This window comes from Kogia breviceps, chromosome 1 (genome assembly GCF_026419965.1).
Source record: "Kogia breviceps isolate mKogBre1 chromosome 1, mKogBre1 haplotype 1, whole genome shotgun sequence".
NCBI lineage: Eukaryota > Metazoa > Chordata > Mammalia > Artiodactyla > Physeteridae > Kogia > Kogia breviceps.
This window is the reverse complement of record NC_081310.1, coordinates 119993054-120247072: the sequence shown is the minus strand read 5'-3', so window position 1 is coordinate 120247072 and position 254019 is coordinate 119993054. Positions and strand designations below refer to the sequence as shown.

The following is a 254019-nucleotide window of genomic DNA, read 5'->3' as shown; positions in this document are numbered from 1 at the left end:
CACCGAGCTGATTTCCCTGTGCTATGCAGCTGCTTCGCACTAGCTATCTGTTTTACATTTGGTAGTGTATATATGTCCATCCTCTCATTTAGTCCCAGCTTCCCCTTCCCCCTCCCTGTGTCAAGTCCATTCTCTACGTCTGCGTCTTTATTCATGTCCTGCCCCTAGGTTCTTCAGAACCATTTTTTTTTTTTTTAGATTCCATATATATATGTCAGCATACGGTATTTGTATTTCTCTTTCTGATTTAATTCACTCTATGACAGTCTCTAGGTCCATCCACCTCACTACAAATAACTCAGTTTCATTTCTTTTTATGGCTGATTAATATTCCATTGTGTATATGTGCCACATCTTCTTTATCCATTCATCTGTTGATGGACACTTAGGTTGCTTCCATGTCCTGGCTATTGTAAATAGAGCTGCAATGAGCATTGTGGTACATGACTCTTTTGGAATGATGGTTTTCTCAGGGTATATGCCCATTAGTGGGATTGCTGGGTCCTATGGTGGTTCTATTTTTAGTTAGAAACCCATTCTTGATACCTCTTTATAAACCACAGTTTGCTCTTTAAGCAACTTTTAAACCATTAAAGACCAGAAACATTTAAAATGCAACTTTATTGAAGATTTTTCTAGTTATGAAGTACTTCACATTTTAAAAAACACTATTCTTAGCATGCTAACCTTTTCCTAATTACTGAGAGATTGTGAACGTTCATTTATTGTATGTTGCTGTAATATGGTGCTACTCTCAGGGATCCAGATATGGATAAGGAAATATAGTCGTTACTCCTTTTTTAAAAAAAATAAATTTATTTATTTATTTATGGCTGTGCTTGGGTCTTTGTTGCTGCACGCGGGCTTTCTCTAGTTGCGGTGAGCAGGGGCTACTCTTCGTTGCAGTGCGCGGGCTTCTCATTGTGGTGACTTCTTTTGTTGTGGAGCATGGGCTCTAGGTGCGTGGGCTTCAGTAGTTGTAGCACATGGGCTCAGTAGTTGTGGCTCGTGGGCTCTAGAGCTCAGGCTCAGTAGTTGTGATGCACGGGCTTACTTGCTCTGCGGCATGTGGGATCTTCCTGGACCAGGGCTCAAACCCGTGTCCCCTACATTGGCAGGTGGATTCTTTACCACTGTGCCACCAGGGAAGCCCTAGCCCTTACTCTTAATGACGTAGCCTAGTAGTGCTTTTATATTTGTCTACTTTTTTTTTTTTTTTGCGGTACGCGGGCCTCTCGTTGTTGGCTCTCCCATTGTGGGGCACAGGCTCCGGACGCGCAGGCTCAGTGGCCATGGCTCACGGGCCTAGCCGCTCCGCGGCATGTGGGATCTTCCCGGACCGGGGCACGAACCCGTGTCCCCTGCATCGGCAGGCGGACCCTCAACCACTGCGCCACCAGGGAAGCCCTATATTTGTCTACTTTTCACATATCTTTTGTGTCAGTCCCCATGCTAATAATCCATATGTATTCACAGTGTGTTGAGCAGCTTTCTCCCTTTCCGTTCTCTCCCATCTAGCTTCTAAACGTTTTTAATTTACAGTAGACAGAGAAGAATTTAAGCAAGGTTTTCTGGAACAAACAGATAACCACTTAAGTAAAAATTTAAACCTTTTCTTACCCACAGTTCTGATGTTTAGATTCTTGAGTAATGGCTCAAGAGTGATTTTCTAATGAGAACCTGCTGTATAGCACAGGGAGCTCTATTTCACTTCACTGTACAGTAGAAACTAACACAACATTGTAAAACAACTATACCCCAATAAAAAAATTAACTAAAAAAGTGATTTCCTTTGAGCAAAAGAAAATGGCTTTTTTATATTTGTTCATTACTCAAAACGAGGGGTTTTTTGTTTGTTTTTTTACTATTTAACATTTTATTGATTGAAATGTTTATGATCATAAGTTGCATCAGGTTTTCTATTATCAAACACACAAGATAGTTTTTCAACTGTCATTGAATAATTGAACATAGAAAATAAAAATCTTTCATTTGCAGGTACTTAGAGTTGGAAAAATTCTTCATTATTCTGTATTCCATCTTGTGTGACATACAAGGCTTTGTCTTTTCATCTAAGAATTTAAAGCCCTGATTGAGAAGGCTCTAATTGGTTGTAGAATCCATGGCAAAATAGGGTTTCAGTAAAAGCCATATATTCCTATGTAGCTGAGGCAGAGCCAGCAACTACCATAATGACTAAATTTCAAATTTTCCACTATTTTCTAGCTTTTCATTGTGGAAAATGCATTTATTGGAGTAAGTTTGGCCATTGGTTGTAAGATTGGATCCATTTCTCTGGTGCAAAAAATGTAATTGCTCTGTGTATACATTACAGTCTGGCATTTTGCATGCGTCTCCTGAAGATGCAAAATCAGTTTCAGAATAAAGAGGAAAAAGGCAATGATGAAAATAACTTTGATCTATAATGAGAAGAGAGGCATTTTATCAAGTCTTTTAAGTCTTCACCTGGCACCTTGGTCCTTTTCCATATCCTTGTTTTGGTCATCTGACTCTTCACAGTAGTTCCTTGGAGATAGCTGAGAGGCTGTATCCTGGACTTCAGTCCTCAGTAGGTCCACCGAAAAAAACATAATTCCCAACTTTTAGGTTGTGCACTTTTTTTTTCAATCAACATCCTTCTTTTGAGTAATGAACAAGTTTTTGTTTTTCATGCTTCCTATTTTAGGAGATTTTTTGAAATCTCAACTCCTGGATAAGTGAGGTAAGACTGTAATATAGGCTACAGTAGGTTGATTATTTTGTGGCTCTCTGATTGATCTTCAGATTGTCTTAAGATAGTAAAAACTGCATACCCCCCCCAAAAAAAAAATCATTGGACTTGTTATAGATATGCTCTTGGGTTCTGGAGGAAATTTGGTGATAAAGGGCTGCAGGAATCACAACTGTTCCTCTATAAAACTAGATGAGCCAATAGGCTTTTCCTTTCCAACAAGGGGTTAAGTGTTGGCTCATGCCATCTGTGCATTATGGGAAAGAGAAAATACGTTTTTTGTCTAGTTTGGACGTGTCATATAAGAACAGTATTATTTTAGAGAATAGCAAATTGCCATGGTGTTATTACATGCACATATTTAATAGTCACAAAAGTAGTCTAAAGGAGTAGAGAGGAGATAGTATTTCAGTCAGCAATAATTCCATACTAATTCTCATGACTTTATAGGTTAAATGAATACAAGAATTGAATAGTAGTAATTTAACTTTTTACTACTTTAAATGCTGAACTTGTGTGATTGCAATTAAACTTTAAAATGTCAAGCTTCAGAGGAACATAATTTCTAAGAAAATAGTCGTTTTACTAAATTTATGTAATTGTATGCCAGCTAAATTTGGTTTGTTTTATTTTCTTGGCTAAATAAGTTAGGAAAATATGTAAAATTAAGTTACCTATGCTGTTTATTGCCTTTGTATGGAAGGTATAATTTAAAATGTCTCAGTAGGGTCAAACTCTTGATTTTTTTGAAATAATTTTTTTAAATTTGAAAATATTTAAAAAATAAGTTTGTACTTAAAAAGTAGTACTTAATGTAAGACTCAGTGGGTTGTGATTTTTTTTTTTTTTTGTGGAGCGCAGGCTCCGGACGCGCAGGCTCAGTGTCCATGGCTCACGGGCCCAGCTGCTCCGCGGCATGTGGGATCTTCCCAGATGGGCACGAACCCGTGTCCCCTGCATGGGCAGGCAGACTCTCAACCACTGCGCCACCAGGGAAGCCCAACACTCAGTGTTTTAAAATATAATTTACATTTATTTGGGGGCCCTTTCTAGAGAAACTATGTGTGTTGTTAGCCTTGTTATAATAAAATTTTATCTGCTAATTGAAAATGCCAGTGTCATAGATAAGCAGATTAACAAAGTATGCAATTACTTATATTTTGAAATTGATGGCTTTGTTATTGTTTTAGGATTATTGAAGTCAGTTTTGTGTTACTTAAGCACACTCTGACTTAGAAAAGCAAAAGTTAGATAACTTAGACACATGATATAAGAGTTAAAGGGTAGTGCTGTGTTAAATTTTTTGATAGAGAATAAACAAAATATTGACCCATACCTAATAGTTACATTGAAATTTTGAAACTTCACCATTAAGAACATTAAGATTTATATTGTAAGGAAAATAACCTCATAAAACAAAACTTTATCTATTCATCATGATTATTATATTGAGAATTGGCATGAATTTTTAAAATTATAGTATATGTAGGTATACCTTTGGTTTTACATCTTTTAAAATTGTATACTTTTAACATAAGACATTTCATATTGAGAGGTTGCCCTAAACTCAGTTTAAGGTAAGCCACTGGTTATCTACCATATCATAAGTTTAGGTAAAATACGGTTTTACTTAAATAAAATTCAAAACCTGTTTATTTCTTAAGAACTTCATTATTGTGCTTATTTTTGAAGATAAAAAATTCATTTTTCTGGATGTTTAAAAAACTATATATATTGGTTTCCTAGAGCTGCCATAAAAAATTACCACAAACTTGTCATAAAACAAAAGCAATTTATCTCATGGTTCTAGAGGTTAGAAGTCTGAACTCAAGGTGGTGACAAGGTTGGTTCTTTCTGGAACCTCTGATGGAGAATCAGTTCTATGCCTCTTAGTTTCTGGTAGGCAGCAGTCCTTGACATTCTTTGGCTGTACACATATCATTAAAATTAATGCCTTCAATTTATACAACCTTAGTCTGTATCAAATCTCCCTCTCCTTTCTTTTTTTTTTTTTTTTTTTTTTTGCGGTACGCGAGCCTCTCACTGCTGCGGCCTCTCCCGCTGCGGAGCACAGGCTCCGGACGTGCAGGCCCAGCGGCCATGGCATACGGGCCCAGCCGCTCCTCGGCAAGCGGAATTCTCCCGGACCGGGCACGGACCTGTGTCCCCTGCATCGGCAGGCGGACGCCCAACCACTGCACCACCAGGGAAGCCCCTCTCGTTTCTTTTATAAAGGCACCAGTAATTGGATTAAGGCCCCACACCAAATCCAAGATGATCTTATCTCAAGATCCTTAACTTAAATACATCTACAAAGCCCTGTTTCCAAATAAGTTCACATTCAAAAGTACTTGAAGTTCAGACCTCTATCTTCTGGAGGACTCGATTCAACCTACTTCAGTATTATTGCAGGATTTTTTTTGTATGCCTCAGTTCCTGAAAATGGTTTTTCAAACCATTTTGTATTATTGTTTATTTAAGTGCAGCAATTATATTTTGAATACCTGTGAGTTGCTGGTAAGAGAAAAATGAAATATTAGGAGTCTGGCTCTGAATTTTTAAATTATGGAGGATGCAAACATAAATAGAACTAAATTTGAGTTGAAATATGTTAGGTACTATGGAATATTGGTACAGAGTTCCATAGGAAGAGTAAATCTAAGAGAGGCATTAGGGAAGGACTTACTGAAGGGAATCTCATTTGAATTTGGCTCTGAAGGATGACAGGATTTTTAAAAAATTAATTTTGTTCAAGTATAGTTGGTTTACAACGTGTTAATTTCTGCTGTAAAGTGATTCAGTTATACATATATATTCTTTTTCATAGTCTTTTCCATTAGGGTTTATTATAGTTCCCTGTGCTGTGCAGTAGGGCCTTGTTGTTTATCCATTCTGTATATAATAGCTTGCATCTGCTAATCCCAGACTCCCAATCCATCCCCCCTCCAAGGATGATAGGATTTTGATGGGCAAAAATAGGGTAGGATAAGAAACAGCATAAATAAATTCAAGGAGATGGAATTTTGGTGGTGGTGGGGTGGGAGTTCAATGAGCATACTTTAGAGAATGGTACAGTCTTGGGGAGTTTAGGATATAAACATGAGAATTAAGCAGCGTTTGGGAACAGCATATGACTACAGGTATCCAAATATGTGCTATATTGCTGGAGAAATGAGATTAATTTCGTGTAATATTTCTTAGGTCGTACCTTGAAAGATGGGTTAAATAGAGGCTAAGGGAAAGAAAAGCTAAGTTCAAAATGAGGGAACAGGGTAAGAACAGGCCTGGAGTTGAGAATGAACATCTCACTCAATATTTGAGGGCCTACTGTTTTCTAAGACACTACCAGAAGAAAATGTGAAGTAGTCTCTTCCTCTTTGCTGGGAAGCTTAGAACGTATATGTTTACCTATTTAAAGTGTGAAGAGTGGCAAGAGCATTTAAGGGAAGGGAGAGAGTACTTTTGCCTGGGGCCTGGCTGTGGAGGACATTTGGGAAAAGGAATTATTAGGGAAGACTTCATAAAGGGATTTAAAATGGACCATGAATGATCAGGATTTGTAGAGAAGGGAACACACTAGGGCATTCCACAGTACAGGAACGGTAAGCAAAGGCATTAAGCCCACACACAATAAAGGATAGTAGAATTTGGGTAGTGTGTGACATAGTTGAGGCTGGAAATGATCTGGATTCTGATGGGACTGCTATGCTGTATTTTACAATTAATTTGGCACTGGGATATAGGATGAATTAGAGGGAAATATGAGGTACAAAGCCAGCTAGGGCTAATCTAAATATAGGTAAATCTTTTTTGTTTTGTTTTTTTAACTGTGTCTTAAAAAAAAATTGTATTTATTTGGTTGCGTCGGGTCTTAGTTGCGCCAGGCGGGCTCCTTAGTTGGGGCAGGCTGACTTCTTAGTTGTGGCATGCAGACTCTTAGTTGCAGCATGCATGTGGGGTCTATTCCCTGATCAGGGGTCAACCCGGGCCCCGTACATTGGGGGCGCGGAGTCTTAACCACGGTGCCACCAAGGAAGTCCCTAAATCTAGGTAAATCTGAGGTAGTAGAAGCAGTGGGGATGTTGGGAATACTTATGAGAGAGGTTAGAGAGATTAGTTGAAAGTACTTGACTGAGCAGGTCATGGGTCTTTAAGTTTTGAGGACCTGGGAGGCTAGTTATGTCATTAAATAGAACAGCTCTGTTCAGAGAGCAGTAAGGAAGATAGGCTTGATTGGAAGAAAAGGTTGATGGTTGGAAGTAGTGAAATAAGTAAAGAAGTGGAGTAGGATGGGATTATGGAACAAGACTATTTTTTAACAGTTGTTGCTTCTGCCAGGCAGTTCCCAGAAGCTTCTGCTCTTTATTGAACATTTGCTCATCACCATTCTTCAAGCAAAGATCTAGAACATTCACATTTCTTCATGATGGTACTGTGGCAGGTATGCTGAAAATTTTCAATAAAAATGTGTCTTGGGCTTCCCTGGTGGCGCAGTGGTTGAGAGTCCGCCTGCCGATGCGGGAGACACGGGTTCGTGCCCTGGTCCGGGAGGATCCCACGTGCCGTGGAGCGACTGGGCCCGTGAGCCATGGCCGCTGGGCCTGCGCGTCCGGAGCCTGTGCTCCGCGGCGGGAGAGGCCACGGCAGTGAGAGGCCCGCATACCGCAAAAAAAAAAAAAAAAAAAAAATGTGTCTTGCCTGCTATCATAGAATAAAAATAATAATTAGAGCAGATTTAAGGTATTAGTTGAACAAAGGAAGTATTTGGTATTTTGAAACGATACCTACATAGTGGGAAACCATTGTGTTGTTTTATTTAAAAGCTTATTCTGAAGCAAAAGCACTTGGAAATGTTTTCAAGAGAATACTTTCTGGGGCTTTCCAGATGGATACTCTATACTGGGGATTCAAAAGTCCATGCTTCTGAATGGTGTTGCACAAAAAACAGGTTGTAATAAAAATCAAAGAAATACTGAAAAAAAACTAATGTGAATGTAGTTTGAGTTTTAAAAAGAATGAGGTAAAGTCTCTGTTCTGGGAAGGAAACAGAGTCAGTAATATTGATACTTACAATATTTATAAGGTATTCAGAGTAGTGAGTAAAAATGTCAGATGGTTTTCTTGGCTAACTCTGCAAAGCAGTCTTAAATATTTGAGGTAGTTACTGAAAGTGACCTCTTTAAGAAATTATACTTGTGTTTTTGGTATTGAGAAATATAAATTTAGGTGTAGAAAATGACAAGCCTTTGCTATAGTCTAGTAGTAGTAATAATTGAAAACTAGTTAAATATAACAATCAACAGGCAGTTCATTCCCTTCATAAGGAAGCTGCAGTATTCTCCAATTATGGATTTTCTTGTAATAGAAATTACATCTGGGGTTTAAAGTACTCCTTTTCTTCATCTAAATCTGACTTGGAGGAAATAATGCTAATTTGTTTATCATGTATTGCTTTTCTGCTTACTTTCACGTTGTGTATTAGCTGGCAACAAAAATAATTAGTGAAGTGGTTCTAAGAAAATGAAGATGTGGTTTAGAAGAAAGGGGCAATGATTGGGAGGCATGGAGGTAGTAGATGAGAAAAACAGAGGAGGAAATCTTTATCAACTCTGTTATTTTTTTCCCCAAGTGAAAATGGTTTACTGTTTTCAACTATGATACAAAAATATTTCAGTGAAAATTCAGATAACACAAAACTTATAGTTCTGAAACTCCTCCAAGTTCTACAATCCAGAGATAATGGTATATAAACCTTAGTCTTCAAGACTTTTTATCTGTTTCTCTTTTTACTTAAAGAGGATTGTTCATGTTGTTTTGAAACTTCACTTTTTACTTAATAAAGAGTGTGCCTCATCTTTGCATCAGCAAATACTGTGTTCTAGGTATTGTGCTGGGTGCAGTGGATAGAATAAACATGTTCTCTGCTTTTAGAGATTAGTCTTATATAGGGTTTTTATACGTTAATTCTGATACGGTGTGAAGAGTGATTTGAAAGGGAAGTGTAGAGGGTGCACATAAGAGGGATGCAACATAAATTTGAGGAATCTGGCAAAACTTGAAGCAATGAATGACAGCTGACTTGGAAAAATGAGTAGCTGATAATTCCTGAATACTAACTAGTCTTCCTCCCCAGGTAAACCATCAACTCTTTAAAGGCATATTCTTTGCTTTTCTATTCTCCAAAGTACTGGATATAGTAATGCTCAAATTTTTCATATTCTAAAGTATTAAACCTTGCCTTGGATATATTGTGATGAATGTAACTTGTATTAGAGGCTATGGGGATATAACAGTATTGCATCCTGATCTTCCCTTGGGTGCCAGAAAGGAAATATATTATCAAAGGAGAGTATGAGTCAAATGCATAATGTTTTCTAGCATATCCCTGTTCCTCATTCTAAATAAAATGACCTTTTTCATTCTTTACTCCTTTGCTATTTGTCCAAGGGATAGTGAAGTAGTAATTGCCAGCACATTTGTTTTTAAATTTATGTGCCTTTGGCATTTAAGAGTTTACAGTGGTTTATATTATACTTAATAAGTTGCTTCTCAGCTGCATGTCCTGTATATGCCTTAATTCTAAGATCCTTTATAGCAAAAAGACGTTGTTACCTTTATAGGTGAAGGAATCAATCATCCACTGTTTAAGATTTTCCTTATACCTACATGTCATGATTGTCAGTGAAAAGTTAGCATTTGAAAAAGTCAAGGATAGCTTCTCTGTTGAGATTCACATGATGATTTTGCAATATTTGAGAAGTAGATGTAGTCTTCACATGGCAGTATTGTAATAACCACTTCATTGTAGTATAACCTGTGGATGATATTTTGGAAAATGGAATCGCTCTAAAAAGGAAAAAGGTTGACTTTTGACTCTTCTTTCGTATTTCATGTCAAAACGATCAGGCTCAATTCCTTAAGAGCCTTGAAGAATACAGTGTTTCACATTTCTACCGATAACTAAATTCTTAAGAATTGAACCAATACTTAAAATGACAATTCTTTTTTCAATGAGAATATTTTGTTTTTATTTAACTCAAGTTAAATTATTTTACTTATTCCTGGGCTCATTTAGAAATATGTATTTTACAACACAGTAATGTCTGTTCCAGGTATAAAATTCACCTGCCCCGTTTTTGTTTTAACTTTTTATTTTGAAATAATTATAGATTCACAAGAAATTGCAAATAAAAAAAATTGCAGGGTGTTCCTGTGTACTCTTCAGTTTCCCCCAATGGCGACATCTTGCATATAGTACAATATTAAATCCAGAAAATTGATGTCGGTACAAACCACAGAGTTTATTCAGATTTCACCAATTTTACAAGCACTCATTTGTATGTGTATATAGTTCTGTGAATTTTATAACACGTAGATTTGTGTAACCATGAGAGTGAATTGTTCCATCCCGAGGCTGCCTTTTTTAGCCACATTCCCTTTCTTTCCTCCATTCCTAACACCTGGCAACCACTAATCTGTTTTCCATCTCTATAATTTTGTTATTTCAAGAATGTTACATAAAAGAAATGGTATAGTGTGTGACCTTTTACGGTTTTTCCCCCCACTAACCATAATTCCTTTGAGGTCTATCCAAATTTTTGCGAGTATCAATTGTTTATTCTTTTTATTGCTGCTCAGTATTCCATAGTATGGATGTACCAAAGTTTAACCAGTTTAATCTTTAAAGCACATTTGGGTTATTTCCAGGTTTGGGCTATTGCAAATGAAGCTGCTGCGTATAATAATGTGTACAGGTTTTTATTTGAGCATGTTTTTATTTCTCAGGGATGTGTCCAAGAGTGTAAATGCTGGGTTGCATGGTAAGTGCATGTATAGTTTTATAAGAAACTGCCAAAATATTTTCCAGAGTGACTCTACCATTTTATATCCCACTAGCAATGTAAGAGTGTGATCCAAGTTCTCTTGCATCCTTGCCAGTATTTGGCGTTGTAACCACTTTTTTAAATTTTAGACTTTCTGGTAGGTGTGTACCGATATCTTATGGTTTTAACTTGAATTATCCTAATGGCTAACGATGTTAAACTTATTTTCATGTGCTTATTTGCCATCCATAAATTTTCTTCAGTGAAATGTCTGTTCATGTCATTTGCTCATTTTCTAATTGAATTTTATTTTTTTTAACTGTTGGGCTTTGAGATTCTTGATATATTCTAGTCCTTTTTTGGATATGTGATTTGCATCTGTTTTCTCCCCATGGGTAGTTTAATTTTTCATCCCTTAATAGGGTTTTTCATGGAGCAAAAGTTTTACTTTTGAGGAGGTCCAGTTTATCAGTTTTTCCTTTTATGGGTCATGTATTTGGTGTTAAGTGTGGAACTTCTTTGTCTAGCCCTAAGTCCTGAAGATTTTCTCATTTTTTTCAAAAAGCTTTATCATTTTAACATTTAAGTTCATGTTTTTACCTGTGTTTGTCTCAGTTGCTCCAGCATCATTTGTTTAAAAGGCTGTCTTTTCCCTATTGAATTGCTTTTGCACCATTGTGAAAAATCAGTTGGACTTGTTTGGGTGTGTTCTAGAATGTCTGTTCTATTGATTTATGTGTCTGTCCCTCCACCAGCACCACACCATGTTGATTACTATAGCTATAAGGTAAGCCTTAATATAGGTAGACTTTATTATTTTTCAAAATTGCCTTATTCTTTTGCCTTTCCATTCCATATAAATTTTAGAATAAGCTTGTCCTTGTCTACAAAAAAACCTTGCTGGATTTTTATAAGAATTAATGTTAAATTTATAGAACAATTTAGGGAAGAATTGATCTTTTTACTATGTTGAGCCTTCCAACCTTTGAACATGGTATGTTTCTCCATTTATTTAGGTCTTCTACCAGCCATTTGATAATTTTTATCATACTGATCCTGTATATGTTGTTATATTTATACCTAAGTATGTCATTTTCTTTGGAATAATTATAAACGGTATGGTGTTTTAAATTTTGTTTGCAATTTGTTTTTTAACACCAAGCAAGAATCCAGCAAAATAGAACTCTACAATGTGTCTTTTGAAACCCTGGCCTTTTCTTTCAACTTTCTCCTAATCCTTTAAGGATTAGACAGTATTACTTAGTGCTTTTAAAATTGAAATAGGAGTATAAAGTTTAGTTTTGTTAGTCCATCCTTCCATTTTATACCAGATGTAGAAGTAATCCCTTTTATGTCTGATCATTATTGCCACTTGAAAACTTCCAAGATTGGGGAGTAGTTGCTTTCTTTATATATAAGGGAGTTCATTTCACTGTTGGATAACTGATTCTCATTGTTCATTTTGCTGTTGACTCATGGTCATTGAAGACCTCTGATTTTATTCCCTGCTCTGTATTTCCTCACCTTTTCTTCTAGATGCAGGGATCTGGCATCCATGATATGCTCGTTCTCTTATGATATCATCTTAGGTGTGGATTCTTTATTGTGTCATTCTCCTAGATACACATTAACTGTATATCCATTGTCTAATGACACAAGCCTTCCAGAAACCCAGACACCTGAAAGTGATGGGCGTGCAGAACCAGAAAGGTGCCTAAGGAATTCTACTAGCTTGTGGGGGAAGAGTGGCTTGTCTAAATGGCTTGAAGGAAATCACCAATAATATACCAACCTTCACCAAGCACTAGACTCTCTTAATGCTCTTTTAACTGAGTTTTAAGATGTTACTTAAAATACCTATACAAATAAAGAAATAGGTTCAAAGGAGTTTTGATTTCCCAAGTTCACCGAGTTAGCAAATGGTCCAAGCATAATGTGGACACCAGAATCCCAAATTGCGTGGGTGAAAAATTAAGATTCTGGAGCCAAATTCCAGTCCTAAACAATCAGTTTCTTCAGTGGGGTAGAAGACTGGAACAAGCTTATTTAGGATCCCAGACTTTCAGAACTGATGATCTTTGCCCCTGTATTTTGAGTACCTTTTAGTTACAATGCATGTTTGGGCAACAGAAGAATAAGTACATATATGAAAAGAAGTCTGATGCAGGGTAGAACGATATACAATAAAAAGTGCAGAGACGTATGGGTTTTCAAATGGAAGGGAGAGCACACTTGGTTAATATGAAATCAATGAAGGCTTTAAGGATTAGACAGCATTTACAATGACTGGTAGATAAGACATTCTTTGATTGTAATTTTTATTATATATACTCAGCACAGTATTCATTGCTTATTTAATATGGCTGTGTCTGTTCATAATTATAAAGCAATTTGAGCAACACTGATTGTGCATTATTACACTTCAACTGAAAAACCATTACATGCTGAATCAATATCTTTGAAAATTTCAGATAAAGAATTTTCTTTGGGGAGGCACAGAATTATAGGTACTCAATTTTTGTCAATTTTAGGACATAATAATGCTTAAGAAGGATAAACATACATAGCATAAAATTACATTTCAGTTTATCATTTATTTCAGTGCTATTCAACCACTTATCCTCTATGTCTTGACATTCACATGAAAGAATAGCAATCATTAATGATCCAAATGCAAAACATAGTGAAACTCTAGGCCTCAGTTAAATATTGTAGTATTTTTAAAGTTTATATGATTAAAAACTGAAGACAAAATAGGCTGTTAAGTGATAAATAGCTTACTCAGTTTTAGCATAATTTTAATGTCAAAACAATACTGACATTAAAAAAAACATGAGGCAGATAAACAATATGCCTTTAGAAATATTAAATAATTTAGTACAAGTTTTACTTTTTGGTTAATACAGGTAACATGTTTCTTAAATAATCTTTTCACTTTGTCTATAAAAATAAAATTGTCCTCAATATTCTTAAATTCTTTGTTTTCCAAATAAGGCCATTATTATATAGTAAGTTACTGAATCAGTGGTTTAAAATCAGTGACACAAATCATACGTAGAAGGTGATGTAACAAATTTGTTAGGTAAAGAATCAGTACAGTACAGTAACCAGCCATACATAAGAGGTAGAATTCTTAATCACAGTTTTATAGAAAAGATGCAGTAGTTTATATCTGTACTGTTTTATTAGCTATAGTACTTTAAGTTTGCTTCTTATGAGTGTATCAGAAGGGGAAAAGGGAGGGCTCATCATAGGCAAAAATCTTATTGGCCCTTGTTTTGCATGTATTATAGGGGCTACTCCTGGACACATAGGAGCATTTTCTTGATCAATTAAGGTAATCGTACCTTATCTCATTTTTAAAAAGCTTCAGAGTTGGGAAATCTAAACTTCTTTTCTGAAGAAGAATAGAGGGAAATATATAAGAAGGAGGGAAATATCTCTCTTTTTGTACCACTCTTGATTGTAAATTATAGATGAAAGCATTCTCTCTGGATATCATTATTGCTTATTAAGAATTCCAGCAGTACTAACCCACAGAGGTTGTTCTATACTCAAGTTTATAAGTTGATTGTTTCTAACTTGTATATGTCATAAACAATATTACAAATGGGTATAACCTAAAAATTCTATTTAATTCTTTAAATTATTAGTACTTGAGTAAGACAGGATGGCAGAGACTATAGGGTTATTCACATATTGAGTGTTTAAACTTCTGTGGGTTTCCAATCCTTATTTGAATGTCAAATAAAGTGATCAGAAAGGTCACTTTATGAAAGTTGTAATAAAAACTAATAAATATACCCAGTAGGACTTATGTTTTGTAAAATCTACCTGAATACTTATAAATGATCATTCAAAACAGAATAAAACAATTGTAAAAAAATAAAACCCAGTTTCTTCCAGTTAGCTGGAAATTAATCTCATAATTTATATTAGGATTGAGTCATTATGAGCCAATCAGATTCCAAATACTTTATTTATAGTTTAAGTGAACTTTATTTTGATAGGATATTCTCTAAATTCTTTTATATTGAGTTTATTCTTTTCTTACTGATTTTGAGAACACAAAAGTGATATTTACTTACATTAGGTCCAGATCCTTTTAGCAATATTTCCTTCACAGCTGCTAGTATTAATGTATTATCCAAGTCAGTAAACACGTTAAAACTAACATAACACTGTTGATAATATAAAAATAAAATGATTTTCCCTCACATTTAATTTAAAAATCTATATTTTGGTTAAGGATTAGACAGAATGTATTCTTTTTTAAAAAAAAAATTATTTATTTATTTATGGATGTGTTGGGTCTTCGTTTCTGTGCGAGGGCTTTCTCTAGTTGCGGCAAGTGGGGGCCACTCCTCATCGTGGTGCGCGGGCCCCTCACTATTGCGGCCTCTCTTGCTGCAGAGCACAGGCTCCAGACGCGCAGGCTCAGTAATTGTGGCTCACGGGCTCTAGAGCACAGGCTCAGCGGCCATGGCTCACGGGCCTAGTTGCTCCGCGGCATGTGGAATCTTCCCAGAGCAGGGCTCGAACCTGTGTCCCCTGCATTGGCAGGCAGATTGTCAACCACTGCGCCACCGGGGAAGCCCCAGAATGTATTCTTATAGAGACTGGGAGCAATCTTTATTCTTCAAAGAGAAAATCTGTCCTAATTTTAATAAGTATGACTTAGCATTTTTAAGAATTATTCAAAATGTCAGCTTTTGGGAATGTAAGCTAGGTATATAAAACTATTTGCTAATATTTTAAAATGAAATATATTTGGTTATAAAAATCCCACATATCTGTTTTCACAGCTATGCTTCTATTTACATTTAGGAGATACATATGTAAAAAGAGAAAAGTTGAGTCTGTCTTCTAAAGATATCCATGATTAGGTAATTCTCAGATGATTTATAACTTAATATATTGAAAAATTTCTACAGTTAATTTGTAGTTGCCACATTTACAAAGAAACTTTTGGGTAACAATCTTTTAAAAACATAGTTCAGTATTACATTTAGGCCCAAAGTTCATTTATTTAAATCACCTATGACATCTGCAAAATTTTTTCAAACGTAGGAAACTGCTGTTATTAATATGGCTTCATTCATTTATACCTGCAAAATACTTGTTATACACTTCAGTACAACTGGAACAATAAGATTACTTGCACAGATGAAAGTGAAGACTTTCCTTTCACATTAAAATTAATATTTATTTCACACTTATGGTAATGCCTGAAAACGTTTTGCAAACACTATTAATGGTCTTGACTGTAAGTTTATTGCATTTTTCTGTCCCTTTTTTTGAATGTTAAGTACTCTACTTTGGAGTTTTAAGTTCTACTTTTCCTCTTATCTTCAAATAGACTCTTCAGCATATATACTTGAATGGCTGACACTATCACCATTACCACTAAATTAACCATAGACCAGAAATTTACTCTATCAAAGTTGCTTTCTTGTATATTTCGATCACGAGCTTCAAATGCTCTAAGCAGAGTTTGGATATGACCACTTTTGCTTAGTCTGGACTTGATACTGTTGATGGACTCCTGGAGATAAAAAAATAATTTTATTGTAAAAGAATGCTCAGTAATTTTAAGTTAATTTAAAAATGTGCTTCACAGTACTCTTACTAGTTTAATATCCAAACACAATTTTAATTAAGGGGTGGGTACTACTTAATTACCTAAAGATCTTTATTATATAAAGATTATGTAATAGTTCTCATGATGTATTTAAATTATTGTTTATAATTAGTTATTTTAAAAATGAACAAAGCTACTGTGAATTGAAAATAAATAATGTGAAAATACATTTGAGTGCTATAGTGCCAGTAATTTTATATACATTATCTTCTTAGCCCTAACAACCATAAAAAATATAATCTGTTTTTAATACAAAAATGTTACAAGATCACATTCATAAAACAAGCTTATCAAGATGCATTCTAAGTTGCACATCTTCTGAAAAAACTTTTTATAGTAGGATCCTGGTGAGAAGTGATTTAAAAACTATAAAAGGTTTACATGAATATAAGGTAAAGTTGAGATTCGAAATTCGAAAAGTATTGATGGCAAAAATAAGAAAATACTAGAAACATTTTCCTGGATAGTCACCCTGCTTAAAATACTCATTTAAATGCAAAAAAAAATACACAAAATTGCAGACTGCTCTGCTAAACCTACAAAACTACAAAATATAATATTTATCATATGGGCACATTTGTAAAGCAATGGTATATTTTCCAGAAAAATATGGGATTCAGATCCCCAAATAAAAAGACCATCCATAGTTCTTTTCAATATCATGATGATGATAGTCAAGTATAAAATTATTTATTCAAATTTGATGTTGTGATAAAAAATTTGGGGGGGGGGAGTAAATGAAAAATCTCCTGAAAGACATTTTATTTTTTTTCAAAAAAGACCAAGTATTTTAAGCCATATTTAAATCTGAACTTTCTGGTCATTTTGTTTAATTATGAATGAAGTCAATCTCTTGAGAATGCAGTGAAGTACTAACAAAATTTACAGCTACTTCTATTTTGCTCTTGTTGGCAGTATAAATTTAAAATGGGAGAATATATTAATATGATTGAGATTTTAAAAATGAGTGGGAAGAAGACTGGACTAGTTGTGAAACTATGGATACATCATTTCCATTTTAAGCCAGTTCCATACATATAAAATGGAATGAAAGGGGAAAGGGAGTTTGGAGCTGGACTAATGATAACCAAGTCTTCTTCTAGTTCTAAAATTCAACTAAGTTTAGTATACATATGAAATGGTGAGATCAAAAATTTTCATGGTAAAAATTCATGCCAATTAAACTTAATCCTTTGTTTGTATTCACAGTGACACCAATGGAGAAGGTAAGAAAACTAACATTTACTGTGTGCCAGACTCTGTTTAAAGCATTTATATACATGCCATATCACATTTCATCCTCACAACAACTCTAGAGGTATTATCCCTGAGGATAATAGGAAACCAAGGCTCGGAGAGCTCAGTCACTAAGGAATTACACATATGATATGATCATTTAATTTTCTGACTTCTTAAGCTAACTGATCTACAGTATGTCTCTTATAATTTGATAGTTGCTTTCCTAAGAAAACTCAAAGTGATCAAAATATCATATTATAAAAAAAAAGTTCAGGTTATAAGAGTATTAGAGGTTATATAGTTTGAAACATGGAATAATCACATTATTTCTCCTGTGGAAAGTTCTGTAACACAGGTATATATGCTATTTATAAATATCACTGAGAATTCTATCATTTTATTACATCTAGCTGTGGCCAAAGGGTAATTATCTTTCTCCCCATCACTGGCAGTACTATTATTAGCAAGTACGTTCTTATACATGCACATTTCATTATAAATGTTTTTTTTTTTTTTTGGTTGTACGCGGGCCTCTCACTGCTGTGGCCTCTCCCATTGCGGAGCACAGGCTCCGGACGCGCAGGCTCAGCAGCCATGGCTCACGGGCCCAGCCGCTCTGCGGCATGTGGGATCTTCCCGGATCGGGGCACGAACCCGTGTGCCCTGCATTGGCAGGCAGATTCTCAACCACTGCGCCACCAGGGAAGCCCCTCATTATGCATGTTTATGATAAATAGCGCATAAAGCAATTCAAGCCAAGAAGCCATAATCTAAAAGCTTTTACTCCTAAGTGTAGTGCTAGTTTCTGATAACTGCCAGGTTTGGCTAAGTAATATTAATAGTGTTCCCCAAATTAAGTAATATCAAATTTCATGTTATAAAAACTATGGTGTGGGAAAAAATGCCTGTACATCTTGTGTTTACAAATTACTCAATTTTATTATATGTGCAGGTGTTCTGCAGATCATTATTACAGTTTTCTGTCTGTGAACATTCTCAGGGAGTTTTGCAGTTTAGAGTCTGTTTAAATTCTAGTTCTCTCTCTCTCTGGTTCTGTGACAGAGACATTACAAAATATCCCTAATCCATAATTTTCCTCATTGGAAAGATGGAGATAATAATCCTCATAGAATTAAGTAAGGATTTGGTGAGATAATGCAGATAAAATGCCTAGCTCAGTGCCTATCACATACTAAGGTCTCTAGATGTTAGTAATTTTTATTATTTTATTAAACCATACTGACCAGAATGTCTTCCAGTTTCATATCCAACATATCTGTGCCAGTAATATATTTCTTCCAGTCCTCTTGTTCTTGCTCCTGTTCTCCCATATTATCCAGGATTAATTCAAAGAAAATCACCTTCTCAGAAATGGTGCTGAATGTATTATCAAAGCAGAACATGTAGTCACCGCCTTCAGTCTCTATCCTGTATTAAAAAGAGGACATGTCTTCAGTTATCTGTACTTCCATCTGGGATCAAAGGAAAAACTACTGTAAAAGAGAAGGAATAAAATGGTTTATAATAATTGGACAGGTTACTGATGGAAAGACTTCCTTATTATTGAAAGACAATTTAAAATTTCTTGGGAAACCAGCAATCTGGAAATACGTATTCAAGTACTTGCAACTTAGGTGTGCTTGGCATTTACTCAGTAAATTGGGCAAATGTGCTTGACCTAACTTTTGCAAGAAAACAGGCTTAAAAACCTAGATACATGATACCTCACAATGAACCTTAATATTTATACATTATTAAAAGTAATTTATAACGAGTTCAATTCATATGGAAATATCACTACAAACCTTCCCTTTGAGATTAATCTGTAAAGTGAGTTTTGCTTTGTTTTCAAAAGCAGTGATGGACTGTCCTAAATGCTTTCTTCTAGGCTCCTTTGGATTAAGTACATCTTCGTAATAGTTTACAAAAATTAGGAACGAGTTCAGTGTCCAAGAACCAGAGCTTTACTCGCAGTGGCATTACCTTTATGAATAAATGCCACTCATAACAACTTATGATCTTGTCTTCACATTCAAGATAATTGACCTGGGCCGAGTTAAAATTTAGCAAATAGCTTTCTAATAATATTTTTGTGGAGAGAAACTTTAACAAACAAAATATTGCACAGGCTAATGACATTTAACTACTGCTGGCCACAAAAAACAAAGTTCAACCTGTGTTTTAGTTTTCGTTGTAACTATTCACAAAGGTTGGTCTAAATGATTGTGAACTTTCCTTATCTCCAATATGCTAGATCGCTTAAATTTTGGGGCAGCTTATATTATTTCCTACAACCTTCTGAACAACATGTGAGTCTCATCTTTTAAGCTAATCTCCATCCTTTTTTTCCCCTTATTTCTGACTTAACTTTTGTTTAAGCATGAGAGAGAACTACTCAGCAATGTGATTTGATTTTAGCATATATACAATAAATAAAAATAGCGAATACTTGTATACCTCTTCATAATTTACATACTGCTTTGACACATTTTATCTCTTTTAATCCTTATCATCGTATTTGAAAGTAGGCATAATCGACCTTTTCAAGGTGAGTAAAATAAGGTTCACATAGATTAAGATACTTGCCCATGATCACATAGCCTGTTATAGGCATACATGAAGCTTGGATAACTGACTCTCAAGTTAATTGATCTTTCTACAGTACTGCTTAGAGCCTGTCTGTATTCTTTGCAGTCTCCTCAATTATGACAAACCTTTGTCTTTTGAGGATTCATTTACTTTTGAAAGGAGCCTGAAGCAAACACTGGTATGGATACAGGGGGAACAATATTAAAAGCAACAAAACAAAATAAAATGTGACCATTATGTAATATGACCTAGATGTGGGACATTTCCTGAGGAAAAATTTCCAGTGTATTCTGATGAATGGCATCACTGATACAGTAAGTGTATAGCCACCAAATGTGACTATTCACTTAGACTATGCATTCTCAATGAGGGGATACTGCCCCCTAGGGGTGAAAACTGGTTCAAGATGGGCAAAAAAAAAAAAGAAAAAGCTGTAATAGTATCGTGGCCCTCCAAAGCTCAAAATCCTAAGACAAAATCTTATTCCTTAGTATTTAATTTTCTCTCATGGGGTTGTCTTGGGCATATCGCAAGCAGCATGAGCTCATGGAAGACACACACAGTGTGTCCAGGAACACTGCTACAAAATGCTAGCAAATAGATAGCTGTGATTGGAGGACGTTTGATTGGTTGATTGCTTGATCTAGAAGTCATAGGGCAAGAGGTGGTCTACACATGCCTAATGATGCCACTGGCTCCCTTGTGGATGGTGTATGTTTGATCTTCAATTTTTGAGGTGCCTTGCATTATTTTCTATAGCCTTGTGTGATCTTCATCTTCAAAGCCAATCTTGTTTTTCTTCCCCCTATTTGTTACTTACTGTTTTTGTTTAAGCATAAGAGATAACTACTCAGTGATGTGATTGGATTTTAGCATATATACTATAAATAAAAATAGTCAGCACTTGTATATTCCTTCATAATTTACACACTGCTTTCATACATTTTATCTCTTTTAATCTTTGCATTTTGGGGGAAGATTTGAATAAAACTAGTTTATATTTTATTATTTAATTTTACAAAGGTTATTCAACCAATCAGCAATTATGCCAAACACTGGGGAAAAAAGTCAATAATATCTGAATGACTATTGAGTAGCTAAAGTTATTTTCCCACATCAAGCAAAAGTTAAAAGTTAAGGTCACTAAAAGTACTTTTTAAGAAGTTAATGTTATTTTTTAAATCATTCTACTTTTCTTGAAAAATATTTGGAATGATTTTAAAAATTTTAATTACATTGCTATTATGTATATAAATTGCTAATTTGCATGTGTAATGAATACAATATATGATAAATTATATTAAAAGTTATTCAGAAAGTATAAAGTTAAATTTAATGTTAATAACTTTTTAATCTAACTTTTAATTTTGTTTAGTCTTAATTTTATTTAACACAACTTTATTTAGTCATTCTTAACCCTGAATTGGATAAAAAGGGTAAGCTTTGTACCTATTCTTTTTATATATAAAGCACAGGTATACATAGAGTTAAAAAAAAAGGGGGGGGGCATGTAGTATATCTTCAGTATTAAAATTTCATGGGGGGGGCTTCCCTGGTGGTGCAGTGGTTGAGAGTCTGCCTGCCGATGCAGGGGACACGGGTTCGTGCCCCGGTCCGGGAAGATCCCACATGCCGCGGAGTGGCTGCGCCTGTGAGCCGTGGCTGCTGAGCCTGCGCTCCGCAACGGGAGAGGCCACAACAGTGAGAGGCCCGCGTACTGAAAAAAAAAAATTTAATCAGGGATGATGAGGAAAAAAATGCCTAAAAAGGTTGTATGGGGACAGGGAAAAATGAAAAAAATTTGAGAAGCACTGACTCAGATGTATGAGCTTCAACATATGTATACAAAAAAAAGATGTTTACTACTTTGTAGTCATTCCTATATTAATTTCTTTCTAAATTTGTGTTGACTCCCTTTAGTAGAAAGGAATATTATTACTATAAATGATATAAAATATTATCCAAATAAAAGCATATAGAGTAAATTTTCCTTTCAAGTAGAAAAAGAATTAGCATAAGTAGTCCAAAATTTATAAGTTATGTTGTGAGTTAAGGTAATATTAATTCAGTGGTCTAGAAAAATGCTTTTATATATGACAGTACTGGACAAATAGGTATTAAGCAGTTTAAGGCTCTGTCTGGAGACATTTTTACTAACTGACTTCTGGAAGGACAGCATTTGTTTTAAAGATTTAATTTAAGAAAAAAACTTTTGGTGGTATAACTGAGATTTTAGTTGCCTTTAAAAAGTTAATATAGCTAAAGATAAATTTTTGTTTAATTCTAATTTTTAGGAAGTAGATTTGTAAATCCGGTGTAGTGATTAAGAGTGAATTGGACTGACTGGTCTTAAATCCTGGCTTTGCTGTTCATTAGCTGTGTAACCTTCAGCAACTTACTTAACTGCTCTATGCCTCAAATTCTTCATTGGTAAGATGATAATATCATGTACCTCATAGGACTGTGGGGAAGAATAAAAAAAAAATTAATACATGTAAAATGCATATTAGAACCGTGACCTGGCACATCAAAAGAACTCGATAAATGTGAAATCTTATAAACTCATTCTTTTCTCCCAATGGTTTAATGAGAGGTAATTCTATGCAAGAAAGCAATAAGATATCTTTTCCCCCTAACAGTTAATTTTAATTTATCTCTAAATGAAAGGAGAAAGTTGGAGAGAAATTAAAATTGACAGAAATTCTATACATTTTCTATATTCTGAAATTTAAAGGTGAACTACATTTTAGTTCTTGTTCATACACCTGTCAAAGAGAAAGCATATTTAATTCTGGTATATCAATCTTAACTGACTTTTAAAATTACCACTTCTGATTTTATTTATCAGTAGTTTATGCAGATTTTTTTTAGAGCTCTGTATAGGTAAAACACCATTTTCAAAAGCACTTAAAAAATTATGGTTGAGGCATTTTCCCCACCTCGTTCACTCATACATGTATTCAGTATTTACTGAGTATCAATTACATGGCAGGTACTTTGGTTAACAAAGGCCAGTTATTATAAATAGCTAGTACTTACATAGTGCTATGTGCCAGAGATGTTCTAAGCATCATATGGTAGAAAGCAAGAATTTGGGTTCATCCTGCCTCCTCCTCTTAATAAATGTGTATCCCTGCAGACTTACTTAATTTCCCTGAGCCTCCTTGTCTGTAAAATGGGAATTGGGGAATCAAAGAATCTATCTCTCACAGTGGGTTGGAATGATTAATTTAGAAGCATATAAAATGCAAAGTCTAGTTTATGGCAAATATTAGACACTATATTTGATCTTATTCCTGTATACTCACAGTTTAAACATGATAACAATACTGAGTAAACAAAGTGCTGCAGTAAAATAAAAGAATGAAATAAGGAAACACCAGTGAGATGAAAAAAGAGAAATGAGATATAAGAGATACAATATATGGGCTTTTATCAAACTCTAAACTCAGAGTTATAAAAACTTTTTTATTTCTATATGGTTTCCCATGGTCAGATCTTTTACTTTCAGATCTTCTAATTATCTAAAAAGAATGAGGTTTGAGTAAAATAAAAATTTACACTCACACAAAGATGTATTACTATACTGTTGTTTTAAGAAAACAGTGAGCAAAAATGATATAACCAGTAGTTCAAGAAACTTTAAGATATATACCTGGAACAGTAACTTACAGTTAAAATAGAAAAAGCCTGTGCTAGCCAGAAAGGCAGGTTTAAAATGCCACAATAGATTGAATGCAGTACCTATGGTATACTCATCTCATTAACCAAAGCAAAAAAAACAAAAAACAAAAAAAAAACCTTAGTCAAGATCAAAAGAAAATGCCTAAACAAAAAGATAAGATTAATGGACAACATTTTAGTTTAAGATAGATCACTAACAAGGACTGTTTAAAATGTTCATATGGAATCATTTAATGCTAACATTTAGTATCAAATGTGCTAATTTTCCTGTGCCCACTGGTATTCAGATCAAGGAACCCAACTAAGAGATTACTTACGTGTGAACTCCATCTGATTTTCTTTGTTCAAAAACCAAGGTTCTTCCTTTTGGAGAGGCAAGATGGAAATCAACATCTAATCCTGCTCCATCTAAAACCTGTAGGAAGGCATAGAAGAGAAGAGCACATTTTACAAATTCTAAAAATAAAAAGCTATATTAAGTAGATCATATGATGAAAAGATTTCATTTCTAAACCTAGAGGGGTAAGAAAGTCAACAGACTCATGTTAGGGCTAGAAAGGAGCAGAAAGACCATTGGGTTCAATTCCATTCATTTTTGGAACTTGTCCCTTTCTTGCCAATTCCTGTTGCCATCACTTAAATTTAGGTCATACGGGTATTACTGAAATAGTCTTAAAACAGATGCCCTGTAGAATAGAAACACAGAAGGTAGTTCAATCGATAGACCCTTTTTCTTGGGCAATTTAGGGCTTGCTCTGTAACTTTTCTGAGTTTGTTTCCTCCTCCATAAAATAATAACTAGCTACTTCTTAGTCTGGAACTCAAGGCCTCTATGATCTGATTCCAATGGACTTTTTCAAGCAATACCTATTATTTCCCAATATGAACTATATATTCCAAGCAGGCCATTTACTTATTGGCCAAAGAATAAGTACAGGAAACAGGAAAGTACCTGTTCCTTTACAATCTCAAAATGTCCCGATGATGATGATGATGATGATGATGATGATGATGATGGCAGCTAACAATTACAGTTTATGCCACACATTGTTTTAAGTGCTTTATGTGGATTTATTCCTCACAACAACTCTAAAAGGAAGGTTCTATTATTGTTTTCATTTTAACCTAAAAAAACAAAACAAACACCCCCCTCCCCCCAAAAAACCCCACAAAAAACTGAGGCACAGAGAAGGTTGCCTAAGGTGATATGGTAAATAAGTGGCATGGTCAAAATTTGAACTCAGCAATCTGACTTCAAAGGCTACTCTTTTTCTTATATAACTCCATTTTATTTTTCTTGGTGGCTTTAATGGAATGATAGATTACCTATTCTTGTGCTGTACTTACTGATCAACAGAACTGGTTTCAAATGGCTAGCTAAATATACATAGTTCTTTTTCTTCTTTAAATCCCAATGAAATGAAGAAAACATAACGATATAAATAATCTATAACAACACTGGAAATCTAGGAAAGCTGTTAACAGATTTGAAGAGTAAGGAATTTCTGGAAGATATTCCACTGAGCAAAGAATACATCTAGCTACCAATATCTATCAATCTCAAAATTCTCAAAACAGACTAGAGAGACACCAAACATTTGTCGAAACGGATGCCCTCTTTTTCATGTTATTGGTTTTTCTCAGAGGATCAAATTCTGAAAAAATAATGTAAACAGACTTAAAATATGTTTTCTCAGAAAAATGTAATATACATCCTCAGAGAAATTCAAGAATGTAAAAATCTACAGAAAATGAAGATGCTGATATGAAAAAGTTCTTAGAAAAACCAAAAATGTGATTGCCCAAATAAAGCCTTAGCGAATGTAATGACAGCAGAATGGGCATGGATGGAGACTAAAAATCAGAGACTAAAAGGAGCCAAGGAATTCTCACAACAAGGTGAAAAAGTATAGATGAAAAGTATGAGGGAAATGGTAAGTTCTTTATGAAGGACAGAGCTAAAGATTTCAAATACCCACCTAATAAAGCATTTCAAAAAGAGAGAACCAAGAGAAATGGAGAGGAAGTTATCAAATAAGAGAATAAAAAGTTCTGCTCCAAAAGATAAAAATCTTTAGACGGCAAGAGTCTAACAGATGTTGAAGCAGGATAAATGAAAAAAAGATCCAAAAATCCTAATGACTCTTCCAAAGGATTTAAAAAGAACAACCTAGAAACTTCCAAAGAGTAGTAGTAGAGAACTACAAAATAACAAGAACTGGGATGGCATCAGCATTCTTGCATATACAGTAGATGTAAAAAAACACAAGGGAGCCAGGTCTTCAATTTTTCCAAGTAAAAAAGTTATATTTACTGAAGAGAAAGCAAAAGGTAAAGCCATTTTCAGATATCCAAGGAATCAAAGCATTCTGAAAGAATTACTCAAGGTTCTCCTCCAAAAACCAAAAACCGTATCATTAAATCAAAAAGTAAGTGATATGACAAAACTAAGCAAAGACTTGAGTAAAACCAAAGATATCATTGGTAGTGACTGTCAGGCTTAATGAAATCATTAAAAATGGTATTTAAAAATACAGAAGCTAATTTTTAAATATACAAAATATCTATCTAAAATATAAAAACAATACCATAAATCTAAAACTAAACTTCCCAGTGACTTCAATGAATCATGATGGATGAGTCCCACTTTCACCTTTCTGTCATAGTCTTCCAGTCCCTCAAAGGTGTTCTTCAGTCTTCTTCCTCAAAGCCTTGGATTGCCACATGCTGTTCTTTTTATCCATCACCTTGCTCCACCCCCTTATCCCTAATAAGCCTGATTCTTCTACAGATCTGAACTCCACCTCTTCTGGGATGTCTTCTTTCAATTCCCACTGTGAAATCAAGTCCTTCTATTAAACACTCTCATAGCTTATGCACTTAGCTTCACTTCATAGCACTTATTAGAGTTCTAATATCACACTTATTTGTGTAACAATTTGATTAATGTCTATCCCCTTAACTAGACTGCATGAGTGCATGGACTATATTTTTACTCACCATTGTATCTGTAGTATCTAGCATAAAGCTTACACAAATTAAGCACTCAATAATGATTTAAAAATTTAAATGAATGATCTATTCATAAGATATATATATTGTCACTTCAAAATTTCAAGAACTTAATATATTGTGGGGTTGGTCAATTATCCTAAAAGTGTCCTCTTAAACCCAAAAAGTGTGAAAAGGTTAAAATTTTTCGATATGTCACAGTAAGCCAAGGGCAATGTCTAGAAAGTCTGTTCCCTGACATTTTATTATTATTTTTTATTTAATTTTATTTTTATTTTTTGTGGTACGCGGGCCTCTCACCGCTGTGGCCTCTCACCGCTGTGGCCTCTCCCGTTGCGGAGCACAGGCTCCGGACGCGCAGGCCCAGCGGCCATGGCTCACGGGCCCAGCCACTCCGCGGCATGTGGGATCTTCCCGGACCGGGGCACGAACCCGTGTCCCCTGCATCGGCAGGCGGATTCTCAACCACTGCGCCACCAGGGAAGCCCCCCTGACATTTTAAAAACTAAGACAAAACCCAGTAGCTTGTAGTTATTGGAAAATTAATCACAGAGTTGGAAAATGCAGACAAAGGGTTGAAGATGATCTCTACCCTTTAAACCCTTCTAACATTGTCTAGGACTACAGACATTTAATGATTTTACTTCTTTCCTCAATCAAAACAAATTGCTTAGGCAGAATGCTTTAGGGGAATAGTCCCTTTGAGTGATTAAAGATGCAAAGTATAAAGCTAAGCCATACCACCTATATAACTCTAGAAGTGTAAATGTAAAAAAACTAACATATATTGAACATTTACTATGTGTCAGGGATGGTACATGAACATTTATTAACTAATTGTTTCAAATCAACTCTTACTATTATTATCTCTATTTTAAAAGTATGGGATTAAGTAACTTGTTCAAGATCACACAGGTAGTAAGTGCCAGAGTCAGGATTTCAGCCCAGGCATTTTTTTTTCTACAGTTGGAGCTCTCAATCATAAGATGTCAGTAGTTTAAAATAGATTTCTTTCCTAATACCTCAGTAAATACTGATGAATTTTGAACAATAAAAATTGTTTCCTTGTCTAGACTATTTCTCTAACCCCATTTGGCTTCCTTACCTCTAATTTTGCCCTCTAAATCCATCTTCCACACTGTAAAACATTTTTGACGGTTACCACACTGCTTAATCTTTAATGGCCCTTATACAGACAAAAGTCAAAGCTACTCAGCATGGCACACAAGCTAAGATTCATGATCCACGATCCAGCCTCCTGACCTCTCCAACCTCTTTTTCTTCTACTCCCACCCTAGACTTTATAGTCTTAAAGGTCCACTGAAAACTCAGCACTTCTAGCGTCCACTACATATTGCCCACTGCTAGAACACTAACACTATGCATTTTCAGAACTGTCTATTCATTCTGATCCTTTTCCTGAAATGCCCCTTCTTCCTGGCATTCCTGTTTCACCTAAGCATCTTTCTAGATTCCAATTTATTTTCTCCAGGAATTCTTTTCTGATAGCCCAGAGAAGAAGCACTCCTCCAACAGCATCTAACCATACTTTATTGAAATTAGTTGTTTATGAGCCAGTGACCTTTAAATATTAAGATCCTTGAAAAGGGTTCTTTCTGTTGTTTGTCCCTTCTCCCATGTCCTCGTCTCCACTTCTCCATCACTGGCACATGATAACTGTTCAGTCAGTGAACTTTTGAACTGGACTGGAAATCAAGAAATGCTGAGCTCCTGCCTCAGTGTTGCTCATTAACTGTGTGACTTTAGATACTTTACTCTCTATGCTTACCTTATGCATCTATAAATAATCTAATTCTAAAGTTCCTTCTGAGGAAAATTCTAAGTAACTTTATTTTGCTCTATATGTGACAGTACCTGTTATTGAAAAAGATTCTCTACATCAACTATAAAAAATTAACATCTGATTAAAAATTAGGTAACTTGTAAAAAAATTGAGAGATGAACCACACCAAGGCATGTTTTTTTTTTTTTTTTTTTTTTTTTTTTTCAGTGCTACTTAGAAACATCGAAATTTGCTGTATTGGAGCTTACAAGACTTCTTCTAAGAAATTACCCTCTACCAGAATGACCGCATAAATTAAGGCAATTCCCTATAATATTACGCAGGTACTAAAAAGAAAACAATGATATGGGAGAAATACTTAGAATGCTGAACGAAAGATTACAAAGTTTTAATATACAGTTAGATCTTATTTGGTTTTTAAATAATGGGTATATAACTGAGAAGGAAATGTACCATTAAACACATCAATAGCCCCTTTCAAAATATTCCGAAATAGGATTTAGTGATAATCACATGGTCACAGTTCAAAAATCCTTAACTGAAGCAATGACAGTATAGATTTACAATACCGGAATTGAGGGAGGGTGGTGGGGGTGATTAACGCCAAGTGTCATCATCTCGTGGAGAACGTGTATTAGGCCTGTATTGTGAAATTCCCAGTATTGAAGCGTGTACTGGCTAGAAAAGACACAGGTGAATTATGAAACAAAGAGAAAAACCACCGACATCACCAGAGCTGGCCTCTTTCCGACCAGAGGAAAGGGGAGGGTGGGGGTAGTCAATTCCAGGTCCTGCCTAACTTCTCGGTCCCCAACCCCGGGGAGAGACTCGCCTCGCGTGCCGGCGCGGAGCTGGCCGCTTCCGGGCAGCCCTCGCCTCTTCAGCACACCGGTCGTCCACAAGAAGTTTCTAAGCCGGTGAGAGGCGACGACGTGCAGCTACGCTAAAGGAAGGAGGCTGGCTCAACCTCTGCACTTACTTGGTACTCGATCTCCAGCGAGGCCTTCAGGGGCATGGGCTGGTAGAAACACTCCTTCTGGCCAGCCGGAAGAGTGAATGTGAAGTCGCTGTCTAAGGAGGGCGTGAAGCCGGCCGCCCCAGGAAGCAACAGAGAGGCCAAGAGGACCACCGGGAAGGGTAGCCAGATCTTGTCGCCCATCCCTGCCTGGGCGATCTCGGGCTGGAAAAGGCGTGGGAGGCGTGGGTTATAGGCGCCTACGCTCCGCTTTTCCTCCCTGGACTCCTCGTGGTTGGCAGGGAAACCTGGAGCCTGAAGAAACTCCAGGTGAAGGCCGGGGCGGAGAGGCGTTTCTCAGAGGGGAAAACGCCGGCCTACAAAGGGTAGGGACTGAGGGCGGAGCCAGCAGTCCTTTTCCACACCCTCCCGGGTCTTGGCTCCCTCAGGCCCCGCGTGAGCGCGCCCGCTCGACACCCAGACGGCCACAGCTTCCCATGGCGTCCCTCACACCAATGGGCGTCTTGGCGGTAATTGTGGGAAGTGTAGTTCCGGGTGGGCAGGCTCGGACGCGCTCGCAGACCACAATCCCCAACAGGCCCCGCGCGTCCGGCGTCGCTTCACGCAGAGTCTTCGCGGGGGACGGGGCTGCGGCGGGGCGGGGCGTCCCCAACGGCTCCCGCGGCGGTTCGAACTCGGCGCAGCTGGGTTTCGCTAGTTTCCCGCGTGGTGTGTTTGGGGTTCCACGCTTGGGGTCCTGGAGAGTGTCCGAAGTTTCCGAACGCAGCGGAGAGCGCGGCGTGCGCCGTCGTCGGTGGGTCTCTCTCACAACTATGACTTGGGTGGTGAGCGACTGCCCCTGGAGGGTGGAAACCCACCTGCCTGAAGGAGTTTTGTTCCTTTCCCTGTCGGTACGCTCGGTGCGTTTCGTCTGGTCCTCGCCCTCGCTGCGCATGCTGCTCTGCAGGGTTGTATTTTAGTTGACGAAAAATCGGAAAGGAAGCTGTCATGTTTTCCTCCACTTCTTCCAGATGAACGAAGGACCAATTCTGTCAAATTGAGCGTTCTTGGTACAAGACAATACTATATAAAGCCGTGACCTCCTTCCAAAATGAGGAATACTTTTCGACTACAGCCCATCTTTTTACATACAGGGAGTATAATGAACACTTGTTTTTCGGTGTGATGGGTGTGCGTGTGTATACCTACAAAAGCATTGTTACTAGGGCCAAAAGAAGGCAGGGCCTGTTGGTAGCATGATGTGCTTTTCCACGTATGTACAGGCAATGAAGCTAGACTTCATAACTACTGTCAGTTGAAGGGAGGAGGAATCTTTATTTTATTTATTTATTTATTTTTAAAAAATAAATGGCCGCACCGCATGGCAGGCTGTTATCGCTGACAGGTATCCAACCTGCGCCCCCTGCAGTGGAAGCGCAGAGTCTTAATCACTGGACTGCCCGGGAAGTCCCAGGAATCTTTTTGTAAAGATAATAAATGGCCTACTAGGAAAATGAAAACTATGTTTGCATAGCAAACGTTTTCATTGATACTTAAGAAGGGTTAGAGAATTCTTACATGAAAATGTACAGAATTTGTTGGACATAAACCTGATTTAGTCGAAACAATGTCGAATGGCATTTTCGAATTTGCCTAAATTTTCATAACCCTTTTTTCTTTCAGCATCCTGTAGGGAACTAGAGATGTTGAAAAGAAAGCAGAGTGGGGACCTGAACCATTGACTTGTGTTTGGAAGAGTCTTCTCATTTAAGCAGAAGCAAATTTGTGGAAACAAAAGAGGAAAGAGGATAGAAACATTTTCTCTACTAAGATTCCAAAGCATCTCATTTAATTTCCTGCCAGTTTTTTCCAATAAGGTGAGAGTTTTCTTTTTAATCTTCCTCCCTACATCTGAGAAATTTTGAGTGTGGAATGAATTTGTCATATTATTTTAGCTAGATGAGGGGAAGGAAGGGCAGTTTAGTAATCATCATTTATTCACTGAAAATATTGAGTTTCACTAAGTGCCTTAGAGTCCTGAATATAATACACAGGACTCCTAACCTTTTGGAGCTTGAGATGTGGTCAGAATTCTACAAGGGTGATGAAAGAGATGCTACAATGACAAAGGTAAATAGGATCTGAAAGAGGAATGTAATTTTAAGATTATGTAAGAAGATGTATAGGAGTATTAGAGATTATAAAGCCTTCATCTTAATTGTATTATTAATAATATAAATTCATGATAATTATGTATATTAATTAACAGTAAAATGTGGTACTTTATCATGTTTTTTTAATTTATTTTTTTAACATCTTTATTGGAGTATAATTGCTTTACAATGGTGTGTTAGTTTCTGCTTTACAACAAAGTGAATCAGTTATACATATACATATGTTCCCATATCTCTTCCCTCTTGCATCTCCCTCCCTCCCAGCCTCCATATCCCACCCCTCTAAGTGGTCACAAACCACCTAGCTTATCTCCCTGTGCCATGCGGCTGCTTCCCACTAGCTATCCAACCTACGTTTGGTAGTGTATATATGTCCATGCCACTCTCTCACTTCGTCACTGCTTACCCTTCCCCCTCCCCATATCCTCAAGTCCATGCTCTAGTAGGTCTGTGTTTTATTCCCATCCTACCCCTAGGCTCTTCATTACATTTTTTTTTCTTAGATTCCATATATATCTGTTAACATACGGTATTTGTTTTTCTCCTTTTGACTTACTTCACTCTGTATGACAGACTCCAGGTCCATTCACCTCACTACAAATAACTCAATTTCATTTCTTTTTATGGCTGAGTAATATTCTACTGTATATATGTGCCACATCTTCTTTATCCATTCATCTGTTGATGGACACTTAGGTTGCTTCCATGTCCTGGCTATCGTAAATAGAGCTGCAATGAACATTTTGGTACATGACTCTTTGAATTATGGTTTTCTCAGGGTATATGCCCAGTAGTGGGATTGCTGGGTATTATGGTAGTTCTATTTGTAGTTTTTTAAGGAACCTCCATACTGTTCTCCATAGTGGCTGTATTAATTTACATTCCCACCAACAGTGCAAGAGTGTTCCCTTTTCTCCACACCCTCTCCAACATTTATTGTTTCTAGATTTTTTGATGATGGCCATTCTGACCAATGTGAGATGATATCTCATTGTAGTTGTTTTTTTTTAAAAGTTATTTTATTTATTTATTTTTTGGCTGTGTTGGGTCTTCGTTGCTGCGTGTGGGTTTTCTCTAGTTGTGGTGAGCGTGGGCTACTCTTCGTTGCGGTGCACGGGCTTCTCATTGTCGTGGCTTCTCTTGTTGCAGAGCATGGGCTGTAGGCATGCAGACTTCAGTAAATGCAGCACACGGGCTCAGTAGATGTGGCTCACGGGCTCTAGAGCTCAGGCTCAGTCGTTGTGGTGCACGAGCTTAGTTGCTCCACGGCATGTGGGATCTTCCTGGTCCAGGGCTCGAACCCATGTTCCCTGCATTGGCAGGCGGATTCTTAACCACTGTGCCACCAGGGAAGCCCTCATTGTAGTTTTGATTTGCATTTCTCTAATGATTAATGATGTTGAGCATTCTTTCATGTGTTTGTTGGCCATCTGTATATCTTCTATGGAGAAATGTCTATTTAGGTCTTCTGCCCATTTTTGGATTGGGTTGTTTGTTTTTTTGTTATTGAGCTGCATGAGTTGCTTATAAGTTTTGGAGATTAATCCTTTGTCACTTGCTTCATTTGCAACTATTTTCTCCCATTCTGAGGGTTGTCTTTTGGTCTTGTTTATGGTATCCTTTGCTGTGCAAAAGCTTTTAAGTTTCATTAGATCCCATTTGTTTATTTTTGTTTTTATTTCCATTTCTCTAGGAGGTTGGTCAAAAAGGATCTTGCTGTGATTGATGTCATAGAGTGTTCTGCCTATGTTTTCCTCTAAGAGTTTGATAGTGTCTGGCCTTACATTTAGGTCTTTAGCCCATTTTGGGTTTATTTTTGTTTGTGTTATTAGGGAGTGTTCTAATTTCATACTTCTACAGGTAGCTGTCCAGTTTTCCCAACACCACTTATTGAAGAGGCTGTCTTTTCTTCACTGTATATCCTTCCCTCCTTTATCAAAGATAAGGTGACCATATGTGTGTGGGTTTATCTCTGGGCTTTCTATCCTGTTCCATTGATCTATATTTCTGTTTTTGTGCCAGTACCATACTGTCTTGATTACTGTGGCCTTGTAGTATAGTCTGAAGTCAGGAAGCCTGATTCCTCCAGCTCCATTTTTCGTTCTCAAGATTGCTTTGGCTTTCGGGGTCTTTTGTGTTTCCATACAAATTGTAAAATTTTTTGTTCTAGTTCTGTAAAAAATGCCAGTGGTAGTTTGATAGGGATTGCATTGAATCTAGTGGTAGATTGTTTGGGGTAGTAGGGTCATTTTCACAATGTTGATTCTTCCAATCCAAGAACATGGTATATCTCTCCATCTATTTGTATCATCTTTAATTTCTTTCATCAGTGTCTTATAATTTTCTGCATACAGGTCTTTTGTCTCCTTAGGTAGGTTTATTCCTAGATATTTTATTCTTTTGGTTGCAATGGTAAATGGGAGTGTTTTCTTAATTTCACTCTCAGATTTTTCATCATTAGTGTATAAGAATGCCAGAGATTTCTGTGCATTAATTTTGTATCCTGCTACTTTACCAAATTCATTGATTAGCTTTAGTAGTTTTCTGGTAGCATCTTTGAGATTCTCTATGTATAGTATATATGTCATCTGCAAACAGTGACAGCTTTACTCCTTTTCTGATTTGGATTCCTTTTATTTCTTTTTCTTCTCTGATTGCTGTGGCTAGAACTTCCAAAACTATGTTGAATAAGAGTGGTGAGAGTGGGCAACCTTGTCGTCTTCCTGATCTTAGTAGAAATGGTTTCAGTTTTTCACCATTGAGGATGATGTTGGCTGTGGGTTTGTCATATATGGCCTTTATTATGTTGAGGAAAGTTCCCCCTATGCCTACTTTCCGGAGGGTTTTTATCATAAATGGGTGTTGAATTTTGTCAAAAGCTTTCTCTACATCTATTGAGATGATCATATGGTTTTTCTCCTTCAGTTTGTTGATATGGTGTATCATGTTGATTGATTTGCATATATTGAAGAATCCTTGCATTCCTGGAATAAACCCCACTTGATCATGGTGTATGATCCTTTTAATGTGCTGTTGGATTCTGTTTGCTAGTATTTTGTTGAGGATTTTTGCATCTATGTTCATCAGTGACATTGGCCTGTAGTTTTCTTTCTTTGTGACGTCTTTGTTTGGTTTGGGTATCAGGGTGATGGTGGCCTCATAGAATGAGTTTGGGAATGTTCCTCCCTCTGCTATCTTTTGTTTTTTTTTTGCAGTACATGGGGCTCTCACTGTTGTGGCCTCTCCGTTGCAGAGCACAGGCTCCGGATGCACAGGCTCAGCGGCCATGGCTCCCGGGCTTAGCCGCTCCGCGGCATGTGGGATCCTCCCGGACCAGGGCACGAACCCGTATCCCCTGCATCAGCAGGCGGACTCTCAACCACTGTGCCACCTGGGAAGCTCCCCTCTGCTATCTTTTGGAAGAGTTTGAGAAGGATAGGTATTAGCTCTTCTTTAAATGTTTGATAGAATTCGCCTGTGAAGCCATCTGGTCCTGGGCTTTGGTTTGTTGGAAGATTTTTTTTTTTTTTTCACGGTACGCGGGTCTTTCACTGTTGCAGCCTCTCCCGTTGCGGAGCACAGGGTCCGGACGCACAGGCTCAGCAGCCATGGCTCACGGGCCTAGCAGCTCCACGGTATGTGGGATCTTCTCGGACCGTGGCAGGAACCCGTGTCCCTTGTATTGGCAGGCGAACTGTTAACCGCTGTGCCACCAGGGAAGCCCTTGTTGGAAGATTTTAAATCACAGTTTCAATTTCAGTGCTTGTGATTGGTCTGTTCATATTTTCTATTTCTTCCTGGCTCAGTCTTGTCACGTGCATTTCTAAGAATTTGTCCATTTCCTTCCAGGTTGTCCATTTTATTGGCATAGAGTTGCTTGTAGTAATCTCTAATAATCTTTTGTATTTCTGCAGAGTCAGTTGTTACATCTCCTTTTTCATTTCTAATTCTATTGATTTGAGTCTTCTCCTGTTTTTTCTTGATGAGTCTGGCTAATGGTTTATCAATTTTGTTTATCTTCTCAAAGAACCAGCTTTTAGTTTTATTGATCTTTGCTATCATTTCCTACATTTCTTTTTCATTTATTTCTGATCTGATCTTTATGATTTCTTTCCTTCTGCTAACTTTGGGGTTTTTTTTCCTTCTTTCTCTAACTGCTTTAGGTGCAAGTTTAGGTTGTTTATTCGAGATCTTTCCTGTTTCTTAAGGTAGGATTGTATTGCTATAAACTTCCCTCTTAGAACTGCTTTTGCTGCATCCCATAGGTTTTTGGTCCTCATGTCTCCATTGTCATTTATTTCTAGGTAGTTTTTGATTTCCTCTTTCATTTCAGTGATCACTTCGTTATTAAGTTGTGTATTTTTTAGCCTCCATGTGTTTGTATTTTTTACAGATGTGTTTGTATTTTTTACAGATCTTTTTCTGTAATTAATATCTAGTCTCATAGTGTTGTGGTCGGAAACGATACTTCATACAATTTCAATTTTCTTAAATTTACCAAGGCTAGATTTGTGACCCAAGATATGATCTATCCTGGAGACTGTTCCATGAGCACTTGAGAAAAATGTGTATTCTGTTGTTTTTGGATGCAGTGTCCTATAAATATCAATTAAGTCCATCTTGTTTAATGTATCATTTAAAACTTGTGTTTCCTTATTTATTTTCATTTTGCATGATCCACCAGATCATTTCATTGGTGAAAGTGGGGTGTTAAACTCCCCTACTATGATTGTGTTACTGTCGATTTCTCATCTTACGGCTGTTGGTATTTGCCTTATGTATTGAGGTGCTCCTGTGTTGGGTGCATAAATTTTTACAATTGTTATATCTTCTTCATGGATCAATCCCTTGATCATTATGTAGTGTCCTTCTTTTTCTCTTGCAGTAGTCTTTATTTTAAAGTCTGTTTTGTCTGATATGAGAATTGCTACTCCAGCTTTCTTTTTATTCCCATTTGCATGGAATATCTTTTTCCATTCCCTCACTTTCAGTCTGTATGCATCCCTAGGTCTGAAGTGGGTCTCTTGTAGACAGCATATATACGGGTGTTGTTTTTGTATCCATTCAGCCAGTCTGTGTCTTTTGGTGGGAGCATTTAATCCATTTACATTTAAGGTAATTATTGATATGTATGTTCTTATTACCATTTACTTAATTGTTTTGGGTTGTTCTTGTAGGTCTTTTCCTTCTCTTGTGTTTCTTGCCTAGAGAAGTTCCTTTAGCATTTGTTGTAAAGCTGGTTTGGTGGTGCTGAACTCTCTCAGCTTTGCTTGTCTGTAAAGATTTTAATTTCTCTATCAAATCTGAATGAGATCCTTGCTGGGTAGAGTAATCTTGGTTGTAGGTTTTTCTCCTTCATCACTTTAAATATGTCCTGCCACTCCCTTCTGGCTTGCAGAGTTTCTGCTGAAAGATCAGCTGTTAACCTTATGGAGATTCCCTTGTGTGTTATTTGTTGTTTTTCCCTGCAGCTTTTAATATGTTTTCTTTGTATTTAATTTTTGATAGTTCGATTAATATGTGTCTTGGCGTGTTTCTCCTTGGATTTACCCTGTATGGGACTCTCTGTGTTTCCTGGACTTGATTAACTATTTCCTTTCCCATAATAGGGAATTTTTCAACTATAATCTCTTCAAATATTTTCTCAGTCCCTTTCTTTTTCTCTTCTTCTTCCGGGACCCGTATAATTCGAATGTTGGTGCGTTTAATGTTGTCCCAGAGGTCTCTGAGACTGTCCTCAGTTCTTTTCATTCTTTTTTCTTTATTCTATTCTTCAGTAGTTATTTCCACTATTTTATCTTCCAGGTCACTTATCTGTTCTTCTGACTCAGTTATTCTGCTATTGATCCCATCTAGAGTATTTTTAATTTCATGTATTGTGTTGTTCATCGTTGCTTGCTTCCTCTTTAGTTCGTCTAGGTCCTTGTTAAATGTTTCTTGTATTTTCTCTACTCTATTTCCAAGATCTTGGATCATCTTTACTATCATTATTCTGAATTCTTTTTCAGGTAGACTGTGTATTTCCTCTTCATTTGTTAGGTCTGGTGGGTTTTTCCCTTGCTCCTTCATCTGCTGTGTGTTTTTCTGTCTTTTCATTCTGCTTATCTTACTGTGTTTGGGGTCTCCTTTTCGCAGGCTGCAGGTTCGTAGTTCCCGTTGTTTCTGGTGTCTGTCCCCAGTGGCTAAGGTTGGTTCAGTGGGTTGAGTAGTTTTCCTGGTTGAGGGGACTAGTGCCTGTGTTCTGGTGGATGAGGCTGGATCTTGTCTTTCTGGTGGGCAGGTCCACGTCTGGTGGTGTGTTTTGGGGTGTCTGTAGTCTTATTATGATTTTAGGCAGCCTCTCTGCTAATGGATGGGGCTGTGTTCCTGTCTTGCTAGTTGTTTGGCATAGGGTGTCCAGCACTGTAGCTGGCTGGTTGTTGAGTAATGCTGGGTCTCGGTGTTGAGATGGAGATCTCTGGGAGATTTTCGCTGTTTGATATTACGTGGAACTGGGAGTTCTCTTGTGGACCAGTGTCCTGAAGTAGGTTCTCCCACCTCAGAGGCACAGCCCTGATGCCTGGCTGGAGCACCAAGAACCTTTAATCCACACAGCTCAGAATAAAAGGGAGAAAAAATAGGAAGAAAGAAAGAGAGAAAGAAAGAAAGAAAGAGGATAAAATGAAGTAGGATAAAATAAAGTTATTAAAATAAAAAATAATTATTAAGAAAAAATTTTTAAAGTAAAAAACAAAACAGACAAAAAAAGATGGGATGGTCAGAACCCTAGGACAAATGGTGAAAGCAAAGCTATACAGACAAAATCTCACACAGAAGCATACACATTCACACTCACAAAAAGAAAGAAAGGGGAAAAAAAGAATATATCTTGCTCCCAAAGTCCACCTCCTCAATTTGGGATGATTCGTTGTCTCTTCAGGTATTCCACAGATGCAGGGTACATCAAGTTGATTGTGGAGCTTTAATCCGCTGCTTCTGAGGCTGTTGGGAAAGATTTCCCTTTCTCTTCTTTGTTCGCACAGCTCCTGGGGTTCAGCTTTGGATTTGGCCCCACGTCTGCGTGTAGGTCGCCTGAGGGTGTCTGCTCTTCACTCAGACAGGACGGGGTTAAAGGAGCAGCTGATTGGGGGGCTCTGGCTCACTCAGGCTGGGGGGAGGGAGGGGTATGGATGCGGGGCAAGCGTGCATCAGCAGAGGCCGGCGTGACATCACACCGGCCTGAGGCGCGCCTGCGTTCTCCCGGGGAAGTTGTCCGTGGATCCCGGGACCCTGGCAGTGGCGGGCTGCACAGGCTCCCAGGAGGGGAGGCGTGGAGAGTGACCTGTGCTTGCTTGCACACAGGCTTCTTGCCGGCGGCAGCAGCAGCCTTAGCATCTCATGCCTGACTCTGGTGTCCGTGCTGATAGTCACGGCTCGCGCCTGTTTCTGGAGCTCCTTTAAGTGGCACGCTTACTCCCCTCTCCTCACGCACCAGGAAACAAAGAGGTAAGAAAAAGTCTCTTGCCTCTTCGGCAGCTCCAGACTTCTCCCGGACTCCCTCCCGGCTAGCTGTGGTGCACTAACCCCTTCAGGCTGTGTTCACGCAGGCAACCCCAGTCCTCTCCCTGGGATCCGACTGAAGTCTGAGCCTCAGCTCCCAGCCCCCGCCCGTCCCAGCGGGTGAGCAGACAAGCCTCTTGGGCTGGTGAGTGCTGGTCGGGCTGGTGCTAGTCGGCACCGATCCTCTGCGGGAATCTCTCTGCTTTGCCCTCCACACCCTGTTACTGTGCTCTCCTCTGTGTCTCTGAAGCTTCCCCCTCTGCCACCCGCAGTCTCTGCCCATGAAGGGGCTTCTAGTGCGTGGAAACCTTTCCTCCTTCACAGCTCCCTCCCACTGGTTCAGGTCCCATCCCTATTCTTTTGTCTCTGTTTATTCTTTTGCCCTACCCAGGTACGTGGGGAGTTTCTTGCCTTTTGGGAGGTCTGAGGTCTTCTGCCAGCGTTCAGTGGGTGTTCTATAGGAGCTGTTCCACGTGTAGATGTATTTCTGATGTGTCTGTGGGGAGAAAGGTGATCTCCACGTCTTACTCTTCCTCCATCTTCTCTCCTTTCTATCTGTCATGATTTTTTATGTGCAAAGCTACTTAATAGAGAATTTCACAACTCTTGGGATACTCATCAGTTGAAGGAACAAAAGCTTTTCTTCATATATTTCTGTGAGTTAACCTGCTAAATATCATTTTGATCTCTGTGGTTGTGATGTGAATGTGAGTGTGTGGTTTTAAATTTTATAATCATGGTAAATGTGAGAAGGGGATAAGCTTTCTCTGGTAATAAATTACTTTTAAGAAAATATGAGGCCTTCCCTGGTGGCACAGTGGTTTAGAATCTGCCTGCCAATGCAGGGGACACAGGTTCAAGCCCTGGTCTGGGAAGATCCCACATGCCACAGAGCAGCTAACCCCATGTGCCACAGTTACTGAGCCTGCACGCCACAACTACTGAGCCCGTGAGCCACAACTACTGAGCCCATGTGCCACAACTACTAAATCCCATGCACCTAGAGCCCATGCTCTGCAACAAGAGAAGGCACTTCAATGAGAAGTCCGTGCACCACAATGAAGAGTAGCCCCCACTTGCTGCAACTAGAGAAAGCCCATGCAGCAACAAAGACCCAATGCAGCCAAATAGAAAATATGAATGACTGTAATGATACCAGTTTTGTCAGATGTTCAGAGCTGTAACATGATTATGTAAGTTTGAACACTTCATATTGAAAATCTATAATAAATAAGAATACTACGGTGTGACATAATTAAAAGATCTTTGGATCTTGATGACCTAGGTTCAAATATTGGATCCACCATTTACAGTTTGTGTGACCTTGAGCAAGTTATTTGTCTCGGTTTCTTCATCTTTTTTTTTTTTTTTCTTTGCGGTACGCAGGCCTCTCACTGTTGTGGCCTCTCCTGTTGCAGAGCACAGGCTCTGGATGCGCAGGCTCAATGGCCATGGCTCATGGGCCTAGCCGCTCCATGGCATGTGGGATCCTCCCGGACCGGGGCATGAACCCATGTGCCCTGCATCGGCAGGTCGACTCCCAACCACTGAGCCACCAGGGAAGCCCCATTTCTTCATCTTTAACATGGAATAAAAACACTTAGTTTACACAATTTTTAGAAGATTAAAGATGCTTAGAAAAGGGGAACTTTAATAACTAGTTCCTGGCTATAATGAAAAATTGATTCACTGAAATTCTGTTGAACTTTCCATTATAGCTTAACATGCTGAGAAATTCATTGTTGCTGGGTGTTTTGTTTCATTTTGCTTTGTTTTAAATTAACCATGAAAGATTTCACAACATTTGAAATAGAAAAATAATGAGTTTAATTTTATTAGTGTGAGAGTATTTTGATTGACACCACAGATTCTTTCAGGCAAGGTATAAGAAATTCATTTCTTTTTTTAGGAAATGGAGTCTGGTTCCTCAGACTACTATAATAAAGACGATGAAGAAGAAAGTTTGCTGGCAAATGTTGCTTCCTTAAGACATGAACTGAAGATAACAGAATGGAGTTTGCAGAGTTTAGGGGAAGAGTTATGTAGGTGAGTGAGTAAAATTACGTGTACAATTCTGAGTAGGACTTTAATTTATGAATGTAAAATGTGTGAATATCATTATTATATGATGTGTTTCTGATGTGTCCATAGTAAAGAATAATGTTCTATAATTAAAAAAAAATAATTTGAATATAACTTTCAGTTTAGGAAAAAGAACTATTAGAGAAGCATTTACATATTAAGGCCTTTAATATATTAGGACTCAGTCCCTGGTGGCACAGTAGTGAAGACTTCACCTGCCAATGCAGGAGACACGGGTTCGGGCCCTGGTCCGGGAAGATCCCACATGCTGTGGAGTAACTAAGCCCATGTGCCACAAATGTTGAGCCTGCGCTCTAGAGCCAATGAGCCACAACTACTGAGCCTGTGTGCCACAATTACTAAAGTCCATGTCCCTAGAGCCTGTGCTCCGCAACGAGAGAAGCCACCGCAATGAGAAGCCCACGCACCGCAACGAAGAGTAGTCCCCACTCACCACAACTAGAGAAATCCTGTGAGCAGCAACGAAGACCCAACGCAGCCAAATATAAAAATAAATAAATAAATTGTAAAACATATATTAGGACTCAGAGTATAAAATATACGTGTAGGCTTAATTAATCTTTTATTATTATGACTCGTTTTTTTGAATCTTAAGTAATCCTAGCATAGAGGCTCCAGAAACATAGATTGCTAGTTTAAAACTAGTTATGGTTTATTTAAAAATATAGTTGAAATGCCTTAAGTTCATTTCTGGAATCTGATTTTCAGCAACATTTCAGGTGCTTTTCTTTCTGTTTTCTTATTTAATGTATAGAAATTTAGAGTGAATACATAAAGTACCTAAGAACTAAAATTTTTTTTTCTTTTTTTTCTAGTGTTAGTCCAAGTGAAAATTCTGATTATGCCTCTAATCTCTCAAGGTCTGAAAGGCTCGTTCTGGAAGATCTTTCTCAGCCTAGCCAGCTTGGACTTTTGAATTACTCACCTTATAAAAAAGTTTGTAAAATGCCCAATAGTGGTACTGATTTTCAAAAAAAGCCAAGAGAAAAGGTTATTATTTTTAGACCTGCCTACTTAAAAGTAGTTTTAGTTTTAGCCTTGTCCACTTAAAATACTTCTTTGAGTTTTTTCTTCAAATATCTTATTCATGTTTTCCATAGTTTTTAGTACTCCAGATTCTTTGAATTTAAATATGATGGTTCTTGTTCTGTCCTAACAAGAGAGCAGTTATTTTGGTGTATTACTCTATTTTAAAACTTCTGTATTTATTACCTTTTTGCAATTAAATATCTTGTTTTCTCAAGTAAATTGTAACCCCCTTGATTTTAGTACTGTACCATGTATGTAATAGGTAATCATGGCTTATTAAGTGGTTAAAGTATACTTACTGTTTAGCCTGGATCAGGTGTTCCATTATCTCTAAATTTTGTGGATGATGTTAGACATCTTTCCTGGTCTTGAACTCACTCTCTCTTCCTCTTTTTTATTTGGCTGTATTATCTATCTCCCTATGTATACTCCTCTTCCTTACTCAACCCTTTTATCTCCTTTTCTACCCTCTTCTATTTTTTATTACCCCATTGGCAGCATGCATATATACATATGGTTGCATATGTACATCATACTCTTTCTTGATAAAAATTTCCTCTTCCCACTTCAGAAAGCCAGCAGTTGATTTTCTTTTTGTAAGGAAGCTGCTTGATGAAGCTATCTGAGCCTACATTTTAGAAAATGAATTCAAATTCCATGTCTACAAAGATTATGTAATTTTGGGAAATTTGATCTCTACCCTAATTCAAATTGCTGATTGTTTTTATTATATATATGCCTTCATTGAAATCATTGTGTTTTACCCTAAGCAGAATCACAAGGTACATGACAAATCAGAGCGGGAAAAATATTGGTAATGCCTATTAAAGATAAAGGGCTAATCTCTTTGATATGTAAAAAGCTCCTAGAAATAAGGAAAAATCATCAACCCAATGGAAATATGGGCAAAAGACATGAATGGAAAATAAAACAAATAAAAAGATGTTCAATCTCAGTCATAATAAGAGAAATTCACTACCAGATTATTAAACATCCAGATATTTGACCCTATTTTGTTGGTGATATTAGGGGGAAATAGGCATTCTCATACATTGCTGGTAGAAATGCAAAGTGATAAACCTCAGTGGAGAGGCATTTGGTAATATTTACCAAAACCACAAATGCATTTATCCTTAACTTGGAAATCCCATTTCTGGAAAAGTACCTGCATAAGTACAAAACAAGGCATTGTTTGTCATAACAGAAGACTAGAAGTATCTCATTTGTCTAGTTGGTTGAATAAGAATGCAATAGAAACTGCAGCTAAAGGGGTTAAAAAAAAATGAATAGGAGTTTCTCACTGAATTGATTGTGGAGAGATTGCCAGGATATGTTGTTCAAGTGAAAAATGCAAGGTGCACACCAACATACATACTCTTGGTTTTGTATTAGGAGCTATTGGAGGCAGGGCGGGTAATTTGTATTGCTTGTATATGTGTATGGAAACACTAGAAGACTAGGTTTAAGATCCTAACTTAATTAATGACTCTCCTATATAAGGAGTTTCCTATTTTTTGCTGATTGATGTTATACAAAAATTTATAAACAAGTAACTTGTAAAAATGGTTACCTATCTACTAAAGATGGGAATGATACTTCTATATGTGCTTTTTAAAAATATATAATTCTGACTCTGAATTGCATAAATATATTATTTAAAAAATAAAATTAAATCATGTTTTGAAAACCTCAACTCCCATGAAAATTAAAATAATTTATGGTAAAATATATATTCAAAAGAGTATAATAGAAGTATACAAACAGTTAAATAATAATTTATCCATTTTTTTGTTTGTTGGCATTTCATTTCTTATCATTTTTATGCCTTTAATCTTCAGGTGCAAAAGTCTAAAAGTTTCTATCAGATTTATACCCAGGAGTAATATTGTTGAGTCTTAGCATGTTCAGCTTTACTGGATAATACCAAGAACTTTTCCAAAGTGTACCACTTTTTTCTGGGCTGAACTTATTTATGTACATGTTCACCAGCAGTGGAGGAGAGAGTGCTGATTGTCTCATATCCTGACCAACACTGACTATCTTAACCCATTTTTCTGAGCTGCTTAGTCGTTTTATTGATAATTGTTCATTATTTCCATTAATTACATGTAATGCTTAACGAAATAATTCAAAATAAATTGTTCTTTGTCATTTTTCAGATGTCTTTTTCATCTTCTACCCCTGTGAATCAGGAAATCAGAAGTCTTCGAGAGAAACTTAATAAACTTAGGCAACAGAATGCTTGTTTGGTCTCACAGAATCATTCTTTAATGACTAAAATAGAATCTGTCCACTTTGAATTGACACAGTCAAGAGCAAAAGTATGTTTCTTGAAGTGGTGACTATGCCAAGAGAAAATAATTGTAATCATCTTAAAATTTATAATTAGAAAAATATTCCTTGTATTGCCTTAATGTGTTATGTATAATAATTTTTATTGATATAGTATCAACATGTTATAGAATCAATTTTATGTGAATTTAATAACTGAAAATTATTTAGGGGAACTTGTATAGCCTATGCATTTAGATAAGTCATAACTTCTTAAAATCTTAAGGTTATCAATTTGTGTGGTTTTACTTCGCATACAAAGGAAATATATAGCTTACTTACCTTCCTTTTTAAAATAATACATTCTCATTGCTGAAAACTTCAAAAATAGAAAAAAGAAAAGGGAGAAAGATTACCCAGTTTCCACCATCTAGAAACTGCTTTTATTGGTTTATTACATAGTTAAATATTACATGTTTGAATAGTTTTTTTTTCCTGGACTTGTTTTATACTTCTTAAATAGTCTAAGCAGTTTTGGATGCATTTGGATGCATTTACGACAATCATATGACTTCTTTTTTTAAATATTTTATTTATTTATTTATTTATTTTCCTTATTTTTTTTGGCTGCATCAGGTCTTAGTTGTGGCACATGGGATCTTTGTTGAGGCATGTGGGATCTTTTCGTTACGGTACATGGTCTGCTTGGGTTTCTGTCTAGTTGTGGCGCTCAGGCTTCTCTCTAGTTATGGTGCGCGGGGCTCCAGGGTGCCTGGGCTCTATAGTTTGTGGTATACGGGCTCTCTTGTTGAGGTGCACGAGCTCAATAGTTGTGGCGCACGGGCTTAGTTGCTCCGTGGCATGTGGAGTCTTAGTTTCCCAACCAGGGATCGAACCCGTGTCCCCTGCGTTGGAAGGTGGATTCTTTACCACTGGACCACCAGGGAAGTCCCCAACAATCATTTTTTATGGTAGCATTATATTTCCTTATGTGAGTATACCATAATTTAATTAATAACGCCCCTGTTTAAGTGGTTCCCTATATTTTTCTGTATGATTGGTATACAAAAAATTAGAAGAAACCAAAATGTCCAATAACAGAGACATGGTAAAGTAAATTATGATATATCCATATAATGGATTGCTACTAAGCTTTTTTTAAAGGTAAATGCAAACTTGTTTGACTTTTATAGAACTTTGTAAGGTTTAAATGATATATGTAGAGGCACTTAGAATGGTATCTGCACAGTCAGTACTCAAAAACTTACCTAAAATATTTAGTGGTAGAAAAACATTACAGAGCAAAACATACATATACATGCACATACACAATAATCCATTTTGTTTTTTATAAAATGAGCATGTGTCTATGTGTGTGTATGTATATAGATATACATATGACATATATCAATATAAGGACAGAAGGACTGCTCTACAATATTGTTGATAACTTTGGAAACGATTGGAGGGTCTTAATGAAACTTTCACTATTTACTTTTTAGATGTATTGTTTTAAGTAGTAGAGTTATTGCAGGTCTTTATTTTTCTTTTGTACTTTTCAAACAAAACAAAGTACTATTGAGCCTAAGGAGAAAAAATGCTGCAGTGAACATAAAACTTTTTTGGTGTTTGAGATTATTTCTAGGTTAGATTTCCAGAATGGTCAAATCACAGGGAAATAATTTTTTCAGGCATTTATTGCACTCTGTCTACATTCAGTATTCTTTTTTTTTTTTTTTTTAAATAAACATCTATATTTTTACGGGCTTCCCTGGTGGCACAGTGGTTGAGAGTACACCTGCCAATGCAGGGGATACGGGTTCGTCCCCCGGTCCGGGAAGATCCCACATGTCGCAGAGCAGCTGGGCCCGTGAGCCATGGCCACTGAGCCTGCGCGTCCGGAGCCTGTGCTCTGCAACGGGAGAGACCACAACAGTGAGAGGCCCGCGTACAGCAAAAAACAAACAAACAAGAAAACATATCTATATTTTAAAATATCTTTGAGGGAAAAATATTTTGGTTTTCTTCATTTCTTACGAAATTTACCTTTACAGTGTGTTTGTCATTTAGATTTCTTTTGATGTGTGTTTACCTTTTCTGTTTATTAATTGTATTTTAATTTTTTAATCAACTATAGATTCTTTTTAAAGTCATAGAGGCTTAATTATTTAAAGTCTAAGAGATATTAAAAGAGTTTTGCTAATAATTACTGAACTATTAGCATTTTGTTCTTTTCTCTGAGCATGTAAATACACCAGTGTTTATTCTAGGCAGTAAGACAGATATTTGTGTTTTACTTCCCATCTCAGCATTTTCTAAATTGCCTAATAAAATATTTTTTAGGGAGGCTGCCTTTTCCAGGGCAGGTCTTAGCTTTGATGTTGCATATGTGCCACTATTGGAAAACTTTAGCTGAAATTCCCCATTGTACCGATCAACATGTTCATAATTTACCTTTTAGCGGTGTCTGTACAGTAGTTACACTTCTGGAGACTGGCATCTTGTTCTCTCTGAGCTTATTGCCCTTCAGACCTGCTGCTCAGCTGCTCTCCTGGGACTTCTCTTTGATGTTCTTCTAGGTTGGGTCTGTTGTTTCCTTGATCCCATGTCATTTTTCTTGGTTTACTCTTTCTTTAGTTGGAGCATGTTTTCTAGTAGCTTCCTTGTCTGTCTGAAATGTCTTAAGTTCTCCCCAACACTTGATTGAATTCTAGGTTGAAAATTATTTTACCTCAGAATGTTTAGGACATTGCTTTCTTATCTCTATCCTCCAGTTTGTCTCTGATGCCTCTGATGCCATTGTGAATTACTTTTCCTAGTGTGTAATATATTTTTTCATTTGTTTTTCCATTTATGTTTTTAGGAATAGACCTCTGTTATTTATTGTGCTGGGTACATGAAGACCCTTTTAGGCTGAAATCTTGTGTCCTTTGGTCCCTGAATTTTTTCTTATGTAATCCTTGATAATTTTCTTCACTCTTGTTTTCTTCTATCTTTCCTAACCTGGATTACCTGGTACTCTAAATCTTTCACGTTTTTTCCTGGTATTTTCCATCTCTTTGTCTTCCTGTGATACTTTTTCTGTGACTTCCTCAACATTGTCATCCTATTGAATCTTTTATTTTGGCTTTCATAATTTTTCATTTTCTGGAGCTTTTTCATGTTCTCTGATTGTTTTGTATTTAATAACATCCTGATGCAGTATCTTCTCATAACTCTCTGAAGATTTAATGATTCTGTGTGTTTGTGTGTGTGTTTATGTTTGCCTGGCTGCTGCCAGTTGCTTTTTTCTTTTGTTTTGACCTCTGACTTTTGTGATAGAAGCTTTCAGATATTGGTGTTTTGGCTATTTGTATTTAAGAGAGACACTTAAATGCTCTTTGGAAGCTCTCTGTGCAAAGGTGAAGTTTGTTGTCCATTGGGCTTCATTTGTTGGTGATGGTTGAGAAGATGGCTCTTTTGTAGGGAGATATCTCCCTTCCCCCATCCAACATCCATATGTGAGGTCTTTTTCTTTGGAGCTCTTGAGTTTCTCCAGCAAAGAATTCTTTGATTTCTTACCTGTGGGGTAGCCCCAAATGAGGTGGGGTAGGAAGCTAGAAGCTGACTGTTCCTTATTAATCTCTTTGTTTTTAACTCTTCCTCATCCCTGCTCATCATTCCATGTAATGTCTCAAGAGTCTCAAACCTTTCCTGTTCAATTTTCCAGATAATAATAATAACTTTCTATCTCTTCTTGGTAGGCCATCATGTGACTCTTGGTGTTCTGAGAGTAGGAAAAGGAGGGGCTTATCAACAGAGTTAGAACTATATCCCAAGTTTTCTATCCTGGACCTCATCCCTGCCCTGTACTATTATCTCATGCTTCCTTTTTGGGGGGATAATTAGTTCTCTTACTGGTATTCTTTTCCAGACACCATTTAGGTTGTGGATTTCTACCATCCTACCCTCTTCCAAGTTGTAGGATTACTATACTTTTCTGTATTTTCTAGGTTTTCTTTAGTAAGCATGTATTCTGAAATTAGGTTTTAAATAATAACAAGGTTCAGTAAGTATTTTTATGTGATTTTAAATGATTGTGTCTTTGAAATTTAATTTTCTAATGTATGTGAAATTTATCTTTTTAGATAAATTTATCTTTAAATTAGTCTGTAGAGGTTCTCTTTTTTTCCCCAAGTAACTAACCAGTTATCTTGGGTTGTTAAGTTGAGGGTAATGGCAGGAGCTTACATGCTGAGACTGGCTTGTGATGATGACATTCCCATATAAATTGATAGATAAGATGAGCTTCACAAACAATGAACAATGACTGGGAAGTTCTACTGAACCCCTGTCAGATGGTAAAAGAAGTTAAGGACAAAGTCGATTAATTTATTTTGTGAAGAAAGTGCTCTAAAAGTTTTTTGTTTTAGGTTTCTATGCTTGAATCTGCTCAACAACAGGCAGCCAATGTACCAATCTTAGAAGAACAGATTATAAATTTGGAAGCAGAAGTTTCAGCCCAAGATAAAGTTTTGAGGTAAAACTTACAGCTTTAAAATATTTATTTTCTACTTTTACTTTTTGACGTATCTTGTTAAAATTTGTCCCCCACCCCAATAAATCCATATTGGTATATAGACAGACTGTCTTAGTTAGAACTTGTTGATTCTGTTTTCAGTCCATCATAACTCCTCTTGGCTGCAGGATACATGCAGTATATAGGGGCTAAAAAAGACTAAATCTAAACTGAGATGCTTATTTATGTGTTTTCATGAATATGAGCTAGTTTGCTTCTTGCCCTACATAGTAATATGTACTCAGTACTTCGGTGGGAGTTCAAGAAATAACATACAAGGAATCAGGCACTTTATAATTTATCTTCCTCTTCTGCTATGAATAAAATGAGAAATATATGCATACTAAATAGCATATTGCTCCATTTTAGTGATTCTCAAAAGAGTAGTTCTGGGACCAGCAGTATGAGCATCATCTGGGAACTTGTAAGAAATGCAGATCTCAGTTCCTGTCTCAGACTTATGGAGTCACAAACTCTGGGAGGTGGGACCCAGCAATCTGTGTTTTAACAAGTCCTGCAGATGATTCTGATACACACTAAAGTCATCTCTCATGACCATCAGAATTTTATAATTTTCTTTGTAATACATATGTTAAGTTTATTCCTAGGTATTTTGTATGTTTGGTTGTTGTGAATTTGTTCTTGTTTTGTTCATTGATAGTATATAGGAAGGCTACTGCTTCTTGTATAATACTATAATTATTTTGTAATTGGACTATTTGTCATACTTTTAATTAATTCTAATTTTTATTTTGATTCTCCCGGGATTTTCCAGGTAGCTAATGATATTATCAGCCAAAAAAAAAGAATCTTGTCTTTCTTTTCCAAAATTTATACTTACTACTTTTTCATTTTAGCTTTTTGCAACTGTCAGAAAAATCACTGCATATAGTGGTGATAACAGTCATACTTATCTAGTTTCTGAAATATATCTAATACTTCTAGTTATCTGATCATTAAATAGGATATAATGTTTTATTTCAGATATATTTATCATCTGATAGAAGTATCCTTTTATTCCTTATGAAAACTAATAGTTCACAAGTGATGAATATGCCTTTTCTCTTTCTCTTGTTAAATATTTGTTTCTCTTAACTCAGTGATTTAAACTAATAGAATTCCTGATGTTGAACTATTTCTTGCCTACCTACCTGAAATAATCTCTTCAACAGCCTTTAACAGTATCTTTATTTTATAGAGAGGTAGAAGATAAATTAGAGCAGAGTCAGAAAATGGTGACTGAAAAGAAACAGAGTTTGCAGAAGTCCCAAGAGGAATGTATAAAGCTGAAGGTAGACTTACTTGAACAAAGTAAACAAGGAAAGAGGTATGTGTTTTTAAAGCAAATAATTGTTTTTGTAGGGGAGAAACAAAGAATATAGTACCTGTTTAAAATTCTACTTAGTTTTTGAAGTGAAAAAATTTCAGAAATTTGGCAGTAGAAAATTTAATGTTCTTTTTTGTCCATTAATTTTTTGAAAATTTTGATTAAAAATTTCACGTGTGGACTTTATGGTATTGGCATTTTGAATTGGGATTAATTCCTTAAAGCTCGATAATGATTATCTATGAAATGATACTTATTTCTGAAATTAAATAAAATTCACGAGAAAGTGTGGTTGGGTCTCCCTTTAGGAATACATAAGTAATGCAAAAATATCTATTTTGTATAAACCATGTCTTAAGATAAAGTTTTCTAGTTAGCATTGACCATATAACCATTAACTTTGAATGTTAACTTTTATACTAATAAAGATGAAAAATTTTTTAGTTTAATGAGATTTTACAATATAATAATGTAATTATAGCAGCCTTTACACAGGGTAAAATCATAATTTGCATTTTTATCTTCTCTGGCAACAAAAATATGTTTTACAAATTTATTCTATGGTATAAATAATGTTATAAAGAAAGTGTTTTTTGAAAAGTCATACATAGATAAATATTTGTTTGCGTTTGCATTTAAACTGCTCAAAACCCATCTATGTCATTTTTTCATTAAAATGAGTTTGGAAGTACATTTTCTCAGCAGTATTTGGTTAGTATAGTTCAGGTTACAATATATATTTGGTAGGCAATATTACTTAGTGGAAGTGTTTAGGTTTTGGAGTCAAACAGCCAGTTTTTACCTCTAAGTGACTTTGTCACCCTGGGGAAACTATTTAACCTTCTTGAACCTCAGTTTGTTCATCTATTAAGTCAAGATGATATTGTCTTGATGTGAGGAATAAATGAAAAAAGAAATGTAAGGAGCTTTGTAAATAATAAACACTAACAAATGTAGCTATTGTAAATGTAAACTGTGTGATTAAATATTCTGAAATTCAGACTTTACGTACTCAGATGAGCTTTTTATACATGATAATTTAAAATAACAAGATAATAATACATGAAGACAAGCCTTACAATGTAGCTTAAAAAAAGTACAGAGAAAGAGCGACTAGTTCTCTCTGTAAAACTTATACAAGAGATGATTTTTAGGGTAGTGTATTGACTACGCTGCATAAGGTGAGTAAGTAGGGATGGACACATTCTGGACAGCATGTGCAAAGTCATAGAAGTATAAAAGAACATAATTTCTGAAGAACACTAGGAGTTTTGTGTACTTATAAATGGACAGGTGTAGTAGGATTTGAGGGAAAAGATAGGCTTGGTCCAGACTAAATGGCTTTGTGTTTTATGCCAAAAGATTTGTGTTTTAACCTGGAGAGGACAAATAGGCAATTGAGATTTTTAGGTAGAGATGTGACATGAAGACTCTTGGAGCTTTTTGAAGAACTAGAATGAAGATTGGCATTCAGAAAATGAAAGATCAAAACCTTTGCAAAGACTTTTCTTTGGGTGATGATTAATCATAGTGGATTAAAAAGCCAGGTTGTTGAGCTTTATGCTGTTTATAAGAGACATACTTAAAACATGGGCTTCCCTGGTGGCACAGTGGTTGAGAGTCTGCCTGCTGATACAGGGGACACGGGTTCATGCCCCGGTCCGGGAGGATCCCGCATGCCGCAGAGCGGCTGGGCCTGTGAGCCATGGCCGCTGGGCCTGCGCATCTGGAGCCTGTGCTCCGCAACGGGAGAGGCCACAACAGTGAGATGCCCGCGTACCACAAAAACAAAAACAAAAACAAAAACATAAGGACACAGGATAAACAACAAAGTCCTACCATATAGGACAGGGAACTATATTCAGTATTCTGTAATAAACCATAATGGTAAAGAATATGAAAAAAACATATATATGTATAACTAAGTCACTTTGCTGTACAGCAGAAATTAAACACAATGTTGTTTAAAAAAAAAAAGAAAAAAACACATAAGGACACAGAAAAGATGAACTCAAAGGGATGAAAAGAAATGTTTCAGGCAAATAGTCACCAAAACAAAGTAGGTATAGCTATATTAATATCACACAGAATAGTTCTAAGTGCAACAAACATTACTAGAGTTAAAAAGAGCTCATATATATAATGTTTAGGTAACACTTAAGCAGGGAGCTATAAAGATTCTAAACTTCTATTTATCTAATAATTTAGTCCCAAAATACTTAAAGAAAACAATTTCAGTGAAGCAATCTGTAATCATACAGGGAACACTTTTACAGATTTATTAGAATTGTAAGATTAAGCAACAAAAATGTAAGAAGCTGAAGAGTTGAGTGATGAATAATCTTGATCTAATGGATGTATGTATGGAACCTTGTAGCCAACAATTTGAGAATTCACATTCTTTCAGGCACTCGTAGAACATTTATAATTTGTTACCTCACTCTGCCAGAAAGCATGAATTTTAACAAAGATAAAAATATTTGTGTCATACATATCACCTTCTCAGACCACAGTATAATTAAGTTAAATATAACAACCCCGCCCCCCACCCCCAAATCATGTATGTTTGAAAATTTAAAATCAACCTTCTTGCTACTCATGGACCATTGAAGAAATTATGAAAATTAGAAGACTTAGAATTGAGTGATATAAAAAATACTGCAGCTTGTGGGCTGCAGCCAAAGATATTCTCAGAAGAAAATTTTTAGTCTCCTGTACATGGATTAAAATTAGTATGTGAGGGACTTCCCTGGTGACACAATGGTTAAGAATCCGCCTGCCAATGCAGGGGACCTGGGTTTGAGCGCTGGTCCGGGAAGATCCCACATACCATGGAGCAGCTAAGCCTTTGTGCCACAACTACTGAGCCTGCACTCTAGAGCCCGCAAGCCACAACTACCGAGCCCACGTGCCACAACTTCTGAAGCCCGCACACCTAGAGCCTGTGCTCTGCAGCAAGAGAAGCCACCACAACGAGAAGCCCCCTCGCCGCAACTAGAGAAAACCTGCATACAGCAACAGAGACCCAACGCAGCCAAAGATAAATAAACAAGAATAAATAAATTTATTTTAAAAAATAATAAAATTAGCATGTGAATGAGCTAAAACATTCAATTTATGTAGTCAGGAAAAGGACATAAAAGAAAGAGCTTGATCAAAAGAAAAATAGAAGTAATTAAATACTAAAGATAAGGGTAAAATAGAAAACAAAGAAACAATAGAGAATCCCCAAAACCTAAATCTGGTTCTTTTCACAGTGACCAAGGTAATGGGCATCAGACAAGATTAAGAGAAAAGGCATAAAAACCAATATTGGAATTGAAAAGGAACTCCTAAGTTACAGATTTAGCTATGATTTAAGAAATAAGACCAAGTACTATGAACCATTTTAGGATAATACATTTGAAAACTTAGACTAAATAAATGATTTCCCAACAAAGTTAAGTTTAACAAAACTAACTTAAGCATAAATTGAAAACCTTGGGGATTTCCCTGGTGGTCCAGTGGCTAAGAGTCTGCGCTTCCAATGCAGGCGACCCGGGTTTGATCCCTGGTCAGGGAACTAGATACCACATGCCACAACTAAGAGTTCACATGCCCCAACTAAAGATCCCACATGCCACAACTAAAGACTCCCGCATGCTGCAACTAAAGTTTCCACACGCGGCAACAAAGATCCCACGTGCCACAGCTAAGACCCGGTGCAGCCAAATAAATAATTAAATAAATGAATGTTTTAAATAAATAAATTGAAAACCTTAATAGTTGTTTAGCTATTAAAGGTATTGAATCAATCATTAGAAATTTCCCCACAAAAAAATAAAATAATCAAAATGATGATGATGAAAGGAACAGTCCCATTATGGCACATGGTGGCTAAAATTCAAGTTTTGAATTTGTAGAGCAACTGGAATTCAAATATATTTATAGTAGGAGTATAAATTGGCAGAACCACTTTGGAAAACTATTTGTCAGTGTCTACTAAATCTAAACATAAGTCACCCTGTGATCCAGCATCCACTCCAACAGAAATGAAGACCTGTATCTATCAAAAGACATGTGCAAGGATGCTCAAAGTAGCTTTATTAATAATTGCTAAGTGTTCATCAACAACAGAATTAATAAATGTATTCATTCATATTCTGAAATATATGTATCAGTGAAAAAGAGCAACTATAGTTCTTTAACAACAGGGACAGATACTACAGATGTTAAGCAAAGGAAGCCAGATGCAAAAGAATACTGTGTATTTCCTTAAGAAATAAAGAATAAGCAAAATTAATATGGTGTTAAAAGTCCAAATAGTGTTTACCTTTTTAGGTGAAGAGTATTGACTGGGAGGGTGCACAAGGGAGACTTTTGGGTGCTGGAAATGTTCTATATTTGATCTGGATAGTAGTTATGTGGGTATATACATATGTACAAATTCATTCACTTAAGATGTGAGCACTTCACTCAATAAAAAATTAAAATAAAGTAACTATATGTTAAATCTGAAAAAATCTACAGAAGATAGGTACAATCTTAATGGAGGTTTAAAAATGTACTCAGGATTTGTTTTAATCAGGTGTGGCAAGATAGACATGGAAATGGCTGTCATAAATGAAGAAGTTTTTACACTCACAGATTACTAGAAATAGGAGATATGACATGTCATGTAGAGGGACCACACAGGGAAGTATCAGAGTTGTTCAGAAGGCAGAGGGAGTTGGGAAGAAAATATGAACAAGAGGTTATACTGTGGTTTCTGTGGAAAGAAACGGTTGAGGTAGGGTATTCAGCCTTCGGATTGGCTAGTATGAATAATCTCAGTGAGCAGAGGTGTAAGACTGTCCTGAGTGGTCTAGTACCTGGTCCTGGGGTGATAAGGACAGGAGAATATTAGCCCAGTGTGTAAGAGCCAGATAGAGGAATGGGGAGTGGGCTCTGGATTGCTTAGTTTGTGTATGAAAGGTGCACTCCCATGTGCAGAGTTTATTAATCTCTGAGAATTGGCTAGCCCTGGGAGGGCCAGTCTTCCTAGGGTCAGTAATGCCCCAGATGTCAAAATATCAGACTAAAAAGACATACTTAATACAATGGAGAAAATAATAAAGCTTCTTTGAAAGCCTTAAGAGAAGATCTGACTAATGAGGTGTATACCATTTTTCTGGGAGGGAACCTAACATAAAGGTGTCAGTTCTTCCCAAAATAGTTTATACATTCAGTACAATTCCAATCAATATCCCAACAAAATTTTTGGTAGAACTTAATGAACTGACCCTAAAAATCATGTGGAAGAACCAATGTCCAAGAACAAACAAGGCACTTTTGAAGCTGTAGACCAAGGTAGAGAACATGTCTATAGATAACAAGACTTCTAAAGTTATACTAATTAAGTCAATGTGATATTGGTATAGGAATAAACAAAAAGATCAGTGGTACAGAACAGAGACTCTTAAGCAAACATGCATACAGTGGAATCTTCATAATGTAACAGGTGGCATTACAAATCAGGGCAAAGGACAGAAGAATAAATAATTAAGGTGCTGGACAAACTGACATCATGTGTTTCATATGTGATATAGTGAGAAGGGTACAACACCATTTATGTGGTATGCCTCTTGAGAATGAATAGCCTGAAACTAATCATGAGGAAACATCAGATAAGCACAGATTGGTCTTCTGTAAAACAACTGTTTATTCTTCAAAAATGTCACTGTCATGAAAGACTGAGAAAAGCTGAGAAGATGTTCCAGATTAAGGAGACTAAAGAGACATGATAACTAAAAGCAGTAAGTGACCCTGGATCAGAAGAAGGAAAATTCCATAAAGAAATTATTGGAATAATTAATAAAATTCATATATGAATGTGTATTAGACAGTAATATTGTATCAATTTTAGATTTCTTAAATTTGATAGTTACTTGTGGTTATATTACTAACTTGTGGTTATATTACTATTTACTCTAGGATATATAGTTCAGTGCAAAAAAATCTCTCAAGTGAGAGACATAAAGCAATGGTGGCAAAATATCAAAAAGTGGTTGAATCCACATTAAGGGTATACTGACTTAATTTTAAAAACAAATACTTCAGGAGGACTTCCCTGGGGATCCAGTGGGTAAGACTCTGCTCTCGCAATGCAGGGGGCCCAGGTTCACTCCCTGGTCGGGGAACTAGATCCTGCATTCATGCTGCAATTAAGGAGTTTCCATGCCACAACTAAGAGTGCATGCTGCAACTAAGAAGTCTGCATGCCTCAACTAAAAGATCCCACATGCAGCAACGAAGATCCCACATGCTGCAACTAAGACCCGGCGCAGCCTAAATAAATAAATAAATATTTTTAAAAAAACTTCAAAAATGATTCTGGGAGAATTGATTATTGATTAAAAAATTAAATTAGATTCCTGCCTCATACTATACCGGCATTAAAAAAAAATTCCACATGGATTAAAGGCCCAATTGTGAGCAGTAAAACTTAGAGAAAATATATGAGAACAGTTTTTGTGTTGTCTCATGGTAGGGAAGAATGTTTTATATGAGAATAGTTTATGTGTTGTCTCATGGTAGGGAAGAATGTTTTAAAATGAGAGCAAAAAAGCATGAATATTATAGGAAAAGATTGCTAAATTTTAAGTCCATTAAAATAAAAACCTTCTATTTATAAAACTCATCAATTAAGAAGTGAAAAAGGTAAGACAAATGGTTGGGGAAATATTTGCAAATAATATAATTCACAAAGATTAATATCTAGAATTTGTAAAGAACTCTCACAAATCAGTAAGAAAAGGCAGGGTAGGGGGGGAGATATCCAATATCTCCCAATATCAAAAGACAGAGAATCTGTAGAGGTAAAGGACAGGAAACTCAAATATCCAATGAAACATGAAAGTTGCTTAACCTCACTGTCATCAAAAATGTAAATTAGGGCTTCCCTGGTGGCGCAGTGGTTGGGAGTCCGCCTGCCGATGCAGGGGACGCGGGTTCGTGCCCCGGTCTGGGAGGATCCCGCGTGCCGCGGGGCGGCTGGGCCCGTGGGCCATGGCCGCTGAGCCTGTGCGTCCGGAGCCTGCGCTCCGCAACGGGGGAGGCCACAGCAGTGGGAGGCCCGCGTACCACAAAAAAATAAATAAATAAATAAATAAAAAATAATAAAAAAAAAATGTAAATTAAAACTACAGTGAGGTTGTAAAGCTACAAACATGTCACACTATTAGATTGGCAAAAGTTTTAAATTTGATGATATTGTAGTAACTCACTGAGCATTTATTATGTGTAAACACTTTTCTAAGTGCTTTAGGTATATAACTTATTTGTTCCTCACACAATCATAAGAGTTTGATAATTTCCTCATTTTATAGATGAAGAAACTGAATTAGAAGTTAAGGTCACCCATTTAGAAAGTGGTAGAGGTAGAATTTGAACCCAAACACTGTGGCTCTAGGGCCCAATGAATTGAATACTGTGACAGAAGTAGTAGTGCAAAGTGGTTAGGTAGAAAGATTATGGAAACAGGTTACATTCCCAGTAACCCATGAGATCTTGGGCAAGTTACTTAACCTCTCAGTTCCTCGTTTGTGGCACTTACTTTATCATGGGTCGTTGGGAGGCTTAGATAGGTTACTATTTTATTATTATTCTATACTGCTTCTCTAAGTGTGGGTGAAGGTGTGTTATAAACTCATACACATTTCTGGTTGGGAGAGTAAATTGGTGCAGCTGCTGTACTCCTTTTGTTTTTTTAAAGGATCTAATAAATTGAAGGTGTACCATAGTACCTTAAACTTTGAAATACCTTTTGGAAAATATCTAGCAATTCAGCTCCTAATTATTTATCTTAAAGAAACCTCACACATATTGCCAAGGAACTATGCACCAAGATGTTCATTGCAACATTGTGTTAGCTGGAAGCAACCTCAATGTCTATCAACTAAAAAAATGGATGAATAAATTATACTATTTTTATACAATAGAATAGTATATATTAGATTTTTAAAAGTGAACTATAGTCACATGGGTGAACATAGATATGTCTTGAATGATAATAAACAAAAGTAGTCTGTGGAAGGATATATACATTGTGGTGCCATTCATATAAAGTATATAGAAAAAGATTACGATATTTCATTGAATGTAAGATTCCACAGATTTTAAGGTGTACCGTTATTTTAGTAATCACTAAGAAAAAATGTGAAACTATGGTATACCATCAATCATAAAATACATAATAACTTTAGAGATGTTAAAAATGTGAAAACATGGGCTTCCCTGGTGGCGCAGTGGTTGAGAGTCCAACTGCCGATGCAGGGGACGCGGGTTCGTGCCCCGGTCCGGGAAGATTCCACGTGCTGCGGAGCGGCTGGGCCCGTGAGCCATGGCTACTGCGCCTGCGCGTCCGGAGCCTGTGCTCCGCAACGGGAGGGGCCACAACAGTGGAGAGGCCCGTGTACCACAAAAAAAAAAAAAAAAAAAAGTGAAAACAATGTGCCTCTTACAATAGATGAACTATGATGTATTGTTTGTGAATTTTTTGATCAACATGTGAATGTACAAAATGTATGATGATAATAAAACAAAGTCACACTAGGGTTACCTCTGTGGAAGAAGTCAGGGGAATGGGATTTGGAGGTGAACAGGGACCTCAACTCTGTAATGTCTATAATGTTTTGTTTGCTTAAAATAAAAAGGCTACATGAAACAAAAATAGCAAAGGGTTAAGATGCACAAAAGTTGGGTTGGAAGTACATGTATATATTTATCCATTCTTTTCTGTGTGGCTGAAAATATTATGACCTTTTTATAAGTATTGGTGGTGAGACTTCCCTGGTGGCACAGTGGTTAAGAATCCGCCTGCCAATGCAGGGGACACGGGTTCGAGCCCTGGTCCGGGAAGATCCCACATGCCGCAGAGCAACTAAGCCTGTGAGCCACAACTACTGAACCTGCACTCTACAGCCTGCAAGCCACAACTACTGAGCCCACGTGCCACAACTACTGTGCGCCTAGAGCCTGTGCTCCACGAGAGAAGCCACCGCAATGAGAAGCCTGCGCATCGCAACGAGTAGCCCCCGCTCGCTGCATCTAGAGAAAGCCTGTGCACAGCAACAAAGACCCAACGCAGCCAATAAATAAATAAATAAAACTATTAAATCTGGTCAAAAGTATGGACCATTTAAAAAATACAAAGTGAAAAATACAGGTATCCTTTGCTCTCTGAATTCTAGCTATGCCAACTAAGGAATGGAATATATTCTCGTAGATTTTCAAATAAATCCCTTATTGTTTAAACTCTTTTTTATTTGAAACTTGGAACCAGACAGACATCTCTGATATCCACAGTTGCTGTCCAAATTTAAGAACCCCATATATTCAGGAAGTAAGAGATACTTTCACTTGAATTTGTAAGCCAATAGAGAAGAGACTGAAAATACAGAAGAGTCCTGAAAGGGAAGAACTATGATCCAGAGTATAGATAAAGGAATTCACCTTGGATAAGAGAACAGTCACTAACTTCAAAATAATGTGATGAAAATAAGTTTAAATATAGAAAAATTTTTAGATGTGGATATGAAATTGACCAGGTTCCAGCCTAGTAGTCTCAATTCAGTGTGAGAGGTATGAAGAAAGGTCAGGATGAACTAAGAGGTGAGACAGAATGGTTGGGCTTAAGACAGTGCTTGGTAGTGGTTGGATTTTGTTGTTCAGATTTTATATCTTTTTTGAAAATGTACTTGGCCTTTTCAAAGATCACAGGATTTACTAGTATTTTTAATATACTAGACAGTGGATTGATTCTGTAATACCTGATCTTTGAAAATTTATCATGTAGCCTCAGGCAACTTCCCTAATATGTCTTTTCCAGACAGAAAAAATTGCCAACACATAAGAATGTATGTTTCAAAGTTTATAAGTATTTTATGTTCTATTTTATTTTTCAAATAGATATCATAGTGAGGAAATTATTGTAGTCTAGTCTTCATTTTTCATTTTGCCATTTTAAGCCTTATACTCTTTTTTAATACCGAAAAATTTGCTTCTCTCTAGTTATTCCTTATAATTAAATATAGGTTATTTTGGAACTTAGATACACAAGTACAGAGCATTCTTTACTTTTTAAATTATCTCTTGTTAAATTTTAGAGCTGAACAACAAAGGAATGAAGCACTATATAGTGCTGAAGAGCTAAGTAAAGCTTTCCAACATTATAAAGAAAAAGTGGCTGAAAAACTGGAAAAGGTAAGAGGCAGTTGTGCAAATTCAGTGTTTTCTATTACCATCCACATTCTGAAAATATAGACATAAATAGAATATCTTTATTTATGGTTAAAGTGGAGAGTGATTTTTATGATCTTATTCATAATAAAATCATTGAAATAAAGAATTTATAATTATTAGTTAAGTATAATATTTACCATCTTCTTATAATGAGCAGAAACTTTCTTATCCAGAGAAGGAAAAGAGTGGAGACAAGGAACAAAATGTAGAGAAAGATGCGGTGAGTGAGCAGTTTGGAGCTATAGAAGGAAAAGCAGGAAATTTGTTCCCATCACCTCAGTGAAAATGAAGGCAGAGTAGATTATGTAGCCTTTAATTGGTCTCCTTAGACTTAACACCCTGAGAGAGGCTCAGAGGGAAGGTTCCTTGAATAGGTTCTACATAGTAATATAGTGGCTTAATTACATTTATTGAATATCTTCAAGTAATACCACATGATAATAAACCTGTTTGGAGGGAGGCCACTTGTTGGACATTAAGATAAATTCTTTATATCCTTAATTAATATAAATTATTTATATCCTTAATTAATATTTACAAATTCTGTTCAAAGAAATGTAGAAGGATAGAAGAAATATTAAAAATAAGAAAAATTTAAGATCCCATTAGATACTGATGTCGTAAGTGTGAATTAATAAGATCACTGTTTTGAAAGCCTTGGAAAAGGTCCCTGTGGGAAAGAAATATTGTAGAAGGGATTTTTAATAAGGTAATCTGGAGTGGGAGGTAGAATACTTAGTAGGGGGAATATCCTCCTAGAGAGGGAGGACTTTATAGAGGAAAGAGAGGAAAATGTAAGAGATGATTTTTTTCATACTTCTTAGGATTATCAATTTCAAACTGCTCAGCAGAGCCCTATAATTAGATAGATATAACAAAGGAAGTGGGGCAGATCTGTCCAGTCCTCCATTCCCACTGCTCAAACCTGGATGCTTGACTTTTATCTGTTTTAAATTTGGGGCTGTGATTTCCTTGGGACTATTCTGTGGCTAAAATTTCAAAAATTACTTCTCTGGAATATTTACACTAAAGTTAGCCTTTAGTAACTTGATGCAGCATCTCTACATGAGTTGCTTGCCTTGTCCACATAAGAGCAGAACAATTCTGCTTTCAGGTAATCATGCTGTTGTTCCTTTCTTGTAGGCTCTTAACCATTTCTGGACAGGTGGTAGCATTCCCCCCTCCCTTTTCTTTGTTACTGGAAGTTCACTTTGCTCCTTTCACTACAAGGCTGGGGACTTAAACTTGTGGAGTACTTAATCCACTCTCCTGCTTATTTCTGAAATCACTACATTTTAATTTGAAATACCTAAAACTTATGACCACATTAGTGCATCCACTTAAAACAAATTATTGTTTTAGGTTCAAGCTGAAGAAGCAATGTTAGAGAAAAATCTAATTAACTGTGAAAAAGAAAATAAAAGGCTACAGGAAAAGTGTGGTCTATATAAAAATGAACTTGAAATTCTGAAAGAGAAATTAAGGTACAGTATCCTATTGTAAAAAAAGGATTTTTGTGTGGAAATAGAGAAAAAACTGAAACATTTAAAAATAGAATATTTTGAATTCTGTAATTATGGCCTTAAATAATGTAGAAAGATAGGCATCCATGACTGAAATTGTTTTCTACTTGTAAATTTAGGATTTTAAATGAATAAAACGTGTTGATGTTAATATACTTGTAAATATAGAGTAATATGATCAACATATTTGCTTTGAATATATTTAGAAAAAATTAACACAGATGTAGTGTCCCTGTAGTGTGACCACATTAGCTAGTAAAATATGTATTCTTCAAATCATGAAGCATCACCTAGTCTAACCTTCTCATTTCAGAGATGTTAAAAATGTGAAAAAGGGAACTGATGAAATACAATAACAGTTCTAAACAGTAGATTGTTCTAATGTTTGACATGTTTTTATAGGTATATACATATATATTTTAAAATGCTGCGTAGTAATCTATTAATGGTTAATTAGACTTTATCTTTTAGAGTTGTGGCTAATAAATAGTTTGTGATTTTTTTTCCTTATACTATCTAAAACTTTCTTGATGCTGCAAAATATTGTGTCAGGATTTTGGAGCTAACTCTCCTGTCATACACTTTTTAAAAGGGAGCAGAAATACCTCCAAGATAGTGGGATTATTCTGCTCAACTACTTACTGTGAGACACTGGGCAAGTTTCATAACCTTTCCTTGCCTTGTTTTCCTCCATCCGTAAGCAGGAAGTAACAATAGTGCTAGCCACATAAAGTTGTGAGTGCCTAGCATGCAGAAGGTAGGCACTCAGTAAATGTGAGCAAGTATTATTATTTCACAGTTAAGCTTTAAAATATTTTAAAAATGAGATTAACTAAATATGATTATTGAAAATAAATGTATGTTTTATTTTCATTTTTATGCTTTTTTCTTCATAGGCAGTTAAAAGAAGAAAATAATAATGGAAAAGAAAAATTAAAGATCATGGCTGTGAAAAATTCAGAAGTCATGGCACAACTAACTGAATCTAGACAAAGTATTCTTAAGCTAGAGAGTGAGTTAGAGGATAAAGATGAAATACTTAGAGAAAAATTTTCTCTGATGAATGAAAACCGAGAATTAAAAGTTCGTATTGCAACACAGAATGAGAGACTGGATTTGTGTCAGCAAGAAATAGAAAGTTCAAGGGTGGAACTGAGAAGTTTGGAAAAAATTATGTCCCAGTTGTCAGTAAGTATGTGTGACAAGGAAAATTTTACCCAAGTGCTTTATAAGAGATCATAATTTTGTTGTTGCTTTATTACCTTCTATTTTTTCCTCACATCTGCTTTCAGTCATCAGTTCTTTTCTATCTAATCCTTTTTTCTGAACTTACCTTTCTACTATAACATCCTTTCTCAATCTCTCAGGTGCCATGTATAAGAATGGCACAGAATTTTTTAAAACAACAGTTTTAAAGGAACATTTATATGCCACAGCGTTCACCCATTTTAAGTGTACTGTTCAATGATTTTTAGTAAATTTACAAGTTCTGGAACAATCACCACAATCCAGTTTTCAAACACTTCTATCCCCCAATGGTCCCTTGTGCCCATTTATAATCAGTCCCTGTACCCATCCCCACTCTTAGGGAATCACTAATCTACTTTCTGCCTATGGAGATTTGTCTTTTCTGGACATTTCATATACATGAATTGTACAATATGTGGTCTTAACGTTTTCTTAATGTTTTTGAGGATTTTTCATTGTGATATATATCAGTATTTCATTTCTTTCTATTGTTTAATATTATTCCTTTATATGGATATGCCACGTTTTATTTATTCATTCACCAATAGATGGACATTTGGGTTGTTTCCACTTTTGAACTATTATGAATGATGCTGTTATGAACATTTGCTTACAAGTCTCTGTCCACACATTTCTTTTGAGTAGATACCTAGAAGTAGAATTGCTCAGTCATGTGGTAAATTTATGCCAAACTTTTGCAAAGTGGCTGTACCATTTTACATTCTCACCAGCAAAATATGAGGATTTCTGTTTCTCTACATCTTAGCCAGCAATTGATATTGTCTGTCTTTTGTGGTACGCGGGCCTCTTACTGCTGCGGTCTCTCCGTTGTGGAGCACAGGCTCCGGACGCGCAAGCTCAGCGGCCATGGCTCACGGGCCCAGCCGCTCCACGGCATGTGGGATCCTCCCAGACCGGGGCACGAACCCGTGTCCCCTGCATTGGCAGGTGGACTCTCAACTACTGCACCACCAGGGAAGCCCTGTCTGTCTTTTTTATTATAGCCATCTTAACTAGTATGAACTGGTATCACATTGTGGTTTTAATTTCCATTTCCCTGTTGACCATGTTGAGCAACTTTTCATATACTATTAGAATGGTACAGAGTATTAAATTGTTTATATGGTAGCATCTGGCCACCTTTTCTCCATGAGTTATATATATGACCATATTTATAAGTGAGATTAGGAAGAAAGTAAGTATACTTGTGTCAGAAATTTGTTATTCATAGGTGCAAAGTAAAGGTGAAATCAGGAGAAAGGTATAAGATAACTGTGTCATGATTGGTTTCACATAAATGTATGGATGGTAGACTTTTATCAATTGTAAACTGTCATGGAATTATGAAGCCGAAAGGGACCTTAGTAATCATCTAATTTCGTATTATCATTTTATTGAATTGGTGAAGAAGTGTACCCAAGGAAGTAAATAATTTGTCCAGCTAGCTAGTGGCAGAGTTAAAACCAGAACATACCATTCTTGGTTCCCATCCCCCTGCAATATCTACTTTCCTGGGATGCTGATTATTGCTTAACCGTTTTTTTAATTTTTTTTTTTTTTGGCCACGTGGCATGTGGGATCTTTGTTCCCAGACCAGGGATCAAACCCGTGCCCCCTACAGTGGAAATGTGGAGTCTTAACCACTGGACCACCAGGGAAGTCCCTGTTTGCTCAGATTTTTAATGTACTGTTTGCTTTGGAAATTTGATAGTAATCAAATGCAGGTAGCATTCATTTTAAATTGATACTTCCTTTGATTCAGTATCAAGAATTACTTGATATGTGATTCTGAAAGTGGTATGATATATTAGTATATTAATATATATTAATATAATATAATATATATTAATATATATTATATTAATATATCATATCATATATTAATATGCTTGATCCCATATAACATGGTTTGGAAATGTGAATTTGTCTATTTCTAAAAAGTGTGTGATTTTGTTATAGTTTGAAGGTAGTAGTCATTAAGTGCTTACTTTGTACCTTTTCACAACTAATTTTTAAAATTATTATTCAAAACATACAGAATACAAAAAGAGACCAATATAGCACATTTGCTAAATCTGGGAAACATTGTGATATCTACTTCAGACATTTTTAGAATAAAAATTTATAGGGAAATAAAGCCTCATTATGTACTTCAGTAGATCCCCATTCTCTCCCTCTCTCCTCAGAGGTAGCCACTATTTTGAAATTCATATGTATCCTTCTTGCCCATATTTTAAATATTGCCACATACAGATGTATCAGGAAAAAAATATATATAGTTCAGTGCATTTTTGAAAGTACGACATGTGCCTCTGTTGTTTTTCACTCAGTGTCATGTGATGTCTCCATAATGATTTATATAATGCAGATTTATTTTAACTATTGTAGTTTTCCCATTATGTTAATATTTCATAATGAATTTATGCATTCTGTTGATGGCTGTTAGATTGTTTCTATTAAATTCACACAAGTTTTCAAACTTACATAAAAAATAATTGTATCGGACTTCCCTGGTGGCACAGTGGTTAAGAATCTGCCTGCCAGTGCAGGGGACGCAGGTTTGATCCCTGGCTGGGGAAGATCCCACATGCCGTGGAGCAACTAAGCCTGTGTGCCACAACTACTGAGCCTGGGCTCTAGAGCCTGCGAGCCACAACTGCTGAGCCCACACACCACAACTTCTGAAGCCCATGTGCCTAGAGCCCGTGCTCCGCAACAAGAGAAGCCACCACAAATGAGAAGCCTGCTCACCTCAACAAAGAGTAGCGCCTGCTCAATACAACTAGAGAAAGCCTGCGCGCAGCAGTGAAGACCCCAACGCAGCCATAAATAAATAAATTGTATCATAGATATTGTAAATTTATATATGTTTGTTTTTAAACTTGCAGTTAAAAAGAGAAATGTTTGGTTTTAAATCATCTCTGTCTGAGCACCAGATGAGTATTTTGTCAAACAAGGAAGACAGTTACGTTGGCTGCTGTGAGACAAATAAAATGGTGATTTCGGAATTGAGGTACGGTTTTCAGATGCTGAAGTTTTAGCACATACAATGTGTTTTAAAAATTGGTAATTAAGATCTTTAGTTGAGAAGTTGAGAAATATACAGAAAAGTCTAGAGAGTATTATAACAAATATCCATATTTCCACAACTAAGAGCTGATTCTTAACATTTTTTGATATTTTTTTCAAATCTGTTTCTTTAAATAAAAAATAAAACATTACAGGATAGATAATGCCCTTTGATCCTTAACACTAGTCCCATTCTCCTCTTAAGTATCTACCATCATGAGATGGGTATCCATCCTTCAATTCATTTGTGTTTATTTATACTCACACATATAAATATACTGTTTTTATATGGTTTGTAATTTTGCTTTTTCACTCAGCATCATTTTTAAAATTCATTGTGTTGAGGTAGGTAGGTGGAATGGTTGATCAATGGATGGATTAGTGTGGTTAGTTTAGTTTTAATAGCTGTATAAGAGTCTTTCCTACAACTACATCACAATTTATCTGTTCCTTTATTGATAGCTGCCTTATTTCTATTTTTCCTCTATTACAAATAGTGCTGCAAAGTATATACTTACATATGTTTCCTGTATAATATGTGAGAGTTTCTCTAGCAGATATTTCTAAAAGTAAAATTGTTGGGTCATAGGGTGTATACTATCAAGTTTCTAAAGTAGCTGAACCAGTTTACAATGTAATCAGTTGTATATAAGACTTTCTGTATCTTGGCCAATACTTGACTAATACCAAAGTTTAAAATATTTTTTTAATTAAAATTATTTTAATTTGAAAGGGGAAAATGGTATGTGGTATTTTTATAGAATCTTTCTAATAATTGTTGGTTTATTTTCTTTTGTGCCAGGATTAAGCTTGCAGTGAAAGAGGCAGAAATTCAAAAGCTTCAGGCAAACCTGACTGCTAATCAGTTATCTCACAATCTTATTGCTTCTCATGACAACCAAGAAAGCGGCAAATTAAATAGGTTAGAAACAGAACCTGTAAAACTAGGAGGTAATCAAGTAGGTAAGTATATTATATTCAATTCTTATTATAAATTGTAATCAGTTCTTTATGATAGTTTTTTAAAGAAACAGATTATCAACTGGTTACTATTATTAAACATACTTGATAATTTGTTATTACTACTTATGTGTTGATAAGAGAGTAAAAATTATTTCAAAATTCTTGAACTTTGCATCATTCTTTAAAAATATATTATTGAAGTAAAATTTACTTACAGTAAGATGCATCCATTTAAAATAAAAGTTCAATGCATTTTGTCAGATTAAAAAACATTTATTTATTTTTGGCTGCATTGGGTCTTCGTTACTGTGCAGGGGCTTTCTCTAGCTGCAGTGAGGAGGGAGTACTCTTTGTTGTGGTTCATGGTCTTCTCATTGCAGTGGCTTATCTTGTTGCAGAGCATGGGCTCTAGGCTCACGAGCTTCAGTAGCTGTGGCATGCAGGCTCAGTAGTTGTGGCTCGTGGGCTCTAGAGTGCAGGCTCAGTAGTTGTGGCGCGTGGGCTTAGTTGCTCCGCGGCATGTGGGATCTTCCCAGACCAGGGCTCGAACCCGTGTCCCCTGCATTGACAGGCGGATTCTTAACCACTGCACCACCAGGGAAGTCCAGATGTTTGGTTTTTTTCATATGGTTATACCCTTGTTACCAACACCACAATCAAGACATACAGTAGCTGCCTGTCTTCCCAGGATACATTCCAAGACCCCCGGTGGATGCCTGAAGCTGCAGATAGCACAAAACCCTATGTACTACTATGTTTTTTCCTATACATACATGCCTGTGATGAAGTTTAATTTGTAACTTAGGCACAGTAAGAGATTAACAACAATAATAATAAAATAGAACAATTATAACAGTATACTATAATAAAAGTTATGTAAATGTGGCCTCTCTCTCCCTCAAAATATCTCATTGTACAAATTTAATACCTTTTCAATCTTCACACATTGTGGCTATAACTTTTGCAGTTTGACGTGTGATAGCAAAACTAGCACAAATTTCTTTTTTCTTTACAATTTCATGGATTGAAGAGTCTTACTGTAGATCTTAGCAACCTCAGCATACAACTTTTTTTCTTATTAAGTCTAGTACTTTCACCTTTTCACTTAAAGGCAGCATGTTACAGCTTCTTTTATATTTGAATTGCTAGCATCACTACTCTTGCACTTTGGGACCATTATTAAGTTAAATAAGGATTACTTGAACACATGCACTGTGATACTGCAACAGTTGATTTGATAACCTAGTTGGCCACTAAGTGACTAACGGGTGGGATACAAGGGCAAAGGGATTATTATTCACATCCTAAGCAGGACAGAGCTGGACGGCAAGGGACAGTGTGCGACTTCATCACACTACTCAGAATGGCACACAGTTTATAACATGAATTGTTTATTTCTGGAATTTTCTATTTATTCGAGCCTCAGTTGATAGCAAGTAACTGAAACCATGGAATGCAAAATCTAGGATAAGGGAAGACTACTGTATAACATTTCCCTCAGGAGCCATATACTCCTTCCCAGTTACTTTGGGTTTAATTTTCTCTTCTTTTTAAATTTTTCTTTTTTTAAAAAAAATTATTTATTTATTTATGGCTGCGTTGGGTCTTCAGTGCTGTGTGTGGGCTTTCTCTAGTTGCAGTGAGCGGGGGCTACTCTTTGTTGCAGTGCGTGGGCTTCTCATTGTGGTGGCTTCTCTTATTGCAGAGCATGGGCTCTAGGCGAATGGGCTTCAGTAGTAGTGGCTTGCAGGTTCAGCAGTTGTGGCTCATGGGCTTCAGTAATTGCGGCGCGTGGGCTCTAGAGCACAGGCTCAGTAGTTGTGGTGCACGGGCTTAGTTTCTCTGTGGCATGTGGGATCTTCCCGGACCAGGGATTGAACCCATGTCCCCCACATTGGCAGGCAGATTCTTAACCACTGTGCCACCAGGGAAGCCCTTAAATTTTTCTTAAAGTGAGAGCTTAGATTATTGACTTTAAACCTTTCTTCTTTTCAAATGTAAGTATTTAAAGGTATAAACTTCCCTTTAGGCAATGCTTTAGCTGCATCCCATTAATTTTATGTTATGCTTTCATTTTATTCAGTTCAAAATATAATATCTCTTGTGTGTGTTTATTTCTAAATATTTAGTCATTTTCCAGATATCTCTGTGTTATTAGTAGTGGACATTAGGTTGGTTTCATTAAACACATGAATTCATGAATGTACCTGATTTCAGTTTTTTTAAATATTTTGAGACTCAGTTTATTGGCCAGCATATGGTCTCTCTTGGTGAATATTCCAGATTCACTTGAAAAAATTCTGTATTCTGTAATTATTGGGTGAAAATTTTTTTTGCACTTCTTTTGAGATATAGTTGACATACAGCATTATGTAAATTTGTGTATAGTGTAATGAGTTGACTTACATATGTTATGATTTCCACAGTAAATTTGGTTAACATTGTCATCTCATTTACATACCAAAAAAAAGGAAAAAAGTTTTATGATCTATTCTGTTAAATTTCAAATATACTATACAACAGTGTAACTTATTATCATCATGTTGTACATTATGGATCCACATTTACTTTTAATATACTTAGTTCTTAGCCAATAATTAACATGAAGAAACCACCATGTAGAAGAAAACTTGCAGTATTTGTAATAATAGCAAATCACTTGAATACCTTATATATGATTATCTAGGTTATTAGGTAGTCTTTTAAAGACTCTTTAGGTTTTGTTTGTTTGTTTGTTGCTTTTAAAAATTTGAATGTTTCCCTTTCTTTCTTCCTTTCTTTCTTTATCATTAAAGTATAATTGACCTACAACACTGTTAGTTCCAGGTGCACAACATAATGATTTGACATTACAAAATCACCACAATAAGTCTAGTTACCATCTGTCACCATACAATATTATTACAATATTATTGACTGTATTCCCCATACTGTACCTTTCATCTCCATGACTCATTTATTTTGTAACTGAAAGTTTGTGCCTCTTAATCTCTCTCACCTATTTTATTTATCTCCTCCTCCTTCCCCTTCCCCAACTGCAACCACCTGTTTGTTCTCTGTATCTATGAGTCTGTTTCTGTTGTTATGTTTCTTCATTTGTTTTGTTTTTTTAGATTCCATATATAAATGAAATCATACAGTATTTGTTTTTGTCTAGCTTGTATCACTTAGCATAATACCATCTAGATCAATCAATGTTGTTGCGAGTGGCAGGATTTCGTTCTATCTGTTCCCTGCATTAGCAGTTGGATTCTTATCCACTGCACCACAGGGAAGTCCCTATGCATCTACTTTAAAGCACTCCTGAAAGCTTGTTTATCTTTGAGTGGGCATAGGTGTGTACATTTATAATGGAGAAGAGGTGTATTCAAACAACTACCTCTGATAACCTTCAGTGTTTTTAAAAAGCGTTACTGAGTTCTCATCAGCTCGTTTGGAATAAGAAGGATTCTCTGTTTTTGGCGTATCTATATACAATAGCAAATATTATTAATGATCTCAAGTTATCCAAATAAATTTATGGTAAATTTTGGTTTAAGGAGACAGGACAATGTTTGTGTGTTTTGGGGTTTTTTTTCAAACAATGATTTATATCCAAATAATGGGATTTTTAAAGATGGAGACAGGCTCTTTGTGGAAAAAAGAAAAGTGAGTGAGTCAGAAGACCTTATTCTTACTTTGTTATGTATTTAAAAATAAGAAGTACCTTGCTTACCATGTACCTTCATTGTATTTTCCTTAATGTATGTTTTATTCTCCATCCACTTTAGTATTCTTTAGATCAGAAACTAAATATATGATTAAATCTTTCAACATTGAAACGGGTTTTTATTCTTTAAGTTTTATACAGAACAATTTTCCTTTTATGTTTATTAACAGAAAGTATAAAAGATCAAAATCAACATACTGTGAACAAGCAATATGAAAGAGAAAGGCAAAGACTTGCTTCTGGAATAGAAGAATTACGTGTTAAGTTGATGCAGATAGAAGCTGAGAATTCTGATTTGAAGGTTAACATGGCCCACAGAACTAGTCAGTTTCAGCTGATTCAAGAGGAGCTGCTAGAGAAAGCTTCAAACTCTAGCAAACTTGAACGTGAAGTAAGCTTGAATTAGCTATTGATATGTACTGGATTTTGAGAGAAGAAATAAGTGTTGTAGGGTTTTTGTAAAACTTGTATGTTAAAGTCCAGATTTATACACTATGTTAAAGTTAAAGTATGTTATGTTAAAGTCCAGATTTATACACTAAAAAAAAATTAATGGTACCGCATGAGTTATAACTTCTTTTAAAATTATATTTGGAAACGTCTGGGTTTTAATTTAACATATGTTAAAAGTAGGAAAATACTGTAGTGGCTAAATTTGGTGAAACAAACTGTACTGCATTGTATTATTTCTTCCAAGTATAAGTTAATATGGCTAATACATATTTACAAGTAAAAAATTTGGATTATGTAATTGGAAAAAAAGGGGTAGTAATAGAGGATTTCAAATGTTAGCAAACAGTAGAACCACCTGGAAAGCCTGTTAAACATGCACGTTATGGGTCCTATTCCAGTGATTCTGATTTAGTACGTATGGAGTAATGCAAAGGAATCTGCACTTTTAAACAATTACATGTGAATCTGATGCAGATATGTATTACATTCTGAAAAGGGGATAAAGTATGTTTTATGAATATCTGACCTTCATTTCCACTGAGGACAGAACAGGATGCCTTATTAGGTAATTGTGGACCAGGTCCACGTGTGTATATGCTATACTCACCCTTCAAACCAGAGGCTGCAGCTATCTGAGGGTACTTTTGAAATGTCTGATTTTTCATCTTAAAATCTGTAGCCAAGACTAGGGAAAAGACCTGTGAGATAGGAACTTAAATAAGTAATGGAAAGGAGATTTAGTCAGTCTATAACTATAGCCATCAGCTTACTTAGAAAATTGCCAAGTACTGAAATGAATAACTTTTTAAAAATTAAAATATTAGCACAGTCTTGTTGAAAATACAAAAAGGGACAAAGGAGAAAATAAAACATTGATAGTTCTACCACAAGAAATTACTACTGTTAACATTTTATTGTACTAATTTCAGTCTTTATTAGCTACTTTTACGAAATGGGTTCAGGGGCAATCCTATTTGAACATAGGGATCTGAAATAAATACTTATGTATTACACAGATGGAATAAGCTATGCCATATTTCTGGTCTTCCCTTCACTGTTTTTCTTCTGAATTGTCACTTTTTAAAAAATATTTTTTTATTTATTTCAATGTGTTTTCAGATGACAAAGAAATGTTCTCAACTTTTAACTCTAGAGAAACAGCTAGAAGAAAAAATAGTTGCTTATTCCTCTATTGCTGCAAAAAATGTGGAACTAGAAGAGGAACTTATGGTAAAAATTACCTTTCTTTTCCTACAGATTTACTGTGGCTTTAAGGAACTTAATTTGTAACAGCATGTTTGTTTTAGTATCATTGTTCTAAAATGTACCATATAGGAAAATATAAATTCTACCAAACTCTTCAGATTATTCAATTTTTATTTCTATATATATATATATATATATATATATATATTTTTTTTTTTTTTTTTTTTTTTTTTTTTTTTTTTTTTTGCGGTATGCGGGCCTCTCACTGTTGTGGCCTCTCCCGTTGCGGAGCACAGGCTCCGGACGCGCAGGCCTAGCGGCCATGGCTCACGGGCTTAGTTGCTCCGCGGCATGTGGGATCTTCCCGGACCAGGGCACGAACCCGTGTCTCCTGCATCGGCAGGCGGATTCTCAACCACTGCGCCACCAGGGAAGCCCTTATTTCTATATTTTTAAGTTAATATGGCAAGTTATCTAAAGTTCCTCATTTTTATTTTAGAATTGAAGGAAATGATAATGGTTTTTTTTTTTTTTTTTTTTTTGCGGTATGCGGGCCTCTCACTGCTGTGGCCTCTCCCGTTGCGGAGCACAGGCTCCGGACACACAGGCTCAGCGGCCATGGCTCACGGGCCCAGCTGCTCCGTGGCATGTGGGATCTTCCCGCACCGGGGCACGAACCCGTGTCCCCTGCATCGGCAGGCAGACTCTCAACCACTGTGCCACCAGGGAAGCCCGATAGTGGTTTTTTTGTTTGCTTTGCAGCATTTTTAAACAATCTTATCATTTTGATACAATATTTTAAAAACCACTTTCTCTTTTTTATAAATATTTAAATATTTTTGAAGTTGACATTAACTACTATGATTCTTTGATGACTAGAGTATGATAAATTTTATGCTTTACTAATGTACTTTTATGTAAAACTAGTTCTTAATTATGTTCTTTTAAAGCGTTTCTGTATTTCTAGGAAAAGAATGAAAAGATTAGAAGTCTAGAAACCAGTATCAATACAGAGCATGAGAAAATTTGCTTAGCTTTTGAAAAGGCAAAGAAAATTCATCTTGACCAGCATAAAGAAATGGAAAAGCAGATTGAAAGAGTAAGATATTAATTATGTTTTTATAAGTAAATGTAGTATATATTTAGAATATGAATGCTGAAAAGAACCTTAAACATTACTAGCCCAGCTTTCTTTATTTTAATAGATGAGGAAACAAAGACATAGAAAAGTTAGTGGCAGATACTGTAATTAGAATTGCATTACTTCTGGATCATTTTATAATACTCTCTCCTTTAGTACTCTTGCCATTTCAGTTTTGATCATTATTTTTTGACATTACCAAACTAAGAGTGATTCTGTAGACTCTTTTCCACTAGAGGTATCATTTGCTTGAAGATTGGTTAAGAGGAGATGCTCTCTTGATCTTGGGTTAAAAGTGAAGAGTAAAAAGAAAAAGAAAAACAAAAGTGAAGGAGAAACTGTGAGACCAGAAGCACAAGACCAAATAAAAAATAGTTTGGATGGGTTTAATAGCAGAATGTAGCTAACACACAAATATAAGCTTCAAATGTAGAGCAATAGAAATTATTCAGTCTGAGTAATAGAGAGAAAAAAAGATTTGGAAAAAAAGTGAACAGATCCTCAGAGACCTGTTGAACAATATCAGAAGGTCTAACACTTATGTCATCAGAGTACCAGAGAAGAGGAGAATGAGACTGGTACAAAAAATATTTGAAGGAATTATGACTGAAAATTTTGCAAATTTGTGAAGGAAATAAATTTACAAATTCAACAAGCTTAAAGAGGATAAAATCTTGAAAGCAGCCAGAGATAAATAACACATTGTATATAGAGGAACAAAGATTAAAATTTACTGCAGATTTCTCATCAGAAAATCAAAAACTGTGAAGGTTAGAAGACCAAAAAACTGTTTTTTTTTTTAAGTGCTGAAAGAGGAAAAATTGTCAACCTAGAATTTTATGTCCAGCAATAATATTCTTTAGGGTATATAAAGACATTCTTAGATTAAGGGCAATTTAGAGAACTTGTCATGAGCAGACTTGTTCTAAAATAAATGATAAAGAAAGTTCTTCAGGTGAAAGAGAAATAAGAGGGAAAATTTAAGCCTCAGGGATGAAGAGCAACAAAAACAGTAAATATTTGGTTACATACCATGGACTATATTTATTCTTTTTAAGATTTTTGTAATATTTATGAAGGTTGAAAGAAAGAATAGATAGAATTGTCTAGTGAGGTTTTCATTGTATGTTGATGTAATACCTTGGGTTATTACAATATAAAATAAGAATGGTATAATCTTGTAAAGTTTGCACATTTCACTTCAGGTGGTAAAATCTAATTCTGAGTAAACTATGAAAATTTTAAAACAGTTGTTCCCCTTTATCCACAGATTATATGTTCCAAGATCCTAACTGGATTCCTGAAACTGTGGATAGTACCAAACCCAATAAATACTATGTTTTTTTCTATACATACATACATACCTATGATGAAGTTTAATTTATAAATTAGGCACAGTAAGAAAATATCCAAACGGCCAGCATTACTACTCTTGTACTCTGGGGCCATTATTTAGTAAATTAAGAGTTACTTGTACACAAGCACTGCTGTACCATGACAGTCAATCTGATAACTGAGATGGCTGCTAAGTGACTAATGGCAGGTAGCATATACAGTGTGGATATACTGGGCAAAGGGATGATTCACATCCTGGGCAGGAAAGAGTTTTCCTCAAGGTTTAATCATGCTACTCAGAATGGCATGATATTTAAAACTTATGAATTGTTTATTTGTAGAATTTAATATTTTCATATTACAGTTGAGTGTGGGTAACTGAAACTGTGGAAAGTGAAACTACAGATAAGGGGGGGCTACTGTATGTATATTATAATCCCTAGAACAACCACTGAAAAAACTATACAGATACAATAATATGCTAACAAATAAAATATTACAGAATTCTGAAAATATTCATATATTTAAAAGAAGGCTGAAAAGGGGAAACAGAAATGAAAAATAGAGGAGACAAAGAGAAAACTAATAATAAAGGGGTGTGTGCTTAAATTCAGGCATCTCAGATATTAATTTAGATGTAACTGTTCTAAACACACCAAATAAAAATTGAAATTGAATTTAAAAAAATATGATGCAGATATACTCTCTTTAAGAAGTTAAAGATGTAGATAGGTTAAGTATAAAAGCATGGAAAAAGATGTACCAGGCAAACAATAATCAAAAGAAAGCTGGAGTGGCAATATAAATATCAAACAAAGTAGACTTTAGAACAAAGAAAATTACTGGGGATAAAATAGAAAATTATGTAGTGATAAAAGGCTCAATTCACCAAGAAGACACAACAGTCCTAAATGTGATATGTACCTAACAAAGTAATTTCAAAATACATGAAGCAAAAATGAAGAGGTCTGAAAGGAGAAAGAAATTAATACAAAATTATAGTTGGAGATGTCAACACTACTCTTTTCTGTAATCGATAGAATAAGTAGTTTAAAAAATCAGCAAGGATATAGAACTCACCTGAACAACACTGTCAACGAACTTTTTTTTTCACTTTTTAAAAAATTTTTGGTCGTGCTATGCTGCATGTGGGATCTTAGTTCCCCAACCAGGGATGGAACCCATGCCCCCTGCAGTGGAAGTGCAGAGTCTTAACCCAACAACAGAATATACATTCTTCTTCAGTACACCTGAAATATTCACCAAGATATACCATACCCTAGGTCATAAAATCTGCCTTATCAAATTTCAAAGAATTAAAACCATGTATACAGTTGTTCCTTGGTATCCAAGGATGATTGGTTCCAGGACCCACTGTAGAAGATCTGCAGATGCTCAAGTCCCATAGTGGGCCCTCTATATCTGCAGTTACACATCAGTGGATTTAACCAACCATGTATTGTTTAGTACTGTATGTATTTATTGAAAAAAATCTGCATATAATTGCACCTGCCCTGTTCAAACCCATGTTGTTCAAGGGTCAACTGTAGTGTTTTCTGACCATAATGGAATTAAACTAGAAACCATTAATGGAAAGATATCTGGAAATTCCCCAAATATTTGGAAGTTAAACAACACACTTTAAAAAAATATTTTTATTGGAGTATAATTGCTTTACAATGTTGTGTAAACAACACTTTTAAATAATCCATGGATCAGTGAGTAAGTCTCAAGGGAAATTTAAAATATTTTAAACAATGAAAATGAAAACACAATATATCTGAATTTGTGGAATGCAGCTAGAGCAGTTCATAGAGCTTTATAGCATTAAATGCATACATTAGAAGAAAATAAAGAAAAATCAGTAATCTAAACTTCCATATTAAGAAACTAGGAAAAGAACAAAATTAACCCATAAGAAACAGAAAAATGGAGATAATAAAAAGCGTAATTGAAAGAAATTGGAATTTGAAAAGAGAATATTAGTAGAGAAAATCAGTGAAATCTAAAGCTGGTTCTTTGAAAAGATCAGTAAAATTTATAAACCTCTAGCCAGTCTGATGAAGTAAAAATAAAATGAGAGAGAGAAAACACAAATAACCTGTATCAAGAGTGAGTAAGGGTGTATCACTAGAGACCTCACAGATATTAAAGGTTAATAAAGGAAAGGAGAGGTTTATCCTGAGAATGGAAGGCTAGTTCAACATTCAGAAAAAAAAAAAAAATCATTGTAATCTACCATATTAGCATACCCCAAACCAGAAAAACCTACATGATCATATCAATAAATGCAGAAAAAGCTTTTGCTAAAATTCAACATTTTCTCATGATAAAAACTCTTAGCCAACTAGAAATAGAAGGGAACTTCATGAACCTGATGAAGGGCATCTTCCAATAAAACCCTATGGATAATATATCTTAATGGTGAAACACTTAATTCTTTCCTGTAAGATTGGGAACAGAGCAAGAATATCTGCTGTCATCACTCCTATTTAACATCATACTAAAAAGCCCATTTCTTTTTTTTAAAAAGCCCATTTCAATCAGGAGGAAACAAAGCTATCCCTGTTTTCAGACAACATGATTCTCTATGTAGGAAATTCCAAAGAATCTACAAAAATACCTTAAAACTAATGAGTGAGCAAGGTCACAGGATGCAAGGTTAGCATCCAGATCAGTTGTATTTCTATATATAGTTGACTCTTGAACAACACTGGTTTGAACTGTGTGGGTCCACTTATCCTCGCATTTTTTTCAGTTTGTGTAATACTACACAGTCTGCAGTTGGTTGAATTGGTGAATACAGAACTGCAGATATGGAGGGCAGACTGCAGTTACTCGCAGATTTTTTACTTCAAGGAGGGGTTGGTGCCACAAGTTGGTGCCACCCTCACGTTGTTCAAGGGTCAATTGTACTAGCAATGAACAATTAGAAGCTAAAATTTAAAAAATACTGCTATTTACAAAGCTCCAAAGAGATAAGACATAGATGTAAATAAAACAAAATATGTGGAATATCTATGCTGAAAACTGCAAAATGTTAAAGAAAGACCTAAATAAATGGAAAGAAATACCATTTCTGTGGATTGGAAGTCTCAATATATTTAGGATGTCAGTTCACCTAAAACAGATCTCTCGATTAATGCATTTCCAATCAAAATCCCAGTAAAAATTTTTTTGTACACATAGATAGCTGATTTTGAATTTTGTAATGGAAAGGCAAAGAAACTAGAATAGCCAAAACAAGTCTGAAAAAGAACAAAGTTAGTGGATTTATGCTACCATATCTTAAGACTTACTGTAAACCTATAGTAATCAAGACACTGAGGTATTAACAAAATAATAGACACATAGATGAAAGGAACAAAATATAGGATCTAGAAATAGACCTGGAAAATATGGTCAATTGATTTTTAACAAAGGTACAAAACCAATTCAGAATGGAGAAAGAATAGTTTTTGAATGAGTAGTGCTGGAACAATTGGACATCCATATGGAAAAAGATGGAGCTGCAGTATATACCTATATAAAAATTAATTCAAAGTGAATCATATATTTAAATATTAAATAAAAAGATATTAAAACTCAGAAGAAAACATGGGAGAAGATCTTCATGACCTTAGGTTAGGCAAGAGTTCTTAGATATAAAACCAAAACAATAGAAGAGAAAAATTGATAAATTGGAATTCATCAAAATTAAAAATGTATGCTCTGTGAAAGACATTATTAAGAGAATGAAAAGACAAGCTATAAACTGGGAGAAAATATTTGTAAATCACATATCCAGCAAAGAACTTTTACCCAGCATATATAAAGAATTCTCAAAATTCATCAATAAGAAAGTAACCCAATTTTTTTAATGGACAAAGACTTAAATAGATACTTCATCAGAAAAGATACACAGATGGCAAATAAGCATATGAAAATGTGTTGAACTTGATTCATCATTAGGGAAATGCAAATTAAATGCACGGTGAAATACTACTGCATACTTGTTAGAATACTGAGAGAGAGAGGTAGAAAGGAAGGGAGGACGGAAGATCTGACAATAGCAAATGCTACCCAGGATGTGAAACAACTGGTTTTCTCATATATTGCTGGGGATAATGCAAAGTAGTAAAACTACTAAAACAACTTAACATCTTCTTATACACTTAACATATGACCCAGCAGTCTTAGATATTTATTCTAGACAAATGAGAACTTATCTTTACACTAAAACCTACTATAAATATTTATAGTAGGTTTATTCATAATTGCCCCAAACCGGAAACTACCCAGTGTCTTTCAGTGAGTAAATGGGTAAACAATGGTACCGCAATACAATGGAATACTACTCAGTAATAACAGGGAATAATCTGTTGATTCAGGAGAAAACATGGGTGAATCTACAAGGCTTTATGCTAATGAAAGAAGCCAATTGCAAAATGTTGTATACAATTTTATTTCTTTGACATTCTCAATAAAGTCAAAAGCTGTAGGATGAAGATCATTTTATTGGTTGCCAGGTGTTGGGGAGGGTGGAGAGTTGACTATAAAGCAAGTGTCCCCAACCCCTGGGCCACGGAACGGTACCTGTTAGGAACCGGGCGGCACAGCAGGAGGTGAGCGGCGGGTGAGTGAGGAAAGCTTCATCTGTATTTACAGCCACTCCCTATTGCTTGCATTACTGCCTGAGCTCCACCTCCCATCAGCATTATGGTGAGTTGTATAATTATTGCATTATATATTACAATGTAATAATAATAGAAATAAAGGGCACAATAAATGTAATGCGCTTGAATCATCCCGAAACCATCCCTTCCACCCCCATCCGTGGAAAAAGTGTCTTCCACAAAACCGGTCCCTGGTGCCAAAAAGGTTGGGGACTGCTGCTGTAAAGGATTAACATGAGGGATCTTGAGAGTGAAGGAATCATTCTGTATCCTGATTGTGATGGGAGTTTTATGAATCTATGCATGTATTATAAAACCTCAGAATCATACACCCAAAAAATGAATGTAAATGAAGTTTTAAAAAGTCTCCCACCCTAGAATCATTGTTACAATCTTAGTTTTTGTCTTTCAGACCAGTTTCTCTGCATCTTTGCATACTTACATGTTTATAGTACACATATACACAAACACACATAAACAATTTTTAATAGCTTTGTTTTACAGAATGATTGCTATTTGACTTTTCTGTTTTTTAGGATTATAATTAATTTTTAGTAAACTTTATTGTAAGCTATTTTTTCTTATTTTAGAATATTATTTTATAATAGAGTCTCAAAAATGGAACTACTGATTCAGAAGATAAAAAATATTTTTCAGATGAGTTTATCCCTGATAAATCCTTCAAAGTTTAATTTGAAAATGGCAGAAATTCTAGGAAGATATTATATTTGATATCTCAAATACTGAACTGCTGCAGAGAATTGGCGTGATAGATCTGTCCAAGGGCCTCCCTGATAATTGATGGGTCAGCTTCTATGAAAATCTATGGTTATAACATCATTTAGTCATGTTTATTCATGAAATTAATTTTAATATATTCATATTTTAAGAAAAATTCTAAAGTTATTTAATATTTTTCAAACTTTTTATTGTGGTTAGTATTATCAATATTAGTGTTATTGGTGTTATAATTATGTTATCTTAACCATTTTTAAGTGTACAGTGGTATTAAATACATTAACATTGTTGTACAACCATCACCACCATTTATCCTCATAATTCTTCTCATCTTGTAGAACTGAATCTCTATACTCATTAGAGTACACAATAACTCCCTATTCTCCTCTCCCCCCAACTCTTGGCAATCACTATTCTTTCTGTCTGTATGATTTCACCTTCTCTAAGTACCTCATGTAAGTGAAATCATATAGTATTTGTCTTTTTATGACTGGTTTGTTTTACTTAGCATAATGTCCTCAAGGTTCATCCATGTTGCAGCATATTGCAGAATTTCCTTCCTTTGTAAGGCTGAATAATATTCCATTGTATGTATATAGCACATTTTGCTTATCCGTTCATCTGTTGATGACCACTTGGTTTGTTTCCACATTTTAGCTGTTGTGAATGATGCTGCTATGATCATGGGGGTGTACAAATATCTCTTTGAGACCCTGCTTTAAATTATTTTGAGTATACATGCACAAGTGGAATTGCTGATAATATGGTAATTCTGTTTTTAATTTTTTGAGGACCAACCTTACTGATTTCTACAGCAGCTATACCGTTTTACATTCCCACCAACAGTGCTCAAGTGTTCCAATTTCTCTACATCCTTGTAAACACTTGTTTTCTGGTTTTTAACAGTAGCCATCCTAATGAGTGTGAGGTGGTATCTCATTGTAGTTTTGATTTGCATTTCCCTAATGATCAGTGATGCTGAGAATCTTTTCACGTGCTTGTTCTCTAGTCATATATCTTCTTTGGAGAAATGTTTATTTATTTCCTTTACCCATTTTTTTTTTTTTTTTTTTTTTGCGTTACGCTGGCCTCTCACTGCTGTGGCCTCTCCCGTTGCGGAGCACAGGCTCCAGATGCGCAGGCTCAGCGGCCATGGCTCACGGGCCCAGCTGCTCCGTGGCATGTGGGATCTTTCCGGACCGGGGCATGAACCCGTGTCCCCTGCATTGGCAGGCGGACTCTCAACCACTGTGCCACCAGGGAAGCCCTACCCATTTTTTAATAGGGTTGTTTTTATGTAGTTGTTGAGTTTTAGGACTTTTCCGTATATTCTGGATATGGATCCCTTACCAAGGTATGTGATTTGCAAATATTCTCTCCCATTCTGTGGGTGTCCTTTTCACTCTGTTGAGAGTGTCTTTGGATGCACAGAATATTAGAATTTTCATGAAGTCCAGTTTGTCTATTTTTTCTTTTGTTGCCTATACCTTTGGTGTCATATTTAAGAAATTATTACCAAATCCAATGTTGTGAAGCTTTGGTTCTATGTTGTGAAGCTTTTGCTTTATGTATCCTTCTAAGAGTTTTATTTTTTTTAGGTCTTACATTTAGGTCTTTGGTCCATTTTGAGTTAATTTTTATATATGGTGCTAGCTGTGGGTCCAACTTCATTCTTTTGCATTTGGATATCCAGTTTTCTCAGCACCATTTGTTGAAAGGACTGTCCTTTCCCCCCACTGAAAGATCTTGGCACCCTTGTCAAAATCATTTGACCATATATGTGAGGATTTATTTCTGGACTCTTGATTCTATTCCATTGGTCTATATGTCTGTCTTATGTGAAATCACAGTTTTTATTACTGTAGCTTTGTAATACATTTGAAATCAGGAAGGGAGTGTCCTCCAGTTTGGTTCATTTTCAAGATTGTTTTGGCTGTTCAGAGTCCCTGAGATTTCATATGAATTTTAGGATGCGTTTTTCTGTTTCAGCGAAAAATGTCATTGGGATTTTGCTAGGGATTTTATTGCATTGGGTAAGATTGACATTTTGACAATATTGTCTTCTAATGCATGAATGTGGAATATGTTTCTATTTCTTTACGTTTTCTTCAGTTCTTTTCATCCGTGTTTTGTAATTTTAATTGTACAAGTCTTTCACCTCCTTGGTTAATTCCTAAGTATTTTATTCTTTTTGATACTATTGTAAATGAAATTGTTTTTGTAATTTTCTTTTCAGATTGTTCATTGTTCACATATAGGAATGCAACTGACTTTTGTGTGTTGAATTTCATCCTCTACTTTTCTGATTTCATTGATCAGTTCTAATAGTTTTATTGTGTGAAATCTTTAGGGTCTTCTATGTATAAGATCATATCATCTACCAATAGATAATTTTACTTCTTCCTTTCCAACTTGGATGTCTTTTATTTCTTTTTCTTGCCTAATTGCTCTGGCTGGAACTTCCAGTATTATGTTGAATAGAAGTGGTGAGAGGAGGGGCATCCTTTTCTTGTTCTGAGCATAGAGGAAAAGCTTTCAGTCTTTCACCACTGAGTATGTTAGCTGTAGGTTTTTCTTTTTTTTTTTTTTAACATCTTTATTTGAGTATAACTGTTTTACAATGGTGTGTTAGTTTCTCCTTTACAACAAAGTGAATCAGTTATACTTATACATATGTTCCATATCTCTTCCCTCTTGCGTCACCCTCCCTCCCACCCACCCTATCCCACCCCTCTAGGTGGTCACAAAGCACAGAGGTGAACTCCCTGTGCTATGCAGCAGCTTCCCACTAGCTATCTAATTTACTTTTGGTAGAGTGTATATGTCCCTGCCACTCTCTCACATCATCACCGCTTACCCTTCCCCCTCCCCATATCCTCAAGTCCATGCTCTACTGGGTCTGTGTTTTATTCCAGTCCTACCACTAATCTCTTCATGACATTTTTTTTCTTAGATTCCATATATATGTGTTAGCATACGGTATTTGTTTTTCTCCTTCTGACTTACTTCACTCTGTATGACAGACTCCAGGTCTATCCACCTCATTACAAATAACTCAGTTTCATTTCTTTTTATGGCTGAGTAATATTCCATTGTATATATGTGCCACATCTTCTTTATCCATTCATCTGTTGATGGACACTTAGGTTGCTTCCATGTCCTGGCTATCGTAAATAAAGCTGCAATAAACATTTTGGTACATGACTCTTTTTGAATTATGGTTTTCTCAGGGTATATGCCTAGTAGTGGGATTGCTGGGTATTATGGTAGTTCTATTTGTAGTTTTTTAAGGAACCTCCATACTGTTCTCCATAGTGGCTGTATCAATTTACATTCCCACCAGCAGTGCAAGAGTGTTCCCTTTTCTCCACACCCTCTCCAGCGTTTATTGTTTCTAGAGTTTTTGATGATGGCCAATCTGACCAGTGTGAGATGATATCTCATTGTAGTTTTGATTTGCATTTCTCTAATGATTAATGATGTTGAGCATTCTTTCATGTGTTTGTTGGCAATCTGTATATCTTCTTTGGAGAAATGTCTATTTAGTTCTTCTGCCCATTTTTGAGTTGGGTTGTTTGTTTTTCTGTTATTGAGCTGCCTGAGTTGCTTATAAATTTTGGATATTAATCCTTTGTCAGTTGCTTCATTTGCAAATATTTTCTCCCATTCTGAGGGTTGTCTTTTGGTCTTGTTTATGGTATCCTTTGCTGTGCAAAAGCTTTTAAGTTTCATTAGGTCCCGTATGTTTATTTTTATTTTTATTTCCATTTCTCTAGGAGATGGGTCAAAAAGGATCTTGCTGTGGTTTATGTCATAGAGTGTTCTGCCTATGTTTTCCTCTAAGAGTTTGATAGTGTCTGGCCTTACATTTAGGTCTTTAACCCATTTTGAGTTTATTTTTGTTTGTGGTGTTAGGGAGTGTTCTAATTTCATACTTCTACAGGTAGCTGTCCAGTTTTCCCAGCACCACTTATTGAAGAGGCTGTCTTTTCTCCACTGTATATCCTTCCCTCCTTTATCAAAGATAAGGTGACCATATGTGTGTGGGTTTATCTCTGGGCTTTCTATCCTGTTCCATTGATCTATATTTCTGTTTTTGTGCCAGTACCATACTGTCTTGATTACTGTAGTAATAGTAATAGTATACTGTGGTATAGTCTGAAGTCAGGGAGCCTGATTCCTCCAGCTCCATTTTTCGTTCTCAGGATTGCTTTGGCTATTCGGGATCTTTTGTGTTTCCATACAAATTGTGAAATTTTTTGTTCTAGTTCTGTAAAAAATGCCAGTTGTAATTTCATAGGGATTGCATTGAATCTGTAGATTGCTTCGGGTCATAGTCATTTTCACTATGTTGATTCTTCCAATCCAAGAACATGGTATATCTCTCCACCTATTTGTATCATCTTTAATTTCTTTCATCAGTGTCTTATAGTTTTCTGCATACAAGTCTTTTGTCTCCTTAGGAAGGTTTATTCCTAGATATTTTATTCTTTTTGTTGCAGTGGTAAATGGGAGTGTTTTCTTAATTTCACTCTCAGATTTTTCATCATTAGTGTATAAGAATGCCAGAGATTTCTGTGCATTAATTTTGTATCCTGCTACTTTACCAAATTCATTGATTAGCTTTAGTAGTTTTCTGGTAGCATCTTTGAGATTCTTTATGTATAGTATATATGTCATCTGCAAACAGTGACAGCTTTACTCCTTTTCTGATTTGGATTCCTTTTATTTCTTTTTCTTCTCTGATTGCTGTGGCTAGAACTTCCAAAACTATGTTGAATAAGAGTGGTCAGAGTGGGCAACCTTGTCTTGTTCCTGATCTTAGTGGAAATGGTTTCAGTTTTTCACCATTGAGAACAATGCTGGCTGTGGGTTTGTCATATATGGCCTTTATTATGTTGAGGAAAGTTCCCCCTATGCCTACTTTCCGGAGGGTTTTTTATCATAAATGGGTGTTGAATTTTGTCAAAAGCTTTTTCTACATCTATTGAGATGATCATATAGTTTTTCTCCTTCAGTTTGTTGATATGGTGTATCACATTGATTTGCGTATATTGAAGAATCCTTGCATTCCTGGAATGAACCCAACTTGATCATGGTGTATGATCCTTTTAATGTGCTGTTGGATTCTGTTTGCTAGTATTTTGTTGAGGATTTTTGCATCTATGTTCATCAGTGATATTGGCCTGTAGTTTTCTTTCTTTGTGACATCTTTGTCTGGTTTTGGTATCAGGGTGATGGTGGCCTCATAGAATGAGTTTGGGAGTGTTCCTCCCTCTGCTATATTTTGGAAGAGTTTGAGAAGGATAGGTGTTAGCTCTTCTCTAAATGTTTGATAGAATTCGCCTGTGAAGCCATCTGGTCCTGGGCTTTTGTTTGTTGGAAGATTTTGAATCACAGTTTCAATTTTAGTGCTTGTGATTGGTCTGTTCATATTTTCTATTTCTTCCTGGTTCAGTCTCGGCAGGTTGTGCATTTCTAAGAATTTGTCCATTTCCTTCCAGGTTGTCCATTTTATTGGCATAGAGTTGCTTGTAGTAATCTCTAATAATCTTTTGTATTTCTGCAGAGTCAGTTGTTACATCTCCTTTTTCATTTCTAATTCTATTGATTTGAGTCTTCTCCCTTTTTTTCTTGATGAGTCTGGCTAATGGTTTATCAATTTTATTTATCTTCTCAAAGAACCAGCTTTTACTTTTATTGATCTTTGCTATTGTTTCCTTCATTTCTTTTTCATTTATTTCTGATCTGATCTTTATGATTTCTTTCCTTCTGCTAAATTTGCGGGTTTTTTGTTCTTCCTTCTCTAATTGCTTTAGGTGCAAAGATAGGTTGTTTGTTCGAGATGTTTCCTTTTTCTAAGGTATGATTGTATTGCTATAAACTTCCCTCTTAGAACTGCTTTTGCTGCATCCCATAGGTTTTTGGTCCTCGTGTCTCCATTGTCATTTATTTCTAGGTAGTTTCTGATTTCCTCTTTGATTTCTTCAATGATCACTTCGTTATTAAGTAGTGTATTGTTTAGCCTCCATGTGTTTGTATTTTTTACAGATCTTTTCCTGTAATTGATATCTAGTCTCATAGCGTTGTGGTCAGAAAAGATACTTGATACCATTTCAATTTTCTTAAATTTACCAAGGCTAGATTTGTGACCCAAGATATGATCTATCCTGGAGAATGTTCCATGAGCACTTGAGAAAAATGTGTATTCTGTTGTTTTTGGATGGAATGTCCTATAAATATCAAGTAAATCCATCTTGTATAATGTATCATTTAAAGCTTGTGTTTCCTTATTCATTTTCATTTTGGATGATCTGTCCATTGGTGACAGTGGGGTGTTAAAGTCCCCTACTATGATTATGTTACTGTCAATTTCCCCTTTTATGGCTGTTAGTATTTGCCTTATGTATTGAGGTGCTCCTGTGTTGGGTACATAAATATTTACAATTGTTATATCTTCTTCATGGATAGATCCCTTGATCATTATGTAGTGTCCTTTTTGTCTCTTGTAATAGTTTTTATTTTAAAGTCTATTTTGTCTGATATAAGAATTGCTACTCCAGCTTTCTTCTGATTTCCATTTGCCTGGAATATCTTTTTCCATCCCCTCACTTTCAGTCTGTAAGTGTCCCTAGGTCTGAAGTGGGTCTCTTGTAGACAGCATATATATGGGTCCTGTTTTTGTATCCACTCAGCCAGTCTGTGTCTTTTGGTGGGAGCATTTAATCCATTTACATTTAAGGTAATTATCGATATGTATGTTCCTATTCCCATTTTCTTAATTGTTTTGCATTTGTTCTTGTAGGTCTTTTCCTTCTCTTGTGTTTCTTGCTTAGAGAAGTTCCTTTAGCATTTGCTGTAAAGCTGGTTTGGTGGTGCTGAACTCTCTCAGCTTTTTTTTTTTTTTTTTTTTTTTTTTGTGGTACGCGGGCCTCTCACTGTTGTGGCCTCTCCCGTTGCGGAGCACAGGCTCTGGCTGCACAGGCTCAGCGGCCATGGCTCACGGGCCCAGCCGCTCCGCGGTACGTGGGATCTTCCCGGACCGGGGCACGAACCCGTGTCCCCTGCATTGGCAGGCGGATTCTCAACCACTGCGCCACCATGGAAGCCCTCTCTCAGCTTTTGCTTGTCTGTAAAGGTTTTAATTTCTTCATCAAATCTGAATGAGATCCTTGCTGGGTAGAGTAATCTTGGTTGTAGGTTTTTCTCCTTCATCACTTTAAATATGTCCTGCCACTCCCTCCTGGCTTGTAGAGTTTCTGCTGAAAGATCAGATGTTAACCTTATGGGGATTCCCTTGTGTGTTATTTGTTGTTTTTCCCTTGCTGCTTTTAATATGTTTTCTTTGTATTTAATTTTTGACAGTTTGATTATTATGTGTCTCGGCGTGTTTATCCTTGGGTTTATCCTGTATGGGACTCTCTGTGCTTCCTGGACTTGATTGACTATTTCCTTTCCTATATTAGGGAAGTTTTCAACTATAATCTCTACAAATATTTTCTCAGTCCCTTTCTTTTTCTCTTCTTCTTCTGGGACCCCTAGGATTCGAATGTTGGTGCGTTTAATGTTGTCCCAGAGGTCTCTGAGACTGTCCTCAGTTCTTTTCATTCTTTTTTCTTTCTTCTGCTCTGCAGTAGTTATTTCCACTATTTTATCTTCCAGGTCACTTATCCGTCCTTCTGCCTCAGTTATTCTGCTATTGATCCCATCTAGAGTATTTTTCATTTCATTTATTGTGTTGCTCATCGTTACTTGCTCCCTCTTTATTTCTTCTAGGTCCTTGTTAACTGTTTCTTGCAATTTGTCTATTCTATTTCCAAGATTTTGAATCATCTTTACTATCATTATTCTTAATTCTTTTTCACGTAGACTGGCTATTACCTCTTCATTTGTTAGGTCTGGTGTGTTTTTATCTTGTTCCTTCATCTGCTGTGTGTTTTTCTGTCTTCTCATTTTGCTTATCTTACTGCGTTTGGGGTCTCCTTTTTGCAGGCTGCAGGTTCGTAGTTCTCTCTGTTTTTGGTGGCTGTCCCCAGTGGCTGAGGTTGGTTCAGTGGGTTGAGCAGGTTTCCTGGTTGGGGGGACTAGTGCCTCTGTTCTGGTGGATGAGGCTGGATCTTGTCTTTCTGGTGGGCAGGTCCACGTCTGGTGGTGTGTATGGGGATGTTGGTAGCCTTATTATGATTTTAGGCAGCCTCTCTGCTAATGGATGGGGCTGTAGACCTGTCTTGCTCTTTGTTGGGTATAGGGTGTCCAGCCCTGTTCGTTGCTGGTCCTTGAGTGAAGCTGGGTCTTGGTGTTGAGATGGAGATCTCTGGGAGATTTTCGCCGTTTGATATTACGTGGAGGTGAGAGGTCTCTTGTGGACCAGTGTCCTGAGGTTGGTTCTCCCACCTCAGAGACACAGCCTTGACACCTGGCTGGAGTGCCAAGAGCCTTTAATCCACACGGGTCAAAATAAAAGGGAGAAAAAAATAGAAAGGCAAGAAAGGAAGGAAGGAGGAAGGGAGGGAAGGAAGGAAGAAAGGAAGGGAGGGAGCAAGAAAGGAAGGGAGGAAGGAAGGAGGGAATAAAGGAAGGAAAGGAGGAAGGAGGGAAGTAGGAAAGAAAGGAGGGAAGAAAGGAAGAAAGAAAGGGAGAAGACAAAATAAAGTAGGGTAAAATACAGTTATTAAAATAAAAAATAATTATTAAGAAGAAAAATTTCTATTAAAGAAAAAAAAAAAAAAAAAAAATCCGGGTCGGTCTAACCCTAGGACAAATGGTGAAAACAAAGCTATACAGACAAAATCTCACACAGCAGCACACATATACACACTCACAAAAAGAAAAAAGGCGAAAATAATAGTATATCTTGCTCCCAAAGTCCACCTCCTCAACTTGGGATATTTCGCTGCCTATTCAGGTTTTCCACAGATGCAGAGCACTTCAAGTTGACTGTGGAGCTTTAACCCACTGCTTCTGAGGCTGCTGGGAGAGACCTCCCCTTCTCTTTGTTCGCACAGCTTCTGGGGTTCAGCTTTGGACTTGGCCCCGCCTCTGTGCGTAGGTCGTCCGAGGGCGTCTGCCCTTCGCTCAGACAGGACGGTGTTAAAGGAGCAGCTGATTCGTGGTCTCTGGCTCACTCAGGCGGGGGGGGTGGGCACGGATGCCGGGTGAGCCTGCGGCGGCAGAGGCCAACGTGACGCTGTGCCGGCCCAAGGCGCGCCGCGCGTTCTCCCAGGGGAAACTGTCCCTGGATCCCGGGACCCCGGCAGTGGCGGGCTGCACAGGCTCCCGGGAGGGGCAGTGTGGAGAGTGACCTGTGCTCACACATAGGCCTCTTGGTGGCGGCAGTAGCAACCCTAGCGTCCCACACCCGTCTGTTGTCCGTGCCGACAGCCACGGCTCGCGCCCGTTTCTGGAGCTCCTTTACGCGGTGCCCTTAATCCCCTCTCCTCGCGCCCCAGGAAGGGAAGAGGCAAGAAAAAGTCTCTTGTCTCTTTGGTAGCTCCGCACCCGTTTCTGGAGCTCCTTTAAGCGGCGCGCTTAAACCAGGAGCAAAGAGGGAAGAAAAGTCTCTTGCCTCTTCGGCAGCTCCAGACTTCAACTGGGCTCCCTCCCGGCTAGCTGTGGTGCACTAACCCCTTCAGGCTGTTTTCACCCTGCCAACTCCAGACCTTTCCCTGGGATCCGACTGAAGCCTGAGGCTTAGCTCCCAGCCCCACTCGCCCCGGCGGGTGAGCAGACAAGCCCCTCAGGCTGGTGAGTGCTGGTCCGCACCGATCCTCCGTGCGGGAATCTCTCCGCTTTGCCCTCCGCACCCTGTTGCTGCGCTCTCCTCCGCAGCTGCGAAGCTTCCCCCTCCGCCACCCGCAGTCTCTGCCCGCGAAGGGGCTTCTAGTGTGTGGGAACCTTTCCTCCTTCACGGCTCCCTCACACTGGTGCAGGTCCCGTCCCTATTCTTTTGTCTCTGTTTATTCTTTTTTCTTTTGCCCTACCCAGGTACGTGGGTCTGAGGTCTTCTGCCAGCGTTCGGTGGGCGTTCTATAGGAGAAGTTCCACGTGTAGATGTATTTCTGATGTATCTGTGAGGAGGAAGGTGATCCCCGCGTCTTACTCTTCCCCCATCTTCTCGCTCCCCCAGCTGTAGGTTTTTCATATAAGGCTTTTATTATGTGAAGGTGGTTTCCTTGTGTTCCTAATTTGTTGAGAGTGTTTATCATGATAGGGTGTTGAATTATGTCAAATGTTTTTTCTGCATCAATTGAGATGCTCATGTGTTTTTTTTTCTTTCATTCTGTTGATATTGCACATAACATTGATCAGTTTTCATTGCATTCCAGGAATAAATTCCCCTTGGTCACTGTTTAATCCTTTTACTATGCTGCTGAATTTGGATTGTTAGTATTTTGTTGAGGATTTTTGCATCAGTGCTCATAACAGATATTTGTCTGTAGTTTTCTTTTCTTGTAATGTCTGGGTTTTGTATCAGGTTAATGCTGGTCTTACAGTATTAGGGAGTATTCTCTCCTTAATTTTTTGGAAACATTTGAGCAGGATTGGTATTAGTTCTTTTTTATGTGTTTGGTAGAATTCATCAATAAAGCAAGCAGGTTCAAGGCTTTTCTTAGTTGGGAGATTTCTGATTTCCCATTCAATCTCCTTACTATTTATAGGTCTGTTCAGATTATCTATTTCTTCATGATAGAGTCTTTGTAGGTTTTGTGTTTCTAGGAATTTGTCCATTTCATCTAGATTATCCAACTTGTTTGTATACAATTATTCATTGTACTTTCTTATGATTTTTTTTATTTCTGTAGAATTGGTAATAATATTCCTACTTACATTTCTGATTTTGGTAATATTTAGTCCTCTTTTTTTGACCACCTAGCTAAAGACTTGTCAATTTTGTTTATTTTTTTGAAGAACCAATTTTTCATTTCATTGATACTCTTCATTGTCTTTCTGTTCTCTATTTTGTTGATCTTTACTGTAATCTTCATTATTCCTTCCTTCTGCTAGCTTTAGGTTTATTCTGTTCTTCTTTTTCTTGTTTCTTATGTTTTAAAGTTAGGTTATTGACTTGAGATATTCCTTGTTTTTAATGTAAGCATTTATAGCTATAAATTAACCCCTAAACATTGTTTTTACCGAGTCCTGTAAGTTTCCGTAAGTGGTGTTTTTGTTTTCATTCGTTTCTAAGTTTCTAATTTCCCTTGTGAAATCTTCTTTGATTCATTGGTTATTTTTAAATGTATTGTTTAATAAATATCACAATTTTGTGAATTTTCCAGTTTTCCTTTTGTTGTTGATTTCTAACTTCATCTCATTTTGGTTGGAGAATGTACTGTGTATGATATCTGTCTTGTAAAATTTATTAAGGCTTAAATTTGTAGACGAACATATTGTCTGTCCTGGAAAATATCCAATGTGCACTTGAGAAGAATGTATATTCTATTGTTTTGGGGTAGAGTGAGCTGTGTATGTCTATTAAATATGATTTGTATATTGTGTTGAGTCCTCTCTTTCCTTACTTATATTCTTTCTGGTTGTTCTACATATTATTGAGAATAGGCTATTGAAGTCTCCAAGTACTATTGTAGAACTGTCTATTTTTCACTTCAATGCTGTTTTTCCTTCATATATTTTTGAAAATCTGTCTTTGGTGTATAAGTGTTTGTAATTGTTATATCTCATTGCTATATTATAATAATCTTATATTAATATATTTTATCAGTCTTTGTCTCATAATCTTTTTAAATTTAAAATACGATTTGCCTGACATTACTATAGCTATCCCTGCTCCCTTTTGGTTACTATTTGTGTGGACTATCGTTTCCCATCCTTTCATTTTTTTATCTATTAGTATCTTTGGATCTAAAATGAGTCTCATCATAAATGGGTGTTGAATTTTGTCAAAAGCTTTTTCTGCATCTGTTGAGATGATCATATGGTTTTTATTCTTCAATTTGTTAATATAGTGTATCAAATTGATTGATTTGCATATATTGAAGAATCTTTGCATCCCTGGGATAAATCCCACTTGAACATGGTGTATGATCCTTTTAATGTGTTGTTGGATTCTGTTTGCTAGTATTTTGTTGAGGATTTTTGCATCTAAATTCATCAGTGATATTGGTCTGTAATTTTCTTTTTTTTGGTAGTATCTTTGTCTCTGGTTTTGGTGTGAGGGTGATGGTGACCTAATAGAATGAGTTTGGGAGTGTTCCTTCCTCTGCAATTTTTTGGAAGAGTTTGAGAAGGATGGGTGTTAGCTCTTCTCTGAATGTTTGATGAATTCACCTGTGAAGCCATCTGGTCCTGGACTTTTATTTGTTGGAAGATTTTTTTTTTTTTTTGCGGTATGTGGGCCTCTCACTGTTGTGGCCTCTCCCGTTGCGGAGCACAGGCTCCAGACACACAGGCTCAGTGGCCATGGCTCACGGGCCCAGCCACTCTGCGGCATGTGGGATCTTCCTGGACCGCGGCACAAACCCGCGTCCCCTGCATCGGCAGGCGGACTCTCAACCACTGCGCCACCAGGGAAGCCCTGTTGGAAGATTTTTAATCACAGGTTCAATTTCATTACTTGTGATTGGTCTGTTCATATTTTCTATTTCTTCCTGCTTCAGTCTTGGAAGGTTATACCTTTCTAAGAATTTGTCCATTTCTTCCAGGTTGTCCATCTTATTGGCATAGAGTTGCTTGTAGTAGTCTCTTTGGATGCTTTGTATTTCTCTGCTGTCTGTTGTAACTTCTCCTTTTTCATTTCTAATTTTATTGACTCGAGTCCTGTCCCTCTTTTTCTTGATGAATCTGGTTAATGGTTTATCAATTTTGTTTATCTTCTCAAAGAACCAGCTTTTAGTTTTATTGATCTTTGCTATTGTATTCTTTGTTTCTATTCCATTTATTTCTCCTCTGATCTTTATGATTTCTTTCCTTCTGCTAACTTTGGGTTTTGTTTGTTCTTCTTTCTCTAGTTCCTTTAGGTGTAAGGTTAGATTGTTTATTTGTGATTTTTCTTGTTTCTTGAGGTAGGCTTGTATAGCTATGAACTTCCCTCTTAAAACTGCTTTTGCTGCATCCCATAGGTTTTGGGTCATGTTTTTTTTTAAATTTATTTATTTAGTTTTGGCTGAATTGGGTGTTCGTTGCTGCATGTGGGCTTTCTCTAGTTGCGGCGAGTGGGGGCTACTCTTCATTGCGGTGCGTAGGCTTCTCATTGCGGTGGCTTCTCGTTGTGGAGCACGGGCTCTAGGCACACGGGCTTCAGTAGTTGTGGTTCGTGGGCTCTGGAGCGCAGGCTCAGTAGATGTGGTGCATGGGCTTAGTTGCTCCGCAGCACATGGGATCTTCCAGGACCAGGGCTCAAACCCGTGTATCCTGCATTGGCAGGCAGATTCTTAACCACTGTGCTACCAGGGAAGTCCCGGATCATCGTGTTTTCATTGTCATTTGTGTCTATGTATTTTTTTATTTCCTCTTTGATTTCTTCAGTGATCTTTTGGTTATTTAGTAACGTATTGTTTAGCCTCCATGTGTTTGTGTTTTTTACGTTTTTTTCCCTGTAATTGATTTCTAATCTCATAGTGTTGTGGTCAGAAAAGATGCTTGATATGGTTACAGTTTTCTTAAATTTACTGAGGCTTGATTTGTGACCCAAGATGTGATCTGTCCTGGAGAATGTTCCATGTGCACTTGAGAAGAAAGTGTAATCTGCTGTTTTTGGATGGAATGTCCTATAAATATCAATTAAATCTATCAGGTCTATTGTGTCATTTAAAGCTTCTGTTTCCTTATTTATTTTCATTTTGGATGATCTGTCCATTGGTGTAAGTGAGGTGTTAAAGTCCCCCACTATTATTGTGTTACTGTCAGCTTCATCTTTTATAGCTGTTAGCAGTTGCCTTATGTATTAAGGTGCTTCTATGTTGGGTGCATATATATTTATAATTGTTATATCTTCTTCTTGGATTGATCCCTTGATCATTATGTAGTGTCCTTCCTTGTCTCTTGTAACATTCTTTATTTTAAAGTCTATTTTATCTCCAGAAAGTGGACATAGAGGGAACCTACCTCAACATTATAAAGGCCATATGTGACAAACCCACAGCAAACATCATTCTCAATGGTGAAAAACTGGAAGCATTTCCTCTAAGATCAGGAACAAGACAAGAATGTCCACTCTCACCACTATTATTCAACATAGTTTTGGAAGTCATAGCCACAGCAGTCAGAGAAGAAAAAGAAATAAAAGGACTACACATTGGAAAAGAAGAAGTAAAACTGTCACTGTTTGCAAATGACATGATACTATACATAGAGAATCCTAAAGATGCCACCAGAAAACTACTAGAGCTAATCAATGAATTTGGTAAAGTTGCAGGATACAAAATTAATGTACAGAAATCTCTTGCATTTCTATACACTAATGGTGAAAAATCTGAAAGAAAAATTAAGGAAACACTCCCATTTACCATTGCAACAAAAAGAATAAAATACCTAGGAATAAACCTACCTAGGGAGACAAAAGACATGTATGCAGGAAATTGTAAGACACTGATGAAAGAAATTAAAGTTGATACCAAGAGATAGAGAGATACACCATGTTCTTGGATTGGAAGAATCAATATTGTGAAAATGATTATACTACCCAAAGCAATCTACAGATTCAGTGCAATCCCTATCAATTTACCAATGGCATTTTTTACAGAACTAGAACAAAAAATCTTTAAATTTGTATGGAGACACAAAGGACACCGAATAGCCAAAGCAGTCTTGAGGGAAAAGAATGGAGCTGGAGGAATCAGACTCTCTGGCTTCAGACTATACTACAAAGCTACAGTAATGAAGACAGTATGGTACTGGCACAAAAAAAGAAACATAGATTGATGGAACAGGATAGAAATCCCAGAGATAAACCCACGCACCTGTGGTCAACTAATCCATGACAAAGGAGGCAAGGATACACAATGGAGAAAAGACAGTCTCTTCAATAAGTGGTGCTGGGAAAACTGGATAGCTACATGTAAAAGAATGAAATTAAGACATTCCCTAACACCATACACAAAAATAAACTCAAAATGGATTCGAGACCTAAATTTAAGACTGGGCACTATAAAACTCTTAGAGGAAAACATGAACACTCTGACATAAATCACAGCAAGATCTTTTTTGATCCACCTCCTAGAGTAATGGAAATAAAAACAAAAATAAACAAATGAGACCTAATGAAACTTAAAAGCTTTTGCACAGCAAAGGAAACCATAAACAAGATGAAAAGACATCCCTCAGAATGGGAGAAAATATTTGCAAATGAATCAATGGACAAAGGATTAATCTCCAAAATATAAAAACAGCTCATGCAGCTCAATATTAAAGAAACCAACAACCCAATCCAAAAATTAGCAGAAGACCTAAATAGACATTTCTCCAAAGAAGCCATACAGATGGCCAAGAAGCACATGAAAAGCTGCTCAACATCAGTAATTATTAGAGAAATGCAAATTAAAACTACAGAGGTATCACCACACACCAGTTAGAATGGGCATTATCAGAAAATCTACAAACAACAAATGCTGGAGAGGGTGTGGACAAAAGGGAACCCTCTTGCACTGATGGTGGGAATGTAAATTGATACAGCCACTATGGAGAGTAGTATGGAGGTTCCTTAAAAAACTAAAAATAGAATTACCATATGACCCAGCAATCCCACTACTGGGCATATATCCAGAGAAAACCATAATCCAAAAAGACACATGCACCCCAATGTTCATTGCAGCACTATTTACAATAGCCAGGTCATGGAAGCAACCTAAATGCCCACTGATAGATGAATGGATAAATAAGTTGTGGTACATATATATAATGGAATATTACTCAGCCATAAAAAGGAATGAAATTGGGTCATTTGTTGAGACGTGCATGTATCTAGAGACTGTCATACAGAGTGAAGTAAGTCAGAAAGAGAAAAACAAATATCATATATTAATGCATGTATGTGGAACCTAGAAAAATGGTACAGATGAACTGGTTTGCAGGACAGAAGTTGAGACAAAGATGTAGAGAACAAATGCATGGACACCAAAGGAGGAAAGCCTCAGGGGGGTGGGAATGGTGGTGTGGCGAATTGGGCAATTGGGATTGACATGTATACCCTGATGTGTATAAAATTGATGACTAATAAGAACCTGCTGTATAAAAAAATAAATAAAATTCAAAAAAATAAATGATTTAAAAATAATAAAATGAGTCTCTTGTAGACAACATATAGGTGGATGTGTGTTTTTCTCCATTCTACCAATCTTTGTCTCTTGGAGAGTTTAATCCATTTACATTTAAAGTAATTACTGATAAGGAGGAACTTTTGTCATCTTGCTTTTTGTTTTCTATATGCCTTATAGCTTTTTTATCCCTCTTTTCCTACATTACTGTCTTCTTTTGAATTTAGTTGATTTTTTGTACTGAAATTTTAGAATTCCTTTCTCATTTCCATTTGTCTGTATTTTATGGCTATTCTCTTTATGGTTACCATGGAGATTACATTTAACATCCTAAAGTTATAAGTCTAATTTGAATTTATGCCACTCTAATTTCAATAACATACAAAAACTCTGTTCCTTTATAGCTTTATCTCCACACCTTTTGTCACAAACTTACATCTTTGTACATTGTGTACCTCAAAACACAAACTGGTAGTTCCTTCAAAAGGATTAGTCTCTTTTATAGAAAACAAGATTTGGAGTCACAAACTACAGTAATACTAACTTTTGCACTAATAACTTTTTTTTCCCTTATATGTGTTAGTCTCTTAAATCATTTAGAAAACAAAAAGTGGAAGTTACAGTCCATTGTTACGATAATGCTAGGTTTTACAATTGCCCGTGTATTTATCTTTATGAAGATTTTTATTTCTCCATATAGCTTCAGGTTACCATCTAGTGTTCTTTCATTTCACCTTACAGAATTCCCTTGAGTATTTCTAGCGGGGGCATGTCTAATGGTCACAGCCTCCCACTTTTATCTGAGAATGTCTTAATTCCTCCTTCACATTTGAAGAACTGTTTTGCCAGATAGAGGATTCTTCATAGACAGTTATTTTTTTTCTTTTGAATATCAGCCCACTGTCTCCTGACCCTCAAAGTTTCTGATGAGAAATCTGCATGTAATCTTACTGAGAATCCCTTATATGTGATGATTTGCTTATCTCTTGCTGCTTCAAGATTCTCTCTTTGTCATTGTCTTTTTCTTTTTCTTTTTTTTGTCTGTGCCATGTGGCATGTGGGATCTTAGTTCCCCGACCAGGGGACCAGGGATCGAACCTGTGCCCCCTGTGTTGGGAGCTCGGAGTCTTAACCACTAGACCACCAGGTAAGTTCTTGTCATTGTCTTTTTTTTTTTTTTTTTGTAGTACGCGGGCTTCTCACTCTTGTGTCCTCTCCCGTTGCGGAGCACAGGCTCCGGACGCGCAGGCTCAGCGGCCATGGCTCACGGGCCCAGCTGCTCCGCAGCATGTGGGATCTTCCCGGACCGGGGCATGAACCTGTGTCCTCTGCATCGGCAGGCGGACTCTAAACCACTGTGCCACCAGGGAAGCCCTGTCATTGTCTTTTGAAAGTTTGATTATAATGTGTCTCATTGTGGGTCTTTTTGGGTCCAACTTACTTGGATTTTGTTGAGATTCTTGGATGTTTATATCATGTATTTCATCGAATTTGGGACATTTTCAGTCATTATTTCTTCAAATATTCTCTCTCTCTTTCTCTCTCCCTTCCTTCTGGGACTTCCATGATGTGCATACTGGTGTGCTTGATGGTGTCCAACAGGTCTGTTATGTTCTGTTCACTTTCTTCAGTCTTTTTTCTTTTTGTTCCTCTAATTTCTGATGTGTAATTTATTTTCATTTGAGCGTTTTCATTTCTTTGGTTTTAGTGTTTTCTAGTTAACGTGTTGCTGCTATTATCACATATGTATAATTTTTATACACTTGTGTATATAATATGCACAAATATACATATAAACATATCAGTTTACTCATGTTCTGTCTTCACAAAAGTTTTTTGGACATTTGATAACACCAGTCAATTAGTGGTGAGGTTGTAAGGAGTGAGACTTACACATTTCTAGTGAAAGTATAAATTTTTTTTTTTTTTTTTTTTTTTTTTTTTTTTTTTTGCGATACGCGGGCCTCTCACTGTTGTGGCCTCTCCCGTTGCGGAGCACAGGCTCCGGACACACAGGCTCAGTGGCCATGGCTCACGGGCCCAGCCGCTCCGCAGAATGTGGGATCCTCCCGGACCGGGGCATGAACCCGTGTCCCCTGCATTGGCAGGCGGACTCTTAACCACTGCGCCACCAGGGAAGCCCGAAAGTATAAATTTTGATGCACTTTGAAGAGAAATACCTAATGCAGTTAGAAATGTGCATATCCTACAACCAGGAAGTCCACTTATAGGTGATATGTTCTAAAGAAACTCTAATACATGTGTATAAAGAGACATGTACAAAGGATGTTATTGTAACATTATAATAGTGAAAAAGCAATATCTAACTTTCTGAGTAGAAGAGTGGACAAGCTGTAGTTTGTTGTTACAGTGGAATACTGTATTGTCATAAAAATATGAACTAGATCCACATGTGGATACATGGATAAATATTTAAAACAATATTAAGTAAAAAAAAATAAGTTGCTGAAACTTGCAGAAGTGTTGATATTGTCTATGTGAATTTTCAAAACAAAATTATGTTACATATTGTTCATGGATCTACATATATAGTTAAAAGCACAAAAAACATGTATGAGAATGAAACACACCAGAGAATGATATAGAACAATTTCAACATAGTATTGGTGAGGGAGGGAAGGGTTAAGACATGGACTTGTGATTTCATTTCTTCTCTAAAAGGAGAGAAACTGAAGGAAATTTGGCAAAATGCAATAAGCTATGTAATTTCAGTAGTAATTTAAATTGTGAGTGTTATGTTTTTTCTGTGTACAGTTGACCCTTGAACAATTTGGGAGTTAGGGGCGCCAACCCTGTGCAGTTGAAAATCCACATATAACTTTAGTCAACCCTTCCTTTCTATAGTTCCCATCTGTGGATTCAGCCAACCGCTGATGGTGTAGTGCTGTAGTACATATTTATTGAAAGGCATCCATGTATAAGTAGACTCAGACAGTTTAAAACTATCTTGTTCAAGGGTCGACTGTATTTTAAATGTTTCAAATTTTAAAAAATTAATATGAAAATTAATAAATCCTGTTTGTATGTTTAGCTTGAATATCAACTAGAGAAAAAAGAACAACAATTTAAAGAACAAGAAAAGACTATATCCATGTTGCAGCAAGATATAATATGTAAACAACATCACCTTGAATCACTAGACAGACTCTTGACGGAAAGCAAAGGGGTAAAATCGTCTTTATAAAAGTGCTGTTTAAAAGCTGACATATATTTTAAGTTTATGTTTCTTTAACAAACCTTTAATTCTAATCAAATCAATTGTTTAACAACCTGTTACTAATGATAAAATATTTATACACATACGTATATTTTTGCTACCAATCTGTATGTTTTCAGGAAATGGAAAAGGAAAATATGAAGAAAGATGAAGCTTTGAAAACGTTACAGAACCAAGTATCTGAAGAAACAATCAAGGCTAGTATGCTAATACGTTAAAAAATTTTCTTTTTCTTTATTTTTTTTCTTAATGGAGACATTCCTGTGGCTTTTTAGTTTTCTCTATAAATTGTAAAAAAACACATTTACATAAAAATAAAGTGGTAAAAATTTTACCTAAGTCAATGAACTTAGTTTCTTTAAGTAGTATATTTTTCATTGTGAATTATGATCTTAATTATTTGATAGTTGATAATCTAGTTTGTAGATTATCTAACCTCTTTTCTTTTTATAATACCTTAAGAAAGATTTGTTTTTTAACAAAAAATGTATTTTTTAAACTGTGGCTACTTACTAACATTACCAGTAAAAAATTAACAAAGGAAGTGTAGAGAGATGAAACTACAAACAAAATAGTTTTGCTTCTTTTTACCAGTTCTGCTATATGATTAAATAGGGAATAAATTCAGAATTTCTGGTTAAAATACAGTTTTGTAGCTAGGATAACCTTATGGTTAAAAGCATGGGCTTTGAAGCTAAACTGACTTGGGTTTTAGTTCTGGCTTCAGTATGCTTATTAACTGACTGTAACCTTGGCTAGGTTATTTAAACTCTGAACGTTAATTTCTTCATCAGTAAAATAGGGTTCACAATGCCCTAGAAGAGGGTGGGTTTGAGGATTAAATGAAATGAAGTACATAAAATACTTAGCACATACTAAGTTACTCAGAGTTTGCTGAGTAATTACTGTATATTCAGTGTTTTCTCCTTTGCATTTTTAGTGCTAAAAATAGTTTCAAATATGCTGTGACCTTCATTCTGTTATATATGGATTAAATATAAAGAATATTTTAAAAATCCAATGTTATTTACTTTTTGCCTAGTACTCTGTTTTTCATCCATTTTGTGACCATGTATACCCTCATAAACCCAATTATATGTTTATCCATAACTTTCCTATAGTATTCTCCCAAACTTTTAACATTTAATGCCATGTCAGTTCATTTCCTCATGTAAAAATAACCTCTAAGATCATTAATATTTAAAAAATCATTATTGTACAAAGGTTGTAGGCATGATATAATTTCATTAAATAAAATCCATATTGCCACTTAACTCCTGTTTTTCATTAAATTACCTAACACATCTAGCCAGTCATCTGGTAAGTTATTTTCATTTGTTAATAATCAGATATGAGACAGGAAGGAAATCAGCTAAAGAATGCATTATGATGTTAGGTTTTATTCCTTTGGTACCTTTAGTAGATTTGCTTTCATTGAAGCTATACTAAATAATTCTTTTCTTTCTTTCCTTTTTTTTTTTCTTTTTCTTTGAGATGCACTGCGCGGTCTGTGGGATCTTAGTTCCCTGCCAGGGATGGACCTGGGCCCTCAGCAGCGAAAGCACCGAGTCCTAACCACTGGACTACCAGGGAATTCCCTAAATGATTCTAACATATCAAATAGAAGTTTGAAATCTATTCCTCTTTACTTTTTTTTTTTTTTTTTTTTTTTGTACGTGGGCCTCCCACTGCCGCGGCCTCTCCCGTTGCGGAGCACAGGCTCTGGACGCGCAGGCTCAACGGCCATGGCTCATGGGCCCAGCCGCTCCGCGGCATGTGGGATCTTCCCAGACCGGGGCACGAACCCGTGTCCCCTGCATCGGCAGGCAGACTTGCAACCACTGTGCCACCAGGGAAGCCCTATTCCTCTTTTCTTGATTATGTCATTACCACCTTCTTTCTTGACTTTCGGCCATGTCCCTCTGCATGCCTCAGTTTGTTCTTTGCATAAAAAAAAATGAAATTTTCTATCTGCAGGAGAGTTATAAGGATCAGTTTAAAGTTATATCACTTATAAAAGTATGATAATGATAGCTGGAAGACTGATGGGAAGTTTATGAACTAGTAACAAAAACCCAATAAATTAAAGCAATTATGTTAGCTGCTATTAAATAGAAAATTGAGAAGGTACTTAGTAGCGATTTTATTTGTTTATTTTATTTGTTTTGCTTTGCTTTTATTTTCCACTCTAGATTTTTTGTGTGTTTTATTTCCCCAAAGAAAGTTAAAGTTATAAGTAGAAAAAAATAAACAAAAAAGACTAGCTTAGTTGCTTCTGTTGAAAGTAGGTAGCATAGAGCCCCTATGTGGTTGCCTCCGGAACATGCCCCCGAGGAGGTTCTTTGGTTTAGCAGAGCAGTGTCTTTGTTTTGATTCTATTCATTCACGTACATATATATACATATATATTTATGAGTCATTTGTACACAGTGAATGATGTTTATTTGTATGAGATTTAAAGTCTCAAGCTCTTTGTTCAAATGAGAAATCCAACAGAGTAGTAGATGTTTTGGTTTTTATTAGTTTTAATTAATTTATTTTAAATTAAATTTTATTTTGAAAAATTTCACACCTACAAAATGAAAGACTAGTACAGAGGACATCTGTGTACTTTTCATTTAGATTTACTGTCTTAAACTCTACCATACTCACTTCATCTCTCTCTGCACACATATGTACATGCCTTCTTGTGCATGCACCCACCCAGTCCCACCCCCACTCACACGTTTCCTTTTTGCTAGTCCACCTGCGAGAAGGTTGCAGATGTCATACTTTACATCCTTAATACTTGAGTCTCCTATGTATAGAAACTTTATCCTACCTGATTACACCATCTCTATACACCATAGAAAGTCAACATTAATTCAGTAACACCGTTCAACACACTGTCCATACTGAAAATTTCCCAATTATTTAAAAATGTTGTTAATAATCTTGCTACTCAAAGCATGGTCTAGCAGCATCACTATCACCCGGGAACTTGTTTGACTTGCTGAATATCTCAGACCTACAGAACAGAGCTGGGACTAAAGTGAAGCAAGGGAGGTGCCTCTGGCATACAATTTAAGGAGATATTTATTCTCAGGGTTGTACAAGTGAAGGGTAGGCATTTGCATGATCCTGAGAGTGAGTACCTCCTTAAACTTTGAGCCCTAGAACCTTCTTTGTCTCACCCTAGACCTGGCTCTGGTACTGAATTAGGGTGTCCAGGTGATTTGTATGAACATTAAATTGTGAAAAACACTATTTAAGCTTGTCCCTTTTCTTTCCCCAATTTAGAATGCAATCATAATTCATGTTTTGCTTTTGGCTTTTTAGATTCCCCTAAACTCACTGTCTCCTATTCTTCCCGACACTGAATCTTTGGAAAAGTCTAGGTCAACCATAATAGCACACACACCACAATTGTGGATTATACTGTGGGTTATGCTGTATCCTTCCCACTGCTTCACATCAGGAGGCACATAATGTCACACCACCCCATTATTGGCTTTGCCAATCTTGACACCTATTATTTAAGGTGGTTACTGCCAGATCTCACTATTTTAAGGGCATAATTTTTCCTTTATAATTAATAAGCAATACATAGGGTGATTTTTTGAGGCCATGTTCAAAGTCCTGTCCCTCAACAAACTAATGACCAATGGTTTTAACATCTAATGATGAATCTTGCCTGATTGAGTTTTTTTTGTTTTTTGTTTTTTTTGTTTTTTATTTATTTTTTGTTTTTTTTAACATCTTTATTGGAGCTGATTGAGTTTTTACGTTGTTAATTTTTATCACATGTGATGTTATGCCAGTGATAGATTTTTTTTTCTGTGTGTGGAAGATGATACAAGTACCAATGCTTATTCTCATGCTTAATAGAGAAAACTTGTAAATATTTATACCTCTCATAAGAAACTTTAAAAATTATTTTTAGGGCAACAGTTTATTAACAAAGATAATTAATCAAAATTATAAGCTTTTTAACTGTTAATGGTTATATTCACAGGCTATAGGGACAGGCTTTGAAAACTGTCTTTCAGTTGTGTCTCTTTTTGGAAATAAGAGTTGCAAAGATAATTTCATGATGTAGAATAGTATCTGCATGAGGGAACATTTTTCTTTTTCTCCTTATCTTGTTGAAATTTCTTTCACACTTTCATGACTACTTACTAGAATGCTATTAGCGTTGAGGAAAGAAAAAAAAAATACTCCCGAGAAGCTCAGAAATACAATAAGGAAAAGAAAGGAACAAGACAAGAATGAATCATTAACAGATGGGATATGGAGCATGTGTGCAAATTCTGAAAAATTTTACTGAATTTGAGTTGCTCTTTGCTCATTCGCTCTTTAACGTTGAGGTAGCGTGAAGCATTTGCAACTTTATGAACACTTGAACCAAGTTACATTGCTGCCTTTCTGAAAATGTTTTCGCTGATTCAGAGCAAAAGCAGCCTTCTCCTTCTTACCTAAGTTTTTTTTCATTAGCCAATAAAAACATTTCATTTTCTTAGTGACTTCAGCGTATTCAGAATATTCGCACTGTAGCATTTTTAGCACAATACACCTGTTTGTACTCGCTTTATTATTTTACTTGATCAAGGGAACTTAAGGAATAGGTTTAAATACTGCTTACCTTTTTAGGTAAATGTTTCAGGGTGTCTAGCCTGCAGGTCCTTGACATTTGGCCCCAGTCTATCTTGTCAGTCCCATACTTTCAGTACCCATCTCTTACAAATTCATGGTTTTGGTACCCTAAGCTCCTGCCAACTTCTTACCATTCCTTTTCACAGTGCCTTGTTTCTGAATGTACTCCCCTCTTCCTAGAATGCCCTTCTTCACTTGTTCATGTCCATTTATTCTTCAGGACTCCAGGCGCTGGTTTCCTCTTTGGTTTCCTAGTTTGCAGTAATAATTAGTTTTCTAAATAAATATCTTCTTTAATAGCATTTAATATCCTTAGTTGGACTGTATATTCACTGGTTGAAGCAGTGAGGAAACATTAGGAGATAATGCTGTAAAATATTGAGCATATAATAAGCGCTTATTAGTATTGGTTGATTTTCCTTTTTTGCTTTTTTTCTGCTTAGGTCAGACAACTAGATTCAGCATTGGAAATTTGTAAGGAAGAACTTGCTTTGCATTTGAACCAATTGGAAGGAAATAAAGAAAAGTTTGAAAAACAGCTAAAGAAGAAATCTGAAGAAGTAAATTAACATTTCCTTTAAATATAGCATATTTTTCAAGTGATTTCTTTTTGAGAATTGTTTTTCAAGTTACTTTAAAAGTACATTTTTATATAGCTGATGTAAAAAAAATTTTCCAGTAAAACGTAAACTCCAATTTTATATTCTTTTTTAAAAAAATAAATTTATTGGGCTTCCCTGGTGGCTCAGTGGTTGAGAATCCGCCTGCCGATTCAGGGGACGCGGGTTTGTGCCCCGGTCTGGGAAGATCCCGCATGCCGCGGAGCTGCTGGGCCCGTGAGCCATGGCCGCTGAGCCTGTGCGTCCAGAGCCTGTGCTCCACAACGGGAGAGGCCACAACAGTGAGAGGCCCGCGTACCACAAAAAAAAATAAAATAAAATAAAAATAATAATAAAAAATAAATTTATTGATTGATTGATTTATGGCTGTGTTGGGTCTTCATTGCTGCTTATGGACTTTCTCTAGTTGAGGAGAACGGGGGATACTCTTCATTGCAGTGCGCAGGCTACTCTTCATTGCAGTGCTCAGGCTTCTCATTGCAGTGGCTTCTCTTGTTGCAGAGAGTGGGCTCTAGGTGCACAGGCTTCAGCAGTTGTGGCATGCGGGCTCAGTAGTTGTGGTGCGCGGGCTCCAGAGTGCAGGCTTAGTAGTTGTGGCGCACGGACTTAGCTGCTCCGTGGCATGTGGGATCTTCCCAGACCAGGGATCGAACCTGTGTCCCCTGCATTCACAGGCGGTTTCCCAACCAGTGCACCACCAGGGAAGTCCCCAATTTTATATTCTTTAAGAAACAAACATTATATGACATATAAAACACAAAATATGACAGCTTAAAATTCTGATTCTATTATGTATTTTTAGGGAATCAGGAGATTGTTGATCACAGAATAATTCTAATATAAAATGATTAACACTTAGAATATTGTTTTAGATTTAGAGGTATAAAATTCTTCAAATTTTTTCCATTTTGTTTTTTCTTTATTTGTCTGAAGGATTGAGAATTAGGTTTATAAATTCAACTTTCTTTATTGAGAAAAATTTCTCAGATACTAGATAGAAAACTTTTCTTGAATTATCTTATTCATCTCTGTATACTCATTGTCAACCACTTTGCTTTCAACTTAATAGGTAGTCATTAAATATTTGTTCAAAGGAATAATCTTAATGAAGGATTCCTTTATTTCTTTGTTAGAATTTATAATATATATATTTAAATCTTAACTTCATGTTTAGAAATAATCAACAAATAGGACTTCCCTGGTGGCACGGTGGTTAAGAATCCGCCTGCCAATTCAGGGGACATGGGTTCGAGCCTTGGTCCAGGAAGATCCCACATACTGCAGAGCAACTAAGCATGCACCACAACTACTGAGCCTGTGCTCTAGAGCCCGCAAACCACAACTACTGAGCCCGTGTTCCACAACTACTGAAGCCCACACACCTAGAGTCAGTGCTTAGCAACAAGAGAAGCCACTGCAGTGAGAAGCTGGTGCACCGCAACGAAGAGTAGCCCTCGCTCGCCAGAACGAGAGAAAGGCTGCGCGCAGCAAAAAAGACCCAACACAGCCAAAAATTAAATAAATAAATAAAATTTTTTAAAAACCACCTTTCTTAAAAAAAAAAAGAAATAGTCAACAAATCTTCATCAAAGATGCATCACATAATTATATAACTTTAGAGGATAAAACAAAAACTTTGTATTTTATATGGTCCTGTCTTCTTCCTTCTGCTTCCCTTCATGAAGGTTTTTATAGCATCTTTCACAGGTGGGCATATATTTCTATATTCCAATATATGGAAATTAAACCACCTAAACTATAGATATTTATACTTTTTAGACTAGGAGTGTGATTTTTTTTCCAGCGGGATCTTCTTTAAACCATTATTTAGGCATTTATTTATTTTTATTTACTTATTTTTTGGCCGCACCCTGCAGGATGTGGGATCTTAATTCCGTGACCAGGGATCAAACCCATGCCGCCTGCAGTGGGAGCTCAGAGTCTTAACCACTGGACTGCCAGGAAAGTCCCTATTTAGGCATTTAAACTCTATAGCCCTCACTGCACTCCAGCATAAATGGACTTGGCAGAGATGGAATCTGGAGACAGGCAGTGTTTGTAATCAGAGTTTGTTGAGATTTAGAATTTGTATTCTTAGAAATAGCATCAGAGACTTGGGTGGATAAGAGGCATTTACCCAAAATGAACATAGAACTTTTTTCAGAATAGCAGGAGTATAAACCTAGGCTGGAACTGAGTTAGAAATCAGAAGTGGTAATCAGGCTTGTACAACCATACTAGAGAAAAAGTAAGTAAGTAAATTAGAAAGATTTACAGCCCTTTTATTGCTGATGACAACGCACTGCATGTGCATTGGCTTACTTAAAAGATCATCTTTCACTTCTTGTGTGTTGATAAGAAACGTGGAGAAAAATCCAATTGCTCTTTACCTCTTTTTTTTTTAGGTACCAATCCATACATTTATTTAGTTTTGGCTTATTTGTCTTTAGAGCAAATTATAATATCTTACAGAGAAAACTCTTTCTAATGCTGATTAATAGAATTAATGTCTTATAACAGCAGAGTTATGAGATTTTCATCATATGTAGCTAGGCTTTAGAAAATATGATTTGATTCATAGTACATCCATTCTGTTAGTAATAGGTGATGTTATAAAGATATTTTACCGAATCAGTAGGTAGTCCCGAATCACATACTAGCTGAATAATTAAATGGCCCCAGAGCATATAGATAGAAACCCAGCTGAAAAAACTACTTGTTGATAATCCACCACACAAAGCTAATAAATATGCCTCTGAGTTTTTGCCTCAGTCAAATATTCTTTTCCATACGTTGAAATAAATACATTTATGATGAAAATAATAGTGACTTTGGGGTCCTGAATTATTTTGAAAATATTTTAATTTGTATTAAAATGCTTTAAAAAGTGACAATGTATGTGTTCATGCAGAATTACATTGTCAATATGATAGAAGAAAATAAACACAAAATAGATGTGAATAAGCCAAAACATTTTCTGTGTACAGCACTTATTCATCAAGATCAGTCATTTTACAAAGTTGGCATTGTGTCAGTAACTTTTCTGGGTTATGTTTTATTTTTTAGTAATAATCATGAGAGCATTTTTTTATATACATTAATATTAGATAAAGCTAATTGTAAAGTAGATATTATAATGTAAATTCTACTTTCTTCTTGACTTTAATTATAAAATAATGAATTAGTTAGGAAAAGTTTATTCTCTGAATACAATAATAACTTAGTAGAGAATATAATGTCAAAACTATTTGTCTTATATTTACTTTTAAAGTCAAGTGGAAGTTAAAGGGTAGTAGAGTAAAATGCCAGTATAAATTTGATAGATGTAGGTTAATTTTTGTGAATTAATATTTGTGATACAACTAATATGTTAGATACTTCAGTATTTTTAATGGAAATTATTTTGCTAGTGGCTAGATGACTAAAATAAATTTTTTTTTAATTTTTATTTTATTTTATTTTTTTGCGGTACGCGGGCCTCTCACTGTTGTGGCCTCTCACTGTTGTGGCCTCTCCCGTTGCGGAGCACAGGCTCCGGACGCGCAGGCTCAGCGGCCATGGCTCACGGGCCCAGCCGCTCCACGGCATGTGGGATCTTCCCGGACCGGGGCACGAACCCGTGTCCCCTGCATCGGCAAGCGGATTCTCAACCACTGCGCCACCAGGGAAGCCCCTAAACTGTGATTTTAAATGGTTGCATCTTTTTAAAATCAGATTTATATATCATCATTTAGTAAACCTTCCCCTTATTTTAGGAACAGGTAACGAATATTATGAAATATATATTAAATTATGCTGTATTATTTATAGAATTTTTAAATGATTTCTTTTGGCACTTTTTAGGATTTGGATTTCTTGGACAAAGAGCATTTTTTTCCCTTCTTAACAGGTTCTCCCAGATAACTCTAAAGGTTTCATTTAAAGCAATTTGGGGGATCAGCATATTCAAGTCCTAAATATTTGGAGTGAATAAGTGCAATTTCTTAGTTGGTATTGTTTTCCTTTATGTTTTTTGGAGCGTGAATATTCAAGAGTGTTTGCTGGGATATTATTTTACAAACAATGGCAATGATAGCAACAATAATGTACTAAATAGCACCTAACATTTATACAGTGTTTTCATGGCTATGGTTTATTATCAATAAGAGAAAAAGATACATCAAATGGTGTGTGGAGAAATCCATGGCTTCCTATATTTTCTCCCTCGTTCTGGGAGAAGTCACACAGAATAAGCTCCTTTCTGTAGCAGTGAAATGCGGCAACATTTATTTAGTACTTCTGCCCAGGGAAGACTGCTTATGACTCAAAGTTCAAGGTTTTTTATTGGGGGCTGGTCACATAAGAACAGCCATAAGTATCAGAATTCCAAACTCCTAGAAGGAAAGCATGATTTGGTGTCCTAGCCAGGGAAAACAGTCTCATCACTTAAGGAATGTTTCTAAAGCCACATTCCCAGACATCAGCCAAGAACCAACCCTATTAACAGGCCCTTCTAACATACCTCCCCATTAGAAAAATGAGCCCTGCCCTTCCACATAATAAATTATAGCTGTGAATACAATTGTCCCATATGACAAGTGAGGGTAATTATCTAATAAGGTAGACAACATTGATATTTTATTGCTTTTTATTTGAAATATGTCATTATAATGAGAAATGTATATATTTGTTAGGTATATTGTTTACAGAAAGAGCTGAAGATTAAAAATCACAGTCTTCAAGAGACTACTGAGCAAAATGTTATTCTGCAGCATACTCTTCAACAACAGCAGCAAATGTTACAACAAGAAACAATTAGAAATGGAGAGCTAGAAGACATTCAAACTAACCTTGAAAAACAGGTATATATTATTGGTCAAAATGGTTTTATGAAATAGAAATTTTTTTTAATTGATAATAGAATTTTTTGCTAGTTATATAAATTGTTGTTTAACCTCAAAGATACCATATTATAAGAAATATTCTAAATTAACATTGTAAAATGTATAAAGTTTTATTCCAATGTAATGTGATCATGTAATACCATGGGCACATTTTTGTCACTCCATCAACTTAGTTATAATTTAGTCTTCTTTATTCAGTTTTTCCTTTTTGGCCCTGAATATAATACCTATCTGAATCATTATAGCTTTCAATTTTTTCATTTTGGATCAGGAGATGTGTGATAATCCCTAAAGAAATGCCAAGCAATGCACTAAAAGAAAAATCCCAAAGGAAACTACTCATTTAAAAAAATAAGTTATTACTCCAAAGAAAGAATCCTAGGAAATTTTATTCTAGAATCGAATCTTTTCTCTTTCATTCATTACCAAATTCATCTGAATTATTCTGACAGATATTTCACATGTTTTGTTTTTGTCTCATCACACTTTACAGAAAAGTATAAATTAGAAAAAGATAGTTCCCAGTAACCTCACTACACCACCTTTTTGTCATTTGTATGACTTTTTAATCTGTGTATTCTAACTTCATCCTCAGCCTCTTCAGTGGAACTAAAGAATCTCTTCTCTGCACATTCAAATATATCAGGCAGGTATTCTGTATTTTCTTTTTTAGAGCCACCTGTCCTGTGGCTCTCCATCCCCTTTGTCCAAGTCTAGACCTACTGTTTGCTATGCCTGTTGTACAGCTTCATCCTGAGGCATTTCTTCATCTCATCTGTATTTGATTCCCACTTTCTAAATCCCTTGTCATTGACTCCAGTTTTTGTAAGACTGATTATAATTCTTGTTCTTTCTGAAATTGTTTTCATTTCTATAATGGTCTTACTGTTTTCTTCTCAGTTTTTTTTTTCCTTAAATCTATCAATTCCTTTGTATTTTTCATTTGGTTATTTTACTTCTTCATGATCTTTGTTTTAAGAGATTTTATGTCTTCTCTAATTTCTTTGAGAGTCTAAAGAAGTTTATATCTAAAAATTCCTTCAGTATTTGGAATAATTTTTCTAGCATATATTCTTTCTACTTTTTATTCATGTTCCATTATGCACAGGTTCCGTGTTGGATTTATTCAGATTATTATCTTTAGATTCTTTCTGCTTATGAGTGTGCCATTTAATCAAACACAGAATAGGTAGATTTTCCATGGTTCCCTTCCCTTTTTACCTGCATACTATTTTAATTTTATATTTGGAATTTAAGTTGGGGGTGTGGATATTAATGACTTATAATCTGTACTTAGTTCTTCAATGAGAGGTTTTAGAAGACCAGGGAGGATATTAAAGTCATTAGCTAGATATTAACTTTGAGATCACAGTCATGTAAATGTTCATTGAAAATATGAAGTGGGACTTCCCTGGTGGCACAGTGGTTAAGAATCCACCTGCCAATGCAGGGGACATGGCTTCGATCCCTGGTATGAGAAGATTCCACCTTCCACAGAGCAACTAAGTCCGTGCGCCACAACTACCGATCCTGTACTCTAGAGCCCACGAGCCACAATTGCTGATGCCTATGTGCCCTAGAGCCTGTGCGCCGCAACTACAGAGCCCACGTGCCGCAACTACTGAAGCTTGCGTGCTCTAGGGCCCACTGCTGCAACTAGTGAAGCCCGCATGCCTAGAGCCCATGCTCCGCAACAAGAGAAGCCACTGCAATGAAAAGCCTGTGCACCGCAACGAAGAGTAGCCCCTGCTCGCTGCCATTAGAGAAAGCCTGCGTGCAGAAACGAAGACCCAACACAGCCAAAAAAAAAAATTGAAAAAAAAGAAAAAGTGGCTGAGGTTAACTAGGGAGAGAACATAGAATGAGGGGTGAGATGACTGACTTTGACAGAGCTCTGAAGGATACAGTACCTGGAAGCCAAAGTAAGTATTTCATGACTTAAGGGATGATAATTGGTGTCATGGGCTGCTGCAATCAGTGTCAAGTAAATTGAGTGTTGAGAAATGTCCATTGGAATTAGCTGCATGGAAGCCATTGGTGACACAGTGTAGTTTCTGTACAGTGTCTAGATTGCTATGGGTTGATGAATGAATGAGAAAGTGAGAAAAATGATACAACAAGCATAGAAAATATCTGAGAAGTTGGGCTATAAAGAGGAGGAAAGAAATGGTGGTAGTTGGAAGGAGATAGAGGTGTGGAGGAAAGATTTTTATGATAGGAAGGTCTTGAACATGTTTAAATGCTAATATAAAGAAACCAGAAAAAAGAGAGATTGAAGATACAACAGAGAGTAGAGGTAGTAGTATGAGGTTTCTTAAAAAGTGGATAGGAGTTGGATCCAGAATGCCTATGAAGCAGTTTGACTTATATAGGAGGAAGAATACCTCCTGCAATGTAGTAAAACAGAGGAGGAATGAATAGGAGCAAATGCAAGTTGTAAAGTTTGAGGGCAGATGGGAATTCTAGGAATTGGTATGAGCCAATTTGTGAAGAAGGAAAGAAACATAGTTTGACAAGAGAAGAAAGAACATTTCAGATGAGGATGATGATTTACCATTATTCCGTACAATTCTTTTAAGTCCTATTTTAGTGTTATGATGTGGTCACTTCTATAAATATGGATGTGAATGAAATATCTTTCTTATTAAAAATAGTTTTGCTTTCATATTTTTAAAACATTGTTTCTCAGTCTATACATTGATTTTTGTAATAACATCTTGAAACTGATAGGCTAGTCTACAAATTTATATAAATATTTTTCTTCTGAAAAATGTTGAACTGTGTTTGAATTTAAAATACTTAACTGAAAATTGCTTTACAAGGTATCAAAACTTGAGCAAGAGCTTCAGAAACAAAGGGAAAGTTCAGCTGAAAAGTTGAGAAAAATGGAGGAAAAATGTGAAGCAGCCACATATGATGCAGATATAAAAAGGCAAAAAGTTATTGAGCTTACTGGTATTGCCAGGTAAAATGAATATGTTAGTTTATATTTGTCTTTCTGCTTTAACATCAGTCATTTTATTTTCACTATCAGATAATGTTCAGTGAAGTGTTTACTTGAGGAATTAATTTCTCTATAATGTGTGTTCCTATAGCATTGTTTGCACTTCCCTCATATCCCTCATGCCTTTTAGTGTTATAGGTTAATATCCTTTGCTCTCCTACTATATTGTAGTTCCTTAAGGCCAAGATAATATATGGTTTAATTTAAGGGTTCTCCCACAACAATCAGCATAGTTCCTTGTACCTCATAGGCACTCAGCAGCTGTTTTATTAAATTGAATTGTGAAAGTGGCAGGCAAAGATGTACTCATATAGAGGAACTTTTCATGGATTCTAATTGTTTATGGGAGGGAGTAAATTAATAGAAGAAAACAGTGGTCTCAACATTGACTGAACATTAAAATCACCCAGGGAGCTTTAAAAAGTACTGATGCCTAGGTCCTACCTCTAAAGATCCTGATTTAATGTGGCTGGACTGTGCTAAGAAATCAATAGTTAATTGGTCAAGAAAGGGAACTATGAGCTGAAAGTTATACCTAGCTTCCCCAGACCTCTTATACTTTGTCGACAAGAGATGACATAATAATAAACTCTTAATTAGCCCACCATTCTACCAACAGGAATAAGAGTTAACTTACGCATTTGAACTTAAACCACAACATCCTCAGACTCCCTCTCCCCGCTCTGACAGGAATAAAGATAGGGCCTTTGTGCTTTGAGTAGCAACTTGCTTCCCCAGATATCCTCAACTCTCTCAGTGGGGTCAAGAAGATATCCTGTTTAAGACTAAGACCACAGTTCTTCAGACCTTCTTTCTGCCATTGATAGTTGTCTATCCACTAACACAGCCTCACCACCAGTGTGTACCTCAATTCCACAAAGACTAATCAACATTGTAACTTTATCTTTGCTGTGCCAGATGCCACAGAAGCATCAGATTTCCAGGTGTTAGATTTACCCTCATCTCTCTTACTAAGTCCCAAAAACCTCCTCATGTATTTTCTTCCCTTTTCCTACCCCATCTGAACTTGTGAAAGATTTTCACTTTATCCTCTGGAATTCACAGTCCATCCTGAGAGACATTTCCTATATTCTCTATCTCTTCTTTTCTCTTGCTGTAACAGAAAAGTGACTGTCCCCTGAGGACATTGCTTCTTCCCCTGCAGCTCTCTAAAGTAAAAACTTTTCCCCATAGTTCTTGTACCACAGGGTTGAGATGTGGAATAGTATGACATACACCATGAACCTCATGTCATCAGATCATATCATCCCTCATTGTTGCTGACACCTACAGGCCACCTGACTTACATAGCTGTCTCCAACACTACTCCTGTCTTTATTCTTGGGAATTTCAATATACATCTATCTAGCTGATCCTCAGCTACTCACTCACATGATTTATCCTAGATCTTATCGTTTCTGATATCTCCATTATTTCAACATAATCTGAATACTATGCATCTACCTCTATATTATTACCTCATTCCCTTTAATACCCCCAATTCAACGATTCTTTGATGTAGCTAGGACCTCTGATCTATCAGTTCTACCACTGTCTCATTCCCTAATGCCCTTTCTCCTCTCTTTACCTAGATTAAATTCTAATTAGTCATTAAAATCACTGATTTACATAAACCCACAACTCCTTTACCTCTCTCTTACTTTGTGGTACACAGAACTAAAAATCCAACTTAGACTAATTCATGCTTGCATCTTTACAGAGGCTGGAGAAAAATATAACCACACTGACCAGTCTCACTTTATACCCATAACTTCAAAACCTTAAGCATTTTCTTAATGCTGTCTGTCTGGCAATCACAATGTTACTTACTCTTGTAGAGGACTCTTTTACACCTTTGCCTTTTCCTTCAAAACTCTAATAACCCCTCCCCAACCCTTGCTCTCACTGATGATCTTGCTTTTGTTTCACTAAGAAAATTGAAGTAACTGCTTCTTTCTTTTCTTACTCCCACCCTTTGACTTCTAGACAAAAATTCTGCTTAATTATAGCTAATAGGCACATTCAGTGGGTAAAATAAGTTCTAATTACTAGTAGGAAGCTTATGAACTAGATGAATAAACTTCATAAGAAAGATATATCCTAGTTCCAAGATCTTCTCTTCATGAAGCAGGGTTTTTCTCTGTTCCAACTATTGCTTCTTTCACTCTAAAACTATAATTTATAAAACTGTTTTTCTCTCCCAAAAGGGTTTAGAGTTAAAATTTATCTGTTATATATCTCCTTGGATCTGTTTTTGCGGTACGCGGGTTTTCACTGTTGTGGCCTCTCCCTTTGCGGAGCACAGGCTCCGGACGCGCAGGCTCAGCGGCCATGGCTCACGGGCCCAGCCGCTGCGCGGCATGTGGGATCCTCCCAGACCAGGGCTCGAACCTGCATCCCCTGCATCGGCAGGCGGATTCTCAACCACTGCGCCACCAGGGAAGCCCTGGATCTGTTTTAAAATTAAAATATCTCAGGGACTTCCCTGGTGGTCCAGTGGTTAAGACCTCGCCTTCCAGTGCAGGGTGTGCGGGTTCATCCCTTGTCACAAAGCTAAGATCCCACATGCCTCACGGCCAAAAAGCCAAAACATAAAACAGAAGCAATATTGTAACAAATTCAATAAAGACTTTAAAATGGTTCACATCAAAAAAACAATTAAAATATCTCCAAATAGAAAGAAAACAAATTCATTGAGCACCTTTTGTGTGCCAGGTAGTCTACTAGGTAAACACATCATATAGTTGTGTTTAGTGGCATGTAATTGGTACAGAATTACAATCTATTAGTTGGAGCATTTTTAACAATATAATAGGTGATTTAAGATTCTGACTAGACTTTTTTTTTACACAGCAGGTTTTTATTAGTTATCCATTTTATACGTATTAGTGTATATATGTCAATCCCAGTCTCCCAGTCTCCCAATTCATCCCATGATGACTAGACATTTTGCTGATATTTGTCTTTATATAACTCGCAGACTTTGTTCAGAGATGTTAGTTGATTTTTAAGTTTCCAAATTATTATTTATTTTATTTTTTGTTTTTAATTAGGCAAGTAAAACTTGAGATGGATCACTACAAAGAAGAACTGTATAAAATGGAAAAAGAAATAAAACACCTAAAACGAGATGGAGAAAATAAAGCAATGCATCTCTCTCAGTTAGACATGATATTAGAACAGACAAAGACAGAACTAGATAAGAAAACAAACTCTGGTAAGCAACAGGTTAGCTCAGCTTAGCTGCCTGCATTTGTATATTTAAAGAAATGAAATAAAGTGAGAATTTGAGATGACGGGGAAGGGACAGTCAGTGGTATTTTGCCTCTTATTGATGAATAAAATTGGATATTCTTAATTATAATTGCTTACAAATTTCTGAATAACAAATAGTTGATATATATAATTCTAAAATTATTCTCTGCTTTTAACAGTGAAGGAGTTAGAAAAGTTACAGCACCACACTGAAACTGAACTAACAGAAGTCTTGCAGAAACGGGAAGTACTAGAGACTGAACTACAAAAGGCTCATGGAGAATTAAAGAGTACTTTAAGACAACTCCAGGAATTGAGAGATGTTCTACAGAAGGCTCAGTTATCATTAGAGGAAAAATACACTACTATAAAGAATCTCACAGCTGAACTTAGGTGAGTTAAATACTAAGAAATGATATCACAATTACAGATATTTCACTTTATTACCCTTAGTCCTTGGGTCATACTATAGAGTTTGTTGTTGAATTCTAGATGTCCAAACATCTCAGCTGCCTTTAGCTCACTGTGTCTCATCCTAGGCAGTTCATCCCATGCTCCATCTCACAAATATAGCTGTTGCTGTTGGCTAATACTTCCATCCTTGTTCTTCGGACCATTTTACATTGGCCCTCTCCTGTATCCCGTAGTGGTAAAAAATGATTGGACCAGCATACAGCAGTGATTAATAGAAAAATAATATTAACAATAACAATGTTGTTCTTTGTGTTAAGCCCTAATTTTGTGCCAGGACTATGGCAGGGACTTCATATATGATCTCAGTCATTTCTTTACAACAAACCTATGAGTTGCTTATTATCACCTTTTTATGCTTGAGAAAACTGAGGCTTGAGAAAATTAAGTAAAATGCCCAAAGTCAGATAGTAGAGTCCAGAGAGGGGAGTGAAACACAAGTCTGTCCAACTCTAAAATTTGGGTTCTTAGATTAGCAGCAGTAGCATAAAGTGCTGTTCCAGTACACATCTGTGGTGAGTAGGGGTGGAGAGCCAGACTGGAGCCAAAGTGTGGGAAATGGATTCTGAAAAGGAAAACAGACCAGGATGTGAAATGTGTAATGAAAGAACAGGATAGAGAGTAGCAAGGTGACCCAGAATCTTAGATATTGTAACCTGTGGTTCAGAGCAGGACCCCTTCTCTTTTCTAACCACAAACTCATTCTTGGTAAATTTCACATAGCTTTAAATACTATGTGTTAGAGACTTCCAAACCTATATCTCTAGAAAGACCTCTTCTCCAAACTCCGAACTCATATCTAATGACCTACTTGTTATCTCCACTGAAGTATTTTAAAGAGGCATCTGAAACGTGGCTAAAACAATTCATTTTTTTTACTCATAACCCTGCCCTTCCTCCATCTCATTATTATGCAGTTGCTTAAAACAGAAATCTATAAGATTATTTTTATCTCTTTCCCTCCCTTTTTTCATCCAGTCTGTTAGCAAGTCATGTCAACTTTATTTCCAAAACATATTCTGAAATCTATTGATTTCTTATTTTTTCTACTACCACCTTAGCACAAGCCATCATCATCTCTCACCTGGTCTGTTGCTGTGGCTTCCCACCTGGTCTACCAGCTTAAATTCTTGACTTTCCCCACAATTCATTCTCCACAGAATTGATTTAAGTTTATGATTCAAAACATAAATCAGATCATATTGCTTCCCTACTTAATCTTCTAATGGCTTCCCAAAGGATTCAGAATAATAACCAAGCTCCTTGGGAAATGTTAATCAAAACCACAATGAGATACCACTTCAGTCCCACTAAGATGGCCATAATAAAAACAAACAAAAAAATCCAAGCAGAAAATAACAAATGGTAAACTAAAATGGTTACAGCCTCTGTGGAAAACAGTGTGGCAGTTCCTCAATAAATTAAACATACATTAACCATATAACTCAGTAATTCCACTCCTAGGTAAGTACCCAAAAGAATTGAAAACAGGTGTTCAAACAAAAATTTTGCACAAATGTTCATAGTACAGCTATTCCCAATAGCCAATAAGTGGAAATGACCCAGCTGGACACTGATAGTTGTGAATGGATATACACAGTGTGATGTATCAATACAAGGAATATTAATCAGCCATGAAAAGGAATAGAGTACTGAAACATGCTACAACATGGATGAACCTTGAAAATATTACACTAAATGAAAGAAACCACATATATGTTGCATAATTCCATTTATATGAAATATCCAGAATTAGCAAATCCATAGAGATAGAAGGCAGATTAATTGTTGCCAGGGACTGGGGGAAGGGAGAATGGAAAAAAAATTGCTAATGGATATGGGGTTTCCATTCAGAATGATGAAAAAGTACTGGAAATAGTGGTAATGGTTACACAACATTGTGAATGTACTTAGTGTAACTGCATTGTACAATTTAAAGTGGTTAAAATGGTAAATCTTATATGTATTTTACCACAATTGAAAAAAAAATACAAGCTCCTTTTCCTGTAATAAAAGCCTAAGGTTCCTGCCTACTTCTCTGGCCTCATTTCATATTGTTCTCCTTGCTCCTGGCCTTTTTATTGTACTTAAAGTTTACCAAGTTTTTTCCCACCTTAGGACTTTTGCCATAGCTGTTTCTGTGGCCTGAAGTAATGGTTGTATGGCCAGCTTCTTCATACCCTTCACATTACCTCAAAGGGCCCTTCCCTGACCACCTATTCTAACATAGCCTCCCAGTCACAATCTCATCACTGTATTTAATGTTCTAACATAGCACTTTATATTATATTTTTTGTGTTATTTATTATTTATAGTCCATCTCTCAATCTAGTAGAATGTAAGCTCTATGTGACGAATAGCAATTCCACAGTACATAGAACCTTGACATATAAGAAACATCCAATAAATATTTGCTAAATGATTAAGGGAATGAATGGATAAAAGAAGTAAAACAAACTTAAAATTCTAGCTAGTAGCTGAATTTTGGAAGAGCAGCTATTCATATAGACAGCAATTAGAGTTATCTTTAGAATTCATTTCATATTACTTTTAGAATATAAGTATAGCCTTGTATGAACTCTTCAGGCTTTTAGGAGAACAGTAAACAGCTCATTAAAGAAGTTCAGAATCTGCTTTTTAAAGTCAGTACCTTATTATATTGTTTTATATTTAAGATTGGAAAATCATGAAGATTCAAGATCAACAACATTTTGTGATATCAGAACTTAGAGTTCGAAATTAAAATTCTCTGATCAGAGGCTTCAGAGTGATATAAATATTAAAATTGTGTCATTTTAAGCATTTATAATATAAAATTATTCATAAGTTAGTGTTTTAAGAGTGCTAGAATTTATAAAAAATACATTTAAAATATTTCTATATTATACTTCAATACTTCACTAAATGTAAGGTGTCATTTTGAGTAAAATTCCCATAAGAAATACAGTGGTCGTTTACTGAGCTTTGGATATCAGAAACACCAATCATGAGATAAATGCCTCATTCAATTATAGTGAACTCACAGCTATTATATATAAAAGATTTTCAAACAGTCCTTTGATCTATAGATGAAAAAATATAGATATATTTTTAAAATTCTTATACTGATTCAGTCTTATTCCCTGGTAGTGCTTTTAACATTTAACTTAAATTGTCTCCAATAGTAGAATCTGAGAAAGCCAGAGATAAACCCATGCACATATGGTCACCTTATCTTTGATAAAGGAGGCAAGAACATACAGTGGAGAAAAGACAGCCTCTTCAATAAGTGGTGCTGAGAAAACTGGACAGGTACATGTAAAAGTATGAAATTAGAACACTCCCTAACACCATACACAAAAATAAACTCAAAATGGATTAAAGACCTAAATGTAAGGCCAGACACTATCAAACTCTTAGAGGAAAACATAGGCAGAACACTCTATGACATCAATCACAGCAAGATCCTTTTTGACCCACCTCCTAAAGAAATGGAAATAAAAACAAAAATAAACAAATGGGACCTAGTGAAATTTAAAAGCTTTTGCACAGCAAAGGAAACCATAAACAAGACAAAAAGACAACATTCAGAATGGGAGAAAATATTTGCAAATGAAGCAACTGACAAAGGATTAATCTCCAAAATTTACAAGCAGCTCATGCAGCTCAATATCAAAAAAACACAACCCAATCCAAAAATGGGCACAAGACCTAAATAGACATTTCTCCAAAGGAGATATACAGATTGCCAACAAACACATGAAAGAATGCTCAACATCATTCATCATTTGAGAAATGCAAGTCGAAACTACAATGAGATGTCATCTCACACTGGTCAGAATGGCCATCATCAAAAAATCTAGAAACAATAAATGCTGGAGTAGGTGTGGAGAAAAGGGACCCCTCTTGTACTGTTGGTGGGAATGTAAGTTGATATAGCCACTATGGAGAACAGTTTGGAGGTTCCTTAAAAAACTACAAATAGAACTACCATATGACCCAGCAATCCCACTACTGGGCATATACCCTGAGAAAACCATAATTCAAAAAGAGTCATGTACCAAAATGTTCATTGCAGCTCTATTTACGATAGCCAGGACATGGAAGCAACCTAAGTGTCCATCAACAGATGAATGGATAAAGAAGATGTGGCACATATATACAATGGAATATTACTCAGCCATAAAAAGAAATGAAATTGAGTTATTTGTAGTGAGGTGGAAGGACCTCGAGTCTGTCATACAGAGTGAAGTAAGTCAGAAAGACAAAAACAGATACCGTATGCTAACACATATATATGGAACCTAAGAAAAAAAAAAAAAGGTCATGAAGAACCTAGGGGCAAGACAGGAATAAAGACACAGACCTACTAGAACATGGACTTGAGGATATGGGGACGGGGAAGGGTAAGCTGTGATGAAGTGAGAGAGTGGCATGGACATATATACACTACCAAATGTAAAATAGATAGCTAGTGGGAAGCAGCCGCATTGCATAGGGAGATCAGCTAGGTGGTTTGTGACCACCTAAAGGGGTGGGATAGGGTGGGTGGGAGGGAGGGAGACGCAAGAGGGAGGAGGTATGAGAACATGTGTATATGTATAACTGATTCACTTTGTTATAAAGCAGAAACTAACACACCATTGTAAAGCAATTATACTCCAATAAAGATGTTAAAAAAAATTCCCATAAGAAATACAGTGGTCATTTACTGAGCTTTGAATATCAGGGACATCAATCATGGGATAAATGCCTCATTCAATTATAGTGAACTCACAGCTATTATATATAAAAGACTTTCAAACACTCCTTTGATCTATAGATGAAAAAATATAGATATATTTTTAAAATTCTTTTACTGATTCAATCTGATTCCCTGGTAGTGCTTTTAACATTTAGCTTAAATTGTCTCCAATAGTAGAATCTGAGTTAACTTTTGCCTTTTTAGAACACTGTTAAAGTAGTTGCATTGATATCAGTCATTTTCTTTATACATTATTCCTTTAGTTTGAGCACTCAATCTGAAATAGTTGAATATATCCTATCACTTTTAACTTACAGGAAAGATAACCCACTTGATTTGATTTTTTTGAAGCTATAGTATTCCTATTTATTTGCTTAGATCTTTTTCACTTTGATAAATTTCAGGGAATGCAAGATGGAGATTGAAGACAAAAAGCAAGAACTCCTTGAAATGGATCAGGCACTTAAGGAGAGAAATTGGGAGCTAAAGCAAAGAGCAGCTCAAGTTGGTTTTCTTAACTATATATATATATATATATATATATATGTATATATATATATAAAAAACTATATTTTAATGAAATTTTCTGTTAAAATACAATCACACAAGGTTTCAGAGGTCCCCTCTTTTTGGCAAAATAGACATTTTTATAGCTTTTTAAAAAATTCGTTTATTTATTTTTGTGTGTTAGGTCTTGTTGCTATGAGTGGGCTTTCTCTACTCTTCATTGCTGTGTGTGTGCTTCTCATTGAGTTGGCTTCTCTTGTTGCGGAGCATGGGCTCTAGGTGTGCGGGCTTCAGTCGTGGTGCATGGGCTTAGTAGTTGTGGCTCGTGGGCTTAGTTGCTGTGCAGCATGTGGGATCTTCACGGACCAGGGCTAGAACCTGTGTCCCCTGCATTGGCAGGCAGATTCTTAACCACTGTGCCACCAGGGAAGTCCCTTTATAGCTATTTCTTTTTTCTGTGCACATAAATATTTTTAAAATTAGAAATATGTCATCTCTCTTTATCTTGCTATTTTTATAGCAGGTGGATTTTGGGGAATGAAGGTTAGCTTAGTATCTGAACCTTTTGATCTCTTATAATACTGTATATCAGAAGAAAATGAGATTAAAGGTGTTACTTGCTCAGCTAGTATTTATTGGAGGAACAAAAATATTCAGAAGGCATTATTTAGCAGCATCTTTTTTTAAAGACTTTATTTTTTGGAGCAGTTTTAGGTTCACAGCAAAATTGAGCAGCAGGTACAGAGATTTCCTGTAAACACCCCACCCCCACAGATGCACAGCCTTCCCCATTATCAACATTCCCTGCCAGAATGGTACATTTGTTAAAGCTGATGAACCTATTGATACATTGACACTTCATAATCACCCCAAGTCCATAGTTTACATTTCAGTTTACTTTTGTGTTATACATTCTAGGAGTTTGGACAGCTATCCATCATTATGGTATCATTCAGAATATTTTCACTGCCCTAAAATTCCTCTGTGCCCCACCTATTCATCCCTCTCCCTCTTATCCCAACCCTGGCAACCACTGATCTTTTTGCTGTCTCGGTAGTTTTGCCTTTTCCAGAATGTCATACAGTTGGAATCATATTGTATTGTAGCCTTTTCAGATTGGCTTCTTTCACTTAGTAATATGCATTTAAGTTTCCTCCGTGTCCTTTCAAAGCTTATTTCTTTTTAGCATGGAATAGTATTCCATTGCCTGGATATATTATGGTTTATTTATCCATTCATCTATTGAAGGACATCTTGTATTGCCTTTGCTCCTTTGTCAAAGATCAGTCAACTATATTAACAGGGGTTTGTTTCTGGTCTCTTCTGTTCCATTGATTTATTCACCTATGCTTTCATCAGTACCACACTGTCTTGATTACTGTACCTTTTTAGTAAGTCTTGAAGTTGGGTAATGTCAGTTTTCCAACTTTGTTCTCTTTTAAAATTGTGTTGGCTTTTCTGGGTTTTTTGCTTCTCCCTATAAACTTTAGAACCAGTTTGTTGATATCCACAAAATAACTTGCTGGGGTTTTGATTGGCATTGCCTTGAATCTATACATCAAGTTGGGAAGAACAGACATCTTGACAATATTAAGTCTTCCTATCCATGAACATGAACTCTCTCTCCATTTATATAATTCTTTGATTTCTTTCATTGGAGTTTTATGGTTTTCCATATATAGATCTTGAATATGTTTTGTTAGATTTATAACTATTTCATTTTGGAGAATGCTAATATAAATGATAATTTTGTTTTTAACTTCAAATTTCTCTTGTTCATTGCTGGTACATGGGAAAGCAATTGATTTTTGTGTATTAACCTTGTATCCTGCAACCCTGCTATAATCACTTATTAGTTCCAGGAATTTTTTTGTCAAATCCTTTGGATTTTCTACCTAAATCATCATGTCATCTGCAAACAAAGACAGTTTTATGTCTTCCTTCCCAACCTGTATACCTTTTATTTCCTTTTCTTATCTTACTGCATTAGCTAGGACATCCTGTACAATGTTGAAAAGAAGTGGTACTATGGAATATCTTTGCCTTGTATCTGATCTTAATGGGAAAACTTTGAGTTTCTCACTGTTAAGTGTGATGTTAGCTGTTGTTTTTTTTTAGATATTCTTTATCAAGTTGAGGTAGTTACTCTCTATTCCTAGTTTACCAAGAGTTTTTATCATGAATGATGTCAGATTTTGTCAAATGTTTTTTCTGCATCTATTAATATGATCATGTGATTTTCTTCTTTAGCCTATTGATGTGATCAGTTACATTAATTAATTTTCAAATGTTAAAAAAGCCTTTCATACCTAGAAAAAAATCCCACTTGTTGTGGTGTATAGTTCTTTTTATACATCATTAGGTATGATTCAATAATATTTTATTGAGAATTTTTATATCTATGTCCATGAAAGATACTGGTCTATAGTTTTCTTTCTTTATATTGTCTCTGGTTTTGGTATCAGGGTAATGCTGGCCTCAGAGAATGAGTTAGTATTTCCTCTGCTTCTATCTACTAAGTGAGAGTGTAGAGAATTAGTATAATTTCTTCCTTAAATGTTTGGTAGAATTCAGCAATGAATCCATCTGAGTCTGGTGCTTTCTGTTTTGGAAAGTTATTAATCATTGATTGAATTTCTTTAATAGTTATAGGCTTATTCAGATTGTCTCTTTCTTCTTGTGTGAGTTTTGGCAGATTGTGCCTTTCGAGTAACTCATCTATTTCATCTAGTTTTATTAAATTCATGGGCAGAGAGTTGTTTGTAATATTTCTCTATTATCCTTTTAATGTCCTTGAGATTTGTAGTAATATCTCCTCTTTTGTTTCTCATATTAGCAATTTATATCCTCTCTTTTTTTTTTTTTAAGTTACTCTGGCTGGAGACTTATTTATATTATTGATCTTTTCAAAGAACCAGCTTTTGGCTTTGTTGATTTTCTCTATTGATTTCCCAATTTTAATTTCATTGATTTCTGCTCTAATTTTTATTATTTTTTTCTTCTGCTTAGTTTGGATTTAATTTGCTCTTCCTTTTCTAGTTACCCAAGGTGGAAGCTTAGATGATTGATTTTAGGCCTTTCTTCTTTTCTAATATATGCATTCAATGCTTTAGATGTTCCTCCAAGCAGTGCTTTTGCTGCATCCCACAATTTTCATGTTTCCTTGTTATTTAGCAGCTTTATTTTCTTAAATTTTATTAATTTTTGGGGGCTGCATTGGGTCTTCATTGCTGGGCGTGGGCTTTCTCTAGTTGTGGTGAGCGGGAGCTACTCTTGGTTGCAATGTGCGGGCTTCTCATTGCGGTTGCTTCTCTTTGTTGTGGAGCACAGGCTCTAGGTGCGTAGGATTCAGTAGTTGCAGCATGTGGATTCAGTAGTTTTGGCACGTGGGCTCTAGAGTGCAGGCTTAGTAGTTGTGGTGCACAGGCTTAGTTGCTCCGCGGCATGTGGGATCTCCCCGGACCAGGGATAGAACCCATGTCCCTTGTATTAGCTGGCAGATTCTTAACCACTGCACTACCAGGGAAGCCCTAGCAGCTTTTATCAAGCATAAAATGAAGTTTGAATCATTTTATTTTGTCTATTATGTGAACATAATCATATATCGGGCTCAAGATCCAGTATTATTAAGCAATGATTATTTGTCTCATTCTTTTTCATAATTTATTTGAGATGCATTTATTCTTTAGTTATACCCACTATAAACAAATCTAAATCACATTCCAAGCACACAGTTTTCCACAGTAGAATAAAATTGAATGACAGCTTAATGTTGCTTTTGTACTTAGGTTACACATTTGGATATGACTATTCGTGAGTACAGGGGAGAAATGGAACAGAAAATAATTAAATTAGAGGGTACTCTGGAGAAATCAGAATTGGAACTTAAAGAAAGCAACAAACAGGTAAATTATTAAAAATTACGTGTCTTAAATTGTTTTAAAAAATAACTCAACTGTAAGCATCTGTTATTCACACAATACAGCTTTTTTTTTTTTTTTTTTTTTTTTTTTTTGTGGTATGTGGGCCTCACTGTTGTGGCCTCTCCTGTTGTGGAGCACAGGCTCCGGACGCTCAGGCTCAGCGGCCATGGCTCACGGGCCCAGCCGCTCCGCGGCATGTGGGATCTTCCCAGACCGGGGCACGAACCCGTGTCCCCTGCATCGGCAGGCGGATTCTCAACCACTGCGCCACCAGGGAAGCCCAAATACAGCTTTTTAATAGAATACAAACAATAAAAGTACTGCATTATTTTACTTTATTTATTTATTTATTTATTTATTTATTGTTTTTTCACTGCACTGTGTAGCTTGTGGGATCTTAGTTCCCCAGCCAGGGATTGAACCTGGACCCTTGGCAGTGAGAGCACAGAGTCCTAACCACAGGACTGCCAGGGAATTCCCAATACTGCATAATTTTAATTATCTTGTACATCCTACGTTATATTCATTTTCTTCTCAATTTTTTTCCGCAGCTTTATTGAGGTATAATTGACAAAAAAAGGCATATATTTAAGATGTACAACATGATGTTTTAATGTACATATACATTATGAAATAATTACAGTAATCAAACTAATTAACGTATCTGCAACCTCATATAGTTACTTTTTTTTTATGAGAACACTTATCAAGTATACAACATAGTATTACTAGTCATTCACTGTGCCATACATTGTATCTCCAGAATTTATTCATCCTGCCTAACTGAAACTTTGTACCCTTCCACCAACATTTCTCCTTTTCTCTGACTCCCCAGCTTCTAGTGCTTACCCTTTTAATGTTATTTTGAATGTAGTTTTTTTGTATGTCAACGTGTTCACGTATTTATTATAATGTGTGCATATCTGAATGTGTATAAAATATCTCTGGAAGGATTTGCAAGTAATTCTGTTAACTGTGGTTGCCTCTAAGGAAGGAACATAGTAAAGAAAGGGAGTTTGTTTTCACTAATTTTATTTTTTACCTCATGCAGATAATTACCTGTAAAATTATTTTGAAGGCCATGTAATGTGTGTTGTTTTAACGTACCTTTATTTTCCTTTCTTATACAAATGTGATTGAGACTTTCATCTCTTTTAGTATATTTTAGGTATACATATAAGCATTTTATTAGGCACAAGAATTCTGATGCTTATGTCAAAGTTATGGTTGTCTTAAGAAAAACACATTTTTGGCTCTTTGTTCTTATAAACTCACTCTCTTCTAAAATAAAAAAAAGAAAAACATACTTTTAAATTTTGCTATTTTAGATATACATGTTTAAAACCTGACTTACTTGGATTGCACTTATGACTGAAGAATTATTTTTTTTTAGTTACATTAACATTGCTCTGTTTAAAATTCAGATAGAAGGTTTGAATGAAAAATTGCAAAATGCCAAAGAACAGCTTCGAGAAAAAGAGTTTATAACACTACAAAATGAACAGGAGATAAGTCAACTGAAAAAAGAAACTGAACGGACACAAGAAAAGATGAAAGAAATGGAAAGTGTAAGCAAATTATTTTCCTCCTAAGGAACAAGATTGATATAAATCTTTATGTTTTAAACTGATTGGTTTTAGTATGCGATTGGTATTTAGTATGCACAGAAACTGTGCCATAAGTATTTTTAGGCTAATTATTTGTGCCAGATACCTATTATTTTCCTTATCTCAATTACTTTATTCTGATGTTCTAATTATAGATGAGGTTATCATCTTATTTGTCTTTATATTCCTTATAGGCATTCGCATGATATCTCTCACATAGTAAATCCATGATATATGCTCACTTGGTCAATAAATGTATGTATGTTTTAATTGAGAACCTACTATGTGATAGAACTGAAGATCAGATATTAATAGGATGCACTACTTTGTCCTTAGGGACTCTATCCAGAGAATGAATTAACAGATAGTTGTATTTTATTGAGGCCAAGTACATTGAGTTGCCAGATAAAGTTTGATGACTTCATATCATCAGTTTGCATGTGTGTTGACTACTGAACTCATTCCACACACTTGCCTTTTTTAAAAAGTGAATTTGCTTCTAACAGCTCTCATGGATGTAACTTTTTTTGATTTTAAATACTATACTCCACTTTAAAACTTAATATATAGCTCTTTATTGTGTTTGATTAATTGATTATCTGTCTCTTCCAGTTGAATATAAACTCCACAAGGGTAGCCACTTTGTCTCCTCTGTTCACTCCTTTATCCTCAACACCTAGAATAGTACATATCACATAGTAAGCATGAATAAATATTTGTTGGATTATATATCAATACATAAATTAAGCAGGGTCTCTGAGACTAAGTTTGGGCCCCAGTGAGAAAAAAAAAAAGGTTACTGGCTCAATCATTTCATGTTCCCTAACAAGGGCTGGCTAAAAATATTTACATGAGATTTATACTGATATACAACACAGTTGGACCTTAGGCCCCCATTCTAGACATTAGGGTCCTAGTGACTTGTGCTGGTTTCTTTCCTTCTTATCAGCGGTAAAGTCAAGCGTCATTATCTACCATCTAATCTACCTCACTGAGCCAATTTAGAACTAATTTACTCTTTACTGATTTTTTTTCTCTAAGAAATAATACTTTACTAGGGATTTAATTGAGGAACGTAAAAGTTTTTCAGAGGGAGTAGTAGTCCCAATAACAAATTTCCCTTTTGCAGAGAGTAAGATCATCCTTAACCAAGCTGTGTGGATTAATGGTAGGTTTTGATATTCACACCAGTATATTCTCCATCTTTGACATGTATAATCAAATATTAACATCTTTCTTCTCTTTATATTATTATATATTCTGTGATGTTGCACCATAATATTAAAGGATTATACAGCTTGCATATTAAAGTCATGTAAAATATACCAGTGAGTCCCAGATTTATTACAGTACTTTTGTCATTTTTTTATCATTAAAAAAAGAAGAAAACATTTTCTGAATGTCAGTTTCACAGTGGATGATATTCATTATATGTTAAATTATATAGAGGTTTAGTTGGGAGGGGGTAAGTCATTTATTAAAAGAGAAATCAGAGTAAGAATAGGTTATTTGTATCATTTTATTTTGAAACCTACAAATATCTTGTGCATTTCAGGTTATGAAAGATCAGGAACAGTACATTGCAACTCAGTACAAGGAGGCCATAGATTTGGAGCAAGAATTGAGGCTAACTCGGGAGCAGATGCAGAACTCTCATACAGAATTGGTGGAGGCTCATCGTCAACAAGTCCAAGCACAGAGAGAAGTAGAAAGGCTGTCAAGTGAACTGGAGGAAATAAAGCAACTCTCTAAAGAGAAAGTAATCCCTATCCTAATTTTACCTTACTGAATAGAATATAGTTTTTACAAAAGTTAATTGTGTTCTACAACAATGTGAATGTATTTAATGCCACCAAATTTTACACTTAAAAATGGTTAAGGTGGTAAATTTTATGTCATGTGTATTTTACCCAAATTTTAAAAAAACTGTTATATTTAGCACAGCATTGTAGTGTAACTTGGAAGTCTCTCAGAACTGAGTATTAGTCAAACTAGTTTTCAATAAAATGAGTTATAAAGCACTTTCAGACTTTCAAATGAATTTGAGCTATCACTCAAACAAAAAAATAAATCTAATAAATCTTTTTTAAAAAGATTTATTTATTATTTATTTATTTTATTTTATTTATTTTTGGCTGCATAGTGTCTTAGTTGCAGCGCGTGGGATCTTCATTGAGGCATGTGGGATCTTTCATTGCAGCACACAGGCTCTTCGTTGCAGCGCGTGGGCTTCTCTCTAGTTGTGGCATGCAGGCTCCAGGGTGCATGGGCTCTGTAGTTCTGGCGCTTGGGCTCCAGGGCACATGGGTTCTGTAGCTTGTGGCACGCAGGCTCTGGTTGAGGCACGCGAGCTCAGTAATTGTGGCACACTGGCTTAGTTGCCCCGTGGCATGTGGGCTCTTAGTTCCCTGACCAGGAATTGAACCCGTGTCCCCTGCATTGTAAGGCGGATTCTTTATCACTGGACCACTAGGGAAGTCTCTAATAAATCTTTTTTAGTAAAAAATTTTTACATTTGTAGCCATTCATATATGAAAACTGACTATCTAAATTTATAACGGTTAGAAACCTGCAGTCCAGAACCCTTGGGGAGGAAAAGGGCTTTTAAATAGCAAGAGCACTAATATACATTGTATTTCCCTAGTATTAGATAGAAAGTTAACAACTTGGCTTAAAAATATTTAGATTGAGATATGTGAGTTAATTACTTAGACTTCAAGAAAAATGTATTTATTGGTATTCTAGAAAGGTTCTTGTGATTTCTCTGCTTTCTATTATGGTTACTAATTCAGTATGGGAATTGAGTGAAAGTGTTTTTACATTTAGCCTTGGTTAACCTAATGACATTTTGTGTGTGTGTGTGTGTGAAAGAATGAGTTTATCTACATTTTAATGACATAATAATGTTTCTGAGGCACTGTAAAGTCTTAAAGTATGTCCTAAAGCAGCCATTGTACTTCCATAGGAATTTTTTTTTAACATCTTTATTGGAGTATAACTGTTTTACAATGGTGTGTTAGTTTCTGCTTTACAACAAAGTCAATCAGTTATACATGTACATATGTTCCCCATAACTCTTCCCTCTTGCATCTCCCTCCCTGCCACCCTCCCTATCCCACCCCTCTAGGTGGTCACACAGCACCAAGCTGATCTCCCTGTGCTATGCAGCTGCTTCCCACTAGCTAGCTATTTTACATTTGGTAGTGTATATATGTCCATGCCACTCTCTCACTTCATCACAGCTTACCCTTCCCCCTCCCCTTATCCTCAAGTCCATGCTCTAATAGGTCTGTGTTTTATTCCCGTCCTACCCCTAGTCTCTTTGTGACATTTTTTTTCTTAGATTCCATATATATGTGTTAGCATACGGTATTTGTTTTTCTCCTTCTGACTTACTTCACTCTGTATGACAGACTCCAGGTCTATCCACCTCATTACAAATAACAGTTTCATTTCTTTTTATGGCTGAGTAATATTCCATTGTATATATGTGCCACATCTTCTTTATCCAGTCATCTGTTGATGGACACTTAGGTTGCTTCCATGTCCTGGCTATTGTAAATAGAGCTGCAATGAACATTTTGGTACATGACTCTTTTTGAATTATGGTTTTCTCACCTAATGACATTTTTATTCACATTCCTGGGTGGTTAGACTAATAAAAAATATACAGGGAATTTTTACTAGAATGTCAGGCACATGGGAGTCTACTAGGAAAAGGGAGGCTATCTACTTTTATCTCATTTCTGTCCTTATCAGTAGTATCTAAATGTAGTATAATTGATTTTATCTGATGAACTAAGCTCAGTTAATCAAATAAGTAAGTGAAAGTGGGGAATTATTAAAAATGACATTTTAGGCCTTCCCTGGTGGCACAGTGGTTAAGAATCCACCTGCCAATGGAGGGGACATGGGTTTGAGCCCTGGTCGTGGAAGATCCCACATGCTGCAGAGCAGCAAAGCACATGCGTCACAACTACTGAGCCTGCTCTCTAGAGCCTGCAAGCCACAACTACTGAAGCCCGTGTGCCACAACTACTGAAGCCCCCGCACCTAGAGCCAGTGCTCTGCAACAAGAAAAGCCACTGAAATGAGAAGCACACGCACCACAACCAAGAGTAGCCCACGCTTGATGCAGCTAAAGACAGCCCGCGCGCAAAAACGAAGACCCAATGCAGCCCCAACGCAGCCAAAGATAGATAAATAAATTAATTTTTTTTAAAAATGACACTTTAGGGCTTCCCTGGTGGCACAGTGGTTAAGAATCTGCCTGCCAATGCAGGGGACACGGGTTCGAGCCCTGGTCTAGGAAGATCCCACATGCTGCAGAGCAACTAGGCCCATGCGCCACAACTACTGAGCCCCCGTGCCTCAACTGCTGAAGCCCGTGTGCCTAGAGCCTGTGCTCCACAACAAGAGAAGCCACCACAGTGAGAAGCCTGCGTACCACAACGAAGAGTAGCCCCCACTAGCCACAACTAGAGAAAGCCCGCGCAGCAATGAAGACCCAACGCAGCCAAAAATAATAAACAAAATAAATACATTTATTTTTTTTTTAAATGACACTTTAAGTATTATATTTTAACCCAAAAATCTAAGTTTACATTCATGCGTTAATCTTTTAATGTGGGACCAAATCTTGGTTCTTGGTGTATGGTAGGGTTACTTGATTAAAATTCCACTTAGTCTTTCTTGCATAAACCATACTCATATTCCATCATCTATAGTTTCCAATTTTGGTTTCTTAAAATGGAAAAAGAATTAAAAGACATTTGTGAATCAGTCAGAGGATAGCATCTCTTATATTTTTTATGGGATTTCACACAGTATTTTACAACTATCCTGACTGGTTCTAAATGGATAGCAAATGTTTGTGACTCACTCATTGAATTGTCTCAAAGCATTTAACTTAGTTTTCATATAAAAACATTTCTTTTACATGCATATCTCATCGATGTTCATAATGTATAATAAAATTACATAATTGTAGTCACAAACACAACTAGCATAAATAGGTCTGGTTAAATACACAACTGACTGTAGATAAGCAAACAGCACATCTGGTGAGCAAAAATGCATACCTGTACCTAAGAGCAGACTATTATCTGCCAGAATTCAGTGTTCTGTGGTTATTAATTTATTTTACAAAATGCATTGGTTAGTGAACTTCTATTACATTATGATAACAATATACTGATACTTTCCCATTAGTACTCTCTTAAACATCTAGATTAAAATCTAGATTAATACATTTTTTAAAGTATACATCTAATATGGTAACTGTGTATGAGTATATAGTATTATAAAAGATTAAGATACTTCTATAAATGTGCTGAGTTGTTTAGCTATAATAACCAAATAAACAAGTAATGTAACCTTTACTTAATATGTCATTTTAAGGAAGCTCATGGAAAACATTTAGCTGAAGAATTGGGGGCTTCTCAAGTACACGAAGCTCAGTTAGAAGCAAGAATGCAAGCAGAAATCAAGAAACTGTCAGCAGAAGTAGAATCTGTCAAAGAAGCTTATCATCTAGAGGTAAATAAAAATTTAATTTGTTCTATTACCCCCTGCTAAAGTTGATCTATCTGAACGAAGTATAAGTCTAGCTCTTAAATGTTCATTATAGAGTAATATATGTGGTCTTCCATTTCTGGTATCCTAAACATGTGACTTTCACTTCATATCCAGTGAACTAATATTCTGTGGGGTTAAGAGCTTGAATTCTTTAGCCAGGCATCCTGGTTCTAAATCTCAGCTCATTACTTGACACTTATGTAACCTTGGGCAACTAACTTAACATCTTTAACTAAAATGGATATAATAATGCTATCTATTTCATAAAACTGTGTTGAGGATTAAATGAATTAGTGTAGTTAAAGTTCCTACACCAGAGCCTGGCACATCATTATCATTGTATCATTGGTTATAAAATAGCGCTTGCCAAAACTAACTGGAGGTATTTAATAACCAATATAAGCCGTTTCATGTGATGTAGATCTATTAATGCATTGTAATTTTCAACATTTGCTCTGATAGTAAGTTAGAGAGGCAGTACGATACTTTTTTTTTTTTTTTTTTGGCGGTACGCGGGCCCCTCACTGTTGTGGCCTCTCCTGTTGCGGAGCACAGGCTCCGGATGCGCAGACTCAGAGGCCATGGCTCACGGGCCCACCCGCTCGGCGGCATGTGGGATCTTCCTGGACTGGGGCACGAACCCGTGTCCCCTGCATCGGCAGGTGGACTCTCAACCACTGCGCCACCACGGAAGCCCAGTACGATACTTTTTATCTATCCATGTGTCCTGAGCCTTTATAGAAATGGGCAGTGTCACCCATTAGAATAGCATTTCTTGTCTTTTTAAAAATTATATTTGAAGATACCCAGAATTTATGTTTAAGATCTGAATAAATTACTTACGAAGTTCTAATAAAGCATTTTTCCATATGGCAATGGTTGCAAATACATTTATATTAAACTCATTTCTAGGGAGTTTGGTAACATCTTTGTGAGGGATAAGTTGGGTTTGTGGTCACCATGTCTTGTTTAAATGCATTTAGAGTCAAATCTCTTTGAAAACATTGTCTGCCAAACAAAACACATTTGCAAGTTGAATCCAGTTCTCAGGCCAAGAGATTACAACCTTTGGTCTTTAGAGACAAATGTGAATACTGATGAGTTCAGCATAATTATTTGATATTAGCTGGTTAACTTAGTGACCATCAGTAATAATTGGTCCATCTCAAGTATTTGCCACGAACTACTCAGTATGCTTTTATTACATGGTCTGAATTTCTACTTTTATTTTTAATCATCCAATTTTTTACTTTTAGTTTTATAAGCATCCTGAAATTATTTATAAGCAGATAGTACATAAAATGAATTATAAAAATTGGTTCTAGTATTGCTGTTTAATATCTGGTATTAATATTTTATATGCATTATATAAAAACGCCTAATATGGACACTTGCACAGGGGCTGCAACTGGTGTCTTGGAGGCCTGTCGGGGATGAAGGCACCCAGCACAATGCTTTTCTGGTCAGGCCCCAGACATGCTGGTCCTTTTAAGCCTCGTGGTGAAACAGCTGTTTAACACATTCAAACAGAAAAATGAAAGCTCTACGTAGGAACAGGATGTGAATGGAAGAGACCTTTCATTATGCAAACAGTATGGCACTCTAAACAGACACTAAAAACAGCTCTCATCTTAAAGAACCCAGTACTTGTGTCACAGTAAATGTTAGATGCTGGTGGAACAGCTTTTGATAAATGAAGCCTTCCAGCCAGACGGTGATACCTTTGGACCCATCTTGCATTTGCGATCAGATTGGATACCTCCCATCCTGAGGCTCCCCAAGACTTTTGAAAAGTTTTTCAGTGATCCTTACAGAAAGACACCCTCTCCAGAGAAATGCAGTATTTATATACAGTGCATTGGATCTCTAGGAAACACCAGAGTTATCAGTGAAGAATATATTAAATGACTCAAGGGCTACGGTGAAGCATTTTTCTGTGGCTTGACAGTAAAGCTCCTAGAACCAGTTCCTGTCTCTGCAAGGTGTTCTTTTAGAGTCAGTGATAACATACAAAACCTACAAATTCATGTAGGGCACACCCTGAAGTTCTAAAAAATTAGAAACCTAAGGATGCCTTTTGTGTTGTGAGAATAACACTGATTGAGCTTTACCCAAGAGATTCCCTGGAATTTTGCCTTTGGACAGGCCTCTTTAACATATGGTATGGGGATATTCAGCCTTGTCAGGTATGGCGGGTTTTTTATAGTTTATCTTATGAAGACAAGGTAAAGAAGCTGCAGAGAACACCTTCAAATGACTATTCAATTTTTGATAACTATTACATTTCTGAAATGACTAGTGTTTTGCCACTTTGATCCTATAAGACTTTAACCTATGAGATTGGACACATATTTGGACTTTAACACTGCCAGTGGCTTGAACATCTAGTGCAAAGTTCCAAAGATTTGGAAAAAGCTGACCAGTGCCCCCTAAACCTTTACCCTATCTGTTTACACAAGTTACAGCATGCTATTGGCTGTAGCACTATGGAAGGGTACAAAGCGCTGGTGAGATGGATTGAAGATGAATCTGCTAACACACCTCCCTCCAAAACATAGTCATGAGGATAATGTGAATTTGCCAAAACCTGTAGAAGCCTTTAAGGAATGGAAAGAGTGGATAATAAAATGCCTTGCTATTTTCCAAAAATAAGGACCTTCAAATAAGAGTAATTAAAATAAATACTTGCAGGTTAAAATATATATATATAGGCTTTTCTGTAGTTGTTTTAACAAAGATTTTTTAAAGTGTGTATGTTGGTTGAATATAAAAATGAGAGAATATGTCATTAAAGTAATAGGAAAGGGGATCAATAATTTTTAACTGTGATTTTTAAAATACAGGTTTCAGAGTTGTCAGAAAAGTCACTTAATTGCAAAACTCCTGATTTTTTTCAATGAAAATGAGATTTTTTAAAACTTTATTATGGAAAATTTTAAACATATTCAAAAGTAGAATGATATAAGTCTTCCTATATATTGTTCAACTTCAGTAATTATCAACTCATGGCCAATTTGATTTAATCTATAAGTATGTCGATCATCTCTTTTATCTAAAAGCAAATACTTTTGAGAATGAAAAAGGGTGCTATTAGTAACTACACCAGTATACCAGGCAAAAAACCTAGACAGCTGTAGGCAAACTGGGGAGTATGGTCACCATATCTATAACCTCACTCACTTCCCTTTCTTCCCTCCCCCACATTCCCCCACATATTGTTTTGAAGCAAATCCCAAACATGATTGTTGCATCAGTAAACATTTCTAAAAGATAAGGGCTATTTAAATTATTTATTTATTTATTTATATTTTTGGCTGCGTTGGGTCTTCGTTGCAGTGTGCAGGCTTCTCATTGCGGTGGCTTCTCTTGTTGCAGAGCACAGGCTCTAGGCACACGGGCTTCAGTAGTTGTGGCTCGCGGGCTCTAGAGCACAGGCTCAGTAGTTGTGGTGCAGGGGCTTAGTTGCTCTGAGGCATGTGGGATCTTCCCGGACCAGGGCTTGAACCCTTGTCCGTGCATTGGCAGGTGGATTCTTAACCACTGTGCCATCAGGGAAGTCAGATGAGGGCTATTTTAATAAAGCATAACCACAATGCTATTATCACACCTAAAAATTGACTGTAATTCCTTAATATCATCAAACATCCAATCATTGTTCAGATTTCCTCAGTTATCACAAAAATGTCTTTATAGCTGATTTGTTCAAATCAGGATCCAAAAGAAGTCCATGGTATTTAGTTAACTGTTCTTAAGTAAATTTAAAACTATGGGTTCCTTCTCCCCTTTTTCCCTCTAGTATGTTATTTGTTGAGAAATCATGTTTGTAACTACAAACAGAATTTACTTTTATTTAAGTGGAAATAGAAAGTATTAGAATGTTGTTGAAACCAACTTCACCCTGTTTTCTTTCTTCCTTTCCTTTTCAATTTTGGGGCTACGTAGATGATTTCACATCAGGAGAAGCATGCAAAGTGGAAGATTACTGCTGATTCTCAAAAGACTTCTGTTCAGCAACTAAATGAACAGTTAGAGAAAGCAAAACTAGAATTAGAAGAAGCTCAGGACACTGTAAGCAATTTGCATCAGCAAGTCCAAGACAGGAATGAAGTAATTGAAGCTACAAATGAAGCATTACTTATTAAAGTAAGTAAACATATAAATGTACATAAAGCAGGACTATAATGAAGTAAATTTATGACTTATTTTCCCATCCTTGTAGTTTGTAGAGGACTAAATAACCAAAAATTGACCTGTTTGGGGCTTCCCTGGTGGCGCAGTGGTTGAGAATCCGCCTGCCGATGCAGGAGACACGGGTTCGTGCCCTGGTCCGGGAAGATCCCACATGCCGCGGAGCAACTAAGCCCGTGAGCCGTGGCCGCTAGGCCTGCGTGTCCGGAGCCTGTGCTCCGCAACGGGAGAGGCCACAACAGTGAGAGGCCCACATACCGCAAAAAAAAAAAAAAAAAAAAAAAAAAAAAAAATTGACCTGTTTGAATAAAATGCACTTTATTTACAAGACACTGAATTTGGACATAATTAATTTGATATGTATCATATTACCACAGGAGAAATAATTTACATTCAACCATGAACTTTTTAAAAATTTTTTTTGTGTGTGTGTGAGAACCTTCAAGTTCTACTGTTTCAGCAAATATCAATTATACAACTAGTGTTACCAACTATAGTCATCATGTTATACATTAGATCCCTCAGACTTTAGTCATCTTATACCTGAAAAGTTGTACCCTTTTAGCAACCTCTCCTATTTCCCCCACCACCCAGCCTCTGGCAACCACTTTCCTGCTCACTGTTTCTATGAGTTTGACTTTTTTTTTTTAAGATTCCACACATAAGTGATATCATGCAGTATTTGCCTTTCTCTGTTTTATTTCACTTAGCATAATGCCCTCAAGGTCCATTCATGTTGTTCCAAAGGGCACATTGTATATTCCCTTGTTTGTATATTTACCATATCTTTTTTTTTTAACAACTTCGTTAGAGTATAATTGCTTTACAATGGTGTGTTAGTTTCTGATTTATAACAAAATGAATCAGTTATACATATACATATGTCCCCATATCTCTTTCTTCTTTTGTCTCCCTCCCTCCCACCCTCCCTATCCCACCCCTCTAGGTGGTCACAAAGCACCAAGCTGATCTCCCTGTGCTATGTGGCTGCTTCCCACTAGCTATCTGTTTTAGGTTTGGTAGTACCACATCTTCTTTATCCATTCATCCGTTGATGGGCCCTTAGGTTTTTTTCCTTATCTGAGCTATTGTGAATAATGCTGCAATGAACATAAGAATACAGATATCTCTGATAACCTGTTTTCATTCTCTTTGAATATATACCCAGAAGTGGTATTGCTGGATCAAATGATAGTTCTATTTTTAATTTTTGGAGGAACCTCCATGCTGTTTTCCTTAATGACTGTACCAGTTTACATGTCCACCAACAGTGCACAAGGGCTCCCTTTTTTCCACACCCTTGCCAACACTCATCTCTTGTTTTGTTTTGTTTTGTTTTGTTTGCAGTACGCAGCCCTCTCACTGTTGTGGCCTCTTCCGGAGCACAGGCTCCGGATGCGCAGGCTCAGCGGCCATGGCTCAGGGGCCTAGCCGCTCCGCGGCATGTGGGATCTTCCCGGACCAGGGCACGAACCCATGTCCCCTGCATCTGCAGGTGGACTCTCAACCACTGTGCCACCAAGGAAGCCCTCTCGTTTGATTTTGATTTGCATTTCCCAGATGATTAGTGATATTGAGTACCTTTTCATGTACCTATTGGTTCTTTGTATATCTTCTTTGAAAAAAATGTATATTCAGTTCCTCTGCCCATTTTTTAATTAGATTGTTTCTTTGCTTTTGAGTTGTATGAGTTCTTTATGTATTTTGGATATTAACTCCTTATCAGTAAATGATTTGCAAATATTTTTTCCCATTCTGTAAGTTGCCTTTTCATTTTATTGGTTTCCATTGCTGTGTAGAAGCTTTTTAGTTTATATAGTCCCTCTTTTTTATTTTTGCTTTTGTTGCCTTTTCTTTTAGTGTCAATCCAAAAAATCATCACCACACCTGATATCAAGGTGCTTACCCTGTGTTTTTTCTTATAAGAGTTTTATGGTTTCAGGTCATAAATTTAAGTTTTTAATCCAGTTTGAGTTGATTTTTGTGTATAGTGTAGGATCGGGGTCCTGTTTCATTCTTTTGCATCTGGCTCTCCAGTTTTGCCAGCACCATTCATTGAAGATACTATTCTTTCCATTGTATTGTATATTCTTAGCTCCTTTGTCATAAATTAATTGGCTATACATGCATGGGTTTATTTCTGGGCCATCTATTCTGTTCCATTGATCTATGTGTCCATTTCTATGCTAATATGTACTATACTATAGCTTTATAACATGGTTTGCAATCAGGAAGCGTGATGCTTCCAGCTTTGTTCTTCTTCAAGATTGCTTTGGCTATTTGGGGTCTTTTGTGGTTCCATACAAATTTTAGGATACCTTGTTCTATTTCTGTGAAAAATGCCATTGGAATTTTGATGGGGGTTGAATTGAATCTGTAGATCACTTAGGATAGTAAGGACATTTTCACAATACTAATTATTCCAGTTCATGAGCACAGAATATCTTTCCATTTATTTGTATCTTCTTCAGTTTCTTTCATCAGTGTCTTACAGTTTTCAGTGTACAGGTCTTTCACCTCCTTGGATAAATGTATTTCTAGGCATTTTATTCTTTTTGATGAAATTATAAATGGGATTATTTTACTAATTTCTCTTTCTGATAATTCATTATTAATATATAGAAGTACAACAGATTTTTATATACTGATTTGTATCCTGCTGTTTACTGAATTCATTTACTAGTTCTAACAGTTTTTTGATGGCGTCTTTAGGGTTTTCTATATATAATATCATGTCATTTATAAACAGTTACAGTTTTGCTTCTTCCTTTCCAATTTGGATTCTTTTTTCCCCCCCTAATTTCTCTGGCTAGGACTCCCAATTCTGTATTGAATAGAAGTGGTGAGAGTGGGCATCCTTGTCTTGTCCTGATCTTAAAGGAAATGCTTTCAGTTTTTCACTGTTGAGTAATATTTTAACTGTGGGTTTGTCATATATGACCTTTATTATGTTGGGGTACATTCCCCCTATAACCACGTGTTGTGCATTTTCATCATGAATGGATATTGAACTTTGTCAGGTACTTTTTCTGCATCTTTTGAGATGATCATATGACTTTTATCCTTCATTTTGTTAATGTGGTATCTCATTGATTTACAGATGTTGAACCATCCTTATGTCCCTGGACCTAATCCCACCTGATCATGGTATATGATTCTTTTAATGTATTGTTGCATTCAGTTTGCTAGTATTTTTTAAATATTTATTTATTTTAAAATACTTTTTTTTCTTTTTTTTATTAAGTAATATTGGAGTATAGTTGCTTTACAATATTGTGTTAGTTTCTGCTGTACAGCAAAGTGAATCAGTTATACACATACATACATCCACTCTTTTTAATTTTTTTTTTAATTTTTTTATTTTTTTGCGGTATGCGGGCCTCTCACTGTTGTGGCCTCTCCGTTGCGGAGCACAGGCTCCGGACGCGCAGGCCCAGCAGCCATGGCTCACGGGCTTAGTTGCTCCGCGGCATGTGGGATCGATCTTCCCAGACCGGGGCACGAACCCGTGTCCCCTGCATCGGCAGGCGGATTCTCAACCACTGCACCACCAGGGAAGCCCCATCCACTCTTTTTTAGATTCCCTTCCCATCTAGGTCACCACAGAGCACTGAGTAGAGCTCCCTGTGCTAGACTGTAGGTTCTCATTTGTTATCTCTTTTATTTATAGTAGTGTATATATGTCAATCCCAATCTTCCAGTTCATCCCATCTGCCTGCCTTCCCCCCTTGGTAACCATAGATTTGTTTTCTATATCTGTGACTCTATTTCTGCTTTGCAAATCAGTTCCTCTGTACCATTTTTCTAGATTCCACATATAAGTGATATTATATATTTGTCTTTCTCTTTCTGACTTACTTCACTCTGTATGACAGTCTCTAGATCCATCCATATTGCTGTAAATGGCATTATTTCGTTCCTTTTTGTGGCTGAGTAGTATTCCATTGTATATATGTACCACATCTTCTTTATGCATTCCTCTGTTGATGAACATTTAGGTTGCTTCCATGTCCTGGCCGATGTAAATAGTGCTGCAATGAACATCAGGGTGAATGCATCCTTTCAAATGATGGTTTCCTCCAGATATATGCCCAGGAGTGGGATTGCTGAATTGTATGGTAGCTCTATTTTTAGTTTTCTAAGGAACCTCCATAGTGGCTGTACCAATTTATATTCCCACCAACAGTGTAAGAGGGTCCCTTTTCTCCACACCATCTCCAGCATTTATTGTTTGCAGATTTTTTGATGATGGCCATTCAGTTTGCTAATATTTTTTGAAGATTTTCATGTCTATGTTCATCAGTGATACTGGCCTGTAATTTTCTTTTCTTGTGGCATCCTTGTCTGGTTTTGGTATCAGGGTAATGCTGGCCTGGTAAAATGAGTTTGGAAATGTTCCCTCCTCCTTTTTTTAGACCTGTTTGAGGAGGATTGGTATTAATTCTTAAATGTTTCTTAGAATTCACCAATAAAGCCATTTGGTTCTGGACTTTTGTTGTTAGGATATTATTATTATTATTATTATTATTATTATTATTATTACTGATTCAATCTCCTTACTAGTAATTGGTCTATTGAGATCTCATTTTATATTTTCTTCATGATTCAGTCTTGAGTTGTATGTTTCTAGGATTTTACCTATTTTTTTCTTTGCTGACCAATTTGTTAGTGTATAATTGTTCATAGTAGTCCCTTTTGATCCTTAGTATTTTTTTGGTGTCAAGTTGTAACATTTCCTCTTTGATTTCTGATTTTATTTATTTAAGTTCTCTCTCTTTTTTTCTTGTTAAGCCTTGCTAAAGGTTTGTCTGTTGTGTTTATCTTTTTAAAAACTCAGCTCTTAGTTTCATGATATTTTCTATGTCTTTTTCATCTCTGTTTAATTTATTTCCACTCTGATATTTATTTCCTTCCTTCTACTAACTTTGGGCTTAGTTTGTTCTTCCTTTTTTATTTCCTAAGGTAGAAATTTAGGTTGTTTTATTTGGTATCTTTCTTGTTTCTTAATGTAGGCATTTATTGCTATAAACTTCCCTCTTATATCTGCTTATGCTGCGTCCCATAAGCTTTGGTGTATTATATTTCCATTTTAATTTGTCTTAAGATAATTTTTGATTTCTCTGTTGATTTATTCTTTGACACATTGGTTGTTATGTAACATGTTGTTTAATCTCCAAGTAATTGTGAATTTTCCAGTTTTCTTCTTATAATCGATTTCTAGTTTTATCCCATTGTAGTTGGAAGATGCTTGATATGATTTTAATCTTCTTAAATTTATTAAGACTTGTTTTGTGACCTAACATGTGATCTGTCCTGGAGAATGTTCCATATGCATTTGAGAAGAATATGTATACTCCTGTCATGTGTTGGATGGAATGTTCTGTAAATGTTAAGTCCATTTGGTCTAACTTGTAGTTCAGGTCCAATGTTTTCTTATTGATTTTCTGTCTGGATGATCTATCCATTGATGAAAGTGGGATATTGAAGTCCCCTACATTAATATGTTGCTGTCTGTTAATACTTGCTTTATATATTTAGGTGCTCCTGTGTTTTTTAGGTGCAAAATATTTGCAAATGTTATATTCTTTTGTTGGATTGACCCCTTTATCATTATATAATGACCCTCTTTGTCTCTTGTTACACTTTTGGCCTAAAGTCTGGTTTTTTTTGAAATAAGTGTAGTTATCTCAGCTTTCTTTTAGTTTCCATTTACATGGAATATATTTTTACATCCCTTCACTTTCAGACTATGTGTGTCCTTAAAACTGAAGTGAGTCTTTCTAGGCAGTATACAGTTAGGTCTTATTTTTTTATTAAACCACTCTGTCATTTGATTAGAGAATTTAGTCCATCTATATTTAATTATTGATAGGTATGGACCTACTATTGCCATTTTGTTCATTGTTCTCTGGCTGTTTTTATTCCTTCGTTCCTTTCTTCTTCTGTTGCTCTCTGCCTTTATAATTTGATGATTTCTGTAGTGGAATGTTTAGTTTCCTTTATCTTTTGTGTATCTATGGTAAGTTTTGCTTTGTAGTTTTCTTGAGGCTTACATAAAACATCGTATATGTATAACAGTCTATTTTAGGTTGATAAGAACTTAACTTTGAATGTATACTAAAGCTTTACATTTTTACCCTGTCCCCCCTTTATTTTGTTTTTGATGTCAAAATTTACTTCTTTTTATCAGTGTACCCATTAACAAATCATTGTACTTTTAATACTTTTGTCTTTTAACTTTCATACTATAGTTGTAAGTAATTTACTTACCACCATTACAACATTAGAGTATTATGAATTTAACTATATATTTACCTTTGTCAATGAGATTTAAATTTTCATGTTTTCCTGTTAATAATTAGTATCCTTTTATTTCAGCTTGAAGAAGTCCCTGTAACATTTCTTGTAAGGTTAGTCTAGTGGAGATGAGCTCTTTCAGCTTTTGTTTCTCTAGAAAATGCTTTATCTCTCTTTCAGTTCTGAAGGACAACTGCCAGGAAGAGTATTCTTTTTTTTTTTTTTTTAAACTCAAAGAGTATTTAATTTAATTAATTAATTTATTTATTTTTGGCTGTGTTGGGCCTTTGTTGCTGCACGTGGGCTTTCTCTATTTGCAGTGAGCAGGGGCTTCTCACTGCGGTGGCTTCTCTTGTTGTGGATGGGCTCTAGGTGCGCGGACTTCAGTAGTTGCAGCACACAGGCTCAGTAGTTGCAGCATGTGGGCTCTAGAGCGCTGGCTCAGTGGTTGTGGTGCACAGGCTTAGTTGCTCCATGGCATGTGGGATCTTCCCGGACTAGGGATCAAACCTGTGTCCCCTGAATTGGCAGGTGGATTCTTTTTTTGTGTGTGTGTGGTACGCAGGCCTCTCGCTGTTGTGGCCTCTCCCATTGCGGAGCACAGGCTCCGAATGAGCAGGCTTAGAGGCCATGGCTCATGGGCCCAGCCGCTCCGCAGCATGTGGGACCCTCCAGGACCAGGGCACGAATCCGTGTCCCCTGCATTGGCAGGCGGACTCTCAACCACTGCGCCACCAGGGAAGCCTGGCAGGTGGACTCTTAACCACTGCACCACCAGGGAAGTCCCAGGAAGAGTGTTCTTGGTTGGCAGTTTTTCTCTTTCAGCACTTTGAATATATCATGCCACTACCTTCTGGCCTGCAGTTTCTGCGGATAGTCTTACAGGGTTCCCTTGTACTGCTCCTTCTGTACTGAGTTCTAAGGGGATAGCCATGGCACATCCTTCGAAGCCTGTAAAGAACTGCTTCTTTGTTTGCTGTAATCTTGTGTGTCAGACTCAAGCTCTGTTGGCTTTCACAGCTAAGTATTTTGAGGGCGCATCACTCAGGTGGAAGTCTTAAAAGTTGGAGCACTAGATGTGGAATCCAAGCCCTTTGCTTCTAAGGAAGAAACTGGAAGTCAGGTGTTCCCTCCCATTGTATGACCCTGCGCTTGACATGGGGTTTATGGCAAAAGTGAGTCTCAGCTTTCCTACTAGTTTCGGTGTGGGCATTTTCTTATCCACCCAATGTGTAGATGTTTCTCAGCTTGTTTCTTTTGAAGGGAATTGTTCCTTATGTAGCTGTAGATTTGGTGTTTTGTGTGTGGGAGGAGATATGAAAGGAGCCTGTATCGCCATCTTGGCCTGGAACTTGTGAAAATACCAACTTAATTATAATGTTTACATTATAGGGTTTTATACTTGATGTACTTTAGAAGGAGGAGCATTAGTGGGAAGATGCTGCATAGCACAGGGAGATCAGCTCCATGCTTTGTGACGACCTGGAGGGATGGGATAGGGAGGGTGGGAGGGATGTTCAAGAAGGAGGGGATATATATATGCATATAGCTGATTCACTTTGTTGTACAGCAGAAACTAACACAACATTGTAAAGCAATTATACTCCAATAAAGATATATATAAAAAAGAAAAAGTAGGAGCATTTTTCAAAATCAGGCAAGTTCCTCATAAAGTAGAAAGTGCAAGATTATGTTAAAAAATTTTTTTACTGGTTTTTGAGTACATATGTCATTTTTCAAATAACCTCTTGCTACTTATTCACCCCTATTGATCATGACAGTTTACTCTGGAATTTGAATTAATCTCAGTATTGATGCATAGAGATAAAAAATTTAATATTAGTTCAAACTGCCAATAAGTATGATTAACACTGTCAGCTAAGACCTTAAAAAAAGACCAACCTCACTGATAGTTTTGAAGCAATAAATGATTTTATAGCAAAATGGAAGTTATTGAAAACCAAAAAAACTCAGTCAATTAATACCTTAGAAATATTTGTAATTATTAACCTGAGCACTTAAATTCCTCTTATAAAATACTTTATATTCACAGTACTAGAGGAAGGCTGAATAGACAGAATCTAAAATTATGTTTCAGTTGAACACTCAATAAGCTTTTACTGAAATAGTAATATAGTTAGTGTTCTGGGGATTTACAACATTTATACAAAATAATAAAACTTCATTGCAAAAAATAGGCTCTAAAAATTTTAAAGATTCTGCATTGTATGTCTCTTGTCACAGTAATTATGTCTGCTCACTTGTTAGATATTACCAATGAGATAAATACAATTGTATTGCACTTATCAATTATTCAGAAGTTTTTAAGTTCAAATACTTAGGAAGTTGTGAAAATATTGTCAAAATAGCAGCAATTCTTAAATGAACCATACATACAGAGATCTTAGAACATGTACTATGATTAGCCAGTATACCAGACAGAGGTAGAATTTCTTTGTTTTCTCACAGTAGAAAGTTAAGTCAACCACAGCTGGCTCCGAAGTCTAGATTGGAGAGAAGTTAAGGAGGATAAGAGAGAAAGAAAGAAGAAAAGCTAATAGAAGAGCAAAGCTGGCATAAATGTAACAATTAGAAGTAACTGTGAATAATGGAAAGTAATTCATTGACAGCAGCAGTAAATGACAGAGAACAGAAACAGAAGTGAGGGAGAAGAGAACACTGTTTAAGGCAACAGATCTTTCCAGTTCACTTCTTTTAATACCCTAACAAGTACCCTCGTATTTGAGGAAGTAAGAGCAAAGCTAAGTCCATTTTCTGAAAGCCCTGAAGACATCACTGTATTATTGCACACTGCAATAATGATCACAACAGTGAACTTCTCTGAGTCTTAAGAAAAAGTTGAATTATGTTTTAAATATTCAATATACTACATTTCTTAGTAAAAGTTAGGTGTTGGACTGTAAGTTAAATGGAATCCTGCTTATCTGAGATACCACATTTCTCAGTTTGGCTAGATAACACATAGAATTTTAAAACAAACTTAAACTGCACACGACCTTATATGTGTCAACTTTATAATTACTTCATTAATTATTATTATAAAAATGTGAATACAAGACTTACTAAAAAAAATTGGCACTTCTGCCACTTATAAATCAAGTTTATCTGAAGTACTGTAAAGACATCAAAGGACTGAAATATGCATGTTAAACTTTCATTTTGCAGTGCGCACTGTGGTTATGACAGTTTTAGTTATAAGCACAGTATTTTTAGAAAGAATAGAAACTATCAGTTTAAAAGTGACTGGTTTAGAAATATGCATCTTATGGATACCTGTAAGAAAAGGAGAATGTATTTGAACAGGAAACTACACATATGTTTAACTTTTGAAATAAAAATGTCTTCCCTTTTTTTTTTTTTTTTTGGCTTTATTGCTTTTCAGTGTATGCAATCTTATTCTTAGGATCCCAAAGTTGGATCAGAGGACCCAAATGAAGGACATGGAAAAACAGAAATGAAAAGTTTATTTAATAAGGATTAATTTATTAAATATTATTAATCATTTAAAGTTTTTTCTTTGAAAAATTTCTAGTAAAGGTTTCTTGTGATGATGACATATAAAGCAGAGTAGCTAATAGACATTTATTTCCTATTAGAAAAATCTGCAGGGCATTGTTTTTTGTATGTATGTATGTTAGATTAACAAATGATTGTATACCTTTTTATACTTTTGCAGAAAATTTTTTAGATGTAAGATTTCAGTCTTGAATAGAAATTTATATTGTCATCAATACTAAGAAAGAAAAAGTTCTATAAGGAAAATGTAATTTTCAATGGAATTCCTTAGTATAGTTTAAACATATTTCTAGTGAATATAGATAGTTGTCCCAAAATGAAGGGTTTTAACAGAGCTTGGAAAACTCAAGAGTTGTTATAAAAAGAATATCTGTACTAGGATGAAGTTTAACTTAGGTGACTTCTAAGAGTTTGATTTTCTAAGTAATTCATTCATTTAAGAAATATGTAATCAGCACCTACTATGTACCAATTTTTCTACAGGAATCAGAATTAACCAGATTGCAAGCCAAAATTTCTGGACATGAAAGGGCAGAAGACATCAAGTTTCTACCAGCCCCATTTACATCTCCAGTAGAAATTGCTCCTGATATTCAAGATTCAAAATTTGCTAAGCATTCTCACACAGCTTTCTTCAAGTGTAGAAAACTACGTCGCTCTATTAGTGCCAGTGACCTTAGTTTCAGAACTCGTAGTGATGAAGATCTTTCTGAAGAATTACTGCAGGACTTAAAAAAAGTGCAATTGGAACAACCTTCAACATTAGAAGAAAGCCAGAAGGATCTGACTTATACCCAGTCAGACTCATTTAAACCTCTCCCATATGACCTAGAAGATGATAGTTCTGAGAATAATGACTTCAGTACTCTTAGTGGAATGCTAAGATATATAAACAAAGAAGTGAGACTATTAAAAAAGTCTTCTATGCAAACAGTTGCTAGTTCAACTCAGGTATGTATTTCATACATTAGAAGTTATAATAATTTGTCTCCAATTAGTATCATTTTATTTTCTGTAGGAAAGAAACCCATACATTTAAATGAAGCACTCATGCCATTAGGGTGATGTACACAAATATTGAAAGTATGAAAAACTTCATTGTGAGTTTAGAATGCTTTTACCCCAGATAAGTAGAGTTGAAAATTTAGCTTTGAAAATTAACTTTTGTTAAAGTAGCCTATATATTTGATTAAATATAATCTCTATATTTGACTGAAGACTAATTCTACCTCATATTGGGAAAGTATTTTGAACTCCAGAGTATTAGAGAATGTTTTTTGGAGTTCCGAAATTAGTAGTGTTCCTAGACTTCCTGGAAACCATTCTAGTAAAGATTATTAAGGTAGCCTTTGTTTTGGTCATAGACTTCCATAGTGGCTCAGAATATCTCATTCACATGATTTTTTTGCTCCCATTATTCCTGAGCATATCATACTGAAGTGGCAACTTTGTCCCTGCTACACATACCTTACAGACACTCGACATTTTTTATAAGCAGTTAATCTAGAGTTTGCACAGAGAAATAAAGAATCTCTTCAAGTTATTTCAGCTTTTTTCAAATGCCCATATGCCTCATTTCAAACATATCAAAATAGGTTTGGTGGCCTAAAAAGTTTAAAAAGTGTTTTTAGAATGGATCCAAGACAAAGACTGTTGGAGCTTCTATTCATTTCTCCACATTCTTCCTTACATTAAAAAGAGCTCAATCTGGGGAGTTCCCTGGTGGCCTAGTGGTTAGGATTCCTGGCTTTCACTGCCATGGCTCAGGTTCAGTCCCTGGTCGGGGAACTGAGATACTGCAAGTCACATGGCACAGCCAAAAAAAAGGAAAAGCTTAATTTATTACTTATAAGCAGAAGACTAGAAATATAATGGTATTGGTAAAAACAAAATTTACACATTATGAAATTTCAAGTGTATAGCAAACTAGTAAGATGGTAAAATAAACAAGGCAAACTTCTATAAAGCCTGATAAAATTAGTTTTCTAGGCTTTAAAACTACAGTTGTGTTTATTGTATATCATTTATTTAGCCATTTAATTCATTTAGGATTTATTGAGCATCTACTATATACCAGGCACTGGCATTATAGAAATAAACAAAACAAAAATGATCAAGACCCTGTCCAAACAGAGCTTACATTTTAGTGGGGAGATCATCAATAAACAAGTAAATAAACATATGCTCTAATGCCAGGTGGAAGTCAGTGTCATGAAGAAAAGCTGGTAAGAGGATATGATGTGACTCAGGTATACTGTTTTAGATCTGGTGATCAGGGAAGGTCTCATGAGAAGATGATGTTTGATCAGAGTCCTATAGGAAGTAAGGAATTAAACTACCTTAGTGTCTGAAGGAAGAACATTGGAGGAATGGGAACAGGTGCTAACGTCCTGAGGTGGTAACATGCCTGGTATGTTCAACAAACTGCTAGGAGGTGTATGGATGATTTGGTGTAAATAGAGGGAGGAGATGAGATAAGAGATAATGCCAAGGGTGGGGTAGTGGAGGTGGGGGTGCCATAGTGATCTTGTAGCTCCTTTTGAAGTGTGATGGGAAGACATTGGAGGGTTATGCTTAAGAAAGTGACATGATCTGATTTATGTTTTTAAAGGATCACTCTGATTGCTTTATGAAGAATGGATGATAAAGGGACAAGAACAGAGACCATATAGGAGGTTACTTGTAAAAATCCAGGCAGGATATGATTTTGGATAGGCAGGAGGATAGATGTGAAGGTGTGACGAATGGTTCAATTTCTGGATATATTTTGAAGGTAGAGCCAACAGTGTTTGATACAGGTTTTGAGTGACATAGAAGTCATGAAAGACTCCAAAGAGTTTAGCCAGAGTAACTGAGAATTTACTGAGATGAAGAATACTAGGAGATGAGCAGATTTGGAGGCATGGAGAGAATCAAGGGTTTGATTTTAGATATAATAAATTTGAGAGTTATATTAGATGTCCAGGTGAAGATGACAAATTGTTGCATTTATGAGGCAAATTATAAATTTGGATATCATCAGCACATAGATGATAGTTATAGCCATAATGATGGATTAAATCAAGGAAATTAGTGGAGGTTAAAAAAAGAAAAAAGTCCAAAAACTAAACCTAATTTAGTAAGGCTGAATTACTTTGAGCATGTGAGTATTGATAATTTAAATTAAACCTAACTGAGAAGTAAACAGTGAGGAGAAAAATAGGAGAGTATAATAATATTCCATAAGCCAAGTAAAAATGTGCTTCAAGAAGGAGGGTGAGATCAACTGTGTCAAATGTTGCTAAACAAAGTGAGGATTGTTAATTGATATCATATTTGGTAATGTGGAAGCTGTTAATGACATTTTTAAGAATGGCTTCAGAGTAATAGGATAAAAGCCTGATTAGAGTGGAATCAGCAAAGAATGGGAGGAGAAGAAACGGAAACACCAAGAATAAACAACTCTTGATATACAGCAGAGCAGAGAAATGAGGGGAATGTGATGTCAAGGGAGAGTTTTTTATTTTGTTTTTTAGGATAAGAGATAAAACAGCATTTTGTATGTTGGTAGGAATGATCCAGTAGACAAGGAAACTGATAATGCAAGACAGAGTGGAAGGAGAAAAATCCTTAAGGTAGGCTGAGGGGGACAGGATACAGAAGAGAAGTAGAATTGGCCTTGAATAAAAGAAGGGGCAGTTTATCTACTGTACTGGGAAGGAAGGCAGAATATAAGGGTACAGAAATACATGGAGTGGAAGAAACACACGGTGGGAGGGGAGGAATTCCATTATTAATTGCATTTGTTTTCTTAGTGAAATAAGTAGGGTTATCAGCTAAGGCAGGGTAAGGTATTAGAGGTTTAAGAAGAGGGGAGGTATATGAAACAGTTATCTTGTAGAGAGGGAAAATATAAATGGACTAGGGAAGTCTAATAGGATTGCCAAGGAGATAGTTTTGTTGTGTAGAACTGCCATGCAAACCATAAGATATCTGATGTCTTTTGTCCCTGTCTATTCTGTGCCAGCAACAGGATGTCCCTTTTTCCCCATCATAGTGACAACCAACAAGTATTCTTACAGATTTCCAGAATGTTCCCTAGGGGAGAGTAGTGCTCCATTTAATAACCTCTGCTATATTCCAATGGCCCTTACAGTCATGGATATACAAGAGTCTTATTTTTGGTAAAATAGAATTTATATAGGATAAATTTGTGATAGATTATAGATTTACTATTCTAAATGCTTTGCATAGATTAACTCATTTAATCTTTATTAACAACCTTGTGATAGGTACAATTATCCTAATAATACCAAATCTTCTATTTTAGTGGCTACTATTATTATTCTCATTATTCTCTATATAGATGAGGAAGCTGAGTCTCTGTTCTTAACCACTATTGATAACACTATTTACATAATTGTACTTATATTTTCTTCAGTACTAATTATATAGTTTGGTCTTGCAACTACTTAGTCAATTAGAGATTAAGGTTGTGGGACTTAAAATTACCACACAACTGATAGAATATTTCTCACTCTAAAGGTCATTAGGAAAGATAGATGGATTTCAAATCAGTTTACATATTCTATTATCATGGAACCTCAGTGCAAAATACTTTAGTCAGTTCTTAAGAAAATCTAGCCGAAGTTAAATTCTGTACACATATAGTTTTACTTATTGCTAGTGTTAAAAAAAAAAAAAAAAAAAGGTGGAGCACAAAGTGGAGTCACTTGCCCCTAGGACAGCAAACCAAGACCTAATTGAGCCTCTCCTAGGAGTGGAATTTTAAGTCAATCATTGGAATTTTCTGATCAGCATTTATGGTAATCTACCTGATAAGACCCCTGCCACCCTTCCCCCAAAGAAAGGTGACCTTACTGAAACAATCCTTTCTTTTCTTTTGCTAATAACTGTCTTATCCTGCCCAGATTCTGCCTATTAAAGCCTTCCATATTGTACAGCTCCTTTTGTTGCAGGAAGGGGGACCCCTTCCAGGGCCTGAGAGTAGACTCTTGTCTAACACTCAGAAATGAATTATCCGAGGAGACACACGTGCTGACAAAGCAAGAGACTATTGGGAATGGGCACCTGGGTGGAGAGCAGGAGGGTAAGGGAACCCAGGAGGACTGCTCTGCCACTGGCTTTCAGTCTCGGGTTTTACGGTGATGGGATTAGTTTCCAGGTTGTCTCTGGCCAATCATTTTGACTCAGGGTCCTTCCTGGTGGCGCACGCATCACTAAGCCAAGATGGATTCCAGCGAGGAGAATTCTGGGAGGGTGGTAGGACATATGGACTGGTGTCTCCTCTCTCCTTTTGACCTTCCCTGAATGACTCCAGTTGGTGGTAGCTTGTTAATTCTGTGTTCCTTCCCAGGACCTCCTGTTTAAGTTAATTCACGCAAGTGGTTACTGTGGTGCCTGGCTAGGGCAGCAGTTTCAGTCAGTGTTTCCCCTAACACTCTGAGCACCTCTCTGTTTACTAAATGAAATGCTATCTGATTCATGCATTATTCATAAAGCCAATTAGATCTTCAAATATACTTGGTTGAATTTTGTTTTTTAACACTAGTGATACTCTGCTGAGTTTTAAATGCATTCATTAACCACTGTTAATGCCAAAAACTTGGCCTCTGTGCACTGGTGCCGAACTGAATTTCAGAGACAGAGTTTTGGGTGAAGTAGGAAAGGATAGCTTTATTGCTTTGCCAGGCAAAGGGGGATACAGCAGGCTTGTAGCCTCAAAACCCAGGGGGTTTGGTGAGGAATTTTACAGCAATGGTTCAAGGGCAGGGTTGCTGATAAGGATCAGGGTATGTGCAGGGCCTGTATTCCTTTTATCTGTCCTCAGGTGGTTTCCTGAGGAGCTTCTTTGGTTCTCGAGGTTATCAAAACTGTGACTTTCTCTCTGGAATGAAGAATGCTTCATCAAGTAGTTAACATCTTCCATTTGTTGGGAGTTTTAGTTCTGCAGAAGAGCTCAAAGATATTGTTATGTGTATCCCTTGAGGCAGAACCAGGACCCTGCCCCAAGGCTGCGCTATTGTTTTTGGACTGTTCCTCCCTGTCTATCTCTGTGTCCCCTCCCTTCCCTGATTAGCAACAGTTTGAACCTGCCCTTTGGAACTCAGGGAAGGTCATGGAGGCTGAAGCCTATTTTCTACAAACAATAAACAGGGAACCACAGAAAGGCTTCTGTGCCCAGGAGCCCCACAGGGTCTGCTCGGTTTCACTGTCAATACTCATCATGACTTGAAGCTCACTTGGGACTCTTATAACTCATGAGCCTCTGTGTTGGCTTAATTTTGTCTTGGACAGAAAGGACTGGCTCTTTTGGTTGCTGAGAACTGTCCTTTGGAACCTGTGCTAGGACTGATGCTTGTTAAATGCTCATCTGTGGGTTTTTTTCAATTCTCTAATGGTCATTACTTACTGATTATACCTAATCTTGAGGAAAAGGTGGCTGAAGATGTCTTCTCAATGCTTTTTTCTGTAGGGCCTCCATTTTTTTTCTTTTCTAATTTCACTGTTTTTTTTTCTAATGGAAAGTAAGAAAATTCAGAGCTAGGACAGCTACTATTGAAAGAAACTTTGACTTCCTATGGTTTTACTCTTCATGGTCATTTACATGTGCATTGCATTAATAACTGTGTACCACTTTGTAAAATTTGACATGAAGTATTTTAAATTGGGGTGTAGAACCTTGATGTACAGGCTAGTTCTGGTCCTCAGCTTGTTTCACACATCACTAAAGTAGACATTGGATTGGTCTCCGATTTAAAAGCAGACTTTTTAAGCTCTTTTAAAAAGCCAAGGAGTCTTGTTTAAATGAAATGTTATAAAGAAACACAAATATGTCAATCAGATACAAAGATAGTTTATCTGATTGAGGGTGAGTTGTGTCTGAGCTTTACCCAATTACTTGCTCACCTCTTTCGTGGCTGCTCATGCAAAAACTACAGAGCAGCCTTGGATTAACTTTTAAGGAAAATAAGCACAAGCTTAGGGCACCAAGAGAAGGGGAGCACCACAGAGTTTTTTGCCCTAGCTATTATGCCCTTAACCCTTTCACTGCCACACTTGACTATAGTAGACTTTTTTGTTATTGTCTTTATCCGCCATACTCCAATTTAATCTACACTGTTAAAAAAATCTTTCTTTGGTATGGTGAATGACTAAAGTTTTAAAGTTTGGTTTGAAGGTGTTGTCAGATATTTACATTTGTTTCCAACTCATGGTTTCCAATTCAAGAACTTTACTTCTGTAGAGAGTAAAAACAAGCCAGCTGAGTCCTGATAGCATTTAACTCATCAGTTAATATGTGTAAAGGTATAAAATAAAGCTCTTTATGTTAAGCAATGGAAGGGCTGGGGGCATCACTATTGGACTGTGCTTAGGACATCCATTAGCCCTGCTCCAAAGATTGCAATCTTAAAGTCCACTGGTGCAGTAGAAAGAACATAGAAATTGGTATGTGAGAAATGTTAAATAAGTGTCAGCTTCCTTTCTTGGAACAAGAAGATCAGCCCCAATACTGATTTTCTTAATGGTTAACTATGTTGGCAATTCCATTCACAATAAAGCCTCTACCACAGTAGTATTTTGCTTTCAGACTCCAACAAAAGCTTCAAAACTCACAAAAAGTTACCCATGCAAACAATTTTGAACATAATTTCAAGGAATTCACAGACTTCAAGTTAATAACTCCTGTTTTAGATTAGAGCGGTAGAAGTGTTGTGAATTAATTAGCTAATTCACAGTTTATTAGGAAGTTGAAAGGAGTATTATTTATCCCTCTTATTTTCAAAAAGAAAAGTAGTTTACAAAATGTGGTCCTGTATACTATGCAACAAGATGAAAAATGAGAATTGATAAAATCAGTGATTGGGTAACAATTAAAAGTGGAAAAAAAAAACAAGATGAAGTAAGTAAGAGTACAAGTAAATACCTAGAGACATGATAATATTTTCAAATTCCTGGCCCAAGCAAAGACCAAGATATGACAAGAATATTTGACCTATAGTATTAGAATCTCCTGAGACTTTTCCCTCTATTTTTCTACTTCTGTATGTTGTGCTGCTTCTTTGTGCAACATTTCTCTCTTGTATTTTTCCTTTCCTGCTGTTTTTTTCTCTCTTCCCTCTTTTTCATTGACTTTTTTCATGTAGCCCTTCATCTATCTTTCTTACTGTGCCTTCAGTTGAACCATAAAGTGACACCAGTGTCTAAATATCTTATTTTTATTGTCACCTGTTGTTTTTAAAATCAACTTAATTTAATTTTGCACTCCCTCCTAATCCTCCAACCAGGTTTGTTTGCTTTTTCTATCGATGTGGTCCATTACTGACATTCTGATTCATGTTTTTAAACTGACTAAATATTTTCCACTCTTGCTTTAAATTATGCCCCTCATTATTATAGTGGACTTTTAATGCTAAATCAGTATTTCAAATAATAATCTATTAATTTGCATTATTCCAGGGAGAAAATTTGTAATTAAAAGAAGATGTTGATGTGATGAAAACTGGAATTTCTGGTACTGTGCTGTATTTACTTATTATATACAGTTCATACTTCATAGAAACTGTTATTTTATTGCTTTTGAATAAATTTTAAGATTTTTAAAGAAAGTTCTTCTAAAGCTCACTTATACTTTTTGTGAAAATTAATTCACTTTATTTATTGTTTGGTTTAAACTTGCTACTTGCCTTTTCTTTACTTTTTATGTAGAAATCATTGTTAAAATGCATAATAAGTACATTCAGACTACCATATTATTTGCTTATTTTTCTAGTGATACTTTATTTTTAAAACAAGTAATATGAATTTAGAGCTCACTCCGCCACAGGTTCATAAATGTACTAATAATGGCTAGCTTTTGTTGAATGTTTACCATTTATCAAGCACTATTTTAGGCATTTTATATTTGTTAAATCATTTAATCCACATGACAGTCTTGTACATGCCTTAATTTTAAAATGCTTTATTGCTAGTGCAGTTCCAGACCACTGCAATAAAGCAAATACACAGTAAACAAACATAATCAAAGTTATGTTTACATAACTATGTATGTTAGTCTGTAGCATTATGTCTAAAAAAAATCAATGTACATGCCTTAATTTTAAAATGCTTTATTGCTAACAAATAGTAAGCATTATCTGAGCCTTCGGCATTCATAATCTTTTTTCTGGTGGAGAATCTTTCCTCTGTCTTGGCGGTGGCTGAGGCTGTGGTGTCTGTGGCAATTTCTTAACATAAGACAACAATGAAGATTGCTGCACAGATGGACCCTTCCTTTAACAAACAATTCCCTGTAGCATGCAGTGCTGTTTGACAGCATTTTACCCATAGTAGGACTTCTTTCAGAATTGGAGTCAATCCTCTCAAATCCTGCTTTATCACCTAAGTTTATATAATATTCTAAATCCTTTGTTGTCACTGCAGCAGTCTTTACTGCATCTTCACGAGGAGTAGATTCCATCCCAAGGAACTACTCTCTTTGCTCATCATAAGAAGTAACCCCTCATTCATTCAAGTTTTATCATGAGATTGTGACAATTCAGTCAAAACTTCAGGCTCCACTTCTGATTCTAGTTCTCTTTCTGCTTCCTCCACTAAAGTCTTAAACCCCTCCAAGTCATCCAGGAGGTTTGGGATTAACTTCTTCCAAATTCCTATGAGTGTTAATATTTTGACCTCCCATGAATCATAAATTTTCTTAATGCTAATTAGCATGGTGAATCCTTTCCAGCAGGTTTTCACTTTACTTTGCACAGATCAATCAGAGGAATCACTCACTATGGCAGCTATAGCCTTACAAAATTTATTTCTCAAATAATAACACTTGAAAGTGGAAATTGCTCCTTGATCCATGGGCTACAGAATGGACGTTCTGTTAAGCAGGCATGAAGACAACATTAATCTCATTGTACATCTCCATCCAAGCTCTTGGTGACCAGGTGTGTTGTAAATGAGGAGTAATATTTTGAAAGGAATCTTTTTTCTGAGCAGTAGGTCTCAACAGTGGGATTCAAATATTTAGTAAACCATGTTGTAGACAGATGTACTGTCATCCAGGATTTATTGTTGCATTTACAGAGTGCAGGCAGAGTAGATTTAGCATAATTTTTAAGTGCTGTAGGATTTTCAGAATGATAAATTAGCATTGGCTTCAACTTCAAGTCACCAGCTATGTTAGCCCCTGACAAGAAAGTCAGCCTGGTAGCAGGATACAAAATTAATGCACAGAAATCTCTGGCATTCTTATACACTAATGATGAAAAATCTGAGAGTGAAAGTAAGAAAACATTCCCATTTACCACTGCAACAAAAAAAAATTAAAATATCTAGGAATAAACCTCCCTAAGGAGACGAAAGACTTGTATGCAGAAAACTATAAGACACTGATAAAAGAAATTAAAGATGATACAAATAGGTGGAGAGATATACCATATTCTTGGATTGGAAGAATCAACATTGTGAAAATGACTCTACTACCCAAAGCAATCTACAGATGCAATGCAATCCCTATCAAATTACCACTGGCATTTTTTACAGAACTAGAACAAAAAATTTCATAATTTGTATGGAAACATAAAAGAACATGAATACCCAAAGCAATATTGAGAACAAAAAATGGAGCTGGAGGAATCAGGCTCCTTGACTTCAGACTATACTACAAGGCTACAGTTATCAAGACAGTATGGTACTGGCACAAAAACAGAAATATAGATCAATGGAACAGGATAGAAAGCCCAGAGATAAACCCACACATGTATGGTCACCTTATCTTTGATAAAGGAGGGAAAGATATACAGTGGAGAAAAGACAGCCTCTTCAGTAAGTGGTGCTGGGAAAACTGGACAGCTACCTGTAAAAGTATGAAATTAGAACACTCCCTAACACCACACACAAAAATAAACTCAAAATGGGTTAAAGACCTAAATGTAAGGCCAGACACTGTCAAACTCTTAGAGGAAAACATAGGCAGAACACTCTATGACATAAATCACAGCAAGATCCTTTTTGACCCATCTCTTAGAGAAATGGAAATAAAAACAAAAATAAACAAATGGGACCTAATGAAACTTAAAAGCTTTTGCACAGCAAAGGATACCATAAACAAGACCAAAAGACAACCCTCAGAATGGGAGAAAATAGTTGCAAATGAAGCAACTGACAAAGGATTAATATCCAAAATTTATAAGCAACTCATGCAGCTCAATAACAAAAAAACAAACAACCCAATCCAAAAATGGGCAGAAGAACTAAATAGATATTTCTCCAAAGAAGATATACAGATGGCCAACAAACACATGAAAGAATGCTCAACATCATTAATCATTAGAGAAATGCAAATCAAAACTACAATGAGATATCATCTCACACCGGTCAGATTGGCCATCATCAAAAACTCTACAAACAATAAATGCTGGAGAGGGTGTGGAGAAAAGGGAACCCTCTTGCACTGCTGGTGGGAATGTAAATTGATATAGCCACTATGGAGAACAGTATGGAGATTCCTTAAAAAACTAAAAATAGAACTACCATACGACCCCACAATCCCACTACTGGGCATATACCCTGAGAAAACCATAATTCAAAAAGAGTCATGTACCAAAATGTTTATTGCAGCTCTATTTACGATAACCAGGACATGGAAGCAACCTAAGTGTCCATCAACAGATGAATGGATAAAGAAGATGTGGCACATATATACAATGGAATATTACTCAGCCATAAAAAGAAATGAAACTGAGTTATTTGTAATGAGGTGGATAGACCTGGAGTCTGTCATACAGAGTGAAGTAAGTCAGAAGGAGAAAAACAAATACCGTATGCTAACACATATATATGGAATCTAAGAAAAAAAATGTCATGAAGAGATTAGTGATAGGATGGGAATAAAACACAGACCTAGTAGAGCATGGACTTGATATGGGGAGGGGGAAGAGTAAGCTGTGATGAAGTGAGAGAGTGGCAGGGACATATATACACTACCAAATGTAAATTAGATAGCTAGTGGGAAGCTGCTGCATAGCACAGGGAGTTCACCTCTGTGCTTTGTGACCACCTAGAGGGGTGGGATAGGGAGGGTGGGAGGGAGGGTGACACAAGAGGGAAGAGGTATGGGAACATATGTATAACTGATTCACTTTGTTGTAAAGGAGAAACTAACACACTATTGTAAAAAAATTACACTCCAATAAAGATGTTAAAAAAAAGAAAAAAGAAAGTCAGCCTGTCTTTGAAGCTTTGAAACCAGGTATTGACTTCTCCTCTCTAGCTATGAAAGTCCTGATGGCATCTTCTTCCAATAGAAGGCTGTTTAGTCTACACTGAAAGTCTATTGTTTAGTGTAGCCACCTTCATTAATTATCTTAGCTAGATCTTCTGGATAACTTGCAGCTTCTACATCAGCGCTTGCTGCTTCACCTTGTACTTTGATGGTGGGAGATGGTGTCTTTCTTTAAACCTCATGAACCAGCCTCTGCTAGCTTCATATTTTTCTTCTGCAGTTTCCTTACCTCTCAGCCTCCACCGAATTGAAGAGAATTAGGGCCTTGATTATGCTTTGGCTTAAGGGAATGTTGTGACTGGTTTGATCTTCTATTCAAATCACTAAAACCTTTTTCATATCAACAATAAGCAACATAAAGTACCTAGGAAAAAATTTAATGTAAGACATGAAGACTTATGTATTAAAAAGTTCGAAACACTGCCAAGACAAAGATTTAAAGAGATAGAGAATATATACCACATTCACGATGTTTAATATTGCTAAGATGTCAGTTCTGTCTCAAATTGATGTATAGATTCAACGCAGACCCAAACAAAATTCCAATAGATTTTTTTAAAGACTTCGACAAGCTGGTTCTAACAGTTACTTGGAAATGTCAAGGACCTAGAGTAGACAATCTTGAAAAAGAACAAAGTTGGAGGACTTACACTATACTACCTGATTTCAAGAATTATTATAAAGTTACAATTCAACAGAACTAAAAAGAGTTCATAAATATATCAGTGGAACATAACAGATTATGTATTTATATATATGATTTAATATATATTTATATATATAATATGTAAAGGTATATATTTAACTGATTTTCAGCAAGGCACCAAAGTAATTCAATGTTGAAAGGAAAGCCCTCAACAAATAATGATGGAACTGTTGGAGAAACTTAAGGGGGAAAAATAACCTCATTTCTACCTCATATTATATTTTAAAATTAAGTCAGGGTGGATTGTAGACCTAAATGTAAAAGCTAAAACTTTAAAGATTCTAGAAGAAACATAGGAGAATAACTTCATGACTTTGGAGTATGTAGAGATTTCTTAGGACCCAAAAAGCACTAGTTATAAAAGTAAATAAGTGACTTGATCAAAATGTAAAGCTTCTCCTAAATCTCTCAGCATTAAGAAAATGAAAATGCATACTACAGAGAGAGAGCTATAAATATATGAGACAGAAAACTTGCATTCAAAATTTGTAAAAAAAACTATAAATTAAAAAAAAATTTTAACCCCAATTTAAAAATTGATAAGGGGACTTCCCTGGCTGTCCAGTGTTTAAGACTCCATGCTCCCATTGAAGGGGGCCTGAGTTCAATCCCTGGTTGGGGAACTAAGATCCCACATGCTGCACAGCATGGCCAAAAAAACAAAAAAGGTAAAAGGCTTAAACAGATACTTCACAGAATAATATATGTGAGTGGTCATGTGCACATTTAAAAGTGTTCAACATCTTTAGTCATTAAGAAAATAAAAATAAAACCACAATAGGCTACCCATGAGAATAGCTAATATTAACAAATTTTAAAAAAAGAATAGCTAATATTAAAATAACTGGTAACACCAAATGATGTGGAACATCTAGAATCACTTTGGAAAACTCTTTAGCAGTTCCTTTTAATTTCTACATGCAGCTATTATATGATCCAGCAATACCACTCCTAGGTATTTAGTCAAAAGAAATGAAAGTATATGTCCACCAAAAGACTTGTACATTAATGTTCATAGTACCATTTCTCATTTATAGCCAAAAACTAGAAAAACTCAAATGTCCATGAGTATATGAATGAATAGGCAACTTGATACATTCATACAGTTAAGTACTATAAAAAAATAAACTTATACAGAATAAATGGATACATATCAAAAATATACTGAATGAAAAAAGCTATACATAACACTAAATACTATATGACTCCATTTATATGAATTTTAAGAACAAACAAAACAGATACATAATGGAAATCAAACCAGTGCTTGTCTCTCAAGGGTGGGGAATTGAATAGAAAAGGGAATGGAGGGACTTCACTGGTGGCACAGTGGTTAAGAATCGGCCTGCTGAGCTTCCTTGGTGGAGCAGTGGTTGAGAGTCTGCCTGCCGATGCAGGGGACACGGGTTCGTACCCTGGTCCGGGAAGATCCCACATACCGCGGAGCGGCTGGGCCCGTGAGCCATGGCTGCTGAGCCTGCGCGTCCGGAGCCTGTGCTCCGCAACGGGAGAGGCCACAACAGTGAGAGGTCCGCGTACCGCAAAAAAGAAAAAAAAATAAAAATTTAAAAAAAAAAAAAAAAAAAAAAAGAATCGGCCTGCCAATGTAGGGGACCCTTGTTCGATCCCTGGTCTGGGAAGATCCCACATGCCGCAGAGCAACTAAGCCTGTGTGCCACAACTACCGAGCCTGTGCTCTAGAGTCCATGAGACACAACTACTGAGGCCATGTACCACAACTACTGAAGCCCACACTCCTAGAGCCCGTGCCCTGCAGCAAAGGAAACCACCGTGATGAGAAGCCCACGCATCACAACAAAGAGTAGCCCCCGCTCGCCACAACTAGAGAAAGCCCGTGTGCAGCAATGAAGACCCAAAGCAGCCAAACAAACAAACAAATAAATAAAATTTAAATGCCAATCTTTAAAAAAAAAAAGGTGCTTTAAAAAGAAAGGAAGAGGGGGAGGAGAGAAGATGGCAGAAGAGTAAGACACAGAGATCACCTTTCTCCCCACAGATAGATCAGAAATACATCTATACTTGGAAATGCTCCTATAGAACACACACTGAACACTGGCAGAAGACCTCAGACCTTCCAAAATGCAAGAAACTCCCTGTGTACCTGGGCAGGGCAAAAGAAAAAAGAATAAATAGAGACAAAAGAAAAGGGATGAGACCTGCACCAGTGGGAGGGAGCTGTGAAGGAGGAAAGGTTTCCACACACTAGAAGCCCCTTCATGGGCAGAAACTGCGGGTGGCAGAGGGGGAAGCTTCAGAGACACGGAGGAGAGTGCAGTAACAGGGTGCGGAGAGCAAAGCGGAGAGATTCCCACAGAGGATCGGTGCCAACCAGCACTTACCAGCCTGAGAGGCTTGTCTGCTCACCTGCCGGGACGGGCGGGGGCTGGGAGCTGAGGCTCGAGCTTCAGTAGGATGCCAGGAGAGGACTGGAGTTGCCTGCGTGAACACAGCCTGAAGGGGGCTAGTGCACCACAATGAGCCGGGAGAGAGTCCGGGAGAAGTCTGGAGCTGCCGAAGAGGCAAGAGACTTTTTCTTCCCTCTTTGCTTCCTGGTGCACGAGGAGAGGGGATTAAACGCGCTGCTTAAAGGAGCTCCAGAGACAGGCGCAGAGCTGCCGAAGAGACAAGAGACTTTTTCTTGCCTCTGTTTCCTGGTGCGCAAGGAGAGGGGATTAAGTGCACCACTTAAAGAAGCTCCAGAAACGGGCACGAACCGCCGGCTATCAGCGTGAACACCAGAGACGGGCATGAGACACTAAGTCTTGCTGCTGCTGCCACCAAGAAGCCTGTTTGCGAGCACAGGTCACTCTCCACACCGCCCCTCCCGAGAGCCTGTACAGCCCACCACTGCCAGGGTCCCATGATCCAGGGACAACTTCCCCAAGAGAAAGCATGGCGCACCTCAGGCTGGTGCAATATCATGCTGGCCTTTGCCACCGCAGGCTCGCCCCGCATCCGTACCTCTCCCTCCCCCCAGCCTGAGTGAGCCAGAGCCCCCAGAATCAGCTACTCCTTTAACCCCGTCCTGTATGAGCGAAGAACAGATGCCCTCAGGCCACCTGCACATAGAGGCGGGGCCAAATCCAAAGCTGAACCGCAGGAGCTGTGTGAACAAAGAAGAGAAAGGGAAATCTCTCCCAACAGCCTCAGAAGCAGCGGATTAAAGCTCCACAATCAACTTGATGTACCTGCATCTGTGGAACACCTGAAGAGACAACGAATCATCCCAAATTGAGGAGGTGGACTTTGGGAGCAAGATATGTTCTTTTTTTCCCCTTTTTCTCTTTTTGTGAGTGTGTATGTGTATGCTTCTGTGTGAGATTTTGTCTGTATAGCTTTGCTTTCACCATTTGTCCTAGGGTTCTGACTGTCCAGTTTCTTTTTGTTTTTACTTTTAAAATTTTTTCTTAATAATTATTTTATATTTTAATTATTTTATTTTATTTTATCCTATTTTATTTTATCCTCTTTCTTTCTTTCTTTCCTTCTTCCTATTTTTTCTCCCTTTTATTCTGAGCTGTGTGGATTAAAGGCTCTTGGTGCTCCAGCCAGGCGTCAGGGCTGTGCCTCTGAGGTGGGAGAACCAACTTCAGGACACTGGTCCACAGGAGACCTCCCAGCTCCACATAATATCAAATGGCGAAAATCTCCCAGAGATCTCCATCTCAGCACCGAGACCCAGCTTCACTCAATGACCAGCCAGCTACAGTGCTGGACACCCTATGCCAAACAACTAGCAAGACAGGAACACAGCCCCATCCATTAGCAGAGAGGCTGCCTAAAATTATAATAGGGCTACAGACACCCCAAAACACACCACCAGACGTGGACCTGCCCACCAGAAAGACAAGATCCAGCCTCATCCACCAGAACACAGGCACTAGTCCCCTCAACCAGGAAAACTACTCAACCCACTGAACCAACCTTAGCCACTGGGGACAGACACCAGAAACAACGAGAACTATGAACCTGCAGCCTGCGAAAAGGAGACCCCAAACACAGTAAGATAAGCAGAATGAAAAGACAGAAAAACACACAGCAGATGAAGGAGCAAGGGAAAAACCCACCAGACCTAACAAATGAAGAGGAAATACACAGTCTACCTGAAAAAGAATTCAGAATAATGATAGTAAAGATGATACAAAATCTTGGAAATAGAGTAGAGAAAATGCAAGAAACATTTAACAAGGACCTAGAAGAACTAAAGAGGAAGCAAGCAATGATGAACAACACAATACATGAAATGAAAAATACTCTAGATGGGATCAATAGCAGAAAAACTGAGGCAGAAGGACGGATAAGTGACCTGAAAGATAAAATAGTGGAAATAACTACTGCAGAGCAGAAGAAAGAAAAAAGAGTGAAAAGAACTGAGGACAGTCTCAGAGACTTCTGGGACAACATTAAATGCACCAACATTCGAATTATAGGGGTCCCAGAAGAAAAAGAGAAAAAGAAAGGGACTGAGAAAATATTTGAAGGATTATAGTTGAAAAATTCCCTAATATGGGAAAGGAAATAGTTAATCGAGTCCAGGAAGCACAGAGAGTCCCATACAGGATAAATCCAAGGAGAAACACGTCAAGACACATATTAATCAAACTATCAAAAATTAAATACAAAGAAAACATATTAAAAGCAGCAAGGGAAAAACAACAAATAACACACAAGGGAATCCCCATAAGGTTAATAGCTGATCTTTCAGCAGAAACTCTGCAAGCCAGAAGGGAGTGGCAGGACATATTTAAAGTAATGAAGGAGAAAAACCTACAACCAAGATTACTCTATCCAGCAAGGATCTCATTCAGATTTGATGGAGAAATTAAAACCTTTACAGTCAAGCAAAAGCTGAGAGAGTTCAGCACCACCAAACCAGGTTTACAACAAATGCTAAAGGAACTTCTCTAGGCAAGAAACACAAGAGAAGGAAAAAACCTACAAGAACAAATGCAAAACAACTAAGAAAATGGGAATAGGAACATACATATCGATAATTACCTTAAATGTAAATGCATTAAATGCTTCCACCAAAAGACACAGACTGTCTGAATGGATACAAAAACAAGAACCCATATATATGCTGTCTACAAGAGACCCACTTCAGACCTTAGGGACACATACAGACTGAAAGTGAAGGGATGGAAAATGATATTCCATGCAAATGGAAATCAGAAGAAAGCTAGAGTAGCAATTCTCATATCAGACAAAATAGACTTTAAAGACTACTACAAGAGACAAAGAAGGACACTACATAATGATCAAGGGATCGATCCATGAAGAAGATGTAACAATTGTAAATATTTATGCACCCAACATAGGAGCACCTCAATACATAAGGCAAATACCAACAGCCATAAAAGGAGAAATCGACAGTAACACAATCATAATAGGGGACTTTAACACCCCACTTTCACCAATGAACAGATCATGCAAAATGAAAATAAATAAGGAAACAAGTTTTAAATGATACATTGAACAAGATGGACTTAATTGATATTTATAGGACATTCCATCCAAAAACAACAGAATACACATTTTTCTCAAGTGCGCATGGAACATTCTCCAGGATAGATCATATCTTGGGTCACAAATCTAGCCTTGGTAAAAATAATATAATTGAAATCATATCAAGTATCTTTTCTGACCACAACGCTATGAGACTAGATATCAATTACAGGAAAATATCTGTAAAAAATACAAATACATGGAGGCTAAACAATACACTACTTAATAACAAAGAGATCACTGAAGAAATCAAAGAGGAAATCAAAAAATACCTAGAAACAAATGACATTGGAGACACGACGACCCAAAACCTATGGGATGCAGCAAAAGCAGTTCAAAGAGGGAAGTTTATAACAATACAATCCTACCTTAAGAACAGGAAACATCTCGAACAAACAACCTAACCTTGCACCTAAAGCAATTAGAGAAAGAACAAAAAATATCCCCAAAGTTAGCAGAAGGAAAGAAATCATAAAGATCAGATCAGAAATAAATGAAAAAGAAATGAAGGAAACAATAGCAGAGATCAATAAAACTAAAAGCTGGTTCTTTGAGAAGATAAACAAAATTGATAAACCATTAGCCAGACACATCAAGAAAAAACGGGAGAAGACTCAAATCAATAGAATTAGAAATGAAGTAACAATGGGCACTGCAGAAATAAAAAAGATTATGACAGATTACTACAAGCAATTCTATGCCAATAAAATGGACAACCTGGAAGAAATGGACAAATTCTTAGAAATGCACAAGCTGCTGATACTGAACCAGGAAGAAATAGAAAATATGAACAGACCAATCACAAGCACTGAAATTGAAACTGTGATTCAAAATCTTCCAACAAACAAAAGCCCAGGACCAGATGGCTTCACAGGCGAATTCTATCAAACATTTAGAGAAGAGCTAACACCTATCTTTCTCAAGCTCTTCCAAAAGATAGCAGAGGGAGGAACACTCCCAAACTCATTCTATGAGGCCACCATCACCCTGATACCAAAACCAGACAAAGACGTCACAAAGAAAGAAAACTACAGGCCAATATCACTGATGAACATAGATGCAAAAATCCTCAACAAAATACTAGCAAACAGAATCCAACAGCACATTAAAAGGATCATACGCCCTGATCAAGTGGGGTTTATTCCAGGAATGCAAGGATTCTTCAGTATACGCAAATCAATCAACGTGATACACCATATCAACAAACTGAAGGAGAAAAACCATATGATCATCTCAATAGATGCAGAGAAAGCTTTTGACAAAATTCAACACCCATTTATGATAAAAACCCTGCAGAAAGTAGGCATAGAGGGAACTTTCCTCAACATAATAAAGTCCATATATGACAACCCACAGCCAGCATTGTTCTCAATGGTGAAAAACTGAAACCATTTCCACTAAGATCAGGAACAAGACAAGGTCGCCCACTCTCACCACTCTTATTCAACCTAGTTTTGGAAGTTCTAGCCACAGCAATCAGAGAAAAAAAAGAAATAAAAGGAATCCAAATAGGAAAAGAAGAAGTAAAGCTGTCACTGTTTGCAGATGACATGATACTATACATAGAGAATACTAAGGATGCTACCAGAAAACTACTAGAACTAATCAATGAATTTGGTAAAGTAGCAGGATACAAAATTAATGCACAGAAATCTCTGACATTCTTATACACTAATGATGAAAAATCTGAGAGTGAAATTAAGAAAACACTCCCATTTACCACTGCAACAAAAAGAATAAAATATCTAGGAATAAACCTTCCTAAGGAGACGAAAGACTTGTATGCAGAAGACTATAAGACACTGATGAAAGAAATTAAAGATGATACAAATAGGTGGAGAAATATACCATATTCTTGGATTGGAAGAATCAACATTGTGAAAATGACTCTATTACCCAAAGCAATCTACAGATTCAATGCAATCCCTATCAAATTACCACTGGTATTTTTTACAGAACTAGAACAAAATATTTCATAATTTGTATGGAAACACAAAAGATCCCGAATAGCCAAAGCAATCCTGAGAATGAAAAATGGAGCTGGAGGAATCAGGCTCCCTGACTTCAGACTATACTACAAGGCCACAGCAATCAAGACAGTATGGTACTGGCACAAAAACAGAAATATAGATCAATGGAACAGGATAGAAAGCCCAGAGATAAACCCACAAACATATGGTCACCTTATCTTTGATAAAGGAGGGAAAGATATACAGTGGAGAAAAGACAGCCTCTTCAGTAAGTGGTGCTGGGAAAACTGGACAGCTACCTGTAAAAGTATGAAATTAGAACACTCCCTAACACCACACACAAAAATAAACTCAAAATGGGTTAAAGACCTAAATGTAAGGCCAGACACTATCAAACTCTTAGAGGAAAACACAGGCAGAACACTCTATGACATAAACCACAGCAAGATCCTTTTTGACCCATCTCCTAGAGAAATGGAAATAAAAACAAAAATAAACAAATGGGACCTAATGAAACTTAAAAGCTTTTGCACAGCAAAGGATACCATAAACAAGACCAAAAGACAACCCTCAGAATGGGAGAAAATAGTTGCAAATGAAGCAACTGACAAAGGATTAATATCCAAAATTTATAAGCAACTCACGCAGCTCAGTAACAAAAAAACAAACAACCCAATCCAAAAATGGGCAGAAGAACTAAATAGATATTTCTCCAAAGAAGATATACAGATGGCCAACAAACACATGAAAGAATGCTCAACATCATTAATCATTAGAGAAATGCAAATCAAAACTACAATGAGATATCATCTCACACCGGTCAGATTGGCCATCATCAAAAACTCTACAAACAATAAATGCTGGAGAGGGTGTGGAGAAAAGGGAACACTCTTGCACTGCTGGTGGGAATGTAAATTGATACAACCACTATGGAGAACAGTATGGAGGTTCCTTAAAAAACTACAAATAGAACTACCATATGACCCTGCAATCCCACTACTAGGCATATACCCTGAGAAAACCATAATTCAAAAAGAGTCATGTACCAAAATGTTTATTGCAACTCTGTTTACAATAGCCAGGACATGGAAGCAACCTAAGTGTCCATCAACAGATGAATGGATAAGGAAGATGTGGCACATATATACAATGGAATATTACTCAGCCATAAAAAGAAATGAAACTGAGTTATTTGTAATGAGGTGGATAGACCTGGAGTCTGTCATACAGAGTGAAGTAAGTCAGAAGGAGAAAAACAAATACTGTATGCTAACACATATATATGGAATCTAAGAAAAAAAAATGTCATGAAGAGATTAGTGGTAGGACGGGAATAAAACACAGACCTACTAGAGCATGGACTTGAGGATATGGGGAGGGGGAAGGGTAAGCTGTGACGATGTGAGAGAGTGGCAGGGACATATACACACTACCAAATGTAAATTAGATAGCTAGTGGGAAGCTGCTGCATAGCACAGGGAGTTCACCTCTGTGCTTTTTGACCACCTAGAGGTGTGGGATAGGGAGGGTGGGAGGGAGGGTGATGCGGGAGGGAGGAGATATGGCAACATATGTATGTGTATAGCTGATTCACTTTGTTGTGGAGGAGAAACTAACACACTATTGTAAAACAGTTACACTCAAATAAAGATGTTAAAAATATATATATAAACACACACACACACAAAATGAATGGATAAAGAAGATGTGGCACATATATACAATGGAATATTACTCAGCCATAAAAAGAAAGAAAATTGAGTTATTTGTAGTGATGTGGATGGACCTGGAGTCTGTCATACAGAGTGAAGTAAGTCAGAAGGAGAAAAACAACTACCATATTCTAAGAGATATATATGGGATCTAAGAAAAAAAAAGTCATGAAGAGCCTAGGGGTAGGATGGGAATAAAACACAGACCTAGTAGAGCATGGACTTGAGGATATGGGGAGGGTGAAGGGTAAGCTGTGACGAAGTAAGAGAGTGGCATGGATATATACTACCAAACGTAGGGTGGGTAGCTAGTGGGAAGCAGCCACATGGCACAGGGAGATCAGCTAGGTGGTTTGTGACCACCTAGAGGTGTGGGATAGGGAAGGTGGGAGGGGGGGAGACGCAAGAGGGAAGAGATGTGGGAACATATGTATATGTATAACTGATTCACTTTGTTGTAAAGCAGAAACGAACACACCATTGTAATGCAATTTTACTCCAATAAAGGTGTTAAAAAATAATAATAATGATAATTTAGATATTTAGAAAGAAGAAATGGACTTTGAGATAATATAGATCTGGATTTGATCCTTGTTTCTTCACTTTTATAAGCACATGACATGGAGCTATTTATTGAATAACTGAACTTTAGTCTCCTTAAATATAAAATAGAAGCAGAAGCTACCTCAGCAGCTTATGGTGAAGATAAAATTAGATAATGCACATGAAATACTAATATACTACCTGAGTAGAGTAAATACTCAATGGACAATAACTGCTATCATTGAGGCAGTATAATTAAGAGGTCAAGAATGTGGGCTTTAGACCAGATTACTTCTGAACCAGTTCAGAGCCTGGCTTTGCCACCAATTTACTGTGTCACTTTGGGTAAGTTATTAAATCTCTCTGTGCCTTTGTTTCCTTAATTATAAAGTAGAATAACGGCACATACCTTAAATGGTTGTTATGAGTATTAAACAAGTCAAATACACTTAGAGCACTTAGAATACTACCTGGTACATAGTAAGTGAACAGTGAATGCTAATTATTACCTGCTGTTATTATTCATTTTCTTATTCAACCTAGATATTATGATGGTCTGTCTCTTCAAATCACTCCCTTGCCATTATCCTGAAATTGTTAGCTCTTTGGTTACATGAAAAAGCTTTACTGAATTCATTATCTGTCCTTTTTTCCCTATATTTAAGTTGTTATATATTGAGAAAAGCATACAGCCGTGCTGTGGTGAAGACTACTAATTTTTCACCAAAATCAGTTCTTTTCCTTTTTTCTATAATTACAGAGTTTTAGCTGGGCCAGTGGCCAGACACTGTATTTCCCAGCCTCTCCAGTGACTAAGTTCTCATCAGAAGACTACAAGCAGAAATGTGTAAAACTTCAGGTGTGGGCATTAAAATATTACATACTTGCTCCTCCAAGGTCTTTTCCTTTCTCTAGAGCTGGAATTGCCTGCAACCCAACTTCAGTCATATAGATCAAGAAGACACCATAGGAGATGGCATAAAAACAATATAGAAAGGACCTGCATACCTATGTGACCTGGAGCACTTTCCTTGGACTATTACATGAGAGAGAAATAAAATTCTGTCTTTTTAAGCAACTGAATTTTGAGGATCTCTTTGTAAAGTAGCTTAACCTTACCCTAATTTTACACCATTGCCTAAAAAGTCTTTGTATTAATCTTTATCTCCACTTGGATCAAATCTTAACTACTTCTCTTAAGTCTGTCATGACACCCACACACAGATACATATTTAGCAGGTGACTTTACCTCCTGCTTCAAAGAATGAATGGCAGCCATCAGAATAGAATTCCTACAATTTCCTGCTCCTACATTTACAAACTTAATCTGCACTCTTTGTCATCTGAGTGAAGTCTAGGTTTCCCTTTAGGTAATCTGTTTACCTGTATTTTGGATCCCTTTCTGTATCCTCAGGGACTTTCCTTCATCAGTTATCTCCTCTCATCTCTACTGTCAGTCTTCTCCTGTGCACTAGCTTTTTCTCATCAACAGTAAACATATCCAAATCTCGCCTAACCTAAAAAAGAAAAATCTTTTCCTCAATCCCACATCCTCAGTCTAGCTACCCATCTTGTCATGCACTTACATGGCCCAGATTCTTGAAAGAGTTTATTAAACTAGCTGCTTTCGTTTCATTTCCCCTCCCTTCTCATATGCCTGCAAGAAATCTAGCTTTTGGGGGCGTTTCCCAGCATATCCCAGAAACCCCCCATGGATGCTTTATGTCCTTTCTTTAAATACATCTTTATTGGAGTATAATTGCTTTACAATGTTGTGTTCGTTTCTGCTGTACAGTAAAGTGAATCAGCTATATTCATACATATATCCCCATATCCCCTCCCTCTTGAGCCTCCCTCCCACCCCTCTAGGTCATCACAAAGCACTGAGCCGATCTCCCTGTGCTATGCAGCAGCTTCCCACTAGCTAGCTATTTTACATTTGGTACTGTATGTATGTCAATGCTACTCTGTCACTACGTCCCAGCCTCCCCTTCCCCACTATGTCCTCAAGTCCATTCTCGTCGTCTGTGTCTTTATTCCTGCCCTACCACTAGGTTCATCAATACCATTTTTCTAGATTCCATATATATGCATTGGCATATGTATTTGTTTTTCTCCTTCTGACTTACTTCACTCTGTATGACAGACTCTAGGTCCATTCACCTCACTACAAATAACTCAATTTCGTTTCTTTTCATGGCTAAGTAATATTCCATTGTATATATATGCCACATATTCTTTATCCATTCATCTGTCGATGGACGTTTAGGTTGTTTCCATGCCCTGGCTATTGTAAATAGTGCTGCAATGAACATTGTGGTACATATACCTTTTGAATTATGGTTTTCTCAGGCTGTATGCCCAGTAGTGGGATTGTTGGGTCATATGGTAGTTCTATTTTTAGTGTTTTAGGGAATCTCCATAGTGGCTGTATCAATTTACATTCCTACCAACAGTGCAGGAGGGTTCCCTTTTCTCCACACCCTCTCTAGCATTTATTGTTTCTAGATTTTTTGATGATGGCCATTCTGACCGGTGTGAGGTGATACCTCATTGTGGTTTTGATTTGCATTTCTCTAATGATTAGTGATGTTGAGCATCTTTTCATGTGTTTGTTGACCATCTGTATGTCTTTTTTGGAGAAATGCCTATTTATGTCCTTTACATTCACCCTGGTTGTCAGCTGTCACCTTAGTCAGAGAGGCAAAACTAACAGTATAGCTACCATAACTGGCTGTTCTAAACTTTTGATTTACTTTAAAACAATTTAAGAGATGCATGCATAATAGATGAGACCATATTTTGTTTTCAGTAGATGTCCAATTAATTCCACTTTTTTCTAATTTCATGGTTACCATGTAACCTTGTAATTATACCTTTGCTTCCCACACAACTTTTTATTAGTAAAATGAGGATATAATAATGTGCCAGTATGACTCTAGTAAATTTCACTTATAAATTAGTATTTGTGTTAAATATCAGTCTTTCATGAATGATTGCCATGAATCAGATTTTCTGAATGACTAGATTTTTTTTATCTACAAAGCTGAGGATCAAGCCATAGGCCACAGTAGCTTCATGAGGGAATACCATGATGTGGCTCTCTTTTGAGGAGTCAGTTTGCTGTCTGAAGATAAAGCTCTACAGCTTGCCATACACATAAAGTTAAAAAAAAGTATACACTAATAGGCAGAGTGAACACAGTGCATTCTTACTCAGGACAAATAAAACAACTTTTTGTTGGCAGAGAAGAGGAGTATTCTTAAATCTGTGCCTCTCTCAAGGGAAGATTTTTTAAGACCTAGGAGGCGCCAAACTCGTTTTGTACTTAATGGATTGACAAAACAACTATAGAATAAAAGCAAGGTATAATTTAAAGGTGAAGGAGTACTAGAAAATTTTAGAATTAATACATTGTAAATTAGGTCAAACTTTTGTTAGAGCTGGGATCACTATTTCAAACACTACTGTCAGTGGCTCTCATTATTTAACCAAGTAATGAAAACCAATGTGGACTCATAAGCTCAAGTCTAAAAGCAACAAAGGCCAACTTGAAAGAAAACAAATTTCAGCTATAAAGGAAGATATTTAATCAAAATGAAAAAGTACAGATACAGTAATGAAAATATTAAATTTTCATTTTATTACTCTGTGTCATATAAAACACACCATTTCCTCTACCAAAGCTTGAAGTTTACTTAGCAGATTAGTAAAAGTTTCTTAAACAAAATAGTGATGAGCTTACTGAAAGAATTGTGTAATTCAATAAATATCTGTTCTCTATACCTACTGACATGTTGTAGGGATGTGTTCTTGTTTTGTTCTCTATACCTACTGACATGTTGTAGGGATGTGGAGAACTAGGAAGATGAGAGAAGTTGGGTATAAGGCATTTTGACAGCCTAAGATTCTGGAGACCTATTTTTGTTATTCGTGATTAAACTTCTAAGGAAATTTTTGAGCTTTTTTTTTTTAAGAGGAAAGTTTATACTAAGAAATTTCCCTGAGGCTTGGTGGAATAAGACCCATCTGTGAAATACACCAATGGGTGATTATTGAATCCCTTGTTCAGGAATAGATGTACAAAAATAAATGTAGCTTAAGAAGTTATACTAAATGAAACCTGGGAGAAGAAGCATGATGACACTCAATTGAGTGAGGATTAAAGAAGAGATAAACGAGATTTAACTGTAGGAGATACTATGGGCCATACCAACTATTTATGGACAAGTCTTTCTTAATACTGATCAGGAAATTGGTACAAAGGCCTGGTACAGTAGTGATGGATGATTTCAACTCTCCAGTCAGCTACTAGACATTCTATTCTGCTAAAAATAGAGCAGTTGATTAAAAAAGGGGCTGAATACCAGTATAATGATGTAAGTAATGTAGAGAGCTGCTACTTTTGATTTTATTCTGATTGACAATAATGGATTTGAAAAATGACAGAAGAAGTGAGCATGTCAGCTTGGAATTAGTAAAATCTGGGCCTGGTCAGAAATGTACCTTCAGGGAATTCCCTGGTGGTCCAGTGGTTAGGTTGTGGGCTTTCACTGCCATGGGCCCAGGTTTAATCCCTGGTTGGGGAACTAAGATCCTACAAGCCATGCGGCACAGCCAAAAAAAAAAAAAAAAAAAAAAAAAAAAAGGCCTTCAATTTTAGGAAAAAATATTTCAAAGATTAGGAGAAAAATGTGGCAACCTAAATGTCCATCAACAGATGAATGAATAAAGAAGATGAGGTATATACACAATGGACTACTACTCAGCCATAAGAAAACAAAACAAAGAATAAAATAATGCCATTTGCAGCAACATGGATGGACCTAGAGATTATCATACTAAGTGAAATAAGTCAGAAAGAGAAAGACAAATACCATATGATATCACTTATATGTGTAATGTAAAATATGATGTAAGTGAACTTATTTAGGAAACAGGAATAGACTCAAAGACTTAGAAAACAAACTTATGGTTACCAAAGTGGGGCAGGAGTGAGGATAAATTAGTAGTTTGGATTAGCAGATACAAACTACTATATATAAAGTAGATAAACAACAAGGTCCTACTGTATAGCACAGGGAACTATATTCAATATCCTGTAATAAACCATAATGGTAAAGAATATGAAAAAGAATATATATATATACTTCAATTTAAAAAAATTACTAGGGCCAGCAGTACATACAAGCCATCTGGAGTCTATGTTAATGCTCCTGAATTTTGTCAAAATAATCTTCAGGGACCTCAATTGTCTTGACAGTCCATAAAACCATTATGCTTGTCATGATACCATATACATAGTATATTGATGCCATACTAGTCAGACTTGGCAAGCAGGAAATGACAAATACTCTTGATGCTCTAGTAAGATACATACTTGCCAGAGAATGGAAGAAAAGTCCTGTAAAGATTCAGACACCTGCCACATCATTGACATCTTCAAGATTCCAGTGGTCTAGGGATTGATGAGACAACCCTGCTAATTAAAGGACAAGTTATTATACCTGACTCCATACGACTGAGAAAGAGACACAACACTTGATGGGTCTATTTGGATTTTGGAAACAGCATATACTGCTCCAAACCATTTACTGGGGAATTTAGAAGGTTGTCAGATTTAAGTGAGGATGATTATGCTGTAGGTCCAGGCTGCAATGCAAATTGCCCTGCTGCTCAGATCATATGACTTGGCAGATCCCTTGCTAGTAGAGGATCCATGGTAGATAAAAATAGTAAGAGGAATCTCTCACAAGCCCTAATGGAGAGCTGTAGCACAAACATCCTGGGGTTCTGGAGCAAAGTCATACTTTCTGCAGCAGAGAACTACATGCTTTTTGAAAAGCATCTCCTGCCATGCTATTGAATACATGTACATGAGACATCAAGTGACTATGTGACAAGAGCTGTCCATTATTAGCTAATTTAGCAGTAATCTATTATATAATGAAAACGATAGGTCAGACACCAAGCTTGGGGAGATTTAAAAGGAACAAGTAAGCTACATAAAAAAGGGATCTAGACCCCCATGTCACCATCTCTTTTACAGTAACATGTCTCCTTTAGCTTACACCTACATGACTTTATTGAGGGGATGGTCTGTAGGATGGATTATGGAGGAGGAAAAAGCTTAGACTTGGTTTAAAGAGGAATTGACTCCATACAGGTCGTGTGGGTCCTTGGCGGCATAGGAAGGAAGCCGAGGGGAGAGCAGGAAAAACAGATGTGAGGGGCCCTCGGTGAGGAGTAGGAGAGGAGTGGAGGGTGATTGCCCCACCCACTCGGGCACCAGGAGCCTCCTGAGCTCCCAGGTGAGGTCCCCTGTCCTCTGAGACCAGGGGTGAGAGGCACACCTGGGCCCCTTCTGTTTCTTGAGCCTAAGCTTGAGCCCCACAGTCTACAGCCCCCAGGGCCTTTTCCAGCCCTGTGGGTCCTAAGCATAGGCCCCACCCACTACCTAAACCTAGCCCTTAAGCCCTACCCTCCACAGCCAAGGCCTTTCCGCCGCCCCCCTCTTTTTTTTGTTTTTCTTTTCCTTCCTCCTGTTTTTTACTATTGTGGGTATTGATGTACCTTCCAGTTGCTGATTCATCTATAGTTTTATTTTTATATTCTTTCTAACATATCTATTAGTTAACTAGTCTAATTTTATTTTATTTTATTTATTTATTTATTTATTTGGTGGTACGTGGGCCTCTCACTGCTGTGGCCTCTCCCGTTGCAGAGCACAGGCTCCGGACGCACAGGCCCAGCGGCCATGGCTCACAGGCCCAGCCACTCCGCAGCATGTGGGAACTTCCCGGACCGGGGCACAAACCCGTGTCCCCTGCATCGGCAGGCGGATTCTCAACCACTGCGCCACCAGGGAAGCCCTAATTTTATTTTTTACTTTGTTCTTGTTCTCTTTTTTTTTGCCACCTCACATGGCTTGTGGGATCTTCGTTCATGAGCCTGGGGTCAGGCTGAAGCTCCTGCAGTGGGATCTCCAAGTCCCAACCACTGGACTAACAGAGAACCTCAGACCCCAGGGAATATTCATTGGAGTGAGGTCTCACAGAGTTCCTTTTCTCAACACCAAGACCCAGCTCTACCCAAGAGCCTACAAACTCCAGTTTTGGAAACCTTAGGGCAAACAACCAATAAGAAAGGAGCACAATCCCGCTCATTAAAAAAAAAGAGAGAGAGATGGCAAAAAAATATGTCACAGATGAAGGAGCAAGGTAAAAACCTACAAGACCAAATAAATGAAGAGGAAATAGGCAATCTACCTGTAAAAGGATTCAGAGTAATGATAGTAAAGATGATCCAGAATCTCAGAAATGGAATGGAGACCCAAATTGAGAAAATACAAGAAATGTTTAACAAAGATCTAGAATAACTACAGAATGAACAAACAGAGATGAACACAATAACTGAAGTGAAAAATACACTAGAAGGAATCAATAACAGAATCACTGAGGCAGAAGAATGAATAAGTGAGCTGGAAGACAAAATGGTGGAAATAACCTCTGAGGAACAGAATAAAGAAAAAAGAATGAAAAGAAGACAACCTCAGAGACCTCTGGGACAACACTAAATGCACCAATATTCGAATTATAGGGGTCCCAGAAGAAGAGAAAAAGAAATGGTCTGAGAAAATATTTGAAGAGATTATAGTCAAAAAGTTCCCTAACATGGGAAAGGAAATAGTCACCCAAGTTCAGGAAGCATAGAGAGTCCCATACAGGATAAACTGTAGGAAAAACACACTAAGACACATCTTAATCAAACTAACAAAAATTAAATTCAGTGAAAAAATATTAAAAGCAGCAAGGGAAAAACAAAAAATAACATACAAAGGAATCTCCATAAGGTTATCAGCTGATTTTTCAGTGGAAACTCTGAAGGCCAGAAGGGAGTGAGAGGATAAACTTAAGGTGATGAAAGAGAAAAACCTACAACCAAGATACTCTACCCAGCAAGAATCTCATCTAGATTCAATGGAGAAGTCAAAAACTTTGCAGACAAGCAAAAGCTGAGAGAATTCAGCACCACCAAGCCAGCTTTACAACAAATGCTAAAGAAACTTCTTTAGGTGGGAAACAGAAGAGAAGAAAAAGACCCACAAAAACAAACCCAAAAGAATTAAGAAAATGTTAATAGGAACATACTTATCAATAATAACCTTGAATGTAAATGGAGTAAATGCCCCAACCAAAAGACACAGACTGGCTGAATGGATACAAAAACAAGACCTGTAATTATGCTGTCTACAAGAGACCCACTTCAGACCCAGGGACACATACAGACTGAAAGTGAGGGGATGGAAAAAGATATTCCATGCAAATGGAAATCAAAAGAAAGCTGGAGTAGCATACTTGTATCAGATAAAATAGACTTTAAAATAAAGACTGTTACAAGAGATAAGGAGGGACACTACATAATGATCAAAGGATCAAGCCAAGAAGAAGATATAACAATTATAAATGTTTATGCACCCAGCATAGGAGCACCTCAGTACCTAAGGCAAATGCTAACAACCATGAAAGGAGAAATCGACAGTAACACAATAATAGTAGGGGACTTTAGGGCTTCCCTGGTGGCGCAGTGGTTGAGAATCCGCCTGCCGATGTAGGAGACACGGGTTCGTGCCCTGGTCCGGGAAGATCCCACATGCCGTGGAGCAACTAAGCCCGTGAGCCATGGCCGCTAGGCCTGCGCGTCCGGAGCCTGTGCTCCGCAACGGGAGAGGCCACAACAGTGAGAGGCCCGCATACCGCAAAAAAAAAAAAAAAAAAAAAAAAAAAAAATAGTAGGGGACTTTAACACCCCACTTACACCAATGGACAGATCATCCAAACAGAAAATAAATAAGGAAACACAAGCTTTAAATGACACAATAGGCCAGGTAGATTTAATTGATATTTATAGAACATTCCACCCCAAACTGGCAGAATTCATTTTCTTCTCCAGTGCACACAGAACATTCTCCAGGATAGATAACATCTTGGGTCACAAATCAAGCCTCAGAATTTTTAAGAAATTTGAAATCATATCAAGCATCTTTTCTGACCACAGCGCCATGAGATTGGAACTCAATTACAGGAAAAAAAAACCGTAAAAAACACAAACACATGGAGGTTAAACAGTGCGCTACTAAATAACCAAGGGATCACTGAAGAAATCAAAGAAGTAATTTTAAAAACATAGAAACAAATGACAAAGAAAACACGATGACCCCAAACCTATGGGGCACAGCAAAAGCAGTTCTAAGAGGGAAGTTTATAGCAATTCAATCTCAAGAAACAAAAAAATCTAAAGTAAACAATCTAACCCTACCTTTAAAACAACTAGAGAAGAACAAATAAAACCCAAAGCCAGTAAAAGGATAGAAATCATAAAAATCTGAGCTGAAATAAATGAAACATAAATGAAGAAAACAATAGCAAAGATCAATAAAACTAAAAGCTGGTTCTTTGAGAAGATAAACAAAATTGATTAACCCTTAGCCAGACTCATCAAGAAAAAAAGGGAGAGGATGCAAATCAATAAAATTAGACATGAAAAAGGAGAAATCACAACTGACACTGTAGAAATACAAAGGATTATAAGAGACTACTGCAAACAACTGTATGCCAATAAAATGGACAACCATGAAGAAATGGAAAAATTCTTGGAAAACTACAACTTTCCAAGACTGAACCAGGAAGAATTAGAAAATATAAAGAGACCTATCACAAGTAATGAAATTGAAACCATAATTTTAAATTTTCCAACGAACAAGAGTCCAGGATCACAAGGCTTCACAGGTGAATTCTATCAAACATTTAGAGAAAAGCTAACACCAATCCTTGTCAAACACTTCCAAAAAATTGCAGAGGGAGAAACACTCCCAAATTCATTCTACAAAGTCACCATCACCCTGATACCAAAACCAGAAAAAGCTATCACAAAAAAAGAAAATTATAGGCCAATATCACTGAGGAACATAGATGCAAAAATCCTGAACAAATACTAGCAAACAGAATCCAACAGCACATTAAAAGGATCAGACACCATGAGCAAGTGCAATTTATCCCAGGGATGCAAGGATTCTTCAATATACACAAATCAATCAATGTGATACACCACAGTAACAAATTAAGGAATAAAAACCATATAATCATCTCCATAGAGGAAGGAAAAGCTTTTGACCAAATTCAACACAAATTTATGATAAAAACTCTCCAGAAAGTGGGCATAGAGGGAACCTATGGATTCAGGATTCATCACAGCCCCTGAACGCATTTTGGAAGAATTTATCTCTTTTGCCGTGCTTGTTTTTTTTTTCTTTTTGAAATGTGTTTTTATAATGAGGTTTAGAGGATTTTCCCTTCTGTGTTTATGCCACTTTACACACACTTGATGCACTTATAGAGAGATATCAGTACTTAGGTTTTAAGATGCTTATGAGTCTGATATATATTCTTCTGCGATGAATAGGGGCTGTTGAGTCCAGTTCATTGAACAAGGAGTAGGTCGTGTCTATTACATAATTGGTTTTTGGAACGGTATCTGTGCTCATTTCAAAGTCGTGTTTTATGCAACACGCCACCTCACCTTTCCTCTTAAGCAGGCATAAGTGTGTTTGCGTGACTCTGTTCTGTTTTGTAATTCAGTTCATGGGTAGCGATTTTTACATTCCCTCGATAAGTGATATCATAAGTTCCTTTTTCTGTGTGACTTATTTCACTTAGGATAATCGTACCTAAATCCACTCATTATGCTGCTATTAGCCTTATGACATGGATGATTGATATTCCATCGTACCTAAGTAGCACAACTTCTTTGTCCATTTTTCTCTTCCCTGGGATATGAACGGTGTACCGAAGTCGAGGTTGTTGTAAAGAGAGAAGCCCTAAACTTTGGGGTGCCTACGTGTGGTTGATTTTGTTTTCCCAAGATATACGCCCATGTGTGGAGGTGCCCTATGCTCTGTGCTTCTGTTTTGTACGTGTTTTAGGAAAGAGCATACACTTCTCCAGAGTGGCTGTTGGCATTTTCCATCCCTCCCAGCAGCTTAACAAGGCTCCCTTGTCTCCATGGCCCATCCTTCCATTCTGGTTTTTATACTTTTTTCGGATGGCCCTTTTGACCAGAGGGGAAGTGAGATTTCTTTGTAGTGCTGATTTGCTCTCCCTGTGTGCTTGGTTGGCCAAAAAGGGCGTATGCGTTTTTTCCTGAATATATTCAGGAAAAAACGCATACGCCCTTTTTGGCCAACTGCATCATTGTCCAAGTTCTGCCGCTTTTCATGGGCTGTCAAGGCCAATCCGATCTACCTCTCGAAATCTGTTTCGTGCAATTCTGCCTTGCGTTCAAATCCTCTTTGTTGCCTTACCTCAATATATTTTTGGACGAGAATTATCATTTAGAGCTCGGCAGGTTTGTGAAGTGCAGTGCCCCAGAACTCCATTTTGCAACTCGCTTTTTTGTGAGCTGGCCGCAATACCACAGGATTGCTTCAGTCCCTATTGTGCTTCCGGGGGGGGGGCAGGCTGAGCCCTTGGTTAATTCCTCTTCGTGATGGGAAATTAGAGTGACATGTGCGTGTCCAAACACCTACAGCTAGTCTCTCATTGGTTCCCCCTCTTCCAGTTCATCCTCCGGACCAATTGCAGACTGTACAAAACAGGAGTGTAAAGGCGCTGATTCTCCAAGTGGGGAGATTGTTAGTAAAGCGGCTGGAATGGCGAACGCGAGCACCAGGAGATGAAACTGAGGTTCGCTTTAGAAAGCTTTCCCAATCACACGGTGGACCATCCCCTGGGATTCCCATGAGTGGTTTCGCTGTAGGAAGGTTGCCTTGAACCTGGAGAGATGGGAACCATGGAATGGGTAGCAGGCAGTATAAATTTAAAGGGTCTGCATTTGCTCACCCAACCTCACCAATCCTCTCAGCCTCAAGAGTATCCAGCCTTATGTCTTATGCCGCTGTGTGTGTAGATGTGGTCAATACTGGTTGCATCACAGCCCCTGAAGGCATTGTGGAAGAATTTCTCTCTCTTTCGCCATGCTTGTTTTTTTTCTTTTTGAAATGTATTTTTATAATGGGGTTTAGATGATTTTCACTGCTGTTTATGTCGCTTTACACACACTTGATTCACTTACAGAGAGATATCAGTACTTAGGTTTTAAGATGCTTACGAGTCTGATATATTCTTCTGCGATGAATAGGGGCTGTTGAGTCCAGTTCATTGAACAAGGAGTAGGTCGTGTCTATTACATATTTGGTTTTTGGAACGGTACCTGTGCTCATTTCAAAGTCGTGTTTTATGCATCACACCACCTCACCTTTCCCCTTACGCAGGCATAAGTGTGTTTTCTAAAAGCGTGACTCTGTTCTGTTTTGTAATTCAGTTCATGGGTAGCGATTTTTACATTCCCTCTCTAAGTGATATCATAAGTTCCTTTTTCTGTGTGACTTATTTCACTTAGGATTATCGTACCTAAATGCACTCTTTATGCTGCTACTAGCCTTATGACATGGATTCCATTGCTGAGTGATATTCCATTTTACCTAAGTATCACAACTTCTTTGTCCATTTTTCTCTTCCCTGGGATATGAAAGGTGTACCGAAGTCGAGGTTGTTGTAAAGAGAGAAGCCCTAAACTTTGGGGTGACTACATGTGGTTGATTTTTAGTTTTCCCAAGATATATGTCCATGTGTGGAGGTGCCCTGTGCTCTGTGGTTCTGTTTTGTACGTGTTTTAGGAAAGAGCATACACTTCTCCAGAGTGGCTGTTGGCATTTTCCATCCCTCCCAGCAGCTTAACAAGGCTCCCTTGTCTGCATGGCCTGTCCTTCCTTTCTGGTTTTTACACTTTTTTTCGGATGGCCCTTTTCACCGGGGGGCGGGGGTGCGAAGTGAGACTTCTTAGTAGTGCTGATTTGCACTCCATGCGTGCTTGGATATTCAGGAAAAAACGAATACGCCCTTTTTGGCCAACTGCATCATTGTCCACGTTCTGCCGCTTTTCATGTGCTGTCACGGCCAGGCCGATCTACCTCTTGAAATCTGTTTCGTGAAATTTTGCCTTGCGTTTAAATCCTCTTCATTTCCTTACGTCAATATATTTTTGGATGATAGTTATCATTTAGAACTCTGCAGGTTTGTGAAGTGCAGTGCCCCTGAGCAACTGTCTTCAACTTGTTTCTGGAACGGGACACCAAGTGGCAGGATTGCTTCACGCCGTATGGTCGTTCCGCGGGGGCAGGCTGAGCCTTTGGGAAATTCCTCTTCCTGATTGGAAATTTGAGTGGCATGTGCTGTCCAAGCACGCAGAGCTTGTTTTTCATTCCTTTTCCCACTTCCCTTTCATCCTCCGGCAAATTCCAAGGCTTGCATTACTGGCTGTCGATTGTGGGGACTTCCCCAGGTGGGGAGAGTCTAAGGAATGAGACTGGAGCGGGGACCCCTCTCCCAGGACATGTGGAGATGGGGTGACTTCCAAGCTCTTCCCGCCCCTCCAGCCCCTGATCCTCTGAGGTTCTGTCCGGACGCCTAGGTGCTTCCAGAGGTGCGGGGCTAGGGGGCCGCCCTGCAGGGAGCAGCACTGATCCCGCGCCTGCAGCGCCACCTACTGGTCTCTCCGTCCTGCGTCGGGCACAGTCTCCACCTTCCCCGCTGCCTCGGGTCCTCTGTCTCTACAGGGTCCTGCGATCAGCCCCTCCACACGCCTCGTCAGCCTCAGGGATGACCCAGGACTTGGATCCTCGCCTGCCCACCCCCAATCGGTGTCCTCAGTCCCCCTCTGCAGACAGGTGAGGACCCCCTGTAGGGGCTCTCGAACGCTTCTCCCCTCCATCCTCCCCAGGCTCGGCCCAGGTCCTATCGGGATGGTCCACACTCACCAAGCCCCCAAGTACATGCCAAGGGCAGGCATCGGGCCTGCTGCGTGCACTGCTATGCGTCCTGCTGTATGCACAGGCATGAACCTGCCCCAGGGTGCAGGAAAGGCAGCCTTGCCTCGGGATGTGGGGAGAGGGGCTGCCCACAGGGCGGACGTCAGCTCTCAGCTCACCAGGCAAGGGCAGCATTGTTCTCGCTCCTTGGACCCTTTCTCACCCAGCCTGACCCCGACCCGGCTTTGTTCCCACCCCCGTTGTCCCTCCATTGGCCTCGCTCTTGTGAGCAGAGCAGGACAGTGTGGTCAGTGGTCACAGGCTGAGACACAGACACTGGCTGACCCACGTGCACCCAGCTGACCACGCGGAACAGGCACAGCACCACGGCCTGGGTGGTGTGGGTTCACTTGTCCACAGAGAGGCCGGGCCTCTGTCCCGGCTCCAGAGGTCACCTTGAGTCTGACGGGAGTGTCTGTGCTCCGTGGGCCTCGCTCCAGGCTGGTCTGTGCTGGCGGCGTGATGCACGGTGGGGCTTCCTGAGTCGCCCCCGGGAGCTGGAGGCCAAGGTCCGGCACAAGGCAGTCCCCACATTGACGTGACAGACCCCAATAAACCCTGCACTTCAGGACTCAGGTGGGCTTCCCTGGGCTGCCACAGCCGAGGCTGGACCCTGCTTATCCCCTCTGTCCTCGCTGATTTTAACTTGCATCCTTCACCACAATAAACCCTGGATATAACAGCTTCAGGGAATTCTGGGAGCCTCCAAGAAAAAAGAAGCTGGGGAGGGGGTCTCTGTGTCCCTGACTCTGCATTTGGGGTTAGAGGTCAGTGGGGAGGATCTTGGGGCCCTGGAATCTGAAGGGCCCCCCTACCAGGGAGGGGTAGGAGACCCGGGTGGTAGTTAAGCTGAGTCCAAGGCCCTCCTGTGTAGGAGGCAACTAGCCCCGGGGATCCTGAAGAGGCCGGCCCCCTCCTCTCCTCCACCCCCAGGCCTGGTCCCTGCTCTTGAGAAGTTCCCTAGGGTGGGGTCCTGGTGCTGGAGGTGCCCCGATGCTGTGGCCTCCTGAGCCTCCAGTGAGGATAACGGGAGTGGGGGAAGACTTGTTCACAGAGAGGGAGCTTCTGCCAGAACAGAACCTGGGTCTGCTGCCCTGACCCCAGGTGCACTGGGGCAGGAACATGAGAGCGAAGCTCCCTCCCCTCCCAAGACACCCAGGACCCATGGGCGCTGGTCGCTGGATTCCCACACAATACTAAAATCTCCCACGCAGGCCTGATGGGTGAGAGACACTATTTAAAGACTATTATTGGGCCAGGGGGGCCCAGCAAGTGAAGCTGGGGGTGGGGAGAGTTGGAAAATCACCCAAGGATGTGCTCTCCCTGCAGCGACCCCCCAAGTCCATCTGACTTGATGGACCCATCAAGTCAGAGCCCACATTCGGGGTCTTTGGGGGACAAAGAGCCAAGCACCCCCAGTCCTTGCCTTCACCTGCTGCAGTTAGTGCCTGCCTTGTCTTCTTCATGGTCAAGTTCTCACCCCTCCCAGAAGTCCTCTTGGGGGCTAATGCGATGGGCGTGTCCATGGCAGGACTGGAGGGTCTGTGGTGGGCTGGAGGCCACCTGGCAGGCAGGAGAGCTCACATCGATCTTGCCGGTCCACACCTCCTGGTCAGAGGTCCGCACAGAGTCCACCAGGCTGTGGATGTGGTAGAAGGTACAGAGTTTCGGGGCCCAGTCCAGCCCATGCAGGTGTCTGACCACCGAGCGGTCAGTGTGGAGTATTCCCAGGGAGCCCTGGCCGTGCTCGCACCCTCACGGGAAGGACACGTCAGCATGGTCCCTGGAATGACCAGGGGTCAGCCAGAAGCGTCCCCCACCCAACCTCACTGTTACCACAAGAAACAAGAGACAACTCGTGCAGAAACACAGAACATCACCAGGCTGATGCTGTTCTGAGGAAGGTCGACTGGCGTCTGGGAACTGGGTGCTACAGTGAGTTGAATGGGGACCCCCCAGAAGTTATGTCCACATCATGCCCCCCAGAATCTGAGAATGGAACCTTATTTGGAAGTAGGTCTTTGCAGGTATAATTAGTTGCGGATCTGAAGATGAGGTCATCTTGGATCAGGGTGGCCCTAAATCAGTGACAGTGTCCTTCTAAGAGACCAGAGGAGAGACATAGACACACGAAGACACCATCTGAAGACAGAGGCAGAGACAGGAGGGATGCAGCCACAAGCCCAGGGATGCCTGGAGCCCCCAGGAGCTGGAAGAGGCAGGCAGGACCCTCCCCTGGAGCCTCCGGAGGGAGCGCGGCCCTGGGACACCTTGATCTCAGACGTCTGGTCTCCAGGACTGAGAGGACAGGTTTCTGTTGCTCTGAGCCTCCGTTTGTGGTCGTTTGTCACAGCTGCCCTGGGAAGCTAATGCAGCTGGTGAGCAGGTCCCTGCCCTGATCTAAGCCCTCCCACCTCCCGTTAGGGGCAGGCCCCTGTGCCTGTGCTGTGTGCACAGACCATGTGGTTCATGCTGAACCCCGGTTCCCCTTCTGGGCACCAGCATTTTGGAGAGTGAGGGCAGAGAACACCACGTGACCAGCCCCTAGCCGGGTGCCAAGCCTCTAATGAGCTTCCTGGGGACACGGGGGTGCGGGTAGCTGTCGTGGTTCTGCCCTTTGTGGCTGGGGGAAGAGACACCCTAGAGGCCCTCGAGGGAAGGAGGGGATATGGAGGGTCAGGAGGTGATGGGAGCAGGGACCCTCCCTCCCTGCATCGCTACTGCATGCTGTGTGTGAGCCATCTCAGCTGTGAGCACACAAGCCACGAGCATGTGCTGAGTCCTGTGAGCCTCCCAGCCAGTCCCTGAAGGTGAAGGCAGCCCTGCAGACCCCAACCCTCTCCTCCATGTCTAGTGGGTGGAAGATCCACTTCTTGCCATTTCAGAAGCGGTTCTGGAGCTGTCCTGGGAGGGCTTCTGAGGTTATGCAGGCTGAACCCCTGTTGCTATGCACCCACTTCCCCACAAGAACACCCAGAGCAAGCAGTATGCTCTGTTGCCTGAATGCCCCCCACCACTTTTCTCAGGAAAGAATCAGGGGTTTCTGTAGCAGCGTCCACAGGCAGCTCTGCATCTGGGCCCGTGTTCGCATCTTCTGTGTAAAGACCGAGAACCTTCCCTGACATGTGCCCCAGCTGACCACCTCCGCAAGCAGACAACAGGCTCCAGTGCGGGCATCAGACTGACCTCCAGTCTCAGCCTCCTCCTCTGTTGTCGGAGCTGCTCCAGGCCCTGCTCAAAACTCGTGCTCCCACCTTCCACAGGGCTGTCCTCCACCCCCACCTTCAGCAGGAGTTTACCTAAGTATTTAAGTTAAGGGGTCCAGAGATAAGAAAGGAAGCTACAAACAAACAAACAGATGGAACCAGCTGGGACCAAGATGGCAAAGAATGTGACCTCCAACAGACCCTGAGTCTCATCACGTGTTGAATTTACTATATCAGCATATTCAGTGACACACCTACCGGCGGCCATGACTGGACGTGAATGACCAAAGATGGGTAAAAGGAGGTGGTGCCCCATTCTCTTGGAAGAAGCCCTGCCCCTTCCCCGGAAGGCTTCTTCACCGCCATCATCACCCTCACTCCTCCTCCCTTTATCTTTACTCTTTAAAATTAAGCCACTCTCTCCAGGAGGGCGAGAAGGTGATCTGTGAACTTAGTTCCCGCTTCTCCATTCTTTGGCCACTGAACAGAGTCTGTGCTGTGGTCTCAGCTTTGGTTTTGTTATTTGCCTACTTGCACCCCCATGGAAAAAGGAAATCTTGCCCGCTGAAGCAGAGCGCCTCGCCAGGCGAGGGCCCGAGCAGGGTCCACATGACTTCACTTGGTAACAGTCTGGAAGGGGGCAGTTGTCTCTGCCCGTGGGGTGGGGGAGGGAACACGTACAGCCAAAACAGCGGCTCCGTGGATGGCACGGCCCCTCGTGGGCCTGGACCGTGTGCTCTCATCCCCCCATGCCTGACACCCCCTGACAGTCACGACGCAGTTACACTGGCTGTTGGGCCTCCAGTCAGGAGGGACCAGAGGCAGCACCTGGCGTCAGATCAGATGTGCCTTTTCACAGGCAGGGGACATAGGAGATATTAGGACTTTGTGTCTAGAAAACAAAGCAAGCGGCTAGAAGGTGATCTGAGCTGTGGACTTGAAACCCAGGTGCGAGGTGAGAGCTCCACCCGGACACTGGCTTGGAAGCTTCCGCACAGGCGGGACCACCCAGTGCTTCCTGCTCGACCCCTGCAGGCTTCCCTGTGGGCACAGCTGGACCTGCAGTCCTCAGGCTCCCTGACCCAGAGCCTGAAGGGCCGAGGCTGCCAGGGCCTGGGGACGCAAGTGGTCATTCCACCAACGCTGCTCGGCCCCTCCTCCCCAGTGACCAGGGGATGGAAGCCCCATGGAGTCTGAGGCCCGGCACAGGCACAGCTCGCACCCCCACCCCCAGGACCGCCGGCCCCGCCCTGCTTCCTCAGGCCCCCCGTCTGCACCTCCCAGAGCCCGCGCCCCACCAACCCACATTCCCGGTGTGGACTTCCACGCACATACTCTGCTCCGTGTCCTCTTCCCACATGGGACACCCCCATCCCTGCTTCTCCCTAATGACGGCCTGGATCTCGAATGTTCTGGGCAGGAAGAGGGCAAGGAGGACACCGGCCTGTCCCGTCTGTCTCCAGGGGGCCCAGACACAGGGCTCGGGGGCTGCTGGGTCTTGAGGTCTGGATGCTTCCATGTGTGGGATGAAGCTGCCACTGCCCGCTGGAGTTGCTCCTTCCGAGATTCAGGAAACAGGGAGACCCACCAAACGGAGCCCATCCCCAGGCTCTGCTGCAAGTCTGCTCAGAATTGCTCACCTGATCCTGAAGACAGACCTGAGGGAAACAGGGCCCGTGATTCCCATACTGACGGTGTTCTGTGGAATTTCCATTAGACCCCTTCCTACCCTGTTCTGAGCAAATGACTAGTCAGTCCGTGCTACCATCACCCCACGAGCAGACCAGGAAGCTGAGGCTCCGAGAAGCCAAGTAATCCAACCGGAAGTACAGCTGTGGGACCACGGAGTGGGGTCTGCACCTGCCGCCCGCCCAGGGGGACTGCCCACTCCCCGCAGGTTCCACGCCTATTCCCTTCACCCTCTCCCGGGGCCAGCTCACAGAGCCTCCTCCTGGGGGCTCACTCACCTTCTTCTAACAGGATCCGTCTCACTATCCTGTTCTGGGATCATCCGGAAAGCTTGTCACTGAAGCACATTCAGCCTCACCTCACCAGGGCAGCTTTCCTGGATCACACTCACCACCTGCACGTCCACTCCCAGCTCAGACCCAGAAAGGACCCCTCGGCCCCAAGGCTCTGCCTGGCCTCCCTTCCCCTCCTTCCTGGTCCGTCCCTCTCATGTCCCCTGCAGGGTCACCAGGAGCTCCCACCTGCCCCAGGCAGGCTGTCTGCTCTGTCCTGGTGGGGAGGCCTCTGTGGTGTCAGGTGGAAGGCACAAGAGATACCCGTGGGGCCTCCCTCACGAGGCCCAGTGACCAGCACCTGCCTACTCACCTCATCACTCAGGATGGACAGGGGTTCAGGGGGTCCGTGGCATCTCGTTGTCCTCATTCCATCCCAGCACTGCCCACAGGGAAGTTGCTAAGCAACTCTGTGCTGGCTGCACAGAGAGGACGCTCATACACACGGCCCCCTCCCAGCACGCAGGGCGCTCAGAGCTCAGCTGAGCTGGTACCCAGCATCCCACGGGGCTCTCGTGGTCAGGCCCCTCCCAGGGTATGGAGCTCACCTGGGCAGGCACCCCGGCAAGGCTGGGCACACAGGAACTGTGCACATAGCCCTCATTTCAGAGCACCCCCAGCTTACCTGTTGGTCAGAGCTGACACAAAGCACCTCAGAGCAGGACGTGAACTAACAAACAGCAGGTCCGGGACAGGTCTGTGACCCTGGGCTTCACTCTGTGTGGCTTCCTTCCACCGGGTCTTCCAGAGGCTTCCACTGCAGCTGGGGCACCAGGTCTCTGTTTTCACCCATCACCGCTCCTCTCCCTGACTCCTGGGCTCCTCTCATTAGGAGAGGGTCTTCTTGAAGTTGTTTCTCACTCATGGACTAGACAAAATGATTAGAAAACAAGCAAGAGATGCTTGTCCCTCCTGACCCTCAGGACCTACACCTGTTCCTTGGAACTGGCCGGTGCAGCAAGGCCCATTTTATGCAACTGTGAGCCCCTGAGGGGCGAGGATTGCCTGACCTGAGCAGCCTGACCCGGCCGGTCAGCCCTCTCCAGGTGTGCCTGGTCTGAGGTCAATATAAACCCCGCTCCAGGCAGCAAGAGCCCCTGCAGCTGTGCCTGACGCCATATTCTCTGCCCCGTCAGCAGTCTCGGGGCTGGGCTGGTGGGAGGGAGTAGGGCCCACGGCTCTGTGCGTGGCCCGGTGCGAGTGGGGCTCTGCTGGACTTTCTGCAGGAGTTGCCGGGCTGCCACCTGCTAAAGAAGAGGATGTGTCACCCATACCTGCCACTGGAATTTCTCCCCGGGCAGAGGTGAGGAAGGAAAAAAGCAGTGGGGGCCGGGACAGGAGGGGTACGTCAGGCAGGGAGATGGAAAGCTTCCAGAAGAGCTCCCGGGGCCAGGACCATCCTGGCTGGCCTGCAGGCCCCAAGTCGGCCTGCGTGCTGTGGCTGGTGTGACTCCATGGCCCTTCCTCTAGGTTTTCAAGTCCTTGCACATATTCAGGTGTTTTACCTGGGAAAGGTGGGAACAGTTCAGCAGCAGCTGGCCTGGGGGTCAGCTCACGTTTACTCAGGGACGCCTCGACATGGTCCCCCAGCTTTGCAATGAGGACACTCCTTGCAGGGGGGCTGCTGGCTGCATAGGAGACGATTCCCCACCCCTGACCAACTTCAGAATTGTTTACCACTGGAGCAAGTGCCCTGATAGGGTTTTCCTCTGTGTAACTGGTGGGTTCTGTTCTTTTTTCTTTTTTTCTTTTTTAGTTCAAGGTAGGTTTTATTCCTCTTTTTTGTATTTATAGATATAAGCATGGAAATAATTCATTCATATAAATACATCTATGGGAAGGAAAGAACTTTTTTTCTGTTTTATTTTTATAATTTTATTTAATTTTTTGAATTTTACTTTATTTTTTTATACAGCAGGTTCTTATTGGTTATGTATTTTATACATATAAGTGTATACATGTCAACCCCAATCTCCCAATTACTCCCACCATCACCACCCCCACGGCTTTCCTCCCTTGGTGTCTATACGCTTGTTCTCTACATCTGTGTCTCTATTTCTGCCCTGCAAACCATTTCATCTGTATCATTTTTCTAGGTTCCACATATATGCATTAGTATACAATATTTGTTTTACCCTTTCTGACTTACTTCACACTGTACAACAGTCTCTAGATCCATTGATGTCTCTACAAATGATTCAATTTCATTCCTTTATATGTCTGAGTAATATTCCATTGTATATATGTACCACATCTTTAAACATTGGTCTGTCTGTGGGCATTTAGGTTGCTTCCATTACCTGGCTATTGTAAACAGTGCTTCAAGAAATATTTTGGTGAATGTGTCTTTTTTTTTTTTTTGAATAATCATTTATTGTATCTAGAATAATCAATCCAATATTGACCTATTAGTTAATTTATAATTTTATGCAATCTTAAGTACATGAACATATTTTTTTTTCCTTTCCCAAAGGCTGTTTATTTTTTATTTTTATTTTTTAACATCTTTATTTGAGTATAACTGTTTTACAATAGTGTGTTAGTTTCTCTTTTACAACAAAGTGAATCAGTTATACATATACATATGTTCCCATAACTCTTCCCTCTTTTGTCACTCTCCCTCCCACCCTCCCTATCCCACCTCTCTAGGTGGTCACTAAGTACAGAGGTGAACTCCCTGTGCTATCCTGTAGCTTCCCACTAGCTATCTAATTTACATTTGGTAGTGTGTATATGTCCCTGCCACTCTCTCACATCGTCACAGCTTACCCTTCCCCCTCCCCATATCCTCAAGTCCATGCTCTAGTAGGTCTGTGTTTTATTCCCATCCTACCACTAATCTCTTCATGACATTTTTTTTTTTTTTTAGATTCCATATATATGTGTTAGCATATGGTATTTGTTTTTATCCTTCTGACTTACTTCACTCTGTATGACAGATTCCAGGTCTATCCACCTCATTACAAATAACTCAGTTTCATTTCTTTTTATGGCTGAGTAATATTCCATTGTATACATGTGCCACATCTTCCTTATCCATTCATCTGTTGATGGACACTTAGGTTGCTTCCATGTCCTGGCTATCGTAAATAGAGCTGCAATAAACATTTTGGTACATGACTCTTTTTGAATTATGGTTTTCTCAGGGTATATGCCCAGTAATGGGATTGCTGGGTCATATGGTAGTTCTATTTGTAGTTTTTTAAGGAACCTCCATACTGTTCTCCATAGTGGCTGTATCATTTTACATTCCCATCAATAGTGGAAGAGGGTTCCTTTTCCCCACACCCTCTCCAGCATTTGTTGTTTGTAGATTTTCTGATGATGCCCCTTCTAACAGGTGTGTGGTGATACCTCATTGTAGTTTTCATTTGCATTTCTCTAATAATTAGTGATGTTGAGCAGCTTTTCATGTGCTTCTTGGCCATCTCTGTGTCTTCTTGGAAGAAATGTCTATTTAGACCTTCTGCACATTTTTGTATTGGGTTGTTTTTTTTTAATATTGAGCTGCATGAGCTGTTTATATATATTGGAGGTTAATCCTTTGTCCGTTGATTCATTTGCAAATATTTTATCCCATTCTGAGGGTTGTCTTTTCATCTTGTTTGTAGTTTCCTTTGCTTTGCAAAAGCTTTTACATTTCATTAAGTCTCATTTGTTTATTTTTCTTTTTTATCGCATTACTCTAGGAGGTGGAACAAAAAAGATCTTGCTGTGATTTATGTCAGAAAATTCTTCCTATGTTTTCCTCTAAGAGTTTTATACTGTCTGGTCTTAAATTAAGGTCTCTAATCCATTTTGAATTTATTTTTGTGTATGGTATTATGCAGTGTTCTAATTTCATTCTTTTACATGTAGCTATCCATTTTTCCCAGCACCACTTATTGAAGAGACTGTCTTTTCTCCATTGTATTTCCTTGCCTCCTTTGTCATAGATTAGTGGACCATAGCTGTGTAGGTTTATCTCTGGGCTTTCTTTTTTTTCATTTACATCTTTATTGGAGTATAATTGCTTTACTATTGTGTGTTAGTTTGTTCTGTATAACAAAGTGAATCAGCTATACATATACATATATCACCATATCTCCTCCCTCTTGCATCTCCCTCCCACCCTCCGCATCCCACCCCTTTAGGTGGTCACAAAGCACCGAGCTGATCTCCATGTGCTATGTGGCTGCTTCCCAGTAGCTGTCGATGTTACATTTGGTAATGTATATATGTCTGTGTCACTCTCTCACTATGTCCCAGCTTACCCTTCCCCCTGCCTGTGTCCTCAAGTCCTTTCTCTACGTCTGTGTCCTTAACCCTGTTCTGCCCCTAGGTTCTTCATAAACTTTTTTCTCCTTTAGATTTCATATATCTGCGTTAGCATATGGTATTTGTTTTCCTCTTTCTGACTTACTTCACTGTGTAGGACAGACTCTAAATCCATCCACCTCACTACAGATAACTCAGTTTCATTTCTTTTTATGGCTGAGTAATAGTCCATTGTATATATGTGCCAGATCTTCTTTATCCATTCATCTGCCAATGGACACTTAGGTTGCTTCCATGTCCTGGCTATTGTAAATAGAGCTGCAATGAACATTGTTGTACGTGACTCTTTTTGAATTGTGGTTTTCTCAGGGTAAATGCCCAGTACTTGGATTGCTGGGTCATATGGTACTTCTATTTTTAGTTTTTAAAGGAACCTCCTTACTGTTCTCCATAGCGGCTATAACAATTTACATTCCCACCAACAGTGCAAGAGAGTTCTCTTTTCTCCAATAAACGCCTCTCCAGCATTTATTGTTTGTAGATTCTTTGATGATTGCCATTCTGACTGTTGTGAGGTGATACCTCACTGTAGTTTTGATTTGCATTTCTCTAATGATTAGTGATGTTCAGCATCCTTGCACGTGTTTTTTGGCAATCTGTATATCTTCTTTGGAGAAATGTCTATTTAAGTCTTCTGCCCATTTTTGGATTGGGTTCTTTGTTTTTGTGATGTTGAGCTACATGAGCTGCTTGTACATTTTGGAGATTAATCCTTTGTCTTTTGCTTCATTTGAAAATATTTTCTCCCAATCTGAGGGTTGTCTTTTCGTCTTGTTTATGTTTTCCTTTGCTGTGCAAAAGCTTTTAAGTTTCATTAGGTCCCACTTGTTTATTTTTGTTTTTATTTCCATTTCTCTAGGAGGTGGGTCAAAAAGGATCTTGCTGTGATTTATGGCATAGAGTGTTCTGCCTATGTTTTCCTTTAAGAGTTTTATAGTGTCTTGTCTTGCATTTAGGTCTCTAATCCATTTTGAGTTTATTTTTGTGTATGGTGTTAGGGAGTCTTCTAATTTCATTCTTTTACGTGTAGCTGGCCAGTTTTCCCAGTACCAATTACTGAAGAGACTGTCTTTTCTCCATTGTATATCCTTGCCTCCTTTGTCATAGATGAGTTAGCCATAGGTACGTATGTTTATCTCTGGACTTTCTATCCTGTTCCATTGATCTATATTTCTGTTTTTGTGCCAGTACCATATAGTCTTGATTACTGTATCTTTGTAGTGTAGTCTGAAGTCAGGAAGTCTGATTCCTTCAGCTCTTTTAATTTCCCTCAAGATGCTTTGGCTATTCGGGGTCTTTTGCATCTCCATAAAAATTTTAGGATTTTTTTGTTCTAGTTCTGTAGAAAATGCCACTGGTAATTTGATAGGGATTTCATTGAATCTGTAGATTGCTTTGGGTAGTATAGTCATTTTCACAATATTGGTTCTTCTAAACCAAGAACATGGTTTATACCTCCATCTGTTTATATCATCTTTGATTTCTTTCAGCAGTTTCTTATAGTTTTCTGAGTACAGGTCTTTTACCTCCTTAGGTAAGTTCATTCCTACGTATTTTATTTTTTTTGTTGCAGTGGTGAATGGGATTGTTTCATTAATTTCTCTTTCTGATCTTTCATTGTTAGTGTATAGGAATGCAAGTGATTTCAGTGCATTAATTTTGTATCCTGCAACTTTACCAAATTCATTGATTAGCTCTAGTAGTTTTCTGGTGGCATCTTTAGGATTCACTATGTATAGTATCTTGTCATTTGCAAACAGTGACAATTTTACTTCTTCTTTTCCAATTTGTATTCCTTTTATTTCTTTTTCTTCTCTGATTGCTGTGTCTAGGACTTCCAAAACTATGCTGAACAATAGTGGTGAGAGTGGACATCCTTGTCTTGTTCCTGATCTTAGAGGAAATGCTTTTAGTTTTTCACCATTGAGAATGATGTTTGCCGTGAGTTTGTCAAATATGGCCTTTAATATGTTGAGGTAGATTCCCTCTCTGCTCACTTTCTGGAGAATTTTTATCATAAATGCATGTTGGGTTTTGTCAAAAGCTTTTCCTGCATCTATTGAGGTGATCATATTTTTATTCTACAATTTGTTAATATGGTGTGTCACATTGATTGATTTGTGTATATTGAAGAATCCTTGCATCCTTGGGATAAACCCCACCTGAACATGCTGTATGATCCTTTTAATGTGTTGTTTAATTCTGTTTGCTAGTATTTTGTTGAGGATTTTTACATCTATATTCATCAGGGATATTGGTCTATAATTTTCTTTTTTGTAGTATTTTTGTCTGGTTTTGGTATCAGGGTGATGGTGCCCTCATAGAAATAATTTGGAAGTGTTCCTTCCCCTGCAAATTTCTGAAGAATTTGAGAAGGTTGGGTGTTAGCTCTTGTCTAAATGTTGGATAGAATTCACCTCCGATGCTATCTGGTTCTGGACTTTTGTTTGCTGGAAGATTTTTAATCACAGTTTCAATTTCATTACTTGTGATTGGTCTGTTTGTATTTTCTATTTCTTCCTGGTTCAGTCTTGGAAGGTTATATCTTTCTAAGAATTTGTCCATTTCTTCCAGGTTGTCCATTTTATTGGCATAGAGTTGCTTGTAGTAGTCTCTTTGGATGCTTTGTATTTCTCTGCTGTCTGTTGTAACTTCTCCTTTTTCATTTCTAATTTTCTTGACTCGAGTCCTGTCCCTCTTTTTCTTGATGAATCTGGTTAATGGTTTATCAATTTTGTTTATCTTCTCAAAGAACCAGCTTTTAGTTTTATTGATCTTTGCTATTGTATTCTTTGTTTCTATTCCATTTATTTCTCCTCTGATCTTTATGATTTCTTTCCTTCTGCTAACTTTGGGTTTTGTTTGTTCTTCTTTCTCTAGTTCCTTTAGGTGTAAGGTTAGATTGTTTATTTGAGATTTTTCTTGTTTCTTGAGGTAGGCTTGTAGTGCTGTAATCTTCCCTCTTAGAACTGCTTTTGCTGCATCCCATAGGTTTTGGATCATCATGTTTTTGTTGTCATTTGTCTCTAGTTAGTTTTTGATTTCCTCTTGTGTTTCTTCAGTGATCTCTTGGTTATATAGTAATGTATTGTTTAGCCTCCATGTGTTTGTGTTTTTTTATGTTTTTTTTCCCTGTAATTAATTTCTAATCTTATAGCCTTGTGGTTGGAACAGATGCTTGATATGATTTCAGTTGTCTTATATTTACTGAGCCTTTATTTGTGATCCAAGATGTGATCTATCCTGGAGAATGTTCTGTGTGCAGTTGAGAAGAATGTGTAATCTGCTGTTTTTGGATGAAATGTCCTATAAATATCAATAAAATCTATTTGGTCTATTGTGTCATTTAAAGCTTGTGTTTCTTTATTAATTTTCTGTCTGGATGATCTCCATTGGTGTAAGTAAATTGTTAAAGTCCCCTGCTATTATTGTGTTACTGTCAATTTCCTCTTTTACAGCTGTTAGCAGTTGCCTTATGTATTGAGGTGCTCCTATGTTGGGTACCTATATATTTATAATTGTTATATCTTCTTCTTGGATTGATCCCTTGATCATTATGTAATGTCCTTCCTTGTCTCATGTAACATTCTTTATTTTAAAGTCTATTTTATCTGATATGAGTATTGCTACTCCAGCTTTCTTTTGATTTTCATTTGCATGGAATATCCTTTTCCATCCCCTCACTTTCAGTCTGTATGTGTCCCTAGGTCTGAAATGGGTCTCTTATAGACAGCATATATATGGATCTTGTTTTTGTATCCATTCAGCAAATCTGTGTCTTTCGGTTGGAGCATTTAATCCATTCACATTTAAGGTAAATATTGATATGTATGTTCCTATTACTATTTTCTTAATTGTTATGGGTTTGTTTTTGTAGATCCTTTTCTTCTCTTGTGTTTCCCACTTAGAGAAGTTCCTTTAGCATTTGTTGTAGAGCTGGTTTGGTGGTGTTGATCTCTCTTAGCTTTTGCCTGTCTGTAAAGCTTTTAATTTCTCCATCGAATCTGAATGAGATCCTTGCTGGTTAGAGTTCTCTTGGTTGTAGGTTCTTCCCTTTCATCACTTTAAATATATCATGCCACTCCCTTCTGGTTTGTAGATTTTCTGCTGAGAAACCAGCTGTTAACCTTATGGGAGTTCCCTTGTATGTTATTTGTCATTTTTCCCTTGTTGCCTTCAATAATTTTTCTTTGTCTTTAATTTTTGTCAATTTGATTACTATGTGTCTCAGCATTTTTCTCCTTGGGTTTATCCCGCCTGGGACTCTCTGTGCTTCCTGGATTTGGTTGGCTATTTCCTTTCCCATGCTAGGGAAGATTTCAACTATAATCTCTTCAAATATTTTCTTGGGTCCTTTCTCTCTCTCTTCTCCTTCTGGGACCTCTATAATGCCAATGTTGTTGCATTTAATGTTATTCCAGAGGTCTCTTAGGCTGTCTTCATTTCTTTTCATTCTTTTTTCTTTATTCTGTTCCACAGCAGTGAATTCTACCTTTCTGTCTTCCAGGTCACTTACCTGTTCTTCTGCCTCAGTTATTCTGCTATTGATTCCTTCTAGTGTATTTTTCATTTCAGTTGTTGTACTGTTCATCTCTGTTCTTTAATTCTTCTGTCTTTGTTAAGCATTTCTTGCATCTTCTCGATCTTTGCCTCCATTCTTTTTCCAGGTCTTGGATCATCTTCACTATCATTATTCTGAATTCTTTTTCTGGAAGGTTGCCTATCTCCACCTCATTTAGTTGTTTCTCTGGGGTTTTATCTTGTTCCATCATCTGGTACAAAGTCCTCTGCCTTTTCATTTTGTCTGTCTTTCTGTGAGTGTGGTTTTCCTTCCACAGGCTGCACAATTGTAGTTCTTCTTGCTTCTGCTGTCTGCCCTCTGGTGAATGAGCCTATCTTAGAGGCTTGTGCAACATTTCTGATGTGAGAGACTGGTGGTGGGTAGAGCTGGGTGTTGCTTTGGTGGGCGGAGCTCAATAAAACTTTAATCCACTCGTCTGCTGATGCATGGGGCTGAGTTCCCTCTCTATTGGTTGTTTGGCCTGAGGTGACCCAGCACTGAAGCCTACCTGGTTCTTTGGTGGGGCTAATGGTGGACTCTAGGAGGGCTCACGCCAAGGAGGACTTTCCAGAACTTCTGCTCCCAGTGTCCTTGTCCCCATGGTGAGCCACATCCACCCCCCGCCTCAGCAGGAGACCCTCTAAAACTAGCAGGTAGGTCTGCTCAGTCTCCTATGGCATCACTGCTTCTTCCCTTGGGTCCTGATATGCACAGTACTGTTGTGTGCCCTCCGAGAGTGGAGTCTCTGTTGTGACTCTACAGCTCTGAGTGTAGTTGAGACTCTGAGTGGAGTCTCACAGACTCTGGGTCCTATGAAGCTTCGATGCTTTGTGGTTATGGAAATCCTATAGGAGACGGTCCACAGCAGGTGAAGCTAATGGTGTCAGTGGAGGTGGTGAAGCCAATGATCTGCAGGGTAGACTAAAGGTGCTGATGTACATACAGGACAAAACCTTCTCATGTGAATGTAGTTCAGGCATGTTTAACATAAATACAGTCATTTTAATGCCTAACATCTTCTATCTTGTGCCTCCCCTCAGAGACCCCCTCCTCAGTTCCTGAGGCTCCTGTAACTCATGTACAGGGGAATGGACAGTGGGCTTTATCCAGACTGAGCCCTGAGTTACCCTGTGTGTATCTTAGGATACTTTGTATTTCTGTGGTTCTGTTGTAACATCATTGCTTTCATTTCTAATTTATTTGAGCCCTCTTTTTAAAAAAAAATATACTAACTATTGTCTTATATTCTTTACAGAAGTTTAATAAATGTTTGTTCTACTACCCTTACTCTATGTATACTTTTGCAGTGAGATTTTTACTTTTGTTTGTTTTCTTGTTACTATCAATAATTAGTGAGACTTCTTTTAAGCTTAAGTAAATTTCTTCAACATTGTGTATAAGGCTGGTTTATTAGTGATGAACTCTTTTAGCTTTTGCTAGTCTGGGAAACTCTTGATCTCTCCTTCAATTCCTTTTTTTCCCCCATAAATTTATTTATTTATTTATTTTTGGCTGTGTTAGGTGTTCATTGCAGTGCATGGGCTTTTCTCTAGTTGTGGCAAGTGGAGGCTACTCTTCGTTGTGGTGCACAGGCTTCTCATTGCAGTGGCTCTTCTTGTTGTGGAACATGGACTCTATGTGCTCAGGCTTCAGTAGTTGTGGCTTGTGGGCTCAGTAGTTGTGGTTCATGGGCTCTAGAGCACAGGCTCAGTAGTTGTGGCACACAGGCCTAGTTACTCTGTGACATGTGGGATCTTCCTGGATCAGGGATTGAACCCATGTCCCCTGCATTGGCAGGCAGATTTTCAACCACTGTGCCATCAGGGAAGCCCTCTCCTTCCATTCTGAATCATAATCTTGCTGGTAGAATATTCTTGTTGTAGACTTTTTCTTTTTAGCCCATTGAATATACCCTATCATTCCTTCCTAATCTGCAAATTCTGCTGAGAAGTCTTCTGACAGTCTGATAGGAATACCTTGAACATAACTAGACCCTTTTATTTCACTGCTTCTGTGATCCCTCTTTAAATTTTAAAATATTTGCGCTTTATAATATGTCTTGTTGTGGACCTGTTTGTCTTCATCTTGTTTGGGACTCTGTGCTTCCTGGACCTGGAAGTGTGTTTCCTTCCCCAGGTTAGGAAAGTTATCAGTTATTATATTGTCTAATAAGTTCTCTGCCCGTTTCTCCCTTCTCATTCTGGGCCCCCTGCAATGCTCATGTTAATATTCTTGATGCTGTCTCAGAGGTCTCTTTACCTAGAGTCTTAATTGTTTTTTCTTTGTGCTATTCAGTTTGGGTGATTTTCACTACTCTGTTTTCCATTTCACTGACCTATTCTTCTGTATCATGTAATATAATGTGACTTCTCTCGTGTGTGTGTGTGTGTGTGTGTGTGTGTGTGTGTGTGTGTGTGTGTTTAATCTCTTTTATTGTATTGTTCACTCTTTGGTTCTTTTTGACATATGACATCTTACTCTTTGTTGAAATTCTCACTATGTCTATCTATTATTCTCCTAACTTGGGTGAGCATCTTTATAATCATTACTGTGAACACTTTTTTTATCGGGTAGAATGCTTATTCCTGTTTCATTCAGTTCTTTTTCTGCTGTCATATCTTGTTATTTCATTTGTAACATATTCCTCTATTTCCTTATGTTTCCTAATTCTCTGTGCATTCCTATTCATTAGGTTCAGGTTGTTACATTCCCGGGTCTCAGAGAAGTGGTCTTATATAGGAGATGACTGATAGGGCCCAGCAGCACATTGTCCTCTGACCAGCAGAGCCACGTGCTCCAGGCATGTCCCCTGTGTGAGCTGAACACACCTTTCTCTTACAGCAGGGACAACAGCTGTAGACAAGCTGGTAGGCTATGTTGGACCCTGGCCTAAATGGCTGTGAGTCCCTGCAATATGTGATTGCTGTGTGTGTGCTGATAGCCAAGGTGGCCCTCCATTATGGGTGGCTGTGTGGTGCTCCAGGTGCAGAGGTGGACAGACTAGGCCCCCAGTGTGTCCGGTTGTGAGGGCTTCTGGTGCAGGAGTGCTATGGGCATGGTGGTAAATGGAGCAGGCCCCTGATTCTAATCAGTTCCAGGGAAGACTCTAAAATGTTGTATGCCAATGTCTCAGTTCCTAGCGGGAGTCCCAGCTGCCTCTTGCCTTTCCAAGAAGCTCTCCAAGATTAGCAAGTGGGTCTGACACAGGTGTCTTTCACACTACTGACTCTTCACAGGAACTGAGAACATGTGAGATTTGTGTGTGCCTTATGAGAGCAAATTCTCAGTTTTCTTTACTCTCCAGCTTTCCTGAAATTAAGCCCTGCAGGTTTTCAAAGCCAGACCTGTTGTGTTCTTTTCTTCCAGGGCAGGAACCCTGGGCTGAGCAGCCTGATGCCAGGCTCAGACCCTTCCATCCATGTGGAGGACCTATGCAATTGTGATATCTTCCAGCTGTGGGTCACTGTGCTCCACGTGTGGGTTCCAATTAGACTAAGTTTCCAGTCCTCCTACCTGCCTTATGGTTTCCCCTTCCTTATATCTTTAGTTGTGGAAAATGTTCCCTGCTAGTCTTCAGAGATAATTTCCGTGTAAGTTGTTGTAATTTGGGTGTGTCTGTGGCAGGAGGGGAGCTCAGCATCTTCCTACTCTATCATCTTGATCCCCTCTCAAGAATTCTTTGAAAATATATGTATTTATTACTGTAAACATCTCTTTGAATTGCAGTCTTCTTCCTGTATTCCATAAATTTAGGTACTTTGTGTTTCCAATTTTGTTTGCTTTAAGATTTCTTTTAAATTTCCCTTTTGATTTATTCCTGTATGCATTGGCTATCCCAGAGTTTATTTTTAATATAAATTTATTCATTTTGTTTATTTATTTTTGGCTGTGTTGGATGTTCATTTCTGCGCATGGGCTTTCTCTAGTTGTGGAGAACAGGGTCTACTCTTTGTTGCAGTGCATGGGTTTCTCATTGCAGTGGCTTCTCTCATTGTGGAGCATGGGCTGTAGGCATGTCGGCTTCCATAGTTGTGACACATGGGCTCAGTAGTTCTGGCTCATGGGCTCTAGAGCACAGGCTCAGTAGTTGTTGCACACAGGCTTAGTTGCTCCGTGGCATGTGGGATCTTCCCAGACCAGGGCTCGAACCCATGTCCCCTGCATTAACAGGTGGATTCTCAACCACTGCACCACCAGGGAAGCCCCCAGAAGCTTATTGTTCAATTTCTAAGTGTTCTTGAATTTTCAATTATTCTTTTTAATATTGAATTTCAGTTTCATATCATTGTGTTTGTAAATGATCCTTGATATGATTTCAATATTCTTGGAGTTTTGAAGACTTGTTCTGTGGCTTAACATAGGATCTACCTTAGGCAATGTTCTATGTGTGCTTAAGAAGAATGGAAAGTTTGCTGCTGTTGAGTGGAATATACTGTAGATGTATGTTGGGTTCATTTGATATCAAGTGTGTGTTCACGTTCAGTGTTTCCTGATTGATATTCTGTCTGGATGATCTATACAGTGTTGAAAGTTGGGTATCGATGTTTCTTACCATTATTTTATTTCTGCACATTTTCCCCTTCACGTGGGTTAATATATTCTTTATATGTTGAGAGGCTCCAAAGCTGGATACATACATATTTATAAGTGTCATGATTTCTTGATGAATTAATCCATTTATCATTATATGATCTTCTTTCCTTTGAGAGGTTTGACTTCAAGTCTTTTTTGCCTGATAATAGACTAGTCTGGCAAGTATTATTTTCATGGAATAATTTTTTTCCAATCATTCAATTTTATGCTATATATGGATTAGAAGTTAACATGAATGTCTTGTACACAATATAGTTGAACTTTCTTGAAGTTAACATGAATGTCTTGTACACAGTATAGTTGAACTTTCTTTAATACATTCAGCCACCCTGCGGATTATTTAAATTGAAGTATAGTTGATTTACAATATTACATTAGTCTCAGGGGTACAGTATATGGATTGACTATTTTTATAGATCATGCTCCACTAAAGTGATTACACAATAATGGCTATATTTCCCTGTGTTGTACTATATATCCTTGTTTGTTTATTTCACCCATAGGGCTATTGGATTTAGAGAAACCAACTCCTGTCTTTCCCTCTCCCCTTCACTCGCCCCACCAGTAACCACTGATTTGTTCTCTGTGAGTCTATTTCTGTTTTGTTATATACATTCCTTTCTTGTATTTTTAGATTCTACAGAGAAGTTAGAACATAGAGTATTTGTTTTCCTCTAACTTATTTAAGGAGGCATAAATATTCTAGGCCTATCCATGTTGTTGCAAGTGGCAGAATTTGATCCTTTTTAATGGCTGAGTAATAGGCTATTGTGTATACATACCACATCTTCTTTATCCACTCATCTGTTGATGGACATTTAGTTTGCTTCCGTATGTTGGCAATTGCAAATAATGCTGCTATGAACGTTGGGATGCATGTATCTTGTCAAATTGGTGTCTTCATTTTCTTTGGACATATACCAAGCAGTGAATTGTTGGCTAATATGATAGCTCTACTTTTAGCTTTTTTCAGGACCTCCATATTCTTTTCATAGTGGGTGTACTAATTTACAATCTCACCAACAGTGTACTAGGAATCCCTTCTCCATGTCATGAACAACATTTCATATTTGTAGACTTTGGAATAATAGCCATATTAAGAGGTGTGACGTGACGTCTCATTATGGGTTTTCTTGTGGGTCATTCATTCCATTTAATTTACAAAAGAAGGTGATAGTCTGGATGTGATCTCCAGGTTTAGTTTGCTAATGCCTGGTATAGGTTATTTTGGGGGGAGAATTAATACCTTTACAATGTTATTTATTGCTTAAATTTTTCAGGTTGACATTTAGTGATTGGTAACAGATTTATAAATTTTTCTGCCTGAATTATATCTGAAATCTATTGGTTTGTTTCTGTTTTATAAATTTGTTCAATTCTATCATTTTCAGACTCCACTATAAATGATATCCTATATTTGTCTTTTTCTATCTTACTTCACTTAGAATGAAATAATGCCATTTGCAGCAACAGGAATGGACCTAGAGATGATCATGCTTTTTCACTTCTGAGTAATATTTGATTGTGTACATGTACCACTTCTTCATTATCCATTCATCTGTTGATGGACATTTTGGTTGCCTCCATGTCTTGGCTATTGTAAATAGTGCTGCGGTGCATGTTTGGGTTTGGGTGCATTTGTCTTTTTGAATTCTGGCTTTCTGCAGATGTACGCCCAGAAGTAGGACTGCTGGATGATATGGCAGCTCTATTTTTATTTTTTAAAGGCATTTCCATACTGTGCTTTATAGTGGCTGTTACCAGCTTACATCTCACCAACAGCATAGGGAGGGTTCCCTTTTCTCTGTGTCCTCTCTAGCATTTATGGTATGTAAACTTTTTGATGATGGCCATTCTGACTGTGCAAGGTGATACCTTGTTGTAGTTTTGATTTGCATATGTCTAATAATTCGAGATGTTGAGCATTTTTGCATGTGTTTTTTTAAAACACTGTGAGTAAAAGTTACAGTTGACATTGGCTTTTTGAAAGTCTGACTGTTTTGAATTTCTGTTCGATAACTACCACAGGACATTTCTTAAGGGCAGGTGTCATTTACACCCTGGCAATCTTGTGAATATTAAGTGCCTGTAAACACGTTTTAAAGTTGCTATTGTCGGAGTGGGCACATGCAGTAGGATTTCCTTCATGACCCTCTCTCGTTACCTGGGTAACCAGACCCACTGTGGAAGATGGGCTCCTGGATTGTAAATGAGTGTGGGCTGTGACAGAACAAACATCCAAAATCTTCCGTTTTGTTACTTCTTGTTTTTGTTTTAATTTAATTCTTCGGAATAAAGTTGATTTAAAACATTCTGTTTGTGGTAGGCATAGAGAATCTAGTTCAGTTATGTATATTCATATGTCTATTCATCTTCAGATTCTTTTCCCATATGGGCTATTAGAGAGTGTGGAGTAGACTTCCCTTTGTTATACAGTAGGTCCTTGTTGATCACCTATGTTATATGTATTAGTGTGTAAATATTTTCCAGCCTCCTGATTTATACTTTCCATGCACCTTTCTCACTGGGTAAACATAAGTTTGTTTTCTAAGTCTGTGAGTCTGTTTCTCTCTCTCTTATTTTATTTTTTTGGCTGTACTGCAAGGCATGTGTGATATTAGTTCTCCCAACACCAGGGATAGAACCCATGCCCCCTGAATTGGAAGCTCAGATTCTTAACCATTGTACCACCTGGAAAGTCCCTGTTTCTCTCTTGTAAATTAGTTCATTGGTATCAATTTTATAATTTCAGCTATAAGTAGTATCATATGATATTTGACTTTCTCTTTCAGACTTACTTCACTTAGTATGATTATCTCTAATTCTATCCATGATGCTGCAAATGGCATTCCTGCGTTCTTTTTCATTTCTGAGTAATATTTCACTGTGAACATGTACCACTTCTTCAGCCATCTGCTGATGGATATTTCGGTTGCTTCCATGTCTTAGACATTGTAAATTGTGCTGTGGTACACATATGGGTGCATGTGTGTTTTCCAATTCTGGTTTTCTCCTGTTATATGCCTGGGAGTGGGACTGCTGGATCATATGGTACCTCTAATTTTACCTTGTAAAGTCACCTCCATACTGTTATTTATAGTGGCTGTTACCACGTGAGATCACAACATCAGCATAGGAGGGTTCCCTTTTTGTACAACCTCTCAAGCATTTATTGTTTGTAGACTTTTCGATGATGGCCATTCTTACTCGTGGGAAGTGATCCCTCATTGTAGTTTTGATTTCCATGATGCTAATAATACAGGACCTAGAGCATCTTTTCAAGTGCTTTTCTTTTAAACAGTGTACAATTTACCTATTGAAACAGGATCTTGAAAGTCTGTTCCTTTTGAATTTATTTTGCTTACCTACCCCTGGAAGTTTCCTGATTGTGGGTGTCATCTACAGCCCAACAGTCCTTGTGAATATTAAGTACCCATAAGCATTGTTTTTAAAGTTGCAGTTGCAGGAAAGGGCAACAACGCATCGGAATTTATTCATACTCAACTTGATTGCTAGGGAAAACAGAGGCTTAGTGGAACTCCTCTTCCTAGGTTGTAAATTAGAGTGTAAAGTGCCAAGACAAATACCCAAAATCTTGTGTCACATTACTTCTTGTTTAATTTTTATTTATCAGAGTAAATTTGATTACAATGTTGTGTTTGTTCTAGGTGTACAGAATCTGGTTCATTCATAGGTATACATATATCTAATCAGGTTTAGATTCATTCCCATGTTGGTCATTAGAGAGAGTTGAGTAGACCTCCCATGGCATCTAGTAGGTCCTTCTTGATTATATATTTTATATGAACTATTAAATGCATGTTAACCACAACATCCTAATTTTTCCATTCCTTTCACCTTTTCAAAGTCTGTATGGGTTTTTTGCAGTGGAAATACGTTCATGGGTATCAATTTTTAGATAACACTAGTAAATGATATCATCGGATATTTGTCTTTCTTTTTGTGACTTACTTTACATAGTACGATTACCCCTAGTTCGTCAGTGGTGCTACAGAAGGCATTGTTTCATCTTTTCCATGGCTAATATTCGATTGTGTACATGTACCACTTCTTCTTTCTCCATTCATCTGTACATGGACATTTTGCTTGCATCCATGTTTGGCTATTGTAAGTATCGTTGAAGAGTACTTTTGGGTACCTGTGTCTTTCTGAATTGTGGTGTTCTCGGGATACAGGTCCATTAGTGGTTTGGCAGGATCACATAGTAGTTCAATTATTACCTTTTAAAGGCACCTTCATTCTGTTCTGATTAGTGGCTGTTACCAGTTTACATCCCAGCAACAGCATAGGAGGGTATCCATTCTCGGAAACCCATTCAGCATTTATTGTTTGCAGACATTTTTTTCTGATGGCCATTCAGACTATTGTGAGGTGATACTTTTTTGTAGTTTAAATTTGCATGTCCCTAATAATTCTTGATGTTGAACATTTTTCATGTCCTTTAAAAAAAACACTGTGAGGAAATTTACCTCTTGAAATTGTCTTCTCCAGATTTTCTACTGTTTTGCATATTAATGTGCATTCCTGATCACAGGATATATTTTTTGAGGCCAGGTGTCATTTAAAGCTCTGCAGTCCTTGTGAATATTAAGTGACTAATAGCACTGGGATTAAAGCTGCTGTTGCGGGAATTGGCCACAAGGCGGCAGATTTCTACATTCCCAGCTTTGGTTACAAGGGCAGGAGAGCCTTCCTGGAAGTTGTGTTCCTAGGTTGCAAATTGTACTGGAATGTTCTAGGACAAACTCCCAAAAGCTTATGTCTCCTATTTAAGTTTGTTTATTAAATTTATTTTATGTTTTTTATTGGAGTAAATTTTATTAGAGTATTGTGATTCTCTGGATATACTGATACTGATCAATTTTCATACATATATCTGTTCATCTTTGTATCCTGTTACCATGTAGGTTATTACAGAGTGTTGAGTAGACTTCCCTTGGTACTTGGTAGGTGTTTGGTTATTATATAACTTATATGTATTAGTGATTATATAATTTATATATTTTATATGTTTTGTGTTTATATACATATAACATGCATTAGTGTATGTATGTTAAAGCCATAATCCTTATTTCTCCATCCTCCCGCCTTTCATTTTGGTTACCATTAGTTTGTTTTATACGTCTCTGATTGTCTTTTCCTTTGGAAATATGTTCATTGGTAGGAAACTTAAGAAAACATCTATAAATTATATCATAGGATATATATCATAAACTTTTGACTTACTTAACATAATATGATTATTTCTACACTCGCATGTAGTCATGAAAACTGCGTTCATTTTTTTCGAAAGCTAATGTTCCATTGGGTACGTGTAACACTTCTTCTTTGTCCATTCATCTGTTGATTGACATTTTGGCTGCTTCCATGTCTTGGCTATTAGGAATATTGCTTCAGTACAACTTTGTCAGTCTGTGTCTTCTCGATTTGGCTCTTAGGTGATAGGCCCAGCGGTGGGAGTGCTGGATTGAATGGCATCTCGATTTTTACTTTTAAATGCAGCTCCTTTCTGTTCTCATTACTGGCTCTTACCATTTTACATCTCACCAGCAGCTAGAGAGTACACAGTTCTCTAAAACACCTTCAGCATTTATTGTTTGTAGACATTTTGCCGATGGTCATTCAACTGATGTCAGTTGAAACCTTTTCGATGATTAGATTTGCATGCGTCTAATAATTCCTGATGTTGAGCTTTTATCCATTTCCCTTTTTTAAAAAAAGAATGTCTAAAACTTACCTCTTCATACTATCTTTTTGAAAAATTTGCCTGTTGTGAATTTTTTGGCCATTCCCTAACTCAGGACATTTTTTGAGGGCTGGTGTGCTTTACAGCCCTGAGTCCTTGTGAATGTTTTTTGTTTTGTTTTTTTCTTTTTTGCGATACGCAAGCCTCTCACTGTTGTGGCCTCTCCCGTTGTGGAGCACAGGCGCCAGATGCGCAGGCTCAGTGGCCATGGCTCATGGGCCCAGCAGCTTCACGGCATGTGGGATCTTCCCAGACCAGGGCACAAACCCTTGTCACCTGCACCGGCAGGCAGACTCTCAACCATTGCACCACCAGGAAAGCCCTTTGTGAATGTTAAGTGACCGTTAGCTGTGGGTTTAAAGCTGCTTTTCTGGGAAATGGCAACAAGGCGGCAGCATTTCTCCATTTCCAGCTCTGAGTTTTGGGGCAACAGAGCTTTCCTGGAAATCGTGTTAGTAGGCTGCAAGGTAGAGTGGAATGTAGCAGGGCAAACCCCCAAGAGCTTATATCTCCTTACTTCTTGTGTGTTTTTTAAATTTAATTTTTATTTATTATCAGCATATTTGATAAAAATGTTGTTTGTTTTAGGTGTACAGAATCTCATTCATTATATATATGTATCTAACTATTCATCTTTGGATCCTTTTGCATGTAGGTTATTACAGGGTGCTGAGTAGACCTCTCTTGGTATTGCATAGGTATTTTGTGATATATATTGCATATGTATTAATACATGTCTGTTAACCTTCATATCCTAATTTATCCATTCCTTACACTTTTCCATTTGGTTGAACATAATTTTGTTTTCTTAATCTATGTGTGTCCTTCTCTTGGAAATAATTTCATGGGTATCAATTTTTAGGTAACACCTATAAGTGACATTATAAAATATCTGTTTTTCGGTTTCCTCCCTACTTCAAATTGGGTGTTTATCTCTAGATCCTTCTATGGTGGTGCCAACGGCACTGTTTCATTCTTTTCCATGGCTAATAGTCCATGTGTACACGGACCACTTCTTCATTGTGCAGTATTCTGTTGATGGACATTTTGGTTTCTTCCAAGTCTTGGCTATGGTACATGTTGCTGCAGTGCAGGATGGCCAGTCTGTGTCTTTTTGATTTTGGACTACTCAGGTGATAGGCCCATCAGTGGACCTACCCGATGACATGGTAGCTCAATTTTTACCTTTAAACGCACCTCTATTATGTTCTCACTACTAACTGTTATCAGTTTACATCCGTCCAGAACGTAGAGGGAACACAGTTCACTAAAACCCCTTCAGCATTTATTCTTTGCAGACTTTTTCCTGAAGATCATTCTGATGGCTGTGAGGTGAACGTTGTTGTAGACTGGATTTACATGGCTATATTTATTCTTGAAGTTCAGAATTTTTTCTTAACCTCTTTATTTAAACAAAAAAGAAGGAAAGGATAAATGGTGCATTAAATATACCTCTTGAAACTATGTTCTTCAAATGTGGACGTCTTTTGATTTCCTGATCGATTTACAACCCCAGACTTTTTTTTTGAGAGCAGGTGTCATTTACAGGCCTGCAATTAGTGTGAATATTTAGTGACCATTAGCACTGGGTATAAAACTGCTGTTGTGGGAAATGGCCACAAGGTGGCAGCATTGCTCCATTCACAAATCTGGTTACTAGGGCAGCAGAGCCTCAATGGAAGTCCTGTTCCCAGGTTGTATATTAGAATGGAATGTGCCAGGAGAAACCCCCATAAGTTTACGCCACATTACTTCTTGTTAGTTGCTTTAACTTTTTAAATCGGGGTAATGATTAGAATATTGGTTGTCCTAGGTGTACACAATCTGGTTCATTTGTATAATATATATATATATATATATATATATATATATATATATATATTCATGTACAGATCCTTTTCCCATGTAAATTATTACACTGTTCCATTGACCTCCCTTGCTTTATGGTCAGTCTTTTTGATATATGTATTTAACATGTATTTGTACACAAATGGTAACCCTAATCTTAATTTATCCATTCCCCCAACCCTTCATTTTAGATAAGTATAGTTTATTTTCTAAGTTTGTGAGTGTTTTCTCTGTGGAAATATGTTCATATGTGTCAGTTGTTAGATAATGCCTATAAGTGATATTATAGGGTATGTCTTTGCTTTCCGACTTACCTCATGTTCTGTGATTATCTCTAGGCTCATCTATGGTGCCTCAAAGAGCAGTGTTTCATTGTTTTCCATGGCTAATATTCCACTGTGTACACAGACCAGCTCTTCTTATCCGTTCATCTGCTGATGGACATTTTGCTCCTCCTGTGTCTTGGATATTGTGAAAATTCCTGCAGTTCAGTTTTGCAGCCTGTATCTTCTCGACTCTGGTCTTCTCAGGTGAGAGGCTCAGTGGTGCGCCTGCTGGATGGAATGGTGACTCAATTTTTACTTTGAAACACAGCTCCTTTCTGTTCTCAGTGTGCGCTGTTGCCACTTTACATCTCACGAGCAGCTAGAGGGTACACAGTTCTCTAAAACAGTTTCAGCATTTATTATTTGTAGACTTTTTTGCTGATGATCATTCTGACGGCTGTGAGTTGAACATTTTGTAGACTGGATTCACATGGCTTTATTATTTCTTGATGTTGAACATTTTATCATGCCCTTTTTTTAACAAAAAAAGAAAGAAAATGAGAAGACAAAATGTGCGTACACTATGCCTCTTGAAATTGTCGTTTCGAAATGTGCAGGTCTTTTTGAGTTTTCTGCTCAATTTATGACCCAAAGATTTGTTTTGAGGGCAGGGGTCATTTAAAGGCCTGCAATTATTTTGAATATCAAGTGACAATTAGCTCTGGGTTTAAATCTGCTGTTTTGAGCAACGTCCAAGAGGTGGCAGCAATTCTCCTTTACCAAATATTGTTACCAGGGCAAAAGAGCCTGAATGGAAGTTAGGTTCTAGGTGGTAATTTACAATGGAATGTACCAGAAAAAAAACCCTTAAGTTTATGTTTCACTAATTCTTGTTCGTTTTTTTACTTTAGTATTTATTTTTTGCCACAGAATGTTTGATTACAATGTTTGGCTTGTTCTACGTGTGCAAGATATGGTTCTTTTACACATAAACATGTATCTAGTCTTCTTTGATTCCTTTTCCCATGGAGTTTATGACACAATGTTGAGTACCCTTCTCTTGGTATTCTGTAGGCCTTTGGTGATTATGTATTTCACCTGTGTTTGTATAGCTCTCTTAAACCCAATTTCCTAATGTACACAATTCTCACACCTGTCCATGGGTGAACCATAAATCTGTTTATTGCATCTGTGACTGCCCTTCTCTGTGGAAATATCTTCAGTGATATCAATTTTCAGGTAACACCTATAAGTGATATCGTAGGATATGTATCTTTCGGTTTGTGACTTACTGCAAGTTGCATGATTAACTCTAGACTCACCTATGGTGCTGTTGATGGCATTGTTTCATTTTTTTCCTTGGCTAATATTCCATCTGTACAGGTCCCTGTTCTTCTTTGTCCACTCATCTGTTGGTGGACTTTCTGGTTGCTTCCATGTCCTGGCTATTGTAATACTCCTGCAATGCAGATTTGCCTGCCTGTGTCTTTCCACTTCTGTCTTCTTTCTTAGGTTATAGGCCCAGGAGTGGGCCTGCTGGATCATATCGTAACTCAGTGTTTACCTTGGAAAGGCACCTCCATTCTGTTCCCATTAGTGCCTCTTACCAGGTTAAGTCCGGTGGCGAGCATTGCCCTCTGAGGAAGGCGCCACTAAGACCCTCATAAGCCTCAGGGCCCGACTGTACTCTCGTGGGTATGCATCCTGGACTTTGTGGTATGAACATAAAAAAGGAGATGGTCTTTGGCCAAATCGCTCCAGGGACCTGCTCAGTTACTGGGAGTCCCTGGTTGTTCCCTAAAGCTAGGAAAAGCAACCCTGGAGGGGAAATTGGTGCCTTTGAGGGAGAAGCAGAGAAGCCAACCAACCAGCTGATGCTGATAAGGTGTGACTAAGCCGAGAAGCCAATCAACCAGCTGATGCCGATAAGGCGTGACTAAGCAAATTCCCTGCTTTAGGGGTGTATATATATGGCTATGCTTTGTTATTAAACTTGCCTTGCAACCGTCAGTTGCTTGTGCCCTTCTGATCCCATACCTTGGTGCGTTCAGTTCCCTACCCCCTCCCGTCGATTGTTGCTACACTTTGAGGACCCGCCGCGGCTGGCGGCAAAGTCCCACTTAACGTAGAGGGTATGCACTTCTCCACAACCCCTTCAGCATGAATTGTTGGTAGTTTTGTTGCTGATGGTTCTTCTGACTGGTGTGAGCCGATACCTCTGTGGTTGGATTTGCATGCGTCTCATAAAGCCTTGAAATTGAGCTTTCAGGGATGTCCTTTTTTTCTTCAAACTGTGTGTGTAGCTTACCTCATCACATTCTCTTCTTGAAGTATGTGCCACATTTTGAAATATTTTGGCCAGTACCTCCCTCAAGACATTTTGAGGGCAGGTTTCATTGACAGCCTTCCAGTACTTGTGCACATGAAGTGACCATTAATTAGCACGGGTTTTCAAGCTGCCGTTGCAGGTAACGGCCAGAGGGCTGCAGCATTTCTGCGTTTCCCACTCGTAACTAGTGAAACAGACCTTCCTGCCAGTGGTGTTCCTCGATTATCAATTACGGTGGAATGTGTCTGGAGAAATCCCCAAAAGCTGATGTCTCCTTACTTATATCTGTTTTTAAAATGGAATTTCTACTTTTCACTGGAGTACTAGTCCATTGTGTACATGGACCACTTCTCCTTTCTGCATTCCTCTGTTGCTGGACATTTTCATTGCTTCCAAGTGTTGGCTATGGTAAACATTGCTGGATTGCAGGATTGCCAGCCCGTGTCTTTTTGATTCTCATCCTCTCAGGTGATAGACCCAGCAGTGGGTATGCTTGATTGAACGGTCGCTCAATGTTGACCCTTTCCAGGCAACTCCACTGTGTTTTCCTTAGGGGCTCTTACCACGTCCCACTTAGAACTGAGGGTACGCATTTCTTCACCACCCCTTCAGCATTTATTGTTTGCAGCAGTTTTGCTGATGGCCATTCTGAGTGGTGTGACCTGATAGGTTTTTGTAACGTGTATTTTCGTGGCTTTCATAATTCCCAAGGTTCAGCATTTTTCCACGCCTATTTTTATACTGTTAAACAAAAACAGAAAAAAAACTGAGTACAATAAACCTCTTGAAATTGTCTTCTTGGAAGGTTGCCCTCTTTGGACTTTTTTGGTCGATTTTCAACCCCAGGATTTTTTTTTTGGAGGGCAGGTGTCATTTACAAGCCTGCAATGTGTGTGAATATTGAGTGACCATTAGCACTGACTTTAAAGCTGCTGCTGTGGGAAACGGCCACAAGGCGTCAGCATTGCTTCATTCCCACATCTGGTTACTAGGGCAGCAGAGCCCTTCTGGAAGTCCTGTTCCCAGGTTGTAAATTAGAATGGAATGTGCCAGGAAAACCCCCCAGAAGTTTATGTCACATTACTTCTTGTTCGCTCTTTTAATTCTTTTGATCGGGGTAATGATTAGAATATTGTTGGTCCTAGGTGTACACAATCTGGTTCGTTTGTACCTTTTGTGTGTGTGTGTATATATATATATATATATATATATATATATATATATATATATATATATATATATATATATTCTTGTACAAGATCCTCTTCCCATGTAAATTATTGCAGTGTTCTGGTGACCTCCCTTTCCCATGTAAATTATTGCAGTGTTCTGGTGACCTCCCTTGCTATATGGTCGGTCCGTTTGATATATGTATTTAATATGTATTTGTACACATGGTGACACTAATCTTAATTTATCCATTCCCCCCACCTTTCATTTTACATAAGCTTAGTTTGTTTTCTAAGTCTGTGAGTGTCTTTCTTTGTGGAAACATGTTCATTTGTGTCAGCTGTTAGATAACGCCTATAAGTGATGTCATACGGTATGTCTTTTGCTTTCCAACTTAACTCATGTTCTGTGATTATCTCTAGGCTCATCTATGGTGCCTAAAAGAGCAGTGTTTCCTTGTTTTCCATGGCTAATGGTCCACTGTGTCCACGGACCAGCTCTTCTTATCCATTCATCTGTTGATGGACATTTTGGTTGCTTCGGTGTCTTGGCTACTGTGAAAACTCGTGGAGTGCAGCTGTTGCAGCCTGTGTCTTCTCAGGTGAGAGGCTCAGCTGTGGGTGTTCTGGATGGAATGGTGGCTCAATTTTTAATTTAAAACGCAGCTCCTTTCTGTTCTCCTTATTGGCTGTTAAAACTATACATCTCAGCAGCTAGAGGGAACAGAGTTCTCTAAAACCCCTTCAGCATTTATTGTTTGTAGTCTTTTGGCTGACGGTAGTTAAATTGGGTGAGTTGAAAGCGTTTTGTAGGTTAGAGGAGTCTGATAATTCCCGATGTTGAGCTTTTCTCCATTTTCCTTTTTTTGATAAAGAGTGAGTAAAACTTACCTCTTCATACTATCTCTTTGACACATTTGCCTGCTTTGAATTTTTTTGGCCACTGCCTAGCTCAGGACATTTTTTTTGAGGGCAGGTGTCTTTTAGAGGCCTGAGTCCTTGTGAATGTTAAGTGACCCATAGCTATGCGTTTAAAGCCGCTCTTGAGGGAAACGGCCACAAGGCGGCAGCATTTCTCCATTTCCAACTCTGGGTTTTCCTGCAACAGAGGCTTCCTGGAAATTGTGTTAGTAGGCTGCAAATTAGAGTGCAGTGTGCCAGGGCAAACCTCAAGAGATTATATCTCCTTACTTCTTGTGTTTTTTAAAATTTAATTATTATTTATTATCACAGCAAATTTGATAAAATGTTGTGTGTGTTCTAGGTATACAGCATCTGGTTCATAAGCCTCACTCAGGCCCTCATGTTCTCCCTATATCAGGCTCTGACGCTGTCCCTACCCGAAGCCCTGGCACAGGTCCTAAATTAGGCCCTGATTCTCTAAGTAACTAAGGGCTTGATTCCAAACCTAGGTCATTACCTGACACTAGCCCTATACCTGAACGTAAACTTCTCTTTTGCTAATGTTAAATTTAGCTAAAGAGATTCTTTAGGATGAAATTCTTTCATCTTCTGAATATAGTTTTCTGAAAAAAATAATGTTTAAACTCTTACTGACCTTAAACAAAATGTACTCAACTTCTGTGGAATATTCCTTTATACTAGCCTGCCTGGTTTACTTCTGCATTTGCATGTGTTTGCTTTCAGGGTGCTTGTAGGAATGCCTCCTGTTATGCTAACTAACTCTTATTATGCTAAATCCCTGATGCTGTCCCTAAATAACTTCAGGAAACTCCTCCCAAAGCTGTGAACCTGTCCCAAACTGAGGCCTGGAGGCTCCTCCTAGCTCAGGTCCTGACACTATCCCTAGCAAAGTCCCTGACAATATTCCTAGTTCAGTCCCTCACACTATATCTAACAAAGGCTATAATGCTACTCCTAACTCAGGCCCTGACACTGTCTCTAACTAAGGCCCTACTGCCCCCAATATCTAGAATCCTGATACTACCCTGAGTTAATATCCTGACCCAGGTCTTACCAAGGTCCTGAAACTGACCCAAAGTAAGCCTTGATGCTGTCCCAAAATGAGGCCCTGAGGCTCTGCCTAACAGAGGACCTGATAATGTCTTTAATGAAGACCCTCACGCTGATCCCACAGAGGCCTTCTGCTGCTCCTAAGTCGTGCTCTGACAGTGTCCCTAACTCACGCCCTACAGTTAGGCCTCCCTTAGGCCCCATGGCTTTAGTTTAGTTAGGCTCTGATACTGTCCGTATATGAAGCCCTGGCAGTGGTCCTGATTTAGGCCCTGACGCTGGTCCTATATAAGGCCCTGATGCTCTCAATAACTAAGGTCTTCATGCTTTCCCTTGGTCATTTCGTGACACTATTCCTGTCCTGGAACCTGACTCTGTCGCAAGCTAATGTCTTGCCTCTTATCCTAACTGAAACCCTAATACTCTCCCTAACGAAGGCCCTGACTAATCCTAACTATGTCTTTCACACTCTCTCTCCCTAAGGCCCAGAATCTGTCCCTAACATGGGACCTGTTGAAATCAATAAGTAAAATCTGGACACTATCCTGAGATAATTTCCTGACACATTTCTATGCACGATCCTGACACTGTCCCAAAGAAAGCCCTGTCGGTGTCCTTAAGTGAAGACCTGAGGCTGTGCCTAACTCAGGCCCTGAAGCTTTCCCTAAATGAAGCCTTGATGTTCTTAGTAACTCAGGTCCTGATCATATCTTTCACTGAGACCATAATGTTGACCCAACAAAGGCCCTGATGCTGCTCTTTAGTCATGCCCTGACAGTTTCTCCAGCTACGATCCTGTTAATGTACACATTCAACACAATCCTTACCAAAAGTCCAATGACATTTTCCATAGAAACAGGACGAACCATCTTAGGTTGTGTGTGGAACCACAAAGGACCCAGAAGAACCAAAGCGACCCTGAGGCAGGGGAACGTGTGGAGGCATCTCGCTCCCTGACTTCACACTTCATTACGAAGCTAGCCCCCAAAAATTGTGGGAGTGGCAGAAAAACAGGCACACAGACCAGAGGAACAGAGCAGAGAGCCCAGGAATCAACCTACAGGTATGTGATCAGTTAATTCACAAGAATGGAACGAAGAACATTCACCAGGGAAAGGACAGGCCCCTCAATAAACGGTGCTGGGAAAACCAGACACCACACGCCAAAGAACAACATTCAACTGTCTACACCCCACATAAAATGGGCCAAAAACCCAGTTTTCCACATCAAGCCCTTCCTCTCCTGGGTCCTCTGAAGACAGACACCCACAGCGGTCAGCCCTGCACAGGAACCTTCTCCCCACTTTTCCTCACCTTCTCCCTCAGCGGCATCACCTCCTAGCAGGTCCTGAGGAGATCAGTCTCATGTCAGCCTGAACTGGACCCCACAGTGTCCCAGAGCTGAAGCCTCGGCGGGTCCTGAGGAGACCCGGTTTCCGTTAGTGTGGACTTGACCCCGGTTTGTACCGAAGCCCGGCCATCAGCGTGGACTCAGCCCCGCGTGTTCCAGAAGCCAAAGCCCCAGCAGGTCCCGAGGAGACAGGGCTCCTCCCAGCATGAACATGAACAGCATGATCTGAACAGACATCCTGCCAAAAAAGATACCGATAGTAAAAGTCATACAGAAAAAAGCTCAACATCATATACCATTAAGGAACTACAAATTAAAATCATGAGACACCATAGCACACCAATTGGGACTGCTAAGCTCCAAAAATATGACAATACCAATTGCTAGAGGGTGAGGAACAAAAGCAACTCTCCCTCATAGCTGGGAGGATGCCTGTGCAGCCACTTTGTAAGACAATTTGGCAGTTTTTTCCAAAGCTAAACAAGTCTCATGTTGGGATCCAACAATCATACTTCCAGTATTTAGGCAACGGCTTTGAAAATCTATGTCCAAATGCAAACAAGGATGCAATTATGCACAGCAGCACTTCCATAATGGCTAAAAACTTGAAATCAGGATATCCTTCAAAAGATGAATGCATAAGCAAATTGGGGTACATCCATGTCAAGGCGAGTAGAATATGCCACCTCAAAATATGTCTCTGTAGCATAAGGGTTATTGGTCTGCTTTAAAAAAAATAGGGCTTCCCTGGTGGCTCAGTGGGTAAGAGTCCACCTGCCGATTCAGGGGACACAGGTTCGAGCCCCGGTCTGGGAAGATCCCACATGCCGCAGAGCAACTAAGCCTGTGCGCCACAACTACTGAGCCTGCGCTCTAGAGCCCGTAAGCCACAACTACTGAGCCCGTGTGCTACAACTACTGAAGCCTGCATGCCTAGAGCCTGTGCTCCGTGACAAGAAAAGCCACCACAATGAGAAGCCCCTGCTCGCCAACACCCAGAGAAAAGACTGCACGCAGCAACGAAGACCCAATGAAGCCAAAAATAAAATAATAAATTTATTTTAAAAAAAATCTCAAAACTGAGATTGCCGTTTTATGAAGGGCATTTACAATAGAGAAATCTCCATTTATAAGGGTATGTCCCTCTTTGCACCAAAAATAGAAGGATAATTAAATCTTAAGTAACTTTTCAATGGGGAAGTCCTGACTTAAATGTGCACATAGCCATACCCTTGTTTACTGTGCTTTGCATGATAACCTTCCATAACTGGCCTTCCCCCCTTCCCCAGCATCTTTTCTGTTTTTAGCTGAAGACGGTATTGAAGGGGATAGTTTTGGTCATTTCAGAGAGTGACTCAGTTTTCCGTGGTATCCCCCCTCTATTCAGAAGGTATACATGTTATTAAACTTCTGCTTTTCTCCTGGGGTGGGGGGGGCCTCAACCAAGAACCTAGAAAAGTAGAGGGAAAATGGTTTTTCCTCCCATACACATGCAGTGGAATACTACTCAGCAGAAAGGAATGCACCATCCACCTATGGAAAGAAATGGATAAATCTTCAGTATATACTGCTAAGTGAAAGAATCCAGCCTGAGCAGGCTGCACACAGTATGACCCCATTGATGACATCCCGGGAAAGGCAAAGCTACATAGATGATAAGCAGATCATGGGGTGGGGGTTTTGAAGTAGTCCATGTGATACTCTAGGATGGATACCTGTCACTATGCATTTGTCTAAGCCCACAGATGTGTGTAGCCCAAGGGGCCAATCATACTCTATTCAAATTTAGTTATTTAGGGTGTAGGATGTTGCAGGATGGAATACATCATGTGACAGAATCTAACTGTATTAGAAATATATGGAAACAACTCACTGTAGGGGATGGGGTAAAAGCTGCTGACTTAAGTTACCTTTGGAAATGAATGGAATCTGTAGGCTAAAGGCAAAATGGCCCATATATAAACAGTGGGCTTTGTTTTATGAAGTTCTTTCCAGGGTGTAGTAGCTAACAATTCTGAAACCTCTGCACACGTAACCTGGAAAGGAGCAATGCATAGATAAATGGCAGATAGTGGGAGCCAGGCTCCTTGCTGTGGGAGTGCGAAGTTACAGGTACGCAAGGCGAGAGCCTCTGCCCTTGTAATCCTGGATCTGGGCTTCCTGGGAGGATGCTGACTGGCCAGGGGGAACACACAGATCTTCACGCCGGGAAGACCCTGCAGACATAGAAACTTCACACCCCATCTTTCCATCCATACCTGCTGGAAACACTCAGCCCTCCATAATCAGTCAACTGCAACGTTTAAGATATTCTCACCCCTAAGCAGATGAAGGAGCGTGAAGGTCTTGCTTACCCCTAAGCTGTCCCAGAATCTAGGCCCTGGGTGGAGCCAGTTTGGGGATTCCTGGGACACTGAATCCAGGCCCTGGGGGTGGAGGCAAGTTGGGCCTCCTGGGCCTCTGAATCCAGGCTCTGGGGGTGGAGCCAAGTTGGGGGTTCCTGGGCTGCTGACCAGCAGGTGGGAGGAAGGAGGAAGACCAGTCCTGAAGACAGAGGTGCCCTGAAGTCTGTGAGCCCAGGCGCCCTGATGGGACTCATTCCCAGTGAGGACATGGGCGGGGCCTGCAGTGGTTCTGTGTTCCCCCTGGGCCCTTTGATGAAGCCATGGCAGCACTGGGCCCAGACGTCTCCTGGTGGTGTCTCAAACTCTGACACAGTGGTTTTACAAAGGAAAACAAGAATGGAGCTGAGCCCCTGACGGCCACTCCTTTCTGGCTCTGAGTTGCTTCCAACAAGATCGCAGTCACCTGCATTAGTCTGCTGTGACCCATCTGCCCCCACTTTGCCTTTCCTCTTCCTCCCTGCGATGATTCCAGTGACATTTCCAGCCCGGACCCCTCTCCCAGGCCAGACGCCTCCATCCAGTCACTGCACACCCATCTCACCTTGGGGGCTAGCAGGGCCTCAGAGGACTGGGATCCTGCAGCTCCCCACACACAGGAGCAGCCCCACCTCCCCAGGTTGCTGAGCCCAGGCACCAGGAGTAACCGAGCAGGACCCTGTGGGGCCTTCCCAGGACAGACGCCTCCCCCACATCCTCTGCTGTAGCTCCTCTCTGAAGTACCTGGATAACAGTGCCTGATGCATGCTTCCTCCACCACCAAGTGGAAGAAATTAACTACTTGATGATCAGGAACAGGTAGCCCCGGAGCTCCTGGTGCTTAAGCATTTATAACGTTAACCGCCTGTTACCTCACCATCAACCAGAGAATTGTGCACCAGCGGATCACATACCCTGCGACCCCGCCCCCCTTCACTTGGCCTTGAAAATTGCTTTGCTGAAATACTTCAGGGAGCTCGGGGTTTTAGAGCACAGGCCGCCTGGCCTCCTTGTATCGGCACTTTGACAATTCAGGCTGCACCTTACTCCGCCACCCCCGGTGTCAGTAGACTGGCTCTGCTGCACGCGGGCAAGCGGACCCACGTTCGGTTCGGTAACACTGGGGCCTCCCAGGCTCCCACTCGCCTTGTGTCCCAGTGACTGTCAGCTCCTCCTCCACAGTCTTGTTGCAGCAAAAACAGAAACGAAGTTTCCCTGCCCTGAGAACAAGGGGACAGCGAAAAGACTAGAGAATAAACATAATCTGGCCTGAAAGAGCTCATCACTCCTTGTTTCACTTTGTCACTCATTTGTAGTAACTAGATTTGTAGTCTACAAAGCTAACCTCACTCCGACACTATGGAATTTACCTTCGGCACCCATCACCCCTAACTGTGTGTGTTACAGCCCCTGCTTCTCACTCCCTAACCTTATTATGTAATGCACTTAGATTCTATACGCTCTTCATAACAAATCACCCCCTAGTTTTTCATTTCAGAAACAAGGTCACTGGCCAATAAACCAGAGGCAAACGGACGCAATTACCAGTCTGCTGGACCCCAATTACCAGGCGACCTGATGCCAGCGATGACTGTTTTGAAATAATGCAAAGGAAAGGAGGAATGCAAGACCTTCACTACTTTGATCCTTATCCTCTACCCTGGACTGCGGAAGCCCCACATATAAAATCTTCCCTGATTCTCAAAGAGGGGTGCCCAGTTCTTTAGGTGCTAGCCAGCTGTGTCTTCCCTGCTGCCTGGCAGAAAAATAAAGCCATCTTTCTCTTCCTCCAAAACCCCTGTCTCCGTATTTCTGTTCAGCCTCGGTGCACAGGGAAACAGATACTTTGACAACAGTCTGTGGCCAGTTCCCACACTAATTCCCCTCTATGTCCACAGCCCTGGCCCAAGCCCGATCTTGTGCCTGGTTCCTCCATCAGACCTGACAAACCTCCCTGCCCCACAGTGCGTCTCACATCCCACCCCAACGTGGTCTTTCTGAAGCATAGAGACTGTGACTCTTTCCCTTCTGTAATCCCCCAAAGTTTCCCCACTTTCGCTAGGGTATCTGCCGGGAGAGACATCTGCCAAGGCCCTGAGAGTCCCCGGCATCCCCACTAGGCTGCTGGCTCCTGGGTTCCCAGACACTGAGCACCTCAGCAGGCCAGGTGACACGGCAGGAAACCCCAGAACTGCTCACCTCAGGAGGGGGCTGGCACTGCCACTGCCTGATCAAAGAGAGCAGAGAAGGGTTCCCCAGCTGGGACACAAACTCTGCACGAGTGGCCTCTCCTTGAGCCATTAGCTCACCTCGTATGACTTGAGGGAAGGAAGGACCTAGGCACACTTGGTTCCTAAGGAGGATGGTATAGGCTCAGTCATGTCTCCCCAAATCCACATGCTGAATCCCTAACCCCCAGGACCCCAGGATGTGTCTGTATTTGGAGATGGAATTTTTAAAGAGATGATCAAAGTAAAACTGACGTCACTAGGGTGGATCCTAATCCAATAGGATTGATGTCCTACAAGAAGAGATTAGGACACAGATAGGCACAGGGGGAGACCATGTGAGGACCTGGGGAGAAGATGGCTGTCTAAGCACCAAGGAGAGAGGCCTCAGGAGAAGCCAGTGTGCAGACACCTTGATCTCTGAGAGCATCCAGGACTGGGAGATAGGCCTGTTATTCAAGCTGCGCAGTCTGTCGTATTTGTTACGGTGGTCCCGAGCAGACTCACAGGGTAACTCAGGGCTCAGACTGGACAGAGCCCACTCTCCATCCCCTTGTACGTGAGTTACAGGAGCCCCAGGCACTGAGGAGGGGGTCCCTGAGGAGGCACAAGATAGAAGATGCTAGGCATTAACACGACTGCATTCATGTTAAACGTGCCTGAAGTCCATTCACCTGAGATGGTTTTGTCCTGCATGTACATCGGCACCTTTAGTCTGAACTGCAGACCTTTGGCTTCACCACCTGCACTGCGAGCATTAGCTTCACCTGCTGTGGACCATCTCCTATAGGATTTCCAGAACCACAGAGCATCGAAGCTTCACAGAACCCAGAATCTGTGCGCTAGTGTCTGAGCGACCCTCACAACAGAGCCGCACAGCTGCCCATCAGAACCCATTTCCCTTTTTCCTGTGCACAGCTACCCTGCACATCCCAGCCTTCCCACCCCTTACAGCTGGGGCGCAGTGTCTCGTGTTACCAAGGGGAAGGGGTGGAGGTGGTGAGGGCCTTGGCCAGCCTGCATCCTAGGACGGAGGGCACGATGTCCCTGTGGTCACCCCACCCCGCTGGTTGAAACACTCACCTGGAAGCAGGGAGGAGGAACAAAGTGGGGGCAGAGCCTGGGACCTGACACCCACCCGCCCTGGACTCTCACAGGAAGGGGACAGAGACATCTTGAGCTTCAGCCCAGTTTGGGGAGACACTATGTTCCAGCAACAAACTTGGCCTTAAAAGCTAAGTTGCTTTACAACCCCCTCCCCAGCTGTCACAGAAAGTCAGGCTTCATCTCATCACACGTTTCTCAAACACCAGCTCACGCTGAGACCACCTCTCAGGTGATGGTGTTTCAGAGCAGCCCCTTTAAAAGATCCCTGGATTTCAGCTCTCCCAGCCCTGCCTTCAGTTTAAGCGAGAAGTTTCCTTGACAACCTTCACAAACCTGCTCAGTTTCCTTAACAACCAAGCTTCGCAATCTCCCAAACTCTTCTCCTTCAAACATTCCTATTCTAAACTTGATGAGCCTAAAGTGACAGTGCTGTCATCACGTGCCAGAGGGTGACTCCTCCAAGCCCGTAGTTACTGGTTACATGATGCTACTGATGATGACATCCCAGAAGAGCCAGCTTTGCAATATCACCATTTCTGGACTCGGCACTGGGTCCCTTTCCACGGACAGAGTGGAGTGGCTGTTTCCACGGGCCCCGTGGTGGAAGAGCTAACCTAATGCAGCCAGGACTTCATCCTTTCCAGGTGATTCCAGGGTCCTCATTCTCCCCAGACCCCCACCCACATGGCTGCTGGCTGCTATCTGTGCCAGTCTATATGGGACCTTGGTAATCTCCTAAAATTAGGGTTATCTTATACACAGGTAATGGGTTGAATGCTGGTCCCAAAATATGTTCCCCCCAGAACACAGGAACGGGACCATTTCTGGGAAAAGCGTCTTTGTATATGTAGTTAAGGGTCTCGAGGTGAGGCCATCTGGGGTTAGGATGGCCCTCAATCCAATTGAGAGAGTTCTTATGAGACAAAAGAGGAGAAACACAAACATAGAGGAGAAGCCATGTGAAGGCAGAGACAGGAGGGCTGCAGCCACAAGCCTGGGGACGCCTGGAGCCCCCCAAAGCTGGAAAAGGCAGGAAGAGCCTTATCCTGGAGCCTCTGGAGGGACGTCCATCCTGGAACACCTTGATCTCAGATGTCTGGTCTCCAGGACTGGGGGAGGATGAATTCCTGTTGTTTTAAACCACCCAGCTTGTGGTCATTTGTTACAGAAGCCACAGAACAGTCACACGGACCCTGCTCTGTGGGAACCTGGAAGTGCGGATCTCATTAAAGACCAACAGAGGCTGGGTTACAGAACCCTTAGAGTTAGCATTGGGCCCCAGAAATTCTAAAGCAGTGGCTGGACACCAGAATGTTGAGGGGTCAGTCGGAAGCCCATCCCTAAGGGTGCCGGCTGCACACGGCCTCCCCAGGTTTTTATGCCTGTACAAGTTGGGGATAATTATTTCCATCCTGATTCAGGACCTCTGATATCACCGTTCACGCTGCCAATTAAGAACCCACTAGTTACACAGAGGAAAACCCTATCAGGACACTTGCTCCAGTGGTAAACAATTTTGAAGTTGGTCAGAGGTGGGGAATCATCTCTCATGCAGCCAGCAGCCCCCCCCCCCCCCGCAAGGAACGTCCTCATTGCAAAGCTGGGGGACCGTGTCAAGGCATCCCTGAGTAAACGTGAGCTGACCCCCAGGCCAGCTGCTGCTGAACTGTTCCCACCCTTCCCAGCTAAAACACCTGAATGTGTGCAAGGACTTGAAAGCCTAGAGGAAGGGCCATGGAGCCACACCAGCACGGAGGCCGACTTGGGGCCTGCAGGCCAGCCAGCATGGTCCTGGCCCCGGGCGCTCTTCTGGAAGCATTCCATCTCCCTGCCTGACGTACCCCTCCTGTCCCGGCCCCCACCACTTTTCTCCGTCCTCACCTCTGCCCGGGGAGAAATTCCAGCAGCAGGTATGGGTGACACATCCTCTTCTTTAGCAGGTGGCAGCCCGGCAACTCCTGCAGAAAGTCCAGCAGAGCCCCACTCGCACCGGGCCACGCACAGAGCCACGGGCCCTACTCCCTCCCATCAGCCCAGCCCCGAGACTGCTGACGGGGCAGAGAATATGGCGTCAGGCACAGCTGCAGGGGCTCTTGCTGCCTGGAGCGGTGTTTATATTGACCTCAGCCCAGGCACACCTGGGGAGGACTGGCCGGCCGGGTCAGACTGCCCAGGTCAGCCACTCCTCGCCCCTCAGGGGCTCACAGTTGCATAAAATGGGCCTTGCTGCACCGGTCAGTTCCAAGGAACACGTGTAGGTCCTGAGGTTCAGGATAGACAAGGGGCTGCAGCCCTGGCTTGTTTTCTAATCATTTTATCTGGCCCATGAGTGGGAGACAACTTCAAGAAGACCCTCTCCTAATGAGAGGAACCCAGGAGTCAGGGAGAGGAGGGGTGGTGGGTGGAGACAGAGGCCTGGTGCCCCAGCTGCAGTGGAAGTCTCTGGAAGACCAGGCGGAGGGAGGCCACACAGAGTGAAGCCCAGGGTCACAGACCTGTCGGAGCTGCTGTTTGTTAGTTCAAGTCCTGCTCTGAGGTGCTCTGTGTCAGCTCTGAGTGACAGGTGAGATGGGGGTGCTCTGCAATGAGGGCTATGCACACGGTTCCTGTGTGCCCAGCCCTGCCGTGGTACCTGCACAGGGGTGTTCCATATCCAAGTAGGGACCTGACCACAAGAGTCCCGTGGGCTGCTGGGTAGCTGCACAGGTGAGCTCCATACCCTGGGAGGGGCCTGACCACGAGAGCCCCGTGGGCTGCTGGGTAGCTGCCCAGGTGAGCTCCATACCCTGGGAGGGGCCTGACCACGAGAGCCCCGTGGGCTGCTGGGTACCTGCCCAAGTGAGCTGTATATCCTGCGAGGGGCCTGACCACGAGAGCCCCGTAGGCTGCTGGGGAACTGGTAAAGATGTCGGGACAGTTAGTGAAGCCACTGAGGATATGCATCCAATAGTTCCTAATTCCTACACCCTGCTGGTCATTGTACCATCCACCAGGACATAGTATTCTGTATGAGACTTACATGATGCTTTCTTCTGTATTCCATTAGTCCCAGAGGTCACAGAAATTTTGGTTTGTGACTGGCAGGACTCAACATACAAGGAAGACAGTACTGCTGGGCCGTCCTGCCCCAAGGGTTCAAAACTTCCCGCACCACCTTTGGGGAAACTTAACTAAAACCTCAAAGATCTACCTCTGGAGAAGGGAACCCTCCTTCAATATGCAGACGACATTCTGATCGCCAGCCCTACTAAGGAGGCCTCTGAACTACCTAGCCAATAAAGGATAGAAGGGGTCCAAGACAAAGGCTCAAATATCACAGACTAAGGTGACCTGTCTGGGCTTCATTCTCACAGAAGGTCGGAGAAGCCTATCCCAGGAAAGGGAAAATGTCATTTGCAGCCTTACCCCTTCTAAAACTAGAAGACAGCTTAAGGGTTCCTGGGGAGGTCGGGGTTTGCTGCATCTGGATCCCTAACTACAGTCTAATAGCTGGGCCTCTATATGAAACATTGAAAGGAAAAGATGATGATCCGTTCGAATAGAACCCAGAAGCGGTCTTTCAAGAATGGAAAGAGCAGTTACTTCAGACCCTTGCCCTGGACCTCCCTAATTTAGCTAAACCCTTTGACCTTTACATTCCGGGTAGAAAGTGAATCGTCCTTGGAGTATTAGTGCAAAAACTGGGACCTCTTGAAATGGAACAATGCAAGAATGCCCTCCAGGTAGGAGAAAGTACGGTCACCAAGGGCTTGGCCCGCTGCCGCATCCGGCCAAGATACTGGGGGTATCTAAAAACCTGGAAATCCGCAGCCCGCAAGGCCAACTCTCTCCTAAGGGGAAAGGACCGCACGCCGTGATCCTAACCACCCACCATGCCCTGAAGTTGCAGGGGTCGCTCTGTGGGCACACTGACCTCGAGTGAGGAAGCCCTCCAACTCCAACCTCCAGAGGGACAACTGGGGGCAACGGGTCCCCATGATGGCTCGTGTGACCATCACTTGACGTGGATGGATCTTCTCTCAGAAAACAACAAGAGCGTGCCCCCAAAGAGCAGACTACTGCTTGCAGGACTTACTGCACCCAGAGCGGAGCTCATAAGCTTGGCGGGGGAACCTTAAATAACGCTGTCACCATAGAAACGCCTACAGACACCGCGGTGACGGTGGCCGATGAGACCGGCTGGACTCCTGGCTACTTGAAAAGGCCATTGACTCAGTGGCCATCATGGGTCTGGATCACCACCGGCCCTGGACTGTGTGGGAGTTGAGCAGGCAGGGTTCTGACACCTGGTGCTGTTTGTACGTTAATTCAGGGGCCTAATTGAAGAAAGCGCAGACTACTGGTCAGATCATCTATGCTGGCAGAAACCGTCTGCCTAAGGTGGCCGAACAAATGTGGGCGGGGTAAAATCCCCCCAGCGTCTCTGCGCATCTCTTTCCTGCACCCTTAAAGGTCATTAGAATCTATAACACTTCAAATGCTGGGGCTCAGGCGGACGAGCAGTGAGGAGAGCCCTGGGGACAGTCAACCTCACCTGGAGGCTGCTGGGGAGAAGTTCTGCCCCTCCCCCCGGGTATGAGGCCTCCCGACTCAGCACGAAGCAGTTACAGAAGCGGGGTCTGCACCCTCAGCGCCCCAACAATGAGGAATGGGACAAAAGGCAGAGGAGGGGTTTGTCACCGGCAGAGCCCATGAAAATATCCTGGGAGATAAAAATAGAATCTGGGCAATAAAATAAAGTCGAACCTTTATTCCTTTGTGCTTTGTCTAATTTCACTTGCTCCTAGGTTTCCACATGCAGAGGTCCCACACCCGGCACTTCAGAACCTATTTCCTGGTGCAAAATGGCTGGGCCGACACCTCAGCTCGCGGGGCCCCATGCAGACTCCGTGACATGGAGCCTGAGCTCCAGCCAACCCGGCCCTCGAGAGCTCCGCCCCTTCCGTCCCGCTGACGCTGCCGGGATCCCCACACAGCAGCCCCGCCCACAGCCCTCAGGGGAGCACACGCTCTCACCTCTCCCCGTTCTCTGATCAGAATCTAAAGTTTCCTTTGCTTCTGAACCAAACTCAGTCTCGTTCTCTTGGCTCCAATGACACGGGGCAGGGGGCCCTTGTTGGGGCCCACTCTGCAGGATCAGTGACAGAAATTGAGAACATTGTAACTTCAATGAACAGATGTGTGAGCCAAACTGTAATTAACCTAGAGCCGTGTATAAGGCTCGGGTAAAATGTTTCCAACACTTCCATTTGATATTTCCATCACTTTAGTATAAGCAAGTTCAGTGAAGGGGTTTGTCTTATTTGTCAGGTCAACATTAGAGAAATGAAGTAATTTCTTTCCAAGGATGTACATCTAATAATCTTGACTGAAGCTTCAATATAGTTTTGAATGCTTTTCCATTGAAAATGATACCTCTCTTTCAGCTCCCCCATTTCTGAGAAGCATAAAATCTTATAATTTATTATTACCAAAGGGGAAAGGTGCAGGGAGGGATAAATGAACAGTTTGGGATTAACACGTACACACTGCTATGTATAAAATAGATCATCAACACAGAACTACTGTACAGCACAGGGAACTACTACACTCAATATTTTGTAATAACCTATAAGCAGAAATAATCTGAAAACGAATAGATATTTTTATTGACATCATCTATCAATGACAGATACAATGTACCCTAAGGGAGGCCGATGGTCAGCGCTTCTGACCCTGAAGACTTCAATCATCTTAAGTTCGGACTCTGCCTACTGCCCAAGGCCCTTAATGAACATACGTGTAGCCATAGCGTAAAATTCCCCAGTTTAGGGTTCAGGGAGACACTGATTTGGAAACATCCCTGGTGTTCTCTTACCATGCACGGGACCCTTCCTACAGCTAAAACATGACTCTGACACCCAGAAGGTGGTACACCATTTGATCGGGAAGAGTTTGGAAAAGGCATCTCATCTCCTCATCTCCAGGGAGTCGGGTTCACCCCTCCAGCGTCTTTCCTAACAATCTCCCCACTTGGGGATGTCAGCACCTTTGACCTCCTGTTGCGCACAGTTTGGAATTTGTCCAGAGGATGAAGCGGAAGGATGAGAAACAATGAGAGAAAAGTCCTAGGTGTTCGGACAGGCACATGTCACTCTCATTTCCAATCAGGAAGACGAAATGACCAAAGGCTAAGATTGCCCATGGAAAAGGAATACGGCTTGAGGAAATCCCACTGTTTTGTGGCCAGTTCCCAAAAACACAAGTTGAAAAATGGAACTCAGGATCACTAAAATTCACGAAACTGCAGAGTTGAAAATATCTATCATTGAAAAATGTCTTGAGGGAAGTCACCAAAAAGGAATTGTAAGCAAGGGAGAATGGCAGGAAAGGGATTTGAAGAGGTAAAAAGGACTCATCATGAAAGCACAAAAAAGGGGCTGAACATCGCCAACGGTGCAGTTAGCCAAAAAGGGCGTATGCTTTTTTCCTGAATATATTCAAGAAAAGGGCATACACCCTTTTTAGCCAACCAAACAGGTGGGCATTGCAAATCAATACTACAAAAAGTATCACACTTCGCATCAGTCAGAAGAGCCATCCTCATAAAGTGTAAACACCAGAAATGCAGGACAGGGCGAGGAGCGAAGGGAGCCCTGTGAGGCTGATAGTGGAAATGTAAATTGCCAACGAGCACACTGAAGAAGTGTACTGTGTTTACTAAAACATCTAAACAGATGAGCTACAGAGCATAGGGCACTTGCACTCATGGGCGAATATCTTGGGAAAAACAAAAATCGTCAGGATACAGGCACCACAACGTTTACCGCCTCTCTGTTTAAAAGAGCCTCGACTTGGATAAAACCTAAATATACCTGGAAGGAAAAAATGGATAAAAGAGATGTGGTACGTATGTAGAGTGGAATATAACTCAGTCAGGAAATCAATGAAATAAGGCCAGTTGCATCAACTCAGGAGGAGTTATGTAAGATCATTCTAGGTAACATAAGTCAGAAAGAAAAAGACACATATCATAAGATATAACTTAAAGGTAGAATCAACAATGGCTACACATGAAATAAATTACAAAACAGAAACATAGTCAAATATGTAGAAAACACACATAAGGCTGCTAAAGGGGAAAGGTGGGGAGGGGTGAGGCATTATCCAGGAGGTTGAAATTAGCAAAGATACCGTTCCAAATACCAAATTGATAATAGACAAGGCCTACACGGTACCTCAAAGAACTGCACTCAGCACACTCAAGTCACCAGAAAAAATTCTATACGACTGGTAAGAATCTGAAAAAGAATTTATTGATGTCTGTTTCTACGTGTATCAAGTGGATGTAGAACAGCAACAAACAGCGTTGAAAATCAGCTGTAACCAATATAACAATAATAAAAAAAGACAGTGACAGACATAAAAACCCTTACAACTTTTGCTCAGGGGCTATGATGCAACATGGATTGAACACACCTAGACACACAGCAGGATGAGACATAAGGTTGGACACTCTTGGGACTGAGAGGATTGGTGAGGTTGAGTGAGCAAATGCAGACCCTTTAAAGTAATACTGTGTGCTACCCATTCCATGGGTCCCAACTCTCCAGGTGCAACGCAACCTTCCTACAGCTAAAAGATGCATGGGAAGCCCAGAGGATGATACACCGTGTGATCATGAAAGGTTTCTACAGCGCACCTCATTTTTCATCACCTGGTGCTCGAGTTCACCATTCCAGCTGCTTTACTAACAATCTCCCCACTCAGAGAATCAGCACCATTAACCTCCTGTTTCAAACAGTTTGCAATATGTGCTGAGGATGAACGGGAAAAGGGGGAACCAATGAGAGACTAGCTGGAGGTGTTTGGTCGGGCACATGTTACACTCATTTCCCATCATGAAGAAGAATTCACCAAAGGCTCAGCCTGACGCCCCGAAACCAGGATAGGACCTGAGGCGATGGGGTGGTTTTCTGGGCCAGCTCACAAAAAAGCCAGTTGAAACATGGAGCTCAGGGGCACTGCAACTCACAAACCTGCACAGTTATAAATGACAACTACCATCCAAAAATACATTGAGTTAAGGCAACGAAGAGGATTTGAAAGCAAGGCAGAATTGCAGGAAACAGATTTCAAGAGGTAGATTGGAGTTTCCTTGAAAGCACATGAAAAGCGGCAGAACGTGGACAATGATGCAGTTGGCCAAAAAGGGAGTATGTGTTCCTTCCTGAATATATTCAGGTAAAAGAGCATACACACTTCTTGGCCAACCAAGCAAGCTGGGAGAGCAAATCAGCACTACCAAGAAGTCTCACTTCCCCCCAGTCAAAACGGCCATCTGAAAAAAGTGTAAAAACCACAAATGCAGGACAGGCCATGGAGAACAGGAAACCTTGTTATGCTGACGGGCGGGATGAAAATTGCCGCAGACACTCTACAAAAGTGTATGGTGTTTCCTAAAACATCTATACAACAGAGCTACAGAGCATAGGGCACTTCCACTCATGGGCGTATATCTTGGGAAGACTGAAAATCAACAAGACACAGGTACCCCAAAGCTTAGGGCTGCTCTGTTTACAAGAACCTCGACTTCGGTACCCGTTCCATATCCCAGGAAAGAGAAAAATGGATACAGAAGTTGTGAAACTTATGTACAATGGAATATCACTCAGCCATGAAATCAATGTCATAAGGCTAGTAGCAGCATAATGAGTGGATTTAGGTACGATAATTCGAAGTGAAAAAGGTCACACAGAAAAAGAAATTTATCATAACATATCACTTATAGAGGGAAGGTAAACATGGCTACAAAGAACTGAATTAAAACAGAACAGAGTCACTCTTTTAGAAAACACACTTATGCCTGCTTCAGTGGAAAGGTGAGGGGGGTTATTCATAAAAAAAGAGTTTGAAATTAGCACAGATACCGTTCCAAAAACCAAATATGTAATAGACAAGACCTACTCCTTGCTCAATGAACTGGACTCAACAGCTCCTATTCATCGCAGAAGAAAAATTCCAGCCCTTGTTTCTCAGGAGCTCTGGGGTCTACCTGCAAGGTAAACTTAACTCACCTGGCACAAGGCGGCCATCCCGGGTTTCACATCAACATGATCTCAGGCACAAATCTCCTTGTTTTTCCATTTTGTCTTTAAGTTACTTGTTGAAACAACTGCACAAATATGACAAAGATATAAAATCAGGCATCTTCTGCCCCAGTGCCTGCTCATAAATGATTTTCTGCCACTTTAATGATAAAGATAGAACATTTCAACATTCTGCTGCCCTTATTATTTGTCATTTTTCTTGATATTTCTATTGAATACTCTTTCAATATTTTAACAATGGAACATTTATTTACGTTGTTCCAGACCCAGCCTGTAGTGGTAAAGGTTTTGTTGTTATATTTCTATTATGTTTCCTTTAAAAATCATTATGCTATTTAACTGGATTAAGTCAATTCTATAGGCATTTATCTTATGATATTGATGAAATTAATACATAGAGGGCAGTAGTACAAGTTGATTGTACTCAAGAGTCTCTATTAGCACAGTTAAGAATAACTATTATCTATATGTAAACCAAAGTACATGCCAAGTGAGACTCTCCGACGCTTCTTCACTGTCTGCCCCTCAAGCCTGTGAGAAATGGAATATTTCTTGCCACCTCAGTAAACAAAAGATGTCACAGTCATCCTCTCCAATGTGAGCGGGCAGGCCCTGAGGAACTCAGGATATGCAAATACAGAATGCGGGCCCCAGAGAGCTGAGGTGCATATCAAAGGAAGGAATTCGTGAGCCTGACTCTGGCATCTTCGCATAAGGAAAGCCCTGCATTCCTCACCTTGGGAGAGCAGGTTCTCCTTAGCTGACAATCACCTTTTCACGTCCCCCATCACCTGCGCCAGCCCCCCGCCCTGTCCCCTCCCCCCGGGGCTTTAGTTCAGGGAGGAAGGGGCGCACAGGGCCTCGGCTGAACAAGAGGCCTGGGAGCCTCGGGAGGAACTTCCGGCCTCTTTCCCCGCCGTCGGGAGGAGGGTCGCTGACGCTGCGGCCGGACCCTGCGCCTCCCTTGCCCCGTGTCCCCTCAGGACGCTCAGGACGCCCTCTCCCCACGCCCCCCGGGCCCCGCGAGCCAGGCCGAGGGCAGGGCCGAGAGGAGAAGCTGAAGTTCCCCGGGACCAGACCCCGAGGCCGCTCGTTCTGCACAGCAGCGGCGGGTGGCAGCGAAACCCTTCCCCTCAGAAGCTGCTCTTGCGCGGCCGCCCGGGCACCGGACCCACTTACCCGGCACCCCGAGCCGGGAGCTCCAGCTCTGCGGAAACGCGGGCTCCATTCTGGGCGCTGCGGGTGGGGCCGCTCTGCCCGAGGCCTCCTGGGAGGGAGCGGGGCGCCGGGGGAGGAGCCGCCAGGAGCTCAGGGCCCCGTCGGGGGTCCTGAAGGGGCGGCCCGGCCTGAGGGCCCCGCCCACTGTGGCCGCAGCGCAGACCTTTTTCCTGCAATCCTACACAAAAAGTCAGAAAGATACACACGGTCTACAGTGAATGGTCACAAATGGTGGTCGCTGCCGTGCTTACTATCCTATTAAACGCGTGAAATCCATAAAACACTTGAAGTTAAAAGTTAACTATGAATGTTTACCTTTCCTTATTATGTCTCTGCTATTCACAATTGTCGTTAATAAATCAGAGACTGTGGCATCACTAGTTAAAAATGAGCTTGTTAAAAAAATAGAACTCAGGCCCACCGGCCCTACTGTATCAGAATCTGCAATTTTACAGTCTCTCCAGTGTACTTGTGGACCCATGAATAGTTGAAAGGTACATTTCTACCTCGACTGTCTTTTCTGTCTGAGAAATACGCACATTTTATCCAGTTTGATATAAATAAAACACTCAAAAATGCATATGTCCGTGTTGAAACCACCATTTTATCATTTCTTTTCCAGATAACTATAGTCTCTATACTGGTTTTATGGATCACATGACATACTCTTTTTTGTAGTTAGAAATAGAGAAAGTTACTTTGTAAAAAAAATTATATATATATATGTGGATAATAGAAGACACTCTTCTAAATTAAAACCAGTTCTCTTAATTTGCTCTTTTCTTCTTGGGTCACATTATGAACTCTTCCCGTGGCCACATGTCATGTGTACTTTTAATTTCAGGGACTGCTGACATCCCAGGATGTGCCCATAGATTTCTCTCAAGAGGACTGGGAATGCCTGGACCGAGATCAATGGGAATTGTACACGGATGTGATGTGACAAAAGTATAGGAACCTGCTCTCCTTGGGCGAGGATACCTTCTTTCCAGAATTCCTTATCCACCCACAGGGTTTAGAGTCCTTCATTTGTAGAATGTCTCCTGGAATGTTCTGCTTCCTACAATAGGGTTTCAGATTGCAACGTTTCAGGAAATATTGGGAGTTTGTGGGTATAATTTTTGTTATTCTTTGCAAATTGTAGCCTCCTTTTTAATATACTTTGTAACTGCTTGGGATGTGTCTATATGAACAGTGTACTATATGCTTCTGTTATAGTCCTTACAATATTTTATTCTCTTATTATCTGTAACAATCTTCCATGGATTCTTTGCGCTTAAGGTGTATTAAAAGGGAGACTGCGATTCTGAGACTTCCCTGGTGATGCAGTGGTTAAGACTGCGCCTGCCAATTCAGGGGACACGGGTTCGATCCCTAGTCTGGGAAGATCCCACGTGCAACGGAGCAACTAACCCAGTGGGCCACAACTACTGAGCCTGCGTGCCACAACTACTGAAGCTGGTGCACCTTGAGCCCGTGCGCCATTTATTTTTAGAGAATAAAATCACCTCTGAGTGATTACAATTTAGACCAGCTAGTCAAAATTCTTTATCACCTGTTCTTCTCAAACACTGATCAATGGAACAAGTTTTACTAGGGATAACAGTGTAATTGTATTCTAGAGTTCATATCGGCAATATGGTTTTTGACCTTGATGCTGGATCACGACATTTCAATGGTATAACTGCTATTAATTGTCTCTTTGTTCAATGATTAAAGTCTCACATGATCTTTCAGACTGGAGCCATCCTGCTTGGTTTCTGTCTATTGCAGATTTCTTCCAGTATGAAAGGATAAGAGCAATACGGCTTACTTTACACAATGTCTTCAAACTAAATGATGACATAATCTACATTCAATTAATTTATACATACCCTACTGTAGAGCAGGGTTTGTTACGGTGGCAGAGCCCGGTAATTATGTAAAACTGAAACTTTTATCTGCACTGGTTCAAGTCCTCTTCCTAAGAATATGTTTATAATCAACATTCTTTCACAAATTAGCCAATTTAATTCACCATAGCATTCCTCATATTAACTAAATGGAAAATCCTAAGCTATATACAAATCCAGAAAGGGCCAAAAATCATCTGCCCACATGGATTATTACAACCCATTGCTGAGGCATTCAAATTACTTATTAAAGAACCACTATGTCCATCAACAGCATCAATTTATATATTATTGCCCCAATGCTAGCCTTAACCCTGGCTCTCACAACATGAATTCCTCTTCCCATATCTTAGCCACTAATTAATATAAATGTAGGCATACTCTTTATATTAGCCATATCACACCTAGCCATTTATTCCATCCTCAGTTCTGGATGAGCTTCACATTCAAAATACTCACTCACTGGAGCTCTAGGGACAGTAGCATAGACAATCTCACATGAAGTAATGTAGCAGTTATTCTATTCTCAGTCTTACTGATAAATGGATCATTTACACTTTCAACAGTCATTATTACACAGGAACACCTATGACTAATTTTCTCCTGACCCCTACTCAGAATTTTATTATCTCCGCAGTAGCAGAAATTCAATGAAGCCTCACTTGGTTTAACAGAAGTAGAATCAAAACCTGTATATGACTTCAATGTAGAAGATGTAGCAGGCCCATTCACCTCTTCCTTGCTAGACAATATGTCAATTTCCTTATAATAAACATTTCCACAACAATCCATTTGTAGGAGCATTCGACAATCCCTAGGTGCCAGAATTATATACACCCCAAGTCATCATTAAAACACATCTAACAATCTCCTTTCTATGAATTTGAGCATCCTACCCACAATTTTGATATGATCAACGTCTACATCTCGTATAAAAATTTTTTTTCTACTAACATTAGCCCGATGTATATGAGAGTTTTCACTACCTGTCATCATACCAGGCAACCCACCACAAACTTAAGAAATATGTCTGACAAAAGAGTTACTGTGATAGAGTAAATTATAGAGGTTTCAATGCTCTTATTCCTGGAATTGAATTCTTCCTAAGAATTTTACATTCTCCACGCTACCACATTACAGCACATGCTATATACTAAGGTTCACTAGGTAAGCTTCAGGCCCATACCCCCAACATGTTGTCGTATATCCTTCCTGTACTAATAAACTCTCATTGTTTTTACTATCATTCTACTGACCATTATCTCAGGAAATATAATTGTATAAGAAGCTCACACTGGTTAATGGTATCCCCATTCTAATAAAAAACACAAACCCATAAGCTACAGAAGCATCCAACAAATATTTCCTAAAACAATCCACCACACCAATACTACTTATAATGGCTAGTATCATTCATCTAATATACTCTGGTCATGGAACACAATGAATAACAAAAATCTTTCATCCAGCAGCATCCACCCTCATGACAATCGCCCTTGTCACAAAAGTAGGACTTCCCCCTTTCACTTCTGAGTGCCTCAAGTCACACAAGGCGTCCCATGAACAGCAGGCCTGATGCTATTAATATGACAAAAGTGCACCCCTGTCAGTTTTATACCACATGTCACCATCCATCAACCTAAATATACTATTAATCATAGTGATATTATAAATCATAACTGGAGGCTGAGGGAGATTTAGTCAGACTCATCTGGAAAAAATTCCACCCTCTTCATCAATTGCCCATATAGGATGAATAACAGTTATTATAAAGTATATTCCAATTATAACAATCCTAAACATACTAATTTATATCATAACAACACTCTCTTCTTATTATTTATGCCCAGAGCATGTACTACAAGAGTGTCATTATCACACACATGAGATAAAACACCTCCCATCACAATCCTTTTCCTCACCATTATAGTATCATTAGGACATAGTCCATCACTATCAGGGTTTTTACCCAAATGAATACTTATCCAGGAGATAACAAAAATGACAACATCATTCTACCAACATTAATAGCCATCAAAGCAGTGCTCAGCATATATTTCTACTTGCAGCTAACATACTCCACATCACTAACTGTATTCCCTTCATGAAACAACACAAGAACAAAGCACATTGAACATTCAGAGAAATAACCTTCCTATCATTACCAATCATAAAACCCAGACAATTACTACATATAACACCCATTCCATCAGTGCTGGACTAGGAATTTAGGTTAGTTCAGACCAAGAGCTTTCATAACCCCAAACAAGTAAAATTTACTTAATTTCTAAAAATAAGGATTGAAAGACTTCATCCTACATCAATTGAATGTAAAGCAAACATTGTAGTTAAGCCAAATCTTTACGAGACTGATGAGTTATAACCCCAGGAAACTTTAGTTAACAGGCAAATCCTCTAGTCAACTGACTTCAATCTGCTTCTTCTTCATTTGAGAAAGAAAAAAAGAAAAAAGACAGGAAAATCTCTGGCAGAATTGAAGCTGCTTCTCTGAAATTACAATTCAATTTGTTGATTCACCACAGGGTTTGTGAGAAAGAGGGCTCAATCTCTGTCTTTAGATTTACAGTCGAATGCTAGCTCAGTCATTTTACCTCTGTTCGAACACTGCTGATTATTTTCAACAAATCACAAAGATATCGGCATTTTATAATTACTATTTGGTGCTTGAGCTGGAGTACCAGGCAGCACCATAAGAATATTAATCCAGGCTGAGCTATGCTAACCTGGAGCGCTACTTGGAGACGCCCAAATCTGGAACGTGGTCATAACAGTCCCTGCACTTGTAATAATTTTCTTTATTGTTGTACCCATTATATTGCAGGGTTTGAAAACTCACTTGGGCCACTAATAACTCGCACACCTGAGGTAGCATTTCCCCGAGTAAACCATGTAAACTTTTGACTACTTCCCCCATTGTTCTTACTCCTACTCATATCACCAATAGTAGAAGCTCGTTCTGGTACCAGTGGACCGTGTATTCAGCTCTAGCCTGCAACCTGGCCCACGCAGGAGCCTCTGTTGACATAACCATTTCCTCCTTACATTTACCAGGTGTCTCCTCAATTCTTGGTGCTATTGCTTTTATTACTATAGTCTTTCATACAAAACCAGCAGTCATATCCCAATACCAAACACCATTATTTGTTTAATCTTCCCCAACTATAGCCATATTACTATAATTACCACTCTCAGTCCGAGCAGCCAGAATTGCCATACTCTTAAGAGATAGAAATCTCAACACCACTTTCTTTGACCCTGCAGGAGGAGGCCGAATCCTATACCAACTGAAGTCTGTATTCATGGCCTACCAGGGTTTGTTATAAATTCACACATCATTACACACTATTTAGGACAAAAGGTGCCTTTCAGCTATTTGGGAATAGTATGAGTCATGCCCAATGGCTTTTTAGGATTTCTCTGGTGAGCCCATCATATATTTACCATAGGGATAGCTGTCCACTCAGGAGCATACTTTGCAAAAGCTACCATAATTGCTTCTATCCCTACAGGAGTGTGCTTTCTCTGGTTGCAGTGAGCAGTAGTGACTCTATACGTTGCGGTGCATGGCCTTTTCACTGAAAAGGCTTCCTTTATTGCAGAGCATGGCTTGCAGGCTCTAGAGGGCAGGCTCAGTAGTTGTGGCACACGGCCTTTTTGCTCCACGGCAGGTGGAATATTCCCACACGATGGCTCGAACCCGTGTCCCCTGCATTGGCAGGCAAATTCTTAACCACTGCACCACCAGGGAAGTCCCTGGTTAGCAACTGTTCACGGAGGTAATATTATATGACCTCCAATATATTATGAGTTGTAGGCTTGAGTTTTTCTTTTTACAGTAGGAGGTTTGACCGGAATCGTCTTAGTGAACTCATCCCCGGACACTATCCTCCAGAATACATACTATGTAGCAGCACACTTCCATGACCTAATGTCCATGGGAGCGGGCTTCACTATTATGGGAGGCTTCCTACACGGATTTCCACTATTCTCAGGTTACACAGTGAACTCAGCATGAGCAAAAAGTCACTTCACGCGTATATTTGTAGTAGTAAACATGACTTCCCGCAGCACTTTCTGGCCTCTCAGGAATGTCATTACTTTAGTCTCAGTACTCGGAGGCACACACAACATGAAATATTGTGTCTTTTGGCTCACTCATCTCAATAGCAGCAGTAATGCTATTAATAATCTTCATACTTTGAAAAGCATTTGCATCTAAACAAGAAGGCTAAGCACTAGAAACTGATACTCCTAACCTAGAATTGTTACATAAATGCCCTCCACCATATCCTATGTTTCAAGATCCTACCTATGTAAATATAAAATAAGGAAGGTCTCAAGTCCTTTTCAACCACTTTCAAGCCAACACCATAACAATTATGTCTTTCTCAATAAATGAGATAAAAGTAAAAAGTGATGTAGCTTTGTCAAACTTAAATCAGAGGTTAAAATCCTGTATATCACGAAGGCATATCAATTTCATCTAGGATCTCAAGATATAACATCACCGATTATGGAAGAACATTTACATTTTCATCATCACACATTAATAGTGAATTTTGAAACTAGTTCTCTAGTCCTCTATATTATTTCTCTAACATTGACAACTAAACTAACTCATATACATACAATAGATGCACAGGTAGAGAAAATGTGAACAACTTACCAGCCATTATTGTAATCTTAATTGCTCTATCATCATTGTGAATCCTTTACATGATACATGAAATCAATAACTCTTCCCAAACCATAAAATTGATGGGTCAGTAATGATACTGAAGCTACAAATACACAGATTATGAAGATTTAAATGTTGACTCCTCTGTAATCCCCACAAAAGAGCTAAAACCAGGAGAATAATGACTAATAGAAGTCAACAACCGCGGAGTTAGAGATAGTCATTGAATATTAGTTTCATCTGAAATTGTTGTACACTCCTGAGCTGTTCCTTCTCAGGCCTAAAAAGAGCTGCTATCCCAGGACACCTAAATTAAAGAATCCTAATACCAACAGGACCAGGCCTATGTTGTAGACAAGAGAGCTCATTTTCCTGAGTCCAAAGACAGGCCAGAGGGATATGGCTGAGATGTGGGGTGAATCTGGAGCCCATGGGGATGCACTCTCCAAGCTCCAGGATAGGAATGGGCCATTATTGGTTTAATGAGCCTCTGGGGTCCCAGGCCACCCACACCACACCCTCCTGAGCAGGATCTTGGCAACATTCCCTGTCAGTGATGAGGCAACCTAGCACTTGTCACGCCCCGATGTTGTGTCCTATGTGGGCACCATGCTGTGGGGACCACACCCACACTCTGCAGGTCCATGCTACAGGGTCCTTCTTGCCTCAGGAGTAGAGACCACCCAGCAAGCAGTTCCCTCCCCAACCAGCAGGAGGAGGGGAGGAGAGCAGGGGCACCAGGGGAATCTCACTCAGACAACAACACCCAGGGGTGCCAGCGGGGACAGTGATGATGCAGATGAGGCCCAGACCAAGAGATGCGACCAGAGGACACAAAAGGCAGCTCAGCTGATCAGGTCCTGACTCAACTGCATCCCGGACACTTTGTCCCTCCTACGCCCCTTCCTCATACATCCCCTCCTTAAATGCAGATTCTTCAGATGCAAACAGGCAGAGCCTCAGACTGAAAGTCAGCTCTTCCAAAATGACCCGTCAGCAAACACTGCAGGATTGCGCTCCAGTGGGGGCCCTGGAGTCCACAACTCAGAGACTGAAGGGGACATCGGTGCCAGGGCCAGTGTGAGGGGATGGGGAGTGAGACTTTCATGGTTGTGGAATGTTGGTTTTGCAAGATGAAAAGTTCTAGGCATGGTGGTGATGGCTCCACAAGAAAGTGAATAGATCTGATGCCTCAGAAACGTGCACTTAAAATGGTGACGATGGTAAAGGGTATGTGACGTGTGTTTTATTTCACTTATATTCATAAAATAATGTCTTTTAAAATCAGATTCCATTTCGACTCCCGTTCATCACAAATGTCGGAGACCCAAACACATTCCCCTACCTTAGGGGTCATCACGGTACCCTCACATGGCACATGGGAGACCGTTCTCACGGGGGCCTAGTCTGTGCTCACCTCACCTCTGTCCAGGGAGACCCAGGCAGTGGTGACACCCATAGATTAGACTTATGATATGCTATGATATTAATATGACACCACTGAACATTGTCACTCACCAGAACACAGAGCAGCACCCCACTCAAACATGCATGACCTCATATGAATGTGACAAGATTAAGAGAAGAAAAGGAACCACAGGTTAATCAGGGCAACACCCTTAATGCAGAGGTTGGAAATCTCAATGGGGAAAAGACACACTGCAGGCAAAGAGCACATAGGGATCTCCCCATACATGTGATCTGGACGCATGCAGATGTAGTGAGACCCATACAGTGCCCGTACCCTATAGCTGGGGTCACACATCCACACTCACCAGGGTGACCCACCTCCCAGACCCTGAACCTAAAGTCACACGTTCTCTCTCAACACGTGACCCCTCCTACCCAGACCGCTCCACCTGGGTCACATGTCCACAGTCCCAGGGTGAACTGCCTTCCCCAGACTCCCCCAACTGGAGTCACACGTGCACATCCTCCAGCGTGACCTCACCTCCCCAGACTGTGCACCTGGGGTCACACGTCCCCTTGGTCAGGGCACCATAGCTCTGCTCTTGGCTCCCTAATTTGGAAACAAGCTGGGTTCCTGGGCCCTGCTGGGATGAGAAAAAGTGTAAGGTGGGTCTCCTGTCCCCACACTTGTCCCACAGAAGTCCTCCTCTTTTCACTTTGGTTCTGTGTGATTTTACCTCTTTTTAAAGCTTTCATGCTAGAGTTGAACACATTACTTGGTTCTGGCAGGCACAGTCTCACTTTCTTGTCTCACTTACTTGTTGAGAAAACTCACAGGACAGCAGGGCTGAAAGCCGAAGGGCAGCTCTGGAAGCTGCTGACTAGGGACGGCAGACAGGAAGGAGAGCTCAGCAGCAGCCTCAGCTGTTACCCATAGGCCTTTTGCCCGATCTGCGTGCCCTGCAATCAATTCACCAGCTAAACCTGCCTCCCTTCGCACCATGCACGTGCTGGTAAATTGGAATAATCAGCAGGTAGCCCTCCTGAGGATTATCCACGAGCCCCAAGGAAGGTGAACCTTGCAGGAATAAATACTAAGGCCCTGCCCATAGCACTGCCCTTGGGAGGACCAGGTCACCACACTCAGAAGAGAGGGTGTTACCTAGACAAGCCCACCTCGGCTCCAGACCCAGACATCTAAGCACTGACTTTCAAATGCAGGCACGGAGCTTCCCAGTACTGAGGCCAGGTCGGCTCTCTTCCCAGCTCTCCATACTCCTAGCGTACACGGAACATGGTCAGGTCTAAATCTTCTTATTATAGACAACACATGGTCAGCTCTAAGCATAAACAGTAGACAGCACATGGAGAGGTCTAAATTTACCGTGTAGACAGAACTTGATCATGTTTCAACTAGCTTAGGGCTGAGCTCATAGGAGGTACAGATCACACATATGGGTCTCTCATCTTTGGACACCCACATCAGGAAACTGAACAATATCGTTGTCATTAAACATTTCAACAGGCAAAACAGAAATGTTACCAGTGTGTCTGGCCACCTGATGGTCAGGATCCTCGTGTGATCCAAGAACTTCTTAGAGTGCAGCCCAGTCTGCGGCCAGGCCAGACAAGAAGTGGCCTGATTCCAGCCTCCCAGGCTTCCAGAAGGAGGCGGCCGCACAGGAGGCCCAGGCAGGACAGTTCTGCATGGTGCGGGCCAGGAGAGCCTGTCTGTCCATTCCACTGGCCGATTCCGGGCGGGGTGCTCAGGGCCGCTGAGAGCCCCGCGCTCAGGCCCTGCTTCCCTGCAGCATGTGCATGTGCGTGTGTGTGTGTGTGTGTGTGTGTATCTGTGTGTGTGTAAAGGGGGCAGTGGCTGACGGCTCCCACGGCTCCCGTCCCGGGCACCGTGATGTCTTCGAGGGGAGGTACGGGGAGAGGTAGGGGCACAGAAGCCATTGGAGAGGAGAACCCACCACAGAGCTCCTTGCACACTGGCTCGCCCCACCCGGGGACCGGAGAGCCCATCGTGGGCCAAATGTCCCCCCTTGCCCCCACCCCCGAGGGCAGGGCACCTGCTCTTTCAACAGCACAGGGTCTCACATGAAGTAGACTCAGTGGGGAATGTCCCCCACTCCCCCACTCCTGATGCTCAGTTTGGGGAGAATGAACCCCCTTGACTGGGCGATGGGACCCTGTGATGAAACATGTGGTGCCCCATCCAAGTCGGGGTCTGGCTGACAGATGGGAACACAGGAGCCACGTGCAGGGCCTGGAGGCCAGGCCAACAGGACAAGCACCTCCAGCCTTGGTCTAGCTCTCCAACTGTGACATTGTAGCATTAAGGGACCTGAGGCAGGTGATTGAATGTAATGGGGTCTAAACTGGACCCTGAATGGGGCTTAAAGAACGTGTGAAGGATGTCACTCAGACAGTGACAGTCATTGGAAGACAGACCCTGTGTCAGGACATCCTGCTTCATCCATTTAAATCCCTGACAACTCTGATCTTTATGTGGAAAAGCAGGAATGTTAGAGCAGATGCGTGCGGACATATCTGGGGCACAATTCAGTCTGCAACCAACTTGCAAGTGGTTCCAGAAAACACACAGGTGTGCGCAAAGGTAGACACAGCACACACACAAACATACGCATGTGCACAGCACAAATATATTCACACACTAGCCTATGAACACACACGCACGCATGTACCCACGCACACACTAACGTGTGCCAGTGCACATACCTATGCACATGCACAGCATATGTAGGCAAACAGGCACATGCACACACGTAGCACACACACAGGGAATAAAGTGAATCCGTAAAGCATTAATTCCTGAACACAGGTGAAGCTGACATGTATTTTCCCTTTTTCTTAGCTTTGATGTTGTTCACAGTAAAAAGTTTAAGAAAAGAGTTAATGGCAGATGACTTTAGATTCAAAGGACTTTCTGACGTTATTCCACAATTATTATGACATGAGAAATGAATGTAGATATTACACGTGTCCACTAATGGATGAATGGAGAAGAAAAACACGGTCCATCGATACAAGGGAATGCTGTTCAGCCTAAAAAGGAAGGCAATTCTGACACAGCCTTCAGCAGGGATGAGCCTCGAGGGCATTATGCTCAGTGATGTAAGCTAGACACAAAACAACACGCAGTGCTGGCTCCATTCACACGAGGCCCCTAGAGCAGTCAGAAACATAGAGACAGAAAGTAGCATGTTGAGTGCCAGGGGCTGAGGGAGGGAGCATGGGGAGTGCGTGTTTAATGGGGACTGTTTCAATGTTGCAAGATGAGAACGTTCTGGAGGACGATGGCGGTCAGGTTTGCACAACAGCGCCAATTACTTCTTGACCCTGAAATGGCATTTAAAAATGGTTAAGATACTAAATTTTATGTTATGTGTATTGAACCACAATTTTAAAAACTTTTTAAAAACAAACAGGAAATAGTGTATGAATACTACTAGATGCACAACTTCACTAACCACCGAGGGATTAAAACCATAAGAAAAATACTGTGCATACACCTACCAGAATGCAGACATGAAAGACATAGTATCAAATATCAGCAGGCTGTGGGGCAATGGAAAGCCTGGTACGCAGCGGGCGGATGCAACCGCTTCTGAAACAATCCGGCCTCAGAGAGCGAAGTCCGCGCACGCAGACCCGCAGGGCTCCTCCCAGCTGAACACAAACCTACCGGCACTGCACCAGGACACACGGACATGGACTCCGCAGCCACAGGAGCCAAACCTGAAAGAACATGAAGGCCATCACAAGCGGATGCAGAAATGAACCATGCACGCTCCTATGAAGGAATATTCCACAGCAATGGAGTACATTTTGTTTAAAGTTCGTAAAACTATAAAAATTATTTTTTAAAAATCTCTATTCACAAGGTGAAGGAATCCCATGGACACGATGCTGCGCCATCAAGAGCAATAAAGCAGCATGCACGGTACACGCATTTACCGACTTTGGAACTAGGCAAAGCTGGGCTGCGTTGCGCAGAGATGCGTCCCTGGGCGAAAACTCTGAGGACAAGTCACTGGCACAAAATCAGGAGAACAGCTCCCTCACGGTGGGGAGGAGTCTGTGACGAGGGAAGGGCACTCCTGGGTGTCCACTCATCATGTTCTGTTCCTTGATATTTATGATTATTCTTTACATGTATATAACCTAAACCTTAATATGTACTTACAGCTTATCATTTTTGTTTAGTAAAAAGGGAGTCTCCCCAACAAAGTAGAAGGAGACCTGCTCCTCCCAGGGAAGAAAAGGAATAGTTTCTACCAGTGAAATCTCGATACCATGGCTGCTTCGACCATCAAGGCTGACAGCAACTCCCGTGAGAGGGACACCGGGGCCACGACCCTCAGAAGGACACTCGGGGGCCTCAGTCCTGGGTCACTGCCTCTGAGGAGTCCACGGCACCTGTGCAAAAAAAAAAAGTCATTCGCCATTAACTCTTTTCTTAAAGTTTTTATTGTGAAAAACATCAAAGCTAAGAAAAAGGGAAAAATACATGTCAGCTTCACTTGCTTTCAGGAATTAATGCTTTACGGATTCACTTTATTCCCTGTGTGTGTGCTACGTGTGTGCATGTGCCTGTATGCGTACATGTGCTGTGCATGTGCATAGGTATGTGCACCGGCACACATTAGTGTGTGCGTGGGTACACGCGTGCGTGTGTGTTCATAGGCTAGTGTGTGAATATATTTGTGCTATGCGCATGCGTATGTTTGTGTGTGTGCTGTGTCTACCTTTGCGCACACCTGTGTGTTTTCTGGAACCACTTGCAAGTTGATTGCAGACTGAATTGTGCCCCAGATATGTCTGCACGCACCTGCTCTAACAATCCTGCGTAGCCACGTAAAGTTCAGAGATCGCAGGGATTTAAATGGATGAAGCAGGATGTCCTCACACAGGGTCTGTCTTCCAGTGACTGTCACTGTCTGAGTGACATCCTTCACACGTTCTTTAAGCCCCATTCAGGGTCCAGTTTAGACCCCATTACATTCAATCACCTGCCTCAGGTCCCTTAATGCTACAATGTCACAGTTGGAGAGCTAGACCAAGGCTGGAGGTGCTTGTCCTGTTGGCCTGGCCTCCAGGCCCTGCACGTGGCTCCTGTGTTCCCATCTGTCAGCCAGACCCCGACTTGGATGGGGCACCACATGTTTCATCACAGGGTCCCATCGCCCAGTCAAGGGGGTTCATTCTCCCCAAACTGAGCATCAGGAGTGGGGGAGTGGGGGACATTCCCCACTGAGTCTACTTCATGTGAGACCCTGTGCTGTTGAAAGAGCAGGTGCCCTGCCCTCGGGGGTGGGGGCAAGGGGGGACATTTGGCCCACGATGGGCTCTCCGGTCCCCGGGTGGGGCGAGCCAGTGTGCAAGGAGCTCCGTGGTGGGTTCTCCTCTCCAATGGCTTCTGTGCCCCTACCTCTCCCCGTACCTCCCCTCGAAGACATCACGGTGCCCGGGACGGGAGCCGTGGGAGCCGTCAGCCACTGCCCCCTTTACACACACACAGATACACACACACACATACACACACGCACATGCACATGCTGCAGGGAAGCAGGGCCTGAGCGCGGGGCTCTCAGCGGCCCTGAGCACCCCACCCGGAATCGGCCAGTGGAATGGACAGACAGGCTCTCCTGGCCCGCACCATGCAGAACTGTCCTGCCTGGGCCTCCTGTGCGGCCGCCTCCTTCTGGAAGCCTGGGAGGCTGGAATCAGGCCACTTCTTGTCTGGCCTGGCCGCAGACTGGGCTGCACTCTAAGAAGTTCTTGGATCACACGAGGATCCTGACCATCAGGTGGCCAGACACACTGGTAACATTTCTGTTTTGCCTGTTGAAATGTTTAATGACAACGATATTGTTCAGTTTCCTGATGTGGGTGTCCAAAGATGAGAGACCCATATGTGTGATCTGTACCTCCTATGAGCTCAGCCCTAAGCTAGTTGAAACATGATCAAGTTCTGTCTACACGGTAAATTTAGACCTCTCCATGTGCTGTCTACTGTTTATGCTTAGAGCTGACCATGTGTTGTCTATAATAAGAAGATTTAGACCTGACCATGTTCCGTGTACGCTAGGAGTATGGAGAGCTGGGAAGAGAGCCGACCTGGCCTCAGTACTGGGAAGCTCCGTGCCTGCATTTGAAAGTCAGTGCTTAGATGTCTGGGTCTGGAGCCGAGGTGGGCTTGTCTAGGTAACACCCTCTCTTCTGAGTGTGGTGACCTGGTCCTCCCAAGGGCAGTGCTATGGGCAGGGCCTTAGTATTTATTCCTGCAAGGTTCACCTTCCTTGGGGCTCGTGGATAATCCTCAGGAGGGCTACCTGCTGATTATTCCAATTTACCAGCACGTGCATGGTGCGAAGGGAGGCAGGTTTAGCTGGTGAATTGATTGCAGGGCACGCAGATCGGGCAAAAGGCCTATGGGTAACAGCTGAGGCTGCTGCTGAGCTCTCCTTCCTGTCTGCCGTCCCTAGTCAGCAGCTTCCAGAGCTGCCCTTCGGCTTTCAGCCCTGCTGTCCTGTGAGTTTTCTCAACAAGTAAGTGAGACAAGAAAGTGAGACTGTGCCTGCCAGAACCAAGTAATGTGTTCAACTCTAGCATGAAAGCTTTAAAAAGAGGTAAAATCACACAGAACCAAAGTGAAAAGAGGAGGACTTCTGTGGGACAAGTGTGGGGACAGGAGACCCACCTTACACTTTTTCTCATCCCAGCAGGGCCCAGGAACCCAGCTTGTTTCCAAATTAGGGAGCCAAGAGCAGAGCTATGGTGCCCTGACCAAGGGGACGTGTGACCCCAGGTGCACAGTCTGGGGAGGTGAGGTCACGCTGGAGGATGTGCACGTGTGACTCCAGTTGGGGGAGTCTGCGGAGGGCGGTTCACCCTGGGACTGTGGACATGTGACCCAGGTCGAGCGGTCTGAGGAGGTGGGGTCACGTGTTGAGAGAGAACGTGTGACTTTAGGTGCAAGGTCTGGGGAGGTGGGTCACCCTGGTGAGTGTGGATGTGTGATCCCAGCTATAGGGTACAGGCACTGTATGGGTCTCACCACATCTGCATGAGTCCGGATCACATGTATGGGGAGACCCCTATGTGCTCTTTGCCTGCAGTGTGTCTTTTCCCCATTGAGATTTCCAACCTCTGCATTAAGGGTGTTGCCCTGATTAACCTGTGGTTCCTTTTCTTCCCTTAATCTTGTCGCATTCATATGAGGTCATGCATGTTTGAGTGGGGTGCTGCTCTGTGTGCTGCTGAGTGACAATGTTCGGTGGTGTCATATTAATATCATAGCATATCATATGTCTAATCTATGGGGCTCACCACTGCCTGGGTCTCCCTGGACAGAGGTGAGGTGAGCACAGACTAGGCCCCCGTGAGAACGGTCTCCCATGTGCCATGTGAGGGTACCGTGATGACCCCTAAGGTAGGGGAATGTGTTTGGGTCTCCGACATTTGTGATGAACGGGAGTCGAAATGGAATCTGATTTTAAAAGACATTATTTTATGAATATAAGTGAAATAAAACACACGTCACATACCCTTTACCATCGTCACCATTTTAAGTGCACGTTTCTGAGGCATCAGATCTATTCACTTTCTCGTGGAGCCATCACCACCACGCCTAGAACTTTTCATCTTGCAAAACCAACATTCCACAACCATGAAAGTCTCACTCCCCATCCCCTCACACTGGCCCTGGCACCGATGTCCCCTTCAGTCTCTGAGTTGTGGACTCCAGGGCCCCCACTGGAGCGCAATCCTGCAGTGTTTGCTGATGGGTCATTTTGGAAGAGCTGACTTTCAGTCTGAGGCTCTGCCTGTTTGCATCTGAAGAATCTGCATTTAAGGAGGGGATGTATGAGGAAGGGGCGTAGGAGGGACAAAGGTGTCCGGGATGCAGTTGAGTCAGGACCTGATCAGCTGCCTTTTGTGTCCTCTGGTCGCACCTCTTGGTCTGGGCCTCATCTGCATCATCACTGTCCCCGCTGGCACCCCTGGGTGTTGTTGTCTGAGTGAGATTCCCCTGGTGCCCCTGCTCTCCTCCCCTCCTCCTGCTGGTTGGGGAGGGAACTGCTTGTTGGGTGGTCTCTACTCCTGAGGCAAGAAGGACCCTGTAGCATGGACCTGCAGAGTGTGGGTGTGGTCCCCACAGCATGGTGCCCACATAGGACACAACATCGGGGCGTGACAAGTGCTAGGTTGCCTCATCACTGACAGGGAATGTTGCCAAGATCCTGCTCGGGAGGGTGTGGTGTGGATGGCCTGGGACCCCAGAGGTCCATTAAACCAATAATGGCCCATTCCTATCCTGGAGCTTGGAGAGTGCATCCCCATGGGCTCCAGATTCACCCCTCATCTCAGCCATATCCCTCTGGCCTGTCTTTGAACTCAGGAAAATGAGCTCTCTTGTCTACAACATAGGCCTGGTCCTGTTGGTATTAGGATTCTTTAATTTAGGTGTCCTGGGATAGCAGCTCTTTTTAGGCCTGAGAAGGAACAGCTCAGGAGTGTACAACAATTTCAGATGAAACTAATATTCAATGACTATCTCTAACTCCGTGATTGTTGACTTCTATTAGTCATTATTCTCCTGGTTTTAGCCCTGATGTGGGGATTACAGAGGAGCCAACATTTAAATCTTCATAATCTGTGTATTTGTAGCTTCAGTATCATTACTGACCCATCGATTTTATGGTTTGGGAAGAGTTATTGATTTCATGTATCATGTAAAGGATTCACAATGATGATAGAGCAATTAAGATTACAATAATGGCTGGTAAATTGTTCACATTTTCTCTACCTGTGCATCTATTATATGTATATGAGTTAGTTTAGTTGTCAATGTTAGAGAAATAATATAGAGAACTAGTTTCAAAAATCACTATTAATGTGTGATGATGAGAATGTAAATGTTCTTCCATAATCGGTGATGTTATATCTTGAGATCCTAGATGAAATTGATATGCCTTCGTGATATACAGGATTTTAGCCTCTGATTTAAGTTTGACAAAGCTACATCACTTTTTACTTTTATCTCATTTATTGAGAAAGACATAATTGTTATGGTGTTGGCTTGAAAGTGGTTGAAAAGGACTTGAGACCTTCCTTATTTTATATTTACATAGGTAGGATCTTGAAACATAGGATATGGTGGAGGGCATTTATGTAACAATTCTAGGTTAGGAGTATCAGTTTCTAGTGCTTAGCCTTCTTGTTTAGATGCAAATGCTTTTCAAAGTATGAAGATTATGATTAGCATTACTGCTGCTATTGAGATGAGTGAGCCAAAAGACACAATATTTCATGTTGTGTGTGCCTCCGAGTACTGAGACTAAAGTAATGACATTCCTGAGAGGCCAGAAAGTGCTGCGGGAAGTCATATTTACTACTACAAATATACGCGTGAAGTGACTTTTTGCTCATGCTGAGTTCACTGTGTAACCTGAGAATAGTGGGAATCCGTGTAGGAAGCCTCCCGTAATAGTGAAGCCCGCTCCCATGGACATTAGATCATGGAAGTGTGCTGCTACACAGTATGTATCCTGGAGGATAGCGTCCGGGGATGAGTTCACTAAGATGATTCCTGTGAAACCTCCTACTGTAAAAAGAAAAACTCAAGCCTACAACTCATAATATATTGGAGGTCATATAATATTACCTCCGTGAACAGTTGGTAACCAGGGACTTCCCTGGTGGTGCAGTGGTTAAGAATTTGCCTGCCAATGCAGGGGACACGGGTTCGAGCCATCGTGTGGGAATATTCCACCTGCCGTGGAGCAAAAAGCCCATGTGCCACAACTACTGAGCCTGCCCTCTAGAGCGTGAAAGCCATGCTCTGCAATAAAGAAAGCCTTTTCAGTGAAAAGGCAATGCACCGCAGCGTAGAGTCGCTACTGCTCACTGCAACCAGAGAAAGCACACTCCTGTAGGGATAGAAGCAATTATGGTAGCTTTTGCAAAGTATGCTCCTGAGTGGACAGCTCTCCCTATGGTAAATATATGATGGGCCCACAAGAGAAATCCTAAAAAGCCAGTGGGCATGACTCATACTATTCCCAAATAGCTGAAAGGCACCTTTTGTCCTAAATAGTGTGTAATGATGTGTGAATTTATAACAAACCCTGGTAGGCCATGAATACAGACTTCAGGGTGACCAAAGAATTAAAATAGGTGTTGATATAGGATTCGGCCTCCTCCTGCAGGGTCAGAGAAAGTAGTGTTGAGATTTCTATCTCTTAAGAGTATGGCAATTCTGGCTGCTCGGACTGAGAGTGGTAATTATAGTAATATGGCTATAGTTGGGGAAGATTAAACAAATAATGGTGTTTGGTATTGGGGTATGACTGCTGGTTTTGTATGAAAGACTATAGTAATAAAAGCAATAGCACCAAGAATTGAGGAGACACCTGGTAAATGTAAGGAGGAAATGGTTATGTCGACAGAGGCTCCTGCGTGGGCCAGGTTGCAGGCTAGAGCTCAATACACGGTCCACTGGTACCAGAACAAGCTTCTACTATTGGTGACATGAGTAGGAGTAAGAACGATGGGGGAAGTAGTCAAAAATTTACCTGGTTTACTCGGGGAAATGCTACCTCAGGTGTGCGAGTTATTAGTGGCCCAAGTGAGTTTTTAAACCCTGCAATATAATGGGTACAACAATAAAGAAAATTATTATAAGTGCGGGGACTGTTATGACCACGTTCCAGATTTGTGCGTCTCCAAGTAGCGCTCCAGGTTAGCATAGCTCAGCCTGGATTAATATTCTTAAGGTGCTGCCTGCTACTCCAGCTCAAGCACCAAATAGTAATTATAAGATGCCGATATCTTTGTGATTTGTTGAAAATAATCAACAGTGTATGAACAGAGGTAAAATGACTGAGCTAGCATTCGACTGTAAATCTGAAGACAGAGATTGAGCCCTCTTTCTCACAAACCCTGTGGTGAATCAACAAATTGAATTGTAATTTCAGAGAAGCAGCTTCAATTCTGCCAGAGATTTTCCTGCCTTTTTTCTTTTTTTCTTTCTCAAATGAAGAAGAAGCAGATTGAAGCCAGTTGACTAGAGGATTTGCCTGTTAACTAAAGTTTCCTGGGGTTAAAACTCATCAGTCTCGTAAAGATTTGGCTTAACTACAATGTTTGCTTTACATTCAATTGATGTAGGATGAAGTCTTTCAATCCTTATTTTTAGAAATTAAGTAAATTTTACTTGTTTGGGGTTATGAAAGCTCTTGGTCTGAACTAACCTAAATTCCTAGTCCAGCACGGATGGAATGGGTGTTATGTGGAGTAATTGTCTGGGTTTTACGATTGGTAATGATAGGAAGGTTATTTCTTTGAATGTTCAATGTGCTTTGTTTTTGTGTTGTTTCATGAAGGGAATACAGTTAGTGATGTGGAGTATGTTAGCTGCAAGTAGAAATATATGCTGAGCACTGCTGTGATGGCTATTAATGTTGGTAGAATGATGTTGTCATTTTTGTTATCTCTTGGATAAGTATTCATTTGGGTAAAAACCCTGATAGTGATGGACTATGTCCTAATGATACTATAATGGTGAGGAAAAGGATTGTGATGGGAGGTGTTTTACCTCATGTGTGTGATAATGACACTCTTGTAGTCCATGCTCTGGGCATAAATAATAAGAAGAGAGTAATGTTATGATATAAATTAGTATGTTTAGGATTGTTATAATCGGAATATACTTTATAACGGCTGTTATTCATCCTATATTGGCAATTGATGAGGAGGGTTTAATTTTTTCCAGGTGAGTCTGACTAAATCTCCCTCAGCCTCCAGCTATGATTTATAATATCACTATGATTAATAGTATATTTAGGTTGATGGATGGTGACATGTGGTATAAAACTGACAGGGGTGCACTTTTGTCATATTAATAGCATCAGGCCTGCTGTTCATGGGACGCCTTGTGTGACTTGAGGCACTCAGAAGTGAAAGGGGGAAGTCCTACTTTTGTGACAAGGGCGATTGTCATGAGGGTGGATGCTGCTGGATGAAAGATTTTTGTTATTCATTGTGTTCCATGACCAGAGTATATTAGATGAATGATACTAGCCATTATAAGTAGTATTGGTGTGGTGGATTGTTTTAGGAAATATTTGTTGGATGCTTCTGTAGCTTATGGGTTTGTGTTTTTTATTAGAATGGGGATACCATTAACCAGTGTGAGCTTCTTATACAATTATATTTCCTGTGATAATGGTCAGTAGAATGATAGTAAAAACAATGAGAGTTTATTAGTACAGGAAGGATATACGACAACATGTTGGGGGTATGGGCCTGAAGCTTACCTAGTGAACCTTAGTATATAGCATGTGCTCTAATGTGGTAACATGGAGAATATAAAATTCTTAGGAAGAATTCAATTCCAGGAATAAGAGCATTGAAACCTCTATAATTTACTCTATCACAGTAACTCTTTTGTCA

General features: G+C 39.1%; 2 protein-coding genes and 1 pseudogene across 2 annotated transcripts; 2 read left to right on the top strand and 1 right to left on the bottom strand.

Annotated features, from left to right (window-relative positions):
* Positions 1-14514: 14514 nt before the first annotated feature.
* Positions 14515-30025, bottom strand: TMED5 (transmembrane p24 trafficking protein 5). The gene is made up of 4 exons (XM_059082471.2): positions 29503-30025; positions 24025-24122; positions 18679-18862; positions 14515-16099 (listed from the first exon to the last, which is right to left on the bottom strand). The coding sequence occupies exons 1-4, from the start codon at positions 29680-29682 to the stop codon at positions 15881-15883; spliced, it is 681 nt and encodes a 226-aa protein (XP_058938454.1). The 5' UTR covers positions 29683-30025; the 3' UTR covers positions 14515-15880.
* Positions 30026-30114: 89 nt separating this feature from the next.
* CCDC18 (coiled-coil domain containing 18) lies at positions 30115-155976 on the top strand. The gene is made up of 31 exons (XM_067042527.1): positions 30115-30292; positions 30510-31355; positions 38994-39137; positions 41101-41237; positions 42110-42284; positions 44483-44644; positions 49007-49113; positions 50351-50479; positions 60604-60700; positions 62102-62223; positions 63159-63450; positions 66399-66523; positions 67382-67542; positions 71422-71642; positions 72824-72934; positions 73878-74009; positions 100040-100174; positions 100345-100422; positions 105301-105417; positions 110151-110318; positions 113183-113325; positions 116418-116581; positions 116799-117012; positions 122218-122317; positions 126109-126225; positions 127668-127811; positions 129406-129609; positions 133251-133388; positions 137370-137570; positions 147933-148400; positions 155910-155976. The coding sequence occupies exons 4-31, from the start codon at positions 41104-41106 to the stop codon at positions 155922-155924; spliced, it is 4374 nt and encodes a 1457-aa protein (XP_066898628.1). The 5' UTR covers positions 30115-30292; positions 30510-31355; positions 38994-39137; positions 41101-41103; the 3' UTR covers positions 155925-155976.
* LOC131767257 (archaemetzincin-2 pseudogene) lies at positions 135011-136079 on the top strand (annotated as a pseudogene).
* Positions 155977-254019: the final 98043 nt, after the last annotated feature.

Excerpts from the sequence above, each read along its gene's own strand:
- TMED5 (XM_059082471.2), bottom strand. The coding sequence starts at position 29,682 with ATGGGCGACAAGATCTGGCTACCCTTCCCGGTGGTCCTCTTGGCCTCT. Across the intron at positions 18,863-24,024 it reads AAATCAGATGGAGTTCACAC|GATAGAGACTGAAGGCGGTG; the intron begins GTAAGTAATCTC and ends TTTTTAATACAG. Across the intron at positions 16,100-18,678 it reads TGAAACTGGAAGACATTCTG|GAGTCCATCAACAGTATCAA; the intron begins GTCAGTATGGTT and ends TTTTATCTCCAG.
- CCDC18 (XM_067042527.1), top strand. The coding sequence starts at position 41,104 with ATGGAGTCTGGTTCCTCAGACTACTATAATAAAGACGATGAAGAAGAA. Across the intron at positions 50,480-60,603 it reads CAAAGTAAACAAGGAAAGAG|AGCTGAACAACAAAGGAATG; the intron begins GTATGTGTTTTT and ends GTTAAATTTTAG. Across the intron at positions 137,571-147,932 it reads ATGAAGCATTACTTATTAAA|GAATCAGAATTAACCAGATT; the intron begins GTAAGTAAACAT and ends ATTTTTCTACAG.